This window comes from Anomalospiza imberbis, chromosome 11 (assembly GCF_031753505.1).
Source record: "Anomalospiza imberbis isolate Cuckoo-Finch-1a 21T00152 chromosome 11, ASM3175350v1, whole genome shotgun sequence".
In the NCBI taxonomy this organism is placed as follows: domain Eukaryota; kingdom Metazoa; phylum Chordata; class Aves; order Passeriformes; family Viduidae; genus Anomalospiza; species Anomalospiza imberbis.
Window position 1 is genome coordinate 8889805 of NC_089691.1, and position 218490 is coordinate 9108294.

At 43.0% G+C, this 218490-nt stretch overlaps 9 protein-coding genes and 1 long non-coding RNA gene across 15 annotated transcripts; 6 read left to right on the forward strand and 4 right to left on the reverse strand.

Annotated features, from left to right (window-relative positions):
- Positions 1-7635: 7635 nt before the first annotated feature.
- Positions 7636-30726, forward strand: RHOA (ras homolog family member A). Of its 3 annotated transcripts, none has more exons than XM_068201752.1 (6): positions 7662-7799; positions 14947-15076; positions 24684-24841; positions 27555-27675; positions 28915-29045; positions 29467-30726. In XM_068201752.1, exons 3-6 carry the CDS (start codon positions 24686-24688, stop codon positions 29638-29640), a joined length of 582 nt encoding a protein of 193 aa, XP_068057853.1. In that variant the 5' UTR covers positions 7662-7799; positions 14947-15076; positions 24684-24685; the 3' UTR covers positions 29641-30726. The 3 variants fall into 3 exon arrangements, with proteins under 3 accessions (XP_068057852.1, XP_068057853.1, XP_068057854.1); XM_068201753.1 differs by lacking the exon at positions 14947-15076 and adding an exon at positions 8838-8924 and having other exon boundaries at positions 7697-7799; XM_068201751.1 differs by lacking the exon at positions 14947-15076 and having other exon boundaries at positions 7636-7799.
- On the reverse strand, positions 16059-24685 carry LOC137480621 (uncharacterized). Its single transcript, XR_011003003.1, has 3 exons — positions 23381-24685; positions 23197-23299; positions 16059-20284 (listed from the first exon to the last, which is right to left on the reverse strand). It is a non-coding gene; the product is annotated as an uncharacterized lncRNA (long non-coding RNA).
- A 3726-nt stretch (positions 30727-34452) lies between the features above and the next one.
- On the forward strand, positions 34453-36068 carry GPX1 (glutathione peroxidase 1). Its single transcript, XM_068201761.1, has 2 exons — positions 34453-34737; positions 34840-36068. The coding sequence occupies exons 1-2, from the start codon at positions 34495-34497 to the stop codon at positions 35188-35190; spliced, it is 594 nt and encodes a 197-aa protein (XP_068057862.1). The 5' UTR covers positions 34453-34494; the 3' UTR covers positions 35191-36068.
- Positions 36069-39771: 3703 nt separating this feature from the next.
- On the forward strand, positions 39772-71911 carry USP4 (ubiquitin specific peptidase 4). Of its 3 annotated transcripts, XM_068201755.1 has the most exons (22): positions 39772-39932; positions 40050-40207; positions 40477-40607; positions 44046-44172; positions 45769-45914; positions 46088-46149; positions 51400-51543; positions 52184-52301; positions 53466-53639; positions 54248-54406; positions 55237-55461; positions 56976-57059; positions 57418-57512; positions 66328-66519; positions 67067-67155; positions 68054-68269; positions 68361-68431; positions 68784-68899; positions 69385-69534; positions 70201-70304; positions 71362-71450; positions 71572-71911. In XM_068201755.1, exons 1-22 carry the CDS (start codon positions 39826-39828, stop codon positions 71671-71673), a joined length of 2859 nt encoding a protein of 952 aa, XP_068057856.1. In that variant the 5' UTR covers positions 39772-39825; the 3' UTR covers positions 71674-71911. The 3 variants fall into 3 exon arrangements, with proteins under 3 accessions (XP_068057856.1, XP_068057857.1, XP_068057858.1); XM_068201756.1 differs by lacking the exon at positions 51400-51543; XM_068201757.1 differs by lacking the exons at positions 39772-39932; positions 40050-40207; positions 40477-40607 and adding an exon at positions 42559-42636.
- A 3193-nt stretch (positions 71912-75104) lies between these two features.
- Positions 75105-80255, reverse strand: EMC3 (ER membrane protein complex subunit 3). The gene is made up of 8 exons (XM_068201760.1): positions 80029-80255; positions 79886-79943; positions 79045-79138; positions 78315-78419; positions 77544-77625; positions 77313-77392; positions 76666-76748; positions 75105-75352 (listed from the first exon to the last, which is right to left on the reverse strand). Exons 1-8 carry the CDS (start codon positions 80181-80183, stop codon positions 75224-75226), a joined length of 786 nt encoding a protein of 261 aa, XP_068057861.1. The 5' UTR covers positions 80184-80255; the 3' UTR covers positions 75105-75223.
- A 63-nt stretch (positions 80256-80318) lies between these two features.
- Positions 80319-116022, forward strand: FANCD2 (FA complementation group D2). Its single transcript, XM_068201764.1, has 44 exons — positions 80319-80449; positions 81608-81697; positions 81857-81991; positions 82583-82650; positions 83366-83469; positions 83980-84043; positions 84817-84869; positions 85848-85926; positions 86604-86728; positions 88086-88173; positions 89110-89214; positions 89879-89979; positions 90470-90578; positions 91147-91182; positions 91569-91712; positions 91976-92110; positions 92412-92543; positions 93658-93765; positions 95636-95745; positions 96265-96325; positions 97005-97130; positions 97935-98008; positions 98097-98237; positions 99177-99277; positions 99582-99697; positions 100371-100479; positions 100988-101083; positions 102019-102128; positions 102333-102479; positions 103590-103706; positions 104544-104672; positions 104882-104997; positions 106504-106617; positions 107171-107298; positions 108621-108720; positions 109468-109590; positions 110349-110442; positions 111002-111073; positions 111897-111935; positions 112382-112456; positions 112645-112719; positions 115093-115239; positions 115763-115846; positions 115933-116022. The coding sequence occupies exons 2-44, from the start codon at positions 81631-81633 to the stop codon at positions 116008-116010; spliced, it is 4335 nt and encodes a 1444-aa protein (XP_068057865.1). The 5' UTR covers positions 80319-80449; positions 81608-81630; the 3' UTR covers positions 116011-116022.
- BRK1 (BRICK1 subunit of SCAR/WAVE actin nucleating complex) lies at positions 116022-116566 on the forward strand. The gene is made up of 3 exons (XM_068201763.1): positions 116022-116185; positions 116264-116346; positions 116424-116566. Exons 1-3 carry the CDS (start codon positions 116068-116070, stop codon positions 116448-116450), a joined length of 228 nt encoding a protein of 75 aa, XP_068057864.1. The 5' UTR covers positions 116022-116067; the 3' UTR covers positions 116451-116566.
- Positions 116567-123039: 6473 nt separating this feature from the next.
- Positions 123040-135556, forward strand: TMEM40 (transmembrane protein 40). Its single transcript, XM_068201762.1, has 15 exons — positions 123040-123064; positions 123798-123829; positions 123920-124005; positions 126881-126937; positions 127515-127654; positions 128222-128375; positions 129661-129768; positions 130266-130319; positions 131182-131217; positions 132267-132299; positions 133616-133681; positions 133965-134036; positions 134117-134191; positions 134867-134929; positions 135359-135556. The coding sequence occupies exons 4-15, from the start codon at positions 126889-126891 to the stop codon at positions 135376-135378; spliced, it is 870 nt and encodes a 289-aa protein (XP_068057863.1). The 5' UTR covers positions 123040-123064; positions 123798-123829; positions 123920-124005; positions 126881-126888; the 3' UTR covers positions 135379-135556.
- A 1840-nt stretch (positions 135557-137396) lies between these two features.
- Positions 137397-159929, reverse strand: TKT (transketolase). The gene is made up of 14 exons (XM_068201758.1): positions 159654-159929; positions 154861-154978; positions 153403-153516; positions 152644-152741; positions 150831-151022; positions 149903-150021; positions 148820-149013; positions 148115-148279; positions 147344-147500; positions 142363-142493; positions 141235-141318; positions 140962-141055; positions 139281-139403; positions 137397-137691 (listed from the first exon to the last, which is right to left on the reverse strand). The coding sequence occupies exons 1-14, from the start codon at positions 159758-159760 to the stop codon at positions 137504-137506; spliced, it is 1884 nt and encodes a 627-aa protein (XP_068057859.1). The 5' UTR covers positions 159761-159929; the 3' UTR covers positions 137397-137503.
- Positions 159930-170129: 10200 nt separating this feature from the next.
- DCP1A (decapping mRNA 1A) lies at positions 170130-202245 on the reverse strand. Of its 2 annotated transcripts, XM_068201766.1 has the most exons (10): positions 202014-202242; positions 201040-201080; positions 199134-199261; positions 190652-190718; positions 186119-186257; positions 182612-182731; positions 178566-179321; positions 177770-177835; positions 175513-175728; positions 170130-174076 (listed from the first exon to the last, which is right to left on the reverse strand). In XM_068201766.1, exons 1-10 carry the CDS (start codon positions 202146-202148, stop codon positions 173996-173998), a joined length of 1749 nt encoding a protein of 582 aa, XP_068057867.1. In that variant the 5' UTR covers positions 202149-202242; the 3' UTR covers positions 170130-173995. The 2 variants fall into 2 exon arrangements, with proteins under 2 accessions (XP_068057867.1, XP_068057866.1); XM_068201765.1 differs by lacking the exon at positions 177770-177835 and having other exon boundaries at positions 202014-202245.
- Positions 202246-218490: the final 16245 nt, after the last annotated feature.

The following is a 218490-nucleotide window of genomic DNA, read 5'->3' on the forward strand; positions in this document are numbered from 1 at the left end:
GCCATAGGCTCAACTTTTCATATTTTCTTTTCTTTTGTGTGTGTTGTTTTTGCAGGTAAATCAAATTCCCAAGATTTTAGAAGTTTATGAGGTGGTTTTGGTCCTGCTACCAGTCAAGGATCAGTCAGCCACGTCTGAGCAATCCTTACAAAATCACTTTGAAAGTGCAGAAGGGTCTCCAGCCTTGGGATATGGCCTTAATAAGTAAATTAAAAGGAGGTACTCAGCTGTAGCAGTTAACTCAGAGCCATCTGCCACACGTCACACCCAGTTTGCTCCCCCTTTCCCGATGCATTGCCCCTACATTTTCCTCTGTTTACTCCAGTACCAGCAAAGGTCCTATTTTTGTAAAGAAATGCAACACTGTGAAGAGGCTGGGGAGGGCCAGTCACACAGATCCCACAGGAGCTTGTGCCAAAACTCAGAAGCCCAAAAAGCAAGTCTTTTTTTCCATTTAATTATGAAACCTCTGCTCCTTGTGTACAAGAGGGGAAGTTTTATGCTTGTACAGTGTTTGCTCCTGTAACGTTTTCCTCTTGTCCAAAAAAAAAGAAAAAAAAATACCCAACATGAAAAGACTTCATTAAGTCTGTCACTGAGATAAGCAATATTTACCAGATAGATACAGCCCTTTCCTGGGTTACTGAGGCTAAAATATTATTTAAAAAACCTCTCCATGAAATTGAGAGATTAAATCCCAAGTTTATGCCTTGGTTTTCCCCTGGGAGGTTTTTGTGCAACTCTATATTAGTCTGAGCTGCGTTACCTGGAACAAAGGCTCCTATCAGTCCAAGTGATCAATTTTAAACTCTGCTAAAATTGAAGAGTCTGTCAAGACTCTTTGTACAATCCTCACATTTCAGTATGAACAATTTTAGAGGAAAATGTCCAGAAATTGTCATTCTGAGTTGCAAAAGCTTTGAATTCACAAATATTTCAGTGTGTCAGGGACAGTTCTCTGGCAAACTTGAATGTTATTTTTCCTGGAATAAGTGATCAAGTGAGCTGATGTAAGTCAGTCTCTGCTGTACACAACACACAAGGTTTGCCATTAATCCAGGCCAGATCAGAACATTAACATGCTGGTACATTAACTGGGGCAGAGGAAAGGCTGGTTTCTAGCACCAGTTCCTGGGGGAAAGAAGAATTTGGGATTGGAACACTGACTGGGGCTGGGAAGAGATTCCATTTCCTACAGCGTTTGGTATTACCTCCACATTTAGCCTTGGCTAAGTAACAATCCATCTTTCTTGGGCACAAAGCAACCAAACCCAGAACCACAACAAAGAGTGTGTGCTCCTAAATCATCAGTTCAGGGTCTCACTACAATTTAAAATGAAGTCATCTGACAGGGATTATCTCTCTGGCTTGAGAAATAAAGGACAATACCCTGGGTGGGAAGACATGCTTTCAATCTTTGTCACCTAACTGCTGCCAGAGGACAAGCATGGTGGAAACCAGTCCCCAAACATGTAACACAGACAGCACATTTTCTTACTCCCCTTTTTCCAACAGCCAACAAATGAATGCGTGTGACTCGCAGAAATTGGGGCTGAGCCACATTTCTGAGGCACAGAAAGCCAGCTCCAGCACGAAGGAGAAAAATATCTTTGTGGCAGACTGAATTTAGTAACGTCACTGGGAGCTTCTGACTTAACCCTGTTCTGCCTAGCTGCACACTCCAACCACCACCACTCCACATACCTGCCAAACCAGCCTCGTTCAGCCCACTTGGAGCTCTGCCACCAGCTGCTGGACAAAAGATGACTGATGCAGTTGTAAAGCAACATTTAATGAAGAAATTAGTTTTATTTCAGGGCTGTAATTAAGCCATACCTTGCAACACTGCCACTGGTGGAGGCAGGAAGGCTGCTGATGGGTTGTACCAGGAGAAACAGGAGATAGAATCAGGTTGTTATTCCACTTCAGACCAGTCCACGTTGGCCTGAGTCAACCTCAGACCAGTTTAACGTAGCTGTTTCCTTACCTGTTTCTGCTGCCTGGCAGGTCTCCCAGATAAAAGGGCTGCTTGCATTGCTGTGGCACAGACGAGGGTGCTCTGGCTCTGGACACTGGCAGGAAGGTGTTGCCCAGGTTTCCGGGGACTCTTGGTACAACAGAGGGAGACACTGCTACAGCAACAAAAACTGCAAGATCCCACTGCCAAATGTTCCACCTCCAAACAGCTTCTCAGGCCCACTGCTCCCACTGTCCTTGCAGACTCATGACTGTGGGTTTCATTGTACAGGGACACAAACACTCCATACATGCACTTAGAATATTTGAGCACTTCCAAATTAGCTCCATCTCCTGCACATCAAGCTGAACATGTCCCTTCAGTGGGCTGCCCAGACAGCTTAGCCAGCTGCCAGGTGGGCACCTCTGCCTGCTGAAAAGCTCAATGCCGAGCTGACAGCTCCCTCTTCTGTCAGAAAGTAATAAAAGCGGCCTAAAAGTCTGTCCCTTGAAGAGTCCCTTGGAGCAGGGGACTTGAATTACCGAGGATATTATGCATTTTCTCCCATTTTTTGAATGCAGACAGGGGAAGCCTCCAGAATAGCTGCCCGGTGGTACAGGACTCCCCAAACACAACCAGCGCCACTAAAACTTCAACTCTCATCCTTCCCTGTTAAAGCTGATCAGGGGGAACTTTACACAGCAGCAGGGCACAGCCAGGATTTCCAGCTGTGTCAGCACATGCCAGGTGTCCTGCTGTGGTCCTTCTGTGCTTTGGCGTCTCCAGGATGCAGCAGGAGACAGCAGGAAGGCAGCAGAGCACAGGCAGCGTCCTGCGCAGGCAAGACTGCAGGCTCCTGTAGGTCACTGGCAGGTCTGTCTGTACTTCCCACTCAGTTTCACAGCGATGGGGTACCCACTGGTCCTTTGCTTCTGACTGTGAGGAAAATATTTGATTTAATGGCAGGATGAATACACATATGAAAACTTAGCTGTTATCCCTGATATGTTCCCTCTGCTAACAAGCCAGCCTAATATTAAATGTCTTACGGTACAAATGAAATATTCTACTCCCTTTTTGTTCTATTGTTTTACAAAGCATTAATATTTGTCTAATAGAGTTATTGCCGGATTCTACTAAACATCTCTGAATGCTTTTCTCTGTTCTGCTCCATTTACAAACTCAAAGTTCTGGAATTATTTTGAGTTTGAACATAAACTGAACTTCACTGGTCTTGCTTGCTGCCTGTTCGTCAAACTACATTTCTCTGATAGGGTTTTCAATTCAATTAAGTTTCTCTGAACATACCACAAAGTAAACTTATTGCCATTTTACTCTCTTGCCACAGCAGCTACTGCTCACTTAAAGACAGCAAAATGCCATGTACAAGCTTAAAAGCAAAGCTGCCGTGTTGGTGTGAAATAAACTAAATAATTCAGCTTTCAACTGAGACACAACCTGACAGAATTGTGTAGAAAAATAAATTACTTGCAAGAGATGATAATGGAATATAGGAAAGGTTTTCAGAACTGCAGGAGGAGCTTGTGCCCTATTTGTGGAACACAGGAAGGTGGGTCACACTAGGATTAAGGGATGAGCTTGTGCAAGTCACTGCAGTCTGGAGCTGTTGTGCCCAAGAGCCAGCCAGGGTCTCCGAGAGGTGCAGCCTCCTGGATACATATTCCCAGGTACAGATGCAAGATAAACTTTCTGTCCAGGCAGTAAATCACCTTCACATGAGGAGACAGGAGGAACCCACACTTGGACAGGGAGCGCAGACCACAGAGTGTTCCGATGGCTTTGCTGCAGGACTTTAAAGTGCGTTTGCTGCACCCATGAAGGCAGAGGATAGGCTTGGAGACACACAGTTCTTGGAAGGCCAGGTTCCTCTGAGCCTCAAGGCCTTCCAACCAGGATTCTCTCAGCAGGAACACAGAGCTGCTTTCTCCTGCTGCAGTAGTCCTGCAACAGGGAAGCCTAACCAATGCCACCTTGGAGATGCCTGTGCCAGACACTTCAGCAGCACTGATCTGGGGCTTGTAGGTGTACTTTCTCCAACCACTGCTAGAGGCCAGCAAATTTTTGGAGCTTCACATTAAAGGCTTTGGATTTCCCTGTGTGAAAAGGCAGGTCTCTCTTCTGTGAAAATCCTATCCAGAGCAAAGGAATTCTCCCTTCAGCAGGGCTGTCATGACAGCAACACGTCAAAGCACCCGTGGGCCCAGCTGCAAACTACCACCCATGGACAAACACAAGTGAGCTAATTGCTACAGCAAGAGGGAAGGAGGAAACTAAAGGACTAGCTTTTAAGGTGGCCACTTCCTTTAGGACTTCAGACAGGTGAGCTGCCCTTCAGGATTCTTTATCTGTGAGGCAGATCAAAAACTAAATTCATTAAGGCCTGCACTTGGCCTAAATGTGGTGTAGACTATGCAAAGAAGAAGACTGATGTCCTCCATGGAAGAAATAGATCTCCTTTTGGTTTGGACTCTGATGGTTTTACTTTTTTTTTATTGGCACCATTGGGAGAGTTCCCATTTGCTTAATTAGGCCACACATGAGGAAACAGGAAAGACACTTGGCATATTTGTCTTGACCTGCTAATTTCCATTGTTTATTAATCTGAGCCGCCTGGGTTCAGATAAAAGTTCTTGACATTATGAGCTGGATACCCAAATCAGCTGGGCAGGAGAAGTTGTTGGGGATTTTTGGGTTGGTTTTGTTTTTTCTATAGCAGGCACAAAACCACATTTTTATTGCAGTAGACAGATGCTTTACACAGCTCAGTTTATAGCCCTAGAACAAAGACAACATTGACATACCATCATGTTTGGTTGGCAAGCACTTCTAGATACTACTCCCAGTTTCTGACAAGACTTTTAAAAGCAAATTATAACGCAATTAAATAATGGGTAAGTTATGGAAGCACTTTTAGTAAATCATGTCAGTGCTGGGGTTTTTGAAGGAAGCTCTCGTTTTCCTAGCACAGAAACTGCATTTATTCTTCAGTCAAGTGTGTAGCTTGTCCAAAAATATAACCCATGATATATTCCCCAAGGTAAAAAGAACTTATCAGCTACTGCTTCCTATTATTTCTTCTCAGTTCTTGTTTTTTTTTTCCTGATAGCTGTAAACACAATCACACTTGAAAGACTGTCAGACTTAAGTAGAACTGATTGTAAAAGGTATCTCTGCAATAAAAATATCTGCAAAAGATATTAAGGGGTGCTTTAGCTGTTCGTGGCAGTTAATAAAGCATTTTCTCCCCTGTATGGGCCCTTACCTTGGCAAAAAAATTAATTGAGGGGAGGAGAAGAAAGGGAAGGGCTTTTGTTTATGACCAAACTAATAGTTTCAGAACACATTGCTTTAACTCATAAACAAAGTCCCCAAATGTTGTGTGAGAAGAGCTGCACTTCCGCAGCAGTTTCTCACCCTTGGCACAAAAAACTTACTGGGGTCCTGGCCATCATGAAAGTCAGGATGACGACCATTTTGAATAGCACACACAAGACAAGAGAAGGTGGCAAGTTCACACTACAGACACCTTCAGAAGGTGTGGCTTACAGAGAGAGTTAGACTGAGGATCCTCATTGCTGGCAGTAGAGCTTGTTGGCTACCTTGATTAAAATCAGTTTTGAATCCATTACAAGCTACCTATTCACCAAATTGGGAAAAGTCAGCTCCTAAAGTACTTTCATTAACATCATGCCCAAGCAGTACTCACTTGAGAGAGCAGGACCCAGGGCCACAGACCCATCCAAATTCAATGAGTGTGCTCCCTTGGGCAAGGAGCTACTGCTAGGAAAAGGAAGCACACACACTGTGATCAAAACACCTGACAGTGTTTTGTAAACAAAGGCCAAATTTCCCAATGGATTGTAAAAAAAAAAAAAAAGATAGGCCACAAGGATCTCTATCAAACAGTAATTAAAAAAAAAACAATTATGAAAAGAACCTATAGCCTAGAAATAACTGATTTCTGGTTCAAGCCCCACCAACCCAGTGTCCAAATCATAGGTAATTTCCCTATGGACTTCAGGCAAATGAACTTATGTCTCAGCATCAGAGGTGGAGGTGTACTGGTCAACCACAGAATAAACCATCTTGGGCCTCTGACTGCACACACTGTCAGTCATCCATCGAGAACTGGTACCAAGCTGTAAAAACCATTTACCACGTTGAATCAAATGTCTGCTTGGTAAGAAAAAGTCACCTTCCTTGCAATGCTTTATGGAACAAGCCAATCCCAGGGACCTGCTTTACTGAGAGGAGCTAAGCACCACCTGTCCTCTAGTAGTCCATTAAAAGGTCAGGCTAAAGTTAGCTGGTAATGCAAGTGTTGTCAAATGAGGGAATGGGGACAAACACTGCAGATCTTGCATCAGGAGCAGCACTCCAGTTTCTCTTAAAGTGCCCAGGTTAAACAGATCATTCCAAGTGCCAGCTGAAGGCTGCTGTGCCTGTTCACAAGGGAGCCCTGAGAGACAGCAGAGGTTGTTTGTCATCAACCCTCTCCATGCACACACTCCCTTTGCAGTGATGCCCTCCCCACGGCTCCCCTGAGGCCAGTTCCTCATGTTGAACCTTCTCAGGTGGGCAAGGAAGGAAACAGTGAAGTAGTACCCTTCCTCTAGTGCATCAGCCACAGGGCTCTGCACCCCGGGATGAGGGCAATCCTTGCCATTAAGCTCACCACAGACACACTCAGGAAATGCTATAAGTGAGTCCAACCCCTCCAGCCCCTGCCTTGCACTGCCTGTGAGCCCCTCAGCTTTCTCTAGCCCCAACAGCACAGCTCAGTGCCTGGGAGCAGAGATCATCTGCTCCACTGGAATACACAGGCTCATAGACAAACAGGGCACTTTGATACCACTACCCCCACCCACCTTTAACTGAATCAATTAGGCCGTAAAAGACCTGAGGTCATCAAATCCTACCTATGACCAAACTCCTGGATGCCAGCCAGACCACGGCACCGAGTGCCACAGCCAGCCTTTCCTTAAACACCTGCAGGGACAGTGACCCCACATCTCCCGAGCAGCCTGTTCCAATGCCTGATCACCCTGGCTGGGAAGGAATCCTTCCTGATGCCCAGCACAGTGCAGTTTAAGACTACATCCTCCCACCCCATCTCTAGTTCCCAGGCAGGGGAGGCCAATTCCCACCTGGCTACAGCTTTCTGTCAGGAGTTGTGCAGAGCGGCAAAGTCATCCCTGAGCCTCCTTTCCTCCAGGCTAAACACCCCCAGCTGCTCCTCACAGGACTCGTGCTCCAGACCCCTCACCAGCTTCACTGCCCTTCCCTGGACCCTTCTGGTCCTTCCGAACTGAGGGGCCCAGAACCACGCGCGGGACCCGGGGCGTGACTCCCCCGGAAGGGGGAGACGAACCACCCACAGGCAAACCGGGCACCGCGATTCAGGTCCCCATCACAGCCGCCTTTCCCGCCGTAGGTGCGGAGGGGCCGTGCCCATCATCGACAGCTCCTCACGAGGCAGGCACCGAAGAGGCCACAAGGAGGCAGGCAACTTCCCACAAGGCATCGCGCACGGCCTAGCGCCAAAGCGACCGCACACCCCTCCGCTCCCCGACTGGCGCGGCGTAAATAGCACCGGCGTTTTTATAGCGGCCCTTCCCGGCAGCCCCCGCGCGCGGCCGCGCCGATTGGCCGCGGGGCGGGCGGCCGCGCGCGGCCGGGCGGGGCGGCTCGGGAGCGCGCCGCGCGCGGGGCCGGGAGCGCGCACGGCCCGCCCCGCCCCGCCCGTTTCCGCCGCCGCCGCCGCTCGCGCTCGGGCCTGTGGAGCAGGAGGCGGCGGGAGCCGGACCAGCGCAGGCCGCAGGTACCGGGGGGCTCTCTGCCGACCGGGGGCGCGGGGAGGGGGGCGGATCGCCGGCTTCTCTTCTCCCCTCCCCCCTTCCCGCCGCCGTCGCCGGGTGGGGCCCGCCCGCCCCCGCCGGGAGTCCGCGGCCTGCGGGCGGGGGCGGCCGGGCCCGGCCGGGCCTCTCGCCGCCACCGCCGCTCACAAAAGTGGAGAGTTGGCGGGGGTGGCCCCTCCGCGAGTTCCCGGGGCCGGTAACGGGGCCTTTTCCGGACCGCGGGAGCGGGGGAGGGGAGGAAGGGGCGCGGCCCCGGGGCTCTCCCGCGGGAGCCGCCCGCGCCCCGCCCGGGACCCGGTACCGCCGCCCGGCCGTGGGCGATGCGGAGGGAGGCGGAGGCGGCGCTGCCCCCCGGCCCCGCGGGGTGACACGGGCGGCACCGGGGGTGCCCCGGTGAGTGGCAGCTTGTTGTGTGACGTCACCGGCGCCGGGGCCGCGCCCCGCCCGCACCGGGGGTCGCACCCGCGCTCGTCCCGGGCCCCCCGCGGCACGCGGGGCCGTGCCGGGGTGCCTGCGGAAGGGTTGCCAGGGATTTGTGCGCCGTTGAACTTTTATCTCGGGGAGGAATCGGCCTTTGGAGCGCAACTGGAAAGTTTGGGCGGTGTTTTTTTGGTGGGGCGGCTGCAGCAGGCCGGGGGAGCGCCGGGGGTGCTTTGACACGACCGGAGCCCCGACAGCCTCACCTGAGCTGAGAGCTGCCCGGTGTTAAACTACACCCTGCATAAACCTTTTCTGCCAGGAAACCCATTCTTTTGAGGGCGAGAGGAACCTCGAGACTGCTGTTTGAGTTTTAAAAATAAGACCCAAAAACTTCTCCCAGAGGTCTGGAGAGTTAGTTATTACAGATACTCAGGATGAAGTATTGCTCCCAATCCAATGATACCACAACTACTTTGATATCCCTTTAAGAGGTGTCTGGAACGGGGGTTTGTTTGTTTTTAGTTGCTGCCTCATATCCAGCTTTTGTTTCTCTCCTGGTACAGTTCACCTGTTTGTTGCAGGGAATTCTTGACCAGCAGTGGTTCCCACCCACCCTTTCTCTGTGGGATACAGTATTTGGAGAAAATTAAACACTAAGACCTCCCTAGGTAATGTTAAGTTTGTTGTTGCCTTTTCCCCCACCCCCAGAGCTTAGCCTAAGTATCAATTCTGTCATCTGTGTGACTTTGAAATGGTGAACTTCTTCCAGAAGCAGACTTCTGTTGATCGTCTTTTTATCTCAGAAATCTCAAAAGTTAATTTTATGTGCCTTAAATATTGTTTGTGACTCAAAGTATTAGGTTCTCTGATGGCTTTATTTGGGGATATTTTCCCAGTATGGAAATATTAAGTCTTTCCCTCCCTGAAAAGATTGTTTATGAAAATATTTGCTTGCTGTTGAAGACTCTTCTGATACATGTGTGCTTTCTTCCTGCCCTGTTCTGGTCTTACCCAGGTCTCCAGCCACACAGCACTGGCATTTCTCGTTCAAATATACAGAGTCTAATTCTGGTACTGATTTGGACCAAGGCTGCATCTTTAAAAAAAGAAAAACATTAGCTTTATTTCACTTTAATTAGTTCACTGGAATGTTTAACAGCACATTCAGCATAAATGTTTGACATAAATTTGTACGATTTGTACAATCACCCATAAAATTAGATGATTTGTATCATTTAACAGTAGAATACATGGGTTTTTCAATAATAACTTTTCAAGACATGAATGCAGTGTCACAGAAGGGGCAAAATAAATTCAGTCACAGCAGAAGTGAGTTGAGCAGCTCTCATGTTGTCCCTCCTCACCAAGCTCAGGCTCTGGCTGAGTGCCACAGCAGCCAAGCGCCAGAGGCGGGGAGTTCTCTGAGCCAGGAATTGACAGTAAAAACATCCTAAATGATCTTAACTGCCACCAGGATGTAGGACTGGGGATGGCTCTTCAGATAAGCAAATTCCAAATGAAAACATTTTGGAGAGGTTTTGGAAGTATCATCATCTTTCCTCATTTTTCTGATAGTAACTCTTGGTTTTTCTGGTTTTTACACTTAAATCTTTTTATCTCAATGTATTTAAGTTGCCCAGAACCCTGTGGGCTCTTCCTCACACCATGTCTGCTCTGTGCTAGGTATTTCTGACCTTGGCTACATTTTCATTAGCCAAGTGTACCTTCTCAGTTTCTCTAACATTTTACTCCCTGCTGCTGTGGTATCATCAGGTTCTTCCCGAGTCTCCATTCAACCACCATCTTTTACCTTTAGTACTAAAGCTCATCTCTCTCTTGTTCTGCTCTGTTGCCTTACAATGTGTCTTTAAATGTAGTTTGAACTATCGTGGAGGAGAAGTGTAATGGGGTGAGTTTGAAGAAGTTAGCATGTTGATAAAGTACAGCGAGTATGCCCTTGAAATCTTAAATTAATCCATGATGAGCTTGTCCTAGTAAAACACATAATAAGGGTGAAACTCTGTAATAGAGAACAGTGCAGTGCAAAATAAATGTGCCAAATGACAGCTGACCTTCATTCCATTCCCAGGGTACAGCTATGCACCTGCACACACCTGAATGCATGATGAAAATCCTCTGCTCCTTGCCTTTTGGTAGAATTCCTCTCTTGCTATAAATAGTGGGTAACTAAATAGAAAGAGGTAGTTGCTTATTACTTTTTGGTAAATCTCAAAAATAAGCAAAAATATCCCAAAATACTGTCTGTGGTACACTGGTTAAGTTCCTGTTACTTTTACACTACGGTTCAGTGTCTGGGTGCCTTCTGGTCTGGTGGATCTGTTACCACTCATTCTGAGCAGTTAATAAAGTAACAAAGGCTAATTGGAGTTGGTAGAGTGACACTGCCTTGTCCATCCTCTCTTCTGTCCTTTTCCTATCACCATATTTTCATTTGGGAAGGACATTTGAGACTATAAAATTTGAACTAAAATATCTATAGACCACCTTTTAATTAAAATATTTGCCATCCACGCAACTAAAAGCCAGTCCTTCCTAAGTGAGTCATCTAATTAAACTAATCAGAAGAAGGTTTGCTGTCTTTCTCTGACCACCTTTCATGACCAAGATCCCTTGTAAAACAAACAGATGGAGAATCACGAGTATACCCGGTAAAATTGGGCAGTACACCAAATGTGAGGTTTTGCTTTCCTCAGGCTCTGACAGTTGTGGGTTTTCTGCTTGCTTTTTTATTGTTGTTTTTTAATCAGAAACAGAGCTCAATTCAGTCTCTTTGCTCAGTTAATTAGCAGTGTTTTGCAGCCATAAATAGTTCTGTCTCACCTGGCCTGAACTGTCACATTTGGAGCAGGTTGCTGGTGTGGATATGTACAAAGGGATTCCTCCTCCTCATCTTCACAGTTTTAAGGAAGGTTGTCTTTGCATGTGTCAGTGATTTGAAAGAGCTAGCAGCTGTCCAAGTACCAGTTATCTCTGTTTGCATTCTCTGCTAGCATTTCATTTTTCTTATATTTTACACCTGGAGGCTCTTTATTCTTCACCTCCTGTCTGCTCTGTTGAAATTGTGTGAAGTGAGAAGGCCATCTCACAGTGGGATCTTGACTGGGTGCTGACCAAGTGAATTGGTTCATTTTTTGAACTTCAATCCAAGAGCTGTTTGGAAAGGCTGGGTTCCATGTAAACCACAGCAGAGCTAGGCTTCTGCACTTGAAATTGAAAATGTTGTTGGGAGGATTTTAAATTATACTGTGGAATGTTGACAGATGAGAATGAGCATGCAGTTTGGGATAAAGAAAGTATTAGAAATAAGAATACAGCCTTCAGAAAGTTTAAGTCATGAAGTTGACCAGAAAAGTAAATAAGAACATGAAGTCTGGCAAGTCAAATGAAAAATACAAGGACCTGCCAGAGAAACAGAAAAAAAAAAAAAAAAACAAGTTCATCAGAAAGAAGAAAGGTTCAGGATTCTGGAGGGCCAATAGATGGAAAAGTGAAAGAAATATTTAATGATGAAGCCATGAGTAGAAAGATTACTTATTCGTCTTTCATCTTATTCCTGTTTCCCGTGGAGGAGTCCAGGAGTCCGAAGAGGTTCCCTGTGCCAGATATTCTCTTTATGGAGAACAGGAGTCATTGGAAGATCTGTCTCTGCTTGAATTTTCAGCAAAGTAATTTATAGAGCAAAGTAATAAATACAGTTACAAGATGCCAAGACCAGATGGTGCTTGCCCAAGGGTTCCAAAGGAAACTCGGGCCTGAAATGACCGAATTACTAATTACACTGTGTAACTTCTCAATACCTTGAAGCCACAGAAATAGAAGAGAATTTATGTGGTAGCAGTTCTTAAAGATAGTTCAGCAGGATATCACAGTTCAGTGCCTTTCTAAAAAGTAGAAGAGAGAAAAAAGCTAACCAGATGGACCAACAACTTAAGAGTAGCAGAAAGGCAGTGTGGCTATTGCAAAGGAAATGGTGCAGCTCATATCTGCTGGAGGTTTTGAATGACTTGAGAAGCGCAGAGAAGGGAAGTTTGGGATAAGAGAAGAGGCATCTTTGTTACATCTCTACTGTTCAACATATTTGTAAATGAGAAAGGTGTTGAGGATGAAGAGAAGAAAAGACCAGAGCTGATTAGGAAGACTCACAGCTTGTCCTTCTGACACTGAATTAGAGGCAGCAAAATGCCAAATGAAATTTGTTCCAGATAAATACAAAGCAGGAGGGTAAACTTAATTTGTTTTATGCACTGGTGGGGTGAAAGTTAATTATTGCCACTTAGAAGGAAGAGCTTGCCATATTCCGTGAAAATGGAAGTTCAGTGTTCAACAGTGATCATATGAATTTGTATGAGGGGCTTTGGGAAAGGAATAAAAAAAGGAAAACAGGGATAGCATCATGGCTCTTAGTCCTCAACACACTGATTACAGTGGGGTGGCACAAAGAAAGATGTGCTTTGAGATACATTGCAACTGGAAAAGCAAAGTTGAGGCTGAAAATAGTGATCAGAGATAAGGAATGGATTCCATACAAGGGATGCTTAAAAAGATTTGAACTCCTTAGCTTGGCAAAGACATGACCAAGCAGTCTGGCCTAGATCAAAACTGATGGTGCCTCTCCCTCAGTCTGCACTGAGACCGCAGGGCCACAGAGTGCTTTGAATGATGACGATTTATGTGGCTTCAGAACCAAACAGGTGGATTGACAGGAGAAAACACTGTCAAATGTTGGGCTATTGAGCATAAAGAATAAAAAGAAATAATTACACCCAAGCTGTCAACTGAGAAAATACACTTATGGTGGTATCAGTGCATTTGCTCCTTCTTTTATTTACTCTGTCTGAGATACCTGCAGTATCAGGCAGTGTTGGGCTTGCTGGGTTTTTGATCTAAACCAGTGCAGTTTCAACAGATGTCTTGTGGTGGGAGAAGAGGAGGAGGGAACACAGATGAGTGTCAGTTGTGGGTACAAGTAGATGGCTGGCTGGAAAAGTTAGTGTTAGTTTTTCTTGTCCATATGTGCTTTACTGCCAGCCCCTGAAGACAGCCACCACGCCCAAGCAGAAGCCTGCCTTGCTCAGCATGAGGTGCCCCATATCCCATCTGACATGCAGGAGGTGTCTGGGAGGAGAGGACACCAAGAAAAAACTGGCCAAAATGCAAAGTGTTTTACAGATTACACACGCATGGAAATCCACAGATCTACTATAATTACCTAAATATTAAGCCCTAATCTCATTTTGTGCAAAGTAATCTTGGGACTCGGTATTGCATAAGAGAAGTGCTCTTGTAAGTCGTTGTGCCTACAGATAGCAAAGATGTAGTCGGTGGGGGCAAATGAGCAATGGCCCATGGGGAGGGCAAGGACAGCAACAACAGCCACAGATCCTGAGGACAGAATCCTTCTTTCTGCCCCCAAAATCCCAACTTTGCCTTCAGCCTTGGAGAGAGACTTGTCATGGTAGAGGAAGACAAGGGAGAAATGCTCAAATTAGTCTTTTTTCCCTGGGTTCTGAAATGGTGTTAATTTACTAATTATGTACCAATAAGGAGGTGAACAGTATAGGGGTGAACTTTGCAGGTAATTGATCAGGAGCACCGTGTTAAGTTTGGTGTCAAAAAACCAGGATGCGCGTTGACAATGTTAAGACAGAGTTTTCCTTGCACATATTGCTGGTATAATTTTTAAAAAAAATTGACTTAAACATACTTTAAAAAGGTCTTTCAGGAACCTTCTTTTGCAGTGTTTTTCTCCTACCAAGTTGAATGTGAATTAAATAACCTGGCTTGGAAAGGAAATGAAGGCATCTGTTTTGTTCACGCTTAAAAAACAGTGCGAGAAAGCCCTACAGATGAAATAAGAGAGAAGAAGTAACTGAACATAGAAAATAGGAAACAGAAGCTCAAAATTGTGGAAAGTAACTGGGAGGAGAGAGGAGCTCAAATAACTATGAAATTATGGATTTAAAAAATTGAAATGTGGTGAGGCCTTGCCATGTGTCCTGCTGCGAGGCCTGCCTGCCTTTGCTTTCAAGCTGGCTTGTCCTGTTTGCTCTTGTCCTGGTTTCAGGCCCCAGCTTTGCTCACTGCTCTGTAGGGTCTGAGAGAAGCATCCAGTTGTTTTCTTCTGTGGTTGCGTCTCTTCCAGACTGTCCTTTTTCCAGTTCTGCTGTAGTTGTTCCTCATATGGTCACTGTTGTGTAGTTTAATCATCCGTGTGCCCCGCTCTGAGTCATTTCCAGTTCATTTATAGCCTTTTGACATGGGAGGATCACAGCTGCACACATCAGAAGATGCAGTCATGCGATGGATTCTGACATCATCTTAATGATTTCTGGTTTGTTCCTTTTCTCCTAGTTCTTAATACTGGAATCTTTAAAATTGTGGCACTTTGGAGTATTGAGCTTTTATTTAAAAGGAATTAACTATATAACCTTTGAATGCTGTCCTTGAGTGGCAGTGATCAGCTCCCAGTCCATCATTTCGTACAGACAGTTGAATCTGGTTTTTACATTGCATATCACTTCACATTTCTCTCTTTCAAATTTTATTGCCAAGGCACAGAGCCAGTTAAAGTTCTGAAATCCATCACAGTTAGCCCTTGCCTTTATTACCTCTACATCTTGACATCACCAGTACATTTTGTTGTATAGCTATTTTTCTTCGCTTTTTCAGGTCATTTATGAACGTTGGGCTGTGCAGGTTCCACGGGTGTTTTTCTGAGAGCGCTGAGCATTTCCTTCTGCCTGGTTTCCTATCTTTTGGCAGTTATTTATCTATATACAGAGAACTTCCGTGCAATCAGGTATTCTGATTATCTCATTAAGTTAAAAAAAAAAAAGGTTGAATGATATTGCACACCTAATCTGACCAGATTTAGTAATTGACACCTCTGTTTTGATATATGTTTTAGCTCTGAAGATCTCTGGCCTGAAAATCGAGGGGGGCAATGTAATTTTTTTTCCAGAAAGCTCTTTACATACTGCAGCAGTTTGAGTTTGAGAGAATGCTAATATGCAGTAATAATAAAGAGAAGTAGGACAATCTTAATGATTGTAATCCCATCAGACTAAGACATCAATCCCAGTTACAATAATGGAATAAGTAACAAAGTGTTCAGGAAAGAATTAAGGCAGTGTCACTCAGCCTGGACTGGGGGAAATAGAAACAAGAGGTGTTAATTGTTTTAGTTTGGTTCTTAAGTGCAAGTGTTCATCTTAGCCTTCAGTTAGTACTTGACAGTAATTGCATGTCATTTTCAGTGAGAAAAGAATCCAGAACAAAATCAATATGGTTCATATTAAATTTAGTAGAAAGAGGGTAACTGTGAAAGGCAAGTGGGAGCTGTAGTGAGAATATGAAGGAGTTGGACTCTTGGGCTGTGTTTTTGAGTGGTCACCAGGAAGAAATGCAAAATGCCAGTAATGGGAAATTTGCAGAGGCTGAAGAAGTGAGGAAGTGACAAGGAAAACCTCATCATAATGCAGAAAATGTAATTGACTGCTGGGGTGAGGAGCCTGGTATGGCATTCTCTGTTACTGCTATTTTGAAGTCAAGATGATCTGCACTTGAATTAATGCACGGGGTGAAATGTACTGGGGAATGACCAAGCAGTGGCTTGTTTGCACTTGAAATGCATCTCAGGGTGTGGTTCTCTGATACTGTGTGAATGGATTTAAGGCTCCTGCTCCTGGAGCTGTGCTGCAGCAACCCTGGGGCATTTGGAGCTGGGATGGACCATGTGGGATGGGAAGATGACACCTCTACCACTTTGTTACTCCTTGTGCCAGGAATAGACAGTCACTACTGTCAAATGTGTAACAATAATTTTAAAAAAACCCAACCAGCTCTGTGTTAAGGTGCTGCAGTCTGGAAAGGTTGTTATGTGAGCAGCAGGAAGAGGGTGAGCGAAGGCAAATTGTTCACTCCCTTTCCATTTCGGAATTAGGAGGCAGTAAAAGAAACTAATAGGGACAAGCTTGAATTTGAAGGAAGTGGCTTTAGACAATGTGTAATTAAGTTGTGGGAACTCCCTCCACAGGATGTTGTGTGTGCTGGAAGTTTACATGGGTTCAAAGGGAGTTTGGACAAGCTCATGGAGGAGAAATCTGTTTGAGGTTACCAAATTCATGGGAACCACATCTGACCCAAGAAGCTCCTGAGCTGAAGGCTGGCGAGCATGGAGGGAAAAGCTTCTTGGTCATTTTTCCTCTTCTTTAGTGCAAGAATCCAGTCCTGAATTTATCCAAAATGCCAGGCACTGAGGTGGAGAGACCGAACTCCTAAGTCAATGTCACTATTTCCATGTGTGTAGACCTGCAGTACACTCACACGTATGAGTCTCTAGGTGTAAGTTTAGGTGCAAAAACAAGTTGGTCCAGTGGTCAGTGTCCATGTTGGAGCTGTTTGTGGGACACAGTGCTAGGTGTAGAGGGTTGCACAGGTCATGATTTGGGTGTTTTAACAGAAGATAGTTTGTGTGTTCCTGGGAGCACTTGGCAGTGCTGAGACTCATTCCTGTAAAGCCCGGGCAGGTGCTCTGTACAGGGAAGGAGAGCAAAACAAAATGTTTTCAAGGCAATTTATTAGAACCCAAAACAATTTTCTTCTCTGAGAGGAAGATGAATTGTGTGTTGTCACACAGGATTTTTCCTGAAGAGGAAGGCAAGGGGAAAGGCTGTAATTTGATAGGATGAATCCTACTTTGAGACTTCACATGATATCTCAGATTAGGCGTGCTGCGTCCGCATGACACTCAGCACGGATCTAGTGCTGACGGCTGATTCAGGTTTCCTCCAAAACATTGCACTGGCAGGCTTTATGCTGCATGAGGAATCTCCTGCCCCAGCACAGCCATTGCAGAGGCAGCATGAACAACACTCTGTGTCCTTAACGAAGATGCACTATATGCCCATGGCTATTAAACACCTATTGTGTACTTTTGGATAACTCTTAATGACTGTATAAAATTAATCAGTCATTAAGGGTTCACTGGGGCTGGCAACCAGTGTTGCTAAGACCTAATGCAGTTAAGCTGACCCTGTTCCCAGTTCTGGTGATTTAGTACAAAGAGGCTTGAGCTGGTTATTTGTGGAGTTAGCTGAGACCTGGGGAGGTTTATTAGCTGGAGGTGAACACAGCTATGCTGCTTCTGATTTAAAGCTGGCTCTGGAAATGTACAGCTCTATTTTCAAGGCACTTTTTCCAAGCTAGTAAAACATGCCAGACTTGAGCCTGGTTAACATAGGCTGAATGAACTGTTATCAGAAAGCTGAACACTCAGCTTGCTTTGTCCAAAGACCTTCCCAAAGGACTTGTGTTCAGTGTTTAATCCCGTTGGATACTATGCTGACCTTCTGTGTCAGTTTTTCAATTGTACTTCAGTCTTACAACAGAGAAAATCCATTTCTCTGCGGGTTAAATTTAATGTGCAGTATCAGTAGCCTGCCCTATGCTTTGCCACCTTTGGAACTTTTTTCAAGTGTTAAATTTCATATGTAACCCTCCCAAAAAGCCCCAGCAGATTGCTTTTTCTCACTGCTCCCACATAGTGCTGTAGTTAGAAATAGGTCTATTTTGCAATACTGTCAAACTGCTTTATCTACTGGCTGCAGTAAGGAATATAAATATAGCTCTTTCTCAAAGGCCTTGTTAGCAACACTTTAAATAATGTGGCTTTTTGGTTTATGAGTGGAAGTGTCCACAGGCAAACTTGCACAGAATTAAGAAAATCTTTACAATGAAATTAGTTGGCTGTCCCCTTGATAGAGGTGACCACATTCATGTTTTTAGTGCTTTGATTCTGGTGGCTTGGAATTGAACTGAGGTTCCATCCCAGTAATGCTTGATTTCAGGAGGTTCATGGTGTCAAAAGAGCAAATCACTCTGAGCTCAGTGTGTCTGCCTTGACTGTCAGTGTGGCTGTACAGATCAGTTCAGACAATAAATAAGTGGTTGCTTGCTCCATGCTTTGGGGTATGTACGAATTCCAGGATCTTTTAGGAACCCTGTAGCAGAAACACAGGTTGTATCTGATTCCTTTATGTGATTGAGTCACGTTTTTCCATAATTTTTTTCTTACTTTTATTTCAGTCCCAAGGCTGTTGACTTCCCAGTTTGCAGTTTGCACTTCTCTAAGAGGTGAATTGGGGTCACAGATTCTTTTATTTCTCAACTATTGCTATGGAAGAGCAGGGCCATCCTGTTTTGGTTATGTGGGGAAAAATGGCATGATAGCACACATAGGCTTATATATGCTGAAGGAAACTGATTTAAGGTAGCAGGACTAGCATTTCAGCAGCAAGCTGCAATATTTCTAGTATTTGTTTATATGTGCTTTCACTAATGAGAAGTGAGCAGCAAAAAAGGATTACAGAATGTATAGTTGCTGACATTCTCCATTGGGACTTCAGTGGAGGAGAAGGTTGAGATGCTTGCCTGCTGTTGGAAATGTGGGAATCCTGGATGCTGTTCTAATGGAGTGGTTACATCCGTCTGCTGTTGTCCTCCTGGCCTCTTTGCCTGACCTCTTCCCTGGTCATAGTCTTTGGACCACTTCACCCACTCACATGCTCTATGTTCAATCTCTTTCTTCACTGACTACACAGCTGCCCTAAAATCAGATCTGTTTCTTTGGGGCTGATCTACTTTGGACTCCAAACTGCTTTGCTAGTTCTCAGTGTTAATATCTGACCTTGCTAAATGGCCAGAAGAAAACTCTGAGAAAAGCCTGCTCATCCCCTCTTGATCCCTGGGGTCTTTGGGGAAAGCTCTTTCTTCCTCCACCTCAGACTTAAACAAAAGTGAGTATATTTTAAGAGTAAATGCAGGTACTGAGGCACAGGCAGTTGAGGGACTGGGACAGAGTCAGTTCTCCCCTGCGGTAGGTAGAGGGCAGGGCCTCACTGGTCAGGGTGGGAGACACTTGAGCAGGGTTTCTTCTTCTGGTCCCTCAGCCCGGCTCTTGTTCCTCCTGCTGCCCAGGGCAGGGCTGACTGAGTGAAGGGAAATAAAGCAAGTGAGAAGAGTGCCAGGCTGTAATTCACTCAGGAGCAAACTGCTTCAGTACTGGGTAGAGGAGTCAGCAGCAAGGCAGTCTTTCTAAGATTTCAAAACCTTTACCTTCCAACATTTTGGTTTTAAGGACTTGAGCAAGATTAGGTGGGAAAGAATTGAAAGGATGTTCTCCCCCTATCCCCTGCAGCGTTCTTACTGCATGCTGAACTGCTTCTGCTGAGTTCTTGCTGACATGCAATAACACAGATTTTTTTTTTTTTTTTTTACAAAATTCTGCATTTTGCAAAGGATCTGCCTGTATAGCATAGCAGGCAACATAAAGTTACTAGTAGTTAATTGGGAATTGAAATTAAGTATAGTTGTGATACCTATGTGATGCTAAAGGGCTGTTTCTTCCATCAGTTACTTTCTCCAGGATGAGATCCAGAGTGAGAAAGACAAACCTAGCATATTTGTTACCAGCCTATCCAAGTTCGGAATATCAACAGCCTGTCCACAATCCTCACTCATGCTGTGTGGCCTTGGGACCTGCTGGAGAGGAGGCACTAGAAAAGTTGTTATTTGGAAAAATAAATAGCATGCTGAAGAGGCAAATTCCCTTGCAGTAAAGAGTAATACTTGGGGGGAGTATGTTTAAAACATGGAAAAAATATTTTCCCCATTTCTAATTCTTCTGGAGTATTTGGTGGATTCCCTTAACAAGCAGGGCTTTATGCTGCAGGAGTCTTGGAGCCTCACTGCACTTAGAAACAGCAGCCTCCTGTAACAAGGATATTAGTGTGGCAACTCAGCAAACAGGAGCTCCTTGTGTTGTAACCTCCTGTGATGTTAGTGGGATTGAGTAAGTGATGTCTAAAGCTCCTGTATTACCTGTGAAAGACACTGGCTGAGGCTGGGGAAATGTCATAATTGAATCTCTTCCATTCAGATGAGTCACTTGAGTCACATTGTGAGAGTTTCCACTTTGAATCTAGCAGACTAGCTGGTTTTGAGAATCCTATAAATGCAAAGGTTGGAAGAGTGGTTCATTTAAGAGTAGGAAAAATTGCAGATCTCTTGCCTTGCTGCAGAAGACAGCACAGGTTCTCCTAGAAGATCACTGCAGCCATTCTGTTACACTAATTGGGATAAATTATTTCTTGCTCCATGTTCTGCATGCATCATCAGTGATGCAGTTCCAGCAGCTTTCTGGGTTTATTGGACTCTCCCTGCTCTGTGTGTTGTGTAAAAGGATGAATATGTAGTACTTTTGTTCAGTTACAGTGAGGCAGTAGTAGCTTGGGTTTGGTCTGTTTGTTACACCTTCTCAGGTAGTTTGTGGAGGTTTTTTAGTTCTAAATGTAGGCATGTGCTCACTGGTGAAAAGCTGTGCTGCAGCAAATAGTAAATTGTGTGTAATGTGCATCTTAAATGAAACTCTTTAGGCCAACAAAGTGCTTTGATTCCCACATACTGCTGGTACAAATTTGATGTATTTCCATGTTCCAGAATACTTGATGAAGAAAACCAGAGCATGTCAGAATGCACCAGAAAGACCTGACTGCTGTGAAAGCTGTTAGTGTTGTCCTTGCGACACACACCACTAAGATGCAGCTCCATTCTAACAATCCATTTTTTCTCTATTGTGCTACCAAGATGTTGTTTTTCTGAATCTTTGTCAGACCTGACAACCCCTTACAGCTGCCCACTGGAGAAGAATGTATTTATTTTAGCTAAAAATAACTAGTTAAAATATGCTCATCTGTACACTGAATCCTCTAAATTAGGAAATTCAAGGAATTCCTAAATTAGAAAGTGTTCAAGGTTGGATGAGGCTTTGAGCAAACTGGTCTAGTGAAAGGTGTCCCTGCCTTTGGCAGGGGGTTGGAATTATATGATCTTGAAGGTCCCTTCCAGCCCAAACCATTCTATGGTTCATTGATAATGATAAGTAGAAAGAAGTGGTTGTCATGTTTGGAGACTTCCTTCCGAGGTGGGTGGAGGTGTCTATCTGATGATCAGAGCTCACATCCTGAGGTGTTTATATCTACCCAGCATTTATAATCTAGGCTGCTTCTGAAAATTGGAGATTTTAGGTGGTGATTTTGCCTCTTGAATTGGATTTTATACAACACACTTGTTCTAGAAGAAATTGTTCTGTGGTAATGCTGTGGAAGGTGAAACTAAACTAAAAAATACAAGGATGCCATGGATCACCAAAAATGATAATGTGGTTGAGGCTTTTTGTGATGGTCCAGAAGGATCCTCTAGAAGCTGATGTTGAGGGAATTTTAATTCTCTAGATTTTGAATGTACTAGATGGAGGGGGCTGTTGGGCAGGTTTGATCTGTCCTGGTGACGGTCCTGCACAGAACTCTGTTAGCAGGAGAGCCTCATGGGGCAGGTCCTGAGCAGTGGGAAGGAAGTGGTTGAGCACACACAGCTCATTGGATCTCAGTGATGTCAACACATCTCAGGAGAAATTCAGGCTGAGAGTTTCATGAGAGTCTTTTCTCAGGAAAAAAAGATACTGAGGAGATAAAATAAAGCTCCTAAAATAATTAGAAGGATTTGTAGAAAGATCTACATTAAATAATGGGTTTGTGGGGTTTTTTTTACACAATTGTAGTTTCTTTGTAGACCTTTGGCATAGCTATGTAGAAGGCCAAAGCATAAAATTTAACTGGCAAGGAACACTTTAAAAATAATCTGGGTGACTGAAGTATTTAGAAGAAGATAGAGTTGATCTGATACTCCATTGAAAAATACAGTTATCCACAGGTGATGCCAAAAGGTCACCTACCCTGGGTGATACTGCAGGTAACTCAGGGCATCACAGGCCAGTCCCAGCCACCAGCACAGAAGGGAGAAGGAGGGAGGATGGCAAGGAAGGACAAGTTATCCCATTCCATCAGCCACCCACTGTGTCTCCAGGGCGGTTTCATCAATGGCCTAGATAATTATCTGGGAATCACTGCTATTAAACTTGCATCCAACAGACCGTGATTAAACGGGAAGACAGAGCTAGAACCTGAAGGTAGAATAAACCATCAGTCACTGTCAGGATAAATAAAAGTGTGGCAGTGGATACTCAGCTGTGTGAAGAGAGAACTACTCACTGTATAGACATCTGAATGAAAAAAAGTCTGTGAGCTATCAGGAAATAAAAGCTGACTGTATCAACAGTGTTGTCTTCAGGGGAGGGGAAGAAGAAAGAAAAAGACACATAATTCCAGATCGGTGTTTAAGCAGCAGGGTATCCCAGAAGATCAATGAAATTAATCCTTCAGCTCTGGGCACTCCTCACAGAGCCCTAGGAGAAATACTGGATTCAGCTTTTGGGCTCCACACTTCAGTAAATTTGTGCCAATTGGACTCTGCCCAGAAGGGAGCAATGGGAAAGTCTAGGAAATATGATTTACAGAGAAGGCTTGAATAAACTGGCATTGTTTTGCCTGAAGAGAAGACTAAATGAAGGCATGTATTCTCAACTGCATTGGGGAAAGGGAATAATCCATTTCTTATGGCCATGAAAAACAGCATAAACAGTAATGGGCTTATATTACATCAAAGGGCAAGGGTACACATTGAGGGAAATTTTCTCATTGTAAATGTTGTGGAGCACACGAGTAGATTACTTCAGAGGTTTTGTAGGACTTGAAGGGCAGATTAGCCAAAACTGACATTAAATAGAAGTTACAGGTAGTTGATCTTGAGTTGGTACAGAGGACAGATAATTTCCAGTTCTGTAAAATTCAAATACTACCATTGCTAGAAAGTATTCAAAATCATCTAAAACAATGCAAAGAAAACTTTTATTAGGCTTGAATAATTTAAAACCTTCCACAAATGTAAAAATAACCCCAAGTCTCTAAGGTAAATAACTTTTAACTTGTGTACATATATATTTGCAGGGGGAAAGAAACTCACTTTAGACATGGATTTTGATCACTTGAGCAGTGGTGTCTGAGAAGGCTGTCCTTGACCCTTGCTGCTAGATGGGTTGAAATGGTACCTGGAATATTCTCTGTACCTGGAGCAGAAGTACAGAATCTCTGTACTGCTTCTTCACCACCTAACAGTACTAAAGTTTGCTTATAAATGGTAGTTTTACCTTTTTACTTGATTTCATGAGGCAAGAGAGGAGGTGAAAAGGATAAAATGTTTTTGCTGTGTCCTTTAAATCTCTCCTGTGCTTCTTTGAGGCCTTCTCCCCTTGCCAGCAGCCCTAGTCATCCTCATAGAACTTTGTTCTGGGTTTGTCATGGCAAAAGTTAACTCACAGGGTGCTCCCTCTGTGGTATTTTGGTCATGCAGTCATAGGTATTGTGGTGGCATTGCTGTTTGCTCCATTTCCAGGAAGCTTCATGGGATGACTAAGCAGCTTCCCCTGGAGTGCCTTCATGTTATGGAGAAGAAAGTCGTAATGGGTCTGTCCTCACTGCACTCTGGTGTAGGCAGGTCACTTCCTAAATCTCTCGCTTGTCCCTGCATCCATCACAAATAAACGCCTGGAGAAGAGAGAGCAGGCGCATACATAGTGCTGGTTTTGTTTGCTTTGCCAGATCCAAAACAACCATCTCCTTCGGCCCCACCCTGACTCCCGGCTTTCCTTAAAGCTTTGCAACTTTTATACTGTCTTTTTGAGGCCAGAGTTGCTCATGAGCAGGTCGTGGATTTGTATGGTCCTGATATGGACCAATCAATTCATCATTATCAATTCATTGCACAGCTGAGATCTGCGTGGAGCACCACAGAGGTCTCCACTTCTGAGTACCCCCTGCTCTTACTGCAAGCTGACAGCAGGCTCTGTTAACCTGGGAGCAGGTTAATGCCCAGGAAAGTGGGTTGAGGGGTGATTTGAGTCCCACCAAAATCCTTTGCAGAGTGCTGGTTGTAATGTGAGGAACTGGTTACCTTGAGATCCTTCTGTTGGTGCTGTGCCGGGGCAGCAGGTGCTCCTCAGTCCGGCTGACTGGCACTTTGTAGTTAAGACAACTCAGTGTGATAAGAAAATGTTACTGCCCTTAAATTGAAGCATCTTCTATATGATTACCTGGAATACACTTCTGAGAGGGTACCCTGGGACAATGCTGCTCACTCACTCATTATCTCTGGGTGCTGCTATCTCAGCCTTTAGAACAGATCAATAAATGCTAAACCAGGCCCATCTCCTCTCCTTTCTATTAGTCTTGCACCTAGTGGGCTCACTGGTATGTTGATAAGTGCTGGGGAGTGTTTTTTCTTAAAAGGATGGGAATCTGAACTTACCAAGACCAGATATGTCTGTCTCTCTAAAGGACATGTATAACCAATTTAAAAGGTGTCATTAATTGAAGACTTGGTGTTTATTAATTATTAGCATTGTGGTTAAAAGCTGTATCAGTTGAATTAACAAGTCATCGTTTTTTTTTCAGCTATGGCAGCCATTCGAAAAAAGCTGGTTATAGTGGGAGATGGTGCCTGTGGAAAGACCTGTCTGCTGATTGTATTTAGCAAAGACCAGTTCCCTGAAGTGTATGTTCCCACTGTCTTTGAAAATTACGTAGCAGATATTGAAGTGGATGGAAAGCAGGTATGTGAACCCTTCTGTAAGAGGCAGAATGAACTGGTGTTTGTTCAGAATAGCACGGGCATCTCTACGCTTCCTTAACATGTGGTTAGTGCTTATATTGTAAATTGATTTTGAAATATTAAGTATGTTCCTGTGGAAAAGAAAATACTGGCTTTGCGAGAACCTGCTCATATCCAGTGTCTGTTTAACAAGGTGCTTCTAACTGTACACAAGCTGAGGGTCTAAAAGCCATGCAATCAGTCTGAGTAGAATGTTGCAGCAGGTGGGAGGGGATGGAGCAATGCAAAGATGCTGAGGGCATTGGGGATACTGGCCTTTGGAGCAGAGTCCCTGTTTTAATAGGGACCTGGTATTGTAATTAACAAAGACTAATTCCTGGAGAGGTTTTTTTTTAATACCTGCTCCTGGCAACATGCAGCATCCTTCTGAGAACAGATGACAGACAGGGTGATTAAGGGGGTTAATTTCTGTACTGTACATCTGCATCATCTGTCCTGCTTGTCTGAAGGAACACAATTATTAGCACCCAAGTGTAGCCACAGCTCACTGAGCTTCATTTTTAGTTTGTACTTCAGTAAACTAATTATTAAAATATTTCATTTTAGTTTTAAATATTTTGAAAACCAGTTTTAATCAGTGGAACCTCTTGAGTTCTTTTGTTTACCATACAAGCAGACGTGTCAGACACCTGCTCCAGGGGGCAGCTGTAGGTGCTGATCCCTGGGTAGGTTGCCTTCTGCACTTCTGTCAGCAGGGTGCTGGGTAATGTGCAAAATTGTCACTTTCCAGGATACTCCAGAAGCACACAGAGCAGGAGCTTTGCACCTTGAAAGCTCAGCTATTTACAGACCCTCTCAGGCAGGCACAGCCTGTGTGTGTTTGGGAAGTGTAACCACACAGAGCCGACTCTGCCGTGGCACTGCAGGTCAAGCATGTGGCAGGGCGTGGTGCTGATGGTGCTGAGCTTCCCTGTTTTGTCCCCGTGTGACACTGCCTTTGCTCTGGGCTCAGCTACAGCCAGGACATCCTTCAGTCTCTCTAGTTCAGATGCAGTGACTGATGGATTGAAGTCACTCACTTTTGATCCTGACTGGAGAAAAAGAGGGTTTTGAGCAAGTTTTGGACTTTATGTTAAATTTTATTTCCTAGTGTTGCAGAGATGCATTATTTATGGATTTAGTCAAGATAGTTCATGCTATTTGAGTCCAAAAAGAGCTTTCCTCTCCCATAATGTGAATCAGTAAAAGAAAATTTACTTTTAGACTAATATTAGGACATGTTTTTTCCCCAAGTGACACGTTCTACAGTTCCTATATTGTATTTTAGACACTAAGGATTATTGTTTGAAATATGTATGATATCCATTTCTCTCTCTTATCACCAAATCTAACTTCCTCATTCCTTTCTGCCTGAATCTCTGCATCTCTGAATGAGTGAACAGGGAGTCATGCCCTATCAGCTATATGCAGCCAGTAGCTAAAGGAAAATAGCATGAGCAGCTTGAGCAGTATCAGCTGATTTTATTTTTGTAACTAGAGGATATATTTTACCTAAGCTCTTGGTCTTCAGAAAATTTGATTACAAAAGTTTGTAGGAGAGCAGTGCTTAGGCCTCTTCTGTTTGACAGCCACTTACCTCTGTCTTCCTAGAAAAGCATTACCAGAAATGTCCAGAAGTCATATGAAGACAAAGAGGTGATGGTAGGAGATGTGGTGTTTTAGAAGCTGATTCCAGTGTCATGTGAGGGAACCATCAACAGACATCTCTTCAAAAATATGAACATTTGCCACAGAATTCACATTTGCAACTGCAGAGGTGACACTGAGAGGAGTATTTCTGACAAAAATACAGAAGATTATTTTTGTATATATGTGTAACTCAAGGCTTTGTCTCTTCACAATTTAAACAGTTGCATTGCACATGCAGGCTCATGTTTGGGTTCCAGTTCTGCCCATCTGTCTTTATCTGAGCTGCTGTGGACTTTTTTCCTGGAATTTTTGAATGCAGGGATTTAAAGAAGGCACCCACTGCATTGTGAAGGCAGACTCATCAGAGAATCTTAAGCAAAAGTATATGTACCTAAAGAGCTTGATTATAGTTTTTAAAGTTCTTTGCTTTAAATGTTGGCTATTCCTTCTGCAGTTTTAAACAATCCTATTGGGGTGTTCTCACCTAGCTCCAGCAAAAGTAGAAAAACTGAGAACATTAAGTACTTCTTAGTAACAAGAAGCTTTACACACAAATCAGTTCTGTTAAATTTGTGCACAAATAAGTACGATCTTGACATTTCTTAAGTCACTACAGGTTCCAGCTGTAAACCCATTGAAAATGTGCATAATCCTAAAAAGCATATACTTAGTTCACTTTCACTAAAAACTGGTATTTCTGGGATGCTTGTCAGAGAGTTTCCCAGACCTTTGGAGCTGATTCCCTTCGATTCTTCTGTCTTGCTTTTCTGCTGGTAGCTTTTATGTCCTTTTAGAGAATAGACAGTGGTCATAGGTATAAAGAAAAGACTCATAAACAGCAAAAAGTTGATTTTTGGAGTTACAGAATGTAAAATTCCTAATAGTTCTCCTGTGAAAGGAGAACTTGTAGTCTCCTCCTTTTGAGTGGTATTGACTGAAATATTTTATTCACTCCTGTTGTGTTGCTGGCTTCTGAATCAGAACTTTCCTGGTGATCTGACTAACCCCTTATCTTAATTTTGCAGGTTGAGTTGGCTTTGTGGGATACAGCAGGACAGGAAGACTACGATCGACTTAGACCGCTTTCTTATCCAGATACTGATGTTATACTTATGTGTTTTTCAATTGATAGTCCTGATAGTTTAGGTAAGTAGATCTCTGACTGAATCAGAACCACTTCTCTTTATCAATATATTCCCCTTGGGAATTGCAGTGTAGAATGTATTTTCCCTTGGGAGCTTTCCTAGTTTCAGCATTGCTGCTGGTTTGAGTGTGTAGTTTTCAGACATTAGGGAATTCTCCAGCAACACTGAGTATCAGGAGAGCTGCAGCAGCACTCTGTTTGCCCAGACTGTAAAAATTCTCTTCCCTCTCCTCCCTTCCTGCTCATCAGTATCTGGGTGCCAGGGTCCCTGGGAGCAGTGAACTGCCAAGCAGCTTTTCAGGTGTGCAGCATCTAGAGGCCAGCACACCTGAGCACTCCAGGTGCAGCTGCAGAATTAGTATTTTGGCTGTAGTGCAAAAACTAGCTTCAAAACCCTTGTCTAAGTTGTTCCTTCAAGCAAGAAAATAGGCCATATTACATAATAGTAAATGTCTCTTCAAAAGCTGAATGGAATTTCATGAAGATAAAAAGTGGTTATGCAGCCTGCAGGTACATCCACTGGTGAATCTCAACTATCTAAGAGCTTATGAAAGCACAGCCAGATGTTTTAGGCTGTTCAGCATTTCCTGCTATACAGAATTTGTCAAGGTTTTGCTTTCAAAAGCTCCCAAATCCTCCTTTCACTAAAAAACTAAAGTCATGTAGGGATGTGAGGAGGAGGTTGCTTGTATATGAGAACAAGTTCATTTGCTGCATGCAGGGAGAAATGGCAGATTGAAAATTACTTACCCAAAGCCTTTGTTTCTGTGTATCTGTAATTAGTGTGTTGAACAGTTCTGCTGCAGTAAGGGGAGAGCTGAGAGGGGTTGTTTTGTGTTGCTTTAGAAAAATAAGTGAGGTTAAAACTTAGGCCTCATTATTGTGCCTATCTCTAGCTTCTGGAGATAATAAAATGTTTCTCTTGAAGCAAAATATTCCATAACTTTCCAGTCCAGAATTCTGCATGCTGTTCTTCAAAGTCCCTTGTGCTAACCCTTGTCAGGTAGCTGCTGAAAGAAGCCAGATGTTACATGTCCTTCAGCTTTCAAATTACCACAGACAGGCTTGTCTTTCTTGGTAAGACAGAACAGGTCTATTTGCCTCCTTATGAAGAGTAGAAAAAAGGGCATCAGTGTGGATTATCAAGTTACAACGACTCAGGCAGTGTGTAAAAGCTTTAAAATAAAACTCTCCCCAGAAGCGGGGTTTTGTACAGTCATGTCTCTATTCATTTTCTTCAGAAAACATCCCAGAGAAGTGGACCCCGGAGGTGAAGCATTTCTGCCCCAATGTGCCTATCATCTTGGTAGGAAACAAGAAGGACCTGAGGAATGACGAGCACACAAGACGAGAGCTGGCCAAAATGAAGCAGGCAGGTTCCTTTCAGAGTCTTAGATAAATGGTAGAAGTGTGTGGTGGTTGTAGCAGAGCATTAGACAGGCACCCACAGCTGGCTGCTGGTTTTCTGTGGGCTGCCTAATCAACACCTATATACAAAGACTGAAGCATTTCTTTGGGGATTTTTTTCTTAGGCTTTTTTGCAATGGTAGCAAAGAATTGTATAAATGCTTCATCAGAAATAGGCAATCACTCGTTTCAAAAAGTCTTGCAGCTTTCAGGCTCAGAGATATCAGAAAACTGATCGTGTCCTCTGGCATTGGATTTTTAACTAACCAGTTCAATACGTGTACTTAATCCAGAAATTCCTTTGCATTTGTTGGGAAGCTGGGTGGGAAGGGGAGGAGCAGGGAGGGTTTGGGCTGTTCTCACCTGCTGCCTTTGTGCTGTTGCAGGAGCCTGTCAAACCCGAGGAAGGCCGGGATATGGCAAACCGCATTGGTGCATTTGGCTACATGGAGTGTTCGGCAAAGACCAAAGACGGTGTGAGGGAGGTGTTTGAAATGGCCACTAGAGCTGCTTTGCAAGCCCGGCGTGGCAAGAAAAAGTCTGGGTGCCTTCTCTTATAAAGCGTGGCCAGAGGAAGATGGCCAAAGCAGCACCCTGCACTTGAGTAATTTTGAAGTGCTGTTTATTAATCTTAGTGTATGATTACTGGCCTTTTTCATTATCTATAATTTACTTAAGAGATTTAAAAATCGAGTCATCTTGCTACCAGTATTTAGAAGCCAACCATGATTTTTATAACAATCTGCATCAAATTCATCTGTGCACCCAAGGTTAACCTCAACATTCCTCTAACAAACCTTTTCTGCACTCACAGGATATGCCAGGCGCTAATTGAAGACAATTCTCTATCTTCTTTCTTGTCTCTATAAAGAGAAAAAGCTGTCAACACAGAGGATTGGTCTGTAACTACTTTATAACTAACGTCCTATTCTAATTGAGTACAACCGTTACATGGCTGTATGGAATCGAGAGTAGCTTCAGTGCTATCACATTTAGGAAGATCTGATTTTCATGGCTTGGTGTAAAACATTAATTTGAAAATGTGATCACTCTGAAATGACCAAGTCCCATTCAGCTAAGGAAAAGTGAGGGTTCTGTGGTTTCATGTTAGTTACCTTTTAGTTACTGTGTAATTAGTGCCAGTTTAAATGTATGTTACCAAAAATAAATCTATTTACCCCAGCTTAGATGTAGTATTTTTTGTATAATTGGATTTCCTAATACTGTTACTTGTAACCTCCGCGTTAAGGTGTTCTGGGTTTTTTAAGAAACTGTATTTGAAAATAAAGTCCGGTGGAAAGCAGCTGATCCTCTTCCCCTCTTCATTTGTAAGAGTCTGACGCATTTGAATGATATGAGTGGTCTGCACACCCAGGAGTTTTTTCCATAACGTGCTGTAGGGATGAGAAAAGACAGCCTGCTCATGCTCAAAGCTTCTGAACTGTTCAGTTGCCTTAAATTCATTGCTGGACCCAGTTTCAAAACTTTAAAAAAAAAAGAAACTTTTTGTGTAAGTTTGGTTACCATGTAGTGATCAGACTCCTAACCTGTGAACTTCTTGCTGTTCTGCAGCCAACTAAACTCTTTCTGTATTTTCATTTTTCCAAGAACTAATAGAATAAAGGCAGTTTTCTAAGCTCCCTGTATCCTGGTGTCTGTATTCCTCACTCTGGGTTTTGGTCCCAGCATCTGACAGCCTGAATTAGAAATAGCATTTTTGATAAAGCTGAGAGAGAATTCGCTGAGCAGTTACAAGTGCTTTAACACTTATTTCCCAGCAAGGGATACCCATCTGCTGCTCGCAGTGCTTTCCAAATGCTGCAGCAGAGCCGAGTTGCAGTATCTCACCTGGCCCCCACAGCAAGCAGCAAAGCTTCACAGGAGCTTTTGATACTCGGCGAGATGAGAGTGCCTCACTTGAGTTGGATTTGTCAGTCCTGAGCATGGGACTAGAGGAGCAGGAGGAGGCTGTGTAGGAGGAAGGGAGGAGCAGATGCAGTGCTGCTGTGGGAGCATGGGATGGTTTGCAGCAGCTGGGCTGCGCTGGAGCAGTGGCAGAGGTTGCACGAGGCAGGTTGTTTGCCATGGCATTGCATGAGGGATGCCTTCAAGCCCTGCAGCACGGGCTGGGCTCAAGGTGTGGGCCCTGTGCCGCAGCCATGCTGGAGAGCAGATTGTGCTGCTCCTGGGGAGGAAAGGCCAGGGAACAGCAGTGGGCCTCTCCGTGCTCACACTGGTGTTTACAGCAGCTGCTGCTGAGCTGAGAGCCTCCTCGCTGGGCTGGGTAGGAGGGAGTCCAGGTGCTGATGACAATCCATGTCTGAGCACCTGGCTGCATCCCATAATGGCATACAAAACACCCGTGTCACTTTTTTCTTTTTTGGACAATTCCTGATTGCTTTTCCTGCAGCAAAGGAGAAACAGACCCAGCTGTAGGAATGCCCTGTACCTCTGGTCCTTGTCCTTCCTCTTCAGCCACAGACACCCAGAGTGAGTTGTCTGACAAGCTCAGTGGTCTCACCTGCCCCACCCTTCCCTCCTTCCTCTCCTAGGTGTTTGTCCTCCCCCTGCAGGGTGACTGGGTTGAACAGAGCAGGAAGTTCTCAACTGTGGCTGTGGGGCTGCCAAGGGAGGATTTAATTTGCTGGCCTGTTGACAAGTTTAGTTGCTCATTTGCAGTTCCCTTTTTTGGGGGGGTGTTGCAGTTGAGCAGATCTGGGGGTTTTCAGTCTTGCAGGGATGTGGGGTTGCAGTCTGCTGTGGCCACAGATATAGAACAGCTCTTACAGGGGTTTGGAGTCAGGTTGCCTGTTCCTCAAAGCCTGTGGCTGTGTATCCGCTGCCCTTCTTCAACCCAGCAGTGACTGTTAGCCCAGTGTGACTAAGCTTTTGCTGACCTACACCATCATCTCAGTTATCAGTCAGCTTTCCTGCCTATGAGGGCTGGCAGCCTGGCTCCCTCTGGGCTCCTGCCACATGTGTCACCTCTGGACAAATGTGAAGCCACATTTGCTCTGGATCAAACCGAGCTGAGGACACAGATGGGCAGACCTGAACTGGGAAATGAGAGCTCAGCACTAATGGAGAGCGATCCAGGCAGGCAAGGAGCTGTGGAAAAGGCAGGGGAAAAGCAAGGAGCCAAGTGCCAGTCCCCTGGCCAGGGGAGGGAGTTCAGTACCAGGAGTGGGGACATGATGTAAGCAGGAGGCCAGAAGGTGTGGTTTGGTGGCCTTTGTGATTACTCACTGCTGTTGCTGTTAAACAGCAAATTTTTGACCTTGTAGGACAACTGTCACTTGTCACACAGCCCAAAAGGGGTCCCCTGAACCTGTCTGTCCCCCTGGAGCTTCTGGCACTCCTCTGGATCCCAGCTGAGTAGGCTGCACAGCATGTCTCCAGGCACAGGCCGTAGCTCTGAGCCAACAAGGAAGTTCATTCTGTACCCTTAAAACTCACTCATCAAGGAAGGGAAAGCCCTAACCTGTGCTTCTCTGGAAAGGGTAGGGCCCCAGAGGTAAACTCCCCTACTTCAGAGTAATTCCCTGGGACCAGACAGAAGAGTGAAGGTGCCAGTCTGAGGTCAAAAGTGGCAGCAGAGATGTGGCCCCACTACAGAGGTCACCCTGAAGGGAAATTCCTCTTCAAGAGCTGTGGCTCGCTGTGCCCAGGGGTGGGTGAGGAGGAGTCTGTGTTGACTGTAACTGTCCATTTTTTCAAGTGCAAACATGGATCATGTGTCTCTGGTCATCAGCTGTTTTCCAGCATTGATCTCTCTCAAGACACTTGACACAGCTTCTGCCATCACTGCTGCAACACACTGCAGGTCCCCAAAGATGCAAGATAATCAGGAAAGTCCCCAAAACTTGCCACAGCTGGGAACTGGAACTATTCCAGTTCCTAATCATTGGGGCAGGTGCCAAGAGTGGTTCAAAGCAACCTCCCCAGATCCTGCAGTCACCTGGCACCCAGGGCAGAGAGGCAGCATTATGTGGTGCCTTAGTGACAGCTGGCATTTCGTGACAAGTCCCTGCTCCCAAGCATGAAAGAGAGCAGACAGCAAGGGGGGGGCTGAGCGCATCCCCTGCGGGGGCCCAGGCTGCCTTGGCTGGTGGCCAGGGCTGATAAGCAGCTGTCTGACCTTGGGCTGTTGTGAAAGGAGCTCACTTGGCGCAGATGCTGGCAGGAGCCTCAGCAGGGGCTCCCTGCTTCCCCCTGGGCGCAGCACTGGAGCTGAGGCCCTGGCTCTTTGTTCCTGCTGGGCTGTGCTGCTCCACAGTCCCTGTTGGTGCAGCCCATGGACATGGATACAAGGCCTGACCCCGACCTGCCTCTTCACAGGGTGCTGTGGGGGAGGGCAGTGGTTCACAAGGACCTGTGGAAGGACAGCTGGGCTACCTCCTTGGTATGAGCACAAGAAACAGCCCAGTTCACTTAGGGCTGCCTGCAATCTGTGGGCAACGGAGCAGTCAATACTGCATGATCTAACACTCCTGCAAACAGACTGAAACAGGCAAGAAATGGAAAAGTCAAGGATGGGGAAAAGCCATCCCTGAAGTTGAAAATGGAGCCTACTTCTCTTTATCTAGTGAGGCTGTACCACGCTGTAACCCTGTGTGTAGACTTCACTAGCCTCAAAGAGGTGGAAAAATTATAGGACTCTGAAGAAGGGAAATTGTTGCCCCTCTTTCTCGTGCCCCTCCCGTTCCTCTTCCTGATGCACAAACTGAAGGTCTTTCTCTCTCCAAAGCCATGCTCGGTGGCAGGGGTGTTCTCAGAGAATGCTGTGGCCTTGGTGCCACACTGTGCCACCCCTGGACGCGGGTGGCAATGTCACTACGAAGGCTGGAACTCTTGGGACTACTCTGTATTTTACTGCTTTTCCACAGCGTTTCCGAGGATCGGTGATACTTCCCTGGTAGCTGTGGGTTTTAAAACCACCCGCTCTGAGCATTTCACTGATCGAAGCCCCCTTCCGAGCAGGCCCGGGCCGACTCCCCCGGGCCGGCCTCGCGCGGGGAGATGCCCGCGCGGGGCAGCGGCGGGCGGCGGCTCGGGGCGGCTCGGAGGCGGGTCGGAGGCGGCTCGGGGCGGCTCGGGGCGGCTCGGAGGCGGCTCGGGGCGGCTCGGGGCGGCTCGGAGGCGGCTCGGGGCGGCTCGGGGCGGCTCGGAGGCGGCTCGGGGCGGCTCGGGGCGGGTCGGAGGCGGCTCGGGGCGGGTCGGAGGCGGGTCGGAGGCGGCTCGGGGCGGGTCGGAGGCGGGTCGGAGGCGGGTCGGAGGCGGGTCGGAGGCGGCTCGGGGCGGCTCGGAGGCGGCTCGGGGCGGCTCGGAGGCGGCTCGGGGCGGCTCGGAGGCGGCTCGGGGCGGGCGGAGCGCGGCGGCGGGAGCAGGGTCGGTGCTCTCCGGCAGTGCGCACCATGGCGGCGGCGGGAGCAGGCGGGCGCGCGGCGTGGCTGGAGAAGCTGTCGGCGAGGCCCCTGGGCGCGGCGGAGCCGCTGTCGCTGGGCTCGCTGCGGGGCAAGGTGCTGCTGGTGGTCAATGTGGCGTCGCTCTGAGGCACGACCACGCGCGACTTCCTGCAGCTCAACGAGCTGCAGCAGCGCTACGGCCCCCGGGGGCTCCAGGTCCTCGGCTTCCCCTGCAACCAGTTCGGTCACCAGGTAGGGAGGGTGGCGGGGCCGGGGAGCGGGGCCGGGGAGCCGCCCGCCCCGGCCTGGCTTTCACGGGCCGCGCTCGGGGCGGGTTTACCTTTTATTCCTTAGGAAAACGGCACCAACGATGAGATCCTTCCCATGCTCGAGCACGTTCGTCCTGGCAACGGGTACAAGCCCAATTTCATCATGTTCGAGAAGTGCGAGGTGAACGGGAAGGATGCGCACCCCCTCTTCACCTTCCTGAAAGAGGCGCTGCCCTTCCCGCACGACGACCCCTCCTCGCTGATGACCAACCCGCAGTACATCATCTGGTCCCCGGTGTGCCGCAATGACATCGCCTGGAACTTCGAGAAGTTCCTCATTGGCCCCGACGGTGTGCCCTTCAAACGCTACAGCCGGCGTTTTGAAACCATCAAGATCCAGGATGACATTGAGATGCTTCTGCAGAAGGTTGCCTAGAAAGTTCTCTGCCCTTTGCCCTTGCCGTGCACCTGGCTGTTTTTCTTTCAGGGAGCTGCTGCTTTGGCAGAAATCCCAATGTCTCGTGCAGATTTTGCTTGTGATGGTGCATCTTCCAAATCCTTGAAGTGTGCTTGATGTTTTCAAAAGTTGCACGGGAATGTTTGGGAAGGTATGCTAGGGCAAGCAGCTGTAAGTCTCAGTAGTTCACTGTGATTCTCTGAATAAAAAAATACGTACTCTCTTTAAGGCTGTGGCTTGATAAATCTGGGCGAGTTGGGTAAAATGTGGTGGGTCTGTTACCTGCTCCTCAGCCCACGTGGGCGCTCACAGGGGCAGACTTGGAGCACTCGAGCATGGCCGTACAGTCAGGCTGAACTAAACTGAGGGCATGACTGCAAGCTGAATCAATACAGTGTCCTGCCCCACGTGTAACAAGCCTGGCAGAGCGGGAGGCTGGCAGGAACAAACAGACCTTGCTCCACTGCTCACTGGACCTCCCTTAAGGCTTCCACGCAGAGGGAACACACTGGCACGTGGCCAGGGGGTGATTTTACACTGGCTGAATTCCCAGTGTGGCTACCAGCAACAAGCCACAACAGGCTAATAACTGCTAGGGCAGGGAGATGAGCGATTCTGCAGCCTGGGGGGACCTAGACCAGGAGCAGCACCCACTGTCCCTCCCCTTGTCCCACAGCCACTGCCCCCTCACTGGCTCTACCCCATTTTGCATCAGTGGTGGCCCAGCACAGTACCTCACGTGCTTGCCCAGTCCTCCATGAGACCTGAAGCACCTTTGTGCATCCCCAGCACCTCACAATGCAGGGAATCATGTGACAAACCAGTTTGTTCATGTTCCCAGTGCAATACTACCCCATTCACCCACTTGGCCCATGGGAACTGTGCCTTGCCTCAGTGTCCTTGTTTCCCTTTGGACACGGGAATTGCATATGACATTCCCAAGTGCAAATGTGCCAGGAAATATTTCCTTTTTTTTTCACTTCTTCCATAACAGTTTTGTGACTCCTGCCAACCATGAAGCTGAGAAGAACTTAATGAGAAATTGCTACAATTATACCCAATGATCTTGGAGGTCTTTCCTAATCTTAATGATTCTGTGATTCAGTAATAATTCTGACATATCGGCCCTGCTCAGTAATCCTGGTTTTACAGGCTGCTGCTAAACGACTGGAATTATGATTAGTTTCCCATGGGGAATCATGAGCCTGTGCCAAATTTCACCTGCCATCTTTCTGCCCAGTCACTCAACTCCTTCTACAGGAAAATTTTCACTCCTTCAATTGCTCTGTGAGCACATTTTCATTGCAAGCCACTCCTCACAAGGCCTTGTAGCACTGTGTATAAACTTGGTGTGGGACTGAGGAGTCCTAACCCAGACTAAAAACTTGGGCTCTCCAAGGGAAGGCATAACACTTTCAAGCATTCATGCACTGTTTTCATAATAAAAACACTCAGGATTTAGGGGTTTGGTAGGTTTTTTCCCTTGTTTATAGCTTTTCACTTCACAAATTCACAGTGGCTTTGCTACTGTACCTATATCCAAGGATCCCTCAAGGTTAGGAGAGACTGAGTAAACCTTCCAACCAGCACCACCCTGCTTGCTGCTACCCCTGAGTCATTGAGCTTTGAACTCAGATTGCACAATCCTCACCGGGGGATTTCTTAAATTCCAGAACAGCTTCATAGAAAAAACAGGATGTTTTCAGCAGCTATTGAAGCTTTGCAGCAGATGATGCATGGTGTAGGGGATTATTTTTTCAGTTAGTTCTACTTCCCTCATTAAAGCAGGATTTCGAAATAGGTGGAGAGTACAGGGGATCATGAGCAGCAGAAACCTAGGGTACTGAAAATCTTTCTCAACGTGAGCTCTGGCACTTCCTCATTCCTGACTCAACAAGCCTGAGTGTTTGAGTGGGGCCTCCTCTTTTCCTAACCAGCCTCTGGCTCTGGCCAAGGCCCACAGCTACAGGGAGCGGAGCCCAACACCTGCTGCAGCTCCATTATGCCAAAAAAGGTCTCTCGCCAAGCCTGCTGGTCAGAAAGGCACCCTGCACTGTGCTTATTCTGTGCCTATGGCCAAGGGATTTCTTTACCTTCTGACTGCTGGGGCTGTGCTAGCAGAAAAACAAAGCAACAGGTTCAGAACAGCTCCAGCTATGCCAGAAGCAGTACAGTGACATGATTCCAGGACAAAAATGAGCCATGCCAGCAGGAAAACGAACACTCCTAGTGTAAGCACACCAACAGGAACTCTGCAGCGTGGCTGAAAGCTGCCCAGCCTTGTTATTTTCCCAGTCTCATTTCAGCATTCCCTGGAGCAGCTGGCTCTGGGGTCCAGTGGGCTGCAGCAGAGGGCCCTGGCTGGAGCTCCCTGGCAGTGACAGGGACAGTGGAGCATGGTCCTCACACAGGATCTCACACCCAGACCTTGACTGGTGCTGTGATGAGAGGAGGTGAACATTTCACCACAGGCAGCAGCTCTGTGCTGAGGGGAGGCATGAAGAATCCCAGGCAATTCCTCAGGGATTATAAATCAACCCATTTCTATTTCTGTAATTCCAGAGAGAAACAGACTGACTCAGAGGGCACCCTTAAAATAAATACTACTTTAGCACAATTGTCTGCTCCTGTGGCATGAGGATGTTGTCCTTTCAACATCTCCCGTCTGTCACATATACACTCCTACACTACATTTTAATTGCAAACACTTAATCCCTCTGTTAGTGTTCCTGTTTTTCCATTCTTCTGCACATCAAAGTTTTGTATATTCTCTCTTTCCTAGAAAGTGTTTGTCCCCTACTTGTCCCCCCTCCCAGTGATTCTTCCCCCCATTAGCTGCTGATATTTGCCGCCAACTTCTTAAATACTTAAACAAGTTCAAATATTTGAAGCTGTCAGGAGTGTTAACTAGTTCCAAGAAAAATTATCCTTCCTGGCCCTTTCTCCCTCTCTCAGATTGCCTAGTGTTCTGCCCACCAAACCCTGGGCTATCTGCTGAAATCCTGGCTGATGAGATGTGGTGTTCAGAAGTGTGTACTCAACAGAAGTGCCATCAGCCCGAGTCTGAGATCTTACTCAGCCTGTACAAATTTCTTTCAGCTATTTAAATTCCCTTTCTCCTTGGCAGCTTTCAGCCACAGTGTTTGATCATTGCCATCATAATGCAGGCTGGGAACACCTGCCTCCAGTCCTGTGGTACTTGAGGGGGCTTTTGCTGCTGTCAGTGCCACTTTCACACCCATCGTGATGAGCTGGAGATCAGGGCAGAAGTCAACGGCTGACAGGAAAGTGCTTGAGGAGCCAGGAGAACACAGACACCTCTGTCTACAGTGAAACTGGAACAATGTAATTTTCTTGCACTGAATCAGAAAGAGCTGAATGAAACCATTTAATTGTTTACCACACTTTCCATGAGGAGTCAGTAATTCATTAGCAGAGTGAGGTCAGCCACACAAGCACTATCTCAGAATAGCTGACTCATTTTAAAAACACACCCAGCCTTGCCATAATAGGGTGTGTTAGAGACCGAAGGGGCCCCGCCCTCTGAGAAAAACGGCAGTAACAAAACTCTTACTGGAAGGAGAAAATGGTCCTTTCAGTGTTAACTGAATGGACTTGCCCTGCTGTCAGGAAGATAAAAGGCTTTTATCACGTTACCCTGGTTGCTGCAGCAGTGCCAGGCTGGCAGAGCCCACCTGCCCATGGTGCTGCCAGAACGCTCCTGGCACAGGCAGTCACAGCGCAGTCACAGCACCCCTGCCTTTCTTTTTCACATAAGGGAAAGGGATTTCTTTGGTGCATCCGTTTAAGGCAGATTTTTTAAATTCTTCCCAAGACGCCTCCTTCTCAAGGACAGGCTCCCTGAGCAGCACAGGACATGCCATTCGAGGGATCAATGCCTGAATCTCCCGGAGCAGTTCTCTCCTGAAACCGTACCCAAACTCCTGGGCACGGTCGGTCACACACACCCGTTCTCCCGTTCATTCCCGTGACAGAACTGAATTCCATCGCCCTCATCGGTGTGCTCCACGTGAGAAATGGAGCGTCTAAAACTGAAACCACAGTCCAACCAAATGCTTCTGCCACCTGTTTTGTCAGAGAGAAAAATAGAATCTTTATGAAGAACTAAAGGTTTCAGCTTGGGTTCGATCTTCATTGAGCCATAATTCGGGGAGGAGATTCTTGCTGAGAAAGTGAAGTACACAGTGTCCGAAGCCCGGAGCAGCGGGCTGGCAGCAGCCACCCAGGGCAGGTTTGGGGAAGGCTGGGCCGGTGCCGCTGCAGAAGCGGAAGGGAGCAGAGTGTTCGCAGAAATGTGCTATCTGAGGACTCAGAGAGGCCGGCCCGGGAGCCCTCTCGACCACGAAGCCCCCTTAGGGACGAGGTCCCGCTCCCCGGGCTCCCCCTGCAGCCCCGTAGGGACGCTCAGCGCAGCACACGCCCCACGCCCTAAGCGCCCTCACGGTGCCGCCGCAAGATGGCGGCCGCCGCCATAGCGCGCGCGGCCCCGCCCACCCCGTCACGGGGCGCGCGCGGGCGGGTCCCTCCCACTCGCCCAGCGCGTGCCCGCCCGCGCGCTCCGACCTCCGCCCGCGCCGGGTCTCGCGCACGGACATGGCGGCGGCCGCGGCCGGCGGGCAGCGGGCCCGGCCGGGCCCGGCGGAGCAGCGCGCCGAACTGGGGCCGCTCCTGGCCACGGCCCTCCGGCCCGGCGAGTCCTGGTGAGCACCCCCGCGCCTCCCCTCCCTCCCCGACCCCCTCCCCCGCGGGCGGCGGGGCCTGCGGGCCGGGCCCCGCCGCCGCTGAGGGGCCGCGCCGGGCGGTGCCGTGTGTTGCAGGTACCTGGTGGAGAGCCGGTGGTTCAAGCAGTGGAAGAAGTATGTGGGCTTCGACAGCTGGGACATGTTCGGCGCCGGCGATCCCAACCTCTTCCCGGGCCCCGTCGACAACGCGGGCCTGTTCCCGGGGCCCATCGACAACTCGGGCCTGTTCGGCGGTGAGTGCTGCGGGCAGCGGGGCCGGGCTCGGGGCCGGGCTCGGGCTCGGGCTCGGGCTCGGCCGGGGAACTTCCCCGCGCTGCTTTCGCTTTCGAAGCCGGCTGCTGGAGAGGGCGCGCGGCCGCACCGCCCTGAACGTGAGGGGACTGGCCGGGCTCTGCCTCCCTGGGAGCGCTGGTGCTCCTTGGTGTCCTGGCAGTACGTGTGTGTCTGGAGAAGAAAAGATGCTGTTTGATGCCCTGCTCTCTGCCTCCTGTCTCCCTTTTAGATCCACAAACTCAGAGTTTGAAAGAACACCTCATTGATGAGCTGGATTACGTGCTGGTGCCCACCGAAGCCTGGAACAAGCTAGTGGCGTGGTATGGCTGTATAGATGGGCAGCAGCCTATTGTGAGGAAAGTAAGTACGGCTGAATCAACTTCTCCTCCTCTTGGTTTTGTTTTTTTTATCTCCATCAAACTTAAACGGTTTATTTTGCCAGATGTCAGCTAAGACAGGATTCTCGGTAGCTCTTTGGAGATGATAACGTGATGTCTTTTTGCTTTGTCTGAAAGAACAACTTGCCTGTATTTCAGCCAAAATGCCTGAATGTTCAGGGGTTCTGAGTTGATGGTTTATTTGGGGCAAGAACGCTGAACCTTGTTCAGGTTATGATTCTTTGGACTAGTACAGTGCTTTTATATTGCATGGAATAGTTTGTACTTTGTGGACAAGTGTAAGTTGTTGGTCAAACTAGTTTATCTTCCAGGACATGAGTCTTTTAGTACAGATGGATTAGGGGCTTTCTCTGGAGTGTAAGGTGATTCTTATTTTCTCTTCCAAAATTGTGTGATTCTAAAATCTTTATAAAGAGACGGATATATGGTTTTGTTGTGTAAGTCATATTTTTGGTTGATAAATGCAGTCAGGTATGCATTCTGAATATATAACCTGTTCTGGAAGGTGAAATTGGCAAGTGTTTGTTTTTGTTTTCTTTGAGGTTTTTTTTTTTTTTTTTGGTTGGTGTGTTTTTTGGAATGTGTGTAAGTAAAAGGTTTTTTGTTTTTATTTTAGTTTTAGCCAATTGTACTGACTAAATTGAGCAATACCAGCCTGTGGGGTTCATTAAAAAACTAATCACTACACCAAGTGTTGTTATAATGTACAGAATTAACATCACTTATGTTTAAGCAGCACTGTGTTGTAAGTAAGGGTTACTTCAAGGTGTGCAAGACCTAGCAAAGTGTGGCACCAGAAGGGAAGTAAGGTCAAGAAGTGCTGGAACGTTGTCATTCAGTGTGGGCTAGAAATTGCATGTAGTAAGAAATTCTGATGTGTTCAGGACTGGTGAGTTAACTCAGGATCACCCGGTTACCTCAGGTTCACTCAGCTGAGTAGACAGAACTCCCGTGGAAGCAAGAAGTAGGAGAGGAGAAAATAATTACAGCCTGTAAAGGAGATGTGGTTTTAGAGAAACATGTAAGATCTTGAGGAATTGCAAGTCTGTGCTGTGAGGGACAACTGGTAGTGTTAGTGATCAGTACTGCTCCAAGTGAGGGAGCTTTCCTTCCTGAGCTGGCTGATTGCTTTCACAAAACCTGGCATGTTACTGCACACTCCTTCTTCTGAAAATTTTGAAAGTTGACAAGAGATTTGGGAGCTATTGGGGAAACACTTGGGCTTAACTGCATGAGCCTTCTTTTGTTGGGGTATCTGATGCTGCTTTCAGTGATGCAGTAACCAAGGGGGTAGAGCTCAGAGCTTGTGCTGGTTTACAGACCTAACATGCCAGATTATTCTGGGTCTAGTTAAGAGTAAATTTTTCAAGGTTTGAATTGCAGTGAAACTGTCAGTCTCTGTTGTTAACATGGTAACTGAAGGGGGGTTTTATATGTAAGAAGATGCTAAAATATAGCAGAATAGTAGGTTTGTGGGATGCAACAGCCTCTTACAAAAATCCAGTAGGTCAGTGAGACATAGAAGCTGCACTGCTGCACCTGAGTAGGATGTGGGCAGGATCTGGTTACAGTGTTCCCCAGATAGCATTAGAAGTCAAGCACTTAAACTTGTGGTCCTTGAGTGCTTTAAGACTTTCCCTAAAGATGGGTCAGCTGTAATTCATGCATTAAAATATCCATAAAAGTAGGATCTGGGAAGTGTTTTTCAGGCATCTTTATGGTTTTAAAAGATATTTCTTCCATCTCTGTGTTTGATGATCAGAGCCAAGTACAGGAGGATTAGACTAGATTTATTTGTGGTTCAGGTTTCTTTTGATACGTCTCCAACCATATTTTTGGGCAGTAATCTATAGAGTCCTACGGGAAGGTTTATTATTGTGCTTCCTCAGCAGCTGATTTGTGCTGAGATTGCTGTCCAGTGGCATGACATGAGTTATACTTTGGCAGAGAACAAGGAAGCTGGTCAGATGCAATTTAAAAGACATCTGCAGGTGATTAGGGACTCCATTCCTCCATCATAATGGACACAATGATCTGATCAGGAACTTCTTGGAAAAAGTTCTTTTTATTTCTGAACATGGCTCTTATTTGTTTCTAACTGCAGAATACTGGAGAACAGGAAGTCATGTTTAGTGACATTTATTCTGAAAAATAAAAGGAAAATTTTTGACTTGGTTTCTTTTCTTAAAAAGAAGTCTGCTCTGCTTTTCAAGAAGCTGTTTAAACAGGGAGCTTTACTTTCTGTTGTAACAGCAAAGTACTGAAGATCTTTCCAAATGTGTTTGTTAATTATTTACCTTTAAAGCACCTTGCTTATCTAATACAACCTTCTAAAACCAACAGTCCTCAGAAGATGGAAGCGTAATTTAGTGGAATTATCACTATAAGTCTAGGTCTTAATTCTTTGTTCCTTTCCAAAGCTGGGTAGTTTTTTCTGTAATATGTTAGGTGTAGATCTGGTGTCACATGAATAGAACGGAATATTTCAATTGGAAGGGACTTAATAATCTGGTCCAACTGCCTGACCAATTCAGGTCTGACTGAAAGTTAAAGCAAATTAAGGGCATTGTCCAAATGCCTCTCACTGTTACTCTTAAAGATTATACCAGCTTTTTCAATGAAATATGGTCTCAGTTTCAGAGGCTTTGTAGCTGCCAAGCACTCTGGAGAGAATCGAGATGGTGGGTTTTCTTTTTTTTCTTACTCTTCCTGTTAAATTGCAGTTGTCTCATAACTGGCCTGTGAAATGTGCTTTTCTTTCTGGCATAATGTATTTTATGATCTGTAGGTGAAGAATGGTGTCCAGTTTTATGGAAGATTTTTTAAAAATATGCTGGAAGCTAGTGACATGAGTAAATGTACCTATTGGAATATTCTCTCAAATGCAAAATTGATTTGAAAAGTACTCTGAAATAAAGCAATGTCATCAAAACAACTTCAGAGGTACTTTTCTGTTCTTGCTAGGAGAGAGTAATGCGGCAGGTTCTGTGTTCCATGCAGAAAAATAATTAATGCTTTGGTTTGCTCTCTTCTGGTAGAAGAGATTTTGCTCCAGTGTTCCAGCCTAGTTTAATTCTTTTATAAATCTTAACCAAAGACTAGAGGCAAAAGGTAATTTTCTTCTAGAATATTTTGTGTTATCAAGTATTTTTCATGAGTAGTTGGCTGTCACTGTCAGTTCAGCTGTGATGATGGACCTCTGGAACTGCACTGTGGAATGAAAGCACTGTGGTTTCCCATGTTAAAAACCAAACAAAACCCCCCAAACAAGCTGGTGACGTCAGTGTTCAGTTTATGTCTTGACTCTCAATGCTCCAAGAGGCTCACAGTATTTAGAACTGTGTACTTCAGAGGAGTGCTGAGTTTTGCAGCTTTGTGTTGCTTTGTTCCCTGTGTGCAGGTGGTGGAGTACGGGCTGTTTGTGAAGCACTATAAGGTTGAGGTTTATCTCCTGGAGCTGAAGCTGTGCGAGAGCAGTGATCCCGACAATGTCATCAGCTGCCACTTCAGCAAGGCAGATACTGTTGGTAAGTAGTTCTCTGATGAAGCTGTGCTCTGAGGCTGTCTCAGGAGATAATCTGTGCCCTCCAGAACCTCCATACTAGAGCAAATCTGACTTTCTCTCTCTCTCTCTCTCTCTCTCATTGCTATATTTTTCACATGTAAAAATGCTGAATGTCAGCCGTCCTGTATCTACATTACTAAACTGAAGAAAACATCTGTCGTGGTATGACACTGGCCAAATGCCAGGCACCCTCAAAAACTGCTCATTTACCCTCCCCTGCCACAGCTGGGCAGAGGAGAGAAGAAGATTAACGAAGGGTTAATGAGTTGAGATAAGGACCAAGAGAAAACACTGTAAGGGCAAAACAGGCTCAGCTTAGAGGTATAAAGTGAGTTTATTACTAACAGAATCAGAGGAGGATAATGAGAAGTAAAAATAAGCCCTTAAAAACACCTTGTCTTCCCCCAGCCCCTCCCTCCTTCCCATCGACAGGACATGGGGGTTTGGTCAGTTCATCATCTGAAGTTTTCTTCCACTGCTCCAGGAGAGGAACCCTTCCCCTGTGAGGCCCTGGGGTCCTTCCCACAGGAGACAGTTCTCTGTGAACTTCTTTGGCATGGTCCACTCTCATGAGCAGCAGTCCTCCCAAAACTGCTGTGACGTGGGTCTCTTCCCACAGGGTGCAGTCCTCCAAGGACAGGCTGCTCCAGCCTGGAAGCAGGGCCCTCTCTCTCCACTGGGTGTTCCACTGGATCACAGCCTCCTCTAGGCATGGTGGGTGGATCTCTGCATCCCCCGTAGATCCCCATGGGCTGTGGGTGGATCTCTGCATCCCCCGTGGATCCCCACAGGCTGTGGGTGGATCTCTGCATCCCCTGTGGATCCCCAGGGGCTGCAGGGGCACAGCTGCTTCACCATGGTCTCACCATGGTCTGCAGAGGAATCTCAGCTCCAGCACCTGCAGCACCTCCTCCCCCTCCTGTGCCACTGACTCTGGTGTTGCCATGTTGTTTCCCTCACATGTTCTCACCTCCTCCTCTTCTCTGACTAGGAAACAACTGTGCGCAGTTTATTTTGATTTTCTTCTTAAATATGTAATCACAGATGTTACCACCCTCTGTAATTGGCCCAGCCTTGGCCAGCAGCATGTCCATCTTCAGAGCCATCAGGGATTGGCTCTGCTGGGCATGGTGGAAGCTTCCAGCAGCTTCCCACAGGAGCCACCTCTGTGGACGCCCCCCCCCCCCATTACCAAAGAGCAGGCCATACAAAACCAACACAGCGTCTTTATGGGCAACTTGACATAGTAACTGAAAACTGGAACCTGTGTTTTTAGATGAAGAGAAGTTGGCCTTTGGGCAGAAAGTTCTCAAAGTGTTCTGCATATTATTGGTTTGAGGGCTTGACAGGCAAATACATGACTGAAAACAGAAGTTTTTCATATTTTCAGACTTAATATTAGATAAACTACATGAGCAGTTAAAACTTCCATAATGTTTTTTACCTGAAGGATCTTGAAGGATAAGTGATGTACCGCCTTGCTGAATTAATATCTCAGTGTTTTTTCAAAAGCACTCATGTTTTAGGAATTTTGGTGTTTTCTCTTTCTCCTGAACAGCTACCATCGAGAAAGAAATGAGAAAACTATTCAATATCCCAGCTGAGAAGGAAACCAGGCTATGGAACAGGTATATGAGCAACACTTACGAGCAGCTCAGCAAGCTGGATAGCACAGTGCAAGATGCAGGGCTCTATCAGGGTCAGGTAAGGGGTATAACTTTTTTTTTTTTTGTTTCATGTAGTGCTTTTGCTGATGTGTATTTTTTTTTCACTTGCTTTTATGTACTTTGAGCAAACATTGACAACGGGATTTGCTAATGCTTTTGTAAAATGTGTAACAGACTTGCAGTTACCTTTATTACCTGCATCTCTTTCAGGTTGTTTTAATAGAAGTGAAAAATGAAGATGGCACGTGGCCTGGACAGCATTGCCTGGCAAAGTAAGCAAGCATGTTCTAAAGGTTTCTGTTATTTTGTGCAGCTTGTTTGCTAGGCTTTAGTGACCACATGTTCTCTGTGAAAGCCTGGTTATCACTGGCTGTTGTGGCTTGCCTTGTTTTGGTTATTTTGATGGAGAGAAAATCTCAAATATAAATATTCTTCAGTAGTTCTGCTGCTGGTTTCTTTTCTTAGCAAGAGTGTTTTAAAGCCTGTTTCAAACAGGTTGTATAAGGATTAAATAGCTTAGAGCTTCTGTAGTGCTTAGGAGGCAAAAGTGCTATTTGCATTTGAACTAGTCTGCTTTAAAAGCCACCTCTGCACACTGCATAGTGAAACAATCTGTCCTTTGCTGTTGTAGAACAGAAAGGATCTTAGAGTGTATTCCCAAACCTGCCAGGAGTGAATGCTCTGAGTTCTGATAGTTCCCCCTTAAAAAAGAGTATAGAAATAGCTGACCAACACCCCTCCACCCCCCCACAAGAGACAATTACAGAAGCCTGTAAAAGTGACACAGATTCTCTCAGTGCTGTCTGATTTAGAGAAGAGATGGGTAATTGCAGGGCTTGGTGAAATATTATGTGTATAGAGTGAATGGTGTAGAATGGAAGTTGCTTGCAGTGATAAGGAACTGCTCATATTAAGTCCTGCTGCAGAAAGTAGAATTTGATGACTTCCCCTCTGATGCCTACTTGGTTCCATCCCAGGGGCCACCAGACTTTATACTGATAAAGAAAATGCTTTTCTGTACAATACAGTCCACTTACAGAACTTGATGCCAAGTGATCTCATTTGGAATCAAGATACACTAGTGTTATACTTGAGGAGTCGATTAGATAGGTCAATAAAACCTCTTTTGAAACAGTACTTTGAGAGATCATACTTACTACAGTGAACTTTCTGTAGGATTGTCATGTGAAAAGCAACTTAAACATTCATATCATGTACCTGGTTGACAGTCAGTATGGGAGAGGCAGCTGTGCAAGACCAGGTCATAACCTTTTGTTTCTACATAAAGCAAAGCTAAAAAAGAGCTGTGTAGCATTCTCAGGCCACAGAGTAGTCCTTTGTCAGCAGCTAGTTTGATATGTAAAGGCTTTGATTTAACCTCTAGTGATAGATAAATGGAAGTGGGTATTGCTATGTAGGTTACTATTTTTGAATAACATAAAAATATTTACTTATTATAGCATGAAACTTGTGAAATTGACTTGATGCTGATAGTGGTGGCTGAAAGAAGTGTATTAAGTGATACAAGGATTATATGCTCTTTTGTACTTTGTCTTGTGCTTCATCCTATCTCAGGCAAAATTTTGCTTCAGTGTTCTGTTTCTCAGCTCCAGAAAATACATGGGGAACTTAATATTTGGAGGGTTTTTTTTTTTTCTGGGCTGCATCAGTTTATTACTGTAAGCTTATGAGGGAGTTTTTTCTGAATTTAGAGTTTTGATGACATCAGCCAAACAGGATGTAGAGCTCTCTGCTGTTGATAGAGAAATGGTGAGCACCTGCATCACTGTCCAAGTGCCAAAAGATGTTCTGGCAAGCTGGGAGTTTATATCCTTCCTACTCAGTGTGTGTGTGCAAAGTGACCAGGGCTGGGTGGTTCTGTGTCATCAGGATTTTTCCCCGCCATTTGCTGCTTGTCAGAGACACTGGCACCCTACCAGAGGAAATAGCTTTTCCACAGGTTTGGCAGCTGTCCTTGTGTTTCCCCAGCCATCAATGTGGCTGACATTTGACAGGAAAAATGCTCTTAAACTCCACAGCAGTCCTTGAGTGGTATATTCAGCCTATGCTTGGCCTCTGCTGTTTGTTAGTTTGCTGCTCTCTAAAGAACAAAATGCTTTCTTCTTACTGTACTTTGAAACTGCTTTTACTTCTAGACAAAGTTTCATAAGAGAGAATGGATTATACTTATTCTAGGGATTTCAAAATTAGAGGCATACTTTGTTTCTGAAGGGAGATTATATCAATGACTCTGTGGAATTTAGTACTCTTAAATTGTTACTTACAAGACTCCCAAAATAAAGTCCTGGACTAGCAGAATTCCATTTCAGCCCTAGCACACCTTTTTTTTTTCAACCTGGATATAATTTTCTTAGCGAAGGCAAACAAGAAGTTGTGTTAGTTTGTGAAAAATAACACCTTTTCTGTCAGGTATTGTACTTCAAAACTGAAGTGAAGTTGTATTTAGTGTCTACCTGGTAGCTATCTCTCTCCCTTTGCAATATGCAGCAGTAAAATACCTTTTGGTTCTTTGGTTGGAGCTAGAATTTTCCTGCTGTTTCCTCTTCCAGCTCTTCTGTTTACTCATGGCACTGTGTGTTGACACTGTGTGATTTCAGAGGACCCCTTCAGCAACTGGGCTAAATATTTTGTGTGCAGATCTTTATTCCCTGTTTTTGAAGTGCTTGAGTTTGCAGCAGATGACAGGCTTGCAGAGGAGCCCTGAGGATGTAGCATAAGTTAAGGAGGCTTTTACATGTCAGAACTTTCTAAATGAGCATCCATTACCGCCTTTGCTTTGTCAATTGAACAAAATCCCAGCTAATCTGTCTCTGACAAAAGCTTTTTGTCACAAAATTACTATTTTATTATTGGTTGTGTAAAGGAGGAGGACTGTCTCTACTCTGTGCTCTGAAGGTGGCCTCAGTTGAATTGAAACACTTTTTCTATCTGTGCCTTTCAACCAGTTGAAAGTCTTCTACAATATTTTTTCAAGTTGTTTAGTTTACGAGTTTTTTTTTTTTTTGCTTAACAACCATTGGACTCAGAGTGATTTGATTTTGTCCTGTAAGTCTCTAGATTTCTCCTCACTTGCCATTTGTATTGGTTTTTGACAGTTTTTGTAGCAAGACAAAACAGCTGTCTTTCCCTGCAGATGGGGACTATGTGCTTCAGTGTTGTGAAGATGAAGTTGTGTTTCAGTGGTAACCCACTGAGTAGGCCAGAACATTTTGCAAAGTTCAAAGTCACAAATTTCAAAGATGAAATAATTTTGTTCTCTTCCTTCAGAGCAAGGTCTTGGGACCTCAGTTTCTGAGGGAGCAGAAGTCACATACTGTGAGAGAGATGGCAATAGAGGGGGCAGGTGCTTTTGACCAGTTTAAGTCTGCACATTCCACAGAAACCCTTTTTGTGGCATTGGGGATAAATATTTGGCATCCTGGTCTTCTGTTGTCACTGTGTGGAAATGAGGCAGTGCTGAGAGCCTGCAGTACTGTGGGGTCACTAACAACGGCTTTCGAGGCTTAAAGTGGGAAGCTTTCAGAGAAAAATGTTTTTCTTAGCTGGTCTCTGTGCCCTTCACCTGGAATCAATGGCTGCCTTTGTGAGCATCTTGTGAAATAAGGAGAAGCAGCTGTCCTTAGGAAATCCTTTCTTCAGTAGTTACACATAGATGAGTAATTTCTAAAATGTAGGGATATGTAGAATTCTTTATCTTCCCAAATATATTTGGTTTCTGTTCTTTTAATCTCACATGGAAAGCTCTTAACCTCTCTTGTTGTTTTGTTAATTGCATGAACCTTTCCAATTTTCTAGCTGGAACTTGCTCAAGATCCTGGATGACTTTGTGGGTAGACTTTTCCCCACTCTGTGATTTGTGTCTTGCCTTTGCTTTCTGATCTGTTTTTTATTTTCCTTTGTAATTCTTAGCTTTGTTTTTGTTTGTGTAGGATGCTGTTGAAGTACTTGGAACTCTTTAGTTGCCGTGTGACTCTTGATGAAACACTGTCTCTATGCTTCTGTTGGAAACCTTGAAATCCCTTAGGAGGTTGTCCTCATTTTCCTTTTTCACCAGTAGATTTTCTTCATATGATTTTCTGAGTTTCTCTGTTCTCTCTCTAGGAGATCAAATATATGAAGCAGAGATGCTTAGTTCTCAAGTCTAGCATTTTCTAGACTGCTCCCCTTTGCTTCTAGATAATTCACTACTTCAGACTTTTAAAATGTGTTCTTAATGGATTTACACACTGTTGTTACCTAAATAGTTTTATTCTTGACCCTTGAAACCCACACATATGAGCATGAGTCTGATAATTGTTGTATAGTCTAGACCTTCTGCTTTTCCGTTGATATTACTTTGGTGTCCAGGTAATCTTGAAGTTCTACCTCTAGCATGTAACAACAGAATGTTGTGTATTGTCCCAGAAATGGTTCTCTCAGTTATTCCAGTAGATCTCATATTTCTAGGGTACTTGCCTGTATTTTTTGTTATTGTTGTTGTTGTGCTGGATGATGAAGTCTTTTAGCGTGCTTCAGGTTTTGACTGTGTTTGGGGTTTTCCAGTTTCATCTGGAAGCTCCTCCTGTAACTTGTTTACTTCTGTATTTATTTTACTGCCATTATATTTCCAAACTGCTGAAGCTGTCCAGCTGTTCTGCCTTGTCATGGCCTTCATTGGCTTGTTCATTGTTGTATAGTTTTTTCTCCACAGAGGTTTTCCAGAACATTTTTTTAGTACCCTCTGAACTATCAATAAGCATTTTTAGTTTGTATCATTTGCAAACAAGAGCCACAATAAAAAAGAATAAATGGACAAGCTGAAGCTTGAGAGCCCTATCCTCTGCTGGTTCTCTGCTCTGTTTTGGGGCTGGTAGCCACTGTTGTGTGGCTCTTGGTGTCCTGCACCTTTTTACTTTTGTTTTTTTGTGTTTATTTGGGCAGAGATGGAGAGATTAGACCAAATCCCAGTCAACTCTTACTATAGAGAAATTAGTTAGTGTCAAAATTAGTACTGTCTTGTGGTTTTGCCTTTTTTTAATGAAACTGTCTATGACATGACACTGTTAAATTTTAGTGCCTTGATTATCTTCTTCCTGATTAATGTTGTGTTTGAATAGATGGTCTGAGTTTCAGGTAGGGAAGGACTGACCTGGTCACTTTCTAATGCAGGTAGAGTGTTCTGCGGTCTTAAGATTTGGGGGGGTTTTGCTTGCTTATTTCAAGGTGGTTTGCTCATAAAATTAAAGCTTGCTTCCCTCTCACTCATGCTGAATTGCTGCTTATTTCTGTCTGGGACCCAGATTTGCCTTTAAGCAATAATTGTTGCTTCTACTTCTGGTACTTTTTTCCTCATGTTTCTGTTCCAGACAATTGTTTGGAAACGTGATCAAACAAATTAAAGCAGTAAATTCTGTGTGGGGTAATTAACTGTAGCTCAGCAAGTCCTTGGAGTTTTGTGGGAGGTGGGGCTGGGGATAAAAAAAGTAGTAGCACTGTTTCTGCTTCTTTTTCCTTTCTCCCAGATCAAGCACTGCAACTAGCAGAAACTTTACTACCTCTTCAAAATCATCAGCAAGTTCTTATTCCTCAGTGTCTGCCACTTCTGTCATTACTAACGGTGATAGCAGTAACTCCTATGGACTGAACAGCTCCCACCTGGGCAGGGGGTAAGAGCAGGAATGTTCTTTTTGTTTTGTCACCCTTCATGTGAGTGATCCCATGCATCCTTGTCTGTATAGAAAAGGAGTGTGATGGTGCCCTAGAGGAGTTCTGCTACTTTTGTGTACCTGTTTATCAAACTTTGCTTTTTGAAACCACTGCCTTCTGCTGTTCCTTGCTCACTTGCAAAAGTAGTGCATGTTCCAGAGCTTACTAACTGCCAGAGCATTGCCTGTTTTTTGAGGTGACTCAGAGCATGAGGGAAGGGATTATATTCTTTTGTCTATCTGCCATTGTGGTAGAAGCCTTTCCAGGTACAGATCATAATTCTCGTATTATTTCTTAAAGTGTATTATATACTCTTGCTGCATTAGGATAGTGGGCTGTTTACTTACAGACAGAGGGAAATGAAGGTGTTATGAGCCATAAATAAATAACAGACTTTGTAAGGATTAATGTTTCCAAAGTTAGCACGTACATTTCGTGTTCCTGGTATTCAGCGTTAGCCCCTATGAAGCAGCAGAAACAGGTAGCCTGGTTAAAAAATTTCAGTAAACAGTTTTCTGACTTGTATTTGATGTGACTTTGAAGTATTACTGAGACTTAAGAAACTCATTGTGGAGTTCACTGTATTGTCTTTTTTTCCAGAGGTTCTGGGTTTGTCTGTAACTCTTACAACTGCAGGGACAGTGCTTCTCTCTCACAACCTGGACTCTGTGGACTCAGTAACCTTGGAAACACCTGCTTCATGAATTCTGCATTACAGGTAAGAATTAGAAAGAGCCCTGATTAGAATTAAAAGATCACTCTCATAAATATTGTGGATTAAAATCTGTGGGAAAAAAAAAGAATATTTAATATGATTCCATGGGGACACTACACCTCAAAGATAAACAGACCAGAAAACCATGTTTAGTTTGGCTTATATTTAGCTCATTAGTACTGTAAAACTTATTACAGTATTAGGGACTGAATCTGAAATCTGTGGCATTTGAAATGGCCAGGGGAAGTTGTACTGAACAGGTGCCTGACTGTAACATAAGGTCCCAGTGTTGTGTCCTGCCAAAAATGGGCTGACGTGGAGGATGTTTTGACTTGTGTGAGCTGCACAAGTGACATGAGCAGGTCACTGCATGCAGTTCTGAGTCTGTGTTAAAGATTCCTGAAAAATTAAGAGCATGAAAAGCCACAGGAAGGGTTCAGGTTCATTGTGCAAGGTGTTAAGTTTGAAACAGTGATTCAAAGCTAATAATTGTTTCTTTAATTTTGAACTTAATTTCTTAGGATTATTTTGTTCATTTTAAAGAATGCAAAAACTTGCCAGGGTAGTTTTTTGCTATGAAGTTCAAACAAAATATGAGACAAATTGTATGAACTTTGATTTAAGGAATGGGCAAACTTCTAGTGTGGTACCAGTGCTGTGAATTTACGTCAGTCGCTTTTGTGATGGCTTTGAAATCTGGAACAGGTCTTAAAATAACTAATGCGTTATGCACGTGGTATTCAGGACACACAATAAACTTGGGCTGCCCTGCTTTTTGTTCAGCATGACTTTACTTTCAGTTGTATCATGGTAACCTTAAACCACTGTTTTCTTGGACTTAGCTAAGAGACAACTTTAATTTTTTTTATTATTCAAGTAACTTAAATCAAACATACTTCAATCTTAGTTTATCATGCAAACTAGATATGTTAAGGACCAATTACTTTCTCTCTTGTATTTGCCATTATGCTTTAATTTTCTAGGTATCAGTCTTTCAAATTCAGATTTCTGCCTTGATTTTTTCTTTGTTTTACTAAACAAGCTCTCAAGTCTCACCAGTTTTGTTAACTTGGTGCATGTTCTGATGTGAAAGTTAGTTTTGTTGTTTCATTGTCACACACATCTGTTGTCCCGTGCAGTAAATTAATTTTCTTAATACTCTCTCAGTGCCTGAGCAATACTCCTCCTCTGACTGACTACTTCCTGGAAGATAAATATGAAGCTGAAATAAATCAGAACAACCCACTGGGGATGAGGGGAGAAATCGCAGAAGCCTATGCAGATCTCATTAAACAGATGTGGTCTGGGAGACAGTCTCATGTGGCCCCGCGTATGTTTAAAGTAAGTGTGTCATGTTCCTGTAGCACAGCTCTGGGATAGAAGAAACAGTGAAAGCTAATGTGCTTGCCACGTATTTTGATGTTATGAAGGCAGTAAGGACAGAATTGCTCCAGTGTTTTATTGTTTGTGAATGCTTTTTGGGGTACAGGGAGGAACTTCCCAGTGAGCATTGTCCTTCCTCAGAGTTTGCTACTGTACTTTAATGTTACTTAGTAAATGACCTCCCAGCCTGAGGGCTGTTTACAGATGAATCAGAATGGTCTTTGCTTCAAAACTAGGGAAGGTCGTATGAATTGCCAGCTCTGAACTTTGGTCAGTGAGAAAGGGTATGCAAGTTACAAATCTAAACATTTAAATCATAAAGATCAAAACGCATCCCCTTGTCTATAACTTTGTTTATTGGTGTAATGTTCTCATTGCTTCAGTGTGAGGAGCTGCTTTCTGCTGAAATACTGAAAGTAGCTGGGGAAATTGTTCTGGCACCTTTCCCTGCATTAGCATCCAGTTCACCATGGCCTACTGCCAGCAGAAGGTAGCAGCGAGCTGACCTGTGCCGGAGCCACAGCCTGAGTGTTTTGTATCCCCTCACTCTTGCCTTTGTGTTTCAGACACAGGTTGGGCGATTTGCTCCTCAGTTCTCAGGATACCAGCAGCAGGATTCCCAGGAGCTCTTGGCTTTCCTACTAGATGGCTTGCATGAGGATTTGAACAGAGTGAAGAAGAAGCCCTACTTGGAGCTGAAGGATGCCAATGGCAGACCTGATTCGGTACAGTGCCCTTTACTTAAGGATAGGGCAGGTGGTGCTTCCCAGGGCATTTAGTGGGGTTCTGGGACACTTCCTGGCCTTCCTGCTCACAGGCCACACAAACATCCTTCCTACAGAGCAGTGTCCCTGGCACAGGACAACCTTGTCATGCCTTGTGGCACTTACCTAAATAGAGAAAAGTAATTATCTTATGAGGCTGACCTGATAGAGGCCCAATAAGTTTCTTGTTTTCAGTTTTCTTCCTGGACTAAAAGTCTCATGCTAAGAGCAGCCTCTGATTGCCTTGAATAGACAAATGCCAGATGTCCTTTGGTAAGGAGTTTATAAGCTGTTTTGTGAAGGTCTTCAGGGGAATTGTAATTTGTCTCCTTTTAGACTGTCTTTGTGAAACATGGCCATCATTTTCCAGGACAAAAAAAACCCTCTGCTTTTTTCTTGAAAGCTGTAACTGCAGTTGCCTTTCCAAAGCAACTGGCACCACTCCATTCCTTCTGGAGAGTGGAGGATACCTGGTTATCCTGAAGAGCAGCATGTGACCCTGTCACTGTCCCTTCAGCTCCATTCATGCTTCTAGCATTGTGTGCACCAAGGAACACCTGATCAAACTCACTAAAACAGATTAAATTTGACTTGATGCTAGGACTTAATTTCACTGAGAAGAAATACCAGTGTGTTGTGCTGGACATACACATACTGGTGGTGCCCCTTCCCTATGAAATGGACATATCAGTATCAATTTTCCAAGTTTTCTTTGGTCCTGGTGGTCAACCCACTGTAGAAATCTTTGCAAGAAATAACTTCTAATATATTTTTTTAAATTATTTTTATAGGAGGTGGCAAAAGAGGCATGGGAGAATCATAGGCTGAGGAATGATTCCATCATTGTGGATATTTTTCATGGTCTTTTCAAGTCTACCCTTGTTTGTCCCAAATGCTCTAAAGTTTCTGTGACCTTTGATCCCTTCTGTTACTTAACTCTCCCACTGCCCTTGAGGAGGGATCGTCTCATGGAAGTTACCCTGGTATATGCAGACCCACAGCGCAGACCTGTCCAGGTGAGGCATGTTGAAGACACAAATTTCATTTAAGTCATCTGAGTTCTATTAGATTTTAAAATTGAGACTCTTAAAGTCATCTAAAGGATATTGCTGTCCACCTTTGAGTAAGGTAGTATGGGTTTTGTGATGAAAAATCTGGGATGTGAAATCAAGTGACTTCATACAATCTTGGCTCATGAAACTAAGGTCATGGTCAGCTGGAAGTGGCTTTCTGTGGTGAGATGAGCTGTGTGATGTGCTGCTTCCTGAAAGCAGCAATGTGCTTACAAAATGTAAAGATGTCATTTATATTGTGCCCTGGGGTGCACAGCCTGTCAAAGGAAAGGACTGTCCTCTGCTCTGCTCTGGGGCAGCCTCACCTCAAAAGCTGGGGGCAGTTTAGGTCATCACAACACAAAAAAGACTTGAATCAATTAGAGACTGTCCAAAGAGAGCCGTGAGGATGGTGAAGGGTCTGGAGGGGAAGCTTTATGATATCACTGGGTTTGTTCAGCCTGGGAAGAGGAGACTGAGGGGAGAAACCTTGTGGTCTTCAGCATCCTCACAAAGGGAAGTGAAAAGGCAGGTTCCCTGTTCACTTTTGAGACCAGTGACAGGACCCAAGGGGAAGGGCCTGAAGCTGAGTCAGGGGAGGTTTAGGTTGGATATCAGGAAAAGGTTTTTCACCCAGAGGGTGGTTGTGCACTGGAACACAATCCCCAGGGGAGTGGTCACAGTACCAAGCCTCTCAGTGTTCAGGGAATGTTTGGACAATGCTCTCAGGGATATGGGGGATTGTTGGGGTGTCCTGTGCAGGGCCAGGAGTTGGGCTTTGATGATCCTTGTGGGTCCCTTCCAACTCAGCATATTCTATGGTTCTGTGATTGTAAATAGGTTAGGCCTCTGAATTTCAAACAGAATTGAAAAATAATTCCTCTTGGGGAAAAAAAGAAAAACTACATGTTTGCTTTTTCAGCCTCCCCAGTAGACTTGTTTTAAATTTTCCCCCACTTCATTTTCAAATGGATACACACATCCCTAAAGTAGCCTCGTGCTTGCCACACGTCACAGAAGCACAAGCTGGGGCACCCAAGGAGAATGACTGGATGTCCTGATGCGGTTTTGGAGGAACTGATTGTGGCAGTATTTCATGTCTGTCAAGATTTTTGCCTTGACCTTTAGCCATTGAAGAGAATGGCTCTAAGATGTTTTTTATCACAGAAAAAAACAGCAATTTTATGTTCTAAGCAAGCTGCTGTGTCTGGTGATTATGTTTTTTCCTGGGTTTTACTACTGCTGAGCCTGATCACAGCAGAAGGCTGTTTACAGCTTTCATTCCCTCCAAATCCCTGCTTTGTAAGGTAAAGTGAGATCTAGAAGACCTTCAAGTGTGTGGTTATGACCTTAAATTCAGCAGAACTCCTGTAAATTGAATATTTAAGAGTTTTAAAATTGTATTTCCATTTTGTTGCTCTCTGCCTTTCATGGGTTTATTTTGCCTGATGTAAGTATAACATTATCTTTGTTTCTAGTACCGGGTTGTGGTGCCAATGATGGGGGCCATCTCGGATCTGTGTGAATCACTTTCCAAACTCTCTGGTGTTCCTGCAGAAAATGTAAGGATAAATGCAGACAGTAATTCTGATAAATGTTTGTTCTTGAAGCATTTTGGTGGCCTAGCTTTTATGTGGGTGATAAGCTGAACTTAATGGGTTAGTGACAAAACTGTAATAAGTTAAAATGCTGTTCTTTGCTTGTAAGATTAAAAAGATGCATGAAAGAGTCTGTATTTATTCTGATAGTTCTGTTGCAGTAGAGTGGTTTAAGATGAGGGACAGAAAAGTGAAGTACAACTGATGTTGACAATTGTGATAGAGAATTGGAATAAACTGTTGCTTGAATTTAAAGGTAATTTGCCTAAATTTATGTAAGCTTTTACTATAATCACTTTGCAAATCTCACTTGCTGTCCTAGATGGTGGTGACAGACGTGTATAATCACAGATTCCACAAAATCTTCCAAATGGATGAAGGTTTAAATCATATCATGCCAAAAGACGACATCTTTGTGTGAGTAGCCTGGGAAAATGCCACGTGTGAAGAATACTGCCAAACATTTGCTTTGGTTTCAGGTTCTAAAACCCGATTCCTGTCCCCTACAAAACCTAAGCCTTCTTGTAGACCTTTTGCATGACTCAGCAGTAACGCAGCACTGCTCCTACCAGCAGGTCAACATATGCAGTGTTCAGCTGGTATTCTTCCAGCACAGGAGGACATGGCCCTTGGGTGATCATGAACTTTTAGTCTCGTCTGTGTTACGCAGTTTAGAACTTCCTACAAGCCTCTTTAGGACATAATTACATCTGGATTACAGTTTTGCTCTTACTGACATTTTTAGTTTTGCTCAAGCTTGTTGTCCTTATGTTTTCTAAATCAGCCAAAAGCTTTGCGCTGTTACTAGGATAGTACAAAGTCAAAGGTGTTGTACTCTGCCTTTCCAAAATCCATCGTAGTTGTTAGAGCACCATGACTGGGGGTTTTTATAGACTCTTGACTGGTGCTTAACACTGTATCTAAACTGTTGATGTGAGGGCAAAGCTGAGGGTTTCGTCTTGCTTGATGTTCTATATGTGTGTGGTGGGTGCGATATTTCCAGTCACCTCTGAAATCTGGTGAGGAGAGCAAAAGTTGTGTTCCTCTATTGCAGCTGAAATGTGCAAGAATGTTTCTGCCATGAAATTGTTGGGTCTGTGTGGAGACCTGCACTGAGATCCCCTGGTGCTGTGTGAACCTTTCATGGGGTGGGATGCTGTGACACACTGATGCTCTTTTGTGGTGCTGTCAGTTGTGACCTTATTGCTGAGATGTCATGAAGGAGTTTGTAAAAGTTGTCTTCAATTGTGTGACCAGTTGGGATCTCTGGGAAGAACATCTGGCTTCTGTGAAATCTGTTTGTAGAGTGTTAGTTTGTAAGTCTTGTCTGTCTCTACAGCAAGTAAAACATTTTAAAAACAAGAAGCATGGTATTACAGTGGTAATTGCAAGGAAACCCTGCTTTCATACAGGCATAACATGTTGTAAATCCCTCCACAGAAAACAGCTATGTCTGAATCAGGTCTGCTCTGGGGTGTGGGGCAAGCATTGGCTGAACTGCAGCTCCAAGTGTATTTTCCTTTGCAATTGCCACTTCCTTTTATGTGCAGGGTAACTGTAAATGAGGTGCTGCTGTGAGTCACGGTGAGTGAACTGACCTGGGTTAAAAATAGCCTTCTAAGGAAGAGGAGAAGTAGCAGGAGGAAGTTTTGCAAATCCTGTTTTTCCATGTACACCCTCCAAAATCTTTTCAGCACTGAGGGGCAAGAGCAAGAATTAGGAAAAAGCTGTTCATAGGAAGTCCTTTTAATGGGTAATGCTGCCAGGAAAAAGATATGTAAAGTCGTATTCTAAATACAGCTAAAAACTAGCATTCTTTTATTGAAAGGAAGTCTTGTCTCAAAAAAAAAACCAGCAGAGAAACACTTGTTCATAAAGAGGAAAGTTTTTAAAGGCAAATGCATAATTACTTCTAGTGTGGACAATCTACCTGCCTTGTCTGGTTATAAAAAGTCTGCTGATAGGTATTCTGAGATCATTCAATGAATGGTTAGAGTAGTGTGAAGGTTCTTCAACTCCACTTTGTTTCCATCTATCATTTTTCTGTCCTGCCAGCTTCAAAACCTGCTTTCCATTAGGGAATGTACTTTTAGGTATGGATGTACCTCTCTGCCTTCTGCTTCTTCCAGAAAGGATGGTTTTACAGTTAAAGAGGAACTTGTCAAGTGCTGTTCAAGCTGGTGTGTTTCTGCCAGAAGTTACGGGCAATGACTTGGCAGATCAGGTTTCTGCCTCCTGCAGGTGCTGTGTAATGTGTGGCTGGGGAGTGTGGTATGTGGTGGTCGTTTGTTCAGACTGCTGCTGCCAATAACTTCAGGAGTTTCTGATATCTCAGCAACTTAACTTCTTAGATTACAGGCAAATATCTTACTGATTATTAAAAAGAGGAATAAAAATACTTTGAAAGAATAGGTCTTTCAAAACCTTCCACATTTAAAGAAGAAGCCTGTTTCCACTTGAAATGTTGAGAAACCTTTTATTTCCCCAAAGTCATTGTAGAATACTTTCTCAGTAAAAAGCATTTTTTTTCTTCTTAAATTAAGGCAAATTCTTTAGAGGAGTGACAGGAGAAGACTTGCTGCTTATGACTTGGAGGATGCTCTGTACGCCTGCATAGTCCATGAAATGCTCAGCTTGGAAAAGGTGCTCCTGTACTAGTGATGGAGCTGTGGGGTGTATAAATGGTTACACAGAGTGATGCAGCTTTCTCCTGTTCCTGAAAGAAAACTGTCATTGTATCACTTAATGAAGGGGAACAGATGCCTTTTATTAGAAATTACAGCAGTGTAGGGTTTTACAGTCACAGTGTTTTCACCCAAAATTCGCAATTGAAATAACTAACCTAAAAAAGACTCAACAAACCATGCTAACTCATCAGACATTTGTTTGCACTACATTTATACTGGATATTACCACAAAAGAAACTCTTAAGAACATTTTCTAGAGTTTTGAGCTGAAAAGATAGCAATTGCTTTTTAAGAAAGGAAGAATCCTTCTGGAAGCTGCTTGCCTACCATGTTTTAAAAACTTGAATTTTTCGTGAGATTTATTTGAATCACTTAATGGCCTTGTGTGGTAAGACTAAAACATACCAGCTTTGAGTCTAGGAAGATAAAAGTTACAGAACAGATGGGGTTTTTAATAGCATTACTTATTTATAAATCAGATAGGAAAGCGGCATCATTTCAGGGTGTTGGGCTCAGTGCAGTAAAGCCAAGTGAGAGCTATGTCAGCTATCAGGTGTGAAAAACAAACTGGAAAGGGATTATCTGGTAGTCCTGGCACCTTTTGCAGGATATGTTCTTAGGTACTAAATGTTAATGTAGATGTGCAGCAAGTTGACATATATTGCAACCTGGGGTATAACTGAGTACCATCAGTTTTTTTTTTTTTTTTTTATTCTAGTAAAAGATGTTTTCTAGAATCAAAGTATCTCTTGTATTTAAATGATACTCACTTCATGATACTCGCTGTCTCATGTGCTTGAACTCTCTCTTAATTAATGTTTTATTGTTCCTGGCCCTTTTATATACTCATCATGTGCTCTTATTTCCCAGTAATGTCCAGTAGCAAGATTTCCCTGTAGGAAAACTGTAATGTGTATATCTCGCTCCTTGTTTTAAGTAATTACAGTTAGATGCTAAGTTTCTTTCACTGGTTAGAAAACAAAGGGAAAAACGATGCAAAACAGAGTTAAGTCAGGACAGCATATTCAGAAACAGATATTTCTCACGTATATTTCCCCAAAACTTGTGTGCGTTTCCCAAACTTACATTTTGAATTTACGGATGGCTCAGTGGGTCCTATTGATTTTTGAGGTCTTTTTCTGAAGGGTTTTGTTGCCCAGTCTTTCAGCTGGGTTAGGCTGACAGGCCTTTTCTTTTGTTCTTCCTGATTCCTTCCTGTGATTCCTTCCACACTGAGTGAATTCTGAGAGAAGCTGTGATAAACTGAAGACTGCACCCTTCCGTTTAAATAATTCTTTTAAAGGTGTAACAGTTTCCTCACCTGAAAAGCACTGCTCCCTTCCACTGGCAGAATCAAGCCAAGGTTGGTTTAGTTATCATCTGTGGTTATTTGCCGGACTCTGAGAATCCAAAGAATGAGTGGATAATGATAGGGCAGTACAAAGCCCCAGGGCTCTGAGTTCATGAGCAGCTGCCATCCAATTGTTCCTGTGTTCCTTGCCCTTATTGTCCCCCTCTAAACACGACCTTGCTCAAATCTCCCATCTGTGATCACCTTTTTGGCTGCCCTGTAACAGAAATTGGTTTCAGTGGTTCTGAAGCTGTAGGATCTGCTTGTAACTTAAACTGGCAATTCTTGCCTTCTGTATGTTTCTTAGCATGATAATCAGTTGTTTCAGGATTGAAAAATTTAACTATGAATGTCAGTCTCTTAGAGTGTTTCTGCAGGTTTGCTTTGCTGAGAGCAGTAGCCAGGCCTGCCTGTGACAACAATACCCCCGTGGTTTGCCAGACCTCTGATCTTACTGTATTGTGCACTGGCCAGCTGGCAACACACATCTCAACTCAAAATTCAAAAACTCCTAACACTGCAGGAGATCTGTGCTTTACCAGGGCTGTGACTTAAAAAAATTTAAGTCAGTACTTTTGTACTGGTGTCTTGCTTTTGACACCAATATCTGTTAAGTCTCAGCTTTTGATTTGGGCCTCTGTTGGTTTGTTACTGAGCAGATAATGGATTTCCCTGAAATGCTTGGGTTGGAAATGTCAGTGAGCAGGAACTCTCATGGCACATTGCAGCTGGAATGGGCCTTGGCTTTTCTGAGCATTTGCTTAACATAGGACATGGTCTGCAGACATAGGTATTGTAGTCCAGACTGTGCTGTTGGTGAAATTTGGGAAATGTGGGAAATGTATGTGGGATGTACGGAATATTGAGCTGCTGCCTCTTACAGGTTATTTTAGTGGTGGGAATAACTCTGAGGTTTTTTCTGGTTTTCACCCTAGGGTTATGAGAGAAGACACATTCAGTTTTTGCAAGGCATCTTGGACATCTTGAGATGTGTATTGTGAATTTTAATGTGCCACTAAAGTGGTGGGAATACTGAATGTGGGGGAGTGAGGAACGGGGCAAGAATTGAACTCCATTTGGAACTTAAGCTGAATGGATTGCAATATGGAAAATGAAGATATACCCTGGATGTCTAAGATACATTTTATCTCTGAGCTGCTCAATTTCTGGTTCATCAGTTCTTCTGGTTTATTTTCTTAACCTTTTGAGCTCTCTGATAGTAAAACCTCAAAAAGAAGAAATGCAAATACCACTGGGCTTCTTGATATTTAGGTGACTTCAATTAACTTTGAAATGTATGCCAAAATGAACTTGGCACCTTTTACACAAGAGGATAAAACTGTACATTTTCTTCTTCACTGAAGGGGAAGGAGAATTTGGAAATTTTGGAGATTCTCCAAGCCTGTTCTTTCACAAGGCTTTGCACTCATCTCATTCTCATCTTGACAGGCTTGGAACTGTCAAGTAGTCCTGGAGCAAGTTGTGTTAATATTTATTGGAGAAGAGCTGAGGTGCAGAAGTGGAGAGGGTTGAAACAAGATCATTGAAATGACGTGCAGGGGCAGTGCTGCCAGAGAATGGTGGGAGTGTATCCCACTTCTCACAGTTGGAAATGGTTCTCTCCAAGCATGTTGTTCTGTGGAAGGACAGGGAGGTCTGTGGCAAATGATCAGAAATCTCTCCTGTAAAGGTGGTCTGCAAATCAATTTGATGACAGTAGTTCAGTGTTTGTGCTGAATGCTCTCATTGCCCAGGCTAAGCAGAGCACAGCATTCAGCACACAACCCAAACACTTGCTGTTTCTTTTCCTCAGGTCCTGGGAAGCCCAGCCCCACTAGGACCTCCGGCTCCCGCTCCAATGTAACCGCACACATGCACCCTGCTGGTGATGTCCCATCACCAGGGATCCTGCTGGAGCTTGGAGCCGGCCTACAAGGGCTCAGGTAAGTACCACATGAAAAAAACCTCCACAGCCCATTTCAAGGGCATTGCTCTTAGTGTTTCTTCTTAGTTCTTAGGAGCTAAGAAGAAAAATGTTCTGGGGGGTAAACTAGATACCCCTGTTCTCTTGGCCTGGCTAATGGGGCATATTACATAACATGTATTATTTATGTTGATAAAAGTTCCACAAATTGATTTGCAGGTCACCTTTAACCTATAAAAGTGTGCATATTTGAATAGGATCTGTTCATTTTGCCATACATGCCATGTTCTCTGCCTTCTCTTACAACATGCTGTGTATTACATTTAGATAAGTTCATGGTCTTGAACAAACATCACTGGCTGCAGAGATGTCAGGTTTTTTAGTGTGACAGAGGCTACAGCAATTATTGAACTGAGTTAGTGAGGTCAGCAGACCAGCAGGCCCAGTAGTTATAGACAAAACATTTGAGATGTGTGGGATCTTGTAGCAGACTGATCTGTGAAGTTTGATCACGCTTACTAAAATTGGGGTTTTCTTGTTTCAAATGAGGGTTTGCGTCCTTTCCGAAATGAACTTGTATTTATTTAAGCCTTGTATAAACCTCCCATGTGAATTCCTCGTCGTTTTTAATCTTGTTCCTCTGCAAGACTGGCAAAATCCTTTGACCAGTTTCTACGGGGCAAACTGTCCATTGTCTTAAGAAAATTGCATTTTCAGTCTCTGATCTCTTAGTTTACTTGTTTGCGTGTGTTCTGGTATTATGAAAGAAAGTAAACAGATTAGGAGTATCTCCACTTCCTAGAAGAGATCAGAATATGTGCAGCAGTTTTTCCCAGTTTTTTTCCAATCCTGTGTTTATTCTTACTATCTACTTTTGACCCTGTTGTGGCTTCTCGGCATCATCTCTGGGTTGTTGTGCAGTAGTAAACCCCTTCAGGCAGATCTGTTTGGCAGCTTCTGCAAAGCATTTCTTCCTGCCCTTCTCTTGTTCTCTTTCAAAATAGACTTCTTGGTTGTTGCTGTAGATTGACTTGTGGTCCACATAGTGTTTTGCAGCTGGAGTTAATACCATAGATCCCAGCGCCTGTGAGGGAATGTTTCAGTAACATACAACCTGTACATTAGGCTGGTGTTCATCTCAGAGTATTTTTTGCTTTCAGTGTCCTTTCCTGTAGCTCTGGTCCTTCACAGCTTTCCATTATTCTGTGCACTTGCTTACCTTCATTGTGCAATGGAACAGAAGTTACCTCATTGCTTTCTGAATTGAAACCACAGACCTGAACCTCCATAATGCTGATAAAGACTGGTCAAGTCCTACCCTATTGCTTAGCAGTTTTCAGGCACTTCTGAGTGCCTGAAACTTCATGAGTTGTCATGAATTATAAAGGCAATTAGCCAGTATCTAGCAGTGTGGTAGCAGCTGAACTAATGTTTCTGACTTCTAAAACCATGTTGTGTCATCTGGAGTAGCATCACCTTCATGTTCTCTTATTTCAATTAGGTTGTAACATACAGAATTATGGGGTTTTGTCCAGCAATTCCCAGTATCAGCTCTACAGCCTGTTACACTGTACAAAAAGTACTTTGGTTGTGGTTCTTTTTTCAAGGGATGGCTGTTGCTCAGGAGATCATAAAAATGACAGATCTTGATCCTGATATGTCTGCTTTTAATACTAGTATATAAAAGGTGTTCTGAGGTGGAGTGAGTAGAGGGACACTTGAGTGGTCACATCTGTTGTGTGTGAGATGCTCTCTGCAGAGTGTTATGGGGTGCTGCATGCTGGCTGTTTGTGATGGATGGCCCCTACCTGTGGGAATAGTCTTTTATTTCTGTCCCATCTGTTCCTTCTCATGGGCAGGGCTTCATTCAGGTGCATGAGGGTGGAGTGTAAATGGAGCTTTGTTAATTGCTGCTTGCAGAGCAGTGTAGGTGATGTGAGAGGAGTCACGGGAGTGTCATGCACTGAGCTGTGTTACAGGAGTTCAGGCTAAGGGTCTTATAGGACCTGGTGTTAATCACAGCTTATATTCTGGAACTGAGTGTGGCCTTCTGTGGTTTAAACAGTACTAAGTGAAATAATTCACCTTTTAATGGTGCTGTTTCTCAGGAAACTTTAGGTGTGCACTGTATGCAGTGCTGGTGTCCAGCTGAATAGCACTGACAGCCTAGAAAACCTCAACAGCTGCTGGCATTGGACTCTCTTAGGCTGGCTCTGAGCTCTTGTGTTCTTGGTGGGCTGGGACTCCCTGGCAGGATGTTTTTCTTCATGTACTCTACTGAACTCAGTCCAAGTCCCAAGCTAGGATCCCTTTTTGTTGTAAGTAGGATGAAGCAGAATTACAGCTCAGAAATTTGTTCTCCCTCTTCTGAACACAGGAATAAAAAGTGTTTCTCAGCTCTTGAGAGAAGGGAAGTGGCTTGTCTAATGGAAGAGAATTGTTAGGAGTTTGAGGCATTCAGATATGTGACTGTGGTCTAGGTCATTATGTGTAGTGACATCTTTTCATGAAATCTTTCTTGCAGTTTTAAGATAAATCTGGGACAGGTGACTCACTAAATTAAAGAGCAGTGTGACTTGGCATCCTGAAAATGAATCTTTTGTAATGAATAGGCCTGAAGTAAACAGTGTGATAGTGTTGGACCACGTGGTTACTTTTGCCTCTCTTCTGACAGCTGCAAATACCTCATTTGCTGTTTCACCCAGGGCACAAACTGCGTCACAGTGTCCTCACTGTTCTCCCAGGCTGTTTGTTGTCTTCCAGAATTTTTCTTGTTTGTTTACTGTCCTTGGATTTTTCTGTGAAGCAGATGTTTCCAAACTCTTGGTTTTATGAAACATTAGCTGCTCAGAGATGTGAGCTCAGGCCATAAAACTCATTGAGAGGCTGGGAGAATGCAAGACCCAAGGTATTAAGAAGATTTCTTTCTCCAGTGGGAGCAAACACTGTCAGAGAAATTTCAAAGTACATTTAGTATTTTTCACTGGTTGAAGCACGGTGGAGTTGTCAGGGTAGTGTCTTGGGAGGTGATTGGTAATAGGGGTTTGAATTAGGAATAAAGACAGAGGGAAGGTGGCAGCTGAGTCATTTGCAGGTGTGTGTCCTGTGCCACTGTGAGCCATGGGGTGTGTTCAGGAAACTGCTCTGTAGCAGAGGACAACACAGCCCTCTTGTACTGTTGGAGAGACTTGAACTGAGTTCATACTGGTCCTACTTGCTGTGCTTCTTGGCAGTGGAAATAACCCATGGAAATACCTATGTTTCAAACAGGTATGAAGTTTGCAAGCCAAGTGAGGATGGCTCAGAGTATGTTACTCTCTCCATTTACTTTCGGGAAAAGACAATGAGGCAATCCAGCAATACTTCAGGGACTGTGCTCTTTGGACAGCCACTGTTAATATCTGTGCCCAAACACAAGCTCACTGTGGATCACCTGTACAGTGTGGTTTTGGAGCAGATCAGGTAAGTCATGGCTGTACCTTTGAATCCTATGCCAAGCTCTAGAGGTTGCTTGTTCAATTACACTGTAATAGGATTACTGAATCCTTTAACAGGGAGAATTTTCCTTGATTTGTGTGGGTTGTATAAAACAGGATTTGCATTGCATTAGTGTCTTGAGGCCCCAGGGACATAGGGACATTTCAAGGTCCTGTTTTTTTGGGCTTTGCAGCAGATACTGCTGGCTCAGCCTAGCAAAAGGAGTCAGGAGCACAACTGAGGGCATGTTTTCAGGGCTCACAGATGGGGCCACCATAACTTCCTTTTGCCTTTTCAGTATACAGCCAGTGAAACATGGAACAAGCTGTGAGAGCAAAGATTTAGGGAATTGTTGTTTGACTCATTCTGAGGACTTTTGGTGCTGTCATGTAAATGTAAATGGTGCTGTACAGGTTGGGTTCTGGTTTGCTGGAGGGAATTGGGCAGCAAGAGCTGATGACAGAGGGGTGTGCTGCTGTTGTGGTGCACAGCCACAGTATGGTTGTGTAAGAAATGTATCCCTTCTCTTCAGCCGCTGTGTGAAACTCCCTCTGGCACAAGAATACTCCCCACCCTGCCCAGACAGAGGAACCTGCAATGGCTCCAATGGTGTGGTTGAAGGTAAAGTCCTTTCAAAATCTGCTGGAAGCTTTTCAGCACTTCAGCTTTCTAACAGCATTTGTTTTGTGCTGTATGTATTTGGCTTAAGCTCTAGCAGGTTGTTTCTCCACCATGATTAAGCCACACTCTTGTACTGGACATCTGCTTGGTACAGGGAGAATCTTGTAGACCATTTCCTTCCTAGGTAGATCAGATGTGCAGCAGCTGGAGAGCAAGGTGTGGATGTGCATTCATCCTGACCAGTGTTAGGGAAGTTCTTGCTTAATTGAGGTGTCCAGGTTGCCTCCCTCCAGAGGCAACCCTTCCTGACATGCCCTTTGGTGATGAAAACTGGCCTGTTAGGTCACAAAGATTGTGGAGAAATTTGTCTGTTGGAGGACACAGAATCAACAGTCTCATTCCTAGGTCACATGCTCTCTAGGAATCTTTTAATGCTGATGGCACACGAGTGTTTCCCTTCCCTGTTTGAAATGGTTCACTAGTGTAGCCCTGAGGGTAACAGCTGCAATTAATTAAATGGGGAAAAGACCTGTCCATTTTTCCCAAAGAATGGAAATAACTTTCCTGGTGACTTACATATTCCTTTCTCTGAAGACTACCAGCTGCAACCTTGCTGATTCTCTCTTGGGGATGCTTCTTAGGGTGTGCTGTCAGAAGGAGTCCTTGTTACCCTGCAAACTGAGCACTCTCCTAAACTGGCATCTGCTAAAGGATAAAATACAGCTTCAGATGGAGTGGTTAGCAAGCAGAGGTTTCTTTTTCTGTGTGCCTTTTCATTGCTTCCCACATAACTGGTGTGTGTTGTACAAGCTGATGCAAACAGCTGTCCATGGGAGCTGTCAGGCCAAACTTCCATTGAAGCCCTGCTACATTGTCCTTGTTTGGAATTTTTTTCCAGGTGACACTGAAGAGATGGAGCATCAGGATGGTGGAGAGGAAGGCAAGGAAAAGCTGACAGAAGTTGACCCCTGCCACTCTGAGGGTTGTATGCAAGTGGAGTCAGCAAGGGACCTGCAGCCTTGCAAGAAACAGCATTTCACTTTTAGCCTCGTGAATTCCTCTGGGACCTCTGAGATAAACTCCATTGTTGAAGGGAAAATCTTAAAACTGAATGGTAATAATTTTCTTGCTGTTTTTTTTTGTTTTGTTTTTTTCCTTTCTTCTTTTTACACCCGTGCAATAAATATTTCCCTTTTTTTTTGTAGCTTTTTCTGCAGTTGCTATTGACTGGGATTCTGAGACACGGAGGCTACTTTATGATGACCAGGAGGCACAGGTTGTAGTATGCTCTTTTCATAAGTCAGCTATGTAAATTTGCATGGTATTTAAAAGGTGACAGTAAACAGTGTTCTGGTGGGTCATCTTTTTAACAGAATAGACTGGTATTTTGTAACAGAATAAGACACTTTTTATTGTCTTGGTGACAGCTCTAAATCCAAGTTAAGACATATATTTTCTCTTATGGACTATTTAGCATAAGAAAGAAGTAGCTGGAAGCTGGAGGTGATTGTCTGGGTGGGGAAGGAGGTGCAGAAGTAGGCGGTGTGGGGAAAGTGAGCATGTAATTTCTTGGTGTCGGGGATTACAGAGTACATGGAATTCAATAAAGTACCCGTCTCTTCCACTAGGCGTTTGAAAAACATGGAAGCATGCTACAGCCACAGAAGAAGAAGGCTGTTGTAGCCCTCAGAGACTGCATAGAGCTCTTCACTACTATGGAAACACTTGGTGAACATGACCCGTGGTAAGAACCTCTGTCTGCCTGCCATATTTACTATAAAATATAACTGTTTGAGTTCACATGATTTTTTCATGGGATTCTTAAAATTTCCCAGGTCTGTCCTCTTGTCCTCATCTTTGAGAAGTCTGTCAGATCTGTATTAAGTCATTGACTCAATAGGCTGTGGACATGGGCAAATAAAAGCATTAGTTTCCTGCCTATATTTAAGGAAAAAAGTGTCAGTGGGAATGTAGCTTCCAATGACCAGACTATTTTAAAAGTTAATTTTTGTATAATGTGCAGTTAACATACTTACCATAGGACTGTAAAGTGAAAGCAGGTTGGAGTTTGGAATTCTCTGAGGCAGTGTTCACCTGCATATTCCACAGGCAGTGTGCCTTCTGTCAAGCAGGGACTGTGCTTGTGCTAGTGAGGCATCTTTAATGGAAGGCCAGAAGCTTTTCTTTTGATGCAATCATTAATTTCCTTGCTTGTTACTCCTTCCTTAGGTACTGCCCTAACTGTAAGAAACATCAGCAGGCCACAAAGAAGTTTGACTTGTGGTCTTTGCCCAGGATTTTGGTGGTACATTTAAAACGCTTCTCATACAGCAGATACTGGAGGGATAAACTTGACACGGTTGTGGAATTCCCCATCAGGTAGGATTCTTCCCTCAGGCTAGGAAGAGCTTGAAGAATTTGGTCAAGAAAGATGTACTTCTGATGTTTCTGTTGGGTGGGCTTGTTGTAAAGGCTGTAACTGGAGCAGGTGTTTTTTGGGTTTGAATGGCTGGACAGCAGGCATGAGTTGAGAGGGTTAGTATTTTTGGGGGGTGGTTTTTGTTAATGCTGTTCAGCTTTATACATCTCAATGAAGATTAGTTACTAGCAGGAACTGTTTCTTCTGAAATTTGGTTAAGCCCATGTGATTCAACTAAGAGAACTTCTGTAGCAATTTTAGCAAATTCTTTGGGCAGTGCTGCACTTGCAGTATTGAGTATTGCACAATTACAAGATGAAAGCCTGCCTTGTCCCTCTGCTTCTGCTTGCTAGCATCACGCTGTGGGATGAAGCATATCCCTTACTATTCCTCTCTCACTCTTCATGCCTACACAGGGATACTCCAAGCTGTGTTTTATTCGACACCTCCCTCTAAACCTTCTGGCACTGCTTGGTGTGTTTGTCAGGACCTGCCGTGTGTGGGAGGGGTAACAAGTCTGGTCTTCACACTAACAACACCTGAGCAGCATAGCAGCACTGGTGCCACGCTTCAGTTCCTAAAAAGTGATGGTTACTGGTGTACTGATACTTTGTGTTTCTGTCCAGGGGTTTGAACATGTCCGAGTTTGTCTGCGACCCAAGGGCAGGCTCATACGTGTATGACCTCATTGCAGTATCCAATCACTATGGAGCCATGGGAGTGGGCCACTGTGAGTAACTGCTGCTGTGTCCTTGGTGTGCAAGGAAACGTGGGCAGGGGGGACATGGGAGGGCTCTACACTCGGACACCTGCAATAGCCCTCGCCTAAGGTGTCTGGTCCAAAACTTAACTGTGTTCTGTGTGCAGGCGAGTATTGTATTGGGATCCTGTTAGGATATGGAGGCCAGATAGGTAGCAGCACTTTGGCCTGAGGTCTGACTGATGCCTGTGGTACCCTGGTTAGTTGTTGTTAGTTTGTGTGATGGTGCTCCCCAGTTTATGAGTGGAGTCAAATTTTTTCAGTGCTGAACCTGAAATTGTGACACTGGCTGACAGTAGAATGTCTCCACCTTTGCACTGATAAGGGCTGACATAGGAAAATGTCATTTCATCAGGAGAAAAACTCACTTATATACAAGTTTGGTATGTGATGAGTCAGTGTTTTCTTTCACTAGTTTTGCTGCAGCATAGATGAAAAGTGTCTGTAGGTGAGTTACCTGTATCAGGTGTCCATGCAGATTCATGCTGTAGGTGACACTTGTAGAACCACCCAGAAGCAATTTACCATGAGAGGATGATGAACTCCTGTAGCTGAAGTGGCACGTGTTCTGAGGTTGGAGATCACAGTCACAGAAGTCTTTGCTGGAAGAGATGTTGAAGGACTTCTTTGTTCTTGAGTGAGGATTTTTGCAAGAACCAGATCAGATCCATTAGCAGCAGAAAACTTTTTCTTTCAAGTGGAAATGCAGAGTCCTAAACTGTGTGTATTTGGTAAAGCTCTGACTCAAGGGCAGTGAACAAAGCCTACTATTGTTTTTCCTGAAGTTTCTTTTCCCTGTATCTCAGCTGTCAGGGATAAGCCTGGTGTGTGGAACCTGGTCCTAGGCTAGCTGGACTAGCTGGCATGTTGTAGAAGATGTTCATGTTGGTTAACTAGGCTTGTGTCAGGCAATGCCAAAGCTGGCTCCTGGCCTCCCATGCATACGTGGCTGGAGTCCCAGTGTCCCGGGTGTGCATTCCCTGCTGGCCCTCCCCAGCATGCTGAGCTACAGTTCCTCCCCTGACAGACACTGCCTATGCCAAGAACAAGGTGAACAACAAGTGGTACTACTTCGACGACAGCAGCGTCTCGGTGGCTTCAGAAGACCAAATAGTGGTGAGTATTTGGCTTGAGGCTGCTCCAGGTCTGTGCTGAGAGTGTGGTTCCCTGCTTTGGGGGTGACATTGCAGTCAGGCTGTGTGGATGGTTTCAGATGGGTTTCCTTTCTGTTCGGTAGACAAAAGCTGCCTATGTGCTGTTCTATGAGCGCCGAAACAGCGAGGAACATTCTGCCCCCTCTGCTCCCCAAGAAGAGTGTGATGGCATGGACACCACCTAAGCACCACCTCCAGCACTCAGCCAACATGGTAGTGGTTGCTCTTGTAAAGCAATGCCTGAGGCGCCTGAAAATTTTTCTTCCTTCTGTAGGGGTCAAGCAGAAAATCAAGCACTGAGAGATTCAGTGCTGGGGGTTTCAGAATAGCACTGAAGAGCCAGGAATAGGTGCTGACACTTGGGTATTTAGAGGCCAAAAATAATATATATTGGAGCTTCAATAAAGTTCTTTTTAAAATCTGGCTGAGCTGTGTGGCTAGAGGCAGGGGCTGGGGCTGTGGTTCTTGGGCTGAGGGTTGTAGCTGGGGTTGGGAGAGGCCACAGCTGAGCCTTGAGGGGCCCATGGAGGAGAATGGTGGGTACGATTCTGTGAATCGGCATTGGGGCTTCCTACCAACTCTCCGGTGTTGATTTTGGGCCCTGCCTGTGTCAGGGAGGCCTCCTGCACCCTTTCTGGAGCTCAGTTCAAATCTTTGTACATCTGGTCTGTTGCAGTCTCTGCCATTGTACCTAGGTCCCTTGGCAAAGAACAGACCTTTCTCTTGCTTGCATCCTTTCACTGATGCATTTGAGGCTCTCCTGGGCAGTTTCGACTCAGCATTTTTCATGTGAACACTGAATCCAGTGATGCAGGAATCTTGGCCAGAAGTGAATCATACCTGCCTGTGGTGTGGCATATGTGCAGGCTGATCCCCATGGAGATGCAGGATACAGCTGCTCTGGTTCCTGTTCTTCTGCAGAGAAAATACCATCCATAACATTGATGATTTCTTGTCTTTTCCATCTCCTACACTCCTCACTTCCAGGCTGCTCTGTAAGCACTTTTCTGCTGCCAGCATTTCTCCTACGGTTTGTGCAGTGACAGCATTTTTATCCTTTTTTGCTCATTTATGTTTCCAGCCAAGCTCAGCACTGTGTCCCCAGAGCTGTCACCTGTACGGGTGACAGCCCAATGCAATGGATTGTGTGAGTTTTCAGCCTTTTCTCTTGCAACTTTGGTTTTCTTGGACTGTTCTTTCAGCCCTCTCTTTGAGTGCTGCCTTTTATATCCTCCTCTGTGGGGCTGCAGGTGTCATAGTCCTGTCCCAGGTCCTGTTTGCCTCTGCTGTTCAATGGTTCTGCTCCATCCTTTTGTCACAACTGGCAAATGTTCTTCCCTCTGTCCTCCTTTACTGTGTGTTGCTTTTTAGGACTCAAGTCCAGCTTTCTTGGAAAGAGACTCCTCTGAGTCTCAGTGGAGAACTGGTCTTCTGTATGAAAAATGGGCAAAAAATTCCAGAGCCTTAGCCTGTGTTTTTTAGGGAAACATCTAGCTCAAGATAGTGAACCAGACAGGAGGGTTTTTTCCTTCTTCGATTCAACTGTGTTGGCAGAATCAAAGGCTGAGACTGGCTATCAGTGTGCTTTTTGTTCCCTCTGGAATATGTGCTTGCAGCTGCTGTGGCTTCAGTGCTGGCCATCACCTTCTGTGGTGGTGGTCAGCAGTGCTCATCCATTTAACTCCAGACTTGCCACCTCAGCCCCACCTTTCTGCAGCCCCGGGCAACAGGCTCTGTATGAAATTGCAGTGTGCCTGTCCCCGCACCCTGGGAGGGGCAGCACCAGGCAGCCCTTTGCCAGGGCACTGGAAAGAGATGGAGAGGAGGAGGGGGCATTGTCTCTAGCCAGCATGCTGCTGCTGTGATTCTCCTTTGTGGAATTAGCTTTTAAAGCACTAAAATTTAAATTTTGAGATCACAATTGCTTAGTTGCTTCTGCTGTTTTTGTTTTATTTTTGCAACTCTTAATATTGTATTTTTTTCCTTATTACTGAGGGAAGCATGCAAAAAGCAACTTTTAAGCTGTAGCACTGCACTGAAATTACTCTAATCAGCATTTTTTTGTTTGTTTTACCCTGAAAGTAAGTCATGTGGGCATTCCAAAATGGGGAATAGAGGAAAGAGGACAGTTAAAGACCTTTTTAAAAGATAAATCAATCTGAAGTAGCCTTTGTCCTCCTCCTTGCCTCCCTACCTGTGCTGACACTGAGAAATGCATCTGTGGGGCTCAATCTCAGATCCTGAACAGACTCTGTTGTACTGCAGAACAAGCAGCCCAGCTCTGCTTTCTTTGCCTCTGAGCTGCTGGGCTTTGGCTGGTGTGTGTGTGCTGTAATACCAGACTGTTTTTTAGACTAGCACTTTGTAAGTGGCTGGCTCTGTTGTACAAAGAGGAAAATTAAAGAGTGGTTTGCACTGAAACTGGGTTTTGTTGTATTTTCAGCTTTCATTATGTGGCCTAAGACTGCTGGTTGTGGGGGTGCCTGGTGCTCTAGGAGAAATTTGGGCTAGGGGAGGGTGAGTCCTGCAGAGCCAGTGGGGATCTGGGAGAAAATCAGCTGTTGAGGGCACAGCTCTGCACAGCTGAGGCTTCATTTTGCTCCAGGGTTGCCTTTTCTCCCTGCAGTGCTGGCTTGCTGGTACCTGGTACTCTAGCTAAGTTGTCCATGCGTTTTTGAGGCACTGGGCAGCCTCAGCTATGGTTTCATTCTTCCTTTTCCTCTGCACACCCCTGAGAGGTCCTGGTCTTCCTTCTGTCCATTTTCTCCGGGGGTAGCAGGGCTGCCACTGAGGTAGTTGTCCTGCAGTCTCTGTAATTTCCTCCTCAAGGCAACCTGAACACACTTGTGAGAGCAGGCTGGAAAAAGCTGAGGAAGTTCAATGGGCTTGTGTGTGGGATTGTCCCAGTCCTGCAAGTTAAGGTGGGCTGTGAAACCCTTGTGAGAAGGTTTGAAGTCTTCATGCTGCCAAAATTACAGTGTAAGAGCAGAGGATCTTGATCTCAGCTGGAGCTCCTGAGGGTTAATGAGCCTTAATGTAAAACAGCAGCTGCTGAGCTTTGTTGTGAAGGGCTGACCTCCCAAACTTGGTGTGAAACCCATCATGGAAAGAAGGGAAAGCAAAGGGGCAGCTTCCCTATTCACTGGGAAGGTATTTGGTGAGAACAGAAAATCAGTGTCACAGTCCTGGCTCAGCTCCTGCTTTGAAGAGGATTTACAGTTTCACCCTGAGAAAAAGGTGCTCAGAGTTAAGAAGGGAAAAAAAATAGCTGTTATTTTTTTTTAGTATGGAAGTATGGAAGAGCTTTTTGCAAAGCATTTCTCCAGGCTGGGACGGTTCTCCCTGGGGAAGAGGTCTGAGGAGTTTCTACAGAGGGATTAGCCAGGAACAGTTGATCCCTGTTCTCTACAATGCACGGTGGGCAGCTTAAAGCATTTATTATCCCACCTGGCCCAGTAAATAACAGCCAGGCACTCTTTGGCAACACCCTGCTCACAGGCAGGAGAGGCTGTGTGGACACTCAGGTGCTTACAAATGGACTTGGGAAGGATTAAGTTAATGGGGAAATAGTGTGTCTGTGTGTCTTTGGGCTCAAATCAAAGTGAGGGCACTGCAGTTCTGAACGTGATGTTTTTATTTTAATCGCAGCCTTGCTAAAATACATTATATAGTTCTAGATAACAGATTTCTTTTCAAATAACTTTTACAAGAAGAGACAAAAGCATATTCTCAAATTCAGAAGATGGAGGTCTGAAGTTCTTCCTTAAACATGCCTTCAAAATGGAGGTCTTTTGCCATGAGCTCTTCTTCTACATCTTCTAAGGCCCACTGATGATCTGTCAATTCTAAGGCTTCCCATTCCGTCTGCATTGGCAGTGAACAGAAGTAGAGAAAGAAAAGCAACATAGGATTAGTTAGACAAGAACTACACAAAGCAATGCTTGCTTTAAAAACTGCAACAACCAATGATTCTATTAAAAACCTGGCAATCCTGTCAACTCTCTGAAATCAGTGGTTTATGCTCAATACAAATTGCATCACAGAAATTAGAAAAACTACATTATCTACTTTCTGCCAACCCTCTAACCTTCTGGAACAGTCCATGGCTTCTATAACTGCCAGTACTGTTCTGGTGGGCCAAGTGCTTTGCAGTGAGATAATTCTTTAGTTCAGAGGTACTTGATAACAACAGGTAAGAAGCCAAAAATTTCGCACCTGATCAGAGGCTTGTGCACAAAGCCTGCAAAAAACCATGTCACATGATGCCCAGCAGGAGATTTGTATTTCTTGGCCAGAACACTTCTCCTGCAATATGGGCTTTTCCCCTTTTGTTTCTGCTGGAACATGTAGTGTGTTTTGGTCCCTGCAAGGCTGAATTGGCAGAAATGCTGTGGGAGAGCCAGTTCTGGGTGGAAGTGGAGTCAGTACTGGCTGGAATTGCACCTCAGTGCCGAGTGTGGCAGAACAGCCAGTGCTCCAGCACTGCTGCCAACTGCAGCATCCTCTTCCGTGGCTGAGCCTCTGGGTAGTGTGGGATTTTCACCCAGGAAGATTACTGAAAACAAACTGCAGGAACAGACCATCCCAACTTCCCAGGCAGCAGATTATGTGTGGCTAAACCTCTTCTACAGTACACAAAACCAGAAACCAGGTCTGTCTGTCATGCATAAACCTGGCCATAAACACTGCCTGTGAAAGGCAGAGGCAGCCTAACAAGCAAGTGCCTATGGAAAGTACTTTAGGAGAACTTCAGGACAGTAAATTCCTGATGGGTTCTCCACTGAACTGACTGGCTTACTTGATTTTCTTATCCAAGTTCGATCAGGTGCCTGCTGGACTCATGCTCAGCTGCACTATTAACACAACTTTTGGAGAGCCAGCTTCTGCTTTGGAACTATACCTCAAGGTAAAAAACCCCTCTTCCTCAGCAAAAGCAGAGGATGGGACATAAATTCAGCTTTTGTACCAGCAATGACTGATCTGTCAGGTTTACTTTAGGGTATCTGGGCTCTGCCAGACCCAGAGCAACTCCCACAGCCTTCACAAGCTGTCAGCTCTAATTTTAGGAACAGGAATCCAGAGCAATTCCCTTACTTGACACAGGGAGACAATGAGTTACATGCAGCTTACAACCCTGCAAGCTCACACAAACAGGAATGCAGGTGGGAATACTGTACCTTAAATGCTTTGTTAGTATCTGCTGGCATGGCCATTGCTGCCCCTGTCATTTGTTCTTGCATCACCCTGGACTGATCTGCAGCTACAAATGAGAAATGAGAGGTTGATTTCTGTGTTATTAAACAGCATTCCGTGGAAGGTTTTTATCTATAGATGAGAACATTGCAGCAACAGCCAGAATGCAATACTGCTGTGCCAGGAGTCCTCACAAGACATCTTGCTCCCACCTGTTCCGTCTTAGCCAGATTTACATAAAATATGCAGAAATTTTGAGGAAAATAGTTTTCTGTTCCCAATGCACATCTGTTCTGCCCCACATCTAACATTAGGAAATCGTTGCAGTTTTCCTTAAAACCAGTACTTGCTAGAAATAAACCCGAGTGCAAAACTTTTGCACTGATTTGATGGGAAGGAAAGCCTGGGCTAACAACCATGGAAGTTTATGAGCCAGTGGCTGATGCAGGAGATTTGGGTGCTTGCTGCAGGTGATGTCAAACCTGGCCCACGGACAGTAAGTAACCTCACAGAAATGAGAGAAGAATTCAGGAGCTTCTTGGCTGGCAACTCAGAAATCTTTTCCCCAGCCTCCCTCAGACAACATCCCATGGAAGGGGCAGCCAGTTCCCAGAAATGACAAGTGCCTTACCATTATCTTGGCCCAGGATGAGAGTATAAATGCTTCTGAGTCCAAACACATTCAAGAAGTACCAGGAAGCAGAGCTCACCCTGACAAATCAGAACAAGCACAGTTGTTGTCAGTTCAAAGCTGGCTCATGACCTCATTTCATCAGCACACACAAACCATCCAAGGGCTATTAACACATTCAGCATTTTCCAAGTGGGAACTGGACCTTGCTTACTAAGGACAGGGGCTTACCAGGATGCATCCAAAGTGAGCAGCTCAATTCCCTGCTGCAGCATTGGCTTAAAACGCAGCGTCAGGGGAAACGGGACCTTTGCTGCAGGATAAAGAAAAAATAAAAGCCCAGTTTCACAAAGTGACGCTGCATGATTGCAAAGCACAGGGCAAAGTGAGCAGGTAGTTCTTTTATTACATCTAATGTAGTCTGAGTGCAATGTGTACAATAAAAAGTTAACTTGGACTTTTGAAAAAGCTGCATTCTGTATTCATTTTAATATGGAAAGACTTTCTGAAACTTAATCAGAAACTTAATCAGGTGACCAAGCCCTCACAGGTGTTACTTCAGTGACTGAAAGGTAATGTCCCTTGTTAAAGAAACAGCTACCACATTAACCATATAGAAAAAAAAAAAACCCAAGAATTATGAATTTAAGTATTTTTGATGTGTACACTCCACACAGTAACCAATTCCCTGGACAAGCTCAGAGGAAATTCCACTGTATCAACCTGAATTTCAGACAGTTTTAAGAAAATACTGGTTTTGTCACTACAGCTGTTCCCAAGTACATGAGCTGTGGCCAATACTCAGAAAACAATTTCCACCCTTTGCAATGGGACAAGCAAATCTCTGCAGTTTGTGGAGTGAAGAGCAGCAGTGCCACAAACCAAATTTAAGCTGCTTTTAACTGACTGCTCTCAGGTACAGAAGCAAATCTCTGATGCAATTCAGACTCTCAAGGTCATCTTCAGAAACACAGCCAAACCCATGTTATTGCAGACACTTACTTGTGACAAATCCTGAAAATGTCATGTTGATCCAACCACCAATGAGGATCATAGGCAGAACATTGGTTACATTCCCTTTCATCATATCTGTAAGCATGGTAGGATCTGCAAATCATAGATGGGATGTGAAGTAGCAGCACATCACAATAAAGAGAAACAAGTCATTACATGTCAGATAATTTAATTAAGAAACTACATGAGACAACACTATTATCCCAGTATCTATAATTTTCCATTGCTGACAATACTTTGCAAAATGAGATGAGCAGCCAGTGTGGTGGTGGCTGCTGCCACAGAGGTGTTGTGTTCTGTGCTGTGTCTGACCCCATCCCTTGCCCCAGATCTCTGAACTTGCCTGACCCGTCTGTGAGCTGACCTGGGTAGAGTAAGGACAAGAAGTTCCTATTTTCATGTACACATTAGTTAAATTAAATCACTTTAGAGAAGACCCTGGGAGCTGGAGCAAAACACTGGCAAAAGGAGACAAGAGCAGGACTCCCCACTCCTGGCTACCCTGAGGAGGTCAGGTCTCCTGAGACGCTGCAAGCAGCTCAAGGCTGAAGTTAAGCAACGTGAAGCAATTTAATGTTTTTGTTATCCAAGAGAGGGATCTCACTCCCACCCCCTCCCTCACACTGCCTGAACTCCCTGCAAAGCTGACTGACCTTTCACCCTCAGCAGACACTGACAGGTTTTTCTACCTGGCTGCAGTTAGGGTACCTTAACGTACCTGTCATTGGTGAAGGAGGCACTACCTTTCTTTTTGTTTTCTTAAAAAATCCATCCTCGGGGTTATTAAAAAAATATTTCCGGGACAGGAAAGACTGAAAGCAGAGAAAGACAATGCCAACACCGTAAGAAGTAAAAGGACAGAAGCATTAGTTCTTGCTCAGACATTCAGACATCTTGTGAGTTCTTTCACAACACACCTTCCTGGGACAGATGCCTCACTGCCCATGTGTTCTAAAGCTCCTCACATTTTTCTGCATCCAGAGTACCAGATCTCTGGCTTTCTGAAATTCTTAAAGTAATGATAAGAATTCTCTGAAGAGAAACCCATGTTAATTAAAGAGCTTTCAGTGTTTTGTGCGAATCCTTTGTGCTAGTGGAGCACCAATACTGATGCACAGAACATTTTCACTCACCCAACTGACCTCTGGATTTCACAAAATACACATTTGGTACCAACAGAACCAACACGAGCAATGCATTTTTAGTTAAGCAAGCATTTCAGCTGGCATTGTATGACCACCAGGTTATCCCAAGCTAGCATTACATCCCTGTGTGCTTGCTGGCAGATATTAAACATCGCAGTTTGGAGGCACATCTCATGTCAGCATGCACTTAAAACATCGAATGTCAAGGAAAAGACATATATGGCGGTGCTGTGTCCAAAATTCCGAGGAATCTGCACTCCCGGACACGGCTCTGGCGCAGGGTGACCCGGCAGCGTCCGACCCCGCGGGCCCTTGCGGGCGCTGCTGCTCTCGCGGCACTGCCCAGTCAAAGCCCCGCGCTGTGCTCCTTCCCCAGCCACCCTCTTTGGAAAGCCCGACCGCGCAGCTCCGCACCTGCTTTGGAATGTATTTTCCATTTTCCCGAAGGACTCTGCTCCGGATCAGGACTTGGCTGGAAGAGAGACACGCGGCGTTAGCGGCCGGGCCGGGCCGGGCCGGACCGGGCCGGGGGGAGCGGGGGTGAGGCGGGCCCTGACCTGTCGGACACCTGCTCCTGCGTGAGGCGCTTGTCGCTCTGCAGCAGGATGGACACGTAGTGCCGGATCATGCCCACGAAGAAAGTGATGAAGACGATGGGCAGCACCACCCATAGCCGGATGTTGGAGTCCAGCAGCAGCTCGGGCTCGCTCATCGCGGCGGTGCCGCCTCGGGCCCGGCTCCGGCCGACACCGGGCCGCCGCCGCACGCCCCGCTTCCGCTTCCGGGACCGGGACCGGGACCGGCCCTTCCGCCGCCGGCGGAACGGCGTCAGCGCGCGCCGCTGGCGGGAAACTCGAGCGCGAGTGGCGGGAGCGGCGTGAGGGGACAGCGGCGTGTCCTGCCCTGCCCTGCCCGGAGGGGACGGGAGAGGACGGGAGAGGACGGGAAGTGAGCTCGGCTCGGCTCAGCTCAGCTCAGGTGAGATGGGCTCAGGTGAGATGGGCTGAGCTGAGCTGAGCTGAGGCGAGGTGAAACGGCCGCCTCAGGCACTGCCCAGCCTTTGGCAGTAGGTGCGATGGAGAGGGGCCAGCCTGCCCCTGGCTGGGCTGTCAGGCTGCGCCTCGCACCCAGAACAGAATCGCAGCAGTGGTGGGGCTGGAAGGGAGCTCCGGAGATCACCCGGTGCAGCCCCCTGCCAAGGCAGGGTCACCCCGAGCAGGCGACACAGGAGCGGGCCCGGTGGGTTCGGGATGTCTGCGGGGAGGAGGACTCCACGCCTTCCCTGGGCAGCTGTTCCAGCGCTCTGCCCCCCTCAGCGTAAAGAAGATTTTGGTCATGTCGAAGTGAAACTTCTTGTGGTTTAGTTTTGGTCATTGCTCCTCATCCCGTCACTGGGCGCCACTGAAGAGAGTCTGGCACCATGTCCTTGGCACCCATCTTTCAGATATTTATACACCTGAAACAGCTGTGAAAGGCTCATGGCACTTTTGTTTTGTAACCGTTCCACTTCCATGCTGATATTTTAAGTAACTCGTTTTATCAGCCTCTGCCAAGCAGTTGAAATTTAGAGTGAGATGTGCACACATCTTTTTTTAATAACCTTTAAGTTTTAAAGGTGAGTAAAGGTTTTCTTTTTCTTTTTAATTGTTGCCACCCCCCCAGAAGAGGATGGGTGAGAAGGAGGTTTGTACTGACAGAGCTCACTGGCTATGATTCGTGGTTAGGGACATGAACAGGGTCACGTAATGTGTTTGGGCTCATGAACAGCCATCTGTGAATTCTTTGTTGCTTTGTCCAGGCATGTAGAGAGGGTCTTGAGTTTAGCTCAGTGGATGCAATCTGAGTCCTCATAGTTGCTCTCTTTAATTTGCCTGGTGTCTGAATGGAAGGCCAAGCCTTGTTTTATAAGGAACTGCATTTTAGAGAAAGGGATGTTTTGTGCTTTTTAAATACAACAAGCTCTAAAATTTCAACCTGCACAGCAGAAAAATGTGGTGTGATATTGGTTACCCAGGCAATCTTCCTCTGAGCACTCTCAATTTCTGTCACGTTCCCTTTTGCTATTGACTAATACATTCTATATCTGCTTTAAAAACACATGAATAAAACACTTGTCTTCTTCCTGCATTTTTTTAGGCAGCAACAAAGGTTTTGTTACCATGGTTTCAAAAAGGAAATTGTCAAAAGTTGATGCTTCTGAAGAAAGCTGCAAGACAGACTTGCCAAGTAGGTGCTTGGTTATCATCTTAGTGGGGTGGAGACCCATTAATAGAGGCAACAGCTCCCAAGCTGGGGGCAAGGCAAAATGGCAGTTTAGATAATGCTGATTGTTAATGACACTGCTGATTTTTTATATATTTGATGCAGCATGTCTTGTTTTCTCAGAAACTAAGAAGTTACGGATTTCTGATAAGGGAAATGTGCCTGCCTTCTGTGGATTGGAGGATGAGGGAGTCTTTGAAGAGCTCCTCAGGACATCAGGAATTGTGCTGAAAGCTGGGGAGGGACAGAATGAAATAGGTATGAGTTCAACATTTGATCTTTCTGATTTAGATCAAAACCTGCAAGGATGGATAGTGCAAAGTAATGATGTGTTTTACTTGCAGCACAAAACTGCTTGAGCCAGCTTGTTTCAAAATTCAAGCAAACCCTCATTTGGCCTCTTATTTGTTATATACCTCTTGTTCCTGCTGAATTCAGTGCATCACCTAAACTCATTATTCCACCTTTTTGGGTGTATACCTGTTAAGTCTAAAGACTTCTGAAGGATTATTGGAGGTATATAGAAAAATATTAGACTGCATCTGTGATTACAGTATTGAATTGCAGAGGCAGGAGCTCTGAAATGGGGAAACAAATGTGGCATTGTTGCCTTTCATTTCAGGCAAGGCCTTCAGGAAGCCCTGTATTCAGTGTTTTCAATGCTACTCTCAGCCCTGACTAGAGAAAGCACAAGATTCCACTCAGGCTTTTGCCAGCTGGACTTCTCAATAGAGCAAATGCAAAATGTTGGTGGATGGGCTTGAGAGCTTGTACTTGGTGTAGCTGTTGTGATGTTGTATGGACAGACTGTGTCTCATTCTGTATTTCCTTTCTAAACTGTCTCCTTAGCTGTTGATCAAATAGCTTTCCAGAAGAAGCTCTGCCTGGCCCTGGAGAAGCACCCTACTTACCCAGCTGTAAGTAACTTTGGCAGGAGCCACCTTTAAAGCTGTTTGCTGAGTAGGAAAATATGCAAATGCATCTGCCTGTCCCTGCTAGTCCCGTACAAAAGTGTGCAACACAGCAGCTTATCTTGGATTTCTGTGGTTGAGATTTTCCAGTTCTCTTAGTGTTTCTGTTCCAGCCTTTTAGTCACACTGTTTTTATGACTGTCAAAGTAATTTTCATTGGAAATATTATTCAATAGACAAAGACTCTTACAGCAGACAAATCACTTGCATAGCTTTCTGGTGGAAGCTGGGTTTGGTTTGTGTTGGGTGGGAGCTGGCAGCATTAACACTGCCATGATGTGGTGCTCCTCCCCAGACAGCAAGTCCAGGGTGAAAGTCCTGAGGCCAATGATTTGACTGCAAATGTTTTTTGGGTGCAGCCCTCATCACATTAAATGTTGCTATCTCAGTTGAGCAGGAAGAAAGGCAAAGCCTTTTTAAATCAAAGTAAAATGTGAGACATTTGCTTCAGAGCTACTTTGCAGAACAATCACTGTTTCCTCTGGAAATGGTCTAGATTAGCATTCATTTATTATCCAGCATTCCTTCCATCACAGTTTCTGTCTGCAGTTCCCTGGTTGGCTCTTCCTGGTTCTCATCATCTGCTTGCAAAATGCATCCTAAAGGACAGCAGTTGACTGGGGTGTCCCTTCAGGGTGGATAACTTCTCTCTGCTTTGCAGGTTGTGAAGCAGTTCATCAGTGGCCTGGAATCTCACATCAAGGACAGGAACCAGTTCAAGAACTGCCTCTTGCCGTGCACTCCTGTACGGACTGAGGGGTCGAGGTAGAGAAAATGTATTTTGCTTTCCCCTTTAGTCAGAGCCAGTCTCTAGATAAGTGCTCTGACATTGACCAGCTAAAGGCTCCAACTGGTGCACACTAAGGCAGGATGGCTGGTGTAGTCCATTGCTGTTTAATTGCAGAGAGTTTAGAGTTTTAAGTCACAGAATTTACTGTCTGCCCATGGCACACTTTGGATTCCATGGCATTTTATGGCAACAACCAAATACTGTGAAAAAAATTTGCCAGGGCTGGTGAAGGTCAATTCCTTTTTGAGATTTTTTTTTTCCCAGGAGATACAGCTTCACCACAGACTTTCACATTTCTAGTCTTGTAGAGAATGAGCTGGTTCAGAGCTAAAGTTTTAAATCTTTTTGTGTGCGTGTCTGTGATTATCATGTGTTACCGCAAGTCATTGTACGTTCTTTTTTAAAGAAACAGTCATGGGAAGAGCTACGGCCTCTTCTCACAGAATGTTTTTGACACAACTGTAGTGGAATCTTTCCTCTTGCAGGAATCTGGTGCACTCGTATTGTGAAAGCCTCATTAAACTGCTTCTTGGGATTAAGATCTTACAGGTATGGGAAACTTGGCTTGCTCTTTACAATGGTTTTGATTGTAGGGAACATTTTGCTTACTTAAGTAAAGGATTAATAGAACTGCTTTTCAGGCAGGTGAGGCTGCATGTGGAATAGTGTCCAGTTTGTTGTTGTTAGGACAAAACGATGCTTAGGGCCTGAGACACATGGCAGACAAGCAGAGACAGAGGGAACTGGGTTTGTTCAGTTTTAAGAGAAGATGAAAGGAAATTTCATGGTCTTCAAATACCTGGTTGCAAGGTGTAGGGAACACAGAGTCAGACTCTTCTCAAAGGGGAGCAGGGGCAGAATGAGAGATGATGGCTCAGGTCAACCACAGGAAATTCTGATGAGATAAAAAAAACATTCTCCACAGTGGAAGTGATTATAAGTGCAAGAGCTGGGCACTGTTTTCAAACTTACCTAAAATTGATGCTTTAGTTTTCTGTGTGGTGAAGAGCAGCTCAGGGTCTCAGAAAAAGAGGTTCATTGGCCCAGAGGCACTGTACATCATGGCCATATTGTGTTGGGTTATGTGGGTAGTTTATACCACCCTCTGAAAAGTGGTTTTCACTTCTTAGGCTGCGTGCCTCATTTCTGGTATTAGGCAAGAGATTTCTTACACAGGAAATACTTTATTGAGCCTTTCAAGCATTTTATTCCCTGTGTGTATTTCATCTTTTCTGAAAGGTTGGTTTTGGTGAGAGTACCACAAGACAACCAGTAAATCACTCTAACATTGTCTTTTTCCTTTCCTTTTTCCTTTCTTTTAGCCTGCTGTCATAACACTGTTGCTAGAAAAGATCCCCGAATTCTTTTTTGACATGTGAGTATAAACTGGCTTCTCCCTGCCTTAAAATGGAATTTCTTTTGGACAATCACCATCTGTTTGACTTCAGCTGTTACTTCAAATTTACCTGACTGGCAGTTTGCACTGATGTGGGTTTTTTTTTTCATACCTGTGTAAAATAATCTGTGAGGTATCATGACCTTAAATTTGTGAGTCCATAGAGCAGAAGACAAATTTCTAGAAGGTGAAATTCAGACATTGTGCATTGATTGATTGTGCTTTTCACAGCTGCTGACACAAGCTTAGGAATTATTTCAGCAGAGGGACTACAGAGTGTCTCATCTTTAAAAAAATGGAAGTGGCTGCTGGCAGAGTTTTAGAAGGCTGGGAGATGCAAACAGATCTCCTTTTGAAATTGCAAGTTGTGTTCAAACAAGGGAAACTGAAAGAGCATCTCTTGGTTTTTGAACGTAGAACACCACAGTGGAGCGAGATCTTGAGGTGTAACACAGGCAAGACTTGACCACTTCATCTCTTCTTCCTGTGCCCTGGATGCTCAGTACAGAGTTAGTGGGGCAGGCCAAGGGGCAGAAAGAAGCTGAGGCTGTTCCTGCTGCAATTTTTGTTCCAGTGCTGAAATACAGGATACAAATGCTGCACAGGGGTGTAGTCCAAGAAACTGTCTCAGACTGAAATCTTGTTTGAGGAGAGTTTAACGTAGACAGTCACAAGGTCTGTTTTCACCCAAGAATTCTACTGTTGAATTGAACTGTTTTCACCCAAGAATTCTAAAGGATCTTGGATGTAAAAGTGTTGTTTGTGCTGTGAATCCTTTGGGAATTCTGAAAATTTGATATTGCTACACTTGTCTCCTATCAAACTTTAAGAAGAGTGAAGTTCTTTCTATGTGTTAATGACCAGTTAAGAATGGGGTTAGTTGGTCTTGCTGGCCAGCAGCAGAGCTTTTGAGTCTGTAGGTCTGACTAAGCTGTGTATCCTTTTCTGCTCTTTCAGTGTGGGCACCTTTGGAACAAATTTCCCCCGGCTCATCGTCAATCAGTTTAAGTGGCTTGACAGGCTTCTTGACAGCCAGGTGGGTGCCAGAGGTGCAATCACATGGATGCTTTTTCCAAACAACTTTTGGAATGCCTCTCAGGTGGGATTAGATTGAATTATTGAGCTGATGACAACTGATGTTGTTTTTGTATTCACATGCCGAAGGAGAGATTTAATTTTTTTCTGTTTTGTTATGTTTGCCTTGAGTGACTTCTGAACATCTTTTATATTTTTCTTCTTTCCTTGCTCTAAGTCTTCTTTTACATAAATTTATAGCTGTGCTTGTGTATTCACACAGATGACCCCATTTTAAAGCTGTTGTTGGCAGGAAGTTACAATCCCCTCTTGCTTAATTTTAACAAGGTACTGGATACTTGAAAGTGTGTGAGGATGAATTCTCTGTTCCTGCTCTGGTGATTCTTTTTCGTCTTTCCCTGAGTTGGTCTCTGTGGGTTACTCTCTACTGGAGTACTAAACACTGAGAAGCTTGTTATGTTTTCCAGTTTCCTCTGCTCACCAAGATCATTATATCCTAGCTGTAAAATACCATTGTTCCACAAAAAATCTATGCTCTGCTTCATGATGTCAGCAGGACAATGAGTTAAGGGGCAGTTGCCACAAACTCAGGCAGGTGTTGCACTGAGGGACCTTAGATGCATAATGTTGTTGTGCTGAGAGATTTGTGCATTTCACCAGTGCACTTCTTGTCTGCAGGATCTGGTCAGGAAGTTAATGCAGATGGTTAGTGTCTCTCCAGTACCAATCCAGCATGATATTATCACCAGTTTACCTGAGATCCTGGAGGATTCCCAGCAAAGTGAGGTTGCCAGAGAGCTCAGGTATGGATGATTTGGTTGGGAGGGTTTGTTTTGTTTTGTTTTTTCCCCCTTGCACTCAGCAGAAAAGGACAAGATGCATTAATGCAATTTGCTCTGGGGCTGACTGAAGTATTAGGACAGCACTGTGTTGCTGTTAACTGCAGTATCTGGGGACACCTACCACTGTCTTAGGACATTCTATTTGTACTGTTATGCTCCTAAAGAGAGCACAGGCAATCCAGCAAAAGACACTGCATTTAGACAATGCTCCAAAACTGCTTTTATCTAAATTATTATTAAACTCTTGACTACCTGAAGACAGCAAAGGTAGCATCCAGTTAAATACTCACTACTGCTGGATAGTCTCTGATCAGTCACTTGGATACTACTACTGACAACCTCTGATTTGTCTTGGGATTCTGCTGTGGGAAGGATCAACATGGTTTTTATTAATTAAAAAAAAAAAACCCAGACCCACAACACAGTAAATGTGTGCATGAAACAGAACTTTCTGGCTATTTTATATACTTTTCTCAAGCATATTTACTGATCCAAACAACTGGGGAACCTAATGCCAAGCGTCCCAGGGAGCACTGCCTTAGGCTAGTCCTTACATCTGTCTTTTTTAATAATGTATTCATTTTACACAATAATTTGAATAGTCTAAGTGTTTCTAATTCTTACTATTGCACAGATAACTTACATTCTGATGTTAATTACCTTTTCAAACCTGTGATCACTGTTGCATATTATTGCTGCAAATAGTGCATCCAATTCCTTGTACCCTCTCAAATTGTGACTTTGTTTTCATTCTCAGTTTATTGCCTCAGCTTCTAGATAAAAAACTCCACACATTTTTCCTATGCTAATCAAACTCCTCAGACTTCTCTTTTCTCTGTTGATGTATTTCGAAAGCTGAGATCCAAGCAGTATCAGCAAGGCATACTTATTTCCATATTCTCAATAGCCTCTACCCATTTCTGATGCAGAAAACAACTCATTACTTCTAATGAGTTAGGGAGCACAGACAGAGTTACCAGGATGCTGCAGATGAGCTGTTTTTCAACTAACAAAATTTGCAGAAGAAGTACAACTTCTTACTAGAGAAAGTTTGTAAGAAACTGAGATGTCAGCCAAGAATGATTACGTGAGTTTTGGGGAAGTCCATGAGGCTGTTAAAGACAGGTGCAGTTCTTACATGAGGAGTAATGATTTACAGAACAAGTTTTCCATAATGCCAGTGGCATATATTGTTGTCAGTTTCAGAGATTTATTTTTTTGCAGTGACCACAAAAACTACTGGAATCATACAATACACTAAAGATACATTCTTGGTTTTGTTGAGAAGACCATTTGTTTTCTTTTCCCCGTGTATCAGCTGCTTGCTGAAGCAGGGCAGACGGCTGACAGTGCCAATCCTGGATGCCCTTTCTCGTCTGGATCTTGATGCAGAACTTGTGGCTGAGGTGAGAGCTTTTACTGAGCACTTCAGCAGACCCCAGCCCCTGCTTAGCAACACGAGAGCAGGAACTGCTTCTTCTTTCCCACTATTTTGCTAAATCTGACTCCTGTAGGCCTTCGAAAGTCCTGAGCTCCTGAAGTTGGAAAGAGGTCAGAAGCTAAAGCTGGTTTTTGAAACATGTATGAGGGCTCAGAGAAGAGTGGAAAGAAGTTTTCTGAATGCATACTGTAACAGCCAGGAATTTGCATCACAGCTGTTTCAGCAAATGCAGAAGCACTTTGTTCTGCTGCAGTAATTTTTACTACCTGTCTTAAACCTTCTTATTGTCAATATTTCATCTTTTTTAAATACAGTGACCAGACTAAGGAAAGGAAAGGCAGATTGGTGATTAAATAATTAAATAGGTTTTCTCTGCAGAGTGCTGATAAAGGAGAAGAGATGATGATGTGCCTTGTGCCTTTTGGATATGTTGCATTGCTGCACTTTTTGGAGTTGGGCTTCTTATGAATAAAAGAAAATCAGTTCATTTGAGTGCATAAATAGTGTTTTACATAGTCCCAAAAGGCTGATGGTGCATAGCAGGCTACACATCCTCCATACTTTTCCCTTTTGAAAGCCAGTTAAAAAATGGTGGAGCCAAACTCTTCCTGTTGAAGAGTGATAAGGGGCAGTGGCCACAAGAGGTTTAGGTTGGACATTTGGAAAAACAAGTTAGGGTCTGCAGCGTTGATATAAATTATCAAAGTGGTGGCAGGGATTGGAGGTTTCCTCCATCCTTCAAGACTCAGCAAAGCCAAGGTGAATCTGATCTAGTACTGACAATATTCCTGCTCTGAGCAGAAGGCTGGACTGTAAGTCTCCAGGGATTCCTTCCCACTAGCATAACTATGTTTCTGTGAAGTGTTGTCTTCCAGCTGATGGAGTGTTGCTCTCTCCTCAGGTGCGACAGTCTGCTATGACCATTGTGCCGTCAGTAAAACTGGAAGATTTGCCTGTAGTAGTAAAATTCATCCTCCAAAATGTCAAGGCAGCAGATGCAGTAGAGGTACAGTATCCTTTTCATAATGAAGTGTGTATTTTCCACACCAGTGTGTGGTTTAACAGAGGGAAGTTGCTTCACACACACAGCTGTATGCTTTTATGTTTTCAAGTAAAATTTTAATATTGCCAGGGATCAAAGCCAGCCTTGCTGAGCTATCAAACACACTTTGTTTCATATGTTGAGGAAGCCTCAGCCTAAGCCAAATGAGTTTTGTGATTTGCCCAAACCTTTCAGGGAGACTTCTGTAAAAAAGAGTGTGCCTATGACATGGAAGCCAGTCTGTGCTGGTACACTGCATTTGAACAGCTGTCATGTTGGTAAACTTGCATGTCCCAGAATTCCTGAGGTTGTCATGTATCTTGCTCAGCTGCTAAACAGAATAAAAACAGTTCACAGCAATGTCAAGCAGATATAGGTGGGAATTTCACAGAGTAGGTCTTAAAAAATTCTATCTTTTGTATGGCATACAGGTGAAAAGTGTTGCTGGTTCATTTTCTAAGTTAAAAAAATGAAATTTGTGCATGATTAAATACTTGTGAATCTTTACAAATATATGAGTTTTGATTTGTAATTTTAGAGTTATTATGGGAAATTGTTTTTTTTCCTCGGCTTTTGTGTTCTTCCCTCATTTGTCACAGTGATTTGTATGTGGATTTGTGCTTTTCAGGTGATTTCTGATCTTCGTAAGAGCTTGGATCTGTCATCGTGTGTTCTGCCCCTGCAGATTCACAGTTCCCAGAAGAAGATTAAAAGCCAAGTCCAGGCCAGGTACTTAAATGAGTTTGCCTGATTCTCCAAGGATAGGATGAGGGAAGAGAACTTAAACTGTTCCTCTTCTAGTCTCTTTGGCACAATTGGCTACATACACAAGCCTAATTTATCCAGTGGAAAGGCACAGAGACCTTTATTCCTTCTTACTTGGTGCTAATACAATACATTTTTGTCACTCCTTGCCCAGCCAGCTTCCCCTGCCATGGATGTATTTCCTTTTGAGCCATCTGCCTCCATGTCTGCATGGGGATAAGCAACTTCATTTATAATAATGTTGCTACCAGTTTATCTGTTTTGCGTTCACTCCAGTATGTTTTCCATTGATTCTGTGACCTCTGTTTCCACCCTCTTGGGAAACTCCCTATCCTTGCCAGAGCATTCCCTCTGGACAATGGCTGCTTTAAGTAACTGCTGTGACTGCTGGATTGCCTTGCTCCTTCTGTGACAGTATTTGCAGGAACTGAGTCTCCTCTTTTATGATTTGCAGCTCTTCCCTGAGCCAAGTAACCACCAGCCAGAACTGTGTGAAGCTACTTTTTGATGTCATCAAGTTAGCTGTGAGATTTCAGAAAGATGTCTCTGAAGCATGGATTAAGGTAAGATACATGCTTCAGTCCTTGTTTCCTTATTTATTTAGGCTCCTTGATTGAGCCTCAGCCTTTCTTTTAATCAAATGTGGTATTAAAAGACAAATGTTAGCCCTTCATTTTACTGATACACATTTCATTCTGCAAGACAGGAAAAATGTATACCCATATATTGAGACTGAGCTATGTGAAGCCTTAAGGTGCTTGAAAATGTCCTGCTAGAAATCAGTATCAGCTAGTATTAGGCTAAATTTAATTTTAAATTGCATTTCAGTGTAAACCATGAGGCTGTTTCTTGTCCTCATTACTCAGTACTTCAGTTCCTTTCTCAAGCCTCATGTTATTGGAGAAAGTCCATTCAAACTCAGTTTTCACCTTTTTTTTTTGAATGCCTTCTGGATTCTCCATTGTTGGCAAGATCCAGTTTGCTGACTTTGATGTGTATTCTGCTGTAGAGGAGAGAAATCTGTGAACAGGGTGTCACAGACTTTTGGTGTCCACCTTTTTTGATTTGGTTTTGGGATATGGTATTGTACTGTAGCCTAACAGCTTCCTTGTTTTTTTTTTTTTCCTTCAGGCTATTGAGAACAGCACATCTGTGTCTGACCATAAGGTAATAGTTCTGCTCTCTAAGTGTCCTCTTCTCTTGGTTTCTCAAGGACTTTCTTCGTGGTTGTAGATGAAGAGATTTTTGTATTTGGACCAGAAACTTGCCAATGATGTTTCATGGATGGTTCTCTTGGTATTGGACTTGTTCCAAATATGACAAACATCCATTTTCTTTGGAACTCTTGGTTCATCCCTTTCTAATGTTAAGGGGCAGAGTTATCCTGCTTTAATTCTGTCCTGTTGTACTCATAAGGTTTTATTTCAGTTGTGACTCTTGGGACTTTCTGAGCTCTTTTTTTCTTCTCAGTTTAGACCTCCAAGTTTTGACTTGGAGTTATCTGGACTGTTCAATATTTCAGCATAATGAGTGGTGGTTATTTCCTCTAAAAGGTTCTGGATCTGATGGTTTTGCTGCTAATCCATTCTACAAACACCAGGAACAGGAAGCAAACTGAGAAGGTTTTGAGGAGCAAAATTCGATTGGGCTGCATGCCAGAACAGCTGATGCAGAATGCCTTCCAAAACCATTCAACGGTCAGTGCTGATCCTGCTTTGGGGCTCTCTTTTATCTCTCAAAGATCTTGTCAGATGATGATTTAGCCCTGTACTGCATTATTTATACCTTTCCAGTAATGTTCATGTACTTCTCTTATAATTTTTAGTCCAGATCAGTGTCCCAAGGCACATGTCCTCTGTTGTAACAGTCATGTGGTTTTTTGGAGTTGAGCTTTCCTCAGCATTGGATATGTTGAAAACAAGCAACAGTAATCTCCTCTTTCATGGTGTCTGTATTTCAGGTTATCAAAGACTTCTTCCCTTCAATCCTAGCCCTTGCTCAGACATTTCTGCACTCAGCACACCCAGCTGTGGTCTCCTTTGGCAGCTGCATGTACAAACAAGCTTTTGCAGCCTTTGACTCCTACTGCCAGCAGGTACAGTGTGATGGATGGCAGCTGTTTTATTTAGGTTTGCACTTTTTTCTGGAGTGTATGTCATGATCCTTTAGGGGACAGGGTTTCAGGCAGTTGGAAGCTTTTGGAGAGAGGTCTGTGCCAAAGAGCAGGCCAAGAAGAAGATGGGGAACAATCACAGCAACACTGATAGCAAGTGACTTCAAGCACAAAGACTACTGTGATTATCTGTACTTGTTCAACATAGTTCATATGAGCAGAGTACAGCAGATATTTTTCTGTTGATGTTTCACTGTGGTTCTTTTGGTGTCTTTTTCCTTAGGAGGTTGTGACTGCCTTGGTGACTCATGTGTGCAGTGGAACTGAGACAGAACTGGACATTTCTCTGGATGTGCTCACGGATTTGGTGGTGCTGCACACATCCCTGCTGATGCGCTATGCCACCTTTGTGAAGGTATGTGCATTTCTGGGTTTATACTAGATTTTGGGTCCCTTACACCACTCTGCCTCAGATCCAGAAGAGGCCAGTACTTCTCCAAAATAGAGGTATTGGAAAAACTTGTACCTGTAAAGCTCTTCTGCCTGGAGAAAGGCAGTGGTCAGAAGTGAAAGGTATCTTCTGTCAAAGTGTGAGCTGTAAGATAGGACTGTATGATTTTTTGACAGAGGAAATTCAGATAGACAATTCCCTTTAGCTGGACAATGCTTAAATTACAGGTATGAAATGTTGCCTACAATGGAAATGTTGTCTTTATTTACATGAGCTATTTCAAAACTTGGCAAATACCTGCCCCCTTTGTGAACTGCACGTTCTGTCTATTGAAAGGCTGACAGTATTTCAGCCAGTATTTGAATCCTAAGACAAAATTGCTTTCAGAGATGGAAAAAGACATCCTAAAACTTAAAAGAAGAAAGTACTCAGTGGGGAGAAAAAAATGGACTACTGAATTCTAAGAATCATAAGCAGGATCAGACCTGCCCAATTGCCTATTTCCAAAAGTAGTAAAAGTGGAGATTGAGGGAAGAGCTAAACAGCAAGGCAAGCATGTAACAGTACTTTCCTTGAACACTCCCCCATGTGGTGGTTTGTAGCTTAAAGACAGTTTATGTGGTATTCCCACACCCCTCTGATATTTTGGTGCTCCCAAAATATTAATTATTTAATATTAGTGATTTAATTATACATTGTGGGAAAGCTGTATACTTTTTGCTGTTTAGTTGGCTGATTGTTAAATGAAAATGACTTGCTTAATTACTTGCTTGTCAAATACTTTGAATCCTGTGACCAAACCTGTGATAGAAAATAGACAGCTGTCACTTGTCCTGAGCACTCCCAAAATGCTTATGGTAGCCAAATTATTCTTCCCATTCAGCCTCTGATAAAATGAAATCCCATAATTAAGGCCAGAGCAATAACCTGGCATTTATGTCTGGTTAATTTGAATGTAGCTTTTTCATGCGTGTACAAAAAAATTAATTATCTTCCCTGAGGCTGACAATTAATGTGTTTTTGAGAATATAGAAAGGGATTCTTGATATTCTGAGCTAGTTTGTGGCATCTCTTACAGACCATTTTAGACTCTACACAGAAACTGAATCCATGCCAGATCCGGAAGCTTTTCTACATCCTCAGCACTTTAGCATTCAGCCAGAAGCAAGAAGGAAGCTACATTCAGGTAAGCAGAGACACAACAGAAAGTTGTTCAGTCTGTGCCTTGGTTCTTCTGCTAGGTTAACTAAATACTGGCATCATCTATGAACAGGGATTGATATCAGGATAGCCTTGAGCTTAAAATTCTCCTCTCCCCAAGAGTCTTCAAACCAGTTTGTGGCTCTAGATTTTCCACCCTGATATCAAGGGCTTATCATGGTGACTGTGCCTCTCATCTTTCCCAGAAAGGTCCCCTTATTTTGCATGTCTGAGAAAGGCAGAGTTGTTAGACATGTTGTTGGAAGGTACTGATAATCCCTAACCTAACCTCCCAGTCAAAGTGGGACTGTCACCAGCATGGTGTCATGTTGATTGTTGCTTTGTCTAGCTGAGCCTTGAAGGTTTGCAAAAGTGTAACTTCAGTAGCCTCCTTGTGCTGCTCTGTTTCTCCATCACTTGGAAGCCGTCAGAAAACACAGTTCAGCTTCCTCCCTGAAATGTTTGTATTGATTCAGCCACTTAAATTCTGCACACCAGAGAAAACAAAGACTCTCTTATTAGAAAAGCTGAACTGCACAGAGCAGAGTACTGTGCTGTGAAGTGGTAGTACCATTCCACACCTCTTGTGCCTCTGGTTTAAACACAAGAAGCTGTCAAACCTGGTCTGTCTAAATCCACTTTCATCTTGCACAGGATACCCTGTGTGATTCATTTGCAGCATAACAATGGTGGTACCTTTGTCTGGATTTCTGAATTCTTGAGCATAGCAGAAAAAGAAATAATTCAAAGATACTTATTTCACAACAGAGATGTCAGGGTTTAAAATCTTCTCATTCATAAAGTTCAGCTCTTAGAAATTAGGACTGTTTGTCTTTCACTGAGTCCCTGTGTAGTTTGTAGTTGTAGGTATGTTTGGATATGCTAACTTGAGCCTATAAAGGAGAACTGCTCTTCCTCTCCTTCTGATTGGTCTGTGACATGTAAAACAGCATGTCTATAGCCATTTTGTCCTTCCCACTCACCCTGTTAAATTGGAGCTCTTCACTGCCAAAATTCCCAGTTGTATGGCAGGTTTAGCTCCTTTCTGAACTAGTTTCCTCAGTGATTTCCTCACCTCCCACCCTGAGTCTTATGTGTGACTTGTGAAAATTGCCTTGGCAACACACAGTGTGACTTTGCAGCCCAGGAGGACTTGCCATCAGGATGTTCTGCCTGTCACCCTCAGAAGTTGTGAAAAGAAGAGGAGAAATGTCTAGAATTTATTTTGAGCTGAGAGTTTGTAACTGTGGAGGTCCAAGGTTGGCAATTTGATTCTCATCCTCAGTGATACTGAAGACTCCAGGGGTAGGTCACCAAAGAAGTCAGTATCCTGAGAGCCAGCTTCCTCTTTTCCTTCTCTAAGTGTTCTTCTAAGCTGATGCCTCTTAGACATGAGGATCTCTGCAGGCAGATTAGGAGTTTTTCCTTGCACTGCACAGATTGTCTTTGGACCTTCACCACAAACTGCTCCATCCCTCAGCCTCCTGAAGTTGACAGTGTTTTGTAGTGCAGCTCTGCAGCTGCTGTTTGGGTGTGACAGGCTCCAAGACCATCTGCTGTTTTTTAACATACTCTTCTATTAATTATAATTGAAACCTGGACCAGCTACATGTTCTGTGTAGTAGTTAGAAAAAAGTCAAACCAAATCACTTTTAATGCTGCTTACAACCTTACTTGGAGTTGGGACCAGTATTTTCATAATAAATGAAATGTCAGGATGTGCATTCCTTAAGGTGTAATCCTAATACACCATCCCTCTGTAGCCCTTGGAGATGACAGTAAGTGAAGATGCCAATAGAACTGTGAGTGATGCACACAAGTACCTCTGTGGTGACATGGTCTGTGTCTCTTTTCAGGATGATATGCACATGGTGATCAGGAAATGGCTCTCCAGCACGGTTCCCAGCCACAAACAAATGGGGATTATTGGTGCTGTTTCCATGATAGGCAGCGTGGCATTAAAAAGGTGAGAGAAAATGTAGCAAAGATTAATTAAACACGGCTTTCAATTCAGGCCTGGAGTGAAACAAAGACAGGAGGGCATTGCCTGTGAGTTCATGCACATCTTGGGCAAATCCAGGAATTTAAAACTCTCTTTTGCATACTGTGGTGTTTGGTATTTCAGCCTGTGCATTGCTACTCACCTGCTGCTGGTCTCAAAGGCATCCCAAATTCCTTGTTAATGCCTATTTGTGGATCTCTTGACCACACTGCACGACCTGTTGCTTGGAAAAAAATTGAACACTGGTGGACTGACTATAGATCAGCTTCTGGCTGTAGGCTGAATAACCTGAGGTGCTCTGTGTTTGAGTCCAAGGAAGTCTGAAAAAGAAGTCCCAAACAGTACCAGGTCTTTTCCTAATGTGTTCCAAAGAAATCTTTTTAATGTGTAATTCTCCAATTTCTGGAGAACCTTGTGTGTGTGATGGGTTTTGCTGTCTTTTGAGTCTTCTGCCACAACAGCAAGGTTATCAATTGCTTCCAGGAATGAAGGAGATGCTGCTTCACTGGAGAGACCAGAGCTGAACAGTGAGCGTGATGGGCAGGTGGGTGCCAAGAATGGGGCAGTGTGGGACACGAGGGATATGGTCAGCAAGGAGGAGTGACTGGAAATGCAATCTTAACTGAAGTACTTTGTGAGTCTGGGAGATGGCTTTCCTGAGCCTGGGATTCTTGTACTGCAGAGCCAAGAGTCTATTAAAAATGGTTTTGGAGAAACAAAGGTGCCTGCTGGTGTTGCCTCTGCTACACCAGAACAAGCAGCACTGCAGCCATTTAGTGAAAGTCTTCTGTCCAGTTGTTATTTCAAATACAAAAGAAAGAAGCAGGACAATCTGCCTCAGTGAGCCAAGGGTGACCATGGCAATCCCCTGAGCTTTGGTAGCTGTGCCTTTCAGGCCATCCAGAGAAAGTAGTTCTGTTGCACAGGACTGGCCTAGCAGACTTTTTCCTTAGTTTCTGTTAAAGAACCTTATTCTCTGCTGGTGGTCTCTTTAAGACTGATCCTGGGCAGACTCTTTGTGTTATTTCATGGCAGAGGACACTAAAAGGCCCATGTTCCTTCTTAAATCTGTCTATTCAAGGATATTCACCATGGGTTGTTACTCTAGAGATGAAGCTTTGAGTATGCCTCACAATAAATTAATGTAAAAAAGGACTGAGGGTAAAAGCTTGAATTGGATCCATTTAGCTTACCCATTTCTGCACTGTTTTCTCTCCTTTCAGCTCTCTACCCTGCTGGACCTTGTGGGATTCTGCTGTGAGCAAACACCAGAGGTTTTGGCTCTGTACTACGACGAATTTGCCAGTTTGATTGAGAAGCAGAAGGGCAAATTGGACTTGCAGCTCTTAGTACGTTGCAGAGCAATTTGAACTTGATCACTTACATTAGTTCTTCAGAAAAAATGTTGTTTTTCAAACATTGGCAAGATTCGGAGTCAATTTGAGGATTTCACTCCAGTCTGGGAACTTGTTTTGTTCTGTGAGAGATTGGTCAGATATAAAATCCTCATTCAGCTCTCTTGGCTTTTTATGATTGTGGCAGATTCCTCATTAACAGGAATGTGCTCATGTGCTTTAACAGCTTCTTTTTTGTGAAATTTTACATGACAACGGGGAAGCCTTTTAAAGGAAATTAAGTGACATTTCAGAGGTGCTGTTCCTATTCACAGACAAAAATAGATTCTGAAAGAATTTTAAAGTTAGTATAGAAATTGGTTTCTGGGTCAGACTATTAAGACTACCTGATCCCTAAGATCTTGGAAGAGCCACAGTCATCAATGGTAATAATAAATGGTATTTATGGTGATAAGAAGAGGTTTGTGAAGGCCACTGGACAGATCTTTCTTCCTGCTGGGAACTCCTTTTACATGTGGGCTGCTTTCTTCTTCCAGCCAGCTGCTTTGCCTCTCTGCATCACTCTGGAATTTATAGTCAAGCCCACATCCAAAGAGCAGGGAAGAAATTGGTTGTGCACACTTAGCAGTGTTTCCTGGTTCTATCTCTAAAGGCATCCCTTGGCTCTCTTTGCAAGCCATGGGACTTCATTACTGTGATGGTTCCAGGATACTTTTGCTTGGCCTTATTTCTGCATCTTCCACTGCTGCTGTTGGAGCTTTCTTCACTGAGCCCCCTTTTTTCTTTTCTTTATAACAGGATGAGTTTGGGAAGAGTTTGGTGGAGGATTTTCCCAGTGACTTTGTGGTGGATCTCAGCCCCACAGTGCATGGGTATGCTAATCACAAATAAAGCATTGGTAGTGTTTCTGTCACTGAGAACTGAAGGTGCCAATAAGATGTTCTGTGTCTTTCCTTGCAGTTCATTCTTGTTCCCAGTGAAGTCCTTGTACAATCTGGATGAAGATCAAAGTCAGGAAGCAATTGCCATTAACCTCTTGCCATTGGTGTCACAGAGTGAGCTTGGCAGGGTCACTGCTGAAGCAAGTAACCAAAGTAAAAGGTATTTGACACTTATCTGTGGGATGGCTGCAAAGGTAAAGGAAGTGTTTTCATTTGTGTACTTCAGGTGCCTGACAAGGAGCTGGTCAGAGAATTTACCAATTTCCAGTGTTCTCCTTTTGATGTTAAACATACTCAGGTTGAAAGGCATACTCTGGCTGGGAGCTGGCAGTCTGTTCTGGCTTGGGCTGCTTAGGTGATCTTGGGTGACTCATGATGGCAGACAGTGCTAAACCCACAAACATGCAGTCAAAAATGAAATTTGACTGAAAAATCAGGGCATTGTCTTTGGCAAATGGAACAGGAATCATGTAAGATGTAAAAACTCTTAATTTAACAGGAGGACACCAAAGTTAAAAGTATCATAAAAGTCATAGACTTGTTAAGGTTATAAAAGGCTCTCTCTTTTTTTTTTATTTGCACTTGCACATCATTTGTAATTTATTGTCATAAGATTTTGTTGATATTTTAGTTGTTCTTTAAAAAGACATGATCAATTTTAAATGAGAGAAAATATAGCTGCTTTGCATGCATCTATGGAAAAATGTTCATTTTCATCACTCAGAATTGGAGCAGTGGCGCACTGTGAACATGGAAGGAGGTTTCTCCACTGCTCACAACTGTGTTGTGCACAATTTCTTACAGTTCCTTCTGAATTACTCAACTTTGATTTCCACCAGAAGTAAATCTGACCCCATTTTTTGTTCATTGCAGCCTTTTTATTGCCCTTACATGCTATTCCAGAGAACTGGTAATCACCAGTTATTAATTTGTGGGAGTTTTTTTCCAACCCACATGGTGCATTTCTGCTCTGTGTTGCTGGGACTTGCAAGAATCAAAATAGAAGGCATAGGCAAGGACACAGAACATAATGGAAAAGTGATGGGCATTCTGGAGATACATAAAAGATAAGACCCACTCCATTTCTTTTTTCCCCCAGGGCAGTGTCACCCCTGTGTCTGTCACCCTGTTTCCGTTTGCTGAGGCTCTACACTGCAGAACAGAACAGTGGAAGCCTGGAGGAGATTGATGCCTTACTAGGTATGGGAAATAGGCTTTCTGTAGAGTGTGGCTGCCTGCTTTGCTCCTGTGCCAGATCTGCACACATTTCCTCCAGCTGCAGGAGGGGTTGTGCATTTTGTGAGGAGGCTGAGATGCTCTGTGCCCACAAAGTGGAAGGGAGGCAGGGGAGACAGTTGTTCTCTCTGGGGATGGAGTGGCTGATGGGCCTTACTCCAAATAGCCACTGGAATAGATGCAGGCTTTGGTAAGAGGCTTGGTCTATGAAAAGACCAAAGCATGGGTAGCACACAGTCCAACCTATACTTTTCTTGCTCTGTGCCAGGTTGTCCCCTGTACCTGACTGACCTGGAGGTTGAAGGGAAGCTGGACTCTCTGTCCAAGCAGGAGCGTGAATTTCTGTGCTCACTCCTGTTCTATGCTCTCAACTGGTTTCGTGAAGTGAGTAGAGCCTTGTCTGCAGGTTCTGGAGTGGAGGGGTGAGGGAAGCCTAGGAGAGCAGAGGTTGGTCAGCCAGGAAAGGGGAAGCTGGAGGGGAAGGAATATTGTAGTCTTTGTTACCTAACAAAAAGACTGTGCTCCACTTTCAGAGAAGCTGTAGAATTTCCTTTCTTGGAGTGCTCTATACTCTCTGTTCTATACCTCTGTGAGCTGACAGAAGAGTAAAATGCAGTGCCTTCAAGCAGATTTGGACAATGTATTGGTCAGTGGGATTTTTCCTGCTGGGGTTATTCTGGTAACATGAGAAGGGCAGATTTGGTGCAATTCCACATTCCCAGTCCTGCTCTTCTCCCAGGACTGCCTCTTTCCTGGCAGACCTGGGAAGTGCCAAGGGATCTTCAGAGCCACAGGTATCACAGAACCTGACAATATGCTGTCTGCTAATTCCTCTTGTTCAATTAAGATTTCATCCATAGTTGTCCTATTGCTTTTTACAGATTGTACCAGTTGTATCCATAGACTTCTGAAGAGCTTTATTCATGCAGTGTAAACCTAGACACACAGGCTACTTGTGCTGTGTTGTGTATTTATTCAGGACTTGAGAATGTTATTAAGAAAAGAAAAAGTAGCAAAGTGGCTACAAATCTCCCTAATTCTTGGTTTGTATTTCTAGGTTGTAAATGCCTTCTGCCAGCAAGAGGATGCTGAGATGAAGGGGAAAGTTTTAACTCGATTACAGAACATCACAGAGCTGCAGAATGTGCTGACAAAATGCTTGGCAGGTGAGTATGAAACATTTGTACATTCTGGGCCTGTACCAGCTGTGAAGTGAAAGGGGTTGCTGTAGACATCAATGGAGGAAACAAATGATAACACATACTGCAGTTTTACAGTTCTAAAAGTTTGTGCATGGACAGCTATAATTTTCAATTTGACCAAATCCAAACTACTCTTCTTAATCACTTCCTCAGTGAGGAGCACACAAATTACACACTCTAGAGTCACAAGCACACAAACTTTAGCAGATCCCCCAAGTATTGACACTCCTTGTCCAACTCTCAGTAGCCTGCCCAGATCCCAGACACTCTAATCTGTTCCGCTGCTCCCCTACTCACTGCTATTCCAGCTCACTGCCCATTAGCAGGTACACAAATTCTTACACTTATCTCACCAATTCCACACTTTCACCAGGACAGTGAAATTTATGATACTTCCTTTAGGTATGTATCTGGCCTGTATGTTGTCATTCAGGAGTTGAGTTAACCAATTTCTACATTTTGGCTCTTTCAGCAACCCCTGGCTATGTCCCACCACCAGCTACTTTTGACTCTGAGGCCCCGGAGGCCGTACCATCCATTAATGCTGCTGGTCCAGCCAGAAAAAGGAGTGGTAAAGAAAATTTACATTGTTTAAGCAAACAGATGTGATGGGGGTTGGCTGACAGATTGCACTTGCGTGTGCCTAAAGCACTAAATTCTTTGCAAAGTCTAACTAGCTGGAAATTTTACCTCATCAACTGTTGCAGCTGAAGTGGAGATGGAAAAACATCCTACACCAAATAGGTGTTGGATAGTCTGTCTCCTTGGGAAAGCTGCTGCGTAGCATTTACCAGTGAAAATGCAGGACTTTCATTGACTGCTTCCACCTGCCAAAGTACTTTCTGCAGGAGCAAGTTCTGTCTTTGATGGGTTTGTGGCATCATCTGGTGCTGAATCTGTGGCTTGAGCTGCCTTGTAAACCCCTGAGCTTTAGGTCGTACCTAACCAATGTTGTGGGAAACTTGTCATGGCTGTGCTGCACAAGGAAATCTTTCCTTCATCCTTTTCCATTGCTAGCTCCCACAGAGAAGACAGAACTTGCCTCTCAGTTTTCAAGCTGAATCAGATTTGCTTTGTTCTTCCTGTCTCTAGTTCTGTTTCTAGATCAGATTTATTTCTAGTTTAGATTAGCATTTCCTGGGAACATGTCTGCCTTAAGCCAAAGTGGACAAAAATTCACATTCAATTCAGTGAGAACAACTGGAGGAGGCCACAGATAAGAATGCGTTTCCCTCCTGTGCCAAACCCATTGTGCAGGGTCTGGGCCTGTTATATAGGAGCATGTTGGAGGCAGAAGGAAAGTTTTGACTGTGTTCTGCAGACAAGAGATGGATCCATCACTTTAGATACTGTATTTTGAAGGAGCACTTCATCTATGGACATGTGCTCCATGCTATCTTAGTGCTGATTAAAGTCCAGCCTGTGCTGGCTGCAGGTGCTGCCTAGTGCTGAGCACAGTGTGTAGCCTTTGATTCTGAAGTTGCTTTTTTGTTGTTGTTTAAGGAAGGAAAAAGAAGGCTGATAGCAGCAAAGCTGGCTCTGCAGATCGTTCTCAAGCAGAAGACAGTTCTGAGGGAAACCAGCCTGACACCGAGCTCTCCGAGCTGGACAAGGTAGGTGTGCAGCCCTGGGGATTTGCAAGGAAGCCAGAGCAGGGAAGATGCTAGAGAAGCATAAACAAAAGCTTTGAGAGAGGGGTTGTTCATTCCAAAGTTAATCACAGTCAGTGGTTCAGTTCTGCTTTCTGGCACCTGCCTCCCATCAGAATTTTGTAAATTATCCCTGCAGAGGTCATTCTCCTGCAATTTCCTTTTCAGACTGCTGCTGACAGGGAGGCAGGAAATCCTCTGGCGCAGCTGCAAAGCTATCGCCCGTACTTCCGAGAGCTGGACCTCGAGGTGTTCACTGTGCTGCACTGTGGGCTGCTCACAAAGTCTGTCCTGGACACAGAGATGCACACAGAGGTGAGTGGAGCAGCCTGAAGCCCACACTGATGAGGCTTTGTGGAACAGCCTCTCTCAGGGACCCTGGCCCTCTCTGTTCCACTGAAGTGTGCGACGGGTTGGTGCCAAGATGTGTTGTCCAGGGCTGTGAGCCGGGGACCAGGAGAGCATTTGGCCCCAAGTACTTCAAGGCACTGAGAAAAAGAGTACTTTCCTGAGAAGAGCAGACATGTCATATAGTAATGTTAAAAACAAACTAATGTAAATATTGTGTAAAAGGTGAAAGATACTGTATAACATGCATAGATCTAATGGAAAGAAAAGGGCTTTAATATTGAGCACAGGTAAGATACAGGGTGGTAAATACACTAAGTACTGCCTGTCAAGAAGAATCCATGACATAAAGTAAAGCCTGTATTGCAAAAACTCAAGTGTCTCAAAGCATCAGGAGATCATAAACAGCACAAACGTGGGACTGGAGCCGTAGAGGTACTTTCAGTGAGCAGGGTGCTGTGTGTCACGTGGGAGCTTGTAAAAACTGCATTGCTATGGCTGTGGAAAATAGATGTGCTTAATTTTGTGAATACCCTCTTTGTAGGCAGGCTGACTCCATCTGGAGTCTCATTTTGTCAGGCTACAGCAAATGCATGAAATGGGAAAAGGCCATGGCAGGCTGGAGCACAGCCTGGTCTGCCCTTGCAGACAGATGTCTCTGTGCATGCAGGCCAACTGGAAGACAAGTTTGACAAGTCTCTTGGGCTATGTGGCATTATTTCAAAATACTTCTTGACTGTTACTCAGTTGGTGAATTTTGTGACTCTCTGGGCTTAAACCTCTTTTTATCTTTAGGAGCTTATTTCAAAGTCAATGTATAAATCTGTTCTTTCTCAGTTGTTAAGTTGTACTGATATTGCCTCAGCTGTTTAAAGCATCAGGAAGGCTTCATGCTTTGAGTAACCAGAACCAATGCCCCATACCTGCCATGGGGGAGCATAAAACCAAGCATCTACCAAATAAGTCCCCCCTGAGGTTAACTAGTCCAGGAGTCATAACTGGAAACAGGGTAACCTTGAGCTTCAAGGCACTACAGTTACATCTGGATCCTGGGATTGACTGTTCTTTTACTTGCAGGCTCGTGAAGTCGTGCAGCTGGGGCCTGCTGAGCTTTGCTTCCTTCTGGATGACCTGTGCTGGAAGCTGGAACATGTGCTGCCCTCGGGCTCCACAAGGAGGGTGCCCTTTCCAAAGGCAAGAACAGTAGCAGGCTATGGGTCCAGGCCTGGGCTGAGGCAGAGCACATCAGGGGCTTCCAGGCCTTTACTGAGAAATGTTTCTCAGAATTATTTTCACTTGTTATTTAAATGGAAGTGTGACACCCAGCTGTGTGCCAGAGCAGCACTTGCTCTTTCAAAAGTCTTGTGTACACTGCTCTTGCTGAAGTGTTCGCAGCATCTGGGTCTCTGCATGTCTCAGGAAGGGGTATTTAACTGAGGGCGTCTTGTAGCCTCAAAACTCAAGTGACCCTTTTCCTAGCCCTCCTGGGGAGACTGGCTGTGCTGTTCAAAGTTAGCCAGGCCAGATGGCTGCAGCAGCCAGCAGAAGCTGCTGCATCCATGTTTCTGCTTTTTCTGCATTAGAAAAACCTCCTGAGTTGTAGGTACTCCTTGCTGATGTCTTCAGGAGGAAAGTAAATGCATGTCCCACTGCATAAAACTGAGAAATGCACTGCAATTGGCTGGGCTCTTCATATTCATTGTTCTTTCTCCTTGTCTTTCTACCTATGTTAATTCCCACATGCAGAGACTGTCTTCTCTTAGTGTTTAAGTGTTGGATTCTCCGATCCAACCTAAATGATTCCGTAAGAGCTGTGTGTCAGACCAGTTTTATCCTTTTAGTCAAATGTTATCCACTTGTCTGAGTTGGTGGTGCTTGTTCAGCAGAAGCCACCTTTCCCACCCTGTGACCCTTCCTGACCCTGTATGGCATCAGGAATTGCACTGTTTGGCAGCAGTCTAAGATGTAACAATTGAAGTTATTCTCAAGAGAGGCTAATAAGGCAACTTTTATCTTTTGGGTTCGCTGCAGGAAAGAGGCAACAAGGATGCTGGCTTTTCCCATCTGTGTAAGAGATCTCCCAAGGTAGTTGCTATGTGTGTGGTTGATCTACTCAAGCCATTGTGTAAGCACATGGAGAACATGCATAACTACTTCCAGGTTAGTGGACAGCAATTTTTACCAAAAAAACCCTAAAGTTTTGTCTCCTGTAAAGATACTTTTCATTTTGTTTGGGGGGAAAAAGAGTCACTTTGTTCAGGTTTTTTAAACCTGAAGAAAATTTTTAAATGGAATTCATGGAAATGGATTCTTGTGCCATTATCTTTGTTTGGAATAGTGTTTATTGAATTATTTGTTCTGTATAAAAGGCAGCTGTACCAAATCAGGGTGCAGAAGATGAACCAGGAGTGAACATCCAGGAGCACCAGCTGATGTCCTCTTGCTACCAACTGCTGTTACTGACTTTTCGCTCCTTATTTTCTTGGTGAGTTTAACATAAAAAGTCCATAGTTGTACCCATTTATTGCTTCTTCTTCTTGTTTCTTTTCTTTAAAGAGTTTGCACCCTGCCAGGGGCCTGTCAGCCATGAAAAACAACCCACTGCAGTGGGTGGAGGCTTCTAAGCACTTCTTAGTTAAGCCAGGCTTCATTGCTTGATTCTGAGCAGTGCTTAAGCTGTAGGTGATGAAGCACTGAACTGGGTAGAATTCAATCAATGGCTTTTGGGTCAAGGTTAGCATAAGGGGCATAGTGGCACACCTAGCTGTGCAATTTCCAGTCTGCCTAGGGATCTTGGATTTTCTTACTCGTTCTTTCCCATTTCCTTTCCCTCATCCTTTGCTAAATTGTCACTGCCTGAATCCTGAGTGATGGAAGAATTTCTTTTGCCAATGAGAAAGGATGAATGTGTATTTCACTGGCAAAAAGCCAGTGCTGTTGATGCATTCAAGCTGGATTCATAAATATCCAACTCAGAAATGCTTGTGCAGCCTGCAGACTTCTACATCTGCTAACATAATCCAGGATAGTATCATAAAAGTTTTTTTTCTAAACCCCAGTTTAGATTTGCATGTGGAAAGCATTTTACCTTTGGTGTACTTCGTAAACAGTAGTAACTGCATAAAAAGAGATGTCTGAGGTTTGCCTCCTGTTGTCCTCTACTGGAGCCTGAGGGCCCCGATCCACTCCTGACCGTTCCCAGATTTGTCATTTCCTCTTCAGCCTGTGTGAATGTTGGTTGTTCCTGAGTCCACCTATCTTGTAAATCAAAGAACCTGGTCAGTTTTGTACTAGACAACTCAAGATCAATTTTGCTGTCCAGTGTAAAATCTGTTTTGCTGCAGGTCAGACAGCCATATATATTGGGGTGAGCTGTCCAGCCACTAAAATTCAACAACCAGATTTCAGCTCTTTTTACATTTGCGTAGTCAAGGCCTCTTACATTACCAATTGTTAATTAACCTGTGTGGTACAGGTGCACTTTATCATTACCAAGTCTACCTGTTCAGTCTATAGAATTGGCATGTGGATCTATTTGATTATTTCTAGCATACATATCCTTACAGACACTGAGACTTCAGATAAATAAATTAAGATCTCTAGAGTTTCCCACCTGTTAGGCTCCCACCAGCTGTTCAGGAGCTGACCACCCATGATCCCTGCATTTGCACAGCCACTGTCATTGTACATCCTGTGGTTAAGGTCTAATAGCATAGGCTTAGGACATGTGCACCTCCACTTATGGGAAATGGCCTCTCCTCACCAAGCTAGATCTGCAGTCTAACTGAAAAGTTGATATTGTTTGTGCTCAACGCTTTCCATTCTCATTGAGTTTTCAGTTTTTTGTGTCTCTTTATAACTTTCATATTGCAGGACTTATCTTGAGTATCCAGCTTCTCTATTTTTTATCTTGCCAAATAGGCTTAGATATGCATTTGCATCTGATATCTCTTCTGATCTGATGATGAACTGGATTTTTTTCTCCCCTCAGGAATGGTTTTTCTCAGCATGAAAATACTGACTTGCTGAGGTCAGCTCTCCAGGTGCTTGCAGACAGGCTAAAGCCAGGAGAGACAGAGTTTCTTCTTCTTGAGGAACTGATAAGGTAGAATCTGTATTTCACAAGGTTTGAAATGAACAAATTTCAGGGATTTTTCTCTGTTTTGTGTTGGCATTATGGGTAAATTTGTGTTTGGGAGCTCTCATAGAGACCACACTCACTTCAAATACAGCTTTGTATTTAACTGAATGGCAGTGTAGTCAAACTTCATTAAATGAGTAAAAATTGTAACATATGCATGAATCTGTGGATCTCATTTGTTTGTATGCTATTTGAGACAAGGAGATTGTAAGATTTACAGAAGGAATGGCTGTGTTCTGGAGAGTTAAAATGCTTACAGGTACAATAGGCAAAAGCAGTATATAAAGCTGTTGCTAGACTCAGAGTGGCTAGGGCTTGAGAGAAGTTTTCAGTGATTGAATTCCTGTGTATTGGTGGCTGATCACTCCTTCTTCAGAAGGGCACTGCCAGAGACAAAACACTGGTATATGGAGACCTTGGATCTGAGATAGTCTAATGCTTCCTTTTTATTTATGTGTGTCTGAGACATTACCCTGTCTGCACTTTTTTAAACTTTGCCCTTTCCTGTCATCCCCAGTGAGAGTTTTCAGTACCTCCTGAATTTCCAGCAGAGTGTTCCCAGCTTCCACTGTGCCTATCTCCTCGCTCAGCTCCTGATTGCCATTGCTGAGAAACCGATGTCTGGCTGGAAGAAGGAGAAAATGGGTAATGTGTGAAGACTCACTCATCTCAGATGAGTTTTTGTGTGGTCTTTGCCTTTTAAGGGAGAGATTTCCCTTTCACATCCTGGTAATCTTACTGGGTGAACAGTCCTAGCCATGAATAAAGGGAACAGCAGTAAATATATTGGATCCTCTTTGGTATTTGTTCTGCTGTGCCTCAGTCACATGCAGACAGGCAGACTCCAGCTTTCTCAGCTGGTGTTTTTAAAAATCAGAGCTTCACAACTTTTAGGAGTTTTAAGCATGAGCCTGCTGTTCAGTGTTGATACCAGTTTAATCACTGGGTATGGAGGTGGGTGATCATAGACTTGATCTGATGTAACTTCCTACTGTAAGTACAGATGTCTGGGACAGCTCGTTTCCAAAATTTATGGAAATGAGCTGCAAATACAGGGCAGAGAGAGGAAAACCTTTAAATTCTTAACCCCATGCAACAAATGTTTTCATTTAAGAATGCTTCTCTCATAGATTAGGACCCATTTTGTAAGATAAACAGCAGATAAAGGACAGACATGATTGCAGGGAATATACAAGAAAACTACTTGATCTCCACTTCAGCGCACACTGAAATAAAGACTCAAGGCAGTTGCCTCTCTCAGCCATTCCTTGTCATACTAAGACACCTCTAGAATTTGTCCTTCTCCAGTCCCCATAGCCACACAGAATTTTAAGTTCTCTCCTTCAAGATAATATTAGTATTTTAAACAGTCCCACATTGGGAGAATGACTGACTGAGAGAATGACTGACTGAGTGTGGCAGACACTAACCTATTTGAACTAATCATTTCCTGGTTTAAAACATTTCTGCAAGAGACAAGCAGATTTGTTAGCAGTTTTGATTTCAGAAATTTGTAGGCTTTAAACTTGTCTGTTCACATTTATTACTATAGTGCTGTGGCCAAAAGGCCAAGTCACTTGTTGGAATTCCATTTCTAGAAATTGATACCCTAAGGGTTGCATATAGCCTAATTAAAAACAAATAGATGGCACACTGTAGGAGCTGCCAAACAAATAGGGTTTAACTTAAGTTTGTCAGAAGTGGCCAGAGGTGGATCATGGATCTGATGTGAACAGGTAGTCCAGAACAGGAACACACTGGATGTGCAAATACTTTGTTATCATCATATATGTCCTTGCGGCCTTGCAGCTTTTTAGGGGAAATGCATTCTGACTTAGAAAGTTCAGGCACATGAGGGGTAGTGATACTGTGATCTTTCAAAGAATAATTTGAACATGCTGCTTTTATATGGAAGAAGGATTTCTTTTTTATTCTTCTTTCACTAAGTTATCTCTTATGTTTCCCAGCTTCCCTAGCAAAGCAGTTCCTCTGCCAGTCCTGGGTGAAGCCCAGTGGAGACCAAGAGAAGGGCAGCCAGTTCAACAGTGCCCTGCACACCCTGCTCTGGTAAGCCTCAAGCGTTCCCTCAGGCATGCCAAGACACTCTATTTTTTTAGTGATTACTGTTGCTACAGAGGAATGGCCCCTCTGAATCATAACCCTCATGCTTGCACAGCTTGGCCTAAAGCCCCATTTCTAAAGCACAGTTTCTTTCAAGGTTTGAAGTGTGAGGTCCACTTCACACTTCAAAGTGTGAAGTATGAGGTGAGCACCTTTCCTCATCAGGTCCTCTGTCACTTGAGTCAGGAAGTTCTCATCAATGGCCTCCAGGAGACTCCTGGATTGCTTATGCCCTGCTGGGCTGTTCTTCCAGCAGGTGTCACGGTGGTTAGTCTGCCTAACCTGCCCCATCAGGGTCTGCAACATGGGGGTACTCCTGGCTGTCTGTAGAAGGCTTTGTTGGCTTGTTCCTGATCCAGGTTGCCTCTAGCAGACAGCCATTTCAATGTCGCCCATACCGATTGGGTATTCTCTCTCATAAAGGGCAATTCCATCTCCTCCTCTTCCCAGCCTGTCCTTCCTGAATACTAAAATGAGGGAATACTGAATCCATGTATGTTTCAGATCATGGTAGCTTTTAATGGCATCACTTGTGACAGTTCGAAGTAGTGCTTTGTGTTTCCTGCATGTGGTTGCCTTTGGCAGGGAAGAGCTTGACAGTTTTAGGCCACATGTTTCAGGAAGGGCAGTGTTCAAGGCCTTGTGTCATTCTGTGTAGTATCTACTGATCAGCTGTGTTGGTTTTGGATTTAGTGTCTACCTGGAGCACACAGATAACATCCTGAAAGCCATAGAGGAAATCTCCAGTGTTGGTGTTCCTGAACTGATGAACTCTGCCAAAGATGGATGTTCTTCTACTTATCCTACCCTAAGCAGGTAATTGTAGCACTAGAAACTTTGAATTCTGTGATATACATAATGATCATTTCTGCTTTTAAATATTAGTTTTCTTATTTTGTGACCTATTGTGATTTCTTGTTGGTACTGTGGTGGCTACTCTGGACACTTGTAAACATTGTTTTGGCACTGTGCAACAGGTAGCATGGGGTAGCTTTGTGCCAAAGTGGAATGTCCTGTGCTTAACACGATGTTGAGTTTATTGCTGTGAGCCATTTTAGCTGGAGAATGAACTGCTGTCTGTCATCAGGTGTGTTGTCTCTGTGCTACTGTGGTGGTATAAAGCACTCCAAAAGTCAGCCTCAGAGGCCTGGGGTGGCTGTAAGCAATCTGGGCTGGTATGCAGTGTGCAAAAACACACTCAAGGTGCTTCTGCCCCAGCATAGGAATTTGGAAGCAGGGATGAAGAAAGTTCCTGCACTCTGAAACTTCCAAAATCATCCTAAGCTGAGAGCTGCAATCCTACCACTGTGCACACCTATAGATACAAAGAAGTGGTGGTATCTAAGTGTCATTCACACTGAGGAAGTGCTAGTGACTTCCCAGGATTCTCCATCTGTCTGGGCAATTGGGCTGGGCTATACCTGTTTATGAGTCCTAGGGCAAATCTTCTGTGATTTCCTACTGAGAAGGATGCCCAGCTGGGCAACCTTTGAGTTTTCTGCATCATTCTGGTGACAAACAGCCTATCAAAGTCAGCTCAGAGCTGACTTTCAGTTTTTTCATTTTCTCCATAGGCAGACATTCCCAGTTTTCTTCAGAGTAATGATGGCTCAGCTGGAGAGTTCAGTGAAAAGCATCCCAGCTGGGAAACCATCAGACTCAAGTGAGGTAGGAATATGAATACACTGGACTTTGTAAGGGGAAGAAAACTTAGGTTAAACTGGACAGTACAATAAAGATGTATAAATTTAAAAGTAATTTCCTTCTGAACTTTGTCTAGGAAATGTAGTCAGACACTTTCATTCACCAATGTATATCGACATTGATATGCAGGGTAACATATAAGTAGCATCCTTTTTTTCCTGAATTGCACCATGTCAAAAATCTAGTAAATCCAGCAGAAGCTGCAACCAGAAAATAGGCATTAATCAGAAAAATACTAAACTGTGCAGTTGGTCTGCACCCCTGTGTGGGAGCACAACATTATTTTGGAACCAAGAGCTGCTCTGAGAGCAAGCAAGTTAACTCCTAGCACTTAAAGCCACTGATCAGGATGGAATTGCCATGGAGTGTTTCTGCTGTGATAAATATGCATTTAATGTGGTGAAGCTTTGTTCCTTTGTCTTCAACAACAACAGTGCTTTAGGTACAGCAAATGCTGAAAGCACATCCAGCAAAGTGAGAGGAAATGCAGCCTCTTGGGTTATTGTCCCCTTGCATCCTGTAGGTACAACTGGAGAAGCTGCTGCGCTGGAACATCGCTGTGCGGAATTTCCACATCCTCATTAACTTGGTCAAGGTCAGGTTCTGGCTGTTTTTCTGCCTTTGCCTCCAAATTCTCAGTAAGGCCTGGTGTTCCCAGGCTTAGGAGCACTGGGGAAAATCATGAAGTGTGACTGACTAGTGGAACAACCTGAAGGTGATAATTAAAGCCAGTTATAATCTGTGCCCAGTCTCACTGGATGAAATAACCCCTTCTGTCAGTTATGGAGCTGCTTCATTCAGTGTCTCTTGAGTGTGATGCTGTTTGGGCCAGAAGGTGATAGGTACAGCTCCACTTTTCTCCTTGCTTAGGTTGATCATTACTGTTGATTTTTACATATCTGAAGTGATAATTGGCAAGCCCAGGTTCTTCTATACAGCATTCACTGGAGCCCTACCTGTGCTCCAGATGCCTTTGGAGAGCATAAAGGGTAGAGCTGGACTACTTAGTTCAGTTTTGTCCATAGTTCAGTTTAGTCCACAGCAGCACCAGGGTTACCTTCACATTATTTTGCCTATCTCAGTTTTGCTTTGTCAGTTATGTAATTATTTGCCCATCAGCTGGGCTTGGGTCTCTTGAGACCCAAACTGTTAAGAACTTTAGACTCGTTGAGATAATTTTGTGCCATCTGCAAAAAGGGCACCTTAGATCACTGAACAGCAATCCTGCCAAGGGCTTCCACCTGAGAGCCACTACAGTTCATGTGCTTATGTGGTGTTCCTGCTGAAACATGAGAATGGATGTTCACACATTCACAGGGGTGTGCCATGAAGGGCTGTTTTTAATTGGGTGCTGTGCTTACATGGTTTTCTTTAGACTTGTGGACTGATCTGACTCTTTTTTCCTCTTGTCCATGTAGGTATTTGACAGCAGGCCTGTACTCAGCATCTGCCTGAAGGTAAGCAAAAGTTCAAGATAACTGAAGAGAGCAGTTTAAGTACCAGCTTTCTTGAATCATTGCCTCTAGTGCAGTAGAGTGGGTACTGGATTCTCTGGAAGAAGCAGATACTGTTCCTTACACCTTGCTAAACATATATATGTATAGTGATTCTAACATTTTGCATTTAGTTCAGTATTATTCCCAGATGCCTGGTGGATAAAACCAGAGATGTTTACAATGATGAGACCTTGTCCTTCCTTTGCAGTGATTAAAGTGGGACCCTTTACTGATCCTGTGTATTCCAGTACAGCACATATGTACAGTATTCACATGAATATAATCTTCTAACCAAGAACAGTCTCTGGGGTAACTTGGAAGATTGTATCATTGTCTCATCTGACTTTGTGATGGTTCTTTGAGAAGGAGTCTAAATTTGCTTGCTGATATATTTATCTCTTTTATAGTATGGCCGCCTCTTTGTAGAAGCATTTCTGAAGCTTGCCATGCCTCTCCTGGACCACAGCTTTAAAAAGCACACGGTAATCCTGGGGACAGAACTGGCTTCAGCCAGTTGGGAATCATGACTGATACTTCCTGCATACATGCATCTTACCTCTATCCCATAACCCTTTGAAAGGACTGCTAGGACTAAGGCTGTTTCAATATTCTTGTTTCCCTATGGAAAAGTCCTTTGAGAATTATTTGTTCATCTGCTTATTTATTGCAGGATGATGTACAGAGTTTGCTGAAAACCTTGCAGATGAGTACCAGACAACTTCATCACATGTGTGGCCATTCCAAGGTAAGATAAATTCCAATTGCAGCACAAACTCTTGTCCTAAGGATGGTATTATTTCCCTTCCACTGCTTTTCCAGGGCACTTGCAGGTTCTGCTTGGATGCTTCCAGCAGTGTCTGTGCAAGCAAAAACTCTGAGAGAAGGTGAAATAGCCTTGTTTAATGGCCCAAAAGTTGAAGCATTTATTCTGGAAGTGGCTGACTTGGATGTTATGTCAGGTTGGCATAATGTTTTTTAACACAGAGGTTTTGGACATCTTGGCGTCTGTAAGGGGTTGTTTCTGAGAACACAAGCTTAGATCTTAGAAGCCTTGAACAGAGTACAAATGCCAGATTGATAATATAGGAGAGAAGCTTTGCCAAAGATGAATAGTCTTGTGAGTCAGAAGAATCAGGAACAGGAGGTGGATGGGGAAAAACCCTGCTCAAAGTCCTGTTATGTTGGTAAGGGCAAAGGGAGAAGGACGGTGGTAACAGTCTCTGTGGGAGACTTGGGGCAGGAAGGAAGAAGATGATTAGAACCTTGCTTACAGTGTGGAAAGACAGTGCTTTTTGCAAGAGAGAATCACACAGGAGGAGACAGAAAGAACTTCATGTGTGCTGCTTTGTTCCTGACTCCTAAAAGGTTCACGAACACTTGTCTAAGAAGGGAGCTTTGCCAAAGTAGCTGAAGGGAGAAAGCCAGCTACCAGCATGGCTCCCAAGCCAGATTTGCTACCCATTTAGGCAAGAGCTGGCATCAGGAGCATAGATATTTAGCTGAAGATCAGAACGTGCTGTTGCACCTCTCAGCACAGGGTGAGAAGTGAAAGCTGGCACAAACCCTGACAATGCTAAAAAGTCCTCATGTTTGAAAGTGAAATACTCATGCCTGCTTTAAAGTCACAATTCATCTTGTTAACAGGATCACAGCATTGCAGCCTTTCATGTTATGTCTGACCAGCATGTTCAAATGCTGTGTCCCATGGTCCCCGTTAGCACAGAGCTGCAGTTGAACACCTGTGTTCTACCACTTCCCTGGTACAGGTCTCTGTGCCAAATCATTTTGCAAGAATGAGAAGGCAGAAACTGAATCTGGGGCAAGTAAATGTATGCAATGAATGTTCCCTACTTGTTTGAAGAGGAGTTGACACCAACATTTGTTAAACCAACCTTGATTTCCCTTTCACACAAACCTCAGGGACACTTGCTAAACCCATCGTGCAATGTGACCTAGGGTTTGTCACTCTCCCTCAATGTGTCTTCAAAGAGTACTACACAGCAGGCAACAGCAGTCGGCTTCACCTGTTATTTCCTAAATATTTGTCATTTTCCTTTTCACACCAAGCCTCTTTTCTGTTTACATATGTAACCCTGGGCATGTGGACAGTTTCTGAAGACAGATTTTTGCCAGTGCTGTACTTTGTAGAGTCTCCAAACTGCTTGCACACTGTGGGGCAGGTTCCAGGGCCCAGGGAGCACTGTGAGTGTTGATTGTGTCATTAGCAAGTCATCTGCTGATTTGGTTCTGATTAGTGCTGATGATTGCTAGCTCCTGCCTATCACATAGGCTGGAGAACAGCTTGCTGTTGGTAATCAGTTACCCACTCCCTGTTGGCAGTACTTGAAGCAAAGCAGTGTCCCTCTGCCCAGGCATGTTGAACTCTTCCAAAAAATGCAGGTGACCTGAATTCAGAGTACAGCTACTGAGAGCATCTTAATCCCAGAAGATTACAAAGTATTCTCATAAAAGAGGAAAATACTTACATACAAAATAATTGTGCAGGTTTTGGCAGGTGGACAGGATTTCTGGTTTAGCAATGACTTAGCAATGCAGATTGAAGCCTAGCAGGAGGTGCTCACCCAGAGCTAAATCTCTTAGGATACCTGGCATAGCTGCCCTTCCTCTGGTGGTTTTTGCTTACAGCAACTCCATCTGTTCCTCCTGTCCTAGATCTCCAAAAGCCAGTGCTTCTTTGCTCCAGAGAAGCTGGCTTTGGAGATTATAGTGCACACACATTCCATGTAAAGGAATTGCTTGAGGCACTGAGCAAGAAAAGGTTGTGATGGGAGTGGGTGTATTTAACACGTTTCTTGTTTTCTCTTTTCTGAGCTTGGGAATTCAGCAGAGGAGTTACTAGCTTCTCTTTAGAGTTCAAGAAAAAACCAGGCTTCTTTTATTTTAATCTAGGTGAACGTGGATATTTGGATTGTTGTAAGGGATCAGTTTAGACAAAACACTGATCTGAGCTTTATTTTTTAACAATAGCTATAATTTGGCCAAAAGTGATGTCAAGCTTTGTGGGGGTCATGTCCATGCCACCTGATAGCCAATGGCTTTTAAACAGCCAGAACACTTAGGCAAGAATCAATCCTCATCGCATTTTACTGTTGCATAGATTCACCAAGACATTGGACTGACCAACCATGTGCCTTTGTTGAAGAAGTCCCTGGAACAATTTGTGTACCGAGTGAAGGCAATGCTGGCATTCAACCACTGCCAGGAGGCCTTCTGGGTCGGCATCCTCAAAAATCGGGATCTGCAGGTGAGACTCACTGCCCTGCCTGGGGCAATTAAACTCTGGGAGAGGACAATGCTCACCTTGTCCAGACAACTCTAACTCTCCCCTTGTGTGTGGGTAAAGCTAAAAGGCCAAATTCAGCGTGACCATAGTACAGTCATGTCTAGTGAAGGAGAAAGAAGCATTTTATTTCAAGATTAAGAGTGTGCATCTTTAGGCTCTTGCACTGAGGGGTCAGATTTGATCATAATTAACAGGTATGGGGATTTTTTGGCTGTTCCATGGCAAGAACTATACATGCACAAGAGGCAAGAGATAAAAGGTCACTTGAACACCTTCACATACTTTTATGTGTGGCTTTAAAAGAAGCTATTTCTGGCTCTTCATCTCACTGTAGAAGCAGGACAGTTAAACAAAACCTGATTTTTTTTTTAAACTCTAAAACTTTTTATTTAAGAAGGCAACAAAATGCCCTTTTCTTCCATCCCACCCTGGCACGCTCTGGCCGCTTCACATACACTCAGTACAGCTCTTGTGTTCAACTTAGGGAGAAGAAATTTTGACTCAGGCCTCTGAGGAGAGAGGCTCGGAGGAGGACGAGGAGGACTCGGCCGAGGGCCCCGCGGAGGAGGTACTCGGGGGCCGCCGGGCTGCGCCTCTCCAGGGCGGGGGAGGGCGGGGGTGCAGCCCCGGCGCTGACGGCGGCGCGTCCCGCAGGAGCCGAGCGGCAGCGACACGGACGACAGCGAGGAGCGCGGCGGGGCCGGGCCCGGCGCTGGGGCAGCGCGGCCCTGAGGCGGCGGGCGGCGGGCGGGGCGCGGCTCCCGCGCAGGCGCGGCGGCGGCGGCGGCCATGTCGGTGCAGGAGGACCCGGTGCAGCGGGAGATCCACCAGGACTGGGCCAACCGCGAGTACATCGAGGTGATCACCAGCTCCATCAAGAAAATCGCGGACTTCCTCAACTCCTTCGGTGAGGGCGCGGGGCGGGGGCTGCGGGCGGGCCGGGCCGTGCGGCGGCCCGCGGTGTCTCACTGCCGCCTCTCCGCAGACATGTCGTGCCGGTCCCGGCTGGCCACCCTGAACGAGAAGCTGACGGCGCTGGAGCGGAGAATCGAGTACATCGAAGCCCGGGTGAGCAGCGGGGCGGTGGGCCGGGTGCGGGCCGGGCCCGGGGCCGGCCCTGGTTGAGGCTTTTCCTTTTCCCGTAGGTGACCAAGGGAGAGACGCTGACATAGGCCCGGGGCGGCCCCGGCCCCCGCCGCCGGAGCACCGCCGCCCCTCACCCCGCTCGGGGCCCGCCGCCACCGCCGCCGCCTCTGCTCGTGTTGCCAATAAACCGCTGTGCTCCTGCCCTGCCTGCTCTCTGCGTGCCTGCCTGGGGCCGGGCCGCGGGATGCCCGGCTCCCTGCCACCGTCCTGGATGTCCAGAGCCTGCCCTTCCATCCGCCTGACCCACGGGGTTTGGGCACACGTTCCTCCCCACGCGTGGGGGCTGTACCACAGGGGTTGCGGGCCTGGCTTTTGTCAGCTCCTGGAGGCACCTGACTGGCCTTTGGGGTGCTTTGTGCTCCTGCTGGGATCACAGCAGAAAATCTGGTGATCCCTATGGTCTGGAGGGTGTCTCAGCCTTCACATGTGCACATGTCAGGGCAGCGTGGGGGACAGCAGGCTTGCCTGGTGTGGTGCACATGCCACAGGAGAGGGCCCTTTGCCAGCACCCGGGAAGAGATGTTTCTCTTCTCTGCGAGGCAAGTGGCAAGGAGAAGGAAGTCTCTCAGCCCTTCCCACTACTCCTCTATTTATCTCAGTTTTTCAGTGGGCATCTAGAGCTGCAGATTCACTGCTCATATTTAACGTTTGTTGGGGAGTCCATGGAATTGTGTCAGCAAAGGTTTTATTGCTTCCCAGCAGGCTTTAAATATCTTGGTATATTCTCCAAGTGTAATCTTAACTTCTCCATGATGGCACTGTAATGCCTGCAGTGTTTACTGAGTTACTTAATGTTTGTTATATTTTTGAGTCTGTCTGACATCAGCTGGTTCCTTGTTGACGTAGGTCCTCCTCCGAGCTCACAGTTTTGTTCTCCATAGGAATCTCTGTTTTCCACTGTTTGAATAAGTGCTCCTTCAGCTTTTCCCTCAGTTTTCATGGTTACTGTCAGGTTGGGCTGCACATCAGGGAGGCTTGGCTGCCTTTGGAGCATAGTACCTGTGGAAATGAGTGATTTGTAGCAGCCCTGCAGTCGAGTGGAACAGCCATTGGTCACTGCCCTTAGGTGTAGCAGCCATATCAAATGAGACTGTTGCCATGAGGATTGATGGATGGAAGGAAAGCAGCTCTCCCTTGGCTCCAAGGTGGCTGCTCTGTAGCCCAGGTATGTCAGAAGTACTGCCATGGGCCATGCATTGCTTACTGTGGATGTGCTGGAGTCCTGAGAACTCCGTCATTGGAGATAACACAGTATTTATCTGGAGAAGGCCCTGAACTAATTGGATGTTGAAGTTGGCCCTGCTTTGAATGGGACGGGGTTGAGGCAGAGACCAGCAGAGGTTCTTGCCTAAATTATGCTAAGGTTCTTCAGTCCAAAGACTGAATGGGAGACAGGGTACCACAGACATCCCTGGCACTGTGTCTCCACTGGGCTGACCTCTTAACTCGAGATCCATTGCTTGTTTCTGTCCCAACTAGTAGCATGGTCTCCTGACTGGCTGTTGTAATGGCTCTTCTTCCTCTCATACCAGGATTTCTCAAAGGAGAATTTCTCAAAGGTTTTGCCATGCAGTTGGTGGAATCTGCTGGAAGACACCACTCCTCCCAGGATATGTGCTCTCACAGAGCTTCAGCATTGTGGGATCAGCCAGTCTGGTTCATCTCCCAGCAGGCATCCCAGGCAGCTCACTGCACTGCAGAGTTCAACCCTTTTCCTTTCAAGGAGTCTTACTAGTTCCCTAAGGAGCCAGGTTTTCTGGTTGGCTGCTGCTTATTCCAGGCTATCTCTGGGAGTTGAAGCCTCCTGGTCCTCAGGCTGGTACTGCTTCCTCCAGCAGCTGCTGTGATCTGCAGCCTTGTAATACATGGGGCTTTGATACATTTCATTACTTTAAATACTGGGGAATTCAATTTGCCTTTTTTCTTTGTACTGTATTTTGGTTTGTTTTTTTGGTGTTTTGTTTTTTTGGTTTTTTTTTTAATATGATGCCCCAGGAACCCACATTAAACTTTTCTGGAGTGGATTTGTGTATTCTAATTTAGTTGTCCGATTTACGTGGCGTGTTAGTGGTGCTGTTTTTTCCCACCACACATTTAATGTAGCAGGAGATGGCTGTGTCCTCTGTGTCCTGATACCATGCTGTCCTCATCTCCTGAGAGGGCTGGGTGCTCTACGTAAGGTCAGCAGAGACCTGTTGGTGGTCTGAGACCTTTTCCCAGAGTCCGAACTGCAGAGAAGCTGGTTTGAAGCCCCTTATGAAGGTGCCAGCATTGACCTAGAGAGCCTGAGCCAGTCTGAGCCTGAGCCTGAGCTTGGGCAGGCAGCCAGGCCTCATGGAGTGATTGGAGCAGTCCAGCAGTCCTCATTAGAGGCTCCAAGGTTTGGGAATGAGCTGTAGTGTTTTGATCTGGGTGGAACACTCGGTGTATTGGCATCACCCTTTGTGTGGTGTCAGCAGAACAGGGATCTAGAGCTTGATTCAAGCTTTGCATAGCCCAAAAAAGTTTTAGTCTGATCCAGAGTACATTTTTTAAGATGAATGGATTGGAGCAGACTTCTCAGTGCCTACTGTGAGCAGACCCTTGATTTTAGGAAACAGTTTTAAGGTGAAATGTACCTCCATCCCTTTATGTTGCAGGTGATTGAACCTGATAATTCAGTGAGCTGAAGCGATCTCAAAAGAGGAGTGTTTTAGGACACAGCTGAATTGTTGAGGGAGAGCTGTACTTTGATCCTAAGAGCTTTGCAAGGCTGAATTTTAAAGATCCTAGAAGATGGTGTCTGCTTGCATCCTGGTGCCAAGGCACTGACAGCAGTGGATGTCCCTGGAGTAGTTGTCTCACAGAAGATTGGCCCTGCCAGCCTGGGATTGCTGCTGCTCCCCAGGTCAGTGGGACAGGACGGTCACAGGAGTATGGGAGGTTTCCAGATTCACTGAGGCTTTGTGTCCAATTTCCAAAAGCTGCCAGCAGTACTGCTCTGAGCTCTCCAGGTCCTGGGAGCTGGGGACTTGGCCTTGGAGTACATAAAAGCTTTAGGGTGGCTGTACCATGAGCTCACCTTTTCACTCACCTTCCCCATCCCTTGCTCCCTGTAAAATCTGACACAACTTGTGTGTTTTCACTTTATATCACAGAAGTGTGAGGCCAGTTGTTGACAGAAACCTCTTTTTGAAGGAGGAGAAGATTATTGTTGGGTATGTCCTGAAGCAAAAGCTTGAGAATTATATCCTGGGGAAATAATGGATAGATCAAACTCTGAGTCCTGCTGACTTCAGAGTCAGGCCTGTGGGAGGTCTCAGGTTCACCTTGGCTGAGGGATGCCCCAGCCAGTTTGGTCAGTGCTGCACAGAGCTGCTGGCCCAGCCCCAACCTGGCTCTGTGACTCTCCCTGTGTTGTCCCTCTGCCAACAGGTAACCCCACCAGGTAACCAACCCGTGCCTCCTTACCTTTGGAGGCTGTTCTTCCTGGCTTTGCCATCTCCTGGCAGGTACATTGCTGACAAGGCAGTGGGGGACAGGTCACGGCCTGCCTTGCTGACAGAGTTACAAAATGGATTCCAGGACCAAACCCATCCCACAAAACACCAGGATTAAATATCGAAATCCTCGGTGTTGCCTGTGTTCTTAAAAGTGCTGAGGAAAAGGGCTTATCAAGAGGGAGGATGAGCTGAAGCTGGGAATTGTCCCTCAGGCTCCTGCTGATTCCCGGGGAGCATCTGTGCTCCCCTGCCTTTGGCTGTGCTTGCATGAGGCGCTTCCAGCCCTATTGCTAGACCAGAAGACTGGGGATGGAAAGGGAGCCCAGTGAACTGGGAGAACAAGGAAGAGGAGAGGAACAGATATTGGAGCAGATTTTTTTAGACATTGCTCATGGAAGCGGTTCTCCAGTTAGGGCAGTGGGTGGGGAGAGTATCCTGGGACCCCACGTTGATCCCTGTGCTTGCTGCAGCACTGCTCAGCCAGGCCAGGGGCTGGGAAAGGTTCACTGTTCCCTACTTCTGTCAGCCAGCAGCTTGCCCTTTATGCATTTGAGCTTTGTGTTGGTGGGGCTGCACTGTCTATCCTGCTGATGGGCCTGGGCTTCAGCAGCCAGACAGTAACTGGAAGACTGCCCTTGTAGCTAAATTGGAAGGACCAGAAGCCAGACACCCCCCCCTCCCTGTCATCCCTCAGAGCCCATTTGTGAGCCTGTAATGTGCTGACCATAATAAAGGGGAGCTCCCATAATGAGGGGATTTCCATCATTACCTGTAGAGATTAAGGGGAGGATCCTGTGCTTGTCACTACTGGAATCACTCACTCTTCTGCCTCAGGAGCTGTTGATAGCAGCACCTGAGGAGCTCAGTAATTCTCCAGGAAGTGAGTGATACATCCTGACCTTTGATTTAGCCTGCTCAAACAGGCCTAGTTCCTACATTTAACGGGCTTTAGCAAAAAGGTTACTGTGTTAATTTAAAATACTAATACAATGAATTATTATGGCAGGTAATTCCACAGAAGGGTACAGAATGAGAAAAATTTTTCCAAAAAATCTTAGTAAGGTACAACATTATCTACTCTTATGATTCCACAAGGTTTCATAGCTAAACCTCAGGCTTTGTCCCAGCCAAAAGCAAACATCTTTCACATGATTTCAGCATAACAGGGTGTTATTGGTTCAGTGATGATCTGGAAGGTTAGGAAGTGGGTTGTATTCACTGCTTGTTGCTTTTTTCTTCTCTCTCAAAAGTCTCATAGTTTAAAAGCAGAAAGGTAGCTGTAAACTACCTGTAGCTTGCAAAGTACAGCTGGCAGTGAGGCATAATCCCCCTGCACTTACCTGAGCTTCAAAGATTCACAACAAGTGTTGAAGCAGACTTTATTTAAAGGAAAATAAGTAGCAACTAAGTAAATGCACAGGAGGGAGTAATTTAACCAGCCCATTGGATGAAAGTCAGGGTAGGGCAAGAGGAGTCATGGGAATGTTTAAATCTGTCAGAAATGTGATGACATAATGAGCAATAACTACTCTCTGTTCCATCACTGGGCCCCTCCTACACTCACTGAGCAGTATTTCTACATTTCTAATGCAACCTGCCTGTGTGACAAATCCACACACATGTTGCACCCAATTAGTGTCAAGCACAAGAGCTGCTCTGGCTCTGTCTCACCTCTCTAAACCCCTCCTGGAAGCAATTTTCCCAGCATACAAAGAATAAATCCCCATTCTCCCGAATCTCTCAGAGGACAGTTCCCAAATAAGGGCCAAGTAAACACATGTAATACATGATAAAGCATTCTAATTCATTAGATAATCTTCCCAGCAGTAGGTGCAGGGTATTAGCTCTCTAAGTGTTCAATGTTATATGTAATTCAAAATGCCAGGGGAGGTGAGACAAGGCACTTGAATAGGCACTTGTAGAAAAGAGTGGAATACCTGGCTTAAAAAACACAAACCTCAATCCTTTTCCCCTCTAAAAAGGTACCAAAAAATCACAGCAAACAGCCAAACAAACTGGAAAAGAAAAATAAATGCACACCTACTCTAGGAAGTATAACTTACTTTGCCTGTGTTCAGTCACTCCAGAAGCATCAGGAGATGAAGAAGTGAGGAGAGCAGAGGGAGGGTGTACAATCCTTCCTGGGGTACCAACTGCACCAGGGTCAAACCATTAGCTGAATTTGACAAATGACTTACATGACCACACCTTGTGCAATCAATAGCCACTGTGCTATTGGAGTGTCCCAAGGAGTCTCTGACACTGGCTGTCACTCTTCACATACATTTTCAGGTGACCAAACATCTGCCACCTTGTGCTGTGGCGTACTGCAGGAATTTGCCGCCTTCTTTCCTATTCTTGTTTCCGTGTGGTGAAGGCTGGCTGTCTCAGAAAGTGTCACCTGGCAGTGAGGGAGCAGCTGCCCTGGACAGCAGACAGCCCTGGGGTGGCTCCAGATACCTGCTGTGCGGTAAGATGTGTGTCAGAGGTGGCCGAGAAGGGCTGGAGGGGAGCACCAATGACCTTACAGTGGGTATAGGATGAGCAGAGCCAGAGGCTTTGTGTTGTCAGCACCCTCTGTGGCTGCTGGGGACGGGTGGGGTGGAGGGCACGTTTCCCTTTGCTGTCACTGGCCCTCCTGCACAGGCATTCCACCTGTGCCTCCCTGGGACACCCTGAGCAGGAGAGGAGCGTGCCTGGGCTTCCAAACCCTCATCATGGTGTCCTGCTTAGCTTTACCAGAGCCCAAGGCCTCTCCCCACAGAGTCCCCAGTGCCCCCCTGGTGTCCCAGGGAGGCCAGAGAAGTGGGCCTGGGTCTCCAGGCTGAGCAGGGGCTGTGCTGGAGCAGCCATGGGCAGGAGAGGGGTCCTGGCTGCTCAGGGCTGCTGAGGACCATTAGTGCCTGAGGCAGGCTGGGAGCTGCACAGCTCCTCTCTGTGTGCCAGTGGGATTGGCCCTTGGCCACCTTCCCCAGGGCTCAGGGACATGGCAGCACACGCCTGGAGTGTGACCTCTGTAGCCAAGGACGTCGGAGCCGCTGCTGCTCACCCTGTGAGTCAGGGGAGGCCACGTGAGGCCCCAGCCCCGACGCCTTCCCACCCAGGGCTGGCACTGGGATCCCTGACCCAGGATCCTGAACTGCCACACAGCCGTGAAGGTGAGTGCTGCGGAGGGGTTCAGGAGCTTCTTGGGGTCAAGCCTGAGGGTGGCTGGGGGCTGTGTGCTGCCTCTTGGTACTGCTGGGTTATTGGTTGCTATTTGAGGCATCAAGCCACTGTACAGGAAAAGGGTTCTGGTGCTGTGGGAATTACAGGACTTCCCTATAACCTCTCTTTTTGACTCAGCTTGATTCTTTTCGGCTCAACTTCCCCATCTTTTAAATAGTTTTTATTTCTCTAAAATCCTCACGGTAAGCCAAACACTTCATGCAAAGAGAAAGATTTGTTTGTCTTAATTTTACTCAGACTACAAGCATAAACATTTCTGGCTTCTGATGAATTAATACTCTTCCTTCAGAGCTTTATAGCAACCACAGGGAGGCACGGGGCGTGAAAGGAGAAACACAAACCAAATAATTTCAAATGATGTATGTCAATGCTTAAGCTGGAAAATGGGCAGCAACCTCCCCAGGGCTTACAGGTGTGGGGCTGGCAGCAGTGCAGCCACCGTGTCTGGGCCTGCTGTGAAAGCCAGGGGAGGAAGGAAGTGCTGGAGCTGCAGCAAGGAGTGCATGGGCTGTGCCTGCGCCTTGCTCACCCCCGCGGGGCTGTCAGAGGCAGCCTGGGGAGCTGCCCTAGCTGCGGTGACATGCACTTGCTGGGTCTCTCTACCCGCTTGTGTTCAAGGAGAGTGAAAAGTCTGAGTTTTGCTACTTCTGTGTCACATTTCAGCTACATTTGACAACAGGAAGGCAAGCAGAAGGGTTAGCAGAATTATTGCCACAGCCCGAGGAGACTGGAGCAGGAAGGGTTTCAAACGGAACTGGTGTGGCTCAGTTTTTGTTGTCTCACAGGAAGAAACTCGGCTTTCACCACGGCCACGGCCCTTCAGGACATCTTCCTGTGGATCCAACTGCTAGGACCAACCTAAGACTTGCAGGTGTGCTTTAAGAAATTGGTTTGGTTTGATTTGAGAGAAGGGCATTGAGGGACTTTATGTTTAAAATAAAATTTAGCAGGTTTAGGTGTCAGCATATAACTTAAAATGAAAGGTAAAAGTAGTTTCAAAGGGAAAAGGTTTGGGATTGTCTGATTTTTGTCTTGAAGTTAAAACAACTTTTATTTGCATTTTTCTTGTTATCCCATTGAGCAATTTCCCTCAGATGTATTTCATCAGCTAAGCAAAACCTCATGTACGGAAGTTGTTAAGCTCACTTTCTAAATGTGAATCTGCACACAAATTTTATTCTAACATGTTAAAAAGACCTCACTGCAATTAAATCCTGATTTACTGTGAGGAAAGCAAGGTGAAGTCTGTTGTTCATGTAATTTCCCAGTGAGCTCATCGCCAGGCTGAAATGCCTGTATATCATCATCCTTCTCTCATTATGAGGTATAATCAACTAAGTCACTTTTAAAACATAAAATAATTAGGCACCTATACTTATCCTTTGTTTAGATCTGATTTTCTTTCCAGAAGAGCCACAGGGGAATTAATGTGCATAGTCTAGGAGAAATTAGCTACCCAACTTCCTTGGTTAATGTAAATCTTGGTCACTGACTGGGCTGAGCTGTGCTGGAGGTACAGAAAGGGAGATGGGAGCAGATGCTGGGTGCTCCTGAATCCTCTTGTGGCATCCAGGTCTTACCACAGCAGGATGCAAAAGGCATTAGGCAACTGTTTCTGTTGCTGGAACAGCTGAGCAGCCTGCTGGCTCATTTGGGCCAGGAAATGAGCAGTTTTGAAGTAAATCAGTCTGATAGCAGATGAAGATGACGTTGGCAGTGTCTGCCCTGCCTTCAGTGTTGAATCTGCTCTTCCTGTGTGCATGGCAGGACAGGTCAGGTAGTGCCTACTGCTCACTTTGTCTTTGGGATGTTGCAAAGCTGGGATAGGGCAGCTGCTGCCACAGGTTCCTGTCAGGGGAGCAGCAACCTGCCTTAAAATGCCACTGAAAGTAGCCTTCACTAGGTACTAGGAACCCCAAATACAAACTTCCTGAGTTTCACTTGACAGCAAAATATCAGGATACTTTAAATTATTTTCTGAAATTGAATTAATCAGCTGGAAAAAAAGTTTATATTTATATGTTTATATTTAAAGTACTTTTGTTCCTTTAGCTCTGGTATTTTGACCATGCAGTCCAGAGAGAGGCCTAAAGGATTTAAGTTAAGCAACTGTTGCAAGGTCTAAGTTGAGCAAATAAGAAGGCAAGAAAGAGACTGAAAAAGGCAGAAAACCATAGCTGGAGATACATAAGTGGCTATGAACTGACATTCTTGATTAAGTGGCTGAGAACGAGTCTGTCCAGGGTGTGGTGTGCTGGGTTCCTACATTTCCACATCAGCTGATGCTTACCCACAGAGGGGACAGATACATTTCCTGCATTCCCTATCGGGTGCTCACAGGCTCCCAGCTCCCACAGGGCTGCTGCCACAGCTACAGCAGCAAAGGCTGGATGTAAGTCAGGGAAAGGGGAAGGTCTGTAGATCTTTTGCATAGATTCATCGCTGGGAATAATTTCAAAATGTTGTTAAAATATTGTTTACTCACAATACACTTTGGAGGCAGGTAAGCCAAATTTTCTGAGCTAAGCCTTTGAAAATGGTTATATAATTTTCCCAGAAGTCTTTTGAAGTCTGTTTGTATCTAATTTCCTGTGTCTGAGAACTGACACCTTAAAAGTTGTTCTGTTTGAGTGTTTGCATGTGTATCCTTCTGAACATACTAACTGACCTGTTTTAGGTTTTGTATTAGAATATTTTTGGACTGATAAGATGGTCTTTAGAGAACTGAAAGTGCCAGTAGGAAAAGAAACAGGTTTTCCTCTGAAAAATTTGAAGCATGTACTTAGTTTTCAAACTGCTTGACTGGAAGTGTTTTGTTGAATGGATCCAAAAGTCATATTGTAAGAAAATGTGTGGACATATAAACTGTTTTCCTATTGCATCCTGCATAGTGGAAACTTTGCTTTAGGCTCCCCAAAAGCCTTCATTTGCATCTCTCAGTACAACTGTGGGTTAGTTGCAATGTTGCACAAGGGAAGGTGCATCAGTGCAGAATGCCTGGACCACGCTAGGCAGAGGCAACAGTTCAGAACCACAGCCACCGCAAAATGTGCACCATCAGAATATTCCAGCCTCAGCCCAAAACTTCTGTGGCAAGTTTATCAAAACAAAAGCAAATACTGAATTTTGGGGATGTCAGAACATTTGTTTCTGTGGCAAATACCAGTAATTAATCTGGGATCAACACTTAAAAATTTCTAATTCATAAAGCTAAAGTTTATGGAAATTTCCTTTTCATGACAACTTGTGAAGAACAGATGTTGAAGTATCAGTCTTCTGTGAGACAAGAATTCAAAGTCTTGTGGGACTTTCCTAGGAACTATTTCTGCTCTTTTTCCTGGCTGATACATTTTAAGTATTAGGATGTAAAAGGTACAGGATAATTGTTCTGTTTCATGAATGGAACCCAGCCTATTAGGTTACTCACATCTGTGGTAAATGTTTAATTAGACACTTTGGTAGCTTTACAAAACAACAATGTGAATGATCAAGTCTGACTTCTTTTTGTTTTACTCATGATGATCAGACTTTTGTTCTTTTCTAATAACCAAAAGCCAGTAGGGCTCACTTGGAGGAGTGAAGAATTGGGTCCCAGGAGGGTAAATGAATCATGTTGTGAAACAGAGAAGTGGTTTCAATACTGAAAGGCCCAGAGAGAGACACTGTGTGTGCAGAAAATCAAAGACGGAAAACCAGGAAGGTCAATGACCTGATTCTAAATGTGCTTTTTCTCCCCTATCACACAGGTACAGCAATGGAGAATTTGGATGTCCCGATCCCAGATCTTACTGAAGAACAGCAAGGTGAGAGAGGCACACAAAGATCAGAGCTTTGGCTCTTGCACACTGCACAGCAGTGTTTGCCAGGGTGGGCATGAGTCAATGAAGTCTGTTTCCTCTGAAAACACACCCTGTCCATCTCCTTGCTTGTAAGAGAGACCAGCAGTCAATTCCCAGCTCTTCCACAGGCTCCTGTTAGGCTTTGTGAACATGCAAGTGGGAATTTAGATACATGAAGGAGACTTGACTGCATTTAATGCATTAAATGCCTGATGAGCAATCTCAGGACCTTGGTATCCAGTCCTTGGGGTCTTTGTGCCTGTCTGTAAAGCAGCATGGTCAGAATAAACACCTGTTAAATAGCTAGGAATACTTTGGGAACACTTGCCATGCTTCTCTAACTGAGACAACAGCATCACAGAGACATCAGTTATTTGTATGGACTACTGACATTTGTCTACTGTTTTGTGGCAGACTGAGATGCTTTATACAATACAGCATCACTCTCCTGTGTGCTGGTACTGGGGAGTGTGTTACACAGGAACACTGCCAGGAAACCCCCCTCTACTCCTGCACAGTGACAGGTTTGTTTTCCTTACAGATATTCTTCAGAGAGTTTTTGCTGCTGATGCCAAGTACTTGGAGAATCATGAGAAAATGAACCAGTCCTTCTGGGAATCACTTGTGAAGTGCTTGGCCACTACTGACCCACCTATCCTGAATACTGAAGAAAAGACCAATGTAAGATACCAAAGAAACACTTATCCTTGTTATTCTACTTTTCTACTATACTCTGGGGAGAGAGAACACAGTCCCACTAGCTGATATACTGAAATATATTAAAAGGTGCATCTGGATACATAGATAAATGAAGTTCAGGCCGCTGCTTTTTACTTCACTGCTCTCCATGTGCAAAAATAACTGTCTCTGTAAATTTCTCAGGATCACTTCAGCTCACTATGTTCTAGGCAGGACCACTGTTAGTCACATTTTGCTGTAAGATACTGCAGCAATTGCATGGCCATTTTCAGATCCTATAGCTGTATTTCTCCAGCTCCCTGAATAGTTAACTATTGCCCACCATGCTGTTTTTCCCAGTTGATGGCTCTGCTCCAGTTGCTGAATGGAGTTTACATTCTCTTTCCATCTTTGACATTACTCTTTGTCCCCAGTTTTCCCTTTGTACAGTAGGAGCAGGGGGTTACATTTCCCACCAGGCGGGATACACTCATTTGCCCATCAGGGTGTGCTTCTACAGGCTGTGTTTTATTGGAAAGACCCTTTGCTAGTTACTTACCTCCTTTTCAGCTCCTTAACAGCTGTGATGTCCTCCCTGGAGGCTGTGCTGCCTGCCTGAAAGCCATAGAGAAGAAAGGAGTCAGGGCAATGGCTCTTCTTTACCTTTTGCTGAAGACTTCCAACCCATCTGGGTACAGGCAGCTGCCCAGCTCCAAGGGAAAGGGTGAGTCCTACCTGTCCTCCTGTCAGCTGTTTTGTTAAAATTACTGCAGGGCCAGTGGCAGCAGTAATTGACAGCAGCTTGAACACTCTGTTATGTGCTTGGAAGTGATTATTAGTGAACAACTGAAGTGTCTGGAAGTACTGCTCAGGAAAGGCAGTTAGGCGTGGTGGTAATGGGAGCCAAAGTTAGTATTTAACTGTAGTTAGACTTAGCTTCTTCTGGGGAAAACCCACCTGTGTTTAGGGAGAGAGCATGTCTTGGGATGATGCTGCCAAAGAAGTTTCTTTGACTTGAGAACGTTTTCCCTGACGTTTTTGCATAGACTGTTATCCAGCCAGCCAGGACCCCTCTGAGCACTCACAGTGGTAGGAAATCAGAGCTGAGCCAGTGAAAATATTTGTACAAATATAATTCCTTAGCAGCACATGTAAAACTAAAAGGAATGGACAGGGGATGGCAGACAGGGTGCTGAACCTGGCAACAAGATAAAAGAGACTTATTTGCCTGGTTGTGCAGTAAGAAACCAGGGGCAGTTTCACAGGATCCACAGTCATTAATTGCCTTTAATAGAGGACAGAGGAGCACTCACTTTAGATGAACCTAAATTTAACTGGAGACCCTCAAGGACATGCTGTTCCTGCTTCTGCCTTGATTAAACGTGTTTATCTGAAGGGGAGAGATGTCCCAGCCTGGTGCCCAGCCCAGCTTTGGTCATCTCTCAGAGCAGGAATGTTGGGCTGTGACCCTTGGGCTGTGAGCGCCTAGAGGAGCTGGAGGAGAAGGAATCCCATCTACCTGCCTGTGCCCAAATCCTGCCCCTCCTGATGAAGAGATGCTGTTCAGAGTCACCCCTGGCCACAGGAGCCAGGAGCAGTTGGGATCCTGGTGTGGCCTGGCTGTGAGGGCTGTGCTCCTGTGCCACGAGAGGGAGCTGGAGCCCTGGCAGAAGTAGCCCAGGGCAGGGTGAGCCACTCCTCTCCTGCTCTCTTCATCGTCCAGCTGCTGCTGCTTCAGGGAGTGGGGATTTGCACAGGGGTAACATTATGAATAATTAAGCGCCAAAATATGAAACTTTAGTTGTCTACCACAACCATTTAAGAAGGTCTAAAGTGTAGTGTGTATGATGTTTTAATTTGATTCTTTGTGTGTAAAAAACACAACTGAAATTAGACAAAGGGTCTGATTTCCTGTCAGGCAACTTTTAATAAAGCATTGTGAAATCTGTAATTGTAAAATAGAAAGTGTAGTCACTGATAATTGTTTTTTCTCTCTTTATTAAAAAAAGATGAAAAATTGAAACTCCTGAAGAGTTTGGAAAGGAATTTTGTATATTCAGAAGAGGACAAAAAGTCTGAAAACTCATCCCAGGAGTCCATAGGTGAAGATACACAAGGTAAAGAGGATTTATTTTATTTTCCTGATACATAACTTAGTCTGACTGCATGGTTGTAAAGATTGACATAGGAGATGTGGCAATTCTGTAGAGCTCTGAATAAAGTAAGAAATTGTGCAAAAGAGAGAGCGTAGAAAATCATCCATACCTGATTCATAATCAGCAAAATAGTGGCTGCCACCCACTCTTGTGGAAGTTGGTTTCAGAAACGTAGAAATCTGCTGCAAGATTCCTTCCCCAAATAAAAGATCCTAACTTCTCTCTGCAGCCCTGTATACAAGTTAATCCAACTCGAGGTTTTGCTGAGTTTCACCTATTCAGCCAGCTTTGAAGGGAGCTGGGAGGCAGAAGCAGCCAATAGTGATTCTTGCATTTCAAAGCCTTGATTTTTACCTTCATGTGGTTATGTTATGAGCAAACCACTACAGTGCTGTTCTTTCTGATGCTGCTAGCACATTTTTCTTTACTCTGATGAACAAATACTTTCTCCTATCCAGACAGTGAAGAGGAATATTTAGGAAGACAGAAGACTGAAGGCCAGTTACTTAGAGGTAGGACAAAGTGGCAACAGTATTGGCTTTCACTAGAGGCACAACCAATATGAACTGAAAAATAATTATTTTTTGCATTCTTTGGGTGGGCTGTTGAACAAAGGTGTATGAACACGTGTAGATATAAAAGACAAGTCAGAATTTGGCTGTAGGAAAGGCATTTCCTACAAGGTGAAGCTCAACTAATGTTGACACTCAGCCATGCCCTGTGTTCAGAGTTGAACCAGGAAAGCAGCAAAATCTGCTGTTGTGGGAGGAGTCCTGCTGCCTGGGTCTGCACAGCTGCTACTGAAATGCAGCAAGAGGGCTCTGAAAACATCTGTCACAGCCAATACTTAGAGGGGCTGCAGTCAGCCCACAACACTGACTGGAGATCAGCAGCAAGGACCACCTTATTCCTGAGGCTTTTCCTTTCCTACCAAAGGAAAAATGGAAAATAAGTACAATGCAGATGAAGGAAATGTGCTGTATCAATACACAGAAATACCTATAGAACTATGGATGTAAAAATGTAAAGCATTAATATTTTAATTATTGTCTTAAACTGAGCTCAGCCCAAATGTAAGAGCAGCTCATTTAAAATTGACATTAGGAGATCTAATCTGTCTCACAGGAGTCTGATAGTCTGATTCTACCTGACTCCAGATACTTGGGGGTGGCGGGGGGGGGAAGAATTCAGTCATTTCCCACTTTTTGACTGCCTAAGCCCCAGCAGAGCCACCCTCTTTAAGGAGTTAGAGTTGGTTTCTTCTTTGTCTCTGTTACACACCCACAGCATTTTCAGGGAGCTGATGGGCTAGCAGTGGCACCAGACACTCTCACTGTGGGTATTAACCTACCTCATCTCTGTGTCATGGTTTAGGAATACCAGCAGAGGTGGTTCCCTACAGAGATTCAGGTAAGTGCTCCTGGGTCACCTCATCCTGCTGGAATGACTGAAATTGCAGTGCCTTCTTTCAGACCAGCTGAGACATTAAAAAATAACTCTCAGGTTGTAAATCCCTTGGTTTCCAGTTAGTCTGGTGTTGGGCATGGTGCAGACATTCTGTTGCAAGGCTGTGGTAGTGACTGGCTGACAGCAGGTGATTTGTACAAGGTGTTCTGACAGATTAACCCATTTTTGTAGGCCTGCCAGGTTCTCCCACGATCACCTCATAGCAGTCATTCTTTAGGGGAAAACCCAGCAGTTCTGTTGGGCAACTGTTCAGTCTTAGCCAAAAAAACTAGAGGCAGTTTTTAGCATTCCCTGAAGCCCTCTGTCTCCTGCTGAGCAGGAGTGCAAGGCTGGGAGGGACCTGGAACCTGGTTTCTGCAAGCAGTGATGCTTGGCTCTGAATGCATTCTTGCCTGCACAGCATTCCCCGCAGGAGGTACCAGGTGAAAGCCAGATATCAGGCAGCAGAGCAACAGTGCCAGGCAAGAGGCTTGCACAGACAGGCAGTGTGAAGGCAGACTTCCTCCCACCAGACACTGCTGTACAGCCCCAGAATGTTTGTAAGAAGCCCACAGCAGGAAATTGCCAACAGCTAAATTGCATTACTGAGCTCATCCCTCCTGTGCCCAGGCCAAGGCCACAGGATGAGTTAGGAGAGACAAACAGCCCAGCTGAGCAGCCTTTGGCGAGGACATCTGCTCCACTTCTGTTCTGTGCAATGGAGGAGTTATAAATTGCAGCATAATCCCTTGGGGAGGTGTTTGAGTTACCTATCCCCAAGGAGCCACAGGAACACCAGGGCAGAGGGATCCATTGCAGTGCCATATTCTTCCCACACTGCCAGGTGCAGACAGGGTCATGCTACTTTCTCCCTTGGTGTTTGGCCTCTCTACCACTCACCCCAGTTTTGTTGCAGATAGGTGATTACTCACTGTGCTTCTCGGTGCTGAGTATGGTGGGAAGCTCTATACTTGTATTTTTTCCATCAGAAACAAAACTATATTTCTTTTCAGAGATTGCCAGAAGAGAAGATTCAGATGCAGATGGTAAGTACAAACATGCAAGCAGAAGTTTGTTTTGTGGATGTTCTTTCAGGACTGAGTTTTGCATAGTGCGGTGAGGGCAATACCAGCTCCTTGATGACTAGAGGTTGTTTAATCAAAAAGTAGAATGTTGAAAACAGGTAATAACATGGAATGCTTTAACAGAAGAAACACTGTGGAAGTCATTCCATTTAGGGAGTAATACAGGACAGATACTTACCAAGTGTGATTGATGTTCTGCTAAATTCTTTATCTGTAGATAATTCATACAATTGCACAGAGTTCTATCTGTGAGTCAGAAAAATGCAATACTATGTTATTAATAGGAAAATAATTGAGCTTGCCCCCAAACCAGAATGTGATCGATCCAGACTGCACAAAGAGGTAAAAATGTATCAGGTGCCCCAGAGCAGAGTTTCTTTTCAAGGTTTAGTTGCTCTGTGGTCCAAAAGCACCACAGCAAGAGTCTACAGCTCATATAAAGGACCCTTCCAGTACTCACCTGTTACATCTTTAGAGCAAATTCACTGCCAGGCAGAGGTTGCCCAGTGTAGGGGAAACCAGCATCTGGAACTTGTTCTGAATCAACTCCCAAAGGCTTGGGTGCCCTCAGGGGCTGCTCAAACCACCAGCAAAGAGAAAAGGAAAAAACTGCTGCTTTGAGCCTGTTGTTGGAGAGATGGTAAAATACTCAGCTCTTTCTGGCAGTTCAGGTGGAGAAAAAAGAGAATTTGGCAACTCTGCTCATGACAAAGAGCAAACTGCTCTGTGTTTTAACCTCTAAAATAGCTCATTTGTTCTTATATTGTTTTTTCTCTATGCCAGTGTAGCTGTAGGAGATTAATTTCAGCAGCTGGTCTCATTTTGGGAGGTGCAGGAGTACTTGGTGTCAGGTGTTAGTAGAGGGATGGTTCTCACGCCCTCGGTAATGAAGGGGAGCTTTTTGCTGTAGCTGTGGCTGTGCAAAGCACCCAGGAATCAAACTGAAGCTCCCTTGTACTATGGCTTTACTCCCCCACTGTCTTTCTGAGACCATGGCTTGTCCCAGAAGAGGCAGAAAAGACCCACAGTGCTTTAAAACAATTCAGTATTGTTAATGCAGACATTTGGTTATACTTTTTAAAGTTCATTTTTAAAACCATGCTCTTTGGAATAATTTAAAAATTGTTAATTTAATCTTTCTGAAAGGTTTGCAGACCAACAAACAGTTTTACGTATATTCTGCTCTGACAATCTGTTTCAGATACAAAAAAGGAAATAAACTTTAAACTCCTTAATTTCACAGTTCCATGGTAATAAAAGACTTCTCTTTTTTGTAGCATATGAGGAGGAGAGCACTCACCCCCCTCAGTGTACAGTACGGTGGATGGGCATACGGAAGGATGGTAATTGATTTATTAAATCAAACTGATGTCAAACCTGTTGAACCTTAGTCCAAGAAAAAGATCTCTGGTTCAAAAAAACCTTTATTTTTCCAACATGAGTGCTTTGTTGAAGTGCATCAAGGTTTCGTGATGAAAATCATTGAGGCTTCTCACAATGTTGGGCCTAGTGCCTGAGAAGTCTCAGGGAAATTGATTTCATTCCATGAGTGATACTCTGTACCGAAAGGTGATTTTGGAAGGGCCATGGCTGCAGTTGTGACCTAATCTTCCCTTTCAATTTCAGATGAATTCTTTCATTTTGTCATTCTTTGCTTTGCAATTGGAGCTTTACTAGTTTGCTACTACTACTACAAAGGTAAGGCAAGATTCAATAGAAGGATATATTGTTGCACTGTAGAGAAATGAACAAAGCTAACATTTATTTTGTTGCCTTAGATTGGACTATTTCTCTTGGGATTGGTTTAATCACCTTTGCTTCCCTGGAAACCACTGGGATATACTTTGGTCTAGGTAAGTGTCCCTCCAGCAGCAGCTGTGTCCCTGCACTGAGGACAAGGTCACACAGTTGCCGCAGCCCATAAAACTGCCGGGGCTGAGATTCTGTAACTCACCACAAAACTCCCCCCCAGCATCTCCCAATTGCAGAGGGGCTGCAGACAAGCAGCCTTAATGCTACTGAAGGGAGAGGTTGACTCATTTTTCCCTCTCAGTGATCACAAGACCCTGAGTCACCTCTTTCTGCAGCAATGGCCGAATGCTGTGTTGCCATGACAACGTGTAATTTTAGCAGCAAGGCCTGTCTTCCCAGCTCCACTGGATAAGATGCTGTGCATCCCAGCTGCCACGCCTTCCCCTGGGACTGAGGATGAGCTCGGGGCAGAACCTGGATGCAGCAGCTACTGGAAATATTAAAACCTGTGCATTTTGACAATCCCTAAGGATGGTATAGGAGTGCTGCCACCAGCAGCAAGTTATGGTTCCCCAGCCAAGAACTTGGCTCCTCTGTAATCTCATGTTAACATGGTGGGAAGTTATAGATGGTTCTCTCACGACTCAGTCTGATCTTTCTTATTAATGATATTGCAGATGTGCTTGTTTAAAGAAGTGTCAGTGTTTGGGTTTTGCCATTTTTCTACTTTTTTATGTTTTATGTTGCTTATCTTACATGTTTGTTTTCACACCCAGTGTACCGAATTCGGAGCGTCCTTGACAGCTTTGTTCCTCTGATTGACAGATTCAGGCCAACAGGTAACAGTGCTTTTTTTCCTGACAGCATCTGCCTTCCTTGGTCAAGAATTAAGACCAACTCATTTAAATGACAATTTCCCATATTACTGCCTTAAAAAAAAGGAGTATTTTACTACAGCTCATTACAACTGCTTGGGTTTGAAAATAAATTAGTCTTGAGTCTTTCCCTGTGGCAGAACATTTTCACATTTTAATACTCCACCCTGTTATGGGGTACTATTTCCTGGCAGTGTTTGCATAAGAATTCTGTAGCTTAAATAAAAACTCGGGGTAGAGGGAGTCTTCACTTGTTGGGTCTTCAGACAGATTTCTGGTTCACGTTTATCCATGTTTGCAGACACAAAACATGAAGAATACTGAAAAGCTGCATGGATACAGTGCAATCTGAACACAGCAGTCCTGACAGCTGTCTTTTTCTTCATCCCACAGGCATGAGGAAAGCTGCCTAGGAGGAGTAATTCAGGAGAGTTCCCCAAACCTGGCTGTCCAAATTTCCAGTACTAAAGGAACTGCTTTATGAGGTGAACCTAACAACCAAAGGGCCAGTGTGAAATACTGAAATGTGAAACGTCCGAAAAACATCACTCCTTTCCCTCCAAAATAAACCTGAAACTGGGGTACCGGGCCCCACTCTGGATTCCAAAGTGGTTTGGGGCTCAGCAGAGATTGGAAGACAATGGAGATATAGCTTTGTGTTCAATTCCATTGCAATTTAAGCAGTCACTTCCCTCCCCCAGGCAGCCATGTGGTGGTGCATCTCTCATTTAACAAACCACGCCAGTGTGCCTGTGGTGTGCCAGACCCAACAGACCAATGTCCTGTGCTGGTGCTGGCTTAGGCTCTGGCTGTTCCTGTAGGGATTCTGGCCTCCTCCTCCTCCTCCCCACGGTGCTGCCCAGAGCAGGCAGAGGCTGGCCCTGCCCTCCCAGCTGAGCCCCAGAGGTGCAGGCACTGGGGCTGATGAATTGATCCTGGCAGAACTCAGAGCAGTGGGCAGGCAATGGTTTCACCCGAGGAGAGCCGGGGAGATGTTACAGGCACTGACAGAGTGCTTCAATAATGTGATTATTAACAACAGCAGATTTCATCTTTTCTCAGGGGAAAAACAGAGTGCTTGATTTGACTCATCCCCCAACCTTTTTCTTTCTTCGAGTAAAATAAACACAAAACTTTGACATTTGTTTCATTTTATAGGATGTGTTACACATTGCAAGAATGTAGGGCTACTGCAATCATACAAAGACTGCAACAAAACTATATTTTTAGTAAAAATGTAAGGTCTTCATATCCACAGAATGATGAAGGCAACCAGTTGAACAGAAAAAGCCATAAACATGGATTTTTAAGGAAAGGTAAATCTGAAAACTGCAAAGCCAAACAGCTCAGAGTTTTACAGGAATAATTTCAAGCCTTGCTCAGAAAATTAGAAAGGTTATTTTTTGTTGTGTGTAATTTGAAGCACCAGTGTCAGTCACTCTTGCCTGCAGTTCCAGCTGCACTGCCAGAAACACCAACAGTTGCACTCAGGCCTGCACCAACACAGCACAGCTGCCACCCAATGCTTCAAGGGCTAAATTGTGCAAGAAGGATGAATACAAGTTATTTCATAGTATTTATATGCTCCTTTACATGTCTTTGTAGAAATATTCCACCCTCCCAAACTACTATATACTTTGTGTTAGTCTGCAAACAAAGTCTTGCTCAGACAGCTGCAGCCATGCTAGTGGCAAATGGCTTTTGGGTGAACTGAAAACTATGCAGTCACCATGCTCTGATGAAAAGGGCTTTTTTAGTGTCCTCTGCTGTCTGATGTCTTTCTGAAAGGCAATTTGTGGAACAGTCAAGATGAGAAACATGTTTCAATACTTAATGTTTTAAATTTGGTACTCTGCAGTGAACATAAATTTTTAATTTTAACAGAAATTGCTTAAGGGTAAAATAAGCAAAACATTTAAAAAGAGCAAAACATTTAAAAAGTCACCAAGTGCATCCCACCATGCCAGATGAACAGCTAAGCCACTTACAGCAGGTCCCATGAGAAAAGTCAATTCTCAACAAAAAAGCAACTTACACATTGAGCTGCATCCTCTCAAGTACCTGGGAATTTCCTGCTCTTCTTCCAGACCCTTTAGTCCTTCTCAGCATCACCCTTGCTGTAGCATCGGCTAAGCACTCAAAACTACAAGTTCCTATGAAGAGTTTCAACTTCCTTCACTTGTGCTGTCTGCACTACCATTCAGCATTCAGCTCCTACCTGAGCCCAGAGCTCTGCTGGGCCCCACCTCCCTGTTGGTTCCCCAGGACCTGGTACATCTCATTCCACTTTGGCCTCACCCAGCACACTGGGTACTTCCTCCTTGCCTTTGGTTTTAAATGGCTGGAGGCAATGCAGAGAGCTGGGACTCTAAACATGCAGGTATTGCCCCACCAAACCCCACAGAGAAAAGAAGAGATTAAACCCCAGAAGGTTTTTTAAGCTGGTATTTTTATTAGAACTCTCTACATAAAGCACCTTTGCCTGCCTTAACCTCTCCGAGCGCAGCTCTTCCGTTACACAGCACGAGATGCTCTGATCTATTCCGCGTTTCTGGATTTGGACACGGCTGCCTTCACTGCCTGCATGATGGCATCCTTGTCAATGCCAAACATCCTCAGCAGCTCAGCTGGCTTCCCACTGCGGGGCACGTGGGACACAGCCAGGCGAGTGACGGTGACACCGGGCTCGCCCACGACAGCGGCACACACGGCTTCGCCAATGCCACCTGTGGAGAGAGGGCAGACTGATGGACTGATGGAGTGTCCCAGCAGCAGCATCCACACTGTGTGTGTGGGACCTGCAACTTACAGCCTCCATTCCCAGCCTCGGCAAAACACCAAGCACACATATCTGGGTGGGCCAACTGCGAAATGAAAACCCTGTCCTGTGTCAAAGGCATCCTGAGGACAAGCAGGCTGCCGTTTCTGAAGTACTCAGCCATAAGCAGCAGGACACACCTGCCTCTCAAGGGCACAGGACTGTCAGCAAGCTCTCACCACCTCGACACCAGCCACCAGGAACCAGGTTTAAAAATACACTTTGACTGAAGAGCATTTACAAGTGTACTTAACATGCTGAAATTCCAACCAATCTCAGCAGCACTTCAGAGCTCCATCTTTTCACAGTGCCTGTACGTGCTGCTGGGCACCTCTCTGAGTTATGTAATGTATTCACAACCTTTGCTCAGACTCAGCTCTGACTCACTATCAGTCACAGGGACAAAGGATGCAGGAACTGCATGGAGGCAGGAGAGACACTGGAAGCAGAAGTACTAGGGAAGAAAACTGGACTTGTGTCAAAAGCATGTGCTGTGAGATCTGGTAGAAGAGACACCTTAGTGCCACCCTTCAGAGAGTGTATCCAGGATCACAGCTGCCCACAGCTCCAGGTGTGGGATTTAACCAAAATGAGCCTGCAGCCAGATGCACCTCTGTGGATGCAGCTGGTGAGATAAGTGTGATGGGGCCTGCAATGCACTCAGGGTTCTGAGGCACAGACACCTGCCCTGCCTGCACCACAGAGTGCTGTGCCAGCACACAGCTCCTGTTCAACACCTCACAGTTAAGACTCTGCTGTCTTGCAAACCTGCAGTAAAATACTTGTTCAGAGCTGAACACTAAGCTAGAAAATGATGAGGTTCAGTGATCTATCACCACCCATAGTCTAGGACAAAACATGGTGTATTCAGCACTTACAGTAGAGCCAGCTCACTTCAGGTACCTGGCAAGAGTGATGCTCACCTTAAATTAAGATAATATTCTCATCACTATATCTACTAATTTCTGTTAGTAGATATCTATGGTGGTGGAGAAGACAAAGGGAGGAATTTATCCCAGAGTAACTGTGGAAAAACTATGGAAACTGCCCAAACCATCTGATTTCAAGTAACCTGGAGCCAAGCTTTTGGACACATGGAATACTTAAACCTGCACAGCAATGGTCTCTCTTGCAATTTCACACCTGCAAAGAAGCTGCTGTACAGCCTTTGAGAGAACACTCTGAGCAGAACCCCTGCAGCACAGCAGGAATTTACAATTTCACTGGGCACAAATGAATCCAGACTTCACTTGGACCAAGCACACAAAGGGCACACAAGGCCAAGTTAATCAGAAAGGCAGCCCTGATCACCCCTTAAATCTTTGGAACCTTTCAACCCTCATTGTCACTTTATAATCCTAACAGCACCAAAAAAAACCCCTGAAATCTCTCTTTTGCTTTCATGGGATGACAGCCTCAGGTCTCATACTCCTCTATCAGGTCAGAAGCTGTGAGCTTTCAGCCTCTGAGGGCTGTGACCTCCCAGACCCTTCTCACCTTCATGGTAATGGTCCTCAACAGTGATGATTCTGCCCTTGGTTGCTCTTGCATTTTCAAGTACTGTCTTCTTATCCAGGGGCTTTATAGTGAAGGGATCAATCACACGGATGTAGATTTTTTCTGCATAAATAAATGAAAATAATATGCAACAATTAATTGCAACATGCAAGACAATGCCAGTGGTACAGGCAATGGCTGTGATCTCCTAGACCTGAGAACTGCCCACATGAACTTTCAGGTACATGTACCTATGACTCATCTGTCACAGAACCCAGCCAAGCCTCATTTTTATATATATTCTTTCTCCATGCACCTTGTGGAATACTTATATCCATTTATTCACAGACATAATGGAGGAGACTTGGAAGAGGGACTCAAGGTTACCAGGAGCACCCATCAGCAAAACAGTCATCTAACTGGCTTTCCCCAGGTAAGAGAGAATCCAGTCACCAGAGAAATCCTCCTTACTCAGGCTGTCACAGACCTTTATTGTCAAGCAAAGTACAATTTCCACCTGATTTTTGGTGTGTAGGCATTCTGAATTCTTTCTTCACTGCAGGCTGCCATCTCTCAGGTGTGCCTGTCTGAGCTGCCCAGCCCTACCAGGGCACCCTTAAGGTTGGTTGGCACCAAATCCAGATCTGCCCTGCCCTCATAAGGCAGGCCCAGTGGCTCATTAAAGCTGCACACAAATGGCAATTGTTTATAAAGAATAGCAATTATGTGAGGTTGTCTCTAATCCTGGCTGGCTGAACACTGGGCTGACTCCTACATATGAAGAGGCCCTATTGTCAGTTTTGTGACTGAAGGCTCTTTAGTGGCCAATACATTTTGGGTATTAGACCCTGCCTCTGCACTATGGGATTATCTCTCCAGAGGTGATTACTCAGACTTTAAGATCAGCAGAGCATTGTAAAGCACGGTAAGTGCAGAAAAATAACCATGGTTCTGAAAATACAACTTTTAGAATGTCCTAAGCCTGGTAACTCAAGTTCATGACAAAGTATCAGTCCACTGAGACGCTGCACACAAAGCTCCCCATAAGCCACAGCATTACTGTATTATCTCCTGCTATTTGTAATCTCTTCCTGGGGGGAGGCTCCTGACTCACAGATGGGTTTTTGATGGTTTCTTTCTCTTATTTCAATGAAGGATTACCATTGCTGTGAGATGTCAATGACTTGAGCACTGCCAGAGATTTGTGCCCCCTCCTGCACTGGTTCAGAGTTGCTGCATTCAAAGAAACCCAGGTCAGCAGTGAGCCCAACCTGGGCCAGGTGCCCATGGGCACACACAGGTGACAAGCTGTGGTTTGGGACCTGGCCCCAGCCTGTTTGCAGCTGATTACTGTACCAGACCAGGTGCCTCTCCTGCTTCTCACACAGTGTCCCCAAGCCTCTGCCCACAGGGCACGACCACAGATCAGTAATTCTAAGGAGACCCTGATGTGATCTGTTGTCAATTTTCATGGCTTCTAATGCTGTTAAGCCAACTAAAACCTCCTCCATTAGGCAAGGCTGGCAGCTGCATGCTGTGTTGTACTGTATCAGCTAACAGGTGCCTGACTAGCTGTCTGAACAGTGTAATTAATGTTTACCAGCACAAAGGGTGAGCAGTTAGGCTGGCTGGTATTGATTTTTTTTTTCTGTGTTACATGACAAAAAGGATAAAACCTCACCTTTTCTCAGCTGCTCTGCTGCAGCCAGTGCTTCATGCAGAGTGACTCCTGCTCCAATCACAGTCACTTGGTCATCCTTACTCTTCAAAATCACCTGCAAGAAAACATGTCCATGTGTTTTTAACACTTAATCTTACTGTTTTTTTTTTTTTTTACATTTCTAGAGATTTTAATGAAAAGATCAAATATTTGCAATACTTTAGAGGGAAAAAGGCTTTTACAAAAGGAACACTGCATATTTTCTGTGATTCTATTTATCTGTGCACTATTTACCTTTGCCTGTCCAATATGGAAGTCCTCATTGTTGTTGTAAATGACAGGGTTTTCAGGACGACTGGTTCTGATGAAACAAATGCCCTGTTTCCGAGGTAAACATGATAGAAGTTAGGAAAAAAGAAAAGTGTTGACATTCTAGTTGATAAATCCTATGAAAAAATAATACAGCAAAATGCCTTTTTCTATTTGTCTGATGTTCACCCTCCTATGTTGCCTCTGGTTCTTATAAGTAAACTCTGCCCCACCAATTCCCATTTGTCCTTTGTGGCAGCTGGTTGCTTCAAACAGCACAAAACACTTCACCTCCTCTTGGAGCACACTGATAACTTACAATTTCCTTTCTGATTCCAAGATACTTATTTCTCTTTTGTTCTCTTGTGGAAATGGAGAATCCTACTTGAGTTAATTAGACTCTTAGAACCTTACCATAAATGTGCAACTTTTACTCTTGTGAATTTTAAATTAGAGAAGAATGCTGGGTTGAAAGAAAGGAAAAAGGCTTCCCATCAGTTGAAGTTCAGATGCCCTTCCAGAAGAAGTAGCAAACTTGTACTTTAATCTCTTCTTCCCACTCCTTTCCCCATCTCCCATCTTTTTTTCCACAAACCACTCATCATATTTGTTACACACCAAATTTCCACACTCCTTCACTGAAAACCTGTAGTAGCAAGATTGAATTTTTTCAGATCATTTTCTTGTTTCTTAAGATACACTTCTATGGCAGCCAAGGAAAATACTGATCATAGAGATGATCAAAATCCACAATATAGAGATTTATCTTTCCATATCCAGCTTCAAGTTTGATTCCAGAGATAAGGTACTAGGAGAGCACTTCTAGGTTTGCTAAAGACCTACACTTACTCTAATTCAATATAGATTCAAACTGCACTCGTGTACTCATTTACATCTCCCCAAATCTGGCCCACAGCATTCACGACTGTTCATTCTGCACTAGCCTGGACAGAATGTCTGCAACCTTTCCTTGAAAAGAAAACATCCCACTGCCCCCCTGGAGCCTCGGGAAGAATTTACGTGGGTAGAGACATGCAAGAAGCATGCCAGAAGCAACAAGAGTAGTACAAAAGAGAGAATTATTCTCAGGCTCAGAAATACTATGATGCAAACCTTGGTGTTGGCAGCTATTTCCACTGCTTTTTCAGTGGCTACAGCATCACTGGGGTAAAACACAGTGGAGTTGGGAATAGCCCGGAACATGCACAGATCCTCCAGCCCCATCTGAGATGGCCCATCCTCACCTGAAAGAATTAAAGCAGGGTTACAAAAGAGCAAGTGCACATTTTTTACAATCACTCAATATAGAAATGAGGTTCAACATAAACCAGGCAAAAAAGGAGAAAAGGATAAAATCAGGCACACACACGACATGCAAGTCTACCTGCTTGAGAAAAGAATCATCTTCTCCTTAAACTTGGAACCATCTAAACAGTAAATAAGGATAGAAAGAGACTAAAAAGAAAGAGAACTGGGATTAAAAAGAAAAAATAGGAAATAAAGTATAACAATAAAACAACACAAAAGGAATACAACCAAATAGGAAGGGTACAGATACAGAAAGAGGGTCACAAGATATCTGAACATCTTCAGATTTACATGTGCTGAGGCAAAATTTATATTTGTCAATAATGTTCCTCCAGATTTAAACTGCTGGAAATGTGAAAGGAGAATTGCATGTGTCCCATCAGAAATGGAGAATGCAATTGGTACAACTATTCTCAAATTCTTAGGCTAATTTCAAGATTAAATGAAGGGTATGTATGTATTTTTTAATACTGTGAAAAGGTCTTTTAAGGAGCAATAGGGCATCTTTGTTGTTAATTTAACAACTCAAGCACCTCATGGCACAAACTGCAGATCTATGAAAAGGAATCCTTAGCCAGGACACGTGCTGGGTGCCATGATTTTCCATGGTTAAAGAAACAACCACCACAACACCCCCCGCCCCCAGTGACCTTATGTAACGGAGCTTTGGGAATGGCACTGCTCCAAACCAGCCATGCACAGAGCTCTGAATCCACTCATGTCACAGCCTGCAGCAGCAGGGCCAAGAGCCTTCCCACATGCACCCGCTACCTGTTATTCAAGAAGGACGAGTTCACGAGGAAGGAGGAGAATATTTTCCTAAGAGCAGCACAAAATTCTGAAGAACTTTAAACATGTTAAAGAGATCAATCATTGAACTCTGCCACTGTACATTACTAGTAAAGTAAGCACAGATCAGGAAAAGGAAGTGTCTCTGCTTTCAATCATGACATGAAAAACCCTCTCAACATCACAGTTGATAAATGTGTGTACTCTGAATGAGAGGGATCCAGTGGGCATTTTCCTTTCCTAAAATGCACTCACACAATGAAGACATAGAAGGAAAATTAAATTATGTAGAATAAAATTATCAGGTGATACTTTTAATATCCTGAATCTGAATCTTATCTGAGGTAGAGAGTTACTCATGCTTGTCCTGCTTTTGCTATAGTGGTGCCAATACCACCAACATTCAAAGCTCCTCTATTCAATTCAAGGTAACTTAAAGACTGGCACCAAGTAGAGTCTGGCCCCAAGTCCTTATGAAAATCTCAATTTATATGGTTTTGAATACCACAAAACAAATGAGAGTATAATTCTCAATTGCATCTGCAAAACCTCCATTTATAGCTTAATAAAAGAAGTAAATGCTTAATATGAGCAGTAGCAAATGTCCAAATTCTATTTCTACACATGTACACTATGATTTCTTTTCCTATACATTCAGTTTGAAAAAGACAGATTTTTCCATTATTCTCTTATGACCTTAAAACTTACTTAATGTTTAGGTCCATCAGCAACTATTGGTCTAGGAGTGAACTTGTACAAGTTCAGAAGGTCATTGTGATAGCTATTTCTCATAAATTTAATGGTTAAAATTTCAGTGCAGCAGAAGCCCAGGTCTGCCTAGAGCTGCATACCTAAAACTTCAACGTTCATCACAGATCCAGACTGGATTCTGAATTCCATGCAGATTTGGAATTCCATGCAGGCCTGAAGTTCTAGTAAGAAGCACGCTTCATTCATACCCTTTCATTTAAAATTGAATTTTTTAACTGCTAAAGGATTTCTCTGAATAACTTTCTTTATAACTCTTCATATAAGTTGCAAAACTTACATTAACATCATATAACTATTTATATAACTCATTATATATGTTGCAAAACTTTAGGTTGAAATGCTTTTTTGAAAATCAAGTTGAGGCTTGAATGAGATTTGTACCTCAAAAACTTTACACATCGAAGTCTGTACTTCACAGTCACAGATCCCAGCAGAACATTTCATGTGCTGAAAATTGAAACCTGGAAGTGTAGTTCTAGGAGACAATTCAGGTAACCCAAAGGAGTGTTATCTTCTTAAATCAGCAAAGACCAAACCTAATTGGCTTTTGCATCAAAACCCTGCTTGCTAAAAGTCTGAAGGTGGAAGGACTGATTTTAATAAGAGGCTTGTAACAGAATCCCTCCCTTAATAACATACACAATTGTATGTTATTAAGTCTCTACTCCAGAGAACTATACTGCTACAAGTTTGAGGTCTGAGATTAGATTACATGTGTTTATGAATCATCTTTAAATCTTTACCAGTATTACAGATCAAATTAACTATTTTGTTTTAAATGAAAAACCAACTCTCCTCCAAATATTACTGCCAGCCAAAACTATTAAATCAGCTGAAAAACTGATGTATGCAGAGAACCTTAATTTACTCCCCCTGTCAGCTGTCCCTCTCTTTCCCTTTCCCTAGAAATACCTACTAGTTTTTCAAGCATGAATGTCTACTTGCATTTTTCTTCTTGGTATGCAAGTCTGTTCCTGTTTTCATGGGTCATGTCTATGCATTTCAGATAAAAAATAAAATTCTCTTCCTCTTTCAAACCAAAGCCAACCCACTATGATCTGACATGTTCTGAACAGTTACAGTGGGAAGGCAAGTCCAGAGAAGGCTCTGCTGGTGAGGACCCTCAGACAGTTGGACTGAGATGTGCTGGCTCTGCTGCCTTGGTCTCCACTGGTCTCCTTTTCCCACACCTCTCAGGTGGATGGACTGCAGAAAGGGCCTGGGTGAGCAAAGTTCATTCTGCTGTAAGATATCCTGAGTTTGGCTGGGATAGTTAATTTTTTTCTTAGCTGGTACAGTGGTGTGTTTTGGATTTAGGATGAGAATGCTGTTGATAACACACCATTGTTTTGGTTGTTGCTGTGTGGTGTTATCCTAAATCAGGGACTTTTCAGTGTCCTCATGCTCTGCCAGTGAGGAGATGGACAAAAAGCTGGGATGGACCATGGCCCAGACAGCTGACCAAGGCTGGCCACAGGGACATTCCTCACCACAGAATGCCATGATCAGCATACAAACTTGGGGGGGTTGGCTGGAAGGGGCTGACCACAGCTCAGGGACAGGCTGGGCATTGGTCAGTGGGTGTTGAGAAATTGTATTGTGCCTGTTTTTCGGAGTTTATTTTTATAATTACAATTAGTAGTAGTAGTAGTAGTTAACTTCGAGGTTTTTTTTCTGATTCTCCTCCCAGTCCCACTGTAGGGACAGGGAGTGGGTGAGTGGCTGGGAGGTACTTGGGGTCCAGCTGAGATTAAAGCACAACAGATCAGGATTGTGACCTCCTGAGGAACCTCAACATACAAGAGTCCACGGGAGCTGGCCAGATGCATCCCAGAGTCCTGACAGAATTGGCTGATGTAGCTGCCAAGACACTCCCAATGAAAAGTCACAGCAGTACCAGGTGGAGTCTCCAGTAACTGCAAAAAGGGAAACACTGCACCTGGTTTTAAAAAGGGGAAAAGAGAGAATCCTGGGAACTACAAACTACCACTCTGTGCCTGGGAAGATCTTGGAACAGATCCTCCTAGAAGCAGTACTAAGGCACATGGGGAGAGGGAGGTGATTCAAGACAGCCAAGGGTAAGTCCTGCCTGACTTTGAGCAACCTGGTCTAGTGGGAGATGTTGGAAGGAGATGACCTTTAAGATCCTTCCAACCAAAACTGTCTAGGATTCAATTTTCTGAATTATGTAACAGCTTCACAGTTCCTATGTCATTAGTATGTAAGAGATTTTGGATTTTTTCTAATCACCATATTAACAATTTCAGTAGTAAATAATACTGGGATAAGTAGAAGTAGTTATTTCAATTGTGTGATCTCTAAAGTGTTTTTGAGATTGATGGGCAAGAGCATCTGTGCAAGAACAGTATCATTAGTTTCTCATTTAAGGGACTGGGAAACAATGGAACTGTAAGCACATGACTATTCTCTCCACAGAAGACATCAACTGCAAAGATGAAATGGAACCTAAACCCCACAGTTTCATTCCAATCCCTATATATCAGTCTTTACTTGTAGAGTAGGAAAGCTTGTAGGGAAAAGTCCTATTTTCATCATGGCCAAAAAGGAAAAACAGGCCAACAGGCTTGAAATTTTTCTCATTCTTCCTCAATACAACAGAAGTGGACTTGCAAATACAACTTCCTCCTATCACTGCTGCTACAGTAACACCACCCCAGCTACAGTACAGCTTGCCTCCACAGAGCAGGATCCATCTGGCTGCCAGACACTTAATGCTTTTTCTCTTCAAGCCAGGTCTTATAAGCTCTCAGAGATAAGCATTATACCCTTGATAAATCAGCTACCTCAGGTGGCATAAAAGAAGCAGGATGGCTCCTGTGACAGTGTTGGAAATAAAAAGTTTTAATAAAAGGCAAAATAAAAAAGCTCTTTACAGAGAAAAACTGAGCCAGGGCAAGAGGTTCTTGCTCCTGCTAAAACACTTCACAAAAGCGATTACTTCTTTTGTTCTCCTCTTTTTCTAGGGAATTGCTTAGGTGGGTCTTTTTGGCTCCTGTCCAATTAGCTATCCTTAAGTTTGAGGTGAAGTCCCCAAGGTCCTATGAGGTGTCTTTTAACCAAATTGAGGAGAGAAAATTCTGGGCTTTTTTCCTTTTTAAGGAGACAAAGGGTAACTTGTTTACTCCGTCAACAGAGGGCACATTCCTACAGTCACTTATCACTGGCTGGATGGGGACTGCTGCTAGGGAGCCGTGGGTGCCCTTACCGATGGAAACGCCGCAGTGGGAGCCACAGAGGTTGATGTTGCTGTCGGAGATGGCAGCCATGCGGATCTGGTCAAACGCCCGCGTGAAGAAGGTGGCAAAGGTGCTGGCAAAAGCAATGGTCCTGTCACGAGTGGCACAACCAACTGCAATGCTCACCTGAAAGAGGGACATTGGATAAGAGCAGTGAATTCCTCATTTATCACTGGTTTTCAGGACATCATCTGTGGGACTTCTTGCCCTAAAAATTTAGCAAGAAGCTCTCAATGCAGATTAAAAATCTCTGTTTAGTCCTGCTTCTAATTGCTGGTATTTCCAGAGAGGAAAGGAGGCAACTCACCCTCCCAGTATCTATTCTCCTGCATCTCCTCTGCTCCATGCTTCAACTGCTAGCTGTTATTGGTGACTCTTACTGGCAGCTTCTTTTCTTTATCTGCTTAAAGCAGCCATTCAAAGATTTTTAAGACTTATCTCCCTCTTTCTTCTCCTGGATCAAAGGCTTAGGTTCTCAGTTCAATGGACATGGTCTTGCTATCTCCAGAAGACAAAAATCATCATTAGTAAGAAGGAATGGATTTACTTGTGTTATTTGGACTGGTATTTACTAAAAAGGCCCTTCTTCAGCAAAATGGAAATTAGAACAAGGTTTCTAAATTGGTTTTTGCTACAATTACCTCACATTTATTTGAAAAACAAGTATTAGACCCCCACTGTAAGGGAGCTCACACTGAATGGTCATACTGATCTTTCAATAAACCCAAGGGAGCAGTTACCATGTTCTGCTCAGCAATGTAGCACTCAATGTAGCGACTGGGATGTTCCTTCTTGAAGAGCTCTGAGAAGGTGGAGTTCTTTGTGTCGCCATCCAGAGCAATCACTCGATCGTTGGCATGGCCCAGTTTTGCAAGCGCAACCCCGTAAGCCTTGCGGGTGGCCCACTGCAAAAGGAAAACACACCAGGGCTGCTGTAACCTGCTGCTTTCTAGAGGCTTTTTTTTTTTTTGTTCCTGTTTTATTGTTTTCAAATGATAGCAGTATCAAAAGTACATATGAGTACAGTGACACACAGAAGAGTAAACAAATCCACAATGAAGCATTAGAAAATACATCTGTGCTAAAATTGGCAACTCTCCACCAATCTGGCTGGGAAATGTTTAAAACCTTGCTTTCCAATCATGGAAATTCACCGAACCTCAGAGAGTTTCTTCAATTTTAAAGGCACATTAAGTAGTTTAGAAATTTGATAATCATGAAATGAAGAAGAGTGATTTGAATCTCCATATTTTAATATGTTTATATACCCTTTTGATACCCAGCAAGTTGACTGTCTGTGTACCACCACAAAAATAGGTGTCTGCCTACTGAGAAGAGGTGGGTATTTGCAACTGGGGCAAGGGATAACACAAAACTTCCTGCTGTCCAGTTTAACAGTCTCACACTTTGAAATATCTGACCATCAGTGAAAAAGAAGGGAATACCTTTTCTCCCACTTTGTAAGTTGGTGGAGATGGCATCTTAATGTTTCTAATATTTACTATAGGTGCATCTTCTTCTGGAAGGGCTGGAGAAAGCTTTTTCTTGTTTTGGATTCTGTCATCTATTTCCTGAATGACCTGTTCAGCCATATTTTTTGGAAGGGGCTTTCCATGCCAGCTTTCCTTATCTTCAACACCTGTGTATTTAAAGTCACATTAAAAGTAAGAAAAGTATAAAAACAATTTCGGTTTTCAGCTGCAGATTTTACCCAGATAAAAGTGCAGTGGAGTATGACAGTCCATTATTTTCTTCCAAGGAAGAAATTCCTTGAAAAATTACAGTAATATTCAACTGCATTAAGACAGACATATTTAAACAAATAGGAGGAATTTTACATAATCAAATTACATATATTCCAAACTTGTGACAAAATCCCAGCATCTTCTACTGAAATTATTTGTAAATTTGCACCTAACAGACCTAAGTGTGGCAGGAAGCAACCAGTAAATCAGTGTGAACATTTCCCATGAAATTTCAAGAGTCCTATTTAAACCAACTCAGATAAGTTTGAAACAACAGTTAACCAAGGTGTCCAATTCAAACAAGATCTGATATTTTACAGCTTTATTTTAATAGCTTCTGTTGACTCTTATCTGTGCACCTGGCACTAACAGCCAAATCACCTCTCTGGCTGATACACTGCTTTTCCCTCAGTCACTACAAATAATGAACTTTGCTTGCTTACTCAATGAAAAGGAATGAAGACATTCACTGGTGTTATTAATATTTATCTGGTCAGAAAGGCAAGCTCAGAGTGCTGCTAAAAGCTGTGGCTAAAGGGAATCATGGCAACCCTTGACACACTGAGTGTGCATTTGCTCCATCCCACGGATAGAATACTCCATAGCTGGCACGCGTCTCACTTGATAGGACTAAACCAATTTTCTCAGCAATAATGTTGCTGAGAGGTACAGAGGGTAAAAGACTTTCTGCATGCTGCTCCTTGGATGTGCAGGTACCTGTACTGCAGCACTAGGTATACATTATATCTACGTGTGTATGCTAAGCAAGAATTCTTTTATTACCTGATATGCCTTTGCCTTTAAAAGTCTTTGCAATGATGGCTGTTGGCTGATGTTTGGCCTGGCCAAAGGCTTTGCAAAGCTCCTCCACACTGTGTCCATCCACAATGATGGCATGCCAGCTAAGAACACAAACAGATCAACTGTTTCTAAAGGGTTTTAGCATGTGACACTCTCTGGTAGTCAGCAATAACAATAACAAATACTAACTTAATTCCAGTACAGTGTCTTTTTAAGAGACACAAAGTATGCCAGAAACACGAACTAGCATTTATTTGAGAACATAAAAAATAGCACAGCTGCTTTTTTGTAATGCAAAATGAGTCACAGGGGGATCAACAACTATGAGCAAAATTCACAGCCCACAGATAACTAAGTTATCCTACATTTCTTCAGACATAATGGCCATTTTTAATCACAAGAGCAAATCAAACATCTAGAAATAAGATGAAAACTGACAAGAGACGTTGATTAAAAAAACCCAAAATACTCAGGCATAATTTGGTTTCTATTGTATCTGACAATTTTTAGCACGGACTTTGCATCTGCATAGAAACATGAAACTAAATGAAAGCCAATACACAAAGAATTCTCTTACTTTCCATGCTGTTTTTTTCTGATCTACTTGCTATAACAGGACATGTGGTTACAGTTATAAAATCTGAATTTGGTGTGTTAAAAACAGTTTTAAGACCCCTAACAGATTTATCTGAACAAGCAGTCCGTATTTTTCCTCAAAGCCAGCAAATTTTGCCACTTTCAATACTCCTGCTGCAGCCATAAAGTTGACCAATATCAGGCATTATGAAAGAACATCTTCCTTGCTGATGGAATCCTTTAGAGCTGAAAGCTCATTTGAACAATTCTGAGAAGCAAATAGAACATACATTTTCAAATGAGAGATTATCCTGAGCTTCTCCCACTCACATACCCAAAGGCCTCGCAGCGTTTCTGGTAGATTTCAACGTGATGCTGCAGAGGAGCAGGGTCACTTTGTCCAAGACGATTAATATCAAATATAGCAACAAGATTATCAAGCTTGTAAAAGCCAGCAAAGGCCATTGCCTCCCAAACAGAGCCTTCAGATAACTCTCCATCTCCAAGCAGACAGTACACTCGATAGCTAGAAGAAATTAAAAATGAAAATAAATCAGGTTTGATGTGTAAACACTATTAAATCAAAACTCCTCTAATAATTCATAGTAAGAATTCACTTCATTTTTCTATCCCAAACTCGATTCCCATTGTTCAATGGATTAGTCTCTGCTAAAGTTATGTAACCTTAGACAAATCAAATTAAAATAGTTACGAGCTGTTACATGTTAGAAAAATACGGTGAGAAATACTGTACTCCTTTCCAAACCTTTGTCTCAAAAAAAATCAAGTCTTAAGCCTCCCACTGCAAGGCTTGACTGAACAAGCCCATTGAACACTGTCACTGTGACTCAGCAAGAGCCTGAACAATGCAGGGACAGTAACCTCTGCTTCCTCCTTCCTCCCATATACCCTCTGGAAGGACAACCAACAGGAATTAATTTCAGGAAACTCTAAATTGTGCATGAGCTCACCTAAGGATTAAAGCATACTGCACAACAAATTCAGAGTTCAGGAAAAAGATAACCAACATGATATGACTTTGTAGACTATTTCTTCAACCACTGAAGCCCTTTATTTAGGTAAAACTCAGTTAGCAGGAGTACTGCCTCATCTCTACCCAATTCAGCCACAGCATTTGTCTTTTACTACCACTCTTCTTCAGAATGACAAAACTTTGTAAATGTTTATTACCCACTAAAATAATAAAAAAAAGAATAGTAAATTTTTCTTCAAATATATAATTTTAAAACAAAATAATCGAGATGGCTGTCAGTGATTTTTTTTTTTTTTACTCAACATGAAGCTATAACAGACTTTTGATCTGATTCCTACCTGCCTTCAGCTAAATGTGAACTCCTTGCAATTAAGCTGCTTCCCAGTGCTGCACGCAAGACCACCTTTTCCTTTTGTCATGTAAGCACTAGTTAGATTTTTTCCACACGTAGCATCTGCTAAACTCAATTAAAATCAGCAAGTCATCTTTCACAGAAATGATTTCAAGCTAGTGAAGTGTAGGACACATTAACTGGGCAGCCTATGCTCAGATGTACTAGAACTGTCAAATAAAATATATCAACCACATCAGGCTATTTTCCTCCTCATACAGATTTGCCTTTAGACATCTTCTTTTCTTGTGCACAAAACAAATGGCAGGAGCAGTCATTTTTGTCTCTGTGGAGTCGAGTGCCTTTCTGATAACATTTTGGGCCCTATTTTATGATTCAATTATGCTATTATTGACCATAACGGTTCCTTATCCAACGTTCTCCATTATTTGTCATCTGACTTTGAACAGACGTCTCCAGCTTGCACTTTCCTTCTAAAGGGGACACATCCAGTCTCAAAATGGATATCAGTGACTCTGGAAGTTAGGGGCTCCTCCAACAACTCCCTGTCTTCTCTGTTCAGGAACATCAGCTTGCAATGCTGTCAGGTTACAAAAGAAACACACATATGCACTAATTGTTGCTAATCTTTAAATCCTTGGTAGTTTTACTGGCAACAGCTTTGTAATTATCTATCATTCAAAACCTGAATTTGAAATCAGATTTGGGATTGAATAAAGGAGAATGAATCTACTATCTATGTAATTTAACAAAATTTTCCCAATGAATACCTATAATCATGAAGCATGAAAATGGAGTTACCTGGCTCTGTCAAAGAATTTGCCAGTGTATGCCATTCCACAAGCAGCACCAAGACCCTGCCCAAGGGATCCAGTAGCCACATCAGTGAAGGCTTGTCTCTGAGAATAAAAAGGCAACAATTATTTTATAGTTATGAAAGAGAGGAAGTAATTTCCAGTGCTAGAAGATGGTTCAACATATATCACAATGCAGCTTCTCAGCCATAACAATGTGCAAGTCCCTCTAAATCTTGCTGTGAACCCCTGATTTCTCTGCAATGCAAGTTTCCTTTCCTGATGACTGTCACAAGCTAACTGGGCACTCTGAGACGGAATGGAATTTCTCAGCTATGCTTCGGATGGCAACAGTTAAGAATTGATGATTTTGTGTAAAAAGAATCAATTGAAACAACTGGCTGGGAATGGAAAGACCAGTGAGATGGCCAAATGGTGTAAACTCTTGAAATACCTCAAAACTGCTTAAAGGGCAAGTGAAGCCCGGATGCAACTTTACCTAAACATTTATAAAATGGAAAATACTGCCATGCAGTAAAGTAGGGTGTGGCAAGCACAGTAGGGGAACTTTACTACAACAATAAAGGTCATTTCTACATGCTCATTCAAACACAGTTCAAATTCAGTTGTGAAGCCATAAATACCATCATCCTTCTTAGAAGTCTTTATCTTTCCTGTACTGCTGGCAACCAAAATTGCTGTGAAATACATACACTTCTTGTTTCACAGAAAACATACTTTCATATCAAAGATTATGAGCACTCACTGGCACTGGGTGTCCTTCTAGGACAGAATCAATTTTCCTCAAGTTCAATAATTCTGCTTCTTGTAGAAAGCCAGCCTCTGCCCAAACAGAATATAAAATTGGTGCTGCATGACCCTAGAGAGAAACAGAAATTGTAAACAAAACACAAATTTCACAATTCCCGACTATCAGGACAAAACTCTACAAAGCTGACAAACCCTGAAATCAGGTTCTGGTGCCCATTATGAAGGCATGGAGTTATTAAACAGTTTTACAGTGCACACATCCACACTGATGCTTGTTTCCAAGCTCCCCACGCCCCTGCTTACAGCACCCCGGCAGGATGAGCAGTGTTATCTCACTACAACTTCCTTCAATATCAAAGTACTCAGGGTTGAATGCAGTGAGTGACAACAGGCAAAGTTTTAAGCTTTGTACACTCAGACCTTTGTGGAGCAGTCATCTTCCACTCCTGGAGTCATCTGGAGTCAAAAGAGCATGCAGAGGTTTGAAGCCATTTGGCAACTCTGGACAGCAACACTGATGAATTAGAGAGCTAAAGTAATCATGAGGAAGAGACTCTCAGTGCTTCACCACCTCAGCATCAACTGCGTGCTTCTCACTCAATTCCTTCTTTCAGAGTGGCCACCGAAAATGGCAAGTTGCATCCAGCAAAAGGACATTCACCACGGGCTCCACAGCACTACTGCGAGCCACCACATGAGGAATTCTGACTCAAAGATGGACTGTGCATCACTGGAGCACTTCATCTGCCATGTTCTACAGCATTCGCAATGTTTCACGTTTTCTGAAGGCCCCTCACCTGCCTTTATGTCATATGAACAATATATCTCCATGATTTGCAAGGACACAGGAAGGGGACAGAAACATTAACAGCTAGCACAGATTGGGGTTTAAGTGTTTTCTGACCCACAGTGGCTTCAGATGTAACAGTGACTTTAGTACCATACTGGCACAGTAGGAATGCAAACTGCAAACTATTCACTAACCTGCCCCGTTTCATGTAATGCTCCCTGAGAAGCTGGCAGGAATTAGTGCCCACAGCTGTGACATGGCTGCAGGCAGAACAGCAGGGCTGCATTTAACAAGAGAGCACAAAAGCCAACTGCAACTGCCTCGTTAGAAAAATAAAACAGACCTTACTGCATCCTCATAGATTGTATAGACAATAAATATTTATTATTTAACATTACAACAATGTAATATAGTGGAGTTAAGACTTATCAGGACACATTACAAAGACCCTTTTAAAACTGTTTTTAAGTTATGTTGCAACTTAATTTAGCCAGCTTCTTTCTGTAGCAGACAAATTCCAGGCTCTCAGATATTTCCAACAGACTTCTCTGCAGATGTGTGTGTAAACGCAAGTCAAAGAAGACAAGTCAATTAGATCTACAGACAGACAGCTCTTTGCTAGCAGATTGTAACAGGACAGCAAACGAGTAATTATTTATTTACCTTTGAAAGAACAAACCGGTCGTTGCTGGCGTTTCTGGGGTCTTGCACTTTGTACCTCATGGTATGGAAAAACAGCACAGACATAATCTCTGCTGCACTGCAACATGATGTAGGATGGCTACAAGTCAAGAAGACCCAAGATTACCACTTGTGTTACTGTTTGCTCAGGACCGCATTTTTAAAGTATCACTTCATCAGACCCCAACTCCTCAGCATTAAAATACACAAATCTGAGGAGTTTGATAACCCACCCCTGTGCTGTTCCCCCAGTGCCAGTCAAATACTTTGAGACAAAGGGAGCCTCTGATCTGGTTGAAATGGGTGTTCAATCCGAACCCTGCTGACAGCTCAAGGACTTGTTTTTTAGAGCTCTCCCTTCTTCTCCATGCCAAGGACCACCACCTGAAGGGGTGGCTGAAGCACAGGACAGTCAGACACAGGCTGTGTCAGCCTGGGCCTGAAATCAGACTCCACTGATTTATCTGGTGGCAGAAATTCACACCAATGCAGAGGAAACAAGGACAGCTTGCCACCGAACTGGAGCCACTGGCTGAGTGGAGAAATTAAAAACATGGCATCAGGACTTGTTCAGGCTCTGATGCACATGCAGGGATTGGTAATGCAAGATTAACTTCTGCAGAGACTTCTGGAACTTTTATAATAGTATAATTTAGGAACCATTTCATTGTACCACATTAGAGCTGACAGAATAAGAATTCTGATTTCCAAAGAGGACATTAAATAATGCAATTATTGTTTTCATCTTCTACTGAAACTGGATATGGAAATTTACTGTCTCCAGTAAACACCCAGATACATGCTGTAAAATACTAAATTGCTTAATCTTTGGCTAAGAGGGGAACTAACATTTTCTACATTTACATCTTCATAAGTTTGAAATATTGTATGAGTTGGTTTATCAAACATTTTGAGGTATCTGGTATAGTCCCTCATGTTGAATTGTCTGGGATAACAGCAGCATTAATTCATACTTCAGCTATAACTTGCCTTCAGAATACACAGGCAACTGTGCCATAAAATATCAACAAGTGAATATAAAGTTATGTGAAGAGGTTATGCAAGTAGAAAATATGGAGTTATTCCATGACAAGGTATATATTTCATTTGAAGTGCAATAAAAGGGCACAGAATTACTTTTATTTATCTGCATTACTGTAATTTACGTAATAATCACTCTAGTTCTTATGCACCTGGAATGGGTGGCACCACTTGACCACTTGGAAGTACCAGCCTTGGCTTTTCACTTGCCATAAAGCTTAAAAGGGGTAAGGAAGCTCTTTAAAAATATTTGAGTATGGAAAATAGCATTTTTCAGATTTTACTGATGTAAACATAATTCTTGACATCAGCCTTTGCTACTGAAGTACAGAAAAGTGGATGATGAATAGTAAAGAGGTTGAAAAAGCCGTTTCTTCTCACTTCCTCTTCTACCAACATTTACTTTTCATCTTTAGCAGGCTATTCTTCAAATTTCATCCTACTTGTAAAACAGGACAAACTGGCTATGAAAGTGTCACTTTTGTTTCCTACATGTATATTTACCATGCATGTTAGGATTAGACAACACTTTCACTAGAACTTTAATCAGAACATTTTCTTTTGACAGTAATAAACCTTCCCACCCAACATCCCCAACATAACTGTAATAAGACAATAAAAACATGCAAAACACTAGCGAAATACAAATTATTGTTAGTGTCCATCCCTTAGTAAGTACTCACACACAGGGAACCAAGAGAATTAGCTTTAAACCATGGTTCAAACATATTAGTAAATATTTATGTATTCGAGTTAATCAATAAGCCTTACATGCTTGTTTAAAGCTTTCATTCCTTTAATTTTATTAACTTTATACTTAACCATACTTCTATGAACTCCTGGTCTTGATTAAAAAAGTTTTAAACCACCTAAAATGGTAGCATGTGAAAAAAAAAAAAAAAGTAGAAAAATTTAATAAATTACCTGAAAATTGGAAAAAAATCTTGTTAAAGCTACAGGTTAATTAAATGAACTTCTACTACCAGAAATAAAAAACCCCTTAACTTCGAAATACAGTCCTTCGGTAGGAAACCAAACCAAAGTACACTAGAACACCAAAGTCCTGGATCCACACAAAACAAGGGTAAAATAATTGCTCCAAGTTAGTTTTGTGGGGGGCTTTTATTACTGTGCATCAATTGATATTTGTTCCATCTACATGTGTCCACACATTTCAAAGGATAATGGTGGAAAGCTAAAATGGAACACTGAGTCAAAACCAAAAAAAACTGGAGAAAAAAATCATCTGCAACAAGTGATCACATCACATATTATGAAACTTAACTGCCTCTTAAGAAACTCTTGCAACTTCCACTTTTAAGAATGTATCCATCCTGCTCTAGGAAGCCAAGACACTGTTTCAAAACTGCAGAAGTTTATCATCAGCTGCAGCAGAGACTCTACCCATTTCAATGGGAATGTGTGCACTACTTATCTAAAAGAAAAAGCTCTTCCATGCCCCAAAGCAAGAATGTTCAATCTTTACAAATAACCTAATCAAACTTTTTGCCCACGTAAGTAATTCTGAGCACAATTTTTTTTTCCAGTTCACTGAATTTTTCCACTCCAGCTGATGAAATACACAAAGTGATGTGTCTGAGCAACTTCAGGATCAGACTGAGTTAGGTCTTGTCCAGGCAAAGACTGTACTTTCTTTAATAGAAGGTAAAAGAAGTAAAGACTGCAAGAACTGGTGTGACATATCTACCACACCAACACTTGTGTTGCAATACACGCCACAGTTCACGGAAATTACTTCCTTGAAAGTAGTAGGCAGGTCCTGTTTTTTCTGAAGTGCTTTTATTGCAAGTGTTTCCTTCAGTTTTTACAAGCTACACCTTTAACAAACATATATTTCCTTAACAAAATCAAAGCCATCATGACAATTCACATTTTTAATTAACTGTAAGCTTCTGTTTAAACTTCACTTGGATTCAAACATCTTTTCCCAACCTCAGTGCACACCAGCAATGTAAGCAAAGCACACTGCCTCAGTTTTTAGAAAACATTCATAATGCACAGCTCCTTTGGAAATGTACATGCTTTGCCTAACTCCACAACAGACTGAATGTCTTTTGGGCACATTACTACACCATCATCTTGGCAACCAAATCTTATTAAGAAAATATATTACTTATCAACAGAATCTTCTCTCAAGAGCCCATCTTTCATAATCTGTATGTTATCAGGTTGTGTAATAATTTCAGACTACACAACTCCAGTGGCAGAATAAACCAGAGGGATTAATGAAATGCCTTTGTGCTAGAAGGACTCAGTATTGTAGCACAGATGAACCAGGGAATAAAAAGCTTGAGTAAAACTACTTTTAGTTTCTTCATCAGTATGGTGAGAATGGTTTTACTGGTGATTTTCATGGACTGCAGAAGAGAAACAGAGGCTGTAATATGATCCTTTCTCATTAACAGCACATCAGACAAAACAGAGAAATAATTTTATCTGTTGATGAGACAACTGATACCATACATCCCTGTGGCCTGCTTAAAAAACTTACTGGAAGCTGAACACAGAAGCCCAAGCTCTACAAAGCACAGTTTTTCAATTTACACTTTCACACAGACTTGTGTAATATTGTACACTGCAGCTCTGAAACAAATCAAGAACTAAAAGGGCAGTTGTTGAGTATCCTATACTTGTTTCTCCGGACTAGACCCAACAAGACAGATTTGTAAAAAGCACTGCTCTGACTTGCTGAGAGGTTTCCCGCGTCCAACACCCCATTTCACAGGAAGAACCACAGCAGCACTTTCATTTGCTGTCTGCAAACGGAACGAGTAAAGTTCAGCTTCGAGAGCCATGTGAGGGAGCTCATGGCAGGCACAGGGTGGGGACTGTAAGGCAATTCAAAGAAGCTTTATAATATTTTGCACATCACCCTTCTTCACATAAACCTCAGCATCCAAGGGATTCCTTCGGATTCTTTTTTTTAAACACTGCAGCTAGTTTCAAAAAGGTCCAAAAGAAGAAATTGCAACAAGACGGGATATATGTAAAAAAAATCCCAACCCATCACTTTATATGGAAGCATTCATATATTTTTCAAGCAGAAAAAATGACTTTAATTTTGCATGACTAAAAGCGGATTATTTGCAGAGATTTTTTTTTTCCATAGGTAATAGCACGATCAAAGAAAGGATAACCCTGGAATCTGCACACATCAGGGCCCACACTAAATCCTGTCCAGAGGCCTGAATAAACTGCCCATTGGAGACCGCGGGCATTGCACAGATAATCCCACTTGGGCTCACTTGAAATTCTGTGCAGAATTAGTTCCAACTGACGGGCACGCAATGAAAAAGAAGCCGCTTGCGCCTCGGGCACAAATTCTTTGGTTTCCAGTCCTGCCCCAACTTAGCATTCCCGGCCTCTCTCCCAGTCATAACAGCCGCCGGCACCGGCGACCGACGTGGCCCGGCCCGGGCGGGCTCTGCCCGCGGAGCCCCCGGCCGCCATTTCCACACGTGCCACCTCCGCATCCATCAGCGCCGGGGGTGCCGGGGCCTCGGTGGGATCGGCCCTGCCCGCTCCCCATCCCCATCCGCGGGCGGGAAGCGGACCGCGGGACCGGGGGCTCTGTCCTCGGGGCACCGGAGCAGAGGGAGCCCGGCACGGCCCCTCCCAGCACCATCCCGAGGCCGGATGCAGCCCCGGGATGCGGGAGCGCGACTCGTGTGCGGCCGGGGCTGGGTCGCCGCATGCTCGCCTCCCTCACTCACCCGGAGCCGGCCGCGGTCGTGGCCTTGATGGAGCTGATGCGGAGTCGGTTGGCCGTGTCCTTCAGCGCCTGCAGCGTCTGCTGGTCGGGTTTGTGGTAATCCTCCATGTGGGCGACGCGGGAGGGCTGCGGCAGGTCTCGGGCGGCGGCGGCGGCTGGACCTCGTCTGAGGACGGGCTTTGCGCTGCGGAGGCGCGGCTCACCAGGGCCGAGCGCTGGGGCGGAGAGAGGAGCGCGGGGGAGGGGAGAGGAGCGAGGGGGCGGAGAGAGGAGCGGCCGGCTCCCTCCATTCTCCCTCCCTCCCTCCATCCTCCCTCCCTCCCGCGGCCGGGGCCGGGGCCGGGCCCGCTCTGCGCGGGCCCCGCGGCGGCCCCGGCTCCGCCCGCGGGCGCCATTTCCGTGGCGCGCGGTGAGGCGGCGCTGAGGGCGAGGCAGCCGCGCTCCCCGCTCAGGGAATCGCAGCAGTGGTGGGGCTGGAAGGGAGCTCCGGAGATCACCCGGTGCAGCCCCCTGCCAAGGCAGGGTCACCCCGAGCAGGCGACACAGGAGCGGGCCCGGTGGGTTCGGGATGTCTGCGGGGAGGGGGACTCCACGCCTTCCCTGCGCAGCTGTTCCAGCGCTCTGCCCCCCTCAGCGTAAAGAAGTTCTCTCATGTGGAGGTGGAATTTCGTGTGGTTTAGTTTTGGCCATTGCTCCTGTCCTGTTGCTGGGCACCACTGAAAGGAGTCTGGCACCATCCTCCTGGCCCCTTGTCTTTGAGATATTTATATGCATTAATGAGGTCCCCTCAGTCTTCCCCAGAATAGAGGCCCAGCTCCCACAGTCTCTCCTCATAAGAGGTGTTCCAGATCCCTCATCTACAGTGGAGGCCTCCACTGTACCTCTCCAGCAGTGCCTTGTCTGTCTCGTACTGAGGAGCCCAGAACTGGATAGAGAACTCCAGATGTGCCTCACCTGGGTGGAGTGGAGGGGCAGGATCACCTCCCTCGACATTTTTGATTCTGCCCTGCTCCATAAAGCTGTCGGTCTCCACCCCAGTCGGTTCCTGTCTCTAAGAAAATGTTACAGTATCCCACAGCTTAACACTAACCTGCTTCTTCCACACAGCTGAAACAGTAGCAGACTTGCCCCGTGTGGCTTCCTGTCAGGATATAATTCATATTCTATAACATATGTTAAAAATTTTGATGAACACATAGACTTTTGCATAAAAATGTTGACTTCACCAGCTATCAATCAGCCAATACATTTTCTCTAGCAATTCTGAACACTATGACATTAACGCTAGACTTAAATAGGCAAGTAAAATACTTCATATTTGTTCTAGAAAGCTCAAGCAGCACTAGAAGTCACAATCTAGAAACAACAACAACAAAAAAAGGCTAATCAGACAACAATGACAAAACAATAGTAGTGCTAGGTTGAAGGTTGGAATTGACAACCTTAAAGGTATCTTCCAACCTTGATGATTCTGTCATTACAAGATACCTCAGATCTTGCTCATTCAACCTGGTATTCCTGCACTGCACTCCTGTATTTCAGTGCTCTGTCCACTGGTAGTTTGTCCTAGAAACTGTGTTGAATTGATTTAAAAATATCCTAGTTACATGTAGTGAACTAATGCTATCATAATCTACTTCCAGAAGACACTGAACCATTCCCATTAAAAACCCTGCCCATTCACCTTCAAGGCTCTGCAGACTTGGGTTTCAGAAACAAAAGAAACCGCCTCCATTCACAGAGCATTCAGCCATGCTTACTTGGCAAACTGCCAGTAGGAAGTAGCATGTGAAACTCTTAGCAAGGTATGATAAAACTTTTTTCCATAAACGAACCAATTTATTAGAAGAAATAAAAGCAGACACCACTCCCTTAGCTTAACTGTTTTGTTAAACTGTTTCATCAGCTGTCTTCTTGAAAATCCTTTTAATAAAGATCTTCAGAAGAAAAACTAGACTGGAAATAGACCAGGAAGGATAAAACAGTGCCAAACAACCAGACTTGACAGTAGCAAAGTGCAGAGGTTGTTCTGGAGAGCACACTATACAAAGGTTAACTTCTGCAACTGCCATTTGCTCTGCTCCAGTCTATATTTGACCTTCAAATAATTGGGTAGGTTAGGCCTACTACCTGTGGCGGGTTTTTTTGTGTGTTTTTTTCTTTTGTTTTGGGTTGGGGTTTTTTTTTGTTTTGGTTTGGTTTGGTTTGGGGTTTTTTTTTTTTTTTTCTTTCTGCAGAACCAGTTACCAAAATCTTTTAATTTCAGTAATACACTTTGAAATTATATGGACAATGGAGTAGGGATACAGTAGAGCCTGATGAGAATCACACAAGCCTTGGTTTAAATTTAGGAACTCTGAAGACATGGGCTGCAATGCCAAGAGCTTTCAGTGGCAGAGCAGAGGGCCAAGAAATGAGGGTATTAATGCACTTTCATTGTGCAGGTTTCCTCTCAGGGTACAGAAAGACACATTGTACACCTTGTAACCCGCTATGTTTAAACAGCAGCTTGGAAATTAAGTAACACATGATAGCTAGAAAGTAGCTATTTGTGCAGGAAATCATACCAAAGAGATCCTAGCTGAGGAAACAGAAACAGGACTGCCAGACAGAGTGGAGACAATCAACAGCCATTCTTAACAGCAGTTTCCCCACAATATTCCTGTTAAAATCCACTTTGGTACAACAATATAGGGACTTCTTTTGTCCTCCTGGATCTCTAATGCCCAAAGGAATATTGTCAGTAGGGGAATATGAAAGAGTTACAAGTAACATCTATGAGAAATGCTGATTTTTTTTCTCTTCTTTTGCAGATTTTAAACTATAAAATATACCCTGTTGGTGAGGTAACAGTAAATTCAAACCTAAGTTCCCTGTACAAGATCCTTAACTGAACCTTACATATGCTACACACCAGCAAATATCTTGCTTGGGATCTGGTTGTGTCACTGCCTCAAATAGGCCTAAAATCAAATTAACATTTTAGAGTGAGGGTGACCAACTTCTCTGAGCATGTTGCACAACTTTTCCTCTTCTCCTCTGTCCATTCTTGCATCCTTTCCACAACCTGTCAGCCTTCTCAAGGCAACAGCACACTTGATTCTGTCTGCAGTCATATGGTCAGGAGGTAAGACTAAGGCAGCTTGAGCCACCATTTCGGATCAAGTTTCCTGATTGTTCCTTGCTCACTGTGCTCTGGCTTTCTCTGCTGAGCAGTTCCACAGCTCATGAACTGGATTCCTTTCAAATAAAGATGAAACAGAAGATTCAGTCCGAGAAAGTAGCTAATATATCCCAGCTGTTTATGAGTATTCAGTTCAACAGCACAGACAGCCAGTCTGGAGCAGAATTCAAACTCCCTTATAGTGCAGATGGGGAGTCCTCAGCACTTTGTCATGTGCTCTATAGACCTGCTTTACTGGAATCTCCTACCTGATGATGTAGCCAAAGGCACAGAACCATTTTAGCAGCACAGCAGCATCTATTAGCTTGAGCTCTGTACCATGCTCATGGATTTGAGAGCAGTTGTTAAAATACTGGCTGCACTGAGGGAGGGAATGACATTTTTTCTATTACCCCTGCTGTTTAAACACTGTTCTTTAGACAGATGTTGACATTTGGCTTGACCATCGTCTCACTGACACGGAGTTATCCATGTCAGCTGAGTGAGGTTAGGCAGGATAATTTGGTCTTCTCTAATCTGTGGTTTAGAAGAGGTGCATAAAGTAAATTCTTCAAATGAGGCCAAGTGTAAGTGAAATCACGTTTATGATGCCAAACTCTACAGTGTTTTGTATTGACCAAAGATACATTAAGAAAACATAGCTGTGCACCCAATTTCAGCTCCATAAAACAAATTTCAAAAAACTTCATAAATACATTTGCACCAGGAAACTAAAAGCTTATTTTAGAGATATGGCTACTTCATCTTTCTGGATGGCTGGTAGTATTTACAAACACAGGAGAAAAATATCAAAATAGAAGCAGGTATCATGAAAAAAATGAAGTAATTTCTACACTAAGTTTTTGCTTCCAACAGGTTAATTTACTCTTATTTTCTGTCTATACAGTGTGATTAAGAGGTGGGCATTGCCAGGCTGTTTCTGTTCTTCTCTGCATAAATCATTGATAGTGGTAAAGTGAAATGACAGTCAACTAAAATGGAGTTCAGTGACTCCCCACTCCTTTGCCAATGTCCTTTGTTTTCTCTCACAATTCTTCTAAATATAAACTGGCCAGATCATAGCCTTGCTCTTGCTTTTGTTGGCCCAGGCTGATTCCATTCTTTGGCTCAAGAGTAAGGCCTGTGGTCAAGTCTCTGTATCACAGTGATGATGTGCTCTTGAATTGCCTTGTATGGCTCCCTGGCAAACTGTCCCAAGTGTACTGGCAACAGCAATCTTAGCAAGTGCCTTCTCTGGCTGGACATACGGTGCTGTCTTTTTCCCCTCCTGTAAGAAAATAAGGGGGATGATCTGGATCAGTCCAGTATTACTACAGCTCACAACTTCTTTTATTTCCTCTATTGTTATCTAAATGGTAGAAAGAATTTAAGATAGACTTAGCTTAGACAATGTCATTGGGAGATCACTGCCCACAACTCCCCCTCAGTTCCCTGAATCCTTGTGCTGCATCACCGAGTGCTTATTGCAGTATTGTGTTGTTAAAACAGCAGCTCAAGCATTCACAGGATGAAATTCCACCTTGTGTCAGTGCCTCCACTTTGATCTACTGAAGAGGCATGTTATTTCTGCAACTCTGACCAAGTGTGATGGACTGTAAAGCAATAGCTGAAGTCATGGTATACATTGCATACAACAGTCAACATTGCTTCCACATTCCTTGGACTTGCCTCTGAAACCACATACAATGTGATTAAACCAAGGATGCAAATGTATGGACAAACAGCCTTGCTTCAGAACATACAATCACATCTCGTTAGCTTCAGTATTAACTGCTAGACTAGACAGCTTATTAAATACAGACACAGGATAACTGGATTTTTCCATCCCTTCATCCACGTTTTGGTGTCAGGGCATTATGTACAGCAGAAGCATGAGAGCTCAGCTATGACTGACATTTGCTGAGATACTGCAAAAATGCATTGCTGACATAAGTACATGCAACCCTGTTTACCAGAGCAGGAGCTGCATGCAGTCAGCACTGCTAGAATTCAGGCCAGTTAGCTACCATGGGGCTACATGCCTGATTTTGCCTTAAAAACTGTTTTCAAAAGATTACCAAATCCAAGTCTAGTAAGAGCTCATCACTACAGAATCCAAACAATGGTGAGTAAAGAAAATGCGTGGAGGCATGGGAGGAGACCAACAGGCTGTGCAATTGCAGTTTGAGCACTCTATGGATTCCAAACTGAACTGGAATTACCAGTCACTGCTGTCCTGGACTGCAACCTTGCTAGTCCTGAAGACCTCCATGTAGTGCACAGGGTTTAATTTCATTTGCAGAGTAGCTTAAAAAAGAGAAGTGGAATTCCACTCACTGTGGAATTGTGGTGGAATTCCAATCATTGTAGCCTGATGGATGGGAATGCAGTACATTGTCAGACCAAATATGGTGCTGCAAATTTTCCAGAAGCTCAGTCCTTACTGTCACATCTCACTCAAATTCTATTCCTTCATCAGTGATAGCAAGTGGTTTTAGATAAGCACAAGTGCACAGTCAAGTAAACACCCTGTGAAAAGAATATTCAGCAGGCTGTGAAATAATGATCAGCTCTGCAGTTCCCATTGGAGCATAAAAAGCACTCTCAACATCCTTTAGTTGCCATAGAACAGCAGTTTGTGCTACACAGACTACAAACAGCTATGACCAGCAACCTGGAAAATGCAGGGCTCTTGTGCAGCACCTGATGCAGAAACATCCAGAAGGGAAATCCATCCACCTTTGAAGTCTGTAACAGCAAGATACAAGGACAAGATACATACAAACAGAATAGAATCATAGTTTAACTCAACTAAAACCTTCTCCGCAGCTGGCAGAATTGTCTGCAAAACGAAACATGTGTATAGAAAGCTTCATAAAAGAACAGACCATTTTTGAGTTACACGCAGGCAAATGTTGAATAAAAACAATTTTAAACCATAGTTATTTTTATATTGCCTCTAAATAAAAATGTCATTTACTAAAAAAAAGAAACAAACCCAACCCAAAAATTGCAAAGTTTCCAAAATATTATGGCAGGTTTATGATACATGAAAAATGTTCTGATTAAACCAAATAACGTGAGACAAGTCTTACACAGTGAGACTTTTTTATGTCTAAATTTAGCCTTTCAGAGAAAACACAAAGCATTTGTATGTCTCACAGAGTTAAAAGGAACTTACAGTGATTAGGTTAGGGCTGTTTGATGATACTTAGAGAAGTATTTCTGCTAGCAGTGCAAAAATATTACAGAATTTAAATTAAAGTTTGAAATGATAATGTTGCAGTATTTTGGGGTATTTGGATTGGTTTAGTATGACCAGTTAAAGCTATTATTTACAAAACTATTTAAATTTATAATCTGACTTTTCACTTGCTGCAATTTCTTCAAATTATGTTAATAAGAAACACTTATGTAGTAGGAGTTTGAGGCCTTTGCCTGCATCTATGCTTGAAAGGCCTACTGAATACATAGATGTTCCACAGTTTCTTCACATGCTTGCTTTCTCCATTTGATTCTTGACTCAAGTTCTATGACACTCTTCAAACAAGCTCAGAAGTTATTACTCTCTTTGGTCTTTGTTTAAATGAATATCTGTATTCAATTAACTGAATGTGACAAAATTGAAAGGATAAAGATATCAATGATAACTCGTGCAAAGTGAAATCTCCCAAAGAGCAACGCTTTCATGGGGTGCACATTTAGAAAGAAGGTGTAAGAGAGCTGTAATGGCCAAATAAAGCAGGATTTATTTGTGCTGTAATGCATAGGAGAAAAAGGGAAAAAATCCTCTTCAGCCTGACCTCTGCAACACAACAGGGTGTGACTATTCCTTTGAAAGAACAGCTGCATTAGAAGCCCTTTGAGAAGGAAATCATTCAAGAATGGATGAAATGGATTGATGCCATAGCATTCTCTCATTTTGTACCACCAGCACATCCTTCCACATGCAAAACCAGTAACTTCAGTTAGACATGGAACAGATTGTTCAGCTCATCTTCAGTAATAACATTATTTAGCTGCTAATGAATTAAGGGAAAAAGAAAAAAGAAAAAACCTCTGATGTCTGTGCAGCACATCACCATTAATTGTAAGAAATGATATGTGCTGCCTGAAAACAGGCATAGGAACAGTAATAAGATCTGGCTTTTTTATCTAAAATGATGTTACAGATAAAGCTACATCACAGGCCTAGGCTCAGGCACTACAGACTATGAGTCTACATTACTTTCACATGTCTGTAATGTTAGCAGTTTCCCTCAGACAGCTGTCTTCATATCTGAAGAATATTAATTTATTTTGAAACTTATTAAAAGTACTGCATGTGTTTCTAACAAAACCTTTAGGTCTTCTGTAAAAGTTTCTGTTGTGGCAGGATTTTCCTACTAAACCACTGAAAAGTAGAACTCTCTCTTTATAGTGGGTGCCCTGTGTCTTCCACCCTGAAGATCACATCAGGAGCAGGGCTTGCTGTAAACCACAACAGACTCTGTACACATCCAGACCCTGCAGGCTTCCACTGCACTCCTGTACCTCAGTTCTGGGGAGTTTAAGAAGACAGAAGCTTCCTTTGCAGCAGTTTTGTTACATGGGAGAGCTGTGTCCCCAGAGGACAGAAGTGAATTTGTTTGATGCTTAGAACGTAAACCAGAGAAGGCATTCAGCATCACCCATAAATCTCAAACCTACATGAGAACGCTGGATAACCTGCTAAGCCTCTCTGATCCCTCTTCCAAACCACAAGAAGTATGAGCAGGATGTGCAAGTCATATGCTGTCTAAATTAAAACCAACAGAGAGTTTTGTTTACAGGAGCCAGGCTGGGTGATCTTTGCTCTGTAGATGCTCTTAAAAGCTTCATAACTTATTTATGAGGAGAAAAGAAGTAAAACTTGTGCATTTACATCACATCCCTGCATGTTTCCAAGAAAGGCCCAAGGGCAAGCACTTTCATTTCAGACAGCATATAAAGCTTATTCTTTTGTGGTTTTATTTCCCAAGGTTGATTTTGTAAAATGAACCTGCTTGAATTTTAAAGAATGGATTCTGGTAGAAATATTTTTAAAGGTCTGTTTAAAATGAAAAACAAAAAGCAAGGAGGTATGAACAGCCTTGTTCTGTGTAGCAGATTTTAAACTGTAATGGGAGGCCATCAAGCAAAGACAAAAATTAGGTACTGCTGTGATCAGTCAACTCCACTGTGCTGCCTCATTACCAGAGGTTAAAAACCCCACAGCAAACGTGAAGAATTAGAGCAAGGAAATCATGCCTACCCAGTCATTTTCTGAACACACCCTGAAATACTCTGAATTCTTACAGGCAATCTGCATTTGAGCTTTGAGAATACCTAAAGACATGCAGCAGTATGGAAACAAAACTGTAACCTAAATTCCTCTGTGCTTCAGGAAATACCTTCACAGGCCATACTTTTCTCTCTACGATATTCCCTTTCATATTTACATGAACACTTTTGCTATTCCTTCCCTTGTTTTCATCTCAGGAATCTTCTATTCAATTGTCCTTTCCCTCTTGTTTTATTGCCACTGCTCTTTCAAAAATGCAGCAACTGATAAAAATCTCTCTTCACTGTCCTATTTTCTCAATACTTTTTGAGCCTGATTAGGAGTGTCTTATGAAAAAATTGTTGCATAACTGGCAAGGATGAGCTTTACAGTTCATGGCTGTATTTTAAGTTACAAGTCGATCACAAAAGTTTAATTCTCCTAAACTAGTAGGTCAGGTCAAAAAATAAATCCCCCAATTAAAATCTAGAAGATGGAAAAAAGCTGATTCACACCTGAAGTTGTGTGAAGATAAGTGAAAAAATTCCACTACTGGGCACTGGAAATATCTTTCAATAACATACATTATAATTTCTAATATTTTGATTAGAAAACTAAACTGAAATTTACCTCAGCCATAATGAGGACTATTTAGTAACTTGAAGGCATCCTATTAACAAATGAAAAAACCCTGTATGAATGACAGGTTTCTTGCCCTGTATTACCTTCTATAGTGAGAAGAAAGTGTAGTTGAACTCTTACCAAACATGAGCCCACTAACCTCAATTAGTTTGGCCCACGAACATGAGCTATAATTTGTTATTTCATTCTGCAAGCCTGTAAATGAAATTTGAATTTTAGACAATGAACTTTAGGAAGCCTAATGCCTCTTCCCTGATTCCATCCACTACATATCACCTTCGTAGTAGGGATTGGCTTCATTCTGTCATAGACTTTCAAAAAACATGACTGTAGAGCACACAGGATCAAGTGCACAGTGCCTGGTTTAGCTGGAGCTACACAGAGAAATTCAGAAGTACTACCTTATTCCCAAATCAAAGGGGAGCACCTAATGTGAGTAACAGTGAAGAGGAGTACCTGGACCAGAAAAGGCAAACAGATTAATGGCACTGAGAATGAAAAAAATATTCTTGATATTAACCAGACAGGCAACACACCTGATAGAGAATTTAGATCTAGATTCCAGATTTTAAAGTTTGATTCTAAGCAGTTTTCCTTTTTTCTTTTTTTTTCAAGTATGTTGCAGTAAATCCATCACTTCTGTATCTGTTTTGTATGGCAGTCTTCTATTAGAAGAATCTGCTTCTGGACAAAGTACAGGCATCACTCCAATATGAACCATCAGGGCAACAAATGCCATTCTCCAGTGGCCTCCCCTAACATTTGACCTGCCCTGCAAGTACCAGCCCCTATGGGTAGGTAGAATGGGAATTAGGATCTAGCTAAGATTTAGGGATTTAGGCCTAAGGTTTTGTTTAACTTCAAGATGAACTACTATGTTTTTCTTCCCTATTTCACTTTGTGAAACTTGGATCAACCAGTTGCATGATGTCAATCAGATATGGCAGGATAACTGCAATTTCCAATGCCTTGGATCAAAGACCAACACCAGACTGAGAATCAAATGCCATGTCTAGATGGATGAAAGGGGACACCATAAAAAAGTGATACAGAAAGGCACCAAACACAGAGCTGTACTTACAAGCCAGTGAAAGTACACCTGCATTTCTTAATGTGATAGGAAACTTACCTGTTTATCAAATTCAAAACGCAAGGCTGCTGACAGCAGCAGAGGGCCTTGTAGAAGCTGTTCCCCACTGCCCTTCAAGCAGTCAGGTTGCATTTTCTATTTGGACAAATACAATTTGGTTCTATCCCCCGAATGGAGGATGGAATTTGAGTTTTTTCTCTGGAAAATATTAACCCTAAATAAAAACTGAACCTTCCAGTAGGCTAATAGAACTCTAGAAATAAAAGGGAACGTCACAAGATTTTAGGAGGTGCTTGAAACATTTGTTTTGAAGTTTTATTACAAAAATATAATTGCAAACATACAAAATTTTGGATGAAAAAAATGCTCATTCTTTAACATTTATGCAATAACTTAATAACTGCAAACATACATAGGTGCTATAAAACCCACACCATACCAAAAACGTTAATGATGCAGTATCTACATTTTTGACTTACAATTATTCAGGTTTCCAGAAATCTTTCCTTGAATCCCCCCTTCCCCATGGTCTTCATATTGAAAGAACATGCAAATGGCTACAACTGATGCATATGCAGAAGTGATAAAACTCAGAAATTACTAAAAGCACATAATGCACATGAAAGAACTTAACTAACCATATGCCCATACACTGAATAGATAAAAATAAATACACCACCAAATCAGAGATACTGCAATTTTTCCAAGTAGAAGTGAAAGGAAGATATTGCATCTTAACATTTTTGCAACATTGCCAGACAAACATGAGGTGATACATATTGCACACATTCCTCTTGTTAAGATATGCTGTACAAAGCAACCCAAATACCTGGCAAAAAGGTGGCTGATTTGCTTAGAATACTTTTAAAAACCAAGAAATCCCAAATTAAAGTTTGTTTTCCAAAACATTGCAGAAATTCTATCAGTGACTACACATGGCATAATGGATTTCAGAAATAAATCAAAATGAAGCAATTAGAAATGCAAGCAAAAATGATACATCCAGCAGTGAGTGTTTAAATATTGAGTATTTATACACAGAATTACACATTTTATATTAAATCAGGATTAATCACTTGCATTTTTTTTTATCACTCATTCTGCAAATCTTGTTTAATTTGGAAAGATATTCTCCTTCTAAAGTTAATAACTGTTAGGCACCTTTCATATAAACTTTGCATTGTTAAATAACAGATAAAGTCTAACTACAAAACTGAGAATTTTGATTTTCCTGAACAATTCAGCAGATGTAGGTTTTAAAACTGTCTTTGATTAGGGAAACAGTAAAAATCCAAACGCAAACCTAAAGTAACTTAATGTGAGCCACAAAAAACATGCTTAGGTAATAATTTGAGGAGTGTAGACTGAACAAATAATCTTTTGATTCCCACAAAGAATAGATAAAATCCCCATTAAGCCAGCAATTAAAAAAAAAACCAAACAACTTTAAGATGGTCACAATCATTTTCTGTGATGCCCCAAGGTACCTTTCTACACACTGGTTATCCCTACATGCAGATAACACAAATCAAGCACTTCAACAAGCTGGTCATTTCAAACTTACACAAAAATCTTAAAAAATTAGGGAAAAAGGTTTTTAAATACAGAGTTCACATTAAAAAACAAAACAAAACAAAACCAGCTTTTACACTGTAATTGAGCCTGTGTTTTACAATGAGCTTTTAATTAAAGGAGTTGATCTGTTAGAGCCACTCCCTGGCACTTGTCACACCTCTGCACTGGGGGGGTTCCTGTGTCTGCTGGCCCCACGCAGAGGTTGGAACAACACGTGCACTTGTTCAAGGTGTAAAGTTTGCTGTGGACACTACAATTTCAACTCTGGTTCTCTGCCAGTTCATTTGGAAAGTTTGGGCAGGGAAGTAAACTATCAACCTGTTCCTACCAGGACACTACAAAACCAAAGTGAAGTAAGGATCTGCCAACTGCTTGTTTCCAGCTGCACAGGAACCCTCACAGGTTAAGGATATCTGAAATATTATTACTTTTGTATATGGCTGAAGAACTCAAAATACAATCCTTCCTATCATTTCTACAGATCTTTGGATATGACTGTATCTAGCAAACAGTACCAATGTGCACTATCAGCTTCCAACATTTCTGTTCTTACAAACCTTTATCAAATCTTTCACTGAAGAAACCAGAAGCTGTCCATGAGAAGTGAGAAGTTACAGACTTCATGTTTGCTAAACCTAGGTGAGAGCAACCCTCTGCTTGGCTCACACTGTCCACTTTTGTTCAGAGGAACTGCTCCCTGGTTTGTCCCTTTCAGTGAAACTTTTCCTAAAAAGCTCAATATAAAATCAGGTTAGTTCATGAATCTAACTTGAGTCTCACTGTTTAAGTGCATTCACAGTATTGTAACTCAAGAATTTATGGAAGAAGCTCCTATCTTCCTTTAGAAGTCTGAGTTTGTATTGCTCAATTCAAATGCTACCATTAAATCAAATATATTTATTGATGAATGCACATTAGCATCTTTCCCTGAATCTTGAACATTTTTCTAACAATATACTATATATTTTAATTGGAAACACTGAACTCAAAGGCAGAGAAGAGCTTTTCAGAAGGCAGGTAGTGCTAAACAAAATATATTTTCCTCTAAAAAGCTAAGAAAAAAACCTAAAATAGTTCAAATACATAAAAATACTTGAAAGCATGTAAATTATCTGTTGTATCTAAAACATCCTGATTTGTGAACAAGCCACAATTAAAGCTCAATTATTAGTTTCCAATGAAATGGCCATGCACCTTGACTATGTCAACATTAACTAATCTTTAAGAGATCTATACATACATATATGTTGTAAGGAGCCAAACAATATTTTTCTTCATATTTCAATAGTGCTTGAAAGAAAAGAATGAAGCAGTGCATCACAACTCACTACAGATTATCTCTTTACTCAATAACCCAACACTTTTCTACTGAAAAAGTATCTTTTAAAACTACTATTGCTGGAAAAGGTTGGGACCTGAACTCAGATTAATTACCTTTGCATGCCTTTAAGAAATAAATACCCATGGGTAAACTAACACAGCAGCATAAGAAAGTATAATTAAAAATTTTCTGATTTCAAATGGGAAAGTACCCAGTTAAATTCTTAGTGAATAGTGACTTACTAAATCACATATGCAAAGCAGTAATATTTTAATTAGATAAACTTCAGACTATGAAGTATACACTAATTATTTGGGGAGAGGGCAACAGAAGAAAAGCTTGCATTTGTTTCCCATCTGCATAATTTCCAACACTGCAGTTCCAACACTACTGAGGAGTGAAAGCCAACTACGGTGTGGTCCATCCTAAGCTAAAAGAGAAAAAAATGTTTAAATTTTTTCAAACACTGCTGAACAGGAAGAGAGTCTTCCAGTGGTGGTCTCCTAACTATAAATTTGAAATGAGAACTTCAACATGCAACTCCTTTGTTGCTTAAAGAAAAGGTACAATCACTGAGGATTTTGCATATTTCAAATTTTGCCTTTTTAGAGAAAATGGCCTTATTCACTTGGGTGTTTCATATCAGTAACGCAGAAACAAGCAAGATTAATGAAATATTGAAAGGATGAATTTACATGCATTAGCTAGAGACTGCCAATATATTGAGCTAATCACATTTTTAGACCTTTTGTTAAAGATTTAACTCCAATGGCCTGGCTTCCAGACCCTTTCCCTCCACATACCTGCCAGCTTAATCACAAAGCATTTTGCTCTCATTTTCCTTAGTCCTTCAAACTGGAACTTTGAATTCAGCTGTTCCCACAACTGAATTTGGTTCTGGTGTGCTGTAGTGTATTATACTGTGCATTTGCTGGTTGAAATAGTTTTGAGTCTATAATCCTTAACAGTGAATAGAGCCAGGAATGAGAGCCAAAGCAAACATTTGCACATTCACTTAATGCTAATGAGAGCTCAAATGCAACTTAGAGTCCCCTTCCCAATAAAAAAAAAAGGTTTGCTGGTGATGATCACAGTGAAAACCTAGACCATTCTGAGAACATTACTTTCATAAGTATTTAAGGAATAATCTTTCCTAACAGGTTCAAATTCAAGACATCGAAAACTAAATATTCTTTTACAAAAATATTAGTTTTATAGATGAGGCATAATTGTTTCTAAAATGAACATATTTTAAGTAGATTCAGCTTCAATTATAGCTTAATGTTGTCTGCACTCTTGGTGAGGACTTGCAAGTAGACTTCATGGATAGTGCTGAGAAAATGGGAATCATTCTGCAGAAAAAACCAGAAACACATTAGAAACATTAGTGAAAATATGCAAGAAAAGGTTTAATGTCACTTTAGTTGTGGTAAGGATTCCTTGCAGCTGGTAAGGGAAGGAGCTGTGTGCCTGCACAAAAGGTGCTTTTGGAACACACACAGGCTGTGAACCATGAAGCTGGGCAGCAGCTGAAGGCATCACCAGCCACTCTGGATGCTCAGACAAACAGACAGGGGTCACTGTGTCAGCCTGGCCACATTTTGCTTCCCTTCAGAGTCCAAACCATAGTCTAAGGCACAAAGAATCCCATTCTGTGTACAGGCTCCCAAATCAAATCTGCCTGAGTGTCAGATGTGATGATGTTTGTCAAGCAGACCAGCCTGAACGGGAATGCAAAGAATTCTCAAGTCAAAGCATGGAAGTGAATTGGTTTAATCTATGGACAAGATTTACAGATATTTCTTGAGCCCAATTCCTTCAAACAACAAGTTACAAAACTGCTATCTAATCAGCTGGCTTGAGAGTGTAATAGTCTTTTGATAGGATCTGAACAGCAATTGGTATCCTGCTTAGAGTGCTGTGTGAGTACCCCCATGCTGCAGGATTTGCCTACTTCAGTCTTCATTCAGCTCTCTCTCCGTAAAGACTGGAGACAAATATCCCTGTCAGATCTCTAAAATCACCACTCACAATATTAGCAGGTAAGCTCAGTTCCAAGATTAGTTTAATTAGAAAACCCACATACACCAGTAGAAGAAAAGGTTATGTAAAATGGAATAGATAAATCAGGCAACCTAATGATGGGATCTGGTAATGACCTTTTTGGTCCTAACAACTTGGTCACTGGGAAGATACTGTTTGTTATTTTAGACTTGCATTTTGGGTATAAGCTCTATTAAAATCAGCATGGAGTGAGCAAGAGAATCCTGAGCTAAGAAATAACTGTCTTGCATGGCAACTTCACCATGACATTAGAGGTCAAAATCATCTCAATGCACAGCTGCTCCCAACATCGCAGATTTAATTAAACAAAACTTTTTAGTCCCTAAAAATAGCAGAGCTAAAACTTTGCAATTTCCATTTCAAAGAAACACAGTAAAAGTAAAGATGAGGAAAGGTTCCAGGGAACTGAAAACAGGAAATCTTTCCTTGAGGAAGTGGAACACTTAAAAAGAGAGCAAAATCAACTCCCACCCCATACCAGCTTCTACTACTGCAAGTTACTCCTCAGTTGTCTACAAATTCATATGGATGTGAAAGGACATGTCAACCAAAAGCAGCAAGCTGTGCCATACTCTGTGTGTATGATTTGCCCCTTTAACAGAAAAGAACATATTTTATAATCTTTCAGGGCAAAAGGAGTTAGAGGGGTGCAGAATTTATCAGTGCTGCCTTCTGTGCTTGGAACCCCATCCCTCAGAAACTCTGAGCTCTGTATAGACACTACCTTTATTAGATGTATCAGTGCTTCTTGAAGCTGAGACCTACTGAGAACAGTAGGAGGTGTAGTCTGAATTTCTGTTGTTCCAAGCGTTAAAGGCGAAGAACTGGCTTTATTCTCCACTTCAGTAGCTTTTGTAGCTGACTGCTGAAACACACTTGGAGACAAGAGCACTGAAGGCGTTACTGTCGTTGTGGCTGTAACAAACTGTGGAGGTGCAACCTGTAAAAGAACAGAAAATTAATAAGCACTGTGTTCAGTAAGAATGAATGATGCTGTAAAGGCTGGAGAGATAAGCATAAAGAAAATGAAATAAATTGCAGCCATAATTATTCAGTCAGATATTGCTGAATAGCTGCTCTTAAGAAATATCTACCTATGAAGAATAGCATTAGTACCAATAGTACTTCTCATTTTCAAAGCTGAAGAGTAGCAGCCTTGAACATTCTTGTATGCAGACTCCTTCCTACTCATGTGGTTGCTACCTTCCAGAATTTTTAGAACATAACACATACAATGAAAGTTGAGCTTTTCACCTAAGTAATCACAGGAGCCTGTAGCTGTTTTGCAAATTATTTTCCGTCACAGTTTTCAGAAAGACAAGTCCTGCTTCCTGCACCCCACTTCTATGATCTCCCACAGATACTTCAAATTTGAAGTGCATCTCAAACATATCTAAAGAAACTGCTGAATTATAATTAAAGCATTGGAGTACACTGAAAAATTCTCATTCTGTTTTCCCTTAGGGGGATGTAAGATGGAAATATTTTGAGGACCATTTCCACCTCATTGTTCCACAGGTCTGTCTCCATTCCATTACAAAAATGCATATGCTGCCTTTACCACTTCTTCTTTTATACAGAAATTGCATATTTATAGGACTATTATATTTGCATAAACTGGACACAAATAAACATCCTCTTTGAGTAACTCTGACATCTCCTGATAACTGCAATTGTTACTCAAGCAGATAATCTGTGTCTTGCTCAGGCTTCCAGGATGACCAACATGGTGAAAAAAAAAAAAAAAAAAAAAAACAAAAAAAAACAAACAAAAAAACCCCGCCAATCTCACTCCAAAGGAAAGCAACAATAAATGTGATTTGATATGTCAGCAGAAAGAGTTCCCCTTGGATAACCAACAACCTTCAGAGGAAAAAACCCTCCAAAGCCATCTAAAGTTTATGTGTATAAAATAACACCAAAACCAGCAGACCTAGAAAATTGATTTTCTTGTAGTCAAAACTGTAAAGACTCACAGTGTGGCATTTCAGCCGAAGACAATGTGTTTAAACTGAGAGTTTACTACACAACATGCACATGTTTCTTAAAATTCCCAAATTCATGTAAAATGCTTTTAATTAGGTAATTATTTACTAACTGGGTCATGAACAGACTGTAGAGCTTATTTTATAGCAGCCCAGTAGCTAAAACAACATTTTACTCCAAGTAGGGCCATTTTTTTGCCTTCACAATCAGATCTGGGCATGTTACTAAAACTGCTCTCATGGAGAGCAAGTTAGACAAGAATGAGGCAGGAGATCTGAAAAAGGAGTGGGTGCATAAGGGAAAAGCAGAAATAAAATACAGATGGTGTCCTAAAATGAATACATAACAAAAAGGTAATTGAAACCAGTTCTTGAACACTTGACTATTATTAAGTTATTTTGTAATTACAACCTGAAACTTAAAACTGACATTATTTTAAACTGTTAGCCAAGGAAGTTCTAAGAATCTTAAATCTGTTTTTAGATGGCTAAAAGTTGCTATCACAAGTTTTGCAGTAGCAATTACTTGTTATTTTTTTTCTCTATCTTCAATTTTTTCTGCTTTGTATCTCTTCTTAAGATACAAAGTATCTCAACAAAACTGAGACACAGCAAGGCGAGGTTTGCATTTTAAGCCTCTGGGGTGCTTAAGGTTGGGCCATGGCTAATAACCCTACTACAGTATTATGGCATTAGTACTCCCTGCTTGCAACATAAAAAAAAACAGCTCAAATGGTGCAAACGCAGCACAGGGCTGCAAATCCAAAAATGTGTTTTCATTTCTGCATTAGAACCAACAGTAAGAGTGACTGTACAAGAGCAGTGCATTGACAGCAACTCCCCCTTCCTCCAGCACTGCTTCATAACAGCTCCTTCAATATGGCAATATGGTCAGTGAGCAGTGTCTATTTGAGATATCAGCTGGTTACTGCAGCTGGCTTTTTTTCCCCTAAGAAGACCCCTGAGACCAATTAGCACAGGTACTTATCCACTTACTTGACTTGCTTTAGACAAAGTTTTCGCCTGTGGAAATACTTCAGATTCCTTGTTTTGCTGTACAGTCTGAGTTAAGGGGAAAAAAAAAACCAAAATTCACAGGTTACCATCCACAGCTCAGTTTCCAGAGGTGGTTCTCTGTTTTTAAGAAAGCCAGAAAAATGCAAATTTCAAGGTTTTAGCTATTGTTCGATCGATTTTGTTAAACTGATAAAATCAGTGGGAAACTGGAAAAAGAGGAAATATCTCAATTTATGTTTTATGCTTTCAATATCATGGCATACCTATAAAGCCACATCTCAATGTAGCCCACAGGTACCCACAGAAAAAGTGGGTCAAAACTGAAGGAGTACAAAACACTCAAAGCAAAATAATCAGAAAAAGGAAATTGTTAATTGTATACTTTCAAATAATGAACAGGCTAGACTTCCATTACATCACCTCTCATCACAGTGCTCAGCCTGCAACCTTCCATTCCTTCTCAGATGCCCAGCTCTGAGCAGTACTTTTCTGACACAAGATTAAATCTTTAGGACTTATTCACCTACCAACAGCAGCAGTTTGAAAAACCTCTCCTCTAGAGACAGGCCTGTCACTGACAGCAGATGCTAATGATACAAAACTAATGGAACTGGATTCCTAACTTAGCCGTTCAATCAATACCACACAGTGGAATCGTGTGGATTGAATTAATTGGAATTCATTATCTTCAAACAGCTAATATATAACAGCAGAGTTTTCAAGGGAAAAATACATGTAGTCTAAAGCTTCATGGATATCAAAGCCCACAGAATACCTGAAGGGGAGAGATTATCTTGCTGTTCAAGGCTGATGGCTTACTGTGAGATTCTTTGAAGCTTTCTGGTGTTGCAAGTTGGCCAACTGAGGCAGAGATGTTTGGTGTTAAGGGACTCTTAGTGAGAGACTGCTGTTGTGTTTGGTCATGCTGTGGGGTCAACCTGAGTTTCTGGAGAAGATCAACACTTGTATGAGATGCATTTGAGACAGTCCCTGTGTTTGCTGTAGTCAAGGGTGCTAAGAGCTGGCTTTGGCCAGCCATTAGATTCTGTGGAGCGTGGTTCACTTCAGATGGTGGCTGATTCACCAGTGGGGATATGGGCTTGGCAGCCTGCTGCATAACTTGCATTATACTGTTGCTTTGTTTGAGGCCAGGAAGCATCTGAGCAGGGCCAGCTTCCATTGTCGAGGCTGAATTAAGAACAGGGCTTAAACGAACTGAATAGCTTGAAACATTTTTCAGATCAGGCTGGGAAACTGAAGCTGGAGGTATTATCATAGGTGTTAAACAGTCCTGCTGGCTGGCACTGGGTTTAATACTCGGACTTTCAGATTTCCCCAGGGATTGTTGCATTACTGGTGACTGGTCAAAGGAAAAAGGCAAAAGCAAACTGTGCTGCTCCCTGGCAGATGCATCTGTCTGCAGCTTCTCCATTCTCTCTGGATTGGGATAAGGAGCTGCAGACTGTTCCTTTTGGACAGAGGTTCCAAACAATTCCTCCAAAGTCAGATGCTTCTGCCTTGACTGAAATGGCTAAAAAGAAGGGAAAAGAAGATTTCAGTTTAGAACTAGACACAGCACTGTGCAGCTCACACAGTCTATTACAAATTCAAGGAAGTTAGGAGAGACAACTAGGTCAAATGCATATAAAGCACAGTTTAGGTACCACAGGTACCCTATTCATAGGAATTTTGAAATTAATTTAATTTATGAGGAACATCCTGGCTATGTATGGCTTTTCCTTACGGCCATCTCAGGACAGTCTCTGCAGCAGTAGTCAGGAAGGGGGATGGCTATGGATTGTGTCAGGAACATGGCACCTGCCATCATCCTTCAGCCCTAACTACACAAGGTACTTCAGGGAAGTGGAGGGAAAAACATACATGTTGAAAAAATCCTCACAGAATTTACAGAATTGGAAATAGTTAAATGCTCTAAAAGATGGGAAAGGAACATAAAAACCAGAAGCTGCACAACTGAACTAGCAATAGATGCCTAGACAGTTTTCCTAGCCCTAGTGCAGTAGATGTCACAATAGGTAAGAGAATTTCTATAAACCTAAATATGTATCTCCTTGAAAAGTACATTACATGTACACAGTTATATCTAACAGTCCTTTAGTCTCTTCCAAGAAAATACATCTAGCCTACACCATTGATATTGTTAGAAAAATATAGTTTTAAGAATATCATATTTTGCTGAAAATGTTTTAAAATGTGTTTCAGTAAAGAGAAAAGAAACAGCTATTAACACCAGTGATCTCAAAAAAAAAAATTTTTTTTTTTTTTTTTAGGTTGCACAGGAGCAGAAGTTATGTAAAACAGCTGGACTGAAATACAACATTCTGTTCAGAAGACTGAATGGCCTGGAGCACAATTCCAGTGTATTCTGATGGTATGTCTAAACAAAGATGCTACTTCACAATGACAACCACTGCACCATGACATTGCTCTGCTGGCTCTGATCCCTAGCACAGAGAACAGGACAGCACAGCAGCCAAGGCACAGCAGCACAGGTGCCACAAATAGCCCAACAAGAACCCCTTGAGCCTGGAGTCACACTGTCTTTTGCCCAGGTTACTCATCTCTACTGTCATTGTTATTCAATTTTAGCTAGTTAAAAGACTGGCATCCTTTCATTTTGGGGCTGGGACATGCTATAGTTTAAAAACCTTGTTAGTTATCTTAGGAATCTTTTCCTAGAAAGTTGTTCTTACTTTTTGCTACTGATCCTACTGCTCTGGAGACCCGTCCTTCAACCATAAAGATTCCATTAAGAGAAAAATCACTGTTCCAGATAATTTCAAGCTCAGCTGTTCACTTCAGTATGATTAATTGACCAGCCTTCCTTTATTAATACATTACAACAGTCAAGTAATAAACTGAGATCTCTACCATGCCCTGATCCAAGTCAGACTGGATAGTCTTAAACATCAAGTTACTTTCCAGCATGGAGTGTAAAACACCTCTTTTGCCTTGTCTGGTTGAGGTGTACTTTGAGCATTTCATCAACTCAGTGTGTTTATGAAGACCTTTATCATAAGGGGCTGCACAAAGGCCACAAGATCACTTTATTTCATAGGAACAGAATGCTGCTGCTGCTGCTCAGAGGGTTTCTCCAGAAATGATTTCAGATAAATTAAGCTTTATAGTCCCAGCTCTGCTTATTCATGGTTCAGTACCAGTGGTCTGGTTGCTTTGCAGACTGCTGGCACAGAAGCATTTCATGATACAACTGTTCTTAATTTTGAATTGCCAAGATACAACACTTAACTATACAGTATCATACAGAAGACATTTATTTTTATTCCCAAATGTGTGGTATCTTTAGCATGAGATGAAGTTAATCAACATGCAAGTGTGACATTTTGGAGAGAATTTAGCAATCTCACTGTACTTATCATATGCACACTATTTTTTGATTTTACTGGCCATCTGTTTTAATTAGAAAAAAAAAAAAAGTATATTTTTATAGTTGAAATGGAATGTTTTTCCAGCAGTCTCTCAGTTGTCCGTGTTACTAAAAATGTGGCTCAGAACTAACACATTTGAGATATATTTGAACCCAGTTAACTGGCTTTATAGAACTATCACTTATGTTACCCAATTAATTTTTTCCAGTATCTCTGCAGCTATTATTTTAAATAGCTCAATAGAATTAAAAATATGACATTTTACATGTTCTATAAATCAACTTTCCCTTTAACTACTTCAGAGCAATTTCTTAGAATCTTATCTTTCCAGTTTTTCCTTTGCTAGTTAATTGATTCCTGTTCTGCAATTCCATGCACTGTCAGGTGGAGCATTTCAGCTGATTTTGTACAGTCTACATGGAATGACCCAAAGAAAATATGTGCTTTGAAAGCAAAGCCTCAGGCAGCCCTGGTGTCAGGTCTCCAGACATGGCATGCAGCAAACAGAGCTGGCTGCCAGGGGTCACTCCATCACTGACCCAAAAACAGAGGTGCTGCTCAGGGGCTGGAAGGGCTGTGATAGAAATAATCCCAGCAAACTCCCCACCCCTCATTTGAGTTACTAGCCTACTCCTAGATCAGATTCCTGCTGTCCAGCCCCAGCTCTAACCTGAAATAGGAACTAGGATTACTCCTCCAAACTGTGTGTTTAATTACAGGTACTAAGTGCAAATTTGCCCACGTTTTCCTGGGCGATTTCACTTCTCAGGCACGGGGATTTATTGCATCAGAAGCACCCCAGTGAACCATGGCAGGGAGAGGAGTTTCCCATGGGGCATTTCCGAGGAGCACCAGCAGAGCCCGTCCGGTGCCCACTGGGTGGCACTGCAAGCAGGCCCACGGCACTTCCCTGTTCCAGGCAATTCAGGTACTGCACAGTTCACTTACTTTTTTCTCTACATTTATCTCTACGAAGTCTTGGATCAAGCCCCAGCTTCCTTGTGCAGGACCACAGCTGTGGCTCTGAAGCACAGGTAAACCTTCAGTAAATGTCTGAGAAAGAAAACCAGGGCTTGAGCTCCTGAGTAAAGACCTGACCACCAGGCATGCTCATCTTCTCTTGCTTCCTGTCTCTCCAAATCATCCCACACATTACCACAGACTGACTTCTTCCAGAAGCCAAGTGGGCCTATTTAAACGTGGATATTCACAGTAGTGTGGACATAGCCTCTTATTTTTAAAATGCTAAGTCAAAAGACAGAATTTAGGCTCCTAAGTTTTCAAACTCATTTGTTTAGCAATAATACACTGGGCAAACACTGAAGGCATCTTAAGAAAAAAATCAATTTTGGCACCAAAACAAAGTACTAAATGAAAAAAAAGCCCTCATTTAGGTTTGGATGAAACATACCTGCTCTTGCACTTGTAATGAAGGCTTCTTATCTGAAGGCTCTGTGCTTTCTGGCTTTGGAGGATTTGAATTCTGTTGCATTCCAGAACTAGATATAATACTTAGGTCATTAATCTGATTCTGAGGAGGGAAAAAAAACGAAAAATAATTTAATATAAATACATGAGTTTTAGTCTATGTTTACCCCCTACACAGTCCTGTTTACATGACACTTGGGACTGAAATACAGATGATGTACAAAGCAGTGATTTTTGTAAAACACTGTGGAATTCACAAATCTTAGGAAATAAAAATCATACCAAGACATCCAGATTCTGGTATGCAGTCATAAAACTTTTACTCTTTATTATTATAAGAAAAACAACAAGAAAATACAACTGATTTTATACTGCTTCACTACAAACAAAAATGATACATTAAAGAAAAGGTGGGCTTTTCACATCCTGTATCTGCATTGGCTGCTAACAGAGAAGTTTGCTACACTTCATTCAATCAGGAACCCAAACTAGAACTGCTTAGAAAAACAAATCCATCCTAAGTGGATGGAAAGACAGCTTGTCACTGACTTATTTCCAATAGCTTAACCAACCATGTAGATTTATTTTCAGGTGTTAATTTGGTTTTCTGTGAACATGACAAAACCAGGCAAGAGAGTTGCATTATAACACAGTATGATTCACATGGATTTGACTTTCATCTTAAATAAACATAAAAATAAACAAATATAGATCTTCTATTGCCATTAAAATCACCAGTGGAAAAACCCAGACTGTAGAATAATCCAGCTTTCAATAGCTAAACTACACCTGATGCATGACAGACCTCAACCATTGGTTTGGCACATGGTGATTGCTCTGGTGTCTTACCCAAAGCAGTAAAATATGGGTTAAACTTTTTAGCAATGGATTAAAAAGCAATCTGAGCTTTATTCTTTTGTTTTCAAATTCTAATTGAAAGCAATAAATACTAAATCAAACCTACACATTGTGATTTAAGGACAGAGGAGAGAAGCAGACCCTTGCATTTCTGACTTTTAGCCACTAACTTGCAGGTCAAAACTCCTTGTGCCTGAAAGGCTGGAGGCCTTTTAGTTATAAAATCAGGAAAGGCAGAGTTTTCTTTTCACTAGAGGATAAGCTGCAGTATGTTTCCCTGCTCAAACTGAAATACAAACACAAAACCACACTATAAAAAGCATCCATTCACTTCATTAAAAAAAAAATCTCAGAGTTCATTCATTTTCACATATGGGCTTGATGTAGTGTGTACTTGAAGGATTAAGCTGATTTGGAATCCTAGATTAAAGCACTCAGACCTTCATAAATCTCTTTTTCACTCCCTCTGCCCCCTTCTCATGCTGATACTCTGCCAATCTCATGTGGGCTGCACACAAGGATTACTGTATGATCCATCTGGAATGTACCAGCAGATAAGTACTTTCTGCTCCTAAATACAAATTCATGAATAATTACAAAGTGCCATAGAATTATTAAAAAAAAAAATCAAGACAGGAAAGGTGTCTCAAGAAGCCATCTTCCAAACATGTTGGTTACTTCACCACATTAACACTGGCACACATTGGCTACAAGAGCTCCAAAATTAATGTGCCAGGGGTTTGTTGCTAAAGCTGAGGTGGTCAACAGAACATTCTCCAAAGAAGTTTGCTTGAAACGTGACCAACATTGTTCAGTTCTGCTTTTCTGACAACTGCACAGCACTACAATCACAGCAGGCTCTGATGGGATCACCATGAACAGGTTCATTTACGGTTCATGTACACACAAAAAGGAAATGAAATAATTATTCCTGTTTCCCTGGTGTTCTACAAATATCAAAAAACAAACACACATGTATACAGCAATAAGAAGAAATAAAGATACAAACCCCCCCACTTTTAAAGCAGCTCTGCTGTAGCCCATGCCCTGCCTATTTCCCTGTTGTATTATTGACACCACAGATGTTGTCTGTCCATTAAAATATCTGCATCTGTTCCTGTTCATCAGAACTTTACTTGTCTACAGAGCTTCATTCATGATGTTTAGGAACTTTGTTTCTAGCAAAAGCTTTTCAGTACTCTCTTATGAAAAAGATCTGAAAATTAGAAGAGAAGCTGGAATATCCCAAGTCACCCAAGAGCCATATGTTGGAAAAGTGCATTATCCAATAGTGCAAGGACAAAAAGGGAGAAATTCTTCATCACACCCAGGAGGGCACTACCAAAGAAGTGCATTCCTATGGTATGGGTTTTTTCCCTTCTTTGCAAAAAGACTTCAATTTCTTCCAATCAGTCTAAATTGATACACCACTGAAAGATGAAACATGCAGGTTGTGATGTTTCCTTCTGTGATCTCACAAAAGCTGCTACCTGCACAATGCTGGCCTTCATAGAGAGACACCTTCTCCCCACACAGCACTGACACATATTCTGAATTAGTTTTTTTTTTTCATCTGTATTTTAAAGCATTAAAAGAACATATGAGTGATTTGCAGAAGTTAGTATCTAGCCTGGGTCAAAGATACTGTATTGATTATCACATTGCTCTGACCTCAATGTACATCAGACAGTGACAGGTTAAGTTGGCTCATACAAGGTTTAAACCACATGCTTACTCTTTTCTCCTCATCCCACACTGTATTGTAACCATCTAGATCCATCAATTCCAAGTACTCAAAGGAACTCTGCAGCACAGCAACTCCTGGAAGGAATCAAGTTGTGTACAAATGTGCTCCCTCTTCTCCCAGCAGCACAGGCACAGAAGCCACACCATGGTTCTGCAATGCAATACTCACACATTGCTTTACTATGGCACATTCCTGTATTATTACTCTGGGGAAGAGGCGTGTTCAGAATCTCGGTTTCCATTTTTGAATCTCCCACACATTACCTTTATATTCACCCTGCATGTATGAATTTGGTTTTCATGACTATATAAAGTAATTCTTTCCTTAGAGAACTAACATTCCTCATTATGTAATCTTGTGAATTTAGCACTGGCAAAGGATAACAGGCTTTTCCTTCTGAGATGAATTATTTTATTAAAGGGAGAAACACTAGACAGGACACAGGTAATAAACTGGACAACAGAAAGACAAAGGCACAGTATTGTTACACAGTCTACAGCTAATAAGACATATGCTTCATAGAGTCTACAAATGAACTGAATGCCTCAGTCTCTAATACCTCAGTTCATCTTTTGAGACCAAGAGACAGATGCTGTTGGGCACAATTTTTATTTGCTATTCCCAGAGACAAGATTTTCTCACAGCAGGAGAAATCATTATAAAATTGGTCCATCCTGATACACTTCAAGTTGGACCACATGATCAGGATTCAATCCATCTTGCCTGAAATCACAGAATGTTTCCTAGTACAGTGTTTCTGAGGGAGGAAACAACACATCACTCTGAAAACAAGGCTGCTGGAACTATTGCAGACACTGCCCACCCTTTAAACAAAGCGCAGCTGATGTCTAAAAACTCATTTCCAGAGAAGAGACATTTACTTACTCGTTCATATTCATCCTTGGCTTTACTAAGCATCTCTAAGATGTCAATGGGCCTGTTTTCATTGCAGCCATTGGTCCTGCTGGGACTTTTTCTGTCCTGAGAAACTTGCTGCGACCTCTGAGCTTCTTGTTCAACCACTCTGTTAATGGAAAGGAGAAACAGGATTTAAAAATTTAACTAGAGTTAACATCTTGCAAAAAGCAGTAAAGAAAAAAGTACTCCCAGCACATTAACCCATTTTTCTGCCTGAATAAAAGCCTAACACATAGCTGACCAAAGTTACACAAGTTTTCATTTGCTACAAGGCTCATACAAGACAAACTGTCAAATGGTCTTTACAATTTATCTCTCATTCACAGAGCACTGGTCTGTCTCTCTCAAAGTTTGCCTACAGCAAACACTACTCCTACAAAACTCTCACGTTTAGACGTTCTTACAATGAAATATGCAGCTATCCAAGCATGTGATCCACAAAAAGAACATGTTTTACACCATAGACTAAGATACAACTTTTACTCTTTACTTCCTAACATGCATTTTTCCACATTTAGCCAAGTCGAGCCATGTCATTCAATAAAATCTATAACCAAACAGTTCTAGTTTAGGATGAGCCCTACCATTATGCAACAGAGACAGTGGGAAAGAAGAGAGCTGGCTCACACCAGATGTCTCTGGAATCAGTCTGCAAGAGGACTTTAGAGCAAGTTGCCCCTCACCCCCACCTAAGGCTCTGGAAAGAACAGCAAACCATTTCCTCTTCAAGCTGCCCTGTAGTCATTCCAATTACCTGCATTACCTCTGGCCTCTGGTGCCTATGATTCATTCACCACTTCTACTCCACCCCTGCCTGCCTCAAGTATCCAAAACCTCCAATCTGAAGGACAGGTAAGAGATGCAATAAGCTGATGTGTACCTGGTCATTTCATTAATAAAAGTAAAAGCAGCATATACTCCTAATCCATATGCAGTTCACAAGATATACATGGCTGTGCAATGCACTGAAGCTTATCCTCTTGAAATAAACACACACCAGCCTGTAATCCCCTCTTTTTTAAGCCTGCATTAATCAAATATGTTAAGAAAAAACAAGCACTGTAAACAGGGCAGAGCTCTGGAGCTGGCATGTCACTTGAGAACTCTCATGCTGTGGAACTGATGGCTGAGGGGGGAGCCAAGAGGTGCCATCACAACAATCACAGAAAGTGTCAATCATTCCAGCCTCCAATTTCTTTGGGTCAGTTAGGATTCAGGACAAACTCTAGGTTTTATAGACTGTAATTATTTATATGCACCTCTATGTTTACATTTCGGAGGAAGAAATAGTTCAAGTTTTGGAAGTTTCTTCCTGGTTTTCTACCTACCAAGCTTCTTTACGTCACTAGAGTTCAGCTGAAAAAGGGTTAGATTTGGCTTTTAACAATTCAATGTTGCTTTCACAATTTTTCATCATACAAGCTGGTTATTTAACCAGCTTCTGATCAGTTCCAGCTTTCTCTGTAAGCAGCAGTCACCTGGCAAGGTAACTCACAACAGGGAGGCCAATGTAACCCTGATAATTTCTGAGAACTGCAGCATGTGTTCGTTTGGTTGAAGCAGCTCAATACTCCACAAGTGTTTCTATGGTGACACCCTGAGAGAACATGAACATTTTGTTCTAGCACCTCATGTGGTCACCCAGTCCTGGCTTAGGACCTCTCTAAACGCAACTCCAAAACTAATGATGAGAAAGAGCAAGGTAAGAGAATCAAAATGCTTTGCTGAGATGTTAAGTGCCAGCATAATTGTATAAGAAAAAAGAAACACTTCAGTTAAAGGGAAGATTCTGGGCAAAGTGAAATCATACATGGTGCCTGGCAGACAAAGCAAAGGCTTCACTCTTGAGACTTTCCTTTTGCATTAATTAGTTGGCCCAGAAGGTTTCCATAAAACATCCTCCCCTGAAAACAGTACTCATTGAGCTCACAGCAAAACACCTTCAAGGAGTGCAGGCATTTCAAAGAAATGTTTCATAAAAACTTCTGAAAAACGGGTCATAATGTTTTTCTCTTGTTCATTATGAAGTGTTTGTTAACTTTTTAAAGTTTAAAGTTTACTTTCTTTTTGAAGAATAACAAATTCTCATCTAGGTAATTGTCTAATAGCTCAAACTCCATCTTCTGTCTTGTGTGTTACATTTCAATGGTGGTGATGGAATATAATGTGAAACTGTATCCCCGGAACTCTGAGAATCTTCCCCAGTTCCAGTTTGCTTCCTGTATCTCAGAAGCTACTTTGGGTCTGACTACTGAAACAGCGTAAAACAAGCTTATAAACTAAACTGAAAATAACCTACAAACTTACAGGTCAGAATGCAGTTTTCTCAAATATTTGAAGCCCTCCAGTGTCTGCCCTACTTCTTCTAGAAAGGCCATCCCTCAATCAATCATCTTAACTTGACACAAATTAACTGTTTCTGACATCAGGAGTTTGATGACTCCCATGAAATGTTTTCATTTCAGAAAAATTCTAGAATTCTTAAAAAAAAAATCTCTAAATCAAATACATAAATACCCTTCCTCAGGGTGGGGGGAAAGTCAACTACTGCAAATCTGTACACTGAACATGCTCCGAGTGCAATCCAGGATTAAATCTTTTTTAAGCAAGGCCTGTTGTTTCTTTCCATTATATCAGATAGTGGAAGAGGCACACATTCCTTCAGGAACACAGCAGCTGCTGTGACAGTTTGTTGAAGAATATCTGGAGTTACAGCATTGAAAATATACCTGGCACAACCTCACAGAAGGGCAGGGGGAGGGAGAGAATGTGAGAAGTGAAGTCTGTGATTACAAAGCCTAATTTACTTTTCTTTTCAAAGATAAGCCACCAAAATACAAATGGATGGCCTGCAATCTTGTTAACTCAGTCTGGCACAATAAGGTCAAGTTAAATGCAGGGAAGAGAATGCAAATCTCCTTGAAACCTTTTATGGTTATGTTTTTGAAGTGCTGCAGTATTATAAAGGCAGCACTCTTTCCTATCAGTGATTAAGAAAAAGTCCACCTTAACAAAAGGGTGCAAATCCAAATTTCCACCCCAGTGACAAAAAACTACAGAACAAAATTAATACTCTTGGAAGAAAATGTAAATATTGTAATCCAGCCAAAGGGGTAAATGTGCTTTATGGACTGCTGTGCCATGGCTAGACTGGTCTGTTACCTGATCACTCTTTTTAAGACTCCTGAAGTATCTGCAGCCCATCATTTGTGCTACAGTGACCAGACCAGTTCAAATGGACTCAAGGCTTGCTATCTGAAAGTTAGACCTGCACTGCAGCTGTGTGTGACAGAGTAAGAATATGGTAGAGTTTGACAGGTTCAGCTCTCTCTCACACTTCAAACACTAACCTAATGGTTTTAGATTAGAAGAGAAAGCTATGTCCTTCTGATGCTCTGTTTATAAAGAGGAGAGGCAGTAGATGTTTTGTTATTTGTTTTGGTAACAACATCCAAGAGTCAGTTTCACACAGCTGTATTCCATTAATCCATAGAAACAGACAAACCAAATAACAGTGAGAAGTCCAACATAACTAGGAAGAAAAAAATGAAAGTGGGAAATTGGGTTATCAGGATGAGAAAAAAGAAAGAATTTAGAAAGTTATTTTGATACCAGTGTCTGTCATCTGTGTTCTCTCTCACTACTTCTGGGCAAAAATAATAATAAAAAAAAACAACAAAGTAACCCACCCAAACCCCCTATACAAAGAAATTAGAATTCAGCTTAAAGTACCTACATTGTGACTAGTTTTCATATAATTAAATATTTCCATGTAATTAAATTGTGCAAGGCTTCAGGACAGCCTGACTGGCAAGTTCTGACATGCTGCTGAAGGCATGCAAGAGATAAGAGGGCTCAGGAAAACAGTGTGATAGCAAAGAGAAGCAAAGCTGAGAATGAGGGATGAGAAGATACCCCGGGTAGTACATCTACACTTTGCATTTTAGCAAGAGTAACTACCAAAAAACCCAGAAATTAACAACACCAAGCTCTTATTATTTCACAGTTTTGCTTACTCTCCTAAACCCACTATAATTCTAGAAAATTCTACCTAATTCTCCTACTATTCTTTAATCTCTTTACTTTAGTCAGGAATAACACCTAAGCCTTAGAACACCCCAACAAACCACAAACTCCAAGAAAAAAACAGCTCACCACGAAACAAGCAAAAACCCCCAACAATCATTTATTTCATTACACTCTGCATTAGAAAAATCTTTTGCCAGTACCCCTATACAAAACAGAATATAAAATAATACACAGTGTGCATACTTACTTTCTTTGGAGAATGCCAATACTTCAACACTTTTTTTAATCACTCAATTGAAAATTTTAATGCTGCAGTTTTTTAAAAAAAGAAACCTGTAATTTTCATTAGTTAAAAAAAACTTGTATGAGCAACAATGTTGTATTCCTCCATTTTTAGGAGAGTAAGGAAAAAACCAGACACATTTAATAATCTCTAAAAGGCTTACAGAATAATAAGATCTCAGTACTTACTTAGCCATGAGTTTAGCTATTCGATGACAGTCATTCTTGTCATAAAACCAAATACTGTAAATTGACACTAGAAAACAAGAAAGAAAAGCAAGTGTAAGACAAAAAAGGCAATTAAATCAATAGCAAAAAACCAAGAGTTCATTAGATCTGCAACATACAAATTTCCATCAGTTTCCATTGCAATACTGTGTGTCACCACTTCCTATTGATAAAGTAATCAGAAACAGCACATGTGCAAACATAAATACAACTCCAGTCAGATTAAATGGAATAACTATAGAATCTTTATACTGTTTGTAAATAAAAGTGGCAGGAAAGTGTTTTAACCAGCAGGTGCCTTCTCACTACAGTTGCAACCTCCTCTTTTGAATTGACTTTATAATTTAAGCTAGGCCAAGGAATATCCATTTTAAAAAACCATTGATTTTTATATTTGTCAAATTCAAAGACCAACATCAACATTTGAATTATAGCATGACAGTTCAGTCAGAGCCTCTCTGGAAGATTCCCTCTCCAGAAGGAAGCACCACCAGAGCTCCCATCACACAGTCACATTCATGGAACAGCTTAAAACTACACTCATAGAGACCTCTGCTCTTTGAAGGTATCAAGGACAAAGCAATGAGAGCAAAATGCTCCAAGCAAAAGGCTTTCAGCTCAGCAAGACAGCCTCATTCTGGCTTTCAAAATAAGTAAAATTCCACTGAAAGTCTGCAGAGCTGGAGTTTGACCACTGAGCTTCCATCAGAGGGAAAAACTTTGTCAGGAGTGCCATGAGCTGCTCCTTCCCCAGCAGTCCTCCCAAGGGTCTTTTACCCACACAGCAGCTCCTCTCCCCACTGTCCCCAGCTGCACCAACGCCACAAAACTCATCAACTCTCCAGAATTGTATTGAATCCTGCCCACAGTACAGGTTATTTTAAATCTTAGGTCACTTATGAAGTTTGTCAATGCATAAAGTGCTAGAACATCAAAGGCAATTGGATGCTTTACATATGGTACCATTAAAGTATTTTAATTTCTGAAAAAATGCTTTCAGCCTTTTAAAACTCATCTTTATACTGCAGTTCACGTCAATGATTTTATGTAGCTGAAATCATGGATTATAAATACACTTAAAGTGAAGGAAAGGACTGCTTAAAAAAATTACACAACCGATTCCCATTAGAGGTAGACTTTTATTTCACAGTGAAATCCTTTTTCTTTCTTGACTTACTTATTTTCCTCCACAAAATGCTCAAAACCCTCAAATAAAGCCCACTCAAAATTATGTCAAATCATGGCAAAGAGGGCAATTATTTACCAAGCTTTTTCTGGCCCTTCAACTTATTCCAGGTGTACTGTGTTGGGCCAAAATCCTCAAGAAGTCAGGTACACATCTCATTTCTAGAAGAATGTCCTATGACAAGCTGAAATTCTCGACTTTTTTTCTTTTATTAAATAACAGCTGGATTAATTTGGGTGCTTGTTTCTTCAGAGGTTCCAGCGTAAATAATAGGTAACAAAGCTTTTCAAGTCATAAACAAAGAAATCAATGCACAAAAGACATAAGCCACTAAAAAAGCATTTCATACATGTAGGCAATGCTTCTATTAAACTTTGCAGTTTTATACAACTGGATTTTCTGCTGCACAGAAACCTACACAATTTCCAGTTTGTTACTTGACTAAAGAAGTAGCTCATATTTTAGCACTGAAGAAAAGCTCCTTCCCTTCCCTGACTTCATTAACAGACAAACTGCCACGAGGAGAAAGCTGCTTCAAAAGCATACTTGCTGAAGAAATGAAGATACGGAACTTTTCATACTATTTAAATGGGACAAATGATAAAAATCACACTCAATTCTGCCAGAAACAGGCCTAGATAAGACCACAAGTAGATCCAAGTCTCAGTTTGTTGTAGAGTATGAGGCTTTTTTCCACTTTGTACTACTGGCAAGCAATCACAGGGAGTCACTGCAAAACAATTTTACACAATATTAGGAAGCTGCAAAGCAGATTACAAAAGAACTTGGGCATTAATGTAGGTACAGTCCAACAGGCTGGAATGTTTACCTTCCTCTTTCCAAGAGCCCTCCTGTACTGCCCGTTCAGCTCCCTTCCCTAGAAGTGTGTGTCCCAACAGCATTACTATTACTATTTAATATATATTTTCCTATATACTGTACTTCCTTCCATGCATGCAGCTTCAATTAAGAACATCCTTGTAGCAAAGACAGAGTTGGTTCTTACCAGCTCTTTTTAAAATATGTGATTTTTTGCTATACCCAGCATAAATATTAACTGAACATTCCTATGTCTGATGGCACCTTTCTACTGCAGTTCTTGCAAGAGTTTCACCCAACAGAAGCCGCTGAATTTTCCCATCCAGCTTTTCTACACTGAATGCTGGGCAGCATCTTTAGCAATCAAGTAACAGTAGTTTATAATCATCAGCAGCAATTCTTTCAGTAGGATTCACACTGCATTTTGACACTCCTGGAATAATGAGTAAACCACACCACAGACAAATCAGGTTTCATAAAACTAAAAGAAGTCATCCATTTTCATAATCTGTGTTCTTCTCTGACATACATAATTTTTTGTTAGAAACACTGACCTATAAATAGTTATCTAAACATGTAACACTCAACTCCTCTCCAAACTTGTCTGGAACAATCCTTAAAATCTGATTAAAACTGAAATGGGAAACCAAAGAGCTTCTGAGAGAACAGAAGGATTATGGAAGACTTCCTGCTCAAGCCTAACAACTGAGTAATACCAAAAGGAAGGTCTTGGACTCTTCTATAATCTGGATTAAGAGTAGGAATAGCCAAGTGCCACTGTGAGACAGAAGCCTCATCCTTGACAACATAAAATGAAGCTGCATTCCCAAATTGTAGTTTCACTTCAGCTCTCATTTTAAGTAAGCAGCAAGAGGCAGTGTCCCCACCCTCACATTCTCACAACTTTGTTAACCCATTGTACCCCAAGGGGCCCCTCTCCCTTATGTCAGCTGGGTACATTTTAGTCTAGACCAGATCCTTGATCCCATTTCTGCACCAGCTTCACAAAAGGCCATAAGAGAGCACAAACAAGAAGCTTGGGACACACAGGAAGGGAAAACTTAGAATGGAACTGTGTGCCAGAGAAGTGCACATAGACTCATCAGCATTGCCAGTTCAGCAGTTCCAGACACTGTCACTCCCTTCCCCCAGGCAGTTTAGCCATTTGTACAAACACATCCTCAACTCATTCAAAGAGATGATTTGTTTAAAACATCCCTTAACTATCTGAAGAGCTGGTAGAAGGGAGAGAAAAGTTTTATTTTACAGGTCCAATTTAGATGCTGCCATACAATGAAGCAGAACAAATGGAAGTGGCGTTTTTCAAACTCTTGAAAGAAAAGGACTCTTTATTTTGAAACTCCTCCTACAATGTAACCACGGAAAACAACCTGATCTCACTTCCATAGAGAAAAGCACATATATGCATCATTTTACACCTCAAATAGAGTTTAAGGCAAAATGACATAAAGCTCTCTCTCTCTCAAAGCTCGTATTTCCTCTAGTAGCAATGTCAGCTGAAATGCCACCTCTCCTCAGTCAGCTCTGTATCAGTGACATGCTTCACATTGATTTCCTACATGTAGATATTAGCCTGCCACATAGACTTACAAACCATTAGAATGAATGTGCAAAGTTCCTCCCTTTCCTATTGTTTTCAATACCTAAAGGCATTACACAAATACATGACACAGCACAATCCCACAAGCAGGAGCATGGAGTAATTCAGCAGGTGCCAAGCAGCACCCAAGCTCGGGAACACTTTAACTGCCACCTGAGTATTACATGGAGGGAGAGGGATTTCTTCTTTGCAACCCGAACCAGAGAAGAAAACCTCTTGCAGTTAGAGTGCCATCTTTCAGGTCAAACAAAGTATTTTTAGAACTTCTTTACAGTTTTCAATCACCTCCTCCCCTCCCCCCCAGCTTGCATTGCTTCTTCTGCTATGAAGATATGATGAAAAGGCTCCTTTCTTATCTCAGACTAAACCACTGGGTTAATGTGCTTGCTGGAGAGCCAGGCAGCCTCAGCAATCACAGAGATATGTTACACTTAATGGAACATGTGTGATAACAAAAGACTTTCCTTACCAGCTTTGAAACCAGTCAGGAGCTCTTTGAAACACTTGTAATGCAACTCATTTCACTTTTGCTGTTCAGGATACAAGTTGTTTGCATCAATAATACAACAAGCCCAGAAGACAGCACTTGGTAACTGAGTTTTCCACTTATATGCATAATCTCTACAAAATCCATTATTTTTGTATTACTAACTGTAACCTTGGGCAGGAATAAGAAGCAAGGAAAAAAAACCTCACCACCACAAACAAAAACCCTACACCAAACAAGGACCATTTATTTTAATACCCAACTTTTATTCTAAACATCTGTCTTTTCTGCACCATGGAAATCAGCCTGCCTGACCTCCCAAGTGAACTGGCTTGGATTAAAAACCCTTTTTATCAAGACCAACACCACCGATACAAAGGAAAAGTTATAAATGAGAAAGGCTCAGAAGAATCTTGCTTGCAGACTTTAGGAGGTAAGTTCACCAGTGCTTAAAACTTTGACTAATTTTCCTCAATTATTAAGCAAACTATTAACTAACAGCTCCAGATTCTCACATTACAGGTTGAAAGGAATTACTGAACTCCAGAGTAACTGTTATTACTGTTACTGGCTGAATTGTATGCATTTTTTAAAAGAGAGTTTCATATGCTTTCCACAAAACACAGACAAGAGAACACAAGCTTAGGTTAATTAAAAAAAAAAAGTTAATGGGATTCAGTATTTAATGATGAAATAATCTGAGTTCTGTAAAGAATGTGCATGTGTCCAGAGGGAGAGTTCAACAAGGATCAAATATACCTGGCAATACCTATTCCAGACTAGGAAATAATAAAGGGCACATTTAGTATGAAGTATAATCTCAAAATTTTTACCTTTTAAGAGTAATTCTAAAGTAAAAATATGTTCCAGTAAGTCAAACAATCTCTTTTCAATTTGGCAATTTCTTGATCTGTTCATGTTTGGTGATATTTGCTTTCCTTAATTTTTGTAACAGTGAAAACAAGAATACCTTTTTTCTATTTACCACTGCAAGTGGTATAATGTCTCACAGTTTCTTAGTCACACTCTTATCTTTGCATGGCCCACAAATAAATGGTGTAAGTTTTGGGGCAGCGTTCTATCCAACTTTTCGGGTTTGGCATTCTTTTGGGGCTGGAAACACATTATGTACCCAGAACAATTGTGAGAACAAAAATTCTGGAGTGAGGAAAGATTTCCCCATTAAAAGATGAAATATGAAAAAGGTAGGATTGGGAAGTGGGGGGAACCTCACAGAATAAATGACAAATTGACCCAAGTGTTTTCCATTGCGCTCCGAGAACAGCAAAAGGCAGATATAAAAAAGGTACTGTATCTGTTCTCCTTCCACAATGCCCATGAAAGTTTCCTTCATCCCCTACCCTGCAAAAATCTTGGGAGGATTCCCCCCAAGAGCTGTGAAAATCAGTAATTTCCCATAAGAATAAAAAGGCAATTACCCAGTCTTGGTCTGAGAGTATGAAAATGCCTCTGTGCAATCGGATAAAGTATCTCACGTCTACAGCTTAACAAAGTAAGTTCTTACATGCAGCAAACCAACAATTCCTTTGTATAGTAGGAGTGTTTGAGGAAATCAAACTACAAAGGACCAGTAAAACCCCACCAAAATATAATGATCTAGTATGGCAGGCAAATCATTCTTACAGCCTCCAGCCAAGCAAAAACAATGTTTGCAGACTGCTTCCAAAGTTCCTCACATAAGTCATTAGCAGCTCTGCACAGACCAGAGCAGTTCACTCGCTGTCCCAGAACAGCTCTTGTGCTGCTCAAGACAGAAATGCTAGAGGTCTGATCTGCTGCACAGAACAGACTTGGCCTCATTTTAAGCCAAGACAGAATCCCAGAACAAAGTGAAAACATGAAGTTTGTAAAACAGTAGTACCACATTGAATATAAATATTGTTGACATGCAACCTTCCCCAAATGCATGGTGACATAATTTTGCTTTGATCATATTCTAGTGTTTCTACCATGCCCTGGTGAAGCACAAATCTCTGTTTGTTACTGATCCTGTAACAATGTAACTACAGAGGCACAAAGTACCTGTTTGTCTCTGCCAAACTGCACTATTAACATGATTTTAGGTTTTTACTGGATAGTCTGAGCCATTGGCCATCTGTAAGCGAAGGAAACAGAATCAGCATTTCAATCACTCATAGAGGGTTTACTCATAAAGGGTTTCTAATGATGACAGAAGATTTCTTCAAGGACGCAGTCAGTAAAAGCCACTCTACAAGACACAGGGTTGTGTAAGAGGAAGCTCTTCCTTACACAAACTAGCAGTCCATCCTCTTTCACTCATTAAGGGATCTCGGAAGAACTTCACCTTAAGCCATTAGAGACATACGACATTAAGCCCTTGGAAATACACATTATAGTAACCACTGGCTTAAACCTCTGATTTGATTTAGTTCCAAAAATGAAAAGGTCTTTCATGCCAGCAGGCAAACAAATGGAAGTGGAGATCCTTCTTCATGGAGAGAACTTGACAAGAATCTCCTGATCTACCCAGACAAACAAAGCACATGTGTTGAAATTTGTCTGCAAATCCAAATTTGCTTGCAAAGTCACAAATACTGTGCAAATAAAGGCAAACAGCTTTAACATAATTTGTTTTCTAACTCTTTCAGAGGACAGAAAATTTGGAAAACCTTATGCCAGGAAAAATAATCCAAAACAAAACAACTTAATTCAAAATGTAAGGGAGTGAGTGGTACGGAAATAAGGAATAAAAAGCTTAGATGCCATTTTCAATGCTTTTAAGCTTATATTTGAACAAAGTGAACACTCTCAGAGAGCATGAAAACTCATTTGCAGTTTATTTGTGGCACCTGAGAAAATAACTCACAACATACTAACTGCATTGGACGTCTTCCATCTGCAATCACTGGAAACAGGATGGAGTAATGAAAGAAAGGATAGTTTCTGACCAAAGTCTTTTAAAATGTAAGAGGAAAAAAATACTCCTGATTACTTCAGAATGCAATTCTTACATGCAGTCTGTAATTTCTTCCTTGCTGACCTTTGTATGAATTCCTTCTTTCCTTGTACTACTCTATGTCATCTCTATCCTAAACCCATGAGCCTCCCATAGATCTTACACACTAGTTTCCCACAGGAAAATGAGAGCTTTTATCAAGGAAAACAATTGGCTTCAGGGGTTTCTAATGAACTCACACACAGCCTATACCTTCTCTGATTACAACTACCTGAAAGAAGATTGTAGCAAGGTGGTGCTTGGTCTCTTCTCCCAACTAAGAAGTAATAGGACACAAGTAAATGGTCTCAAGTTGTGCCATTTGCCTTTCCAAAGTTTTTTCGTGGAAAGGATTGTCAAGCCCTGGAACAGTGCCCAGGGCAGTGGTGGAGCCACCATCCCTGGCAGTATTTAAAGGCTGTGTAGATGTGGCACTGAGGGCTGAGGGCTAGTGGTGGACTGTGCAGTGCTGGGCTAATGGTTTGGTGTGATGATCTTAAAGGTGTTTTCCAACCTAAATGATTCTGTGATTCCTTCCCTGAGTGATCCTCTAGTCACTGTCAAACACCATGGTGATTCCAGAGCAGCTCCTGTTTCCTTATACCATCAGCAGTCCCAACAAACAAATCAGCTTCTTGCTTCCTTTATGTCACCAATCTCAGAGCTGCAGTTCTTTCCTGACACCTTAAGGTCCATCCTATTCCTACCACCTCCATCTACAGCTCCTTTTCTTTGCAAACCAAGCAATCTGCTTAAACACCCAACTCAATACAGTACTTTTCCCAATCTGTTGCCAGTCACTTCTCTAACCTCCTAGACTTTTCAACTTACTGACCAGTTTTGACTGTTTCCTCTTCGTGACACTTATGGAAGGAAGACTGATAAGATTATGAAACAGAGGAGGCCATCTGCCTTGGGCTATTCTTTGCCACCAGGATGGAATCTATCCTGCTTCTTACAGATCCCAGAGGCCTTCCAAGGGGAAAAAAGGAAGGGAACATTTGACTGGTCTATTAGGTACACCAAAACACAGCCAAAGTAGTGCTCCCATCAAGGGGATGTTCTGATGGAGGAGGAGATAGGTTTAGATTAAACCTATCAGATCATTAATTAAAGACCAGAGCAATATTGCACTTTGGTAGTATATTTGCTTTTTATTGAAAGCAGGCAGTGATGATAATATAATAGAACAGCTTTTTAAGTAAATTTAGCATTGTAGACAGAAAACATCAGATATTTCACTGGAACCTGCACCATTACATTATATTTGAACAGACATCACAGTAATCAGAAGTGATCTAGGTTATAAAACTGAACCTGAAATTTATTTGAATTAGAGAAAGTTATACTCACAGCTGGCATTTCTGTAGAGGAGAAAAGGTTCATGGAGCTGAAACTCCAAATCTTTATTTACTGGCTCAACCAGGTTGTGCATATTCAGTCGATTCACTATTGTAAAACCATGGTAAGGAGAAGCTGACCTATTGTGTCAATTAAAACAAAACCAAGGATTAATATCTTCATCAACAAAAGTAATTTTCTGAAACCAAGTTATGAATTTATCTTCAAATTTCCACTGCTTTATTATGCGAAAGCTTTAGCAGTCCTGCAGCTCTCATAGCTGTTTTTCTATGCCACTTCTTGGCATGCCACCTAATTTCAATTTCAAACTACACTTACCTCAGAGCAGGATTAGGATTAACATTACAGTTCTACACTGTTAAACTGCTGAATCAAAGGTATGCTTCTGAAAAATCTATTAAAAAAAACTAGGGCAGGTCCACCATTAAAATTCAAATGTATTCAATACTCGACATGAGACAGTTTTGAGGCATTTCAGAATTTTTTTATTAGAGGAGAAAAACCAAGCCACTTACACAGCACCATTACCTTACTGCAAATAGACATGACAATAAAAAAAGGGCTGCTGTCTTTTAAATAGCGTGAAGTACACTTACAGGGGGAACCATAACAGTAATTTCTTACAAAGGGAGACTCTGCAAATAAGGACTTAAGAAGGTATCCTGAAAGTAAATTATTCAGAATTGTATTGCTCAGTGAAACAATTTTTATTTATCTAGATTTTTTCTGGAGACCAAGTGGAAAAAGAAAACACTGAGCAAGCACTGAAAGTTCAAGATAGTTTTAGATCTGTTTATTCTTGCTGTGTGAATGTCCTGTCAGCACTCAACTGTGCCTGTAAAATGGTGTATAATCAAAACAACGAAGGCAGGCTAAAAATCAGACACAATTAGCTGGTAAATATAAAGATTTCTGTAACACTGTGGCCACCTTTACCTAAAGATTGACAACAAAAATCTGTCAAGAGCTTCCAAGGACAGGGTAAACAACCATTACCATCACAAGAGAGTCCCTCAATGCACCTCACAGAACTTGTTTGAAATCATCAGCTACTGACACAAAGCTTTTGCTTTTGTTTTGATTTTTTTAAAGTTTGGTTAATACTTTCTTACACTAAGTATTTCCAAGCTGGGAAATACTGTTACTCAAATCCCTACACAGTACCAGGATAAAATATTGCAACGACCAAACTATGACAGTCTGCTTCAGGATGGCTTAAGTCCACATTATTTCTATTTCTTACTTCCAACAAAGTGTTATTTCATTTAAATTTTTTAATTTGCCTGTAATTCAAAACTTGAACTTATGATTGATTTTCTGTGCTGGTTCTCCACCTCTCCCCTTTTACCTGTCCTAGTGAACTGGAAATTTCTTCCATGGTTTTGAGAGGAAATCAAACAACCCACAAATGCAGACACTACAAGATCTCCAGCTTTTGGGCAACTTCATCCATTTGCAAAAATTTATAACATATTCCATGAATAATTTAAATCACATTATTTAATTTCTCATCTCCGTTGTTTTCATAATCAGCTTCATGGATTTTAGGAGACAAAGGGAGACTTGGCATTAAACAAAGTCAATGCACTAACAAATGCTATTGGATTAATAAAATAAGCTCAATAAACTAGTTTTTGATGTGGGTACATATGTAGTAATCAATTTTTACACTTTCTCAGCAATACTTTTAGGGGCTTTTGACAGAGTTATTCACCCACGTGCAGAATCTATTATTTTTGAATGAGTACACAGCAGTTAACAGCTGGACAAGCAAAAAATGATGAGTATGAAAGCTCTGCAGGAAGCCATCTGGAGCTTGTTTTCTTAAGGAAAGAAAACAAACATCACCACCACTATACCCCCTCTCCCCCAAAAACCAACCCAAACCAACTCTTACCTTTTATACACAAATAAGGTCCCTTCTATGTCGGTTTTCTCCTACAAAAGACAACAAATGCACTTCAGGGATGTGCTTGTTCACTCAGGCAGGTTTTGAACAGTGTTTTAATCACAGACTTACAATATCCTTATCTTTCCATAAGATTTGACATCACAGGTCTAAAAATCTGCTCTCCTATTTTCATAAATTTCCAATTGTTTTTTATTTAGAAAGATTAGGAAGTTAAACCCACTTCCAAAAGACTTTGCTCACTCTCTCTGTTTGCCGATGTGATACACACACAGTGTTCCACAACCTTGTCTGCTGAGCAGACTCCGAATATCGGAGAGGTTGTGCTCCAGTTCTACTCCAAGGACAGCAACAACAGCCCAGCACGGTAGGACCGTGGCTCTGTGTCAGACTCCAGCTTCCAGAGCAACCCTCACCACGGGCGTGTGCGAGCGAAGCTGCTGCAGCTCCAGGGCTGCACGTGAAGTTCCCCGTAATCCCATTTCTATGGCTCTGCGATGAAGCCGGCGGTCACGCCAAAACTCTGCTTTAATGCAATGATGAACGCTCACATCCCTTCAATTCCTCTCTTCCCGCATTAGGGCTCTGTGCAACAGGCGCGAGCGGCAACAACACAGTACGATTTAAAGAGAGAAAAAGTCAATGACCACCAGCAGCCAAAGCGCCCTCCGGCCCCAGCGCTGCCCCGCTCCGAGGGGGAACGGCGCCGCCCCCCCGAGCGCACACACGGCCTCGCCTCTCCCGCTTCCTCCTCTCCTTCTTCCACCTTCTCCTCCTCTTCCTCTCCCTCTCGCCTGCTCTCTTCGTCTCCTTCTCTCTCCTCTCCCGCAGCACAAGAGGGGGAACGCGCCCAAACCCCAAACTGCCTCTGGCTTTGGCCCCCCGCGCGGGCCCTGCGCTGGCGCGCCGGGCCAGGCGGCTGCCGGGGCGCGGGCACGGCCGGGCCCGCCCCGCGGACTCACCCACTCGTTGTCCTTGGGGCTGAAGCTGTAGAGCGCGACCTGGCCGGTCACGTCGGCGATGCCGGTGATGAAGGGGTCGTGCCGCCGCAGGGCCGCCAGGCTCATCTCCTGCCCCGCTCTGCCCGCCGCCTCCATCTTGGATCCGGGCAGCCCCGCCCGCGGAACGGCAACAGCCGCGCTGGTGCACCGGCGCGCCCGGCCCCGCCGCCGGCCGGAGCGCCCGGCCCGCGCCTGCAGTTCCGCTGCCGGCCAGGGCCCACGCCCCGCCCCGCCGGGCCCTTCGGTCTCAGCTCCGGAGAGCAGTCCCTTCCCGGGCCTTTCCCGGGCCCGTCGGTCTCAGCTCCGGAGAGCAGTCCCTTCCCGGGCCTTTCCCGGGCCCGTCGGTCTCAGCTCGGGAGAGCAGTCCCTTCCCGGGCCCTTCCCGGGCCCTTCGGTCTCAGCTCGGGAGAGCAGTCCCTTCCCGGGCCTTTCCCGGGCCCGTCGGTCTCAGCTCGGGAGAGCAGTCCCTTCCCGGGCCCTTCCCGGGCCCTTCGGTCTCAGCTCGGGACAGCAGTCCCTTCCCGGGCCCTTCCCGGGCCCTTCGGTCTCAGCTCGGGACAGCAGTCCCCTCCCGGGCCTTTCCCGGGCCCCTCGGTCTCAGCTCGGGACAGCAGTCCCCTCCCGGGCCTTTCCCGGGCCCCTCGGTCTCAGCTCGGGACAGCAGTCCCCTCCCGGGCCTTTCCCGGGCCCCTCGGTCTCAGCTCGGGACAGCAGTCCCCTCCCGGGCCTTTCCCGGGCCCGTCGGTCTCAGCTCGGGACAGCAGTCCCCTCCCGGGCCTTTCCCGGGCCCGTCGGTCTCAGCTCGGGACAGCAGTCCCCTCCCGGGCCTTTCCCGGGCCCTTCGGTCTCAGCTCGGGACAGCAGTCCCCTCCCGGGCCCGCGGCCCTTGCCGGGTCGCCGCTCCCCCTCACGGCTCCGGGGTCTGAGCGCTGGCAGGGCCGTGGGCCCTCGCCGGAGCCCCGTGGGCCTTGTGCAGGGCCGCGCCCCCGGCGACACGCGTGGGCAGGGCTGAGGGCTGGCCCTCGCGTCTTGTTTTTATTTATTTACCCCATTAGTAATCCACAGGCTCTGGTGTTTACTGCGGGCTGCCTTGTGAAGCGCGATGAGCTGGGTCCCAGGCTCAGGAGTTATCTTTCAGCACTTGGAGGGTGATGCTCTTTGCTCCCGTGTCTGTCATTTTCTGGTGTATCGGTATTTCACAGTCTGCAGTGGGATACGGAATTTTCAATATTTTAGAAGATTTTTGGGGATTAAGTATTTCAGGTGTAGTAAACATCCACAGATACGTTTCTCAGGTAAAGTGAAGGTGCATAGGACGGTAAACCTGTCTATGTAAGGTAGAGTACTGTGTAGTACATATCTACGTTTGCTGAAACAAGAACAGAGTAACATGCAGTGCACGGAGCTTATTCCTGCAGTTTTTTCAGTTACTGGTGATTTTAGGAACAGGAAAGTATAGAATATTCATCAGGACCAAGGCCTGAATTACATCCAAGATAAGATCACTTAGGTTCAAGTATCTCTGTAGCATTTTGTGCAATTTGACAGGAAAAAAACAGGTTTGTAAATTTCTAAACAAAACCTTATTTATGGCAAGCTCCTGACCCTCCTGAGAATTTCAAGAATGTGTGCTATGCTCTGTATTACCACAGGTTATGTTGTTCTTTGTTGCAGGGGGACAAACTTGTGATACAAACTTTCAATACAGCTTTGGACAGGACAGGATAGTCCTCCCATGATGGCTGACATTTATTCCATCAACCATAAACAAGGATGCAGCAGTTGTGTGGTTCCACAAAAAGTCTATCTGATAAGAAGTGGAAAAATCAAGTTCTAGTATAATATAATTTTTTTAAACTATAAAGCTTTTGGGACAGAACAATAATGTGCCTGTTTTGGTGTCAAACAGTTACAGTGTAAAGTAAAAATGGATTTATTAGGAAAAAAGTAATCCAGACAGAAAACTTCATCCCAGTAACTCACCCTTGAACCCCAGAGCATAAACATCAGTAGAAAACCTCAAGAAAAGTCATATGGAATGTCTTAGAACTCCATAAATTGTCCATGTCTTTCTAATGGTTTCACCACAGAAGAGCCTAATCCATAAAATTTGGGTTTTCCCAAGTTCTATAGTGTTTGCTCTTAAAGGCAATACTTTGATGTAAAATGTCTCATTGTTCACTGACAGTTTATATTAGAGAAAGATGATAAGAAGAAATTAAAGTTTGAAAACTATTTTATACAGCAACCACATTCTAAGAACTCAAAGAGAAGGAAAATGACAAAAACTTTTTAAAAAACCTGGTTCCAAATGGCATCTTAAATGTCTGCATCAAACTGCCCCCTTCTGCAAGATTACTGTAAAGAAAAGCTATCTTTCAAATTTAAAAACTTATTGGCAAAGGAAATTTTCTGCTGTGTGAGATCTCAGTTGTGAAAAACTCCTTGGCTTCATCTTGCATTGAAAGTGAATCACAAGGAGCAGGAAGAAAGAAAGGGAAGCAGTGGTTTCTGCTGATGGATTATTTTCCTCCTTCATCTGCTCATTCCAGTTCTGCATTTCAGTGAATTTATTCTCCCTGCCTGTCTTCACCGTTGCTGCGTTGGAATAAAATATTTTTTATCAGAAGTGATGCATGGCTTGTCCTCTGCCTCCTCAGCCTTGCAGCCCAGCAAAGTGTGTGTACAGGCAGAGTCTGGGGGTACACTGGAGAGTTGTAGCTGCTCAGACCTGTGCTGGGAGTGCTGTGTGGTGCGAATCTCCCCGGGCCTCCCCGCAGCTGTGCTGGGGAAATGTTCCTCTCACTCCCTGCTCCTGATCCTTGCACGGAGCCAGGCACAAGTGGGATGATGCACACGGTGCCCGTTTCATGTTTTCTCTGTGAGCGGGACAGATTCCATTTGTGTTTCAACAAGTGAAGAGAGCATCGAGTTTTATAGTTCACTTACACTGCTGAGATTTTGTAGGAGAGGATATGTTAATTTATTACCCTAAATACTGCTGTCTACTTAATCTGTGTTAATATTAAAGTAGATGAAGTAATAAAGACCCTCTTTTTCTCTTTCATTTGCTTTTGATACCATGGCTGAGTCTCTGTTGCTCTGCTGTTGGCAGTTCTGTTATACAAATTCTTTTTCTGGTCCCTCTTTTTGTACAGTAGATTACTGATGTATTCCCAAAGCTTATTTGGGCTGCAGTCACTCCTTTAAACTTCCTACAGAAAAGGTCTTAGTTCTTCAGTCCTTTTTCCCTTGTTGGCTGAATATCCTCAGCAAAAGATTTATTGCTGCTGTTCAGATGAGGGAGAAGTGCAGCCAGTGCTCCCAGTCAGTGCATTTCCTGTTATTACTCCAGGCTGAATTAGGGTCCAGGGAGTCCTGCAAATCTGAGTGACTCATAGAGCTTGTGTTTTTTCTTTGCAGTGTTCCACTCAAAGCAACTGCCAGAAATTCCAGGTTTCATGAACTGTTTTGCAAATGACACACTTATGTTGGTTTGTTTGCAGATATTTTCCTTGTTTTGTAATAGGAGGCAACATCTGGGCTATTGATTAATAATTGCATTGTTATCTATACCCTAAATTTCAGGATATTGGCTGTAATTCTATAGACTGTTCATTTGGGCTTAGTTCTAGATAGGACAAAATGTCCTGGTCATAACTTCCTTAATAACTTAATGAACTTTTATTTTGCATTTTAATGCTTATAAAAAAAAAAAAACCCCAAGGGGCAGGGGATGCTAGAATTTTTGAAGTGCTGACATTTTATTTGAAAAACCCTTTTATTTCACAGGTGGCATTACTTGAGCATTATTCTAATTTGTATAAATATGGTATAAACTGCTCAGGTTCTATACTTACCTTTCCTGGCAGTTGTTCTGCTCTTTGGAGGGCCAAGTGGATCAGCAGCCTTTCCTAGGAGCTCCGGCTTGCACTGTGCTCTCTCTGCACAGATGCTGCAGCCACAGGTACCTTACTGCATATTCATGGTGACAGATATTTGTTTTTAGCTGTGCAAATTCTTCTTCCTCTCTCAGAGGAAAGTTTTCCAAATTGCTACATATTAACAGTAAGAGGGCAGCAGTGTTAATCCAAACAATTAAAATTGGTGGGATGGGATGGTGTGTAAAGGGATTCCAGGTTTGGCAGGATGATCACGTGGAAGTGACAAGGTTTAGGAAGATTGTTCTGGGACTACTGACTTACCCCGCTGTAGGTAGGGGATTTTTTCTGTTTCCATGCTCTATATAAAACAGATCTAACACAGAACTACTTTGCATAGCATCTGAGTTTCTCAGCTGTTGCAATACAGAAATGTGCATTTAACTAGAAGTTTCTTTGTCATGAAATAATTGCACTAATGATTCTGTAAATGAATGGATGACTAATTTTTCTTTTTTTTCCTCCTTGTACAATTGGAAAAATCGTGTAGAAAATGTGAGGCACAAAACATTAAAAACAAAGCACTTTCTGAAATAATGTAGCTTAATAAAGTACAAGGAAAATGAAAAAAAAAAAGGCAGTTAGCCATCTGTGTGTCCAGTGACATTTTGGATATGAGTGTAACCAACAGTTATGGTCCTTCCAAGAGATTCTGAAATAATATTGAAAGAAACAGAGAAAAGTAATTAAATTACAGTTACAATTCAATAAAAACAGAAGAATGAAAACACTCAATTCAATTAATACAGTAAAGCTACTCCCACAACAACAGTGTAAGAGGGTGAAATAGGCCACAGGCAGCCCTCCTTACATTGCTCAATAACATTAGCAGGCTTAATCATTTATGGATTATCTCCTAGAAACAATGATCTGGTGCAGACAGGTAATCCAATCTCCTCTATCTTTCTGACCTGGTTTGCCATTTCACAGGAGATTGTGGAAGGGTGGCAAGTTTTTCTAGGAAGACATTGCCTGCCAGCTTGAAACATGTAAATTGCTGGAATTTGCATCAAAATATGACAGCTCTTCTCTGATGAAGGTAGGTAGTGAAATTAGACAGGTAAAATGATTTTTTTAAACTAGGGCACAGAGGTTCAGCTCCAAATTATGTCGTGTTCACCCTTAGTTAGAATCTATCACTGACAGAGGAAAGAGAGAAGTTTATCATTGACATGAATCAGAACTAGAGAGAAAAAGTTATTCCTGGGACTCTGCATTTTGCATAATGTGTTTTTCCTGAGTAAATTTGTAGAAAAATTTAAATACAACTTATTTTAGAATGCAAGCCTTTCAGTGATGGCAGCCTCTGTAAGACCATTAGATGCAGGTGTGCAGCCTAACTTTTACTGATTGATGTGCATAATGTGATACATTGGGCTTTGAACAAACACCTTTAGCTACTTCTGGGATATTTTATCTGGCTCTAGCCTCAAGGCCTGCTGTTGAATATATTAGGCTGTGCTAATTTCATTGCTGAAAATGAGTTCCATTGCAAATATTCATTGATCAAAATATTGCAGTAGCAAAAGTGCACCATCAGTGATTTTCAAATGCTTATTTCATTTTGCACATAGTTGCTGTTTTATTGCTATAATAATGTTAGGAAAAAATATTCAATTACTATTACAAGCAGAGTAGCCTGTTCCCCTAGGTCTCCTTGTACAGTTAAAAAAAAAAAAAAGATAATTAGATTAGCGAGGTCCTGCTCTGTACAGAATTGAGAAATACATCTGTAATAATTGTGCATCGCAGTAGTAACCCTGAGCCTTGAGAAAGCTACTTTAGTAGAACCATGGTAGTTTTTAACTCAGCCAGTTTTTAATTACTGAATGATTTGCCTTAAATATACTGTGTCAGCTTTATGGCATTATTGTGTACTTATATTTTTGTCTTCTTAAAGCATCCTTTTTTTTCCTGAGCCACATTTGATGACTCCATGTAGCTGGCCCTTTAACTACTGGGACTGTCACATAAATTTTAAAATGTAGGTTTCTATGCTGCTTTATCTCTGAAGCCTTGCTGTAAAATAGCAAGTCAGTATTCCTTTTAAATATTTTAATATTTTAATAAATACTATTTTTATTTGTCAGTATTTTTCATTTAATATTTTGTTTTAATATTTTATTTTAATATTTCATTTAAAAATATGTTATCTTCTTGCAAATTATGCCCATATCAAAGCAATCATCTCCAAAATAGGTTAGATTAATTTTTTATGAACAAATGTGTATTTTCAATAGGCTTTTCTTGATGTGGTGCTGTACTAATAAGAAAGATTCAACACAATTCTGAGAGTAAATAGCTTCTAGAGCTTTTCAGACATGATTGAAAACAAATACAATGTAAAACAGCCCGGTGGTTTGGGCTGCTTTTGATGGTTCTTGGGTTTTCCAGTGTCAGAGGAATGGGAATCAGCAAACCTGCATTCCTTTCAGAGGTTACTAAACCACTGCAGCTCTCTCCACCTCCATTTTCCCAGCCATAAAATGAGTGCAATGTATTTACTCATCATCGTAAATTTAATTGCAATACTTTCTGAAGAGCAGTATAAGCAGTAGGCATTCTGGTGATATTTCACTCATCCAGGGAAGGGCTGGTGGGATGCTGAAGGATCACAGAACCTCACTGGAAGGTGAGGGCAGCAGCTGCATTGGGTGCTTTCACCAGGACAAAGGAGCAGCTTTGGAGCTCTGCTCTGGCTGGGTGTCAGCCAACACCTGTGGGTCTCATCTTCTGTGGGCTGAAAACAGGAACAGACACAGGTGTAGTGAGAGCCTGGAGCACAGCATCCCTTAATTCCTGCTGTGAGCACAGGGATCTTTGCTCTTTCCTTGGCAGCTTTCTCCAGGATGTATCTTGTCCAAGAGCATTCAGTGACACAAACCACGTGGATTGAACGTGTGTCGTGTGCTAAATTCTGCCTCTGTCAGTTGCAGTCAAGAATCCATAATGTGCTCCTGCTTTGAAATGGAGTTCTGAGCTAGAGCCACCCATTCTGGATGGCCTTCCTGCAAGGGGTGAGGAAGGCAGGCTGGGAGAGGTGGGGAGGAGTCACTGCTACATCATGACTAAGGAAATAAACTGGAGGAGATCTAACCTCTTATTTGGCCTCTTTCCTCCAATTAAGTTCTGGCTGATGAAGAATTCCTTTGCTGCAGTCACTCAGAAAAAAGCCATAAAGTTGTGTGATGAAGATCACCAGGGGAGCCCTGTGGATAGGATGTGTGAGGAGCGGCACAGGAAGGGCATTTCAGGGGAAAGCATTCACACACAGTGCTGTGGAAATTTGCAACCAAACTGGAACAAAGCTTAGCTAAGACACAGCTGGAGCTCAGGCTTGAAGGGCTGTGGTGGAAGTGCAATTGCAGCTTTTTAATTTTGGGACCTCATGTCCCTTGACTTTGGTGTTAGAAAATAAGTGATCTAATAGTAATGAAGTATTAAAGAACAAAAGCAGCAGCATCTTATTTAATTAATTTCAACTGGGTTGTGTGCAGTTGCATGTGTAAAGAGAAATGGCAGTCAACTATTTCCTACAGAATCTTCTACAAAATCCTGTACACAGATTACCTGAATTTTCATTTAGAAAATAAAATAAAATTAAACTGGGAGATTAATCTACAAATTAGATTAATTTCAGTCATAACTGAAATTAGGTTGCTCGCTTTGGTGTGTTTTCAAAGGAAAAAAGAAATAACTAATAAGTTGTGTGTTGAAACCATCCCTTGCATTCAGACAAGAATTTTTTTTCCCTGTGGTGCATCACAATAAAATTACTTTTGCATGTGAAATTAGTGCATGGAAATGCTGAGTATAAAGAGCTTGTGTAGGGGTGATTTATTTTGTCAGGTGAGGCTTGGCAAGCTGATGCACAGCTCTCCAATAGATTGTAATAATCTCCAATAATTATTTCAAGACCTCTTGAGTACCAGTTTTCATGACAGGCTGTAATAGGTTCTTTCAAGACTCTCATGGTCAGTACAACTAGTTCTCATTTTCGGAATTACTACCTCATCTGAAGTCTGTACAAACCATGTGATTTTCAGAACAATTAAATGTAACAGACTCTGAGAGCTGCAGTGTAAACAATGCACATATGCACCAGCAGCTGAAGCACCACATCTCCTCTTGCTTTTTCCTTCTGTTGTGGCGCCTTCCAGAGCTGGCAGGTTGAGCTGGGCTCTGCAGTCCCGGGGTGACACAGTGCCTGCTGCATGCCCAGCTCCTCCTCTGCCCTGAGTGCAATCTGTGGCTGCTGACAGCTGGCACAGAATTCAGGGATGGGGAGGTGCAGCTCGCCATGCTGGCCTTTCCCTGTCCCTGCGTGCACCTGACATTGCTCAGACACAGACGGGGTGTTGTTACACAGTTTGACACTTCCATGACAAAAAAGCCCTGTCGGCCAGAAGAACTGAATTCCACAAGCGATGAGCTGTCCCACAGGGCAGGAGTGGTCAGAGTCCACCATTTACCCAACAGAAGACCCAAAATCAGCTACTGAAGCACAGAACAAAACGTTGCCTCTATAAAGTGTTTTCACTCTGAGAGAAAACTGGCATCCTTTACTGGATTAAGAAAAATTCTGATCAGCTCTGTTTTCATGATGGATTAGTTATGTGAGTTATCAGGGGGTAGTTGTGTCTGGGAGGTTAGCTGGGTACAGAGGAGAGCTGGTAGTGCTCCTGCAGTGCATGCAAAAGGAGCTGAGGGAAAGGCTCTTCCTCCTGCCCTTGGTAGCAAGAGTGTCCACACAGGAGCAGCAGGGGAGCTCAGGCTGAGGGAAGGTCTAGGAGACAAAACCAGGCATGTCTTTGTAATGTATTTGTGTGGGAAGGGGACTGTTTGACTGGTAATATCATATGTTTCGGTAAGAGTCTCCCTTTTTATTCTGTTTTTTTTTTTTTTTTTTTTTTTTTGACTTGTTCTTTAATTCCAGCTGTAGTGGGGGCTGGCCATGAAGGCTGTATAAACCTCTAAGACCTCAGCACTTCAGGGCCACTGTGTGATTCATGAGCTTCTGTGACACAAGAGCCAGGCAATGCTGTTGGCTTACAAACAACTCTTGGGAATGCTTAAGTTAAAAGGGTTATTCTTGTTTCTTTAGAAAATCCCCCTAATATTGTGTAATATCTGGATTTTTACTTTTATCCAGCCTCAGATATTCCCTTTATAGACTCTTGCTTACTTCATGGTGCTTCTTTAGTGGTCACACTTCTGCAAAGTGCTGTCTGTGGCTTGGTGGCACCAAGCCAGCTGCTGAGTTGTTTGAAGGGTAGTTATTATTTATTTGAGTTTAAACAATTAAAGGCTCACCAAGGGAAATCCACTGCAAGTGAAAGCTAGTAACTGAAATACTGACTTTACCAGGAAAGCATGACTGCCAGAATAGGGGCACTTTGTCAAACACTTTGAGAAAGAAAAAAAATAAATGTGTAACAATGAAGATAATTGTACAATGGTATTTTATTACCATCATATCAGAAGAACAGAGAGACTTATGAAACTGACTTCAATCCCTGTCAGTTCTTTAGAACCTTGAAAAAAAATCAGAGAGGAAGATAAGGAAATTGTCTATATTCTGTCTCTTTAAGCTGATTTTTCATTTGCATCTCTAGGTTGGAATTCAATTATTAATGTTTGCAAAAACATATTTTGGTATATGGGCTATTTGCAAACTGTTCACTGAGATAATTATTTAAGATTTCTCTTAATTGTAGTTTTAAGCAGAATTGTGCTGGTTTTTGAAATGCTCCCAAAACCATCAAGTGCTCTCCAGAGAACGTGCTAATGAGGCATATAATGGGACATAAGGATGAATTTATTATTTTAATTTATGTTAGAAGGTTATTTTTGATACTTTTGTTATCTGTTTCCATTATAAATAAGCTAACACTATAAACTGTTTACCTTGTAAAATTATCAGAGGGGAATGTCTTGCTTATCTGAATGTAGGCAAGGGGATACAGTAGCAGCAGGACTTCTGTTATAATCAGCAAAAAGCTAATAGAGGAAAAAGGCAACTGAAATGTAAATCTGTAACAAGATCTTCTGTTAGTTCAGGGATTTTTGAGGCTTCTGTAGTCTCTGTGGGACCCATTTTTTTTTTAATATTTCATCTGGAGCTGCCTTTGTTTGCATTTCCACTGAGCTTATGCAAGAGAGGAACTTTGCAAATCTGTATAACTTAATTTTTCCAATGGAAACTGCAGATAAATTGTGGCTATCATGGGCTTCACTCATCTGTGTAATCCAGGGGAGCTGTTCCCAGCTTTAGTCTGGATGTGGCTGACTCCGAGTGACCTCAGTGATGGCTGCTAAGGACTGGTGGCTGGGCTGACCCTTTCAGCAAGTCCACAGCCCAGGAATGCTCCCAGTGCTAACACCAGTGCTGTTTAGGGAGCATCTAAATCTCAGTGGCTGAGGTGTGTGGCTATTTGAAAATGGTCATTTTGTGACCTTTGGCTTGCATCCAGGACCTATTTCAGTCCTAACCTTTGCCTTGTATCTTGGTTTCTGGCTTGGGCTCTTAACCTTTGGTATTTAGCCTGACTGCTGGCCTTTGGGTGCCAGATCACCTCGTGTCCTAGACTTGGATTCCAGTTTTGGATATTAGCTCTAACAGCTTCTTGCAGCTTGGCACTTAAATCTTATATGTGCTTTTGAAATTTTCCTCTTGGGGCACCAGTTATACTTCTTACATTTCTTTTTCAGCCTTTATGTAAAACCCTTGTAATCAGAACAGCTTGATTCTAAATGTATCCCTTCCCTCGTGGGTCATTAAGCAGAGGATGCAGAGCTGTTTGGACACTCTTCCAGGAATCCCTGATTCTTGCTCACCACAGGGAGTCTTTTGGTTTCCTTTGTGCTCACACTTGTGTGATGTGCAGGTGGGTGGGTGCCCACCAGCACAGCCTCAGCCCCAGCTGGCCATGGCAAGTCTGCCTGATGGTTGGGCATCCAAAAAGCCAAAAGGAGTGCAAGCCTGATAAATCCCAGCATCCTGTTTGCTACAAATCTGTTGTTGAGATACCAACCTGGAAATTTGACCAAATATTTAAGAATTAAAAACTCTCCATAAATTAATATTACATCAGCTAATTTCCTCCTAAAATATGATGTATGAAATGACAGCAAAATCATGTCTAAGGAAGATAAACACAACCCCAAGGTCCCTATGGTATTTTCAGTAAAAGCATCACAAGGTTCTGTTGCTTTTGAAGGTCAGATAGCAAGCTCCATGTTCACAGTTATGACTACATGCTCATGTGAGTTTGTTTCCCTGGCTTTGCAGGGACTGTTTGCATGAATAACCACTCCTGCAGAGTGAATAAAGGCATTTGCAATCTGGTCCCAGCTGGAAGCTTATTTCTGAAGCCAGTTCACTCTCTTCATAAAGCACAAATTCTTTATTTTATCTTGTTTTGTGTTTAGTTCACATAATTTGATATCTTTAGGTTGATTGCTATGCCATTCCAAATCGCTTCCTCCTGGAAGAGATGTATATTTTATAGTTCTTGATTCTTTCCCAACACATATTTGGAATAGAGATGTTCTTGTCTGGGAGGAGAAGGGTAATTGCTGCCTGCCTGGATATCAGTTAATTAGCAGTCTCCTCACCAGTGGACGCCTGGCTAAATTCACTATTTTGCTGAGTAATTTATTAAATAACTACAAGACTATTCAGGCAGCCTCAACAGTATTTTATAACAAAGCATTAATTACTTGGTATATTTAATACCATAAGAGATGTGAGGAAATACACAGAATATATTCTCAATTGCTTACCAACTTTTTTCTCACACCTTTCTCTTGGAGCACAGAGCTCAGTGAATTAGACCCAGTCATTCCTCAAGTGAGGATGTGGGCATAATTTTAGAAGACTTACTGACTATCCTTTTCTTCCTGAGTTAATGCAATCTTGGCCTGGTTTGGAATGAAGAAGAACATTTCAAACAGGAATCCCTGTCACAGCCTCAGCAAGGCTGCTTAGGTAGGGAGAATCAGCTCTGCTGAGTGCTGACACTTGCGCAGCGGCCGGGGAAGTGGACGGAGGAAGTGCCAGATAAACAAAGCCATGCTGGGCTGCCCTGTCACATCTGGTGTGGTGCTGCTGTCCATTAACGTGCCACTGGCTCGGGAACAGTGCCGGGCTCAGCCCACATCACTTGGCAGCTGTCAGGTGGGCAAGACAAGCTTGCTGGGGAATGCACCAAGATAATCACAGGAAGGTGACGTTGAATCTCACACGTGTGCCGCACTGAGTGCTCTGAGCAAAGGAGACTTTAATCTGCAGCAGAGTCCAGATGGACTCTGTGACTGTTCTTTGGGTTTCTGGGGGAGAATTCAATAAATATGGTCTGGAATCAACACCTCATTTGGTCAGCTCAAGTCACACCATTACACCCTCCCACCCCCCCTAATTTTTGCTGTTGTTTTGCAAAAAGAGCATCTCCTGGTAGCAGGTATGTGTTAAGGCAGCGTTCTGAAATTTGCCAGCTCTTTATCCCTTTTGCTGAACCCCTGCTGGAATCCAAAAGCCCGATTTCTTTTCTTTTTTTCCTACAGGGTACAAGCAGCTGTTATTTTGAAAAGAGATGCTCTGTACCATAGTCATTCTTAGCAAATTGTAAAAAAAAGCACAGGCTTTTTATTACTTTTAATGTCTTATCAGATGATTTCTCTTTTGATCTATAACACATACTACTGTATAAATGGTTAAAATGGAAGGTTGGTAGACTTGAGGGTTGAGTCTTTGTTTTAAGACCAGATCTGGCAGCACATCTAAGACATCTTAGTACACAAAAGGTATGCACAGATATTTCCTAGGTATTACTGAGAGGCAGTTTTAATGCTGGGATTTGCTGAGTGGGGAGGAAGCACACTCCAATTTTTGGGTACTCCTTTCCACTACGTGCTTTCTTCAAAACTCAGCACTTTATCAAGTGTTAAAACATTATTCTACACAGCATCGTAGTTCATCTGTTGCAGCTATTTTTTTTTTCCCTTTAGGGAAACCAAGTTTTAACTCCATGTTTTAGGGTACTGAATAGTTTAATGTGCTGCAGATTAATTTGAAGAGAGCCCCCACTACAAGCAACTGTAACAAAATTGGGGACCTGGCTTGGTAACTCTAAATGTATATGACTGTATTTCATGGTATGGTCATAGAAAAGAATGAAAAACCCTCCATTTTTTATTTTTAAAAATAATTTACATTTTAGTTTCTTTAACAATTTTGCTGCTACATTTTGAATTTTTGTTAAGTCATGAAAGTTTGTTTTCTATGAAATGTGTATGGTACGAAGAAAGAAACTATCATTTTAGATATTAATATTTCATAGGCAGAGATCTAAAGGGTATATTTTGATGTCTGTTAGTTCTTCCTTGACTAAACACCTGCCCCTTCTTTAGAAGTGTTTGTGATGGGGAAATTTTGCTGTTGTTTTATTCAACAATATTAGAATATTAAAACAGTAAATAGCACAGAAAAGGAATTTTTCATAATGAAAGAAACTAATACCAGGACAAAAATGTCTTAAAGAACAGAATTGAAACTGTTATACCATATCAACTGACATGGCACTGTCCTCTTGTTACAGACCAGAAATCTGGGTCTGTAAAAAGGTGTGGGCAGCTCAGACCAGATCATCTTTAGGCTTCAGCGTGTTGGACATTCAGTCAGTTCAGAACATTTTTCGTATGAACAGCAAAACTGAACTGGTCTTAATGGTAAAGGAGAAGCAGGACCCCATGGTCCCATAGACACATTAAAAAAAAAGTATTTAATGGAGTAGTCAGTTTTTGAGGCAGAAGGGGTTGGTAATGGTACTTTAAAATGATAATGCTTCCTTTCTTATTTTATATAAACTTCCTTACTAAAATATTATTAAATGTTCTTTAGAGTTCTTTCATTAAAATTAAATGGTTGTGTGGGATTAGATAAAGAGTTACACTGAATAATTCAGCAGTCTTTCAGATGGAGGGTCCAGTTTGCTCTTTGGGAAGGTCTGGAGGATTGTTCATCACTGTGGTAGCTCCTGTACCTCACTGACCACTGGAGTTGCTGTATTTTGGTTTTGCAAAATAAGCTGAAGTTTTATTTAATCCTGAGTTGTTCACACTGACTGAATGCACACTTTCAGGTGTTTCAGCAGTGTATATAAAGATCATTAGTTTGAGTGAAGCAAGTTTTATGGATTCCTAATACTTGATGTTGCATAGGACTTGTACCATGCATAGTAGACTGTAACTCAATTTTAATTTCGATATTTTAGAAAACACACCTATAACTTGAGAGATAGAAAAGTCATTGAAACTTTGCTTGCCCTTTGCTCTCAGGCTTTTACTTCTCCCTTGTATTTCTCATTATTCATTAATACTGACATGGTGACTGATACATTTTATGATGCACAGACACTCTATATGTATGAGAAAGACTTGTCAAAGCATGGGAGGCTTTTCTTTTCTCCACTGAATTGATTATCTTCAAAGGTCTGGCCCATATCTATTTTTAATTTTTTTTTCCAACAAGATCTTTCTATTTGTCAGGGGATCAAAGATGCTTTTAAACCAGCCTGTGTCCACAGCTGAGGGATCAGCCTTAAGAAGGTGTTGGTTTAGGATGTGCTACAGGGTTGGATGTGAGAGGTTTTACAATTGCACAACCTCCACAATGATGGCAGAGGTTAAATTGCCTTTAGTCTCCACATATATACTAGTGAAGGGTCATTCTGGCTCCTAATTTTTTCACTTTAGTTCCTGTCTACTTCATAGATCGTACACTTAGAACTAATCTAATGACTTTCAGGAAGAAATTAATATAATTTTTCAACTAGACAAAAAATTGCAAAACTATTGTGAAAGATTCCATTTTGCCTCATCCATTTGTGGACAAGTATTTCAGCCTGGCTCAGAGGCACTTGCTCTGCTCTTTCACTCCATGCACAAGCAAGTGGAATGGCTCCATCTCTGCATTCTGCATGAAAGTGGCTCCTTTTCCTCTTGCCACATGTGGACTTGGACAGGAACAAAACAGTGGATGCAGCATCCACCATAAGGTCATTTTGCTGCTGTTACATATCCCTGGATGTACCAGGCTTTCCCTGCTATGAGTCTGGGTGCATTGCAGGAAAAGCTGGTAATGCCTTTCACCAGAGGATTCCCACCTTGCAGAGCTGAGCATGAGTGCTCTCCATGACCTTGCTTCTCTCAAATTCCTTTTGCACTGTTTTGAAACTGCACTGAGACCAACCAAGTGGAAGTTCCAACATCATTTCCAGCTCAGGCAGAGAGCATGCTGACCTTGCCCAGACTTCATGCTTGACTGTCTTCTGTTCTCTCAGAATTCCAATAAAAAATCTGGGGTTGGGAGAACAGTACAGCAATAGGTACTGCATAATTTGACACATGTTTCTGACTGTCTGGAGGTCATTTAAGGCTTTGAAATTATGCAAAAAAAAAAAAAAAAAGAAGTGGAAGCTGTCTCTGGAATAAAAGCAACTTTTAGGTGTGTCTTTAGCGGCTCACAAGGATGAATCTTGTAGAAAATAGTACTTGCTTATATCTTTGCAAGAGTGTTACTGTAATGACTTTTTTGTTAATATAAAATATTGAGTTTATAAAATGCCCACTGCATTGGCTTTTTAGCATCTTTAAACTTTAAAATAGTACCATTAAAATAGTAAGAGCTGTTTCTGTTATCTTTTTTTTTTTCTCTCCCTGAATATGGATCACAGATGCAGGTTGCACGATTTATAAAATATGTGCAAGAGCAGAGACATTCCTTAAAGTCAGGACAGCTTCAGTGATTCTATCTTATTTTACTGCTTCTTTGAAAGCTGAGAAAATTTAAAATTTCCAGTAAGCTGTAGAAAAAAGATTTTTTTACTCTTGAAAAAAAAAAAAAACCTAATTAAAAAACATACCTAATTCAAAATCTGTCAAGAAGAATTCAATATGGAAACCATTCAGAATGTTTTAAAAAGGAAATTGAACACCGTAGGTTCTATTTTTTTATTTGGATATTTTTTCTTGTGCAAACCTTTAGCTGTATGGGCTGTAATATTTCAATATTACTGTAAAAATATTTCAACAGGACCTGGCTGATATTTCCAAATTAAAAGACAGTGTAATCTACATTTCACTGAATATTTGGAGGTTTTGATATTTTTTTATCCACTAAGGATGGAAATAAACTTCGAAATGCCTGAATTTCCCAAAGGATAGACAATTTATTTCTCTAAATAAGCGTGCTTTGCCACACTGCTCCCTGAAGTAAGATCTGTGTCCTTATTACACAGCATGCATCCTCTTGCAGTCTTGATGATCAAAGCATGAGAGCTGTCAGATGAGAAGAAATGTGTAGCACATAAGAACTGTGTATTGGTAACACACTGGTTCAAATCAAAGGAAATCAAGACCAAAAAAATCTTGTTTCTTTTCACCTTAAAACTAAATCAAGCCAGTGTTAATTAATCTTCAGAGGCAGTAGTAGCTTC

Excerpts from the sequence above, each read along its gene's own strand:
- FANCD2 (XM_068201764.1), top strand. The coding sequence starts at position 81,631 with ATGGTTTCAAAAAGGAAATTGTCAAAAGTTGATGCTTCTGAAGAAAGC. Across the intron at positions 98,009-98,096 it reads CTCAGCCCCACAGTGCATGG|TTCATTCTTGTTCCCAGTGA; the intron begins GTATGCTAATCA and ends CTTTCCTTGCAG. Across the intron at positions 111,074-111,896 it reads TCCTCATTAACTTGGTCAAG|GTATTTGACAGCAGGCCTGT; the intron begins GTCAGGTTCTGG and ends TTGTCCATGTAG.
- RHOA (XM_068201751.1), top strand. The coding sequence starts at position 24,686 with ATGGCAGCCATTCGAAAAAAGCTGGTTATAGTGGGAGATGGTGCCTGT. Across the intron at positions 27,676-28,914 it reads TGATAGTCCTGATAGTTTAG|AAAACATCCCAGAGAAGTGG; the intron begins GTAAGTAGATCT and ends CATTTTCTTCAG. Across the intron at positions 29,046-29,466 it reads AGCTGGCCAAAATGAAGCAG|GAGCCTGTCAAACCCGAGGA; the intron begins GCAGGTTCCTTT and ends GTGCTGTTGCAG.
- USP4 (XM_068201755.1), top strand. The coding sequence starts at position 39,826 with ATGGCGGCGGCCGCGGCCGGCGGGCAGCGGGCCCGGCCGGGCCCGGCG. Across the intron at positions 39,933-40,049 it reads CTCCGGCCCGGCGAGTCCTG|GTACCTGGTGGAGAGCCGGT; the intron begins GTGAGCACCCCC and ends CGTGTGTTGCAG. Across the intron at positions 69,535-70,200 it reads GTTGTGGAATTCCCCATCAG|GGGTTTGAACATGTCCGAGT; the intron begins GTAGGATTCTTC and ends GTTTCTGTCCAG.
- TKT (XM_068201758.1), bottom strand. The coding sequence starts at position 159,760 with ATGGAGGATTACCACAAACCCGACCAGCAGACGCTGCAGGCGCTGAAG. Across the intron at positions 151,023-152,643 it reads AAATTCTTTGACAGAGCCAG|CTATCGAGTGTACTGTCTGC; the intron begins GTAACTCCATTT and ends AATTTCTTCTAG. Across the intron at positions 139,404-140,961 it reads AGCAGAGCAGCTGAGAAAAG|AAAAAATCTACATCCGTGTG; the intron begins GTGAGGTTTTAT and ends TTATTTATGCAG.
- DCP1A (XM_068201766.1), bottom strand. The coding sequence starts at position 202,148 with ATGGAGGCGGCGGGCAGAGCGGGGCAGGAGATGAGCCTGGCGGCCCTG. Across the intron at positions 179,322-182,611 it reads CATTACAAGTGCAAGAGCAG|CCATTTCAGTCAAGGCAGAA; the intron begins GTATGTTTCATC and ends CCTTCTTTTTAG. Across the intron at positions 175,729-177,769 it reads CTTTGTCTAAAGCAAGTCAA|GTTGCACCTCCACAGTTTGT; the intron begins GTAAGTGGATAA and ends GTTCTTTTACAG.
- EMC3 (XM_068201760.1), bottom strand. The coding sequence starts at position 80,183 with ATGAGCGAGCCCGAGCTGCTGCTGGACTCCAACATCCGGCTATGGGTG. Across the intron at positions 79,139-79,885 it reads GAAAATACATTCCAAAGCAG|TCTTTCCTGTCCCGGAAATA; the intron begins GTGCGGAGCTGC and ends CTCTGCTTTCAG. Across the intron at positions 77,626-78,314 it reads ATTTTCAGGATTTGTCACAA|CAAAGGTCCCGTTTCCCCTG; the intron begins GTAAGTGTCTGC and ends TTTATCCTGCAG.
- TMEM40 (XM_068201762.1), top strand. The coding sequence starts at position 126,889 with ATGGAGAATTTGGATGTCCCGATCCCAGATCTTACTGAAGAACAGCAA. Across the intron at positions 129,769-130,265 it reads CATAGGTGAAGATACACAAG|ACAGTGAAGAGGAATATTTA; the intron begins GTAAAGAGGATT and ends TCTCCTATCCAG. Across the intron at positions 134,930-135,358 it reads TGACAGATTCAGGCCAACAG|GCATGAGGAAAGCTGCCTAG; the intron begins GTAACAGTGCTT and ends TTCATCCCACAG.
- BRK1 (XM_068201763.1), top strand. The coding sequence starts at position 116,068 with ATGTCGGTGCAGGAGGACCCGGTGCAGCGGGAGATCCACCAGGACTGG. Across the intron at positions 116,186-116,263 it reads GGACTTCCTCAACTCCTTCG|ACATGTCGTGCCGGTCCCGG; the intron begins GTGAGGGCGCGG and ends GCCTCTCCGCAG. Across the intron at positions 116,347-116,423 it reads TCGAGTACATCGAAGCCCGG|GTGACCAAGGGAGAGACGCT; the intron begins GTGAGCAGCGGG and ends CTTTTCCCGTAG.